The 288,358-nt window shown below is 43.4% G+C and overlaps 4 protein-coding genes and 1 pseudogene across 8 annotated transcripts; 3 read left to right on the plus strand and 2 right to left on the minus strand.

Moving 5' to 3' along the window:
• The first annotated feature begins 6,634 nt into the window (after nucleotides 1-6,634).
• Nucleotides 6,635-9,567, plus strand: LOC147903480 (pentatricopeptide repeat-containing protein At1g08070, chloroplastic-like). Of its 4 annotated transcripts, none has more exons than XM_087399236.1 (3): nucleotides 6,635-7,203; nucleotides 7,413-8,314; nucleotides 8,483-9,567. In XM_087399236.1, the coding sequence occupies exons 1-3, from the start codon at nucleotides 7,181-7,183 to the stop codon at nucleotides 9,430-9,432; spliced, it is 1,875 nt and encodes a 624-aa protein (XP_087255362.1). In that variant the 5' UTR covers nucleotides 6,635-7,180; the 3' UTR covers nucleotides 9,433-9,567. The 4 variants fall into 4 exon arrangements, with proteins under 4 accessions (XP_087255362.1, XP_087255372.1, XP_087255365.1 ...); XM_087399246.1 differs by having other exon boundaries at nucleotides 7,413-8,760; nucleotides 9,014-9,090; XM_087399239.1 differs by having other exon boundaries at nucleotides 7,413-8,760; nucleotides 8,898-9,061.
• Nucleotides 9,568-56,818: 47,251 nt separating this feature from the next.
• LOC147903481 (histidine kinase 5-like) lies at nucleotides 56,819-170,344 on the plus strand. Of its 2 annotated transcripts, XM_087372494.1 has the most exons (15): nucleotides 56,819-57,951; nucleotides 65,062-65,118; nucleotides 65,397-65,624; nucleotides 99,852-99,945; nucleotides 100,306-100,512; nucleotides 100,674-100,807; nucleotides 117,799-117,848; nucleotides 140,069-140,146; nucleotides 140,333-140,409; nucleotides 140,566-140,669; nucleotides 159,792-159,949; nucleotides 160,035-160,518; nucleotides 160,780-160,971; nucleotides 161,239-161,321; nucleotides 169,816-169,887. In XM_087372494.1, exons 1-15 carry the CDS (start codon nucleotides 57,277-57,279, stop codon nucleotides 169,817-169,819), a joined length of 2,625 nt encoding a protein of 874 aa, XP_087228620.1. In that variant the 5' UTR covers nucleotides 56,819-57,276; the 3' UTR covers nucleotides 169,820-169,887. The 2 variants fall into 2 exon arrangements, with proteins under 2 accessions (XP_087228620.1, XP_087228619.1); XM_087372493.1 differs by lacking the exon at nucleotides 161,239-161,321 and having other exon boundaries at nucleotides 169,816-170,344.
• LOC147903482 (uncharacterized) lies at nucleotides 113,068-114,197 on the minus strand (annotated as a pseudogene).
• Nucleotides 170,345-206,469: 36,125 nt separating the features above from the next.
• Nucleotides 206,470-208,707, plus strand: LOC147903483 (L-type lectin-domain containing receptor kinase S.4-like). Its single transcript, XM_087371807.1, has one exon. The coding sequence runs from the start codon at nucleotides 206,470-206,472 to the stop codon at nucleotides 208,705-208,707; it is 2,238 nt and encodes a 745-aa protein (XP_087227933.1).
• Nucleotides 208,708-216,095: 7,388 nt separating this feature from the next.
• LOC147903484 (uncharacterized) lies at nucleotides 216,096-221,451 on the minus strand. The gene is made up of 2 exons (XM_087371817.1): nucleotides 220,801-221,451; nucleotides 216,096-216,449 (listed from the first exon to the last, which is right to left on the minus strand). The coding sequence occupies exons 1-2, from the start codon at nucleotides 221,449-221,451 to the stop codon at nucleotides 216,096-216,098; spliced, it is 1,005 nt and encodes a 334-aa protein (XP_087227943.1).
• Between the last annotated feature and the right edge of the window lie 66,907 nt (nucleotides 221,452-288,358).

Genomic DNA, 288,358 nt, shown 5'->3' on the forward strand with positions numbered 1-288,358 from the left:
TCTGATTGAAGTGTTTTTCCTCCATCTCTTCTTCACCCTGTAAACCCATTTATTTCACAATATTGTTTTCCCCATAGGCAAGCAAATAGAATCCCAAGTCTGGTTTTGTAGCAAAGAGTCCATTGTCTCTTTCATGCCTTGCTCCCACTCCTTTTTGGATTCTACTTGCATTGCTTCTTCATACGTTTCAGGCTCACTAGAATCACTCAACATAACATAAATGAAAGAAGGAGAAAATCGCTCAAGTGGCCTACTTAACCTCATGGATGGGTCTTAGACCTTCTAAGTGAACCAAGAGAAATTAAAGGTTGTTGTTGTGCTACTATTGTTGCACATTGTCATGTTTCACAACCTTTGGAATTTCATCTCCTGTGTTTTCATCAAGAGTTGTGTATTCTGTGTTTATATTTTCTTCCTTCCTTTTCTATAAGTGATCTTAAATATACATAATAGTTTCATTGAATACAACATCTCTGCTCCTAATAATTTTGATAGTTTCATAAATCCTTTTGAAAGGAAAAAGTAGAAAAATGGATGTTGCTTTGAAGCCACTATTAGAAGAGATAATATTATGGTGGAATAAACTTAAGGTCATTCTTTTTGCATTGTCTCAATTCAAGATACAAGAGCTTAGCCTTGATGAGATAAAATGCAAAATACAATAAAAGGAGGCCATGATTGGGGCCTAAGGGCCTCAATACAAAATAGGATTGAAGACTCTCAAGTACATGGTATATGGAAAAAAGAGACTCATCCCTAATGGTCAAAATAGGACTCAAGGCTCTCAAGTCAAGTACATGGTATATAAAAAAAAAGAGAGTCATCTCTAATGGTGTAAAGGTGGCATGCCGCATACTACATAGCAACAAAGGCCTCTCCCACTCCCTCATCTTGCTGAGCCTCATGATCCTGATCTTGGGGTCCTAGGCCTTATCATTCTCTTCTTTAGGAGCATCCTCTACTACATCATTGTCAGAGTCTAACTCCTCATTTGGTCGAGATCCAAGATATGGTTTAGGAGTGTACTCTGCCTTGAGCTTGTTACGAAAATGCAAGTTTGGATTAACACACACAAGATCATTAGCCTTTTGAACCCCAAGCTTGTTCCTCTTTTTGGATGCAATGTTTCAACATTTCATACCACTCAATAAGCAAAGAGCTAACACCCTAGCTGAGTATGCAAATGGCCAAATGCTGCAAGAATGGAGCATCTGCTCCATAATCCTCCTACCAATGTACTGAGGAAATCTTAAACCTATCATTCCATGCATCCTTCAAACCAAACAACCCTTTTCCTTGCTTATAATATGACAATTCCTCCTGCACTTTCTCCTATCATACCAATTTGATACAAGTCATCTCAATATCCTCTCCCATACTTCCACCACCTCTTTATCAATCTCTTTCCCCTTGCCTGAAAATTTGGATCCAAAACAAAGGTTGCATCCTACAAAGGTGAATGATATTTTATCCATTGAGAGGTTGCAGCTTGTAAGTACCTTTAGCTCCTTCTTCCTCCAAGCATACAAAGCATCGATACTTTGAATGGTCTCAATCATCCTATCCATCCCTTCACACACCTTCCCAATACAAGGATGATGCCCATCAACAAGCCTCAACTTCAAAAGAATGTGCTTTGCAATTTGATGCAAGAGGCAAATGCCATCCCAAAAGATGTGACCCAAGACAATGGAATTGGCTCTGTCAACCCCAGTAATGTTTCATTCATGCCATGCATCCCAATTAGTAGAAACAACAAGATCCCTGAAATTGATCTTTTAGCTTATAAAGCCTCTTCAACATGATGAAATTATAGGCAAAGTGCATGTCAGAGTGCTTCAAAAAGATTCTTTTTTGGGGATATCTTGCAAAAAACAACCAAAATGTAGTGGTGGTGAGTGATGAAAGAGACAACATGATCACCCATATCAGTGGTCGGATCCATCGAATCCAACTTACCAATATCCTTCAAGAGATTATTCAGCCCATGTGCCATGCAAGGAGTGAAGGTAGGATGAGAGTACTTCTCTTTGAGAATCCTTCCCACTGCCCTATTGGAGTTCTTGCCATTAGAAACAAACTAAATAACCTTGTCTACCTCCATTTACTCAATAGATTCCATACAAATGCTAGCCAAAATCTCGATCGACTTTCCCTCCTCTGCATTATCAATAGTTTTAATGAAAAAGATAGCCCCTCTGGAATATGGAATGATATCCTAAATAGACCTAAATCTCGGTTGACTTTCCCTCCTCTGTATTATCAATAGTTTTAATGAAAAAGATACCCCCTCTGGAATATAGAATGATATCCTAAATAGAGGCTCCTAGTGTCACTCCATCCATATCCCAACAATGTGACACCACATTTCAAACATACCTCTTTGATGGGACCCAAAGCTTGCTCTATGTGGTCTTATTTTGCTGTCAAACTTGTGGTCCATAGGGTCTCACATGAGGGAGGAGTCTAAGTTTGTCCAAGGATGCAATCTCCTTCACCATATCAATGAAGTAAGGGGTGCATGATTTTGTTATGGGTGCATCTACTCCATAAAAGAGTCAACTTGTTGCAGCATCTACTTGTGCCACCCTCCTCCCAAGATGCCATGACATCATAAGGCTAGCCTACATGACTCTCGAGCCAGGGGATGATGACATGGGAGCCCTTGCATGTGTATGTGAAGCTTTACTCCCAAATAAGGGAAAAAATTAATGTCTCCCTTATTTACCTTTAATAAATGATTCCACACTCAGTTTGAGCCTCCATCTTTTCTTGTTTGCAAAATGTACAATGCCACTTGCCCACTCCTTTTGGCTTGTCATAAATAGGTCCAGGATCCACCTCCTTCCAACACAGAGATTTGTGGTCTTGTTCAAGGCCAGGGGTAGGAGCCATTGAGGGAAGGGGGGCTGATAGACTCTAAATGGGTTGAAGCCTAGAAGAGTGGTTAGAGTAGGGGGCTGAGAGAAGAGGGAGGAGGTGGATAGAAGGGGGAGGATGGGGTTGAAGCTTAAGAGAGCTTAGAAGGGGAAAGAATGGGAAGGGGGTGGAGAGGAGGGGGCTAATCGAGTGGAGCAAGACTTACATTTGTGTCTTTGATTCTTGCATGAATTTGTTGTTGAAATGATACAACAAGACCGTACATCATATATCATACAGACTCATATATCATGAAAGACCATCCATTTCACATTTACATTGTCATCCATCTCATTATCTTCATCCCCAATCTACATATTAATATGATTACAAGAACAATAGAAAAACTATTCATAGAATCTCATACAAGCTCATATATCATGAAAAGAGTATATTGATGTTTGATTGAATTTCATGCTCATAGATAGTTATTAAAATCATTTTGCATTGCACAAGAGAGCTTTAAGTATGAAAATCAATATGTCTAGCATAAAAACTATCCATTTCTTGGACTACGACCCAATGGAAGATTCTAGTAACCTATGGGGAGTATCTAGCTATGAAATGAGTAATGTACAAATAACTTTTCTACTGTAGATAGACTCCTTGTGTCTACAACTATCATGTATCATCCTATAGGACGGGGATCCTACATGATCCTCATATATACAATTTGTACTGTGTTTATCTCCCACCAATTATAAATCTTGCAATGTTGCCTTGTGTATAAGGCCTGTCATCTACATATACATGATCAACATAAGTTTCTCCTCTTCCTCTCTAAGAGATGCGGAGTTTATGCATATGCCATATGTTGACAAACTAAGAATATAAGTACATAGCAGATGCCAATCACCTCATGAATATTTGGGGCCACAAAATGGCATCAATGTGACAACATGATCACTGGGCCCATTGACATCCTTCAAAATATACAATGCTTGACCCACACCACTGATAGTAGATGGAGCTATGACCCCAATAAGAGAACTCCTCCCGGTCTTGAGGAATGTCATGTTGTAGCCAAGCACTATATGCCCTATGATCATAACCCCTTACAAGTGGTGCTAACATAGAAGCAAGTGGATAGTTGCCAAAGGTATTACTCATTGCACAAGTACTCATAGCTCACGAGGAAAAGTCATCTCTCATATAGCATCACATGCATGATGCCTATGATGAGTGATATGTTCACTAGCTCTGCTATACATCTCATCATCATCATCTGATGAATGTTCTTCCTTGCGCTCTTCAAGTGTGATATGAGGTGGTCTCATCTCTATGTCCTAATATATCATTCATATTTATACATTCTTAAATTTAAAAACTATGGGGCAAGACAAAATGTAGAAATTAAAAAAGTATGTATTAAAGATATATGTATATATCATGGGTATTGGTGTAACATGGCTACCTCCTAGTAACCTAGTCATTTGCCTCTAAATACCTCATGATCTCCACATATCCATAATTAATGTTGGAGAAGGCCTTTGAAATCCACACATCAACACGTGCCATTCTCCCCCCAATCTGCGCTAAGTATCTTGCAGTGGAGAATCCTCCTTTGTTGATGATAATGGTGGTGATGATGATGATGATGATGATGATGATGATGGCAACTGCTGGGGGACATGGGTGCTAGAGAAACCATGTGTAGGTGGTGGTGATGGTGTACCTAATGGCTCATTTCCTAAATCCATATCCTATATGGGAAACAAACATGCCAAAACATTTTTCCCAACCATTAGTACCTTATCTTTTTTGACTATGAGAAATACTTTAATGAATACAAGATTCAAATGAGCATCTATTGGAGTATACTTTAACCATATTTATGCAAGTTGATTAAAAAAACTTTTGATGAATATGCAGTGCAAATGGAATTTTCTTGAGATCCTAGGTTTGCTTATTGACAACATGGTATCTGCATTCTATAATGTCATCCTTTTTTCCCTAGTTGTACTAGTTCATGTGGATGTCTTATATGTAAAACACTCTTCTCTTACATTTACTATCCTAACGATTTCAAGTTTCTATTATGATCTAATGTAAGAAAAAAGCACGTGTGGAAATGCTCACGAGACCTTTTAGTATAGCAAAGGCCTCATGGAGTTTCTTTCGTAAAGAAATAAGAAAAAAAAGATAGTTGCTAATCCATCAATATTATATTTCATATATCACATATCCATCTTGAAATTCATTGTATTTAGACACATCACGAATTCCATTCTTTTAAACACTTGATTTAATGTTATATCACAAAAAATGCAAACATGGACACATCTAAAGGATGTAGCAAGAAAAAGAATGGAAAAGGGGATAGTGCAATGCTTGGGCAAAGGAGAACCTTTCGCTCAATTTGTGAGTATAATTGTATTTCAAAAAAATTATTCAATCCAATAATATTCCATATTTATTTGAAAATAATAATCTTCAATTTAATGCAGACAAAGGATTATGGATGAGATCCTACAAAGGAGAAGATGGGAGAGGCTACCTTACTTGGATATCCTGCTCTTTGCAAGAGGCTACTTGCAATGGGTGTGATGCCTTTATTGGTAGTACGTTATGTCTATATATATTTATTACACATTATATTTCCTTCAAAAACTCATAGGCTTTCTACATGCATGTTTTTTTAAAAATTGTTTATTTGCATAGGATCTTATGGGAGCTTGTAGGCTGATGAAAAATAAATTGATCTAGTATGTTATATATTGGATGCAGGAGGTAGAGGGAGAGGAACTTGAAGAGGAGGCATGGAGAGCTACACAAGAAGGGCAAGAAGATGATGAAAGTGGCGATAGGGATGAAAGTGATGATGGCTATGATGGAGTAGATAGTGATCCTAGTGAAAGTGACGATGGCTATGATGGAGTAGATATTGATCCTAGTGAAGATGGTGATGATACAAGTCCTGGAAGATGGGAACAGGGCTGGGGGATGGGAGATGCGTGACGAGAGGGAATCCCTAGTAGATGATGAAATATTGCTCCCTATTCCACGGTGTAGAACCTACAAAGCAAGTCTCTCCACTTGCTGGAGAGAGGTAGTGATTGGCAGGAGATAGTTCATTGATTCTGATTTCAACTCAAGTAGGGCTGGTGTTTGACTGCCAGAGCGCACAGTTGAGCCATGTTTTATCATGGGGCCTTACTTTGAGCCTACTAGAGCCACTAGCTGACATGAGGAAGCTCTCTTATTCTCCAAACACCAAACCAACCAACCAGAGTCTAGTTAGATAAACTGATCTAGCTAGTTAGCTGACCGCATTGCTTGTGCCACATGTTACTACTTGCATGTCACATTAGCCAATTGCCACGTCGCCCATCATCCAATTGCCACATGTTTGCACCACGTCATCTCTGCACGATGCCGTGCCATGTTAGCACTGATGCATGGTGCATGGTAAGAAATGTGAAAATACACATGCTCAACCATGCAAAGGAGATCCAATACACAGCAAAGAAAAGGGTATTACTTTCATTAAGTCTTGTGCAAAGTATCATACCCATCAAGAAGCACACCAATGCATATTTTTAACACTCATATGCATGGGACATGGTAATGAATTGTGAAAATATGTATGTCCACTCTTAATAAGGCCTACTCAAAGTATCATTACATTGAAAACACACACACATATGCTAGAAGCACACGGTGGGAGCTGCCAAAATTATTCACAACGTCCTGAATCCTGGTCTGCCGAAAGTTGCATTAACTTGCACATCTATGGAAATAAATCAAAGCTCTATGGATAGTCTCTCTCTCTCTCTCTCTCGCGTAGCATGCGTTTTTGTTGTCTGCTCAAAATCCTGCAGCTTCACCGTCCTCTTGATCCAACCAATCGGGAAAGCAACACTGCTCAAAAGAAAAGATTACTAGTAATTCTGGATAGGAATGGAGTTGTAAAACCTAACACAAAAAGCAGACTTTTTCTAAGAACCCAAGTTTTGTTTTGTCCAATGTGAGGTAAGTCAGCCATGTAGGCGTCAAAGTACCTCTTCTGGTTTCAGGCGTAGTTGGCCCTAGGGAGCTGTTTGAAATTTCCAGACTCTTGCTTCTGATCCTCCCTAGGTCGACTGTAGGTGTATTGGGCGCCGGCATTATTGCCACGTCCACATTGAATAAGAGAGTTTATGCATTGCATGCCTCAAGAATGATTTGTTAACTGGTAGTTGATGGAGTCCGCTGAGGGTGGAGGTAGAACTTGCCACACGAACTTTGACGGCGGAAACTCTGGAGTTGGAGAAATTTTGGAATGAACTGCAAGGATTGGACCAGGTGTCTCTTAAAGCATTAGCTTTTGGTCTGTCTAAATGTCTACATCTATTCAATAAGCTTCTGGCAAGCATACATTGAAATTCTTTATGCAAAATTTTGAGGTCATGAAACACCATTCAGAGCACTAAACCTGACATTTAAAGTGTTCAAGAGTCTGACTTCCTCAGGGAATCATACAGGCACTCCTCACTCCTTGACTGATTTTACAGGGCCGTGGGAAGCGATGGTACGTTGGGCTCTTCTGCGTCTATTGGGAGTTTGAAAAAACTCTGCAAAGAGGGCCGCATAGATGAGGCCCTTCAGGCTCTAAGACGTTCAAATTGTCAAGGAATTCGTCCTTCGAATGGCATCTTGTATCATCTTCTGCAGGGGTGCATCAATAAGAAAGACCTGTCAACAGGCAGGGACATATATCACCTGATTTTGAGCAGTGGACTCCAGTCAAATGCCTTTTTAGGGAGCCACCTAGTCCGCATGTTTGCTGTGTGTGGGAGCTTGTTGGAAGCGAATCAAGTCTTCAGCACGCTACCTAAACCCAATGTATTCACATGGAGTGCAATCATATCAGCACACGCTAAATTTGGACAAGGTGAGGAAGCTATCAAATTGTACCAGGAAATGCGGCATTCCGGTGAAAAGCCAGATGGGCACATATTTGCTGCTGTACTTAAAGCATGTGCCTGTGCGGTGTCCCTGACTGAGGGCAACCTAGTTCATGGGCACTTGATTCAAAGTGGTATTGAATCAGACGTTGTTGTCGGTAATGCTCTCGTGGACATGTACATCAAATGCGGGAGTTTTGAGGATGCATGCAAATTATTTGGCAAATTGTTGAAGCGAGATGTGGTGACATGGAGTGCCATAATTGCTGGATATATGCAACATGGGCAGTGTGTGGAGGCGTTTAAACTTTTTCAGCAAATGCAACGGGAAGGCACAAGACCAGACAGTGTGGCATGGAATGTATTGATTGCAGGATATGCACAGCAGGGCCTCTGCCAGGAGGCCTTGCAACTTTTCAAGTCAATGCAGCAAGAAGCTATGAAGCCAGACGGTGTAACGTTTCTGAGTCTTCTGAAAGCATGTTCTGGCATCACAGCCCTCAATGAAGGTAAACTGATTCATTGTAGTGTCATTGAAAGTGATTTTGAATCAAATGTCTTTATTGGGAGTGCTCTCATTGACCTGTATACCAAATGTCAAAGCCTAGAGGATGCAAGGAGAGTTTTTGATAAGTTGGCAAAACAAGATGTGGTGACATGGAATGCAATGATTGCAGGATATGCCCTGCAAGGGGAAGGTTTGCAGGCACTCCTGCTGTTTCAGCAAATACACCATGAGGGCGCTGAGCCCAACAATGTCACATACATGAGCATTCTGAAAGCATGTTGCATCATAGCAGCTTTAGAGCAGGGCAAGTTGATTCACGAGCTCATCATAGAAAGTGGTTTCGAGTCTGACCCACACGTAGAGAGTGCCCTTATTGATATGTATGCCAAAAGTGGGAGCCTAGAGGATGCTAGAAGAGTATTTAGTCACTTGCCAAACCAAAATGAGGTAACGTGGAATGCAATGATCGCAGCATATGTACATCATAGTGATTATAAGTCTGCGCTGCAACATTTTGAGGAGATGCAAAAACAGGGCTCGACCCCAGATGATGTAACTTTTGTATGTCTTCTTTCTGCATGCAGTCATACAGGTCTAGTAGATGAAGCTCGTAAGGTTTTGATGTGTATGAAGAAAGACCATGATGTTGCCCCAAAGCTTGACCATCTTTCTTGCATGGTTGATATCCTTGGCCGTGCAGGATGTCTGAACGAGGCAGAAGAATTACTCCAAAATACTCCATTTCTGCCCAACATAATGGGGTGGATGTCTTTGTTGAGTCATTGCCGACTTCATGGCAAGGTGGATATAGGAAGACGCTGCTTTGACCGTATTATTTCAATGGATCACAGGCATGCTGGTGGGTATTTCCTTATGTCAAGGATATATGCAGATGCTGGAATGTGGGAGGATGCGGATCAAGTGGAAGAACGGAAAAACTTTGCAAACGCATGGAAGAAACCAGGGATGGCTTTTGTTGAGGTAAAAACCAAGACATATTGTTTTAGCGTTGGAGATAAAGGCCATTCAAATAGTGATAATATCTATGGTAAGCTCAAGAGATTGCATGTGCTAATCGAGGAGGGAGGATATACACCTTATTTAAGCTCAGCACACTAGTCAAATTCAGTCAAGGATCATGCCGTGACTGCATGGTGAGAGAAACTTACCATAGCTTTGAGCTACTTAGGACCCATGAGGCACCATCGTTTCTTTTCTTATCTGCAGATCTGTTAAAGGTCACAACCTCCTATTTTACGTCGCTAGTAGCCCTAGCATCCCGTGGGGTTAGCTTCCCTTCACACCAGCTTGGACCCTTAGCCTGGGGGTTAGCTTTGGCAAAGGGGTCCATTTTGTCAAGGCCACCATGAGTTCCCCAAAACGAAGCTGTTTGTCTCGGCCTTGGCCCAACCCTCATACTGCACTGCTAGTAGCCCTAGCATTCCGTGGGGTTAGCTTCCCTTCACACCAGCTTGGACCCTTATCCTGGGGGTTAGCTTTGGCAAAAGGGGTCCAATTTGTGAAGGCCACCAGGAGTTCCCCAAAACGAAGTTGTTTGTCTCGGCCCAACCCTCATACTGTACTGTTGTAGCAACACCCAGCCCCTATGCATTGACAATCAAGCAAAGGATTAGCGATCCACAAGAGCAGATTTACTAGTTACAACAAGAAATAAGAGAGCTCAAGCTTATGGTTGCAGGTCTTGGGAGGAAAGTGAAGGCAATGGCAAGAAGGAAATCATACAGAAGGTATTGCAGATACACAGTGAAGCAGAACCTGCACCACAGTTGGTGACCAAAGTACATGGCATGGTTACCAATCAGGTCGAATCAATAATCCAGGAAATTATAGCAACATCGGAAAATAAAATCAACAAAAGCTACGTGTATGAAGAGGTACAAGAACAGTAAAAGGGCTGCTAATAACCAATGTCCACGCGTAGGAGGATTACTTGAGGGGTTGGCATGAAGGGAGCATGACAGAAAAGACTGATCATATACCGCCCAGACTGAATGGGACGCAAATGATATAGTTTGCTTTGCACAACTTTCATCTTTTTGTGGCCTGTAGAAGACTTTGGAAACTTACGCAGATTCACATAGGAGAACCTATAATCTGGAAAGCAATGCTTCTTGGTAATGCCATAGAGTCAAAGAGGATAGCTGGGTGCAGATCAGAGCCAATGCCCTCTACTACATTTGGACTGCTAGAAATGATTTTTAGTTCAACCAGGTGGTTGCTAATGCTGAAGTGCTCTTCTTTTCTTGGTGGGACAGGAACGAAAGTGCCTTGATGAAGCTGTCATTACAATAAGGCCCATGACCAGCTTCAAACTGAGGTGGATGCACATGCATCCAGTGAGGTGGATGCACATGCAGGCAAAGGCCAGAGTGGGAACCTCTCTTCGGTCTCCTCTACCCCTACCTTAGCTTCCCCTACCCCTGCTTCAGCCTCCCCTGCCCTTGCCCCTATTGTTACATAGGTTGAGGAGGAACCAGTTTGATCTATTGGGGTTTTTCATACCTTTCAGGCTATCTAAGTGGTTCTAATGCTCCTGGTTGGGACGCTCCTGGTTTTGCTCCTAGTTGCCTTGCTCCTTGCTGTTGCTCCTAGCTTTGCTGAATTCTGCTGGCTATAGAAAGTATTGGGTGTAGACCTTGCCTTTGGTAGATTTTGTTGTGCCTGTCAGGGGATTACTTTACTATGCAATGGTTTCTACTGTCCTCTACAAAAACTTAAAATATCATCTTTCTTTGAGGTTGGAAACTACAATGTAATAAACTTCTCGATATCAACATAAGCAACACTATTTTTTTGCTCAAAATTATTTGTAAATATAGAACTGCCAATTGGAACAAAATAGGGGGGCCCTGTTTGAAAAAAATCACATTAGTAAATTCGCCGTGGGGGGTAAGGGGTGTGAGAGTGGTATCAAAGGTGGGTGGGGGGTCCACATGCATGTGACACATGGACATGCAGATATGACCATGCAAGTTGCCATGTGTCACATGCATGTGGCTCCCCCTCAGATATATGCGCATGTGCACTTTAGCTGGGCAGCGCATTGTCCAGATTGTTCCATTGTGGTTGATTTATTTTCCTCCTCGCCTCTCCAAGTGATGATAGTGGAGTATGATGGTTGAAACATCCCACGATGGGCTGGAGGGGGTCGATATATTCAGTTGTCTAGAGAGCGTATTCCGTGAAGCCGATGTTGGGCAGAATGAAAGGGAAAAGGATGGAGAGGGTGCACAGCTCTGCGATGGGTGAGGAAGACGAAGGCGATGGAGAGCAGGAAGGAGATTTTGATGGAGTGCTGGCATGCAGTTTGGAGAGTAAGATTGGATTGATAGTGGAGAGTAGAGTGATGAAATCATTTAGAGGTGCTTATCTTCTTGTGGTGGCGTGTTGCAGGTTTAAGAGGAAGCGGGGTAGGCCTCACCCATTTGAGGGCACCCTCCATAGCTTTTTTTTAATTTGTTGAAAATAAAAATGGATTGAAAATATAAAATCCAAACTAGTGGGACTACAACATGGTGGTCTTAAAACATTCATAGTTGTTGATAGATATCTAGATTCACCCTAGAATAGAAGAAGTTAAAAATGTGTAATTTATGCATGTGCAAAGGTCTTTTAATAAATCTAACACTATTTACAATTTTAAATTGTTTCTTTTTCCATGCAATTGCTTGCTATTTGACTCATAAGCATGTCAAAGGTCATTGCATTTCATAATACACAGCATCAAACCCAATAGTGTGTCCTTTGGCCTGTTTGTGTTTTGAAGCATTTTAGGCCACAGTGCACTTGTTTGGGATATCCAATTTTGCTGATGTGTATCATTGGAGGGGGGAAACCCAATGGCTCAAAATTTTGGTACTTCCACACAAATTTTGAATTTTCACATTTCCCACCTGTCGAATCTTGGAATCTTAAGTACATGCAACTTGCCCCTGCCCTACAACCTGCACGCATCATGATGTGACCTTGCGGAGAGTTTGGTTTGGCATTGTCATCTTTGGGGTAAGTTGTCTTCTATTCTTTGCTCGCCTCACAAGCAAGCTTCTCTCTGTTCTAGAGGGTCTATTCTGATGGTTCACTGATCATCACCATGGCGTCAATGGAGCATGCAGCTCACCATGGCTTGCAAGAGAAGCAGACAGAGGCTACGAGACATAAAAGCTAAAAAGCTTGGTGAAGGCACAAGGAATAGATTGCAGGTTGAGGAAAGCAATGGCACAATATTAAAAAATAACAGATTACACTTTTGCAACGTTTGCGAAGGGAGAAACAATGAGAAGAAAGAAGACTTCTTATAGAGTAGCACTAGCGTGGCTCCAACAATTGAATGCAAAGAACAAGGAATGCACAATCATCCTGGTCCGAGAAGTCTATGGGCTTCAATAGAACGCAAGAAAAGGAGAGACAGCCTAAGTGCAGAAGTCATTGCTAGAGTGTCAACATTTTGGCATGAAAATACTAGAGTTTCTCCAAATAAAAAGGGCATCTGTTAAAAGTAGATAGGATGCAAGGTGTTTGACGAGCGCATCAGACACATGCTTGATACAATGCATGTTAGTGGTTGCCTAAACCATTGTGATTGAGCTTTGGGATAGTTTACTTATTTCATTTCTAAACCAGGTTGGCTTGGACTTAATGTGATTGTCCTACACTAGTTCCATTGTTGGAACATCATGCAACCATGGCTGGTTTGACTCAAACACTAGTTATGTGATTTTCTTGAACTAGCGTGGTTGAACAAAAATTAACAACAATATATTTTACCATAGAACGGAAATATATTGTTAATTTCCTAAACCAACTCACCAGTTGGGACATCATGCAACCACCATTGGTTCAGCTCAAATACTAGTTATGTGATTGTCCTGAACTAGTGGGGTTGAATAGAAATTAATAGCATATATTTCATAACAATATATTGTTATTTTACTAAAATAGCCCTCATGCAACCGTGGTTGGTTCAGCTCAAACACCAGCTATGCGATTGTCCTGAACCAGCATGGTTGAACCGAAATTAGTTGTTGACTAGCCTGGTGGTCGAAATTATTATGTTTCTTAGTACTTAAATTAGTTAAATTTAATTTGGGTCATATACCACTTAATTTCTAGACCGGGATAGCTTGAACTTAATGTGATTGTCCTAAAGTAGCCTTGTGCTGATTCATGTCAAACAGTAGTTACTGATTGAAATTGTGGTTGAACACAAATAAATAAATGAAAAGCAATATACATGTATTGTCTAATTGTGAAATTCAAAAATGAAAAGAAATGTATTGTTATTTTACTAATTGTGAAATTCAAAAAATGAAAAGCGATATACTTGTTATTGTCTAATATGTGAAGAAGTAACCGTAATGCTAAACCAGCCCAGTAGTCAAAATTACGACTGTCCTAAACTAGCCTGGTGGTTAAAATTATGACCGTGTCTTAAACTAGCACAATAGTTGAAATTGTGATTGTCCTAAACCAGCTCGGTGGTTGAAATTGTGATTGTCCCTAAACCAGCACGGTGGGTGAAATTAATTTGTTTTGCTAGTAGCTTAATTAGTTTAATTATTAGATTCATTATATGTGACTGTATTAAACTAGCCTAAGGGTTGAAACTATTTTTTTTTCCCGTAGGTTGATTAGTTTATTTAGATCATGTTTTTGCATGTACTGTGTTTTGTTTTGTTTTCCTCATAGTAGTGCAAAAAGGGGACTCAATATACTATTGTTCCCGCATGTTGGGTCAGCAGCAGCAGATGGAGCTGTATCTCAAGTTTATGGATCAGAATCCTAACATTTCAATTGGGTAGAGGAGCTTTGGGCATTGTAAGCCCTGGTACGTCAAGAAACTCAAAGATAAGAATGTTTGTTTTTGCAAAACACACATAGACTTTGACCTGGCTTGCCTAGCTATGAATGACTTTGGAGCATTGCTCCATGGGGATCAATGCCCATGTCTCCGTGATGAATGTCCAGTCTATAGGCCACCTGGATCCTCATCATGTGTTGCAAGGGAGACCAGGTTTTGTAGCCTAAGGTCTTTGTCGGAGACAATGGTTTGTCCAAAGGGAGTTCGTGAGTGGCACTGCATTGAATGCATTCGTGGCACATGCAAGCATTGAAGTGTGAAGTTAAAGAAGAGGCAATTTCATGTCTGTCCAAATGAAATGAGGGAAGACAACCCTGTTGCTCTAAAATGGAGGAGATTTAAAAATGTCAATGTTGAAGGATCCGATAAAAAGAGATGGCTAAGAGCACTCATCCAAGGGAGCTTATAGGTCATTTGGTTCAATCCATCCCAAAATATGTGCTTCACAATTTCACGGCCAATTGGCACAACAAGCACTTCAGGATGTGCCTTGCTAATTTTTCCCATGACACTATTGTCTTTGTCATAGATTTTGCAGAAAATTATTCATTTCAAGAACAAGATGAGATACAAAGTGCTCACTGGTACAACAAGCAGGTAACAATTCTTGTGCATCTCATGCACAATCATTTGCTTGATTCTTCTATGATGATGACTGATGCCAATCTGCTTATTGACTCATAGGAGTCCATGTCATTGCAACATACATACCATTTCTACATTTTAGATGATAGGAAACATGACACCTTATTTGTGTAGCATGCTTTTCTACTGCAATGGGAATGGCTGAAAAAAGAAGATCCCCATGCAGAAAATATAAATAACATTGGGTGTGGTCAGATGGTGTTGCCTCTCAATTTAAATCAACCTGTGGATTCTACTTTGTCTCAAGGTTCAAATCACTACCCAGTCTAGACATAATGTGGAATTTCTTTGGGTCTAGCCATGGCAAGGATGAACATGATGGATGTGGTGCTATTATTAAGATAACTCTACTTAAACATGAATTAACATGCCCTCAAGAAAAGGTCAATGATGCCCATGATGCTATAACATGGCTTACAGCCAACCTCTCCATAGGCCCGTTCAACATACAGTGAACAAATAGTATAGTGCACAAAATGTTCCATGAAGTGCAAGTGGATGAAGTGCAAAGAAGAAGCCAACACGATTGTGAGAAAATTAAAGGAGGTTGTGGTTTACACAACATACGTGGCTTTTCAAACAACCATCTAATCAAAATAGGAAAACTTCTTGTTTCTATAGTGCGTGCATCATAGGGGATCATGACAATTGTGAGAACATTGCAACTATGAAGACATGGGAGCGGGTTGAAGTTTTCTCTCTACATTCAGATGGAGCGACAAACAATGGAGAGACAAACAACAACTTGCCACAGTTTGGGGAGAGTTTTGATGACCTTACTAGATATCTGGAAGAGGGGGATAACTTTGCAGTTGTCGCAGCCTCTGGGGAGAATGAGGAGGATGACCCATACTTTGTGTTGCAGTGCACAAAAGCTAAGCAGCACAACGTCAAGGAAGCATTTAAGGATCATTGGGGAACAACCTATGTGAAGTGGGATGTAGTAGTTGGAGCTTTTTGGTACAAAAAAACATCCAAGAGAGGCCACAATTACGTTCTGTTACATAAGAGTCCTCAAATTTTTGTGTACTCTCATCTAGTAAGAGCTATTAATTTCCAAATGCAACTTGTGCCACCGAAAGAAGGGCAAGAGTGTCTTCAAATTGGATTTAGACACACATGAGCACATCATGGGGCATCTTAGAGTAGTGGATGAGGACGACTAAGATAGTATTAAAAAAATGTAGTCTCATTGCAAGGAAACAATATTCCACAATGAAGAATGTATTAAGACCACTTCTTTTAGCAAATCCCAAACAACCACCGTGCTTGCTTTTGTAATTGTTTTTGTAAATCCCAAACGATAAATACCATGCTTATTTTTAGTATATCCCAAACAATCACCGCACTTGTTTTAGTAAATCCCATAACTAATCCACAAATCCTAAACGAATGAATTGTATGTCATTCATCTTGTAATAATAGAAGCAAACCACCATGTTGGTGGCAGCTAATATCCTAGTGTGTAACCAACCACTGCATTGATGACCATTTATCCTGCACTATCACTGTTCTATCCTAAAACGGATCAAATTGTTGCAAACTGCTATACTAAAACAATCCCCTTTAGGTTGGTTCTCTTTATCTATTGTTAGATTTCAGCCACTGGGCTGGTGACCACAAATCCTAAATGAATGAATTGTATACCACCACCGCACTGGTAGCAGTTAATATCCTAGTGTGCAACCAACCACCACGCTAGTGATGACCACTTATCCTGTACTGCCACCGTGCTATCCTAAAATGGATTGTACTGTTGCAAAGTGCTATACTAAAACAATCCCCTTTAAAGAATGGTTCTCTTCATCTATTATTATATTTCAGCCATCGGACTGGTGACCACAAATCCTAAACAAATGAATTGTATGCCATTCATCTTGTAATCCTAGTGTGCAACCAACCAGTGCTATACTTAAGAAAATCAAAGTGCTATCCTAAAATAGATACATTGCCAAAGTAAACTTTGGAGAACATTAATAAATCTATAGATTACATAGGCCCTCCTTGCTCCTTTCCTGAATGGGGATGGTGCCTCCCTTTAGGGGTCCGACCCCTCCCTTTATGTCACTTCATCTTTTCTTACTTTGAGCTCCCTGGTTGCAGGCTCGGTCCTCCTTGCTTTTTTCTTGAAAAGGGTTGGTTCCTCTCTTCAGACTCCTTTTCTTTGTAGTTTGGGCTTCTTAAATTCAAGCTCCTTGTCTTTTGCAAATTTTTCCCAAATGGCAAATTGAGCTGCAATATCTACTTTCTTACTTCTGATAGTTGTATAGCAAGCATGCACACTTGATTTCTCCATGACCTAGGTAGTGGTACCTTACATACTCTACATGCCGACGAGCTTGTATCCACAAACACCCTAAAGGAAAAAACATGCGCAGGGTGGTGGCACAAAGGCCATAGGATCATGTAGTCCTCTATGATGTGGGTCTTACAGATAGAGCATTTCGAACCTTGTTGCATAACAGGATAGGCTATTTAACTATTGTAACCGTCAATACCATACTCTGATTTTGTACATGAAGAATTTTCTTCTTGACTCTTTCCTCCCTCATCCTAAGGCTGCGGATGTTCTCTGTCAGCTCCTCCACTCTTAGCTCACTCTGTGCAATAGCTTCATCTAACTCCCTCAGCATCTCTTGAAGGTGCTTAAAGTGATCAATAGCATCAAGATGGACCATTTCTAAGACTTCCACTCTAGTTTGGAAATCTCTCATGACAATGGACTACTTTTCAAAACTTTTGAAAGCCATTGCAAGCTCGTGCATAACCTTATCATAATCTTGTTGTAGCTTCTTGTGCTTAACTTTCCAAAATTGCAAAAGTGGTTCTACAAGTTTTACTTTGGTTGCTGGTTGCACTTGCTCCATTGTGGTTGCTCTCTATATCCTCCTTGGCCAATCCTCCTTGGCCTGGAGAGCTACCTTGTCTTCTCCACCGTGGTTGCTCTCTGCCCCATCCTTCCTAGCCTTGAAGCTCTGTTGGCTCTTTCCTACGGCTTCTGTAGGTAGAGTAGGGTATTATTTATATGCAGGGTTCTGAGGCTTTTTGTCACCTACAGATATATTAGGGTTGTCATTTGTAGTATACGTGTAGCTTAGGACCTCGAGTTGTGTTTCGGTGAGAGACGTAGGCCTAAGTGTGCATGCATGTGTAAAAGGAACGTGTATCATCATGGTTGAGGTAATGAAGGCTTTCGCCTTCATTGGGGGTTGCAGGGTTTAGGAGGAGTTTAAGGGCTAGAAGGAGGTTTCAGAGTTTAGAAGGAGGTTCCAGGGTTTAGAAGAGGTTCCAGGGTTAGAAGGAGGTTCCAAGGTTTAGAAGGAGTTCCAAGGTTAGAAGGAGTTCCAAGGTTTAGAAGGAGGTTCCAAGGTTTAGAGGGAGGTTCCAGAGTTTAGAAGAGGTCCAAGGTTTAGAGTAGAGTACATGGTGGAGAACTCATCTCCCTTGTAGATCATGGGGATTAAGGGTTGAAGAACTAAGGTTTAGGGGAAGCATAGGTGTGGGAGAGGAAGAAGGTATAAGAGCATGGGGGAAAGAAGAGAGAGGAGGGAGGAGGAGGAGGAGGAGGGAGGAGGAGAAGGGATGAGGAGGGGGGAGGAGGAGAGGGAGAAGATGGGTTGCAAGGTTGGAGGAGAGGGGAGGAGGAGTTGCAAGTTTAGGACATGCTTTTGGACGTGGAGTCCAAGGAAGCATGGACACTTGAGACAATTGCTTGGAATACCAAAGTAGAACTCAACACAATGCCCCAAAGAGTATGGGGTTCATTCCATTATGGGGTATTTATACAAGTTGGAGAGCTTCTCTCTCTGCATGTAGGAATTGTAAGACATTCTCTCTCTACATGTAGAACTTGCATGTAGATGTAGAACTCACATGTAGGAGTTGCATGTAGGAGTTGCATGTAGAACTCTCATGTAGAAGTTGCATGTAGGAGTTGCATGTAGAACTCACATGTAGGAGTTGCATGTAGGAGTTGCATGTAGGAGTCGCATGTAGGAGTTGCATGTAGGAGCTGCATGTAGCACTTGTATGTAGAACTCGCATGTAGGAGTTGCATGTAGAACTCGCATGTAGGAGTTGCATGCAGAACTCGCATGTAGGAACCGTATGTAGAACTTGCAGTTAGAACATGCAAGTTGGATTTCTAAGAGGGATTATTTCTAGCCTTATGTAAGTACAAGCGGAGTTTTGCCGCTACTCTACACACACATTCTGTTCCACCTAAGTCCATGTTGGCACAGAGACAACATACTCGTGGATCCATTTTATTATCCATCCTCGGGTTATGTCTTATTTTGATTTTGGAGTTGGGATTCCATGTACGTAACCCAGTGTGGCTGTTGAGGCTGTGGCATGTGAGTCATTTCTACTATAATGCTTTTGCACCATACAATTTATGGTTTGTAGTCAGGAAGCTTATCTCCTCTTAAGAAGGGGTAGACGGTTGTGAATTTCAGAGGGGATCTCATTGCTAAGGTTGTGGACTCTGCCATTGAATCTTCTTAGGAAGAGGTTTGGCCGGGGTCTCATTGTTGAGGCTGGCATTTCTTGCTATCTTGCATACATGTGGGATGTGATTGCACCCATATCATTGAGCTTGTAGATAATTTTGTATGCAAGTCTGATATTTTTGCATATAGGAGACGAGTATAATGTTTGGCGAGGGTCTCATTGCTGAGGCTACAGACTCTTTTGCCAATTCATCTTTAGTTTTGGCATAGCTTCTTGTCCTGCTTGTGAATTCATTGCATGCTTTGAGAGTATGGAATGAAAGTATGTGATACTATTATTGATGCAATCTATTATGTGCCTATGCAAAATCGTGTGAGTGCACATGATGTGTCTAACTATATGCTTATTTGTGGGATTTAATAGGGAAACTAAGACTCAATCATCCCTAATACGAAATTGATTAGGTCTTCCTAAATGTGCAAAAACGTGCACATGCCAGTGAGTGTGCATGTAACAATCTAGCGCTCAAAAAACGTGCATATGCTAGTGAGTGCCCGTGATATAGTCTAATCCTAACTAAGGAAGACTTGGTTTCCCAAATCTTCATTTTTGTTGGGGATGGGGCTTGCGTGTTGATGTAGTAGCACTTCAGTTGGCTCCCATTTATTATTGTGTTGAATTGGACTTCATCCAATGTTTCTAGCAGTATAGCTTCGATGGGATTCATCTTTTGTACTCGGTATGGTCCTTGACCTAGATACTTCAGTTTCCCCTTGTGTACTTTGGCATTGTATAACAGGACTAAGTCACCTTCCTTGATGTCTTTAGCTTTCAGATTTCTATCAAACCGTGTCTTTCTTCTACGTTTTTCTGTTGTCATGGCATGGTAGGCGACTAGTTTTATCTCTGTATGCTTCTCCAATTGATAGAGCCTTTCTTTCAAGGATTCATGGTCTCCCATGCATTCCTATACTGCTATGCGTAGGCTTGGTATTACAAATTCTAGTGGGACCACAGCTTCAAGGCCATACACCAATTGAAAAGGTGTGTTCCCTGTACTGACCTTGAGTGTGGTTCTGTATGGCCATAAGGCTGCATTCAATTTCTTTGCAATCAGAACGCTATGGTTCTACTACCTTGGTGAGGATAATACATATTATTTTGTTGGTGGATTCGGCCTGTCCATTCCCTTGGGGGTAGTAGGGTGTGCTTTTTCTATGGATTACTGTGAAGCCAAACAAGAGTTCTTGGATTACCTTATTGACAAAATGTGTGCCTCTATCTGACACAATGTCAATGGGGCATTCCAATCAGGTGATCACATTTTCATATAAGAATCTTGCTGTGCTTCTGGCATCTACCTTTCTGACTGCTTTAGCTTCAGTCAATTTTGTAAAGTAATCAGTGGCCACAATGATGTAGCGTGCCTGTGTTTCTTTTGCTACTGGATGTATGGGACCCACATAGTCAATTCCCCATTTTTCAAATGGTTTTTGTGCAACAACTGTTGCTAGGGGATTGAAGTCTTTGTGTTGTGGTTTAGTAGTCCGTTGGCATACATCACAACCTTTTACATATTCATAGGCATCTGCCCACAGTGTTGGCCACCAGTAGCCTATGAGGAGAACTTTTCTTGCTATGGCTTCCCCTTGGAAGTGTCCTCCTACAATGCCTTCATGGACTTCACTCAGGATTGGCATGATCTCATGAGGCATTACATATCATCTTCTTGCCCATCTTATACAGTTGTCTTGCAATAAGTTGATAGGTTGCAGCCTTTAGTATCAATTTTTTGGCATCTACTGCTTTCATTTCAAGGAGTGGTCTTCCTGCCATCAAGTACCCAATGATATCTCCACACCACTCTGGAATAACATCTATTTGAAATAGTGTGGCATCTGGTAAGTCATCTTCTACTCTAGTGGCTTCTTCTCCTAACTTGACACGAGACATGTGATTGGTAATGTAGTGTTGGGCACCTTTGCAGACCACTATTCTAAAGTTGAATTCTTGAAGCAAGAGGAGCCATCTGGTTATTCTTCCTAGTGTACACAGACGTTTTACAAGATAAAGCAATGCTTGATGGTCAGTGTAGAAGACAAAATCATTTGCCAGTAGATAGTGCCAAAATTTCTTTACACTATATACCATTGCTAGGGCTTCTCTTTCTGTGGTGGTATAGTTGATCTTTGCATCATTGAGTTATCGACTGGCGAAGTAGAATGGGTAGTCTTTCTTATGGTCATCAGGTTGACAAAGCACACTCCCAATTGCATACTTGGATCCATCAGTTCCAATATCTTTTTCCTACTCATCCAAGGAATATGGTATACATTGTTATATGAGAGCTTCAAATATGGGATTGCTAAAGATTAGGGAAACTCTTTTAAATTGATTTAATTACCATAATCCTCAAAAGAGAGTATGGTAGGGAGGTATTTATAGGAGTTTCTAAAGTGTTCACTATTTGTTCATATATAGATGATGTTCTCTAAAATGAGGGTTATAATGAAAAATAAGTAAGTATATGGTTCCATAAATGAGAAATTAAGAAAGAATTGTATATTCATTTGAGAAATATACAAGCATGGTTGGTGTAAAAAATTATCGCTCGGACTATTCTGCTCATAGGTTTTTGCTCGAAAAGTGTGCACATCCATAGGTAACCCAAGGTTGATGCTTGGGGTTGATATGTTTGGCTAGAAATGGAAAAAAAAATTTACTCTCCTTGCCCTTGAGTGTTATATCCATGAAAGTTCGAAGTAGTTTGTTTTTTATACATATCTGCATATGTTTACTCTCATTACTTGAGACGCTAGTCTCCCCAGCAATGGTGCCAAATGTTGGCTCTTTCCTATGGCTTCCATAGGAAGAGCAGGGTAATCTTTATATGTAGGGTTCCAAGGCTTTTTGTCACCTACAGATATATTGGGGTTGTCATTTGTAGTATACGTGTAGCTTAGGACCTCGAGTCATGTTCCCGTGAGAGATGTAGGCTTAAGTGTGGCAAGCAAACATAGTGCATGCATGTGTAAAAGGAACGTGTATCATCATGGTTGAGATAATGAAGGCTTTTGCCTTCATTGGGGGTTGCAGGGTTTAGGAGGAGTTTAAGGGCTTGAAGGAGGTTTCAAAGTTTAGAAGGAGGTTCCAGGGTTTAGAAGAAGTTCCAGGGTTAGAAGGCGTTCCAAGGTTTAGAAGGAGGTTACAAGGTTTAGAGAGAGATTCCAGAGTTTAGAAGAGGTTCCAAAGTTTAGAGTAGAGTACATGGTGGAGAACTCGTCTCCCTTGTAGATCATGGGGATTAAGGGTTGAAGAACTAAGGGTTTAGGGGGAGCATAGGAGTGGGAGAGGAAGAAGGTGTAAGAGCATGGGGGAAAGAAGAAAGAGGAGAGAGGAGGAGGAGGAGGAGGAGGAGGGAGGAGAAGAAGGGAGGAGGAGGGAGGAGGAGGAGGAGGAGAAGGGAGGAGGAGGAGGAGGAGGGAGGGGGAGAAGGGAGGAGGAGGGGGGAGGAGGAGAGGGAGAAGATGGGTTGCAAGGTTGGAGGAGAGGGGAGGAGGAGTTGCAAGGTTAGGACATGCTTTTGGACATGGAGTGCAAGGAAGCATGGACACTTGAGACAATTGCTTGGAATACCAAAGTAGAACTCAACACAATGCCCCAAAGAGTGTGGGTTTCATTCCATTATGAGCTATTTATACAAGTTAGAGATCTTCTCTCTCTGCATGTAGGAATTATAAGACATTATCTCTCTACATGTAGAACTTGCATATAAAAGTTGCATGTAGAACCTGCATGTAGGAGTTACATGTAGGAGTTGCATGTAGAACTCGCATGTAGAAGTTGCATGTAGGAGTTCCATGTAGAACTTGCATGTAGAAGTTGCATGTAGGAGTTGCATGTAGAACTCGCATGTAGGAGTTGCATGTAGGAGTTGCATGTAGAACTTGTATGTAGAACTTGCATGTAGAAGTTGCATGTAGAACTCGCATGTAGGAGTGGCATGTAGAACTCACATGTAGAACTTGCATGTAGGAATCGTATGTAGAACTTGCATGTAGAACATGCAAGTTGGATTTCTAAGAGGGATTATTTCTAGCCTTATGCATGTACGTTCTACACACACATTCTGTTCCACCTAAGTCCATGTTGGCACAGAGACAACAAGCTCTTTCATAGCTCCTACATCACCACTTTGGTTACTGCATTATCCCTTTTTAGTTCCTTTGGCATCTATCTTTTTCAATGTTCAATGTGTTCTACATGTTATAGAGTCAGTTGTAAAGAGCCTCCTTTTTGGCTCTCTGATCTTCAAGATGGTTTTGCATCATTGCTAGCTCCTCTGCGATGTTCCCATCCATTTTGATGTCTTCAAGCCTATTCTGGAGCTCCTTGATGCGCTTCTCTGCTTCTTTTCTTCTATGCCTTTCCATGTCAACTATTTTTTCAGCGGACTTAGCTTGCTCTTGTGTTGTTTGCAAGGCCCTCACTTCTGCCTCCTCTATCTAGGCTTCTGCACCTTCCCTGAGAATTTTCTCATGTAGTGTTGCCTTTGGTGCATCGATGGCTTTCTCTTGTAGAAAAGTCATCTTCTAAGACATCTTCTTATCATATTGCTCAAAAATCCCTTTGAGAATAGATGTCATTAGGTGCATTGCTCCAGTAGACTAAGCTGAATTTGAATTTGCCATCCAATGTGCAATTCTTCAAGTTGGTTATCACACTCTTGGAGATTGACCTTGACAAAGAGACATCAAATCCTTTCAGTTGCTCTACTACTACTTGAACATGGCAGAACTTCATGGTTCCTTTTGTATCAAGAAAGAAGTGCATTGTCTTCTTCAGTACATCGTGGAGGTCTATTGGCAAGCTAGAAAGCTTGAATCCATCATCGACACTAATCTGAGCATTGGGGTGTACATCTAGAATATCCTCTCTTCAACTGCTTCTCCAAGAAGTGTGCTTGCACATCGCCTCCGGGAATGCCTAGTGCCTTTTCAATCATGCTTTCAAAGATGTTATTCTTTTGATCTTGACAGACTATTTGTCCCTCATTCACGTTCACCTCTTGTACCAACCTGGTGAAGTTGGTGAGAGAATCCAGATTGGGCTTTTAAAGAGTGAGTGAGGAACTCCCATATGTCGTAATTTCAAGATCAGGGGAGGAGAGGCTCTCGCACTGTGCTAACAAAGGTGCAGAAAACATTGTGTGAGAAGCTCCCGAACTGTGTAGAGGGGGAGAAAAGATTATGTGAGGAGATCTGGAATTGCGCGGACATATTTTGGATCTCAGTGTGTCCAAGGGGATCCATTATGAGAGGGGATAGAAGTTATAGAAAGAGTGCAAGGGAGAAAGAAATGGTTGAGAGGGATAGAAGACAAAACAATGAAGGAAATGGAATAGTGTAGGCTTAACTTTGCAGTTTGAGTACAATGGGAAAAGAAATGGTTGAGAGGATAGAAGGTGAAGCAGTGAAGGGAATGGAATAGTGGAGCCTTAAGTTTATGTCTTGGCTGCAAGGGAGAAATAAATGGTCAAGATGGATGTCAGACAAAATAGTGAAGGAAATGGAACTATCATGGTTAGAGCCACTACAGTGGTTGGCTTGAATGTTGATTAATTCAAGACGGTAGTACTACCTTACATAGTAATGATTAGAGATGATTAGGCTTCATGATTTACTTATGTGGTAATTACTGCCACCTTCTGTCAGTGGTGGTGGATAATGACAAAATATGAAGAGGGGAGAGGGGAAGAGTGGAGATGAGGAGAGAGGGCACAACTAGAGAGCACACCACAAATGACTAACTGTACACTAGATTTAGTTGAAAAAATAGAATATATACAAACCCATTTAGGGTTAGGGTTAGGGAATCTAACCCTTTCCTTTATAGGACTCTATTGGGTTAGTGCTATGCACATATGATCACATGATGGTGCTATGCACAAATGATCACATGATGTTGAGCATGAACTCTAAACACCTTCCCTTAAGATCCACATCATGAAGTAGGCCTTCCCTCAAGATGATGATTCTGGGGAATCAAAGAAGGACTGAGCATTACATTTCATCACACTCCTTCAATGGGAATGTCCTTCCTCTAGGTCAAACCAAGAGCTAGTCGGTGTTTCTCGAATAGCTCTTTATCGAGTGGTTTGCTAAAGATGCCTGTAACATTTTCTTTGCTATTACAATGCTACAGTGTGATGTCACCAAGTAACACTCTTTCTCTGATGAAGTGCTCTCTGACATCAATGTGCTTTGTCCTAGAGTGATATACTGGATTCTTGGCCAACCAATTGATTATCACAGTAGATTGTTGTTGGCTTTGACTCATCAAAGTAATCTGTTTTTGACAATAATCTTCTGAGCCATATAGCCTCACATGCACCTGTAGTGAGTGCTCTATATTCTGCTTTAGTTGAAGACAAAGAAACAGTTGACTGTTTGTTTGACAACCATGATATAGTAGCTTGAACAAGGAAAAATGCATATCCCTGTGTTGATCTCCTAGTCTCATGATCTCCGGCATAGTCACACTATCACCATGCAACCGTGGATGACTTCCTCTGTATTCTATCCCAACTAACTTGTACCTCTGATGTATCTCAAGAGTCTTTTGGCTACATTCCAATGAGACTATTTTGGATTTGCCATAAATTATACTAGTGAGCTTATTGCATAACAAATATCTGGTCATGCGATTATCAGATATATAAGAGATCCGATGAGCTACCTGTAGTATATGTCATTAACTATAGGCTTTTCTAAATATTTAGTAAGTTTCAAACTCTGTTCCATGGGAGTAGCTACAATCTTGCAGTCTACCATATGAAACTTCTTTAAGAGACTATCAACATACTTGAGTCGACTCATGAATGTGCTATTTGAATCTCTCTAGAACTTATTTCCAAGACAATAGTGCATAAGTCTAAGATCTTTCATGTTGAACTCTACAGATAAGTCTTGTTTCAATTTTTTGATGAAGCTATCCTTGCTTCCTGTCACAATCAAATCATCTACGTACAAAAGTGCAATAGCAATATCTTCCCCTTGAACTTTGTAGTAGAGAATATGATCTGCGTTGGATTTCATGTATCCCAGATTAGCAAAATACTTGTCAATTTTGCTGTACCAACTTTTGGGTGCTTGCTTTAAGCCATAGAGAGTTTTCTTGAGATGGCAAACCTTATTCTCCTTTCCTAGTTCAACATAACCTGCTAGTTGTTGCATGTAGACTTCCTCGTCTAGATAACCATCGAGAAATGCATTCTTGACATCGAGCTGATACACATTCCATCTAGTGAGTGTCGCTAGTGATATCAAGAACTATATAGAATCCATCTTTGCTACTGGAGCATAAGTCTCATCATAGTCCTGACCATATTGTTATGCAAATCCTTTTGCAACTAGTCTGGCTTTGTATCTTTGAATACTTCCATTTGGATTGTACTTCACTTTGTATACCCATTTGTTTGCTATGGCCTTATTTCTTGGTGGAAGGTCACATAATTCCCAAGTATTATTCTTATACAAAGCATCCATTTCTTCATTCATAGCAGTTTGCCATTCTGGCTTATCTATTGCATCTTCAAAGTACACTGGCTCTTCTGTAGCCATGATGGTAGTCATAAGAGAATAGTTGGTGGTTTCCACCTGAATTGCTTTGCCTTTCTGAGCATATGTCAATCTGGCTAGTGGTCTGCTTTCCCTAGTAGACCGTCTAAGCTGTTGTGGCTCTGCTGGGGTGTTGCTGGCAATTCTTGCTCTTTTTCATCAACTTGTTCTGTAGATGATTGTGAAGTTGATGCTTCTATCTCTTGTGTAGGTGAGATTTTCCATTCTGATTCCTCATCAAAGATTACATCTTTGGAGATAATGACTTTGCAGTTGATGGGATCATACAACTTGTATGCTTTGCTTTCTTTGCTGTAGCCAACCATGATGCATTTGCGTGACTTTGCATCCAATTTCCTACGATGATCATCATGTATGTGGGAATATGCTATGCAACCAAATATGTGGAGATGCCCAATGTGTGGCTTGTGTCCAGCGAATGCTTCATAAGGAGTCATACCCTGTATCAGTTCAGTAGGAAGCCGATTAAGCAAGTAGTTTGTTGTAGCTATTGCTTTTGCCCAATATTGATTCAAAAGATGCTTCTCACTAAGCATTGCTCTAGCATTGTTTGCTAAAGTCCCATTCTTCCTTTGAGCTCTTGCATTTTGTTGAGGAGTATCTACACATGTGAATTGTCTTCATATGTTGTGACTTTTGCAAAAGTTCATGAATGCTAAAGACATGTATTCACCTCCTCTGTCTTATCTCATGACCTTGATCTTTCTGCCTATCTGGTTTTCTACCATGGCTTTGAATTCTTGAAATCTAGAAAACACTTCAGATTTCTCTTTCAAAAAGTAGACCCAACAATATTTGTTGTAGCCATCAATGAAAGTCAAGTAGTAAAGTGAACCATTGATGCTGCAGGTTTGGGCATAACCCCATACATCTGTTTGTATCAAATAAAGAATACCTCGTGCATGAGAAGTACTTCTGCCAAAGTTGGTTCACTTTTGTTTGCCGAAGCAGCATGCTTCGAAAACTTTTCCAAGAAGCTGTAGCTTCGGAATCCCAATTGCCATATTGTAATTCGTAAGATCTAACAAGTACTTGAAGTTGACATGACCATATCCCTTGTGCCATTTTCAGATAGTGGCATCTGTTGCGGTTGAGTTGACATGGCATGCTTATCTAGTACTATAGCTAGCATTCTGTATAAGCATCCTTCCTTGACACCTTTTGCTACTAGCTGACATCTTTTGGATTTATCTCTGATAGTGCATTCATCACCATTGAAGATGACTCTGTAGTTGTGTTCCATCATTTGACCTATTGACAAAAGGTTCTTGTTGAGCTTTGAAACATAGACACATATTTCACCAATCCTTTCGTACTAGTGAAATTGTTCATAGGGATAACACCTATCCCTTGAACTGGATTTGGTGTATTGTCTGCTGTGTAGATCACATTCTTTTGACCTTCTAATGGCTTCATTTCTGTGAACCATTCTTGATGATTTGTCATATGAGATGATGCACCGCTGTCAATGTACCAAGGATCCTGTTCCACTTGGTCGACTTGTTGATAGCTGAAATCCTCTTTGGGATTGAAATCAGTGTCTGGGTACAATTCTGGGTACAATGTATCAGTTTTTTGCATTTCCTCATTCGCAAGAAACATATTCCCATGTTCATTTACAAAATGACTGACTAGAATGTCCACCACGATGATTTCCTCTACCTCAGAGATTTTCTCGATTACTACTGGATTGACTGCCTTGGTTGTACTGCTTCTTGCGGCAATCTCTTTCATAGTGTCCAAACTTGTGATAGTAGTTGCACTAGATGTTTGACACATTGGTGGATGCATTCCCTCCTGCTTGGAATCTTCCTCGGTTGGAATGATTTCTTCTTTGTTGATTTTGATGTTGTTGAGGATGATGCTGATGCTGATTCTGACTTTGCTGATGATGACCACTTTTCTAGTATGATCTACCTATGCCTCTACCTCTACCTTTGCCTTTGCTTCTTTCTGAAGCTGTGAATGCCTGATTATTAGAATGACCTTTACGTGCTTGAATTACTTGAGTCCTGAGTTCTTTACCAAGTAGGACTGACTCAAGTTTTTCCAGTTTTGGAATTTGCCATTGAATGGCAATACTCTGGACTAGATTCAGAATGACTTGAATCTAGTCCATTCAGAATGACTTGAACCATTTCTATGAGGTTCTCCTACTGCTACAAGTTGATTGTTGTAGTCTTTTATGTGGACTACATAAGCATGACCGGTTTCACTGCTATTGTGAAAACTTTGGTTGATCTGGTTTCTCAGTGTGAGAATCCTAGATGTGTTCTTGGACTCACAGAGAGCTGCGAACATATCCCATACTTCTTTCGATGTCTTAACTATGTTGAGTTGTCTTAGCATGACATCTTGCACATTCTGCTTGATCAAATGATAGGCATACTTGTCTTTCTTATCCCATTCTACCTGAGCTTGAGCAATGGCAGGATCTGCTACTGGTGCGAAAACTATTTGTGTAGCTATAGATCCCATTGCTGGTGCTATGACAATAGGTGGAGTAGAGCATTTGGTGGCTGGATCATTCAATGGTCTAGGTGTAGACCCATCGACATACTCCCACTTGTCTTGAAGTACAAGAACAGTCTCCATTCGGTATTTCCATGCATCATAATTGGAGTTGTCTAACTTAGTAGATGCCTCTAGATTGAGGTTGCTAGTCATAGACATGGTGCAAGAAATGTATTCAAAAGTGTCATGAAAATCTCTGTATGAATCAACTGCAAATACACTGATTGTACCAAGTGAAATCTCTCAACCATCGATGAAGATAGAACTGTAATATATAAAATCTACAAGGCTTGTGGCAATGATGCCGGGAATAGCCAAGAGGCTTTATAAGGCTGAAATGATGTGCACAATGCCGTGAGATAGCCGAATAGGCTTTATAATGGTGGCATGTGTGTGTGAAATCAAGTGCTATCTCTCCATTAAAATAATATGCAATGCCTCTATACTCTCTGAAGTGTGCTCATTGAACTAACGAACACCAGGTTTCAGGTAATGTAATGATGTGAAATCGTATGTGAGTGTATGGACTGACTCCGAGTAGGTACTAGTCGGGAATTTTGTGCATGGCTTAGATTGGCAACTTGGGGAAATTCAAAGCATCCCCTCTATGGTGATCTAGTCTACTCTGATCTAGATCTATACCATCGATCGATGAAATAACAATGAATAATTCCTTTTCTTTTGTTCTTTTTAAGTGCTGGGTCAGATGCGTCGATGTAGAGGAAAATGTGTGTGAAGGAAGTGGTTTTGTCGACCGAGGCTCAAATGTGAGTGTAACTTGCACAAAAATGTACATATGATGTGACGAGCATGTAGAGCACAAAAAAATGAGGGACTTTCCTTTTTGGAGTACCCTCAAATGCTTCCTGGATCAAGAGATACGGCTTGATCTAGGTGGAGGGGCAAAAGGAGTGCAAATGGTGCTCAATGATGGTGTGTCACTATGGGTCACATGTAGTGTGATGATGTGGTACTATGCCTAGCAAGAGGTGTGCCAGTGGAGCCCTGTGTTGACGTGGCAGGAGTGGTCACATATAGTGATTGTGGAGCACTGTGTGTGCCTACAGAGGTCCAGTGTGCCATGTGGCACAGATGATGTGACAGTTGATGATGTCAGCAAGGTGATATGGCAATGATGATGTGGCACTAATGATGTGGTACTGATGACATGGCCAAATGATGTGGCAGGTGATGTGGCCAGATGATGTGGCTTACTGACATGGCAGTGGTGATGTGCCTATCGGTGATGACATGGTAATGTGGTGATGTGGCTATCGGTGATGATGTGGCACTTATTGATGTGGCAGATAGAGTGCCACGTGTCCCTATTACTGACATGGCATATGGGATAGGGCTACCACGTGGTAGTCTCTTGACCACAAGGTTCACCAAACGTGTGGTAACCTAACTAAACCATGGATTTGAGATAAGCTCCACGTGTCGCAAGGAGGACTATCGAAATCTTTAAGATTTTGATGAAGATGCCGATTTCATCCAATGGCGTTGAGTTGTTGTAGATAGGTGGCTATGCTACAAAGCTTCCGTTGATGCAGAAGGAGGTGCTGGCACTTGAGGGAAGTGGTCGTGTGCTACGGGCTTGGACGTATATGAGCTACAATTGAGCATTGGAGGTAGTAGCTATGTGGAGCAGCTCACGAGGGTCGATTCATTGAGGGCAATCATTGGAGCATGTTGTATAGAGGAGAGCTTTGAGGAGCACATGCGTCAAAGCCTTGGAGCTCTGCCTATGGGTTGCTCTACAGCTAGTTATGGAGCTAGCTCGTGAGCCACGACTAGAGGTCCTTGGAGCCGTTTACAAAGAAGAGCCTGATCATCTTGTATATAGATGGCAGGCTGCCGGAGTTATTAAAGTGCCCACTGGATCTCTGTGTTGGAGATGAGGGTGTTGTTAAAGGCTATGTCGATGCAGAGGTTTCATTGCCCAGGTGGAGTTGGCTCAATCCATATACTTGAGGCACTTGTGAAGATAGTGGGAGAGAGGGAAGGAGTCTCACTTGTGGCTTTCTCACATACACAATGGGGGAATACACATAAAGGTGGAGGCTGAAAATAGTTTTTCTCTTCTTAGTTGTGAAAGCCAAAAGAACTCTAGTCAAAGAAATAGAACCCTATATGTGGGTCTCAAACCAAACTCAGCTAACTAAGGTGGCATACTAACTGAGCCACGAACTAGAGTACATAAGGATAGCTGTCATCTAGCTATTATTCATGGGCGGTGTACCAACCACATTTGCAACTAACAAGTCGGTGACATAAATGCACAATGGTCACCCTGGCATATCACGAGTGGAGCTCGATATCTCAACACTCCCCCTCCAGCTCAATCCCAATTCCTACACACCAAGCAGGTCTCTGAACTTGCATAGCTTCTTTGCACCCAATGCCTTCGTGAATATGTCAGCTACCTGATCCTCTATGCTGACATAAACTAGATCAATAAGACCTAGTAAAACCTTCTCCCGCACATAGTGATAATGCACCTCAATGTGCTTTGTTCTAGCATGATAGACTGGGTTATTTGCCAAGTGTATACTACTCATGTTGTCACAATAAATGACAACTGGCCCATCTGATGCATATCATAAAGTAGCTTATGCAACCAAGCTACCTCACATGCAACCATTGCTACACCCCTATACTCAGCCTCTGTGCTCGACAAGGCAACTGTAGGCTGTTTCTTGCTGCTCCAAGTGACTGCAGCACTCCCAAAAGAGAACACATATCCACTTGTAGATCATCTATAAGAAATACTACTAGCCCAATCAGCATCAGTGTATCCATGCAACTGTATCTGATGAACCCCAGCCTCATAAAATAGTCCATACTGCAATGTGGACTTCACATACCTGAGTATGCATCTAGCCGCATCCACATGTGGTTTCCTTAGAGCCTGCGTAAACTGACTTACCAATCCAACAGCATAGCTCAAATCTGGCCTGGTAATAGTCATATAAATCAAACTTCCTACTATGCACCTATACATAGTAGGGTCTTCCAAAAGCTCACTTGCTCTGCTCAGCTTCACATTCTGCTCCAAAGGAACTGAAATAGGCTTACAACCTGTCATCCCATATTTGGACAGCATGTCCAATCCATACTGCCTCTACAAGAGCCGTATCCCACTTGGTGATCTAATCACCTCAATGCCCAAGAAATAACACAGCTCTCCCAAATCCTTCATCTCAAACTTCTACTTCAATAGCATTTTCACATGAAGGATATCTTCATCACTATTACCTGTGATGATCAAATCATCAACGTAAATAATAGGCAGCATAATACCTTTCTCTGTTTTTCTCACATGAAGTGAGAAATCTGCCTTGGAAATCTAAAAGCCAATAGTGACAAGATACTATCCTATCTTGTTAGACCATGGTCTAGGTGCTTGCTTCAAGCCATACAAGGCTTTCTTCAACCTACAAACAAACTCAGGATAAATAGCATGAACATAACCTGGTGGCTGCTCCATAAAGACTTCTTCTTGCAAATCACCATGCAAGAAGACATTCTTTACATCCATCTGACGTAAATACCATCCCTTTGATGCAGCCATAGCAATGATTGCTCTTCTGGTTGCCATCCTTGCAACCAGACTGAATGTTTCTTCATAATCAATGCCATATGTCTGTGCATACCCCTTGACAACTAATCTTGCCTTGTATCTGTTCACAGAACCATCTGCATTATGCTTCACCTTATAAACCCACTTACAGCCAATTGCATTCTTGTCTTTAGGCAAAGGCACCAATTCCCATGTAGCATTTGCTTCCAAGGCATCCATTTCTTCATCCATGGCTTTCTCCCATTTTTCTTTTCCCATGGCTTGCTCAAAAGAAGTGGGTTCTAGTTCCTGTATCATTTTGACCATATAGGCATAGTGAATGGCTATAAATCCATCATATTTCAGTCTATCCATAGGATACCTAGCTCTGGTAGACCTGTGCAAAATAGGCTCACTTCTAGATGCTTTCAAAACATCCATGGTCTTCCTTACTCTAGGTGTAACAATAGAAGGAATACCCAACTCATCATCAATGCTCTGTTCTGAGCCACTGGATTCACCATCCACATAAGAGTGACCTTCATTCACATCAAACATGGGCTGATCTACCTTCTCTTTTCCTTTTCGTGATACCTAAATACCACTATCTGCATGGCTTTGAGGAGATTCTCCTGATCTCAATCTACCTGTCCATGGCGAAGTATGTGAACCATTGCTAGAGGACACTGCAGGTCCACTAATATTTTGTGATTGCTACTGTGAATTCTATGTAGAATTACCATTTTGTGCATCTATATCATCAATCACATTTACTGGTTTATACCAACTACTCATCTCATCAAAAACAACATCTCTACTCATTGTAAACTTACGAGTAGAAGGGTTATAGCATCTATACCCTTTCTGCTACAGAGAATAACTAATAAAGATGCACTTCTCAGCTTTTGGATCCAACTTGGACCTCAACTCATCTGGCACATGAACATAGGCAATGCAACCAAAAATTTTCAAATGTGAAATATTTAGTTTCCTACCAGTATACATCTCCTCTGGCATCATGCCATGTATTGTTGCAGTGGGAGTCCTATTCATTATGTAAACCACTGTAGTAACTGCTTCAGCCCAATAATAATCTGGGAGGTCTTTTTCATTTAGCATGGCCCAAGATACCTCTCGAATATGCCTGTTTTTCCTTTCTGCAAGTCCATTTTGATGTGGGGTATGACTGCATGAATATTGCTGCTTTATGCCATGCTCCTGCAGGGACCTTGCAAACTCATTTGAGAGGTACTCTCCCCCTCCATCTGACCTTAGGCATTTTATTTGCAGGCCTATTTCTTTTTCAACGATGTCTTTAAAAGCTTTGAAATGCCCAAACACTTCACTTTTCTTTTTCATAAAATGCACCCAAACTTTTCTGCTGTAGTCATCAATAAAAGTGACAAAATAATGACAGCCTCCAATAAATGCAACGTTAGTAGTCCATACATCAGAGTGGATTAATTCCAATGGCTTCTTACTCTCTTGAACATGTCTAGGAAATGGTTTCCTTGCCTGTTTTCCAAATTGACAGGCTTCACATACCTTATGCATTTCTGCAACCTTAAATTTAGGCAATCCTGCAATAATATTTTGGGCCTGCATTGATTTAAGTCACTGTACATTAACATGACCAATGCGTTTATGCCAAATATCAATATCTGCAACTACACCGGTCCCATGTGCAAACATTGCTGCACTCAATTCAGGCATGTCCACATCCAACGTAAACATCTTGCCCTTCTTCTTTCCTTTTGCTATTAAGTGACCATTATTTTTCATATCCTCAACAAAGCATCCATGAGGATTAAATCTGACCTGCAAGCCCTGCTCAACCATTTAACCAACTAAAACCAAGTTTTTGGTGATGTTCAGCACATGAAATACATCAGACAGGTATTTGTTTTTCCCATCCTACATAGACAAAGTAATTTTACCAATCTGCACAATAGGATGTGCAGTATCATCACCAGTCTCCACAAATCCCAGTCTTTCCATTTTCCTTGCATCTTGCATCCATTCTGCATGACCTGTCATGTGGTTTGACACACCTGAGTCAACATACCACACATCATTGCTTTCTTCTGCACTTTTCACAGAATTGGTCATGTGCTGCACCATAAACAAATGCTCATTTCTGTCATCACCCTGTCTACTAGAAGATGCATAATTCCCTTGCTACAATTTTCCATTCATGATGTCATTCTACTTTTTGTAGCAGTCTTTAGCCATATGACCCATTTTACCACAATAGTAGCATTCAACATTGCTGTTTGCATTTTGACCTCTCTGCCATCCACCACGGCCTCTTTGGCTCCCCCTACCTCTAGAGTTACCACGTCCTCCTCCATAGGAATGGTTTTCTTAAGTTTGCTACATATTCTGATTTCTACCACGGCCTCCAGATCGGCCTCCTCTACCTCTACCTCTACCTCTTCCAGCATTTGAGTAGAAAACAGTTTCTTTTTAAGTTCCTCCCGAAGAAGATGCACCACCATTTCTCTGCTCTTCAGAAATTAGAAGAGCAAACAACTCCTCAAAATCAGGAAATTTTTCACGGACGGCAATGGATGTCCGGAATTGTGCATAATCCTTTCCTAGACTATTCAAGATCACAGAAACTAAATCATCATCTTCCACTGGCGACCCAATGGAAGCAAGTGCATCTGCAATTTTCTTCACCTTCATGTGGTAGTCATTGATGCTCATATTTTCTCTCTGCACATTGTGCAACTCCTGCTTGCACTACATTTTCCTGGCTTGCGTATTTGTGATGTACATTTTTGCCAAAGTATCCCGTGCCTCCTTTGGCGTACTTACATCATGAGTATGCACAATCATAGAATCCAAAATACTGATAGACAGCCAATACATAACTTTTTTGGCTCTCTCATGCCATCCTTTAAATGCCTGCATTTCCTATTGATTGGGAACATTAGGAAGAACTGGTTTTCTTCATTTCCTATAATGAACTCCCAATAGCCTTTTCCCATAAGGAAATTCGTCATTCTAAACTTCCATGCTTGGAAGTTGTTCTTGTCAAGCTTTTCAGTGACAATCTATGAAAGAGAATCAGACGCCATTATAGAACACTGCAAAATATTCTGTCACTACAAAGAACACGATTTCTGCCTCACACGGGCAAATCTGTAAAACTGACGAAAGTGGTATTTGACCACACAGTCACTTCCTAGTGATGATTTTGCATCAATAGGAAATAAGGATGATTTTGTAACTCCCAGTATCTCTATGCAAAGGCATACGATGCAATTTCTACAGCAACTTTTCACCGACCTGCAGAGCAGTGGTCGCACAGCAAAAACAGGGCCTTTTTCTCAGTGCTTTGGAGAACTTCCGCCTCCAAAATGGGCCCCGAAATGGCCTTGAATCTAAAAAATAAAGTGACCCAAGGCTTTGCCCTATCCCATAGCATATACTGCCCTCTCGCCACACCGTGAAGGGCGTCTCAATCTGAGACAGTGCACTCTTGCACTTCCGGCTGTGCTACCTGTAGAGATTTGCTCCCAAACTCGAAAAAGGAAAGCAACACTGGTCCTCTTACCAGGACACCGTGAACTTGGTTTGCTTTCTTGAGCTCCTTACCATGAACCAAGCTCTGATACCATGTGAAGATAGTGGGAGAGAGGGAAGGAGTCTCACTTGCAGCTTTCTCACATACACAATGGTGGAATACAGACAAAGGTGGAGGCTGAAAACAGTTTTCCTCTTCTTAATTGTGAAAGCTAAAAGAACTCTAGTACAAAGAAATAGAAGAACCCTATATGTGGGTCTCAAACCAAACTCAGCTAACTAAGGTGGCATACTAACTGAGCCACGAACTAGAGTACAAGAGGATTACTACAAGCTGAAAAGAGAGCAAAAGGATAAGAAAAAGAATGCAAATTGGGGTGCAAATAAGAAGGAAGAGAATCCAAGGGAGAAAAAAGGAAAAGTGAACATCGAGGAGATTAATGCAGTCACTGATGATAGTGACAATGACATTCTCTTCATGTCTAGTCTACCTATAGACTTGCTCACCGCTTCAGATGATGCATATTCCTAGGATTGGATTTTGGATTCTGGCACTTCATTCCATGTTACTCCCCATAGGGAATGGTTCTCCATTTATGACAATGGAAAGATAGGTTGTGTGCATCTTGGAAATACCTATGCATGTGACATAGTGGGAGCAGGTAACATAAAGTTCTCTTTTGCAAATGGGTCTACATTTGTTTTGAAAAATGTGAGACATGTGCCTAAGTTGACTAAGAGCCTTATTTCAGCGGCGGGTCAGCTAGATGATGCTGATTTTTGGCTTTTACAATTGGAAAATTCAGAAGGGCTCTATGGTTTTGGGCAGGGGTTCCAAGTGTGGGACTTTGTATCCCTTACATGTATCAAGGGTTTCTGATCATGTTGTTGCAATAACCAAGCAGCCAAGTACTTCTTTGTGGCATTGCAGGTTGGGGCACATGAGCTAGAATGGAATGAAACTCTTATGCCGTTTGGGTTATGTACCGCATTTGAGTTTTTCTAATTTTGAATTTTGTGAGCACTATCTGGGAAGCAGACTAAATCAGCCCATAAAAGAAGGGGAAAGAAAGATCTTGAAAGGCTTGATTCAGTGCATTCAGACGTATGTGATCCCATGCCTACACGGTCATTAGGTGGGGCTGAATACTATGTGACATTCATTGATGATGCAACTAGGAAAGTGTGGGCTTATGCTATAGCTCGGAAGAGTGATGTATTCTAGGTATTTCAAAAATGGTTGGCTTTGGCTGAAAATTAGTTAGATAGCATGCTTAAATGCCTACGGACTGATAATGGTGGAGAGTATATCTCTCATGACTTTTAGCATTTCTATGATATGCATGGGATTAAGAGGGAGCTTACATCCCCTCATACTCGAGAGCAGAATCCAGTTGCAGAATAGATGAACCGCACCATTCAGGAAGGGTTGCAATGTATGCTTTCCAATGCAAGTGTTTTTGGTGGTTTTTGGGCTAAGGCAATGAAGATTGCAATGCATGTGATCAATAGATCACCTAGCAGGAGTTTGAATGGTGGTATTCTTGAAGAGGCATGGAGTGGCAAGAATCCCTCTTACTCTCATTTCCATATATTTGGGTGTGAGGCATATGCACATGTGCCAAAAGAGCTTCAGAAGAAGCTAGATCCTAAGTCTAGGAAATGCATCTTTCTGGGTTATGGTGATAGTGGAGAGATGGGCTATCGTCTCTGGGATCTAAAAGGAAAGAAAATCATACGAAGCCATGATGTGGTCTTCAATGAGAAGAAGATGCATAAGACACCCATGAGGGATGTGAAAATGAGGAGAATCACTTTCCAGGATGTGAATCCACCTGCATATGTCTCATAAAGAATAAGACTTGGGACTTGGTTTCTTTGCCACGTGGAAAGAAAGCATTGCCATGTGAATGGGTCTACAAGATGAAGGTCACAAGTGATGATGTGCCTAAGTACAAGGCCCGTTTGGCTACTAAAGGATTCAAGCAAGAGAAGGGTGTGGACTTTGATGAGATATTCTCTCCAGTTGTGAAGATGACCACACTTAGATGTGTACTTGGACTTGTGGGGAAATAGAGGATATGGAGCTTATGCAGATGGATGTCAAGACATCTTTCTGCATTAGGATTTGCATGAGGAAATTTACATGATACAGTCGAAAGGCTTTGAAGAAAAGGGCAAAGAGAATTTGGTTTGCAAGCTGAAAAAGAGTCTCCATGGCCTTAAGCAAGCGCCTAGAGAATGGTATCACAAGTTTGATGCTTTCATTCAGTCCCAGGGTTTCAGAAGAAGTGAGATTGATCACTGCCTCTACACTAAAAGGGCTCAAGATAATAGCCTGATACTCCTAGCACTTTATGTGCATGATATGTTATTGGCTAGCAAGAACACTCATGAGCTTGATGCATTGAAGGCCAAGTTGCATGAGGCCTTTGACATAAGGGATTTGGGACCTGCAGGTCATATTCTTGGTATGCGTATCACGCGTGATGGGAGTAGGAAACTGCTTTGGCTTTCACAGAAGGAGTATGTTGCAAAAGCGTTGCAGTGTTTCAATATGGCAGGGGGAAGGCAATAAGTATTTCATTGCCTCCATATGTGAATCTGAGTCAGGCAGATAGTCCCAAATCAGATGAGGAGAGGGCCATGATGGCCAAGGTTCCTTATGCATCAGTGGTTGGAATTCTTATGTATGCTATGATAGCTACTAGACCAGACATTGCATTTGCAGTGGGAGTTGTTAGCCAGTATATGGCTAATCCAGGAAGGAGGCATTGGGAGGCAGTTAAGTGCATCATGAGGTACATGAAGGGTACCAAGGAGGTGTGTATCTATTTTGGCAGAGGAGAGATGCGTGCATTTGGGTACACGGATTCTGATTATGCAAGGGCATGTGGATAGCAGGAGATCCACTTCTAGTTATGTGTTCACCTTTGTAGGTGGTGTAGTGTCTCGTGCACAGAAGTGCATTGCTTTGTCTACCACAGTGGCCGAGTATGTTGCAGCCATAGAGGGTTGCAAGGAGGCTATATGGCTTGATCAGCTAGTGAGAGATTTGGGGATTCATACAGGTGTACCAACATTGCATAGTGATTCCATGAGTGCTATTCAGTTAGCACGGAAGCTGGTCTTTCATGCAAAGACCAAACACATTGAGGTCAAGTACCATTTTGTCAGGGAGGTACTTGAGGACAAGTGCATAGAGCTTGTCAAGGTTCATACAGATGATAACCCTGCAGATATGCTGACAAAGAGTCTACCTAGTCAGCGGTTTAAGTATTGTCATGTATTGGGCATTGGATAGTATGCTCATTGGTTGTTCTCCCTTAAAGGCACATTGGCCTTTAAGTGGGAGGTTGTGGGGGTTAAAGGCCACTGTACCTTAACCCCGCTTATGTACAATACTCAAACACATATATATATGGATGAAATAGAAGATTAGGGTGTTCTGCACCCACCAAAAACTTGTGTCTCTCAAGCTCCCTCTCTCCCTCTCAACTTCCATTGTGTCCTCACACAAAACACCACCACTCCCATATTCTAGTCCTGTTTTAGAGGGGGAAGAAAGTCTCCTTACTTGGGGGACTTTGCTTAAGGAGAGCAAGTGTAAGATGCAAGAAAATACATTACAATCAAGAGCAAAGAGATATCAGCCACTGCTATTATCTACATAGCCTAGTGGAGTTAGCCAGATTTGGACCAGTGTTCACTGAAAACCTACAAAATATATACAACAAACCTGCAACATTTTCATTTTCACCCATAAAAAATATTTCCTAAAATTCATAACATCTGTAAAATTTTAGGCAATTTAATTATATTTTACCAAAAAATAAGCAAATTCTCAAGTAAAACCTTCAAAATTTGAAACCCCGAGTTTTGTGATTTATTGAGAAAAATGTTTTCTGTGAACACTGGTTTGGACTCACTTTTGTGGCATGCCAAGATGCATCTATCAATATGCCTTCTCTATTGTGTTGCATATCTTCACAAATGATCGTCTTACTTCTACGGTCTACCTCCATTCTCCATAGGAGCATTCTCTACTGCCATATCACAAGCATTATGACACGTGCTAAAATGCATTTTCTCCCATAGGTTTAAGCATATGCTACGAGGTGCTCGTGCTAAAAGTGAGCAAGGCATGGAGTCCAGACTCCTAAAACTGAAGCAAAGATGCGCTTACCATTCTTTTCATGGGAGGGAGCCTGTTCCCCGACCAAGTTGTTGATGATGAAAGTAGGTGCTTTATCTTCAAGATGTCAACAACAGGGCCTATTTTAGGGGTTGATCTAGTGAACCACATGCAATGCACTAGAGGTGGAGATCTGCGCAATAGTTGGATCTGTTTTGACAATCTGCGACATGTATATGGGTGGGCAACCATGGCTGCACACGTATATGATCCAAGGTAAGGAAACAATGGTTTTGTTCCCAGCACCTTTGGCAAATGAAAGAAGGATGGTTATGCCTCACTTTACTTGTATGTATGATGTAGTGTCCAAGAGTTGATGATGGTGGCCATATGTGAGATGAAGGCAGAAGACACTGAGGCTCAAGTCCTATTTTGGTTAAAGCTAATTGACATCATGGTGAATTGTGGGCAGCCCCCTACAGATTTCAAAGGCTTCATGGCAGATGAGGCTGGTGGAAACTAGAGGTTCCTACAAACTCTGTGACCATTTTGAGGCTGAGGTAACATGGGAGGCAGTCGGCTATACTAACTAGAGGCCCACGGCATGGATATATAGTGCCAGCTCGGGGTCACGGAGAGCTTGGTAGCTAGTAGCATTGTGATAGTACAGCTTAAGCTGCAACGGTATTGAGAGTGGACCACCACTCCTCTAAGAGTTTGCAGCCAATCTGCACCAAGGGGAAAGAAACAAGTGATTTGCACCCTCTCCTCCATGAAATTTGCAATCATGTATGCATCCACAATATGACACTTTTTTGTGGGGTGGGAGTGTTGAGCAGAATGCTTAGGCTTGGGATTTGGTAGTAACTCAAATGGGTCCATTTGAGAGGGGAGGGAAACTGAGATGATGTGCGATCTAGATGGTGTGGTAGAAGGCAGGAAGAAAGAGGGGGCTTTGCGAGACTAGGGATCTGAGTGCCACCAGAAGGGTCATTATCGCACGGAATGTCCCAATATTCCAAGGGAGAATCTTCCAAGTGAATCTAGCACTGAGGATTTTGATAAAGAGATCCTTGACCTCGGGAAAAGAAGTTGTACCACCTCGGACCCCTCTCCAAACTATGGACCACCCAGGCTGCTCTAGGAAGAAGGTGTCCTTCTCAAAGCCCTCAGATGTTGAGATGGCAGACCCACCAACAGAGAAGACTAAAAGATCTCGAAGGAGTAAGTGGCCACCCTCATAGTTTCCCATCGGCTCGGGGCAAGAAGACTATTCGGTCGTTCAGGACCTTGCTCATCATTCTTTGAGCATCACGCTTCCTCAACTAATAGCATTAACCCCTAAGGTCAGACATGAGCTGTAGCAAGGGCTCTCAACAAGGAGGAGCAAGAAAAAGGGAAAGGTACAAGAGGTCTCTTCTATCTCTGAAAAAATTGATCGGCACCCACATACAGTAGATGTCATCATAGATAATTGTCGTGTCAAAAGTGTATGTGTTGATGGGGGAGCTACATGTAATATCGCGGTGCCGCGAATCATGAAGAAATTGAATTTGAAATGCACAAGGCGTTCCTCCACTCGAATCAAGGTAGCAGATGGTTGATGACTCGCCACCCTGCGAGTCATTGAGGATTTGCCCATCACTATCAATGGGTTGACCACCACCGTCAATTTCTATGTAGTGGACATCGAAGATACAAGCAGGAGTTACCCAGCCATACTCGAGAGACAATGGTTGAGAAAGAGTGATGTAGTTAGCTATTGGAAGACAAGACACATGTCTTTTGGTGCTTCTAAGGAGAAGATCCCGGTGCAACTACGTGCCACGAAACCAGAAGAAGAAGAGGAGCAAGACAATGATATTCTCTCATCCTCGGTGTTTGAATCAATGGAAGAATCAAATGGGGTGGAGGAGTCCTCAGAGGAGGAAGTTTACATGATAGGGGTGTCTCCAACCCCGCCACCTGCAGAAAAGGTAACAACTAGTCCTCAACAGCGTGAATCTATGCTTTCCCTAGACCTCACTCTAAGTGAGAAAGATAAATTCCTAGAAATGTTCAAAGATTTCCTTGACCTTTTCGCAACTAGCTATTGCCACCTTTGCATGTGACTACCATAGAGCACAAGATAGAGCTAAAGCCTGATGCAAAGCCTGTGGCTTAGAAGTATCGAAGATTAGGGCCCCTACAGGCTGATGATTTGTGCTCAGAGTTGTAGAAACTTGTAGAAGTTTGGTTTATTGTTTCGGTTCACAATACTGAACGGGTTTCACTAGTGGTGGTCACCCCAAAGAAAAACAACAAGTGGCGGGTCTGCATCGACTATAAGAAACTCAATGCGGCCACCAAGAGGGATCATCATCCTCTGCCCTTTCAAGACCTCATTCTTGAGAAGGTAAGTGGTCATGAGATGTATACTTTCTATGATGATTACTCCGGGTTTTATCAAATTAGAATTGCCAAAGATGTGCTTAAAACCACATTTGCCACACCCTGGGGGATATTTGCATTCAAAGTAATGCCATTTGGCCTCACCAATGCTCTTGCTACCTTTCAAAGATTTATGCAGATGGTGTTTGCTCCTTATTTGGGGGATTTCTTGGAGGTGTTTTTAGATGATTGCTGTATATTCTCGTCACGTAAGGAGCATGTCATGAAGGTTAGGTTGGCCTTACAAAGGGTCAATGATGCGAATGGCAGTCTCAACCCTGACAAATGCACCGTTGGAGCCACTCAAGGGAGGTTACTGGGACATATTGTCTCATCTGAGGGCATCAAGCCTGACCCCGAGAAGGTAGAAGCTATCCTCAAGCTCTCCCCACTAATAACCAAACGTCAGGTACGCTCATTTGTCAATCTAGCAAGATAATATCGCCGCTTCATTGATCAATATGTTGCTTTGACATGACCCATGACTATGCTATTAAAAGATGGGCTTGATTTCTCTTGGGATGAGGATTGTGATCATGGGTTTGCAAAAATCAAGAATGCTCTAGCTTCAGAACCCATTCTATGCAATCCTGATTGGTCAAAGACTTTCTATATCAATCTTGGGTTTGGTGAGTGCACTCTAGCGTATATTCTTCTCCAGCGAGGGGAGGATCGGTTCATGTATCCCGTTCGATCTGCTTCTCGACAATTGCTCGAAACTGAACCACGCTACCCTGAGGCTGACAAGCATGCTTTGTCTTTGGTGTTCTGCATTGAGAAATTTAAGCATTATGTTGCTGGAAAGTCCTTCATTATAATCTCTAGCAATGGTCTTGCAAAGCAGGTTCTTCTCCATCTTTACATTCCTCCTCCCATCAAGTACATGCTTCTCTTCCCCCTCTCCCTTTCCCCTTGTGCCATAGTCTCCCTTTTCATTCCCTCCCCTTCTAATCCCTTTTCCCCTCCCATGATAACGTTTCGCCCCCATGTTCTCCTTTCCTCTATGGCCCTTGAGCGTCGCCATGCTTAGTGTCTAGCCTCTTGTCTCGATTTATTTTCTAGGTAACACTACCCATAAGGGGTGTCTAACATTCCTCCATTTATCATGTAGTGGCCACCATCTTTATATTACATAGTAGCTTCTACTAAATGGGGAGCTCAAAAGTAAATCAATTGAAAATCTCAGTATATGACAAGTATACATTATAGTCTATTGAATGAGAGTCCGCAAACAACCAAAAAAAGATTGCTGCAAAGAGTGTATGACAAAAGAAAAAGTGGAAATAGTAGGATCACCAGACTCTATGATTTTGATACTTCCATAGAGTTCACAGTTCCCAATAACAAACCCAAAAGAAAAATAACTCAAACTCCTATCTGCATGGGTGAATCCCAAAAGCCCAGTAATGCTTGCCAAAGGTAGTAGTAGAAAATCTAGCTCTCAAACGATGCCATATAAGACCCAAAAAGTCTCTAGTGTGTGGACGATACCAAAGAAGATGAGGCATAGATTCCACACACATGCACGTGCATGCGCATGCACGAACACACACACACGCACACGCACATGCACACACACACGTGCACATGCATGCATGCACACGCATGCATGTACTATTAACTAGAAAAGAAATCAAGGCATGAGGCTTGACACTAGGAATGGCGACGCTCGAGGGCCATAGAGGAAAAGGGAACGTGAGGGGAGAAGCTAATATTAACATGGGTGGGGAAAAGGGATTAAGAGGGGTGGGAATGAAGAGAGGGACTATGGCACAAGGGGGAAGGGAGAGAGGGAAGAGGAGCATGTACATGATGGGCGGTGGAATGTAGAGATGGAGACATCAAGGGAAGAGAGTTATGCTTTATTTGAAAGGAAGGATGGGGAGGGAAGTCAAAGTACTAAATAGGTGGCTTTACAAGAATGAGTGTGTCCCATCAAGGAATAGCCCCCTCCTTTTATAGCCAAGAGAGGGGGGCTCTCCCAATAAATGCATCCTCCCACATGCATGGTGTGTGTGGAGGAATCTCCCATGTGGGCTAGGTGGATACGCACTCTCAATTGTGTGTGACAACCCTTTGCCTCATTTTTCCACATAAATCAAACCCCATATCCCAAGTCTAAGATACTTCCTTCGTCTCTTCCCAATTTTATAATACGTTCAAACATCTAAGAGGACAAGTGGAGGGTTGGCACAAGGAGTCTTGCCACCTCATCCTACTTTCCCCATTATTTAACTTGCATTCTTGGACTATCTACACCCCCCCCACATGGGCCTATCCTACATGGAGGGAATAATCCAATATAATATCTATCTCCACCTATTTTATATTACTTCTCCCATGGTCCTTGGGCCATGTCTCACTAAATGTAGGCATGGGACCACCTAAATGGAGGGGTGGCACATGGAGGAACCATGCCACCTTAACATTTTATAATATTACTACCACGGATTATGTACAACACACCTTATGGGTCCTCTTATGTGGAAGGGTGGCACATGTTCATGCCCTGCCACCTCAACCTTGGGCACTATGTACACCATATTTTATTATACTATTGCCACACATACAAGCACACACACATATTTATGCCTTTTACCTTGGTCAAATTTATCCATAACAGTTCCCCTCCCCAGGCAGAGAATGCAGAGCATTTCCATGCCTCTGACCATCATGCACAAAGAAGGGCTTGAGATAACGCTTAATGATCACCTTCTTGCCATATGACTCATGCAGCTATTGAACTTGTACAGACCCATTGCTACGTTCCTTGATGACTTTGTATGGACCGGTCCATAGTGGAAGGAACTTTTTATCCATTTGGTGGTCCAATCTGTTATCAAAGCATAGCACAACATCCCCCTCAGCAAAGTGTCTTTCCCATCCCTTACGAATCTTAGCATCAAGCGGGCCTTTTGTCGATTCTTTTGGATCTTTGTTTGATGTAGTGCAAGGCATCGAGTTTTATCTAACTTCTCAAGTTGTACCAACTTGGCCTCTACATGTTCATCTTCTGTCATCCTCTATTCTTGTGCCAATATCAAGGCCAGAATCTTTATCTCTAGTGGTAAAACTGCCTCAGTATCGTACACTAACTCAAAAGGAGTGTGACTTATAGACGTTTTATGGGTGATGTTGTAAGCCTACACGGCTTCAGTGACCTTGTGATCCCACTAGCTCCTGTTCCCTGTGGCCATTTTTCCGATGGATTTACAAAGGAGGCTGTTGGTCCGCTCTGTTTGTCCCATGGATGTTGGGGATAAAGATGCTAGAAGTGCAATGATCATTACCCATGTGATCCATGAGCAACTCCACTGCTTCATTTAAGAATGGACTCCCATGGTCAGATACTATTTCCATGGGTGTCCCAAACCTTGTGCGGATACATTCAAATATGAAATTTGAAACTACCTTACCATTTGCAGGAGGGAGGGCGATAGCTTTAGCCCACTTAGTGACATACTGAGTGGCTATCAAAAGATACTTCTTTTTGCAGGCAGTCATGGGCAAGGGTCCGGACAAAATCTATTCCCCACTTCTGAAACGGACGGATGGACATCACTAGATGATGTTGCCCAGGACGCAAATCCTTCCTACCAAAGAATTGGCATGGTTCACAAGTTTTGCAATACATAGTGACATCCTTGAACAAGGTCGGCTGATAGTACCCAGCATGTAAAATCTTCTTAGCTGTATAGTCACCAGCATAATGGCCTCCACAAAATCCATCATGATAATGCTTCAATACCTTAGGTACTTCATTTGCATCAATGGCCTGTCTTAGTACCCCATCCATGCCTTGACGGTACAAAACCCCATCAAAGAGAGTGTAGTGCCTACTGTCTCTTCAGATCTTCTTTCTCTCATAGCTAGTACTTTTCGGAGAAAAGGAGAAAGCGGTTAGAAACCTATAGATACCACCATACCATGGATCCCCAACTTCTATGGCTGCTACAAGGGTTACATCGAGGCACTCCTCTAAATCAATCAAAGCATTCTTAAAATTGGAACAACCCCCCTTTACAATTTTGAAAGAAAAATCATTTTCTTGTAGAACTACCAACCATTTGGCCAACTGGCCCATGGGATTTGGTGATTGAAGAACCTGTTTTGCAAGACCATTGCTAGAGATTATAATGAAGGACTTTCTAGCCACATAATGCTTAAATTTCTCAATGCAGAACACCAAAGACAAGGCATGCTTGTCAACCTCAGAGTAGCGTCATTCACTTTCGAGCAATTGTTGAGAAGCAAATCGGATGGGATACATGAACCCATCCTCCGCTTGCTGGAGAAGAATACCCATTGCCAGAGTGTGCTCACCAAACCCAAGATTGATATAGAAAGTCTTTGACCAATCAAGATTGCGTAGAATGGATTCTGAAGCTAGAGCACTCTTGATTTGTACAAACCCATGATCACAATCCTCATCCCAAGAGAAATCAACTCCATCTTTTAATAGCGTAGTCATGGGTCGCGTCAAAGTAGCATATTGATCAATGAAGCAGTGATAGTATCCTGCTAGATTGACAAATGAGCATACCTGACGTTTGGTTGTTGGTGGGGAGAGCTTGAGGATAGCTTTTACCTTCTCGAGGTTAGGCTTGACACCCTCGGATGAGACAATATGTCCCAGTAACCTCCCTTGAGTGGCTCCAATGGTGCATTTATCAGGGTTGAGGCTGCCATTTGCATCATTGACCCTTTGGAAGGCCAACCTAACCTTCATGACATGCTCCTTCTGTGCCGAGAATATATAAAAATCATCTAAAAACACCTCCAAGAAAACCCCCAAATAAGGAGCAAACACCATCTGCATAAATCTTTGAAAGGTAGCAGGAACATTGGTGACCAAATGGCATTACTTTGAATGCAAACGTCCCCTAGGGTGCGGCAAATATGGTTTTAAGCACATCCTCCTTAGCAATTCCAATTTGATAAAACCCGGAGTAACCATCACAGAAAGTATACATCTCATGACCACTTACCTTCTCAAGAATGAGGTCTTGAAAGGGCAGAGGATGATGGTCCCTCTTGGTGGCCGCATTGAGTTTCTTATAATCGATGCAGACCTGCCGCGTATGGTTTTTCTTTGGGGTGACTACCACTGGTGAAACCCATTCGGTATTGTGGACCAGAATAATAAACCCAACTTCTACAAGCTTCCAAAACTTTGAGCACAAAGCGTCGGTCTGTAGGGGCCCTAACCTCTGATACTTCTGAGCCACTGGCTTAACATCAGGCTTCAGCTCTATCTTGTGTTCTATGGTAGTCACATGGCGAAGGTGGTGGTAACTAGTTGCAAAGAGGTCAGGGAAACCTTTCAACATTTCTAGGAACTCGTCTTTCTCACTCGGAGTGAGGTCTGGGGAAAGCATAGATTCAAGCTGTTGAGGACTAGTTGTTACCTTTTCCACGGGCGGTGGGGTTGGAGACACCCCCATCATGTAAACTTCTTCTTCTAAAAACTCCTCCCCCCTGTCTGAATCTTCCATTTTTTCAGACACCGAGGATGAGCGAGTATCACTGTCTTTCTCCTCTTCTTCTTCTGGCTCAGTGGCACCTGGTTGCACTAGGATCTTCTCCTTTGAAGCATCAAAAGACATGTGTCCTGTCTTCCAATAGCTAACTGCATCACCCTTTCTCAACCAAGATCTCCCAAGTATGGCTGGGTAACTCATGCTTGTATCTTCAATGTCCACTACATAGAAATTGACGGTGGTGGTCAACCCATTGACAGTGATGGGCAAATCCTCAATGACTCCTAGGGTGGCGAGTCATCGACCATCTGCTACCTTGATTCGACTGGAGGAATGCCTTGTGCATTTCAAATTCAACTTCTTCATGATACGAGGCACCATGATATTACATGCAGCTCCCCCATCAACACACACACTTTTGATACAGCAATTATTTATGTTGACATCTACTGTATGCGGGTGCCGATCAACTTCTTTAGAGATAGAAGAAATCTCTTCTACCTTCCCCTTTTTCTTGCTCCTCCTTGTTGAGATCTCTTGCTATAGCTCACGTCTCACCTTAGGGCTTAATGCTATCAGTTGAGAAAGTGTGATGCTCAAAGACAGATGAGCAAGGTCCTGAACAACCGAATAGTCTTCTTTCCCTGAGCCAATAGGAAAGTCTAAGGGCGACCACTTACTCCTACGAGATCTTTTAGTCTTCTCTATTGGTGGGTTTGCCATCTCAACATCTGAGGGCTCTGAGAAGGACACCTTCTTCCTAGGGTGGCCCGGTGGTCCACGGATTGGAGAGGGGTCCGAGGTGGTACAACTTCTCTTCCCGAGGTCAAGGATCTCTACGTCAGAATCCTCGATGCCTAATTCACTTAGAAGATTCACCCTTGGAATATTGGGACATTTTGTGCGATAATGACCCTTCTGGTGGCACTCGTAGCATACAACATTGGCACATTCTCTTGGAGGGCGATTGGCTTGATTTTTTATGCCCACCATCTCAAGTTGAAGATCATTCAGGGCCTTGGCTAGGTCATTGATTCTGGATTCTTTAGCAGAAGGGGCTGGGGGAGTAGGAAGGAGGAGCGCTCGTGGGCGAGGCTGGGAAAATCTTCCAGGCGAAGGGTAAGGATATACACCTTGTTGAGAATAAGCATCTAAGGGAGGACCATACATTTCAGGTGGAGGCAATGGATACATTCCTGATGGGGGGTGGGGGTATGCCCCTGAGTTGACACCCCAGGTAGTTGTTGCAAGAATTGAGGGGGTTGCGGAGGGACAATCGTCTTCTTTGAAGCGGGGTTAGATTGAACTTTATCAAACTTTTGAGCAATCTCTTGTGCTCGCACCATGGTCTCTGGATTCTCCCATTTAAGCTTGAGGTGGAATTCATCACTTGCTCCTGCTACAAGGTAGCCCAGCACATGCTGAGTCATTCCAGTTCGAAATCCGATGTCCTCCTTTTGTGTGGCAATTAAATGGTCCAAGAGCACGGTCACCGATCCACATATCCACGCGTCGTCTCACCTTCTGACTGCTTCAGGTTTGGCACCTGCAAGTACACATTCTCTAGCTCCTCTTCTTTGCCGAAAAACTTGATCATAGCTACTATCAACCTCGGCTAACTTTGGCGAACGTCTTCGGCCTGCTTCTCATACCACAACTTAAGCCAAACCCTCTAGAAATGTGGGGAGAACCAACAACCATCTATCTTCATTAAGAAAGTTTAGAGAAACACAACGGCGCTTGAAGGCCACAAGATACTCATTTGGATTTTCTTTAACCCAACCACAGAACACAGAATGTCAGCCATGCTTGGAAAATGGAAAAGAGAGAGGCAAAATGAGGCTTATCTATTGGCAAACGATGGAAACAGGTAGCTTGAACTCAAAATCATGTGAAGATACATCCACAAAGCATACATAGGCAGGATAGGGTGTGACTGGTGTATTGTGAATTGCTATACGAGAAGAATCTTCAGCATAGAATAGCTCATAGACAATCTTAAAAGGACCAACCCTCATTAGTCGAGGCATGATATTGCATCCATCTTATAGGCGAGGGTTAGAGACACGGCGTTGCATGAGGTTGTTCATCAAGGCAAACAAGAATGCCATGACAAATGTCAATAGTTGGAGAGCTTGCACATCACCTTAAGCGTCTTCCAGTTCTTGTAGTTGCCATGCTATTTCTTCAAGGGGTGTGCGATTAGGCATCCTTCTTTTGAGCAATGTCCTTAAGGATCTTTTTGATGATGTTCCAAAGTCGGCGGTAAACTCGTATCAAATATGCCCAACACTTAGTTTCATGATAACCACAACCTTTGCATTCTTTACAAATGATCGCACTCATTCGTGGCTTGCGGCTTTGTTGGGGCGATGCTTCCACTTGTTTCATGCGTGATTGAAGTACAAGCTTCACGTGCTAAGAAATCAGCAACTAAATTTTGAGCTCGAGGGATATGCTAAATTTTTACCTCTTCAAATTGTTTGCAAAGTTCCAATGCTTGTTGTTGTCATGGAACCAAGCCTTCGCTCCGCACCTTCCACTAACTTATTCACACACAAGTTGAGAATCTCCTCGCACCTCAAGTTGCTTGATGTGATGTTCTTGTGCCTTTTGTAGCCCAAAAATGAGTGCCGAGTACTCAGCTTGGTTGCAACAAGCACTTGCAGGTGCAGACTTGCTATAACAATACACCTCACCCCCCGGTGAAGTGAGCTCCACACCCACACTAGCAGGCTTGGTCGAAGGTTTGTATGCTCCGTCAAATTGAAGGATCCAAGATGTCATTACACCAAAACTAAAATCTAGACATCCCAAGTTTCTCAGTAATCCAAGATAGGTAGAAGGAGAGGGTGGGGAGAATTCAATACTTGAGCAAGACGTTCAGCACCAAACAAACTTACTATCCTTTGTTGATAGTTTATCTCTTTCGACAAAAAATAATTACAACATGAAGCTTAAAATGTGACGCAAAGTGTTGATTAGGTACAAAGGGATTCCTTGGTCGAAACATCACCAACCATAGCTGAGCCCTAGAAACCTTTGTAGTGAGGTTGAGAAAAAATCATTCAAGACGAGCTTATCCACATGAATTAACAAGTAGATGCGCCAAATCTCACCCCAAGCTTGTGGCATGTTAATTTATTATTTTCAAATGATATGTGCACTTCTTTAAATGATATAGTATAGTTATCATTGATTGGATGAACTATTGAGTGCTCCATTTTCTCCATTTTTGATCATGTGAGCACATTTTGTAAGGTCGTGATGGCATAATTGTCTCATTTTTCTATTCAAAGGAAGGTTTTGTGCGTGTGTATGTGTGTGTGTGCACGCGCACATTCGTGTGTAACTAATGAGATAAATTACATTACCAATTAGAAAAAACGAAGTTTCATTTTGGCATATGTAGTGTTTCCAAAATTTGAAATATTCATTCATATAACAAAAGGTATATTATTACTTTATGTAAATATTTATGAGTTATTATAAATTGAAGATACAAACTTTTCAAGTAAAGATTTAAGGAAAGAGGTGCCATTTTATGCATGTTTGAATATAGAAAGATTAGATAATGGCAATCGTGGAATCTTTGTGGGTGAAAGGAGAAGAGAAATGGCATGATGATCATCATTTTTGTTACATCATAGAGACCACTCAAAAATTTGACTAATAACTCATGCTGCAAACTACTGTATAGGTCGATTAGACAATATATTATTGGTTTGTTCTCACTAGTCATAATATACATGAACTTAGGATGGAAAACATATAGTGGACGACTTTGATATCTAGAAGAGTTTGGTCCATGATGTCACTTTTATTCAGATAGACATTTTATTATGGGTTTTCTCTCACTAGTCATACAATATGAGAAATTAAGATGGAAATCTCGATAGTGGGAAGATGTTGAAGGCACTAGTGAAAAAAGCCAACATAGTAGAAAAGTGCTTTGAAGTTGAGGGAATCACATACTATAAAGTGCAAAAGCCCTTCGATGTTAGATGCAATAGGGATTACAAATTGATTGAATAAAGAGAGCAACATCAAGAATGATTCCACAAAGGACCACAAAATGACATCTTATTTACAAGAGGGGTTTGAAACATTGCATATATTCCTCCTCCAGCTCACCTTAGTGGAGACAATTGAGCCATTGCTTTAGCAAAGTTTTCTATACCTTGATGCTCATTTCAGCCTTGTGAATAACGTAGCATTCTTTTGAGAACAAAGAATATAATGCAAAATAAAGAAATAGACTTCATAGATGTTTGCATTCTTTCAACAATAGAAAATAAAATTGTAGGGTTTAAAAACATTTAGAACTTATATTGAAGCTTTCTTGTTATGTTGCACTAAAATATGTATTATAGTAGTTGCACTCCGCTATTAAAATCTATGGTGCACAAGCTTAAATCTAGGGACGGGGGTTGAGAAGACTACAACTTACAAAAGCTCACATTGGTAGCAAGGTGCAATTACTTACAAAAGTATTGATAGAAAGGTATTTATGATGCTACACTATGGAATATGGAGAAATAGTCACTTCTACATTGAAATTGGTTTTGGCGCGAGTGGTGCAATGTAAAAATTGTAGACTTATATACTTTATGTATGGAACATGATTCATAATAGCAATAAGTGAGCCTTTTTACACAATGAAAAAGTCACTTGTCCATTTTTAGTTATTTTGCCTTTCAAAGAGATATATATTTCTAGTCTTCAAGCTAACCAACCATCATGGAAGATTGAGTGGAGGACAACATTACTTACCACAAGCTTGTTTGGAAACCAAAGGGGCCAACAAAGAATATTCCAATCATAATAATTTTCTCTACTGCATACATTCATAAAGGTTTCGTGGTTAAAGCATTTCTCCCCCACTACTTGCATTATTAGTTAAGAATGGAGCCATTGGAATATGGAGAAATAGTCACTTCTACATTGAAATTGCTTTTGGTGCCAGTGGTGCAATGTAAAAATTGCAGACTTATATACTTTATGTATGGAACATGATTCATAATAGCAATAAGTGAACCTTTTTACACAATGAAAAAGTCTCTTGTCCATTTTTAGTTATTTTGCCTTTGAAAGAGAAATATTTTTTTAGTCTTCAAGTTAACCAACCATCATGGAAGATTGAGTGGAGGACAACATTACTTACCACAAGCTTGTTTGGGAACCAAAGGGGCCAACAAAGAATATTCCAATCATAATAATTTTCTCTACTGCATACATTCATAAAGGTTTCGTGGTTAAAGCATTTCTCCCCCACTACTTGCATTATTGGTTAAGAATGGAGCCATTTGTAGATGCAATTGATCTCAAGGTTGCCATGCTTTTAAAATGTATGCATCGTGTGAGTTAAAAAAGAGAGATATTTATAACATGCATTATACATTCTATTGAGAGGGAGACTTTATGAGGCCTCCTCCAAAGTTTGTATGTAGTTGGGATATTATAAATTAGAACGTTAAATGTATACATTTGTTAGCTTTTATATATTGGAATAATGTTGATGGACAAATGGAAATAAGTGTGTCGGTATACTTAGGCTTTGAAAAGCCAAATGCTTAGGAAAGAAGCGTTGCAAATTTTTGAATGTCGCCCAAGATGAATGGAAGAAAAACCAAAGGATTTGCTTCATCATAAGCTATTTGTAAATAAAGCTTGTGCTGCTTTGTGCAATCATATGAGGCAACTTAAGGAGATGATCGAGGGATTAACAATCTATTAGCTGATTTTAAGGCATGAAAATTTGTTTAATAGCACGAGCTTCCTTTAAAAGCATTGTTAGGTCATTGAGCCATAGTTACATATTCCTTTCCAAACCATGATTGGCACTAAACATGGTACCTATTAATACAAATGAGATTTTTCGTTATCAACAAAGGTGAAAGTTTGATAGAATACTCCTACCTTGCTCAAGCATCTCTCGTTGGCTAGAGTAGGCAACACCAAAGTGGGGCTCTTAACTTCATATGTGGGTCAAACTTGTTTTATTTAGTAATCATTTAAGTCCAAATGGCTTCCCTTCCCATCCATGCTCTATTTGGCATAAGGAGTTGGTAAATCTCATACTTCTCATATTTAGTAACCATCAAGTCTAAAGCATGCCCTTCACCACTTAGCCCTTCGAGAGTTGGTTATTGTTTACCAACAAGCATGAGGAAGGACATCTTCAATAATCAACAAGTGTAACAATTAATGATTGTGATCATTGTGTCATCATGTGGGCAACAATGGTAGGGCAAAGGGGCCAATACTACAACATCCTACCTTTTTTGAGAGGAGGCTAGCAAGTCTTTTGAATTCTTGCAAACTAGATGCTCCCATCTATTACACAATAAAGTAAGGATATAAGTTTGAAACCTAAAATACTCATGAATGCATGAAGTTGAAAAACATACTCACTAATATTGCTACAATAGAGGGATACTGTAGTTTTTTGTGAATGAATTCTCATATGGCTATCTCCTTAAGGGAATATCCAAGGTTCAACAAAAAGGAAAATCTTGCGTTATCGCCTTAAAACCAAGGGTATGGTTTGAGTGCTGCTGGTAATTGGACTTGTGTAAGTCGTTCACTACAGGCTGACCATGGCCTTGGTATGGGCTTCTAGTGTCGCTAGAAGCAATGTGTGCTGGGCTAACTAACCTTGGCTTTTTTGGCCAACCTTTCCCTCCTCTCCTTAATTCACACATGGCCCCTTCGCCTGGTGCTCGAGGGAATCAAACGCAGGTAGCTAGCTTAGGTGGCTGAATGCCCAACCTGCATGAGCTGTCGCTACTTGTGTTGATTGGACATCTCAAAGGTTACCGCTTCTCCTCTCGTTCTCCCGCTCTCTCTCTCTCTCTCACACACACACACACACACACACACATATTTTTTAAAAAGTGATGTAAAAACACACACACACACTTTTTGGCCTGCCACGAGGAGGCCAAAGTGAGAGCAACGCTCAGTAGAAGTGAAAATACATGCTTATTTTTTAATTCATTTTGGCTGCGTTTTTACGGGAGGGTGATTGGTGCATGCCCCCAACATTTTTAGCCCCTCCCTCTCTCTCTCTCTCTCTCTCTCTCTCATCCCTTTTAATTCGCCCTCTCTCTCTCTCTCTATCATCGCTTTCAATTCATCATCTATGCCCACTTTCTCTATTTCGATTCAAGGTAGGCGTTATGAATTATTTATTATCATTCACCGTGTTTTTTAGTGAAAGTAAAGAAGAACGAAAAAAAAAAACACACACACACAACTAGAATTCTAGCATTGTGGAGCTTTCTTCTTTGCTGCTCTCCGTCAAGGTCACTGGTCGGCTGAGATTAAATCTCAGTTACCCAAAACGCCAGCCAAACCTAAACGGAAAATGATGAATTCTGCCTGGCAGCCCACCTTGACGGCCGGGAAGGGCCACTTGTGGGTGTTCCCAGTCGAAATCCGGTCGGATTCCGGCTCACGGGAAATCCTCCCGGCTTCCTCCCCGGACCAGTGCAAATCCATCGTCATTCAAATGAACCTTCTACCTTCACCAGTGCCAACTGCTTCAATCCTCTTTCAACGTCAGTCAAACGAATGATTCCTGCTCATCCATTGGTCGTGCGGGGGACAGGGGAGAAAGCAGAAGGAATGCTCCAGAGCACGGGGCATCCAAGCTCCAATTTCCAAGGCTCCAGAGTCCTGCCTCCATGCTGGAAAGTGCAAAGGTCGCCGCCCACAAACCACAACTTATTAGCAATTTCAATCGTCCCAGTTCGCGAGAGAAACCGAGGTCCGAGATATTGGCCCATGACCGTGCAAGATTCCCTTGCCCTTGTCGGCGTCTAGAGTAGCTGTCAACCCAATTTTCAAACTCCTGGATCATGTTGGACGCTCTGGGGTCCGTCCAATCACTTGTTTTTGAAGCAGTTGTGTGACTTCTCTTGGGAGCTGCGCATCGTACATAATTCCCCAAGCTTCTGCCAATTTGGGAGTGTCGTTGATTGGATCTTTGCTGCGTTTGTGTACTTTTCGAACCAAAAATGCAATCGCAGCTTGGCAGACTCGAAGTTTCCCAGTTTCCAGGAGGCGAGTCTAGAAGTACCAATCTGACTCAGTTAAATGGGGCCCTCCGCAAGTCTTCACCCGCACAGGGGCCACCAATAATCATGTGCATGTTCCAATGGAATTACGGTACAGTGCCCAGCAAGAGACGTGGCGGAAGGCTTCTGTGCTTCAAGTCATCGGCGTTCTGGAAAATGAGAAAAAGACCTTCGAGCGCTACACCCACATTCCGCTACAAAAGAGCGTTTCTCGCGGTTGCACTTCGGGTGGTGATCGTCTGGATCCGCATCTTTCCCGTTGAAAACAAGTGTGCTGGGTTGCTAGAGATAGTCATAGGTGATTTCAATTGTCAGGATGAGAGTCTTACGTAGTGGGTAAAAACTGGAAGTTCCGAGCTGTTTTGTCTCATCTAGCTGCTTATCAGCTGCTTAGCTACCAGGTTGTTCACATTCCGGCAGTATCTTAGTATCGCATAGCAATACACGAAGAAAGTCGGAGAGTGTCTTAAAGGGCTATGCAGTTCGTGTGTTTTGTCGTTCACTGGTCTTCATGTACAAGAGGGATAGCAATGCATCAAAACTGTTGTTCGAAGTTGATTTAGATTCTATAGTTGACTAAATTGTGGGAAGTAACAGCCTACATTACTCCCAAGGATGACAGCTTTTGAAGCTGAGAAAACTGGTCAGACGGGTGCTTGGGAAGTGCCCCTTGTGGAACCAGAGGTACCAGCACACGTCTCTCGTAAGTCTCAGAAGTGTGTACCACTTTACCAACCTGAACTAAATGAGCTACCCGAAGAGGCCACTTCATCATTAGTCCCTTCACACGATATTAACAGAACACAATTTCTACAGAGAGCTAAATCTAGTAAAATTAGCCTTGCAAAGCAATTGGAGGCCACACATGGTACTGCCTTCAGACTTCTTACGGAACAAATAAATGCCCTGAATCAGAGAAGATTAGAATCAAGCCTCAAACAACAACACGAACAGAAAAATTTATTGCACCCAAAAGCTATACTTGACGATAGTACTGTCCTTGAAAGTAGGAGATGGCAATCAGGATCAAATGGGTCTGCAAACAAAGTGAGTCAGTGCATTGCTCTGGACAATAAACAATTGGACTTTTGGATGGGTTATACAAGACACTTGGCTACACTTTTGTCAAAGAGCTTGCAGAGGGAAGATATTTTAATGAAGAGGCTGCAAGAAGCTATCGGGACAACAATGGAGTCACAACCTTTACATGAACTTCAGCAGCTGCTGTTGAGACCTGCCAACTTCATACATTTTATTCTCAAAGATGCTCCCATAGCCATTGCTCGTGAGGTAAGGCAATGATCAAATGTTCCGGTACACTTCATTTTGTAAATGGTACAAAGTATTTTTGTGTGGTCATATTGTAAGTGGTAGAAAATATTTTTGTGCAGCCATATATCTCACCTCATGTTTTGTTATAGCTGCATGCAAAGCAAGGCATCTTTTCTTTTAAGTAGAACGAGAGTTCAAGACTTCCATTGTTATTATTTTCAATGAGAAAGATTTCTACTAAGTAGAAGAAAAACCAACCAAGAGTTCAAGACTCAAACTGGTACACCATGCTCACGGAATGAAAAAGCCATGATTGGCACTGAAAATTCCACACAAAGACAGAACAGGACTAAGAGAAAAAAGGACCTTTCCCCCCATTCCTTGAGGAAAGTCTTCCTTCTAGTGGATGCTGTTTTGGACATTAGGGGAGAAATGGGGTCTCAAAAAGGACTTGTAAGGAATGGATTAGTGAAAGATAAGTTTGCGTTAATATAGGCCTAGTGTAGGCATCATAATGGAGGATAAGGTGGATTTGGGAGCAATTACGATGGACAGGAAGGAATAGTATAAGGTTAAGTTAACCATGACAGGTATGAATAGTCTTACATTAAATATAACTTGGCAGGAAGGAATAGTATTAGATTAAGTTAAAATGACAGGTAGAAATAGTACTATATTAAATTTGACATGACAAGAAGGAATGCATTAGCTTGAGTTAAACATGACGAGGAATCTCACGATTGGCTTAATGGTCTGTCTAGTGGTCAAGGACCAAGGCTGAAGTCTTTGAGCTGGGTGGTCATAGTCCAAATCCCACTTGCAAAGAGGTACACTTACTTTTTGGTCGGTGCCTTGCACAAGGAGGAGGTGCCATTAATGAAGGTGGCAGCTCCCTTAACGCGATCTACATGTGGCAGGCCTGCATTTTGTGCGGCCTGCTCTGGTCCATTTGCTGTCTTGTAGTCTTCCCCACTTGCCACAGGCGCCATACTACATGGCAAAGGGGCTAGCCATGCTTTAAATGCACATCACCCCTCCTTTTTCTGAATTTTGTCTTCATGGACCAATGGCAGCGCACAGTTCTGTTGAGATTAGGCATCTCCAGGGGTGGCTGGCCGACCAGCTCCCACGCAGCAAGGGGGGCCAGAGGGGGTAGGCTGGCCGACCAGCCAGGCTTTGGCCGACCAGCTGGTCGGCCCAGTTGGCTGACCGACCAGGCTGGTTGGTCTAGGCCATCTGGCCGACCCCCCCCCCTGGCCTTCCCTATAAAAGGGTATTCCCCCTTCCTCATCTCCCGCAGACCCAAGGGCATACCTCGTATGGGGACGTTGTTGGCACTTTTAATTTCAGGACAACGTTTAAACTAGATCCGCGGTAGGCAAACAGTGAGGCGTAATTGTAAACAATGTTCATTTCGCAACATAATTTTTAACATGAATACATTTGGCTTTCTTTGGACGATTCTATTATAAGTTAAGTACATTAAACTTCAAAAAATTTGAAAATAAATTAGTGTTTGTTTTTAAGATAGTCTCATTTAGCAATAGACTAAAAACACAAAATTTTCAAAAAAAAAAGCACAACATTGAATTATCGAATATTAATGTAGGCAAATTATAACAGAATGATTCAAAAGTAGCCGAAAGTGATGATATGAACTCAATGTTTTTGTAAATGATTCGAAACAGTGTAACCAAAATATATGCTCGATTCGTGCTCCCCAAAAAATGCAATTAAATAAGTCTCCTCCACTTTAAGTAGTAATACTTTCAGCAGCTCCTCAAGGCTCTTGTCTTCAGCCTGCTCCTGGCCATCCCCACTGGAGCCTTCCCTCAGCTGTTCTGTTGGCTGCCCACGCTCCCTCTGCAGATCTCCTCGCTGCAGGCCCCTCCAGCCTCCTCGCTCCAGGCTCCTCCTGCCTCCTCGCTGCAGGCCCCTCCAGCCTCCTCGCTCCAGGCTCCTCTAGCCTCCTCGCTTCAGGCTCCTGCTTCCTCGCACTAGGCTTCCCCTGGCTCCTCGCTGCAGGCCCCTTCAGCCTCCTCGCTCCAGGCTCCTCCTGCCTCCTCGTTCCTAGGCTCCAGCCTCCTCGCCTCAGGCTTCTGCCTCCTCGCTCCAGGCTCATCCAGGCTCCTCGCTCCAGGCTCCTCCAGCCTCCGTGCTCTCAGGCTCCAGCCTCCTTGTGCCCCTATCCTCTGCTCCAGTTCAGCCCCTTCTGCAGCTCCTGTTTCTCATCCTGTTCAGGACTCCTTGTATTACAGTTGCTGCCCTGGTTTATGGGCTGAGTTACAGCAGATCTGTTTGTGGCACATCTTGTTGTCTCCAGTATTCTCTGTGTGATTCTGTAGCTTCAGTTTGCTTACATCTTCTGCTGCCACTCTTGACAAGTTCTCCCTCCCCAATCGTGGCAGTTTTCTTCTCAAAATCCATGGTATTTCTTGAGCATATACCCCCCTTTTTCAAATTGGGGTCACCTATGGACCTAGGCATAGTAATTGCTCTCATTGGCACATCTCAAATCCTCACTAATTTTTCAAAATTAGGAAACACTAATTAAAAGCCCTTTTGAGACTGCAATTTTCCCCTAATGATTCCCTTGCATCCTAGACCTAGAGGCCATCAAAGTATGCAAAATATCTATCCAGATACTAGCCAAAGTTTGAGCTTGCATCCTGTCAAGCGCCTCCGTACATTTTTCCCTCTAGATATGCCAGGTAGTGATACTAGCAATGATCTCCCAACTCATGTCCATAGATTTATGTGCAGGTCTGTACTGAGAAACAGGAACTGTGTCCAAATTGACAAAACTGAATGCGATAATGCGGAACACTGATAGCTTATGAGGCATCATGGCTCTCATGGAATAACTGAGGCCCAGTCAAGGAAAGCCAGGCTATTAATCTGGGCTCCTGCTGCAAGGCACAGGCGGTCCTGAAAGCCCGGTAAGGGTCTGAGGAGAGCCATCCCAAAAATATCTGTGTCGTGCAAGATCATCCTGTGTGAGGCGGAGTCTCGTGTCCATAGATCCATGTGCAGGAATTGTGTCTAACTGAATAAGATGATGCAGGAACATTGATAGCCTATAAAGCATCATGGCTCTCATAGAATACCTGAGGCCCATACCTGAGGCCCAGTCAAGGAAAGCCAAGCTCCCAAAGGATCTATTAATCAGGGCTCCTGCTGCAAGGCAAAACCAATCCAAGGTGGTCCTGAAAGCGTGGTAAGGGACTGAGGAGAGGCATCCAGATGCCAAAAAGATAGTTGTGTCATGTGCGAGCTCACTATCTAGCAGCTCCTCATCCTGTGTGAGGGGGGAAACCCCTTCCCAAAGTCAAACGTCTTGAATATGTGCAGAATGATCCGGGGGAAGGGCTGCCAACATCCAGTCTCTAGCTTGGTAAGAGTCATGGATGTGTGCATAGGAAGGAGACAATCGTACACCTGAGGAAGTCCAAGGAACCTGGTAAATATGGAAGTGTTTCTCTCATCTTCCTCAACTGGATCAAAACCAAAGGAAAAGGGAGTAAGAAAAATTTTTACGGGGCTAAGGACTAGGGGCTTCCAAAACTGAAAAGGCAATCTTTGAGGAATCAAAGACCACTGGAAGAAAGTCCTCTCAACAGCCAAATGTCCTGAACATGTGCGAAAAGATCTAGGGGAAGGGCTGCCAACATCTAGTTTGGCTATTGGAAGGACGAGAACTATGGATTCCAGGTGGCGTTTGATTCCTCAGAGATTACCTTTTCAGGTTTTGTGGCCAGTCCCCTATCCTTTAGCTCCATGAAAATATTTGTTCCTTCCTTTCCCTTGGGTATTGACCCACTTGAGAAAGATAAGAGAATCACTTCCAACCTTATCAAGTTCCCTCAAGTGTACCATCATATTCTCCATACCATCGGAGTCCTTTTTGCATGCATCCATGGCTCTGCCACTCTCTTCGCACATGTCCATGGCTCTCATCCTTCCAAAAGCCAAGCTAGAGACTGGATATTGATAGCCCTACCCCCTATCTTTCTGTGCATATTCAACACCTTTGACTTTTGGTGAGAGGTTCCTTCTAGGCCTCAAAGATTGCCTTTTGGTTTTGGTGGCTAGTCTCGTAGCCCTTAGCTCCATAAAAAACTGCTTTACTACCTTTTCCTTGGGTGATAAGAGAATCACTTCCATATTCATCGGGTTCCCTGGACTTCCTTAAGTATACCATCATCTTCTTCCCACCATCAGAGCCACTTTTTGGTGTGGTTAGTGAGATACCACATTTCATGGACTGTCCTCTTTAGCAGCAGAGGCAGTAGAGATGGATAGGGTGCCACATGTTAAGATCCTTGTCTTGGACCATTACATTTTTAGGACCACATTTTGCTTCAGAATCCAAATAAGTCCCTTTTAGGCAAAGCATTAAGATTGCAGGACGACAGGACCAGTGCCACATTTGTAGAAGCTTTGGGCCCTTCGCCAAAGATTCCCAAAAAGGAAAAGAGGCCTAAAAATTAAAAGAACAACATTCTTCCTCAGATCAATAAGGTCCTTATACTGGTCATACACCTCCATGGCACAGGTGGGTAATAGTGTGGGATGGCAATTTGCAGCTGTGTCTAGGACACCACGATCCCATGATTCTAGACAATCACAACCATCCCACCCTCAGCAAAACAGCCTCTTTCTCCCTCCGCACGGCGAGTGCTTCCTCCAGGAGGAGTATCTCCATTTATCTTTGCTCCAGGAGATAGTCCTACAAATATTCCTACCATGACTGAGATTTCTCATTTACATGACATAGCTGCCCCTCCTTAGGCTGTGGCCTCACAGAATGGTCAATCCCTTTTAGCTTGTGCAGCATAATCTCTATTAACCTTATCTGATTGTGGAGACTCTAGGGAGATTGTGCCTTCCTCGCATCCTCCCATGCAGAATAATGCCTTTACTCCCTTAGCTAATTGTGGATACTCTACAGATGTCGTTCCTTACATCCCCCATTGTTGTGCGGCATTGGATAAAAAGTCTGCATCACCTTCTCCTGGACAGCAGCAGCAGGTTGTTATTCTTGTTCAAGTGGAACTTTTCCCCCTTACATATGCCAGGAGATTAGGTGCACATGGGGCCGATGCTTCCACTACAGGCTTCTTCCTCTCTTCAATGAGGATTGCTAGTTGAACACTTAGGGCCTTGATGGTATTCCACATCACTACCGTAGACTATTGATACATATCAGCTCATCTAGGTGTCTCTGGGGGAACCAATGACATTTTCTTTAACAGGAGGGAACGAATTCTATTTTGGAAAGAATTGCTCTCTTGGGTTCCCCATAGTTGATTCTTGGCTCATTGGAAGTAGATGGCGGAGTTGGCCACAGATAAAAGAGGGGATAGGGAACGTGCATTCACTCTCTTGAAAGAGCTTCTTCAGATGCATTGATTTTTCAATTTCATGGCAGAGATTGTTACATTGGCAATGCCTTTCATGCCTTGCCACCTTTGCTCCTATTTTCCTGGTCAAATAGGAGACATGCTTTACCTAGACTTTGATCATGTGTCGCAGTCAAATCCACAGGCCATCATGCAAATTCCTACAAACCACCATGCATCCCTGCTTACAGTAGATCATGACACGCCTGAGACTGATAGTGCTCGATTGAGGCTCTGGCAGACTGTTCCCTTGTTGGTGACTCTGGATATAAGGATCTCACTTGATGCACCATTCATTAGCATAGAATTCCGGAGTGCATTAATCACGTTGAATAGGGGTAAATGCCTTGCCTTGGATTGATTGACTCCCTCCTTTATTACTTTTAGAACAGCACTGGTGATCATGTTACTTTAGCTCTGCAAAGCAAAGGGGATCTTGGATTTAGTTGCTGAGGGTCTCAGTCATCTTATCCCTCAAGGAAGGTTCAGCAATTCGGTCACAAAATGGAAACTTTTGGGCATATTTTATAAAATTTTAACGAAGGCAATCAACGTACCTTTGCAACCCTTACTCATTGATTTGATTAATGATACACAGACCAGCTTTCTAGAAGGATAAAGTATTTTTTATAGCATCTTCCACTTTCTGGGAGGCCTCGGAGTGGGCTAGACATAGTGATCCGGACCTTGCCATTCTACTTCTTGATTTTAAGAAAGCTTATAAAAGAGTAGACTGGGGATTTTTGGAGAGCAAATTACTGCATTTCGGCTTTTCTGACTCTTGGTTCAAAGAGGTATCCTTTCTCTGTAGATCAGCTCGTAGTCAGATCAGTCCGGTAAGAGATGCTTGCATGCTCCTCTTCTATAGTTGTTTGTGGTAGAGGCCATGGATTTCTATCTTAGATCATCCTTGGTTTGAAAATAGAGTGGTTGTACTGTCAAATTCAATGTCCTTCTTGAGCTGCTACAACTTGTCTTCAGAAAATAGACATGTTCTCACAGCCAGTGTGGTGGAAGAGGAATTGGGTGAATGAAAATTCATTGGCCAATCTGAAATGGAAGGCTAACCTGAACCAACACCTGGAAGACCTTGAAGGAACAGACTAATGGAAAACTAATGGTAGGGGAAGGTGAGGGAGGAAGCAGAGTGGAGAGGTGAGGGAAGGTCGAGGGGAGTGTAGTGGAGTGAAATGGAGCGGAGAGGAGTGGAGGTGAGGGAAGGGGAGCAGAGCCAAATGGAACGGAGCAGAATGGAGTGGATCAGGTGGTATGGAGCAGCCGTACCAAGCTGTATGGGGACAGTCTGTACAGGCTGATAGATGGAGGGCGGAAGGGTGATGGTGAGTGGAGTAGAGAGGAGCAGGTCAGCGCAGGGGGCAGTGAGGAGCAGGTGAGAACAGCTTCAGCACAGACTAGGGGAAAAAGTATGTCTTAACTACTGCCCTCTTCAGTAGTCAAAACATGTTTTTTCATTAGCATCATGTGAATTGTTAATTTCGATGTTCTTCATTAACATGTTGTGAATTGTTGATTTTGACGTCTTCCATTGTGCTGAACTCAAAGATCAGAGTTGATTTTGTAAAAGCTACTGAATTTTCCTGGGTTTCATATGAATGAGAGACACATGACGTCGAACTTGGCTTACAGGTGCCCAGTCAATTGCTCTGGGAGTTTATGATAGACATACTGAATTGAATCACCGTTTTCTGGTTGTTTGTAACTACAGGATAAAGAGTTACGCTACCAATTTTCTTTCAACCATTATCCAGGATACAGTGATGAGGTAACTATTGCTTTCACACTATCATACAATTGGGGTTTTAGTTGTAGCATCAGTCTTTGGAAGTTCTAGGTTCCTCAGGTGTGCTTTCTTGAAAATCCAAGACATCCACCTCAGGATCCTTATTCAGAAGGATTGTTAGAACTTTTGTTTCTCGCTTTTTAAGAGATCTGCTCAGTTATGTGAATGAAGAACTTGTCCATGCCTTAGGCTATTGCTTTGATTTGCCCAGGTTTCTCAAATGAATGACTTGTCCATGCCTTTGGCTATTGCATTGGTAGGACATAATTGGGAAAACAGACGAGGAGATTTACCCTGGTAGCTTGTCTGAAGAAGTCAATGAATTCAAGCAGCAAGCTTTAAGAAAAGGAGTGCCAATGAAACGAGAGATCTGTTTTGAATGTGATATGATGGGAAAAAAGGCATTCCTACTAGCAGCTGAGCCAGTTTTTAACAAGAGTGGGGAGACTTCTGGTTTGATTTACGTGGCCTTTGATATAACTGACCTTGTAAGTGTTCATCAAAATTCCATTTGTTAATAGTTCAGCTAATCCCTGATTATTTAAGCTTGAAATTTGGGCTGAAGTTTGCTGCTGTGTGTTGAAATCTGTGGTTACAATGTTTTTCTCCTTATGTGGAAAAATTGCCCCTTCATTCTGGAATAGTGATGCTACTTCGGATTCCTATCCTTTCTGCTAATAATCTCTCTGTGTAAGCACTTCTCCTTTATTGTAGGTGTCTTAGCATCTATCAGTATTTCTCAACTTGTTTTTTCCCATAAGTTCATCTCTTTCCTTTTGTATTGATGTTGTATGACGATACATTAAACTTATTGTCTTAACCTTAAATATCGGAAGGGGGATGGTGACTCGGTCGGGAAGCGAGGGAGGGGCCGATTAGGGCAAGGTGAGAGAGGGGTTAGGGATCTGTTCGCCAAGCCAGGGAGAGGTCCATTGGGATGAGGAAAAAAGGCGGCTTGGGAGCTTTTTGGCAGGGAGGGGGCGTTTTTGGAGAGGTAAGAGAGGGGGCTGGGGCATGTATGGCTACTAGGGCGGGCAGTTTTGGAGAGCAGTCCGGGAGAGGTAGAGAGGGGGCTGCAGCCTGTACGCTAGCCTTGGGGGTAGTCCGGAGAGGTAGGGAGGGGGAGAGGGCCTGGGGCCTGTACAGCAGCAGGGGGTGTGTGTTTCTGAAGATATAGAGAGGTGGCTAGGGACTTGTACGGCAGGAAGGTTTGGAGAGATTTGAGAGGTTATTTTTGCTAGCGAACAAGAAATACAAAATATGGTGAAGGAAATATAGCAAGTGTCCACTTTTTTTCTTTTATTTTAAATGATTTTGGAGAGGAAAGAGAGTGGGCTCGGGCATGTACAGCCATCCAGCAGTGCTGGTGTTGGAGGGGTGAAGGGGAGTTCGGGTGGACTTTTTGTGTACAGATGCTGTGTGTGTGGGGGGGGGGGATCATGAGGGGGTATGGGAGGTTGCCTTGCAAAGAAGGGGGACAGGAGAGGATAGTGAGAGGGGTGGAAGGTTGGGTTGTAGAGAAGGGGGCGGCAAGAGAGCATGGTGAGGGAACTAGGAAAGGCTTGTCTGCAGACAAGGGGGGAAGGGGCAAAGAGTATGGTGGTAGGTTTGGGAAGCTGCTCTGTAGAGCAGAGGGGGCTGGAGAGTATGGTGATGCAACTAGGAAAGGCTTGCCTGCAAACAAGGGGGAAAAAAGGGGGGTGGGGGGCGCTTGCAAAGAGTATGGCTAGGGGTTTGGGAAGTTGGTCTGGAAAGCAGAGGGGTAGGAGAGTATGGCGAGGGGGGCGGCTTCAGCATCTTGCCCTCCATTGTAGCCAAATAAACATTTCCACTCAAAAATAATCTTTGTAATGAAGAAGCGACCCGTCCCCCCACTAACAAACTTTGGCTTATGCTTCAGGGACTTGCATGAATACAATAGTACCAAGTCATCAACCTTGAATTCCCGATGTCGCAAGTTCTGGTCTTTCAGGCTTTTTGTCTATGCTGCCTTACTTGTTGGGCAAAGCAAGATTTTCTTTGGTGCTCTTCCAATTCTCACAGCGGTTCCATGGTACATGCTTCTGTTAGATGTGACATCTCTCGTATCACTGAGTGTGGGCAGTGGTTATGGGTCTGCTCGCCCATGTGAGGGAGAGTGAGGGCCTTGTTTGTGGGTTTACCCGCCCAGGACAGGTAGAGCTGGATCACCATGATGGCTGCTCAGCCCAGAATGCATATGGAGGTGTACAGAGCCCATACCAGGCCGCCATCTGTCCGCAACTGCTGCGGACATATCTAGGGAGCTCTAGGGTCCTTTGTGCTTGCCCTGGGCCTGCTATAGGGCTGCCACCAGGTCGCAGTCATTGTGGTGCCTTGGTTGGGGGGATACCCAGGCCCCTGGTCGGCCATCTCAGGCCCCCTCTAGTTGGGTGGTTGGGGCAGGGGGTGACCCTATATATAGGGCCCCCTCCCTCATTGTTTTCCATCTGAGTGTACAACAACTGATCCACTTGGAGTTGAGGTTTTACCCCAGCAGTAGAGGGCTTTTCTCCTGAGATCCTGGTGCAAGTCTCTCTTGTCTTCTCTGGTTTTGTGCTATCGCTGCCCCACCCCTGACGAGGGGGGATAGAGTGGACCACAGTCCTGACATTGGAGCATATTTCACTCTGTATTCAGATGACATATTATCTGATGATGATAATGATGATAGTGACATGGAGATGACTATTAATCTGATATGACTATGTAGCATTTATCTTTTGTTTTCTGCATGGATGCTCGTTAGTAGCTCCACCATTGCAGCTTGCTTGTATCAGGTTTCTCAGTCTCATAGACCGATTGGTCTTCCAAAGACTTAAATAAACTTTCTTTCTTTCTTTCTTTCTTTCTTTCTGTTTTCCAGTTCAGTCTTGTGAGTAGTTTGCTCTCTTTCGCTCCATGTTGCTCAGTTCCACTGCACTTCTCACATGGTATCAAAGCCAAAGGTTGGCTAAGAAGACCTGTGCTGTGGAGAGGACTTGGAACCAGCAAGCTACAAGGCCTTTTGGAGTTGTTCGAAGAGGAGAATAAGAAGGTATGGGCTGTCTTTTGGAGTATAGAGCAGGGCATCTACTTTCAAGGGTGTTTCAGATCGGAGTGGTGGTTTGTGTGAAGGCCAAACTGACGGAGTTTGAAGGAAGAAGTTTCTTCAAGCCTCCCTGCCTTGTCTTTAGCTCTCCCTCCCTCCTTTTCTTCCTTCATACCCCTTTCTCTTACCCTGACCCCCGACTTTCTCCGTTCTTTCCACCTCAGTCCAAATGGCTTCCCTGGTGGAAACGGCAAAATAAGGTGAAGATTCCAGTGTTACCCACGTTCCTTGTAGATCATCAACTGGACGGGAACAACTATGGTGTTTGGTGTGTCATGATGGAGTCCCTATTGCAATCCTATGACTCAACAGACTTCATTCAGGTAGATGTCAAATGGCCAGATCCCCTTGATGAGAGCTTAAGTATCCTAGATCAGAAAGAGGACGAGAATTTGGCTTTGCTCTGGGATAGAGTCATCGTAAGGGTACGTTCTTTCATTTTTTTGAACTGTACTCCTCAGATTATAAATCATGTAAAGCACATGACGGCAGCCAAAAGTATTTGGGAGCACTTGGCATCCTTATATAATAGGGCTTCCCTTTCCCTCATGAAGAGGGTTTTTCTCGAAGTTGAGATGCCGTTATTGGATCCTGCGAAGTCTTCATCGATGCGGGAGCATATCAATAAGCTTCAGGAACTTCAACAAGAGATTCTTCAAGGCGGGATGGAAATTCCCTCTAAGGATATGGCCATTACCTTGCTCTCTCACTTGACTTTTCAATACTCTTCCTTCTATTCATCATTAATCAACTAGTGGCAGGATGAGCACTTTGGCCTAGGAAGAATTGGTGCCAATGGTGCTACATCAAGAGGACAGGTTTCAGAGTTCCCCCCATGGTGGTGGCTCCGATGCTCTAGCAGCTCCGCAGCCGGGAAAGAATCAGGTCGCTGGACCCCTAATACGAGGACAGAAGCAGAGAAGGAAGCACTAAAGGCGGAGCGCTCATGCAATCATTGTGGCCAAAAAGGCCATTACTGGAGGAAATGCCCTCTATGGACCAACAACACGGGTACGGGTTCCTCCTCTGCTGCCATAACTCATGCCTTTGTTTACATTGAAATTATTGATTCTCTGGCTTCCTTTGTTGGAGAGGGGGTAGTGGCTCTTCCAGCCAAAGATTCTGGGACTTGGATCATCGAGAGCGGGGCATCTAGTAATATGAGTCCCTCTCCATCCACAGACTCAAGGATTTTGTGATTTTTGTGGAGATGTCTGTATCGGCGATAGTTTTTCATCAAAGGACGTGATGAAGGCAGTCTCGACATAATCCTCAATGACAAAGGAGGGATGCACTCTTCCAAGGTACTATTCGTTCCCTCTTTGGGCTTTAATTTGATGTCTGTTTATGAGACCTATTGTCTAGTTACCACTGTTCTGCTTGATGAACACTTTATGGAGGTCATGGATAAAGCTATGGGTCTAGTTGTTCAGACTGGTATGTGAATCATGGGATTTATACCTTGTCCGTGCTTTCCTCGATCACGTCTTGACCTCTGGCATTTTTTCGTTTTGGTCACTTGAATGTCCAAGCACTACGTCGCGCTGCCCAAGAACAAATGGTCCCTGGTCTACCTGATGTGGGTAGTAAGCATGGCCAATGCCGTTCTTGTATTTGAGGGAAGCAACACCAAAAGTGTTTCCGAAGCAGGCATCACGACGGGCTTCTCTTCCTCTGGAGTTGGTCCATGCAGACCTTTGTGGACCTATGATCGTTCCCAGCCTTAGTGGATGATTTTAGCAGGTTCATGTGGATCTACTGTCTAGCTCAGAAGTCTCTGGCTTACTTCCACTTTCAGGAATGGTGTGTTCTTGTTGAAAATGAATCAGACTTCCATGTTAAAGCTGACAATGGAGGAGAATTCTCTCCCATCCCTTTGAAGAATTCTGTGTGACAAACGGCATTCATGAGAATTTGCAAATACTAGCATTGCCTTAGAAGCAGGTGTTGTTGAGCGGAAGAATCAAATGTCTTGGACCATGCTCGCTCATCGGGAGGTTCCTCAGTTTCTTTGGGCCGAGGCCACTGTCACAGCAGTGCATATTCTTAACCCTTTGCCGACGTCTGTTGTTCCTAAAGCTACTCCATTTGAGGCTTCTTTTGGGATGAAACCAAATGTATCTTATTTCGGTGTGTCGAGGTGTGATGCCTTTGTTCACATTCCCAAGAAATAGAGGGGGAAGTTGGACGTAAGTCCACCCAGACGATATTTGTGGGATACAATTCTGCGTCAACAGGCTACAAGCTGTATGACCCTTCCAGGTGGGAGATTATTTTCAACAGGGATGCTATCTTTGATGAACAGATTCCCTCTCCTATGAGTGATGCAGAACCCCCTCTTATCACAGAGCCAGTTGATGATGGTAGTGGTGATGATCCTATTCCTGAACCTCCTCAGGCATCAGCAGCTGTTCTAGATCTGTAGACCGTGAGAAGTGAAGCAGACAGTGATCCAGATGATTCCCCACCTCCTCAGGTAGCAGGGGAAAGTTCAAGGTCCGGCTCTTAGGAAGTACCACAATGGCTGATTCAAACTCTTTGTGACTCAAGTGCCACAGATATCCCTTCTTCATGGCTTCGAGAAGAGGACGGTCCACATAGATCCCACCGGAATAAGGAAAAAGTTCTGGAGACTGGAGGTAGTTCAGCTCCAGGTTAATTACTCCTTGATGTCTTGCATTCTCAAAGACAAGGAACCCTCGACTGTCGAGGAAGCACTCTCCTAGACACATTGGAAGCATGCCATGGAAATAGAGTTGGACTCTAGTGAAAGAAGATGGGACCTGGGAGTATTACCTCGACCCAATTGCCGTTCAGTCACTGGTGTCAAATGGGTCTACAAAACCAAATATGCATCTGATGGTACTGTGGATAAACATAAAGCCCAACTTGTGGCCAAAGGATACTCACAACGACCTACTCTCCGGACAGTATTGGCAGTTGCTGCTCATGAGCAGTGGCCCATTTACCAGATGGATGTTAAATCTTCCTTTCTCAATGGAGATTTAAAGGAGGAGATCTATGTGGAACAACCTCATGGGTTTACCAAGGCAGCAAGGATGGTTTACCGGTTAAGGAAAGCACTGTATGGGCTTGAGCAAGCTCCTCACGCTTGAAACTAGAAAATAGATGATTTTTTTTGTACGGAAGCATTTCCGGAGGTCCCGAGCTGATCCCAATCTGTACATCTTCTGTTAAGATGGTCTTCTTCCCTCATCATATGTTGATGATCTGCTCATCACAGGTAGCCATGTTCCCAGATCTCCGAGACAAAGGCTGCTCTTTCTTAGGTCTTTGAGATGACTGATCTCGGGCTCATGCACTTCTTTTTGGGGTTGGAGATCTTGCACGGTCCGGAAGGCTACTTTGTGTCACAAAAACGGTATACTGAGGAGCTTCTGGGGGCCTTTTAGATGACAAAGTGTCATGCCATCTCATCACCCATGGACCCCAGTACCAAATTGTCCAAGTATGACGCTAGTGAACCTGTGGATGCAAGCAAACATCGCCAGTCGATCGGATCAATGATCTAGCTCCTCAATACCAGATTGGATGTGTGTTACTCCGTTGGCCTACTAACTCATTGATGCAGACACCTAAGAAGACCCACTGGGATGCTGGCATGCAGATCCTTTGATATCTTCAAGGTTCTCGCAATCGAGGGTTATTCTATCAGTCAGGGCAGCAGTCTAGGATCCAGCTACTAGGCTGGAGTGATTCAGACTGGGGAGGAGAGTTAGACACTTGTTGTTCAACCAATGGGGATTGTTTACTCTCGGCTCAGCAGCTACCACTTGGAGCAGTAAAAGGCAACCCACTGTAGCCTTGTCTTTCACCGAGGCTGAGTATCGTGCTCCTTGTTTTGCTACTTGTGAGGCAGTTTGGCTCCGCCGGTTACTAGGGGAGATTGGCTCCTGCAGACATCCCCGACAATTATCCACAGTGACAACCAAAGCTGCATTGCACTTGCTCGAAACCCGGTGCTCCATGCTCAAACCAAGCATATTAAGATCTAGTGCCAATATGTCCGAGAGAGGTGTTTGCTGACGTAATCCAGCTTACCTACTGCAACAAGGCGGACCTCTTCACCAAGCCCTTGGCACAACAGCTGCTTGGCAGCCATTGCAGCTCACTCAGGATGGTCCATGATCCAGGAGCTGAGAGGGGGTGTTAGAGGTGACATCTCCTGTATCACTGAGTGAGGGCCTTGGTTGTGGGTCTGCCCACCCATGTGAGGGAGAGTGATGTCCTTGTTTGTGGGTTTGTCCGCCCAGGAGAGGTAGAGGGGGATCACCACGATGGCTGCTCAGCCTAGCATGAATATATGGAGATGTACGGAGCAGATGGGGGGGTATATGGAGCCTGTACCAAGCCACCACCTGTCTGCATTGTGCAACTGCTGTGGACCTATCCAGTGAGCTGCGGGGTCCTTTGTTCCTGCCCCGGGCCTGCTATAGGGCTGCCACCAGGTTGCATTCATTGCGTCTAGGTGGGGCCTTGGTTGGAGGATACCAGGCTAGGTTGCCTTTGTTTGGGGGGAAACATAGCATCGACACTTTTTGGTTTTAATTATAATAACGATGGAATAGCATTAGATCCACCGAATGTCGCTTACGGAGCTGGGTGCACATGTATGCTATCTCTGGCTACAAGCTGAATTTTTAATTCAGCCAACTGTTGCTCATCGTTGGCATGTTCTGACAACACTAAGGTGTGTTGTTCCTGCGACAATGTCAATGCCTACTGCAGCCAAGTGTGTTGTCTCATGACGGTGCTGCATTTCTCTCTTTTTTGTGTCCTAGGCATACTTTTGGGTGTCCATTTGCTGCTAGATTTCAGCCTTTGCAGTTTTCCAGCCCTCTTCCTTGCATATAGACATTGCTGCCATGTCTTCCCCTGATCTTGAGAGACCTGTAACTGATGTTTATGCTCTTTGAAATCCATCTATGCTAGTTTTGGGAAAGCATGTGCTGCATGTGACTTGTGGAGTTGAAGAGAGCCGTGCCTAATTGTGCAGAAGTGTCATCCATCACACTTTGTGCCATGGGCATGGACTCTTGGCCCATGCATATCGGTCACTGTAGCTGATCCTATAGGTCATCTCGATGAGCTTGCCATGTTTGTTAATCACTGCTACTATGTGGTAAGGTAAAGGTGGCAGCCCTAGTTGTGCGGGGCCAGCTTCAAGGGGCTTTTGCAGGGGGGTGGTGAAAATATTATCCAAGGTCTCCAAATACACATCTCCAAATACACACTAGAGATCTAATGTGAGAAAGGAGGTGTTGATAATCTTGATTTTGTATGCATGTCTATGCAACATTGGAGAATGATTGGCCAGATGAAGAAGCTAGGTAATGCACCAGCATGTCCTTCTCATGAAATGCGGGACACTTAGCTAGAAGGGGAAATGATCCTCCCTCAAAAATTGTTTTCCTATGCCTTTTGTCAGGCGGTTGCCTCTTGTACCATGTGAACCTGTGAAATCTCTACTGCCACTGTGCCTTACTTGAGGTGTCACCCGTGACTCTACAAGAACCTATAACTAGGGACTGCCTTAGGGACAGCTTGGGGGCTGCTGCATGTCCCCGAGTTGAATCATATTAAAAGAGCCTAAACAAAAGTAGATGGCAATATGTTGGCTCTTTGTGGCTGCGTAAGGGAATCAGAGTCAGAACTCACGTACAAACCTGAATTCTGGTTGGATAAAGGATTGTTAACCTGATTAATAGGCCGCATGATGGTTTGCAAAGACGAAGGAGTCTGCGCAACCATATGTGGATAGGCAATATGGACTTGTGGAATTTGAGTATGTGTATGAGTGTTTGTCAGGGCAGCAATCTTGCGCCGGAATGTGTGTTGCAAAATTGCAGTGAAATTTGGGGCTTTTATAGATTTGTCCTCATTTGGCATATTTGCCCTCTCCAAATTTGGGGCTTTTGCCAGGTTTGCTGATTTTTGCAGTGGCCTTGCCTAGTGCAAGTGAGATTTGGGGCTTTTGAGGCTTATTTGCTCAGATGTGCAGTGACATTGGCTTATTTCGTAACATTTTGAGGATATTTCAGATTTTTGCTTTTTTTGGAACATTTTCCCTCTTCAGAAATTGGGGCTTTTGCCAAGATTGCCTGGTAAGACATTGTCCTCTCAATTTTACACACAGCTTGCAAGAATTCAGGGCTTTTTCTCCTGTTATCTTGCATTGGCTCTCGTGCTTTTGGGACATCAATGGGAGCATATTTGTGCTTACATTGGGGCAAAATTGTGCAGCACTTTTGTAGGACAGCCCTTTGCAGGGGGTGTTTTCTTGGATAGATTTTGGCAAGAGAGATTATTGACAGTATTTGGGAGACAGCCTTCTGCATTTTTTGCTGAGTGTTTGAGTAGCCCTTTGTGGCATTTACAGTTGTGGAGCATTGCTGTTTTAAGTTGACATTTGCAGAGTTGCAGTTCACTCTTGAGCAGCCAGCTCATTGCATTGTAGCCTTGAGGCTTTGACATTTGCAGGGCACTTAACTTTTGGGAATTTTCATTTGCAATAGCAAACCATGAGTCATTTGGAATGCTTGCTGCTGAGGACAGACTTGATGGTACAACTATCCCATGTGGTCGTAGTTGGTGCGCTACCTGCTGGTATCTAGGAACTTTTGGGGAATTGAATTTGGATGAGAGACTAGAGCTGTCTCTCCAGCAGAGGCACCTGCTGTCACCACAGCCACTACAAGTGTTACGGCTACCACTGCCACTGCTCCCGCAGAGCTTGCCGCAGGGCTTCCCACACTGAACACATTCGTTGGGATCAGAGAGATGCACAGGCACATGTAGTGTGATTGCTATGAATAGCAAAAGGGAGGTTATACCTCACATTTAGTCTTGCAAGATAGCCAAGGCTGTGTGGGATATTTTTGCCAATCTCTATTAGATTCGGAATGAGGCCAGGGTTGCTTATTGGCGCAGGCACCCTGATGGTGTTAAGATGAACGAAGGGGACAGCATGGATGCCTACCTCACGCATATTAATGATTATAGAGAGCAGCTCATCAATGTTGATCAGATTCTCCTAGTACGACAATTGATGGGCTCCTTGGCTCATACCAGGGATTTGCTACGACATTGAGGCTAAGCCATGGGTAACCCCAACTACTATTCTTTCGATCAGCTTGTTTCCCTACTCCTGCAGAGGAGCAGAGGTGTCAAAATAGAAACAAGACTGCCTTTACTCATGCGGATCAGGTCTGGTCACAAGGGCAAAGGCAAAGGGGCAAAAAATTACAGCCATCCCAAACCTATCTTGCACCTCATCATCTTCTTCTCCTGTTGGTGGGGGAAGAAGAGGAAGTGCTGTAATTTTTGCAGGAAGCCCGGCCATGACATCGCTGAATGTTGCAAGCTCATTGCTTCGAAGAAGAAAAAATAGCAAAATGGTCACACATGCTCCTGCTGCCCATGATCATCCTCATGATGGGTCAAGATGAGTGGGTGACTTGCCACTATAATCTGGAGATGTCACGGGCATCCACAAGTCTGTGGCCATGCTAGTTGGTGCCAAAGCAGGCCGCCAAGTCAATTGCCACACAAGCATCTGTACAGCCATGCAAGCAGCCTTGTGCAGTCAGCAATCAGCACACAGTCAACAAGCAGTCAATGCCACATAAAAAACGCAGGGTTGACCTTTTTGAGCAAAAGTCAACGCGTTGACTTTTTGATTGACATGGTCAATGGTACGTGTTGACCAGCTGACCAAGGTCACTGGTCGGCATTGACCAGGTCAGCCAGGCTAACCTAACAGCCTATAAAAGGGTAGCCTTTGGCCCTCATTCTTCATCCCTCAGTTTTTTTTTTTTTTTTTTTTTTTGGGGCAAAAAGAGACTTCTATTAAGCATTAAAGAAAACCGTTAGAGCAAGCTCCATACGGGATGCACCATGCAATGCATGAAAAGCTCAAGAGCCAAAAAGAAAGGATTAGGGCTGATAGTGCTACTTCAATGCAGTAGAAACCTCCGAGAAAAAGGGAGAACCCCTCCAAACTCGAAGAAATACAGTCCTCCTAGAAGAGGCTGCCTGTGAAGGGCCCTGCATGCTAGCCCATATGGCTATCAAAGTGTGAACCGTCTCACTCCAAATACCCGTGAACACTTGTGATGGGTGTATCTGGGTGCCATCCAAGGCCTCTGTGCATCTTGCTCTCCAAATGTGCCTAGAGGAAATGCTAGCCAAAATCTCCCAAGAGGTGTCCACTGAAGCATGCAAAGCTCTGAAGGGAGTAAGTGATACGTCTTGAAGAGAGCAGGGCTCTATCACCTGCCGGCGGATCGAGAGTGCCCAAGAAGAAGGCTCACCCTCATAAAACACTTGGGGCCCAGTAAGGGATAACCATGCCACCAAGCCCCAAGTCATGAAGAAGGGGGAAGTATGAAAAATGCTAAGTATCCGAGCAACCCCTTTCCAAATAGTCCTCACCTGACTGCAGTCCCAAAGGCAATGTCGCACTGACTTCTCTGCAGAATGACAACGAGGGCAAGTGGGATCAGCCCCAAATCGTGATCTCCACAGGTTCACTGCAATCCCTCCATGAATAGAAAGCGAAAAGAAAAGAGTGATCTTTCTATTTTTGAGGGATTTCCAGAGCCTCCTCCAGAAATTCCTATGCAAATTTGCGGTGATGAAGAAGCTGTCCCAATGGCGGGCTCTGGAGGGAATCCAACCCCTAGTGGTCAGCTGAAATCTCCTGGCATTACCAACCGTGAAACGAAAGAAGGGAATCCCCCTCTCTCAGTGCCCATGATCTATCCACTCCCACTCTCCTGGGTCCCACTGTAAGCACCTGATAGGTGCGCCTCCATATAACCACAACCTCCAGGATCCTAGGGCCAAGAGCAGAGGGTTGGGGTCTAAGTACCACTGCAAGTCCGCTCCATGGTCCACAAAATCAGCAATCCTGACAGGCTGAAAGGCAACCTCTAGAAGAATATCATCCGTGGATCTAGAGAGTATACCTCCAACTCCAATGTCAAAGACCAGTGCATCTTCCTCGAGACCTCGAAGAGCGATCACCTGTCCTCGAAAAAGCTCCCATCCAAGTGGTGGAAGTAATAGGCATCTTAACTGTACATTCCACCGGGATGGCTGCATCTATCTGCTGAATCCTGCGTGCTACCCCTCTGAGGTGACTCACGGACTGTAATCTCTGATCCTCAGGTAGCCTGATAAAAGCCTTCCAAGTGCCTACTGTGTAGGCGGGGCCTCTCTCCCATCTAGACCACTGCATGTAATGGGAAGTGCCCAGTGGTCTACCATGCTCATCAAGTATACTATCGTTCCAAATGATGGGCTGCCTATCAATCTCTTTGAGGGTAGAGGGCGGAACCCTTCGAAGCGTGTTCCTGAAGCTCCCCCAAGCTTTCAGGATGGTAGTCATGAGAGGAGAGGCAGGAGATTTAAGAGAGACAGAAGTAAAAATCCAGTGAGGGCTGTCCACCCAATCATCTCCTAAGGTAGGTGTGCAAGCCTGAATGTGTCCAAAAAAGAAATCCTTCCAAGGTTCCTGCCCAGGCATGAGTCCCCTCACCACCACCTTACAAAGCAATGTCCTGCACTGCAAGTCCGGGTCAATGATATTAAGGCCCCCTTCACATGTAGAGAGAATAACGATCTCCCAGGCCACCCTCGCTGCAACATCTGTCGTGCCATCAAGTCCACTCCATAAAAAATTCCCGACTAGTCTAATGAGCTAAGTGTGCAATCCCTAGACCGGCACCAGCAAGAACACACAAACCAGGCGGTGGCCAAAAGAACCTGGTTCACTACCACAACTCTAGATGCAAGGTCGAGTTTGGCTGAGCTCCAAAAAAGAAGCTTTTTTCTTATACTTTCTAGTATTGGGGCAAACTGTTGTGCTGGAGAGATGCCCAATCCTACCTTGCATCCCAAATAACTGACAGGAACACCCCTTTGAATCCAGGAAAAGCCAATGTCAACTCCCCAGTCTGGAGTGTCCTCATCACTGATCCAAAAGCCAAAGGATTTATGCCAGTTAATGTGTGCCCGTGCAGCTGAGCAAAAGATATCCAAGGCTGTCTGGAAAGAATCAAGTGACTGCGAAGAGGCCTCAATTAAAATAGCAGTGTCATCAGCCAACTCACAGTCAAGAAGCTCCTGCTCCTGTCTCAAGGGCAATCTCAGCCCATAAAGCTCAGCCTGAGATCTAAGGAAGATACTCATAGCTTCTGCCACAAAAAGAAAGAGGAAGGGGCCTAAAGGGCATCCCTGACGAAGAGGATTACCAAAAAGCGAGCAAGGAAAAGTGAGCGAACAAAAAAAAGCGAGTAAGAAAAAGTGAGCGAGCAAAAAAAAACAATCAAAACAAAACAATAATAGATTGATAAATCATTATTTTAGCAACAACTGTCTAAGCTCTTCAAAAGTCCATGAGAGAGTTGGACCTATGTCATTGCCAAGGCATCATTAGTTAAGACGCACCCTATCTTCGCTCACTTTTACTCATTCAATTTTTTGTAATCCTCCATAATCAAGGTCTCTCTCTCCATCAACATAACTGAGATCACCAATGAAATCTTCCACACAAGTCAAAAGTTTTATAGGACTTCTTGAATGGAATAGTCCACATTACATGCATGTGCAAATGGTTGGTTTTTGAAACTCTATTTACTCTTGGAACAAAACCCATGTTTTTTTGTTTGCAAAAAACCCTCCCTAATGAATCACTCTTACATCCCATCAATCCAAAAAAATCTAAAGAGTAAGTATATCCCTTTCTTTAAAATGAATTAAATTCCAAAACAAATCAATCTTTGCTTATAGAAATCAATGGTAGAAGCCAAAATAGACAACATATTGACATGGTCCCTATTAGGTAAACCTTCCTCAAGAAATCGGCTAATTGTTTATTAAATTCACATTCTGATGCATGAAGTTTTACTAAATGGTGCAAAAGGTGTCATGATAATCATCTAAGTCATGCCTTGCCATTTGTTTTAATAAGTAACATGACCCATTTGGAGTTGTAAATCAAAAGATACAGGACGTCGAAATTCTCACCTTTTGGGCCAAAAGAGGGAGCGCGTTAACGTGCTACCTGTTTTCATGCATCAGAATGTGAATTTAATGTAATTTTTGCTAGTTTGTTGCACCAAATTTAGAGCAAGGCCGCTCGTAATAGGAGCATGTTAGAACTCTATTTATATATTGGGGCAAAAAAATCAAATGTTTTCTATGCAAGTTCTTCTGATGAAAATATATAGAACACTTTTACCAAGGTAGACTTTCAAGCTACTTTCAATAACATGTTATGATCATGTTTGATGTTGAAGTTTTTATTGAATGATGCACTACAACTATATACTACTTGTTGGTAGCCAAAGCATTTCTATGCAAGCTCATCTCATGAGAATAAATAACGCTATCACTAATGTAGACTTACAAGCTTATGTTATAATAATCATCTTCAAAATTATGGTGATACAATAAAGCTTTATTAACGATCAGTACACATACGTATAGTTAGATTATGTTTTTCTCAAGTGATGCACTTCAACTATATAGTACCTATTGTTGATAGCCAAAGTATTTCTATTTAAGCTCATCTCATAGAATATAGAAATGTGCACTTGCAATATTATGTTATAATCATGTTCAATGTTGAGGAAGCACTATAAATCTTTATTAATGATGAGTACATACATACAATGAGATTATGTGTTGGTAGCCCAACCATTTCTGCTTTGCTTGCTTTTTCTTGCTCGCTTATTTGGTCCTGCTCGCTCGACATCGCTCGCTTGATTGATTGCCTCCCTGACGAACTGATCTGAAAATCTGAAACCTGTCACCTCTTACCCCTCCAATCAAAACCTGGCTGTGGGCTGATCTGTAAAGGGAGGACACCCCTCTAATCCATGCATCTGAAAATCCAAATCATAGAAGAGTGCCTTCAAGAAAATCCCAATCTACTCTGTCATAGGCCTTTTTAAAATCCAAGAGTAGAACTGCCAGCTTCTGCCCGCTCTGCATAGCCGACTCTGTGGCTTCCCAAAAGGAAAAGATATTATCAAATATGCTCTTGCCATGCACAAAGCCTGTCTAGGTATCATGGATGAGATCTGGAAGAAGGGGCAGCAATCGGATGCTGATCGCCTTGGCAAGGATTTTGTATAGAGTGCCCAAAAGAGTCACGGGTCTCCAATGGGATACAAAATTCCTGTTGCCACCTTTCGGGATAAGGTGTATGAGTCCCTCGGTCAATGAGTCAGGCATCTCACCCGAGTCCCAAATGCCCTGCAGGGCTGAAATAATATGATCACCTATCATATCCCAAAAGGCTGTAAAAAAAGATGGAGTAAGACCATCGGAACCAGGGCACTTGCCCTTATGAAGGGCGGAGAGAGCAATCTTGAACTCTGTGTTGGTAGTGTGCATCAAGTGAGCATATTATCTTTGGTGTGACCAACACAGGTAAGCTTTGCCAAATTTCATCTCTAGCCACATCTCTAGCCTGTGTGTCAGGATCTACAGAAAGAAGGGAGGCATAGAAAGCTGTCGCCAAGTGCATGACGGTATCCGGATGAGACTGTAAAACACCGTCAGAGTCAATAAGCTGCTTGACACTCTCTCTACTATGTCTGGGACCAAGTGTAGAGCAAAAGTGTTTATTGACTCTCCCTCCCATCTGTATCCAAAAGGACTCCCGTGCATGGAAGGCATACCCTGCTCTCTAATCAAGCAATGTCTGTAAGTGAGCCCTTGCCATAACAAGGCGCTCTTGTATCCAAGCATCTGATGGTCGTCTCTACTCCTCCCTCTGCAAGGCTGCCAACTGCTGGCAGATATCAATCTCCCGCCTGAGTACCTCACCTCGCCGAGCACTAGCGACAGAGTGATAAAAGTCGCTGATACTGGCAAGTGCTGTGGCCACATGTGAAGGACCGGCCACCCCCCCTGCATGTGAGAAACCCAGATCTTTAAGACTGCCTCTGTGAGAGTCTCATCTGTGTATAAGGCATGGGGGATCCTGATACTGTGAGACCTTCCTCTTAGATGGGGCTCTGAGATAGACAAAACTACCGGGAAATGGTCGGAAGTGGAAACACCAGGTGCAATGCAAATAGTCCCCCCTCTATCAAGAGCCCAGTCATCCTCATAGAATCTGTCAATTCGAGCATTGATAGGCATCTGCACCCTATGGTTCAGCCACAAAAACAAAAGTGACTAAGACTGAATATGAAATGCATCATCTGACCAAACATCTCGAACCTGAACAAGAAGGCATCCCAAGCTGCTCTCTCGAGGGAATGAATACCACCTTCTCTGCCCCCTTGCTTATCGGATGGTACCTCAACCATGTTTCTCCATTCTTACCGACTAATTCATTTATAGATTGACTTCTGAAAAGTGGCAAGCAATAATAAGTTATTAAATACTCTATTTCCTTTACTAAGCTAAGTTGTTGGGGCAACTTTTTGAGGAGCATATATAAAACTTGAAAACCACTAGGCATAACTCGCTTGCTAGAATCTTGTACACTGTCCCCAAGCCTTTGATTCTCTCACTCACATCCATAGCATCACTTTGTGTATTGAGTGCATCATCTTGCAGTTGCAGTTGGTATTGAGTGAGGATAGTCTCCCGCTATAGGAGATAGACTATCTCCCGTTGCAGTTAGTATTGAACATGAGAGAGAGTGAGGATAGTCTATCTCCCGCTATAGAAGATGCATGCTTCATCTTTATCTATTGCAGATTCTAAGCCATCCTCGTATTTCAACAGCTTTGCTTTAAGCACATTACCTCCTGCAAATCTCTATTTCAGTGCTTGAGTGATGCTCCACATGGGGGCATTGTCACTTGTGATACAATGACACTTTTGGAAGTTTCGTATGTTCCAAGTATCAAGTAGAATCTGATTTCTATTTGAGCCATCTCCACAAATGTCTTTAGAGTTCGTTCTGATGGTCATCGTTGTGCCATGTATGATAACCGGTACGATAACTGTATTGTACTCACTGTTGGTGAAACCAGCCTTCACTAATCAAAGGGTGGCAAGATCCACTTTAACCACATCATACACAGTAAATAATCAAATTATCAATCACCACAGATTAAATCAAGGGAGCTAGAGCGTCCTACTCAGAAACAAAGACAACGATTGTCTCCAAGCACTGGTGTCCCTTGCGGTATTTCTTTAATATTCATATAAAGCCAAGTGGCTGATTACAAGGTCTCCTTAAAGCTGCACCACAGGCAAACCACTATCCACAGAGTTCCAATATCTTGCACCTTGCAATTCTTGCTCAACTTTATATGGCGAATATGCATCCGATCACTAGGCAATCACGCATTGACCAAGCGTGCAACATAACCCAAAGGCATAAACTATATGTTTGCTCATTGCAGTTGCACAACCAAGTGCCCAACCAGCCAAACAATTGCAGAAAAGCCAAAGATAGCCAAAACTTTGGCACAACCAGCCAAGAAAACCCTTCCAAAACAGGTTGCTCTTCTTTGCAGTCACCCTAGCCACTGCCCAACGGCATGAATCAGACTTCCTCTGCCTAGAAACAATACCAAAGGCAATAACCAGCCAACAACCAGTCCGAAAACGGCAAAAACCAGGCAAAAACTAGCCTTCCTCTATCCAGAATCCACATGAATCAGGTCCTTTGAACCGGAAAACCCTGAATCCAGCAAAGAGTAGATGATTCAGCCCTTGTGCAGCCCAAAAGTAGCTCCAAATAGGTCGCCTTACCTGGAAAAGGCCTTGAAATCAGCAACAGCTGACAAAAATCAACCAGAAAACAGTTCGCTCCACTTTTTGGTGCCTGTCTGCAACTTGAGAAGCAGCAAGATGGGCCGCCTCTTCTCCTAGAGCCCAGAATTAAGTGAAAACCGGTCGCCCCACCTTTTGGTGCCTTTCTGCAACCCGAGAAGCAGCAAGATGGGCCGCCTCTTCTCTTGGAGCTCAGAATTAAGTGAAATCAGCTTGTAGAAGAGTTAACAGCCCTCCTCGAGCCCAGAAAACAGAAAAACCAGCCTGAAGAGAACTAGCTTCACTTCTTGCTCAGCTTCTGGCAGCAGCAACAGCCTCCAAACAGGTCGCCTTACCTCCTGGAGGTCACCAACAGCAGCAGTAGACCAAAAACCCAGCCAGAAACAAGTCGTCCTGCTCTAGACCCCCTTTTGGCAAAATTGTGATTCACTTGCTCTCTCTTTCTGTCCTGAATTTGGCCTCTTGCATGCCAAACAGGTGTCCTTTGCCGTTTTTGGAGTCCCTTTCTAAAAATAGTAAAATTTGAGTACACCACTCTTTTTTATTACATCCCTCTGGTACACACACTTTAATTGCCCAATAAATTTCCTGCACATTCACAATTTCTAAGGGCCCGCTAGGAATTTTAATTCCCCAAGTCCCGCACACGTGGCCAGACTTTCGTGCCTCAAAGGCCCAAGGCAGTCACATGCAAATTACGGGAATCGGAAATCAAAATTTCCATAAATTCACATCCTCGTGACAGCTGGAGATACTTGATAGTGCGCTGTATCACCTTGACATCTTTGAAAAACAAGTTGCTATAGAAGCTAATGCCATTGCTGAATCTGTGATTCTGATACTAGGTTATGGCATGAGGGATTAGGGCATCTAAATTTCAACAGTTTGGTGAAGATGCATTCAAAGGACATGCTGGTAGATATCCCACCCATGTTGCAATTACAAAACATGTATGTGAGGCTGCTTATTGGGGGAAAATGCATCGCTTTCCATTTCCAAAATACGGGATCCGTGGTGCATCCAGGAAGTTCCACCTACTACATAATGATGTATGCAGGCCGATGTGGACAGCATCACTTGGAGGCTACTATTACTCTGCGAAAGTGGATTCTCACAGCATGAGCTCTTAGCTCAAGCTGAATTCAATAAGGAATATTATCGCATTTTTGTCCTTGTGCAGCCCCTCACAAGTCTTGTTGGAAGTCCATCTCTTGACGTACTCCCCCTTCCTCTTTTCCCCCAATTCTAAAAGATATTTTTCGTTCATCACTGAATTGTACTTTCTACCTACTTTAGCAAGTGAATTTCCTGCTTCTAAGTGGTGAATCTAGTCTAGGCATGTGCAAAGTGATCATTTCTATCCTTGTCCCTTGAAAGGGTTAGTCTAGGGCTGTCTAGCTAGGCTTTTCTAGTAGGGAGTTAGTCAAGATAGGGGGCGGGCTGAGTACTTATCCAGGAATTTTTTGATTTTTTAGCAGCTCGGGGTATCATACATTAGTGCACAGTGGCATACACTCTGCAACAAAATTGCTGAAAAAACAGTGCTAATTATATTACTTCGAGAACAAGATACAAAAGGTCAGCTTATAGCTGACGGGCTGCGTTCACAAATCGGACACAGCCCTAAAAGGTAGCAGAATAAATCATACTCTCACGGAGGGATAAGACGAGTGTGAATGAACAGCCATCGGGGTGGTGAGTAGTGCCACCGAAGGCCCTGCGTAGTCTGCTCGAAGAAGAGGCCCTGTGTGTCCCAAGCCCGGAGGAAGCGTCTCCGCTTCTCCTGACCGGCCCGGGAGTCTCCCTGAATCTGGTCTCACTGGCCTCTCAGGGTATGAATAATCTCACTCCAAATTTCCGCCATGATCTGGGCAGTCGATAAGGAGGTGCCACTGAGGATCTGCGCGTAGCGCGAGGTCCAGATGTGCCACCCTGTAATGCTGCTAATAATCTCCCAGACTGGCTGCCTCTCTCGAACTCCTGTATCAGCCTCTGCTAGGTGCTGCGGGATACCCTCGAGCGGCCCCCACGTCCCCTGTGTGATAAGGAAAGTGGGGTCCTGCTGGCATGCCTCGAATAAGTGATGAAGACCAGGTGCGGTGCTGCACCAACAGAACGTGCCCCAAGTGATCAATCCTAGCTCTGGTGCTGCGCGAGTAAGAATCCCGAAAGTCCACCTCCACACTTCCTGGGCGCGAGTGCAGCTCCACAGGCAGTGTTTTGGTGACTCATCATCCGCATGGCAAATCTGGCAGCATCCGTCCTAGCCAATCTGCCGCAACCAGCTCCCCACTGGAAGACCTTTGTGGGCAAGAAGCCACAGGAAGTATGAGATCTTCCGCGGCCGCCAGCTCTCCCACAAGGCCTTCCAGAATGCCTGCAAAAAGAACCTGGAAATACCTTGTGCGTACCAGCTGGGTCGCTGGGTGGGGGGGCGGCTCTGCATCCTCCCAAGAACTCGCCTGCCCAGAGTCGTGTTGTAGGCGAAGAAGGAAGTCGGCCCCTGTCCTGTCACAATCTCTGGCCACCACCACTCTCCTGGGTCCCAATCAAGCTCTGACAAGGCCCGCCCCTCCCAGAGCCAGAGACGCCAAAGCTGCATCTGGTCCTGCTCGATGCTAGGGTCGGTACGCCAGACCTTCCCCAAAAGGCCTACGACCCGAACCCTCTGCCATGGGAGTAGGGGGTCGATGAGCGCATCCTCTCTCCTGAGTCGTCCATCCCCAAAAACCGCGAGGAAGGAGATAGAGGAGTCATCCATAGGTCTTGTGATCACTAGTGGAATGCCACGGGGGGTGAACTGTCCCAGCCAGCGGGCGTCACCAGGCATGAGGACCTGAGGCTCAGGTGGAACCAACCAACCAGCTGGGATCGCGCCGTCGATCTCCGTGCGTCTCGCCTGGGCTCCACGTGCACCTCCAGCTGCATCTGCAAGATCAGCCGTCTCCAGATGTCTGTACGTATCCCTCCAAACTCGAAGGGACCGGGCTGGCCCCCTCATCCAGCCATCCCACCTGATATGTGATCTCTCCCCCAACTGAAGGCCCTCGGCATCTCTGACCTGACCGTTCCAGATAAGCGGCTGGCGATCGATCTCCTCCTGACAGCTAGGAGGGGACTGAATGAGACTGAGGCGGAGCCGCCTCCAAACCATGAGGAGGCTACGAACGAGTGGGGAACGGGGCTGAGTGAGCGGGGCGGATCCACTTGAGGGACGGTAGCCACTCTCCACCTCGGCTCGGGACACAAGAACCGACTCCCTGCTGAAGTAACATCTTCCACGTCTGCCCCCCCGGGGTCAAACCGCGGATGACAAGCTTGCCTAACAAGGCCTGACTCTGAAGCTCTGGATCGATGACCCCCAGGCCACCCTCAGCCTGCGGAAGAATGACTGTCTGCCAAGCAACCCTGGCTCTGGTATCTCTAAGACCATCCTCCCCGGACCAAAGGAAGTTCCGAACCAGCCTCCTGAGCTGTGCCACGCTGGATCTCGAGAAACACCAGCAGGAAGCCTTATACCAAGCCGTGGCTAGGAGGACCTGGTTAACTACCAGGGCACGACCTGCAAGAGAGAGCTTAGCAGTGCTCCAGAAAGCTAGCTTCCGTCGGATGGAGTCTAGCACCGGGAGAAACTGCTGAGCTGGCGTGATGTCTAGGCCAACCTGAAAGCCAAGGTATCTAGCTGTCTGTCCCCGTGGAATCCATCTGAAACCCAGAAATCGCCCCCACTGAGAACACGCCCCAGGGTCTGTGAGAAAACCAACTGATTTGTTCCAGTTGATTTTCGCACCAGCGGCTGAGCAGAAGACCTCCAAGGCCATCCGCACCCTCTCTAGCATCCTCTCATCGTCCTGGACATATAGGGCTGTATCATCTGCGTACTCCGAGTCCAAAAGCTCTGTGTCCTCCCGAAGTGGAAGGCGAACACCCCTGATCCTTGTGGACCTCGCCCGAAGGTAGTAAGTCATAGCCTCGGCGAAGAAGAGAAACAGGTAAGGAGCAAGGGGGCAGCCCTGACGCACTGATCTCTCCAAGCTAAAGCGCTCACCCATCCTGCCTCCAATGATGACCCTGCTAGACGCTGTCCTGTACAAAGCTGAGATACCCTGAATCCAACCTGCCGGGAAACCTAGCCGCTCCAGAGTCCCCTCCAAAAAGGACCAGTCCACTCGATCGTAGGCCTTCTCGAAGTAGAATGGCAAGGTGTGATCCGCTGTGCTGAGCCCACTCCGCCGCCTCTGAAAAGGTGAAGACATTATCCAGGATACTGCGATCCTGGACAAAGCCTGTCTGAGTGTCATGGATGAGGTCTGGGAGTAGAGGCCGAACTCTGGCGCTGATCATCTTGGCGATTGGAGGAGGAGGAGCGGGGGCTGCCCTCGGCTGGGAAGCCGACGGTGCAACTAACTCTGTAGGAGAGTCGAGAGAGACGGGGGGGGGGGGGGATGGGGATGCATCTGGAACTGGGGCTGAGAGGGAGGAGGAGGAGACTGAGGAAGAAGGGGCGGGGGCTGAAGCTGCGGGTTGGGAGAAGGGAGGTGAAACTGGGGAAGGGGCTGGGACTGAGTGGAAAGGGGCGGGGGAGCGGGAGAGAGGGGGATCTGAGGCTGTGAAGGGCGGGCTACCGTCGAAGAAGAAGCTCTCCCAGGTCCCTGGGGCGGCTGCCTGTCAGGTCTCTGGGGTGTTGCTGCAGGAAGGGTAACCTCTGCCCCCTTGCCTTTATCCGAAATCTTCTTGTTCTTTCCTCTTTTCCTTCTAACCTCGGTCCAACCGCCCACTAACTCTGGACCGGACTCCGGCTGCCTCGGCTCCTCCTGACGTGGCTGTCCGGGGGGGGGGGCGGGGGCGGAGGGGGCGGGGGCGGGGGGGGTCGAGAAGAGCTGGCGAAACGTGGACAAGCAGCCGCCAAGTGCCCAAAGCCGTGGCACCTCAGGCACTGACCTGGCTGTCCGGTGACTATCATGCTTTGGGTGATGCTGCCGGCATCTGTCACGATCTCGATCACTGCAGGGAGAGTCGCAGGATCTGCCACAGCCACACGGACTCGGGGGGCTCCTGCCGTAGTCACTGCGTCGGCGAAAGTGTCGTGCATAACCCAGCCAAAGTGGGAGCCCAAGTCCCTGACAATCGGCCGCAGCTCAACAGCAAGACCTGGAAAAACTAGCGTCACTGGGTGGCGAGGTATACGGAACCGAACATCAAAATCCGCTGCGCTGAATCCACGGTACCACGGGACTATCATGATAATCTTTCCATCCACCGATGTGGGGGAACCGGCAATCAGGTTGCTCGCAGCTTTCTCATTGGAGAGTTTGAGCCAGAAGATGCCCCTTCCCATAAGGGCCACCTCCTCAATATGGCCATCCTCTAGCATGAGAGTGGACTGGAGCCAGTCCCTGATGGCTGATTTGGAGGGAGAGTGTCCAATGACTCTGCCGTAAACAGAGGTACGGGCAAAGTCATTGGCAACCTCCTGAACACGAGATGATTGTTGCTCTGTCAGGATAACGCGGTAGGCATCTGGAGAGGGAGGGTCCAACTGGGCCTCCGGATCCGGGCAGGGAGCCGCCATACCGCCAAGACTAACTGCAAGCTTCCGATGAGGAAAAGGCTGCCACCCAAAAAAGGGGGGTCGAAGCGGGAGGGTGGAGCCTGGGTGTGGAGAGGACGGTTGCGGAGGCGAAAGGTGGAGAGAATGGAGGGCGGAGGACGGAGGGGCGAAGCGGAAGGCCGGGAGGCGGGGGTGACGCGGGGGGGTTGGGGGAGTGGGGACGGAGAGTTGGTGAAGTGAGGAGGCGGCGGGAGCGGGGTGAGGCGGGGCGGGGCGGGGCGGAAGGGTGGGGGTGGCGGGGTGGAGGAGTGGAGCGGAAGGGCGGGGCGAGGCGGAGTGAGGGGGCGGGGTGTTCGGGGGCGGGGGGGCGGGGTGAAGGGTGCGGGGTGCGGGGAAGACGGGGGGCGGAAGGGTGGGGGGGCGGGGGGTGAAGGAGATGGAGAGAGTGTGAGCTAGAGAGAGTGAGAGAGTCGAAAGCTTAGAAGCTGTAGTTGCAAAAAATAGAGTGTAAAGAGTACAACACAAAGTAGAGTTGATAAGGTTTTGTCATAGTGACAAAACCTTAGTAGTCACTAACCATAGTTAGTGAACTAACTGCAGTTAGGGGGAAAAACCTCTAAATGAGGGAAAAGTGCCCCTAACTAACTTATTATATTACATTGGTCACTGCTGAATTATATCTATAATTCCAACACCCCCCTGCAGTGCCAATGTCATGTACAAGGCTGATCAATCACCAAACGGATATAAGTTTAGGGCACTGCGAAATGCCTCGAACTTTTCACGTGGTAGTGCTTTGGTGAAAATATCTGCAACGTTGTCATGTGTGGACACAAAGATCATACTGATCTCTCCTGCATGCAACTTCTCTCTGACGTAGTGATAGTGAACCTCAATGTGCTTCGTGCGAGCATGAAACACTGGATTCTTTGCCACTGCAATGGCACTCTGACTATCAGTGAGAATTGGAGCAGGACCCTCCAAAGACAGATGAAGATCAGCAAATAAACGTCTCAGCCAGACACACTCAACTGTTGCTGTGAAAGCTGCCCTGTACTCAGCTTCACATGATGAGGTAGCCACTGTAGATTGTTTCTTGCTCAGCCATGAAATGCAAGATTTTCCCAAAAAGAAACAATTGCCACTAGTGGACTGCCTAGTGTCATAATCACCAGCCCAATCTGAATCACTGTAGGCATGCATCTGCAAGTCACCCCCCCTAGGAAATAGTAAGCCAAAAGACTTGGTGCCTTGCAAATAACGGAAGATGCGCTTAACTGCCTGCCAATGCATAGTTTTGGGGCTGTGCATGTACCTGCTCACCTGAGATACTGCAAACTGAATATCAGGCCTAGTATTGCAGAGATATATGAGGCATCCAACAGCTTGACTGTAAAGTGTGGCATCAACTGATTCTCCTGCATCATGCATTGTGAGTTTCAGCCCCGGTTCCATAGGAGTAGATATGGGCTTACACTCTTGCATGTTAAATCTGTCCAAAAGTTTCTGAACATACTTGGACTGAGACATAACAGTGCCACGTCTCTCATGAGAGAACTGGATCCCCAAATAAAAATGAAGCAGCCCCAAATCTGACATATCAAAGTGAGTCTGCAAATCAGTTTTGAAATCTGCAATTTTGTCGTCATTGGACCCTGTGAGCAGTAAGTCATCAACATAAAGAAGGATGACTAATATTTCCCCCCCATCCATCTTGATGTAGAGGGTGCTCTCAGTAGGACTATTGTGCAGCCCCTTGCTGGTCAAAAAGGCATGTATCTTAGCATACCATGCACGAGGGGCCTGTTTCAGCCCATATAAAGCTTTATTAAGCTTGCAGACTTGAAGTGCATTTGCTGTAATTCCAAAACCCGGAGGTGGTTTGACATACACCTCTTCCAGCAAGTCCCCATTTAAGAAGGCTGTTTTGATGTCCAACTGATGAACATTCCACTCAAAATGTGCAGCCATTGCAATTACGGATCGGATGGTAGTCATCCGGGATGTAGGAGCAAAAGTCTCCTCATAATCTATGCCCTTTTTCTGAGCATAGCCTTTAGCAACCAGCCTGGCTTTATATTTGTCAATGGAGCCATCTGGCTTCCGTTTGACTTTAAATACCCATCGTGTGCCAATAGCATGTTTACCCTGTGGCAAGTCCACAACATCCCAAGTCTGATTTTTTGCAATGGACTGCAACTCATCGTGCATGGCATTCATCCAATGCACATTACCTTGTGCCTCTTCAAATGTGGCAGGCTCCTCTTCATCAAGGAGAGTACCTGCATATGCTGATTCCACTGAATTAGCACCTTCCATGTGCCTTGCTGCACTGTGAGTCCTGCCAGGTAACGGAGCATCAAGTTTACTCTCCCGGAGAGTCTGTAACAGCCAGTTTGGGACTGTTTTTGCTGCATGTATGTCTGCAATTTCTTGCTGTACCACTTGTTCCACTTCCTGTGGAGGAGGCATGACATCCCGTGGCGGAACTGAAGCATTGGAAGGTTGCTGTAAATTCTGATTTGGATCAGAAAAATCAGCAGGGGAACCCAAAGCAATGGGTAGCAACCCTTGAAAGACATCTTCTGAAGGTGAAGGCATTTGAAAATCAGCCTGAGTGTAAGCTGAATTTTCAGAAAATATCACATCTCTACTTACAATGATTTTGCGTGTAGCAGGATTGTAGAGACGATACCCCTTGCTTTCTGCACTGTATCCAACAAATATGCATTTGATGGCTTTATCTGACAATTTGTGCCTAAATTCAACTGGCACATGTGCATAGGCAAGGCATCCAAAGACTCGGAAGTGATCCACTGAAGGCTTCCTGTCATTCCAGACCTCAAAAGGAGTTTTTGTTTGTAAAGCCTTAGTGGGAGCCCTGTTCAAAATGTAATTGGCACACATCAAACCCTCTAACCAGAATTTATGAGGCATGTGTTTGCTTTTCAGCATACATCTGTCCATCTCCATGAGGGTTCTATTTTTCCTCTCAGCTTTGCCATTTTGCTGAGGGGTCAGCTTGACTGTGAGCTGATGCACAATACCCTTTTGTTTGAGAAAAGCATCAAATTCTGCAGATAGGTATTCCCCACCTCTATCCGTGCGTAATGTCTGTATCTTGAGCCCTGTTTCATTTTCAACCATGGCTGAAAAGTGTTTAAACACTGTGAACACTTCAGATTTCTTTTTCAGCCCATAAACCCAAGTAAAATTGGAGTAGTCATCAATAAATGTGACAAAGTAGAGATGACCACCCAATGAAGGAGTCCTCATGGGACCACAGACATCACTGTGTATAAGCTGCAATTTGCGAACAGCTTTAACTGAACCATCCTTCTTGAAGGGAAATCTATGCATTTTACCTAAAATGCACCCTTCACAGGCATGTGGAGGAGGTATCTCAAGAGGTGGCAATGCATCAACCATTGAAAATTTCTGAAGTGTCATTAAGCTGTTGTAATGCATGTGGCCATATCTGGCATGCCATAATTCTGCATTTTGCATGGCAACTGTGGGGGTAGAAATTGCCAAAGCATGAGCTGCTCTTTTCTGAAAAATATCAAGCTGAAAAAGCCCACGCAGCAGAGTACCAGATAACATTAAGGCATAGTTAGCTTCCCTGTCCCGGACAGCACATTTGTCATCCTCAAAGATGACCTGAAATCCATCTCTGTTAAGAGTGGACACTGAAAGGAGATTTTTGGTTATGCCAGGCACATATAAGACATCAGAAAGTCTGAAAATTGAGCCATCAATTGCAGTGAGCTCAACTTCTCCTGTGCCACGTACTGAATATGAGGAGTTGTTGGCACAAGTGACTTTCTTACCAACAGGGGGTGGATTCAAGGAAGTAAAAAGACACTTCCTCGAAGTGATGTGCTTGGATGCACCGCTGTCAAAATACCATGTGTTCAGTGTTTCATCAACACTGAAAGCACATGCATCTGAGGGAGAGTCAAAACTGCAAGTCAAAAATGCATATGTATCATCACTGCAAGAAGCTGTACTATCCCGAGCATCTGGAACAGCCAACTTAGAATCAGAAATGCAAGATAAAAAGGCATAATCTTGACCAACAAAGTTGGCTGCAGCATCCCCACTATCAGATGCACAAGGGGCTGAATCTGAAACAGCCATTCCTGAGCTGTTTTTCTTTTCCTTTGCAATCCTTTTCCTGCATTCTGCTATGTGATGACCTGGCTTTTTGCAGTAGTGACAAAAACCCTTCTTTTTGGGCTTGCTTGCATCACTTTTAGCCTTTTGTGAAGGCTGTCCTGACTGACTGAAAGGCTGATTTGCTGCTGTTTTTGCCTGTCCCTTTGTTTTTGATTTGAATTTTGAGAGCATGGCTTGTTCACCTGCACGTGAAGCCAAATTTTTCCTGGTCTGCTCTTCCTGAAGCAGAAGTCCTATCAGCTCATGAAAAGAAAGAGGATTTGCACCCCCCCTCAATGATAAATTCAGCGAAGTATGAAAGCTGAGATAAGACTCAGGAAGAGAATTCAGAGTGGTTGTAATCATCTCTGAATCAGGAATAATTTCATCTATGTTTAATAACTGCTCTCTGAGATCCTGTAGCTTAGTGAGGTGGGCTGACATGGAGTCACCCTCCTCCATATGTGTATTGCTCAACTCTCTTTTTAAAAAAGATACCCTGGCATCATTCCGTGCTGCATACATGCTTTCCAAAATATCCCACGCTGCCCTGGAGGTCTTACACGACCGGATATGCGGAATGATTGATCTTTTCACTGAAAGAGAGATGCAAGACAAGGCTAAGGCATCCCGTGAATCCCATCTCTTTTGCTCAGGAGTAGAGACTGTAGCTGCACCAACAACTTGTCCTGCACTGGAGGTCTTACACGACCGGATATGCGGAATGATTGATCTTTTCACTGAAAGAGAGATGCAAGACAAGGCTAAGGCATCCCGTGAATCCCATCTCTTTTGCTCAGGAGTAGAGACTGTAGCTGCACCAACAACTTGTCCTGCAGCTGCACCTTGTGCACGACCTCTTCCACCTCCTTGGTGAGGAGGGGTAGCAGGTGCAATATCTGCTGGTCGGATTTCATCCCCATTGACATAATCCCATAAATTGCGAGAAATCAGAATATAACGTACCATGAAACTCCAGAGGGAGTAGTTGGTACCATCCAATTTGTCTTCCTGAGAAAGACCACCGAACTGAAAATCATTCTGATTTTGATGGGCCATATCTGAAAAAGAGATTGAAGCAGATACAAAGCTGAATTCCCTTACTGGGAATAAAATGCACAACTCCCAAAAACCACACCCAAGCACGGGCTGTATATGCAACTTAGATTTCTGCACTTGAGCTGTCAGAAATCTGTCCAAGCATAAAACACTCTCCAAAATCTGCCAAAAGTGTTCCAAACACTCCAAGAAAGGCAGTATGTACTGAATACTCCAAAAAATGCTCTCCAAACACAAAAGCCCCAATTTGTGGCTAGAAATTGCAGCCAGAAAGGGGTTAGAATGCTAAAAACCCCAAATCTGCAATTTTAAGACAAAAGCCCCAAATTTTAGACTATATTTCCAATTTTTCTCCAGATGTAGCTCCAGAATTGCACAATGATTGCAATGGCTGCAATATGCAAAAATGCCCCAAATGTACTCCAAAACAACTGCACCAAACTGTATTTTTCTGCAAGAGAAGCCTGTCAAAGAACACCTGCTGTACTGAAGCAGATTCAGTACGGATGTACTGTACTGAAGACAGTACGGAAGTGCCGTACAGTTTGTACGGCACTATACGGCTAGTACGTCGACGACAGGTACAGACGTTATTGCAAGGTACGGATGGCGATGTACGGCGCGGTACAGACGGCGATGTACGGAAGCAGATGACGCAACGTACGGAACTAGTACAGCGCAGTACGGCTGCAGGTACGGTGAAGTACGGCGTAGATGACGAACAGTTTCGGCGCAGGTACGGCGAAGTACGGCGCAGATGACGAAACTTTTCGGAGATGGTACGGCGATGTACGACGGCAGCAAATGGCGACACTTTCGTAAGGCTTCCGTACAGTCGTACGGACTGTACGGATAGATTGGAGCGAGCTGGAGCTGGAGGTAAGGTGCTGGTATGAAGAAGGAGCAGAGGGCACACAGGCCTAGAACCTGGCTCTGATACCAAATGAAGGAGATGGAGAGAGTGTGAGCTAGAGAGAGTGAGAGAGTCGAAAGCTTAGAAGCTGTAGTTGCAAAAAATAGAGTGTAAAGAGTACAACACAAAGTAGAGTTGATAAGGTTTTGTCATAGTGACAAAACCTTAGTAGTCACTAACCATAGTTAGTGAACTAACTGCAGTTAGGGGGAAAAACCTCTAAATGAGGGAAAAGTGCCCCTAACTAACTTATTATATTACATTGGTCACTGCTGAATTATATCTATAATTCCAACAGGGGGGAGGGGGGGTTGGTGTGGCGAGGGGGCGGAGAGGTGAAGCGGGGGGCGGGAAGAGCGGAATGGAGGCGGGGGGGGCGGGTGAAGCGAGGGGGGACGGGAGGGTGAGGCTGAGCGGCGAGAGGGGGGGTGAGGTGAAGCGAGGGGGGGGTTGCGTGAGTCGAGGTGAGGCGGAGGGGGGCGGGGTGGAAGGGAGCGGAGAGGCGAGGGGGCAGCTGAGACGGGGGGGGGTGAGAGCGGAGGCGAGGGGCGGCGAGGGAGAGGCGAGGTGGAGGGGAGCGGAGAGACGAGGTGGAGGGGAGCGGAGAGGCGAGAGGGCGGCGAGGGGGGGGTGAGAGCGGAGGCGAGGGGCGCAGCGAGGTGGGCGGCGGGTGAGGGGGAGGGGGGGCGGGGGGCGAGGGCGGAGGGGCAGGGGGTGGGGGTGGTCGAGGCGAGGGGAGGAGCTAGGGGGGGGGAGGTAGAGCTAGCGGTGGGGGGGGAGGGGAAGCTCGCAGGAGCTTGTTTGAGGACAAGTCCCTCTGCAACAAAATGGATTTGCAGAGCGACAAAATAGAATAGAAATTGAAATGGATAGGTGCATGATTAATGGGAAGTCTTTACCCAATAAATTCTGGTTGGATGTTGCTGTGTGCGCCAATTATGTGCTCACCCGAGCACCCACTCGAGCATTGAAGATCATGCTTCCTGATGAAGCATGGACAGGCTGCAAGCTTGTAATTTCTCACATGCAGGTGTTTGGATCTCTTGCATATGCACATGTATCCTCTCAGCTGAGGCATAAGCTTGATGATAAGGCCATCAAATGCATTTTCATTGGCTACAGCTCACAAAGCAAAGTATAGAGATTGTTTCAGCCTAGCATAGGTGAGGTGATTACTGGTAGATGCGTGGTTTTTGCTGAGCATGTGCCTTTACCTTGGATGGACTGTAAAAAACAGGCATCAGTGGAAGCCTCTGATGTATTTGATTCTGTACTTGCTTTCACAGATTCAAATGACACTTTGCAGGATATGACTCAAAATGCTTCTAGCAGTTCACAGCCTCCTCCTGTTGCCCATGTTCAACCTGATTTGCAGCGACTTGATGATCATGCCATTGACCAGCCAGTTGATGGGGAGCAGGCTGTCATTAGAGAGCATAAAAGAGTTCCAAGGTGGCTCTTGGATACTCTATGGGGCAGCAAGCAAGCTGAGCCCTTGGCTGCCCGCACTAGAGCAGAGCAAAAAAAATGCAAGGCAATTTGCTTCATGTTGCTTTGATTGCTTTGCATTTAATAGTAGAGAATGGATGGATGCCATGAGAACTGAACTTGATTATATTCATGCAAATGGCATGTGGGAGTTGTGTGACTTGCAAGCAGGCAAGCATGCCATAGGTGGGTCCATAAATTGAAGTGGAAAGCTGATGGCAATGTTGACCGCTGCAAAGTCCTCCTTGTTGCGAAAGGCGATGCTTAACATGGCATTGACTTTGAGGGGACATTCGCTCCTACTTCATGCATTATAACCATTCATTGTGTTATTGCTCTTGCATCTCATAGGCATTTGGAGGTCCATTAGTTGGACATTAAGATCGCTTTTCTTCAGGGGGATTAAATGGAAGAGGTCTATGACACTTAGCCTCCAAGATTTGAAATTGCAGGTTTTGAAGTCAATCCAAATATATTGACAGTTTTTGCAGCGCTTCCAATTTGAGGATTGTAAGCGGGGTTCCTACTCCATTGGAACCTGGCTTCTGTTTCTCCTTCGAAAATGGGAGTGCCCATTTTGATGCCACTCCTCATCAGCAGGCTGTGGGCTGCACAGCCTGCCTTATTTAATATGTCATATCTAACCTGATTTGTAGTATGCCGTTTCCCAGTTAAGTAGATGCATGCACAAGCCCAACACACAGCATTGGCAGGCAATGAAACGAGTCTTCCATTACTGGAAGGCCACACAACATTTGATGCTGTTCTATAGTGATCTATCTTCATTGGATTTATATGCATTCACAGATAGTGATTGGGCAGGTTGTTATGACCCCCACGTGTCTCACAGTGGCAACTGTTTCATGCTTGGCTCTTCATGCCTATCTTGGTTAAGCAAGAAGCAACCTACAGTTGCTACTTCTAGTTGTGAAGCTGAGTTCAGGGGAAGCCTTCACAGCCACAATAGAGTGTTTTTGGTTCCGTAAGTTACTCTCAGACCTTCATGTTAGCAGGACACTTCTACGATCACCTACACTGACAACCAGAGTGCTTTAGACGTTGCACGTAATCCAATGTTTCATGCTCGTACGAAACACATTGGGATGCACTATCATTATGTTCGAGAGCACCTGTCAGGTCGAGATAGTCAGTTGTCCTACATTCCCAAGAAGGATAACTTAGTAGATCTATTCATGAAGACACTACTACCACGACCCAAGTTTGAGGCTTTTCGACATGCCTCACACTTGACACCATTTATTACGTGATGTTGATCTCCCTGCACTATCATAGGTTGCTATACCATCTTGGACGAATATGTGCAACCATGATATACTTTTCAGGTATACCTGCGATTTATCGAAGATATTTCAGCCATACCATGGAGGGGGTCTTGTAAGCACCTAGCCTTGGTATGGCCTTTTAGGTCAGTGCAAACTCCTCTGATCAGATGTGGCCTTGTTAGAATGGCTTGTATGATGGAAGAGGTGGTACATGCACTAATTTTGTTGATCTTTTGATGATTCATGCATGTTTATGTTTGCTTCTATCCCCTTGTCTTGGCCATGGTATACTGTGTCACCTCTACATGTGAAAACAAACATAAAAACAGGGAGAGTAAACAAACAAAAAGCAGATGAAAAAAACAGAAAAGACACTAGAACATGGAAAAAGAAAGAAAAGAGAGTAACCATGAGATAGGGGACAGCTTCACTTCACTTACACATATATTTTTGTTTTGGGGAAGAAAGAAAACCAGAGAGAGAGTAAAGACAAAAAGACAAACAACACATGTTAAAGAAAGAAAGGAAGAAATATTAATTAACATTTGCAAAGGTCAAAAAGGCCCATGAGACCAAATCTGAATATATCATGAGGAAAAAAACCCCAGGGAAAGTAGAGGGTCTAGCACATATTTATATATAATATAACTGAAAAATAAAACATAACTGAACTGGAATGAGTTTTTGAGTTCTGGTTGCCTATTGGGTTGCAAGCATGTGCAACCTGAGCTTTGTGTGAGCCAGTCTTGGATCCCAAAGAGAGCAACCTCCTTTGATGTTCTTCGCTGCACTTTGTGGGATGAACCCACGGGCAGGTTGAGACTGCTTGGCATAATGATACTGCAATGACCATATCCCCGATGGGGTAGGTACTTGCTAAACCTATGGCCGAATTCCTATTGACCTGCTGCATAGGGGGCTTGTGGTCTTGTGATCTGGTTTTTGATGAGCATATCCTCTTCCCTTGTGAAGAAGTCGTCCATGATCATCTACCGCCGAGGTTGCTACTGCTGAGTTTGCTACTGTCTATGGGTCTCAGCTTTTCGATGTCTAGTAACTTCTGATAGAGAGTGCGCCACACAAGTCTGGTCCACATAATCAGTGACTTGTCTCTTGTCTTTGAATTCTCAGCGAAACAAGCAGTGATATCTACCTCTGATCTGATAACATCAAGGGGATCTCATCAACATGTGCTTCTCTGTTCCCACCTCATGCATGTTGCATAGAGTGCATAATGGCGAGTATTGTTGATGTTGTGTGGCCTCTATCTCATGCGTTTATTATCTAGGATCAGTTTATTATCTAGGATCAGTGAGAGGACATCCAACGCGATCCCATGGCTGTTCATATTGCATGCACATGATAGAGGTAACCAGATGATTGGATGAACCCATCATCAGTCAGGTACATGAACTACTCTCTATATGAGGCAATGGATCTCCTACTGTGTCAGATGTAAGAAGGGTGCATGTAAGGAGTACTAGTATGGTGGAGGATTGTCAATGGACATACCATGAGAAGTAATCGACATGGCATCAATCTTTGATTTCATTGTCATTGTCCCCTCACTTGAAATGGTGTGCCCTAATATAACTCCTACAAAGGCACTAAATACACACTTGTATGGGTTGAGGGAGGTTTGAGTCTCTCTACGTTTCTAGAACACCCTCTTTAGGCTTTCTAAGTGTGCAGGCTTGGGACTGTACACTACTGAGAAGTCATCCAAGAAAATGGCTGAGAATTCATCAATATGCTCGTAAAAGGTCTTCATCATGAACTTTTGAAACATAGCTGGTGCATTCTTCAACCTGAATGGCATGACCTTGCTTGAGTATGCCCCCCATTCGGTAATGAAGCTGGTGTTTTTGCTGTCTTCTTTGGCTGGCGTGATCTGGTTATAGCCATTGTATCTGTCCATGAAGGAATACATCTTGTGCCCATCTACCTTATGTAGGATGCTGTCTGGCAGAATAATGATGATATTGAAAAACATCAAGAAAAATGGGCGAGGAAGAGGACTACAGCACCTCAGCAACTGACTTTGATGGAAGTGTAGCAACTGGAATTGACACTAGCTAAAGAATGAGCCATAGCAAATTCAGAATATTCTTTGCTTTTGGTTTTTCAGAATTCTTGGCTTTTGCATCGTTTAGAAGCTTTTTGGGGTTTTTAAGACTGATTATGCATTGAGAAGTGGCTTCATGAGAAGCCTAGTATCCTTTTGATTCCTCCAGGCTGCCTTGCATAAAGAAATTACGGTTTTTACTTAACTGCAAAGCTTTTACTGGGTGCTAATCTTCTCTCTCTTTGGTGTAACTCATCATCTATGACTCCTAGAAAAACCTATGCGAAACTCTGACATGTTTATAATATTATTTTAAGGTTGCTAAAATGAAGAGACTAGCACATTATCGGGAAAAGATAGCTGAGCAGAAGGCCATGGAGACAGATCTGCATGAAGCAATACTTGTAAAAGGTGAGCTAGGCATTCTGCTTCCAAAGTTTCCATATATTCACCTTGCAAAGTTATGGTCCTGAATGAACTACTTATTTACTAGCTACTCTGATACTGTATCAATTTATCCATTGCTGTAGCAATGCCTCACATTTTCTTTGGACAACATTTTTCTGTGTAGACTTTTGGTCTTTAGAACAACAAAAGATCTAAATTTGTATGATTGGACTTATTCTACTCTTACAAAGGTATATAACATTTAGAGATGTACTGCTACGTCATTATAATCTATCTTGTGAGTTACCTTGAATGTAAGACACAATCATTTTCAATTGAACTTTTTCAATAAGCTTTTATGCAATTGGATTTGCTTATTTTTAGAGGAGACGATGAAGGCCCGGAAATTGTTAGTCACTTTGTCCCATCAAATACGATCACCACTATCAGAAGTTGTGAGCATGACTGAACGTCTTTCCACCACCAACTTGGATTCCGAGCAGAGGGAGCGGGTAGAAGTCATGATGTTATGTGGGGATCTGGTTTCGCAGCTAATAAATAAGTTTCTGGAAAACCCAAAAGTGAAAACAGGTAAAATACACATCCAAGGAGCTATTTTACAGCTGTTTTGTGTTTTCTCTTTGAATATTCTTGATTTAGTTCAGGGATCATGCATTGCAGCACTTCTTGGCTGCATTTACGGAATACTTTGAAGAGGATGAATTATTTGTCTTGATTTGATTGAGATACAGGAACCATGAAGCTGGAGCAAACAAAGTTTAGACCCAGAGAATTGCTGAAACGTGTACTACAGACAGCACCATTGCCTCTACAAAATAGGCACTTAAGCCTCCAAGGTTTTGTCGCAGATGATGTACCTGATGAGGTAAAATGTAGACTTTTAAGTATGGATTTGGACTAGGTTCTTTTTTGTGTAAATTTACTTTAATTGAGCCAGTCTGCAAACTAGTGCTGTAAAATGTGGAATGATCTTTGAAGGTGCTAGTTCTTCCTTTCTTTCACAAGTTTTTAAGGATATAAGGGTTGTATGTTGAATATCCTTCATCAATGTGAGGCATGGAAGAGCTCAGACAAAACCAATTTTGTTTTCCTTAAAAACTGTCAAGACAATAGAGTACAATAAGTGAAAGGTACGTCTTAAAGTGTGTGCTCCAACTCATTGGCTCCAAGGGTACATAGATGCCTGGCTTGTCTTGAAAAGCCTTGAGAGGAAGGCTTTTAATACCACCTGTCGAGCTTTTGAGAGTGGAGAGCACACACGAGTTGCAGAAACTTGCACACATGATGGAGCAACGCAGAATTGTGGGTTTTTGAGACACCGTATACCCTAAACTAAGCTGTAAAAATTATTATTGTATCAACCTACACTTGGTTCAAGATCTGAAATTTCAGAAATGGTCTAGGACATGCACTAGTTACCCATATTGTGACCTAGGCACTAGTTACCTATATCGTGACCTAGCATAGACTTAATATTACAACCCATGAGGGCATTATCCAATCTATTATCCAACCAACTGCCCTTGAGGAATCAATAGGCTGTTGGATTCCAAGGCTTTCCATGTCCGAGGCAATTCAGCAGATCAAAATTGAGCTTTCTCTTGTCATGCATTACAAGACAAAAGCAGTTGCAGTACAGCTTTATAGGAGCTGTATGTACACTTGTGCAGCAGCCACAACAATAAAGCCACACATGGTATAGTCGGCAGGACTCATGTGATGATTCATATTCTGACTTCTTTCTTTTGTGTGGTTTTTGTTTCAAGAAAGGACTTTTATGATGATGAATGAAACTCCGAGAGCCAAGCTCAAGAGAGAAGTATAACATGTAAGGCATGAGAAAACAATACCCTAATAGGACAAAATCAAGATCCTATTAAAGAGCTAGAAAATATTCAGGGCTGATGCTGAAAGTGCCACCTCAACCTTGTGGGGGATTCCGAGAAGAATGGGGAGTTGGTCCACTTCCTCAAGAAAACATTCCTCCTGGTAGAGACTGCCCATGAAGATCCTTGGCTACCTAGGTGCGTACCGTGTTTGTCTAGATACTAGCCAATGTGTGTGCGGGGTGGACTTGGGAGCCATCCAAAGCCTCTGTGCATCCGGATCTCCGAATATGCCATGCCAATATGCTTGTCAGAATTCCCATGAAGTATCCACAGAGGCATGTGCAGGCCCTGGGGCGCTAACCCAATATATAATATGTTACTACCCTCGTCCAAAATCCAGGGTATAGGGGGCCAAGGTCCACATATAATATGCATGGATTTCCTAAAAAATGTTCAAATATGCAAGGGAAAAATATGAAAATTTCATGTCACCTCTCTCACAAAATATAAGGTATATACCTTGAAAAATATACAAGATTTTAAGATTTGTACATATTTTTCATAATATGTGAGGTCCAAGGGGGGGGGTCTTTTGGATGAGGGGGGGGGTAAAACAAAAAATACACTAAAATATGAAAACTCATCTCCTTTCAAATTAATGTAACCTTTTCATGTGTTACCCAAATTTCAAGGTGTAAAGACATATTTGAAGTTCTTTTAGTGTAGAACACAACCATGTTAATTTGAATAATTTCTACTCATGGCATATTGTTAAATTCATCTCATATTCAAGATTTTGATAGGTTTTCTTACTAAAGGGAGTTGGCGCCCCAGGATGCAGGCCCGTACAGAGAGCCAGGAACATTGTCCAAAGAACATGACTCAACCAGATGTCGACGAATCGAAAGAGCCCGAGAAGAGTCACGTTTCTCGTGAAACACCTGAGGCCTTGAAAGAGAGAGTCAAGTCCGAGCCTCAGGTCATGAAGAAAGGAGAACGCATCAAGGCGCTCAAGAGTCTAGCGATCCCCTTCCAAACGATCCTTACTTGTCTGTAGTTCCATAAGCAATGTTGAATAGACTCCTCATCAGAGAGACATCAAATACATGTGGAATCTATCCTGAACCATAATTTCCAGTGGTTTACTACGATCCCTTCATGAATAGAAAGCCAAAAGAAAAGAGTGATTTTTCTCTTCCTAAGGGATTTCTAGAGTCCTTAAGCATCTAAAAATTCTCCTAATGAAGAGTTGTGGTGGGCTTCTAGCCTCGAAGACTAAGCTGAAATCTCTTGGCATTACTAACTGTGTATTGAAAGAAGGGGAGGCTCTTCTCTCGATATCCTACATCCATTTCTGCTCCCCTAGGTCTCATTGCAAATACTTTATGGAGACACCTCCATAGAGCCAAAGCCTCCTTGAGCCGAAGGGAATGTGACTTGGATTAGGGTCTAGATACCATCTTGTCTCCAATAATCACTACAATCCCAATAGGCTGAAATGTAATATGCATAAGAATATCGTCTATAGATCTAGATAACATGCCCCCAAAATGAACATCAAAGACCAAGGCATCCCAGTCTAATCCTCATAGTCCCACAACCTGAAGTGGGATTAAAAGCCCCTAGCCATGTGTCCCGAGAGTGAAACCTATCACCCGGAAGAACCTAATCCAAGGGTATGGCTGCATCAAATTGTTGGATGCACTTCTTCTGAGGTGACTTAACAATTGGAATTTGTGATTATCAAGAAGGCATTTGAAGATCTTTCAAGAGCCCATAGAGAAAGCATGACCTCTCTCCCATGAAGGCCACTGCATATAGTGAGAAGACCTGGTGGTCTGCCATGATTATCAAGTATACTGTCATTCCATATGATTGCCTACCTATCAATCTATGGCGAGAGGAAGGGGGGGCTCTTCAAAGAGTACTCTTAAAGCTGGCCCAGGCTTTCAGAATAGTAGTCATAAGAGGAGAGGAGGGAGCCTTGAGATGGGATGAACACTTATCTACTTGGTATTATCCTTCCAATCTCCACCTGTCAAAGGAGAGCATGACTATGTGTATCTAATGAAGGAATCCTTCCAAGGTTCCTATCTTAGCAAGAGTCCTCTGACACACACCTTGCATAATAAAGCTCTCCTTGCAGACTTGCAGAGTGTCGAGGACTTAGAGCAGCAGGACAAGCCGGATTCCGGCATGATCATGGAACCATGGACTAGTCACATTCTCACGTTCATGCTCTGTTTTCTCCTCTCTTATCACACGAGGTCAACCAAGTTATCCGTGAGGATCTACTACAGCTACACACATTTCGGACCTGGTTGGGACCGAGTGAACTCTCAGTGAAGCTTAGCTTCTATAGAGATCACTTCTTACATATCACAGCGGAGGGTTTCATTAACCCACCAGGATACACGTAGATTCACCTACCCCACTCGTTGAGGCTCTCTCTTGGGCAGTTTTTGATGGGATATCTCAAGGTATATGCCTCAGGCACACCTTGGTTTCTATGTGTGAGTGCTACAGGCACAGTTAGGTACCCACAAGCACAGTTAGATGGTGGAGAGCCACATAGGATGATTGAGAGAATCTAGGAGCAGATTGAGGAGATGATTGTGGAGCTCTGAAGTCATCAGTGATGTCAGTGAGCATGTATGAGGTGCCTACTTAAGGACCTCACTCTTCTTCATTCTACAAAAAAAAAGTATTTTGAGTTTGTGTCCACTCTTTGCTTTCCTTTCAGCTTACCAACATGGTATCAGAGCCCTTTGATCCCCCTTGAGCCCATTTCTGCCACATCATCTTCTTCTTTTTCATCTTCTTCTTCCCCATCTTCCTCCTTCTTTCCAAAATCTTTGAGAGCTTGGTTCTCTACCTACAAACGACCATTGCCCAAACCCTCTGAGCTGTAAACTCCTCTAGTATGGGCGAACTTCCACCTACAAGCAATTGAAAAAAAAACGTCTCTGTTGGCTGCCATTCTCCAAACAGCGCATTTTTTCGCCATTCTTCTATTGCTCAATACTCCCTGCCTGCTTCGCCATTGCTTGAGCCCTCTTAGGAGTAGATGGGCGACCTCAAGACGAAGATTTTGAGTCATTTTTCAGCTCATTTGGTTCAGTAACGAAGGAGAAATCGTCAAAACTCAGGTTCAGCCTGTAGCAACTCCCCCGGGCAATAGCGCGTGCCATTTCGTCCAACCTCTGTGCTGGATCCTCTCTGGTATATGAGCTTTCTTTTGCTTCACAAAGCCTTCTTTTCCTTGCTTTGAAGAGTGAGCTACAAGCCCTCCAAGTTCAGCCTTTTGGTTTTGACAGTTTTGGACAAGTTTTGGAAGATGATGCTACATAAAATGCTACTCTAGCACTTCTGAGTTTTTGAAGTTTTCAATAGCATCAGTACAAGTGTGGCTTCAGTTTTTCTTTGAATTGCTAGACCTGGTTTTGATTGGAAAGTATTCATTTTAGCCACCTCTATGAAGCATGTAAGTGAAAGCATCATTGTTTGAAATTTGGTCACAAGACTTTGCTACATTAAATGCTTATATTTTGAAGCATTTCAGTTGTTATTCTAAGCCCTGTAAGAGAGAAGACACTGCCCAATACCTGGGTTAGACCCTCTCATGGCTTGCTTATGCAAAATATGTGAAAAGCCAAAACATAAAGCAATGTCTTGTTATGCTACAAAGGATGAAAATGCCAACCTGACTTCCTTGTTGAAGATTGCCAAAACAATGGTTGCCAAAAAGGAAGCAACTACAAAGCCAGAGATCTACCCTCTCATGGCACTTTTATTTGACTCCAAGTACAAGAAAAAGATGAAGGATAGATACCTAAGATATGCTTCTCTACACAACTATGGAGATGACAAGATAATTGTTCTCTTGAAGGATATGATTTTCAGATCCACTTGTTCTATCATAGTACCATCTTATAAGGCACTAGACACTGCCCATGTGGTAAGACCTTGCCTTGACATGGATATTTTGCCTCCACAAAATGAGGCATCCCATGAAGATTATGCATTTTAAATCATCTCTATGTATGCTCCAGATCTCTCTTTTTATGTCAAGGTACTCAGCCTGGATAGTCCTCCAAAATGAATGAAAATAAACTATTGTGTTTTGTGTGTTTTGTAAACACCTCTGGTCACCTTATGATGTAGGCCATGTGTATGTTTTGCTCCATGGTACCTCCTGCAGACATTGTGTGCATGTACATGCAGGGGAGATAACCATTGGAAGGTTTTTTTGTATCCCTTTTGTTTACCTTACACCCATGGGAACCCTTGCTAGCATGAGAACCTAGCCATAGATTTATCCTTGACCACCATGAGATGGCATGAGAAACTATGAGACTAGATGTATCCTTGACATAGCCTGAGGCATTCCCTTGAGGGGGGGTTTGATGGGATATCTCAAGGTATATGCCTCAGGCACACCTTGGTTTCTATGTGTGAGTGCTAGAGGCACAGTTAGGTGCCCACAAGCACAATTAGGTGGTGGAGAGCCACATAGGATGATTGAGAGAATCTGGGAGCAGATTGAGGAGATGATTGTGGAGCTCTGAAGTCATCAGTGATGTCAGTGAGCATGTATGAGGTGCCTACTTAAGGACCTCACTCTTCTTCATTCTACAAAAAAAAAGTATTCTGAGTTTGTGTCCACTCTTTGCTTTCCTTCCAGCTTACCAACAGTTTCGGGTCTCTTCACATAGACTTCGCATCGAGAGCGGCAGAGCAGAGCGACTACTCAAGGAGAGGCGCATATGCACACTGTGTGACGTGCAAGAGGTTGAGATAGAGGAGCATTTCATCTTCAGGTGTCCCGTGTACTATGAGATCCGAGGGCGTTTCTGCTGCCTCTTCAGGGATAGTTATGGGATTTTGGCATGTTTCCTCTCCTACCCAGACTAGCGGTGTTTGGCAGGTTTCATTCATGAGGCACTTAGACACCGTGAGAGGATACTCTGAGCACGGAGACAGGAGCAAACTTCTTCCTTGGCTGATCCCTCTCAGAGCTCTATCACGGAGTTCTTTCAGCTAGATCACATGGACCCCCACGAGACGAGGCCTCGACATGACCGTGACCCGGAGCCTGTGACCCAACAGCTTAGATAGAGGGTCGACACACAGATCACACTTGGGGACATCCCCTCCTTGTTTAGAGTCGGAGCTCGATCGAGGGGGGTCACAGTAGCCCTGGTCAGACGCAGAGCTATGAACAGGAGACGTGCTAGAACTGCACCTCTGAGTGGCCAACTTCATGCCTCCACTGCCTCATCCATCCTGATATCTTGCTGCTGCTGATGATGATAATGATATTGATGATGATGGTGAGATTGATATATAGTCGACCATCGACATGACTATGTTGTACTTAGGACTTAGTACTGCCATTCTACATTTTTGCATTTTGCATTGGTATGGACGCTTGTTTAGTAGCTCCACTACCATAGCTTGTTGTATCAGGATTTTCACAGTCTCATAGACCCATCGGTCTTCCGAAGACTTTAATAAACTTTCTTTCTTTGCAAGTCTAGATCTATCTTATTTGACACTACCTTACCACTTCGGTAGGATCAGAGTCTCCCAAGCCACCGTGGCCTCAGTGTCGAACCCTCTAGACAACTTAAAAGAAAATTTCTTATCAGTCTTTTGAGCTGAGTGATGCAATCCCTAGAAAAGCACCAATAAGAGCAAACAAACCATGCCATGGCCATCGATATTTATCTACCACCACCCTATAAGCAAGGTCAAGTTTGGCTGAGCTCCAAAAAAGGATTTTTCTCTTGTTGCTCTCCAACATTGGGGCAAATGATTGCGAAGGAGAGGTGACCACACTGACCTGGTAGCCCAAGAATCTAGCAGAAAGACACCTCAGAACACAGTGAAACCCAAATTAGCCCCCCAACTTGGAGTATCCTGGGCACTGATCCAAAAGCAATCGGGTTTATTCCAATCAATATGTGCACGTGTTGCCAGACAAACTAAATCCAAGGCTGCCTTGTAGAAGTGAGATTATTGTTGGAATTCACACAACTTAATCCCTCTCACATAAAATATAACACCGAGAAGTTTATCATACCAAAATAGCACTCTCATATATAAAGCAAAGCACTCAGAAATCACCACTCATCCCTACGGGGCTTGTTGTGGTGAATTATAAGAGAACACACTCTGATGAAGAGCCACTAAGGCTACAACTGATTTGCAGTCTTGGACTGCATAAAATGTCACTCGCACACGACTATGTCCACATCTACATAGCAGGAAGCTAACACATGATTGTGCGATCGGAAAACCACACTAAGGGATGTTGCAAAGCAGGGTCTCCCTTTGTAGAGCTCGCCATATTTGATTCTTTTTGCTTCACGTCGCAATGCTCTTTGGTAGCAGTATTTTTCTACGTGTCCTCTTCCATAAAATGCGCAAATTATGCCTTTCTTCTTGCCTTTTCCCTTAGTTGCAAAGGCTGGTTCACTTGTTCCTACACTGTTGATCTTTGCCCTTTTCTCCTCACTTAAAAGCATGGAAACAACCTCATGATAATATAAAGAGTCAGAGTTCAACCTGAGGATTGTGACAATCTCTGAGTGCTTTGGAGGAAAGTTTGTAAGAAGGACAGCTTTGGCGTCATCATCATCGACTCGAACATCCAACACTTGCAATTGCATCATGATGGACTGCATCTTGTTCAAGTGTGTCGCTAAGGATTCTCTTTCTCCCATCTGAAGGGCCAAGAGTTCTTGCTACAACATAATCTTTGAGTTCTTCACTTTGGAGCCAAATAAAGTCTTGAGGATAGTCCTGTTCTGATGAGCCGTCTTGGAAGTGTCTACGTGATGAAAGTATTCCACAACCAAAGCTCGCCCCAGTAGTCCTAGGTCTCTCTCGCTCTTTAGCTCCCAAGCCTGCATTTTCTCAAGTCTCTGGTTATTGGGAGGCTTCTTCTCTGACCCGCCGGCCACAACCCGCCAACCAACCTTTCTCCATAAGAAGCAAGCGTACAAATAGCTGCCAAGATGGAAAGTTTCTTCCATCGAATCTCACAACAGATGTTTCGGGTGGCCCAGACTTAGAAGTTTTCCACCATTCATCCATCTTGGATTCTCCTACTAAAGCAACTATCAACACAACTTTGCAAGTACGTCGATTGTTGGTCTTCTTTGACGTGGACTTTGTGGCCTTTTGAGAGCAATGGGAACTCTTATCACATCGAACCTTGGAGACCTTTGAATGGTTTTTTTCACGTGCTGATGTCGGGTTCCCAAGCGCATGAGACCTCTCAATCTCTCGACTAGAAAACTCAATAAATCCTCACAATAATTTCACGGCCTATGAGCCGACCTGCTTTGATACCAATTGTTGGGCATCACGATTTAATCTTTTTCACACAAAATATAACACCGAGAAGTTTATCACACCAAATAGCTCTCTCATATATTAAGCAAAGCACTCAAAAATCACCACTCATCCCTACGAGGCTTGTTGTGGTGAATTACAAGAGAGCATATTCTGATAAAGAGCCACCAAGGCTAGTATAACTGATGCATAGTCCTGGATTGCATAAAATGTCACTCACTCTTTTTTATTAGTGAAATCTTTTATTTTTGTGTGGGAAACCCCAAAAAGAGGTAAAAACCCACCAATAAGTACAAAGAAAAAATTTACAAGTAAAGCCTCAGAGCAAAAGTCATGAGGCAGCCAAGTAAAAAGTTACAAGATCAAACTGGAGGAGGATCCTCCAGTTTTAGATTGTTGCTTTGTAAAAATTGATGCAATGAAGAAACTACACCATAAAAAAAAACCACCTGTTTTTTGCCCTTGTGATTCTTCTTAATATAAGCTGGAAGCCGGAATTTTTGAATCACAGGGTTAAAAATCTGTTGCAACGTAGGATGAAAAGACTCTAGAGAAAAAGAAACATCTACATCATGAACAGAAAGAGACTCTGGCACAATCTTCACAGACATAGGAACTGGATCAATATCTGTACTCTCTGAAGAAGGAGCATCTGACAAAGAGCTACATCAGATAAATCAGGACCCATCATGTCAGCTTCAGTCAGGATAGCAACCTGAGAGAGAGCATGCGGATCATCTTGTAAAATCCCCTCTGCAAGGGGCACATCCATATCGTGAGGAGGAGACTGATGGTGCTCAATAGGGGTGCGATCCTGAGCTTCTTTAGCAAGAGAAAGATTGGCCTGTGATTTATCTACCTTCCTCTAGTAGTGCTTCGGAGCAGTAGAAGAGGGCTTCTCCAATGAAGCCATAGCAGAAACCGGAGGAGAAGGGAGAGTAACCTTGATAGCCATAGTCACAAAAAACGTTTCGTCTGTTTTGCCGTTTCGTTGTTTCGACAGGTTTTGTTTCGTTTCGTTTCGTGTTGTCAGATGAAATGGATAGGTTTTGAATTAATACTTAATATATACCCTTATAGGTACAAAAAGATATGTTATATTTTTTAAGTTAGAGTGAACAAAGAGAAATATAAAGTCAAGATACTAAAAGGAAATTCAAATCATAAACACCTTGGATTCTAGAAAAAATGGGGCAAAAATGTTTATTTTGATTTGGGCGAAACAAAGGTTTCGTTGAGAGCGTTTCGTCCTATTTTGAAATGTTTCGTCTATTTCGCGTTTCGAGGTTTCAAAGAGGACGAAACGGGTTTTCATGTGACTATGTTGACAGCTGAAGAAGGAGTAGGATGAGTGGGCCTGGATGCAGAAAGGCAATCATGTGCAAAATGACCAACATATCGGCACCGATAACATGCAGTGGGAAAAGATGCAAAATGCAGCCTGATGCGCATCGGATGGGCAAATCCCAAATCAAGATCCAGAGTAGATGGCACGGGCTGCATCATATCCCACAAAACGCAAAGGTGAACATCACGGGAAGCTTGCAAGAACTCCTGTTGCGGAACATGAAGAGGCCTCCCCAAAAGCGTTGCAAGAGTAGGAAGATGCTGAAGAAGAGGCAGAGGCAGCGCTTTGAGAGTAATCCAGACCAGATAGTGTGTCAGAAGGGTAGTAGAAGGATCGAAAAGTGGATCCCAAGGCATCACATAAGCAAAAAAAGCCAGCCCCAGGAACACCAGCACGACTGACAAGCCGCTCCACCACATCAGTCGAAGAACAGTGGGCATAATAAAACCCTTTTCCTAGAAAGACAAAGGAGGAAATACAATCCGGACCCACTGCGGCTTCAGCCCAACGACGACGATGAGTGGTAGAAAGAACCCTGCCCATAAAGTAGAGACAGACTCCAAACTGCTGAGCCTGTCGAAGACCTGAAACCAGAAGGGCAGAATCCAATGAACAAACAAATGGGGAGCCCGATGAAGGAACATATGTGACAGAGGCTGAACATAACTGGCATAGAAGATCCAGCTGAAGGGAAGAAGAAGGGCCATCTGCAACATCAAGCTTTGCCGATTTGAAAGAGGATGAAGGTGGCAAAGCACCGCGCTTCCGTCGAATGAAAACTCGGGCAGGAGGAACAGGGGAAGCGGGAAACACAAAAGAGATTTTGGGAGGAGCAGCAGTAAGAAAAGATGGAGAGGAAGGTGATGGCTGCAAGGAGTGTACAGATCGCACACGATCAGCGAGGGAGAACTGAACGGAGAAGGGACTGCAGGCTGAATCAAGAGGCGGGGATTGTACGGACGTCCGTATAGATGATACGGATTGCAAAACTGGTGAGGGGACAGATGTAGAGGTGGCGAAAGTATGTACGGACAGACCTGGGGGCTGCAAAATTGGCGACAAGATAGGTACGGAAGAGGACGAAGGCTATACGGATGGGGAAGAGGGTGAAAAATACACAGAGGGGGGCTGGTAGGGTACGGATGAAGGCGAGGAAGGCCTTGGGTTGGACGGACAGGGTACAGAGGAGGGCTGAGGTAGGGGCAGAGAGGGAGAAGCAGTTGAGCTCTCCATCACACATACACACACTCACACACCACACACACACACAACATAAAATGTCACTCACACACAACTATCTCCACACCTACGCAGCAAGAAGCTAACACACGGCTTTGCTATCAGAAAGCCACTAAGGGATGTCGCAAAGCAAGGTCTCCTTCTTGTAGAGTTCACCAACCGACTATTTGCCTCGGATCTTTGTCCACTAGCTTGCCACGAGCTTCCTCCAATCACCAGCCAACTACTAGCACGAAGGTGACTCTCATGTGGATCCAGAGGTTACGATCCTTTGCAGAGAGTTTGGGGAGAAGAGAAGGGGCGTGACGAGAACACCGCCTTCTTCAACCACGTGATGATCTGCATGGGTGAGTGCCACATGGCACAAGCACTTCAAACCTTAGGGCATTGCACAACCCTTGGAGGTTTACCACACACAACTAAACCTAACAGTTATGTGGAGTGGCATCTAAGAAAACAATGGTATCATGAGCCAGCTCACTATCCAAGAGCTCCTAAGCCTGACTGAGGGGAAGTCTCAGCCCAGTACTTGAGATCTCAGAAATGTGCTCATAGCTTCAGCCACAAATAGATATGACAAGGGTGCAAGGTAGCATCCCTGGTGGCGAATTGATCTAGAAATCTGAAAACTCTGTCCCCTTTCTCCGCTGATTAGCATGTGGCTGTGGGCTGATTTGTACAAGGAGGAAACTCGTCTAAGCCAAGCATGCGAGAAGCGGAAGTGTAGAAGAGTACCTTCCAAACCCCAATCTAGTTTGTTGTAGGCTTTCTCGAAGTCCAAGAGTAGAATGGAAAGCCTTTGGCCACTTTGCATAGCCCAGTGTGAGACTCCCAAAATGGGTGAAGGGTTCATCAAGTGAGACTCTCATGTCTGGCTTCACGAATGATGGGATATCTTGCCAAACTCTATATCTAGCATCATCTCTGGCAACTATGTCCAGATCTGTTGAAAGAAGTAAGGCAAAAAATCTATAGCTATGCACAAGACTGCCTCAAGATCTGATTGTAAAACCCCATTTGAGTCAACAAGCTAAGAAACAATCTTTGAATGGACATTCAATACTTAGAAGATGTCCATGACTTGATTCTTGAAAGTTGAAACACAAACATTCTACATGCTGCATAGGTGCAATTTGCAAAACTTAAAAGGACCGAAGATATATCATGATTCATGATTCATGTCCAAAGGACTGAAGATATATCATTACAAATAGTAGCGAGTCGTGACTTGTGAGTCGTGACATAAAGTAGTGAGTACAAAAAGGGGGACCAAGGTCTAATATAGATGCAAAAAGTTTTACAGTAAGCTTTACAACTATCAAGAGCCTAGGGCCTAGGTCCTGGTCTCTAGGTACTCCCATCACTGTCAAATCCAAGACTATGATCATTCTCACTAGAGGATGATGAGGATTCATGATACCCCTCACCATAGTCACCCTCACTAAGAACATTGCCCTCCTCATCATACTTCGGCTCTCTAGCCACAGGGGTGTCCTCGGCAACAGATGTGGTTGATATGCTCTCGGAGCCGCGCCTCACATAGGTTCGAGGAGTCAATGGCACGGATGTCCTAATACAAGCTGTGGATGCTCTGCCACCACGAGCGCCACCAATTGGAACGGTGACCCTTCTCTCAATGCGAGTGCATGACACTCGTTGATCTATCTCCTCCAGCTCCAAGTAGAGGTCCTTGAAAAACTGGTCTTGCTCTGGATCTCCCTCTCTGGTAACAATTCTAAGCTTATTTGCCGATAGCTTGTACTCAATCCACATCTATCTGAAAATTTGATGTGTAGACTGTAGTTAGAACTTAAGACTTACAACTTAAAAGTGTCAAGTGACAAGTACCATTGTATACAACTTACAAGTATGGAGAGCAAATATGAGTTTACAATATAGAAAGTTGAAAAGTCTACCTATCTAGCCATAAGCATCTCATGCATATTGCGCAACATACTTAAGTTAGAGCGACACTAAATAAGCCACTCCAATTGTATTGTGCTAAGCTTGTTGCATATCTTTGTGTAAATGAGAGAGTAGGCGGACACCCGATGAGCAATCCTAATGTACATCAAACATTAATGTTAAGTAAACGAGTACAAGAGCCTAGAGGTATGAATTTAAATCTTAGAGTGTAGTGTTCTAGCTTTAGATTTCTAATTACCTGTGCAAGAACCCTCATAGCTACTTTTTGTAGATGGGGCAATTGGTACCCAAAAGACTCCCACTAAAAAAGAGGTTTGACCAAGGAGTCTCTCTTCCAACACACGGTGGAAGCAAATGCGGTTCCCCTGTGGTCATTGTAGTTTAGTAGTTCTTGAAGAAATGCGCCATGCTTGTCCTCATGCAATGCTTTAGGAAGATATGCGTCTCTATCGGAGGCCAGTCCTCGTATGCCGTAAAAAGAGAGGGGGCCTTGAAAGCAGGATGCATGAGGGCAGCAAAAAACCATGGATGGGTCGTTTCATCCACTTCTACCTCTTGTTGAGATGTCATCCCGCTTTGGTGTGGTATCCAAGATATCACTAATGTCCAGAATAATGATAAGTTAGACTCGAGAGATTATTAATTAACATTCAAAATCAAAGAAACAAAATTCAATATTAGGATTGTAGGTTTATAAGTTACCATGACGAACTAATATCCGTATCTAGAATGGTGGAGGCGCTAATCTCTGCAATGGTTTCTTTCATGAAGTGATGGAGAAGCCCCAAAGTAGCCCCCTCCATGTCCGACATGCGTAATACCTTGTACAAGGGTGTAATGGAAATGACAATAGCCTTCACCCCTTGCCAAAAAGTCTCTCTCAAGCAAAGCCATACAATCATTTTTGGGGACAACCCAGGGTAGAGTACCTCTTATTGACTTTAAATACATTCACTTTAGAGGGACACCTCAAGGCTGAGAACCTTATTTGACTCAACACAAACACACATAGAGCTAAGCATCATCTACCACCTTATAGAGGAATAGATCATGCAACATAGTAGATGAAGCTTCCTGCTCAGGTCCAGTAGATGTAGCATAAATATCATTGAGCTTATCCAGTTCTTCTTAGTTGAAGTAGTGAGGTCAAGTTGATGAAGCAATTTGTTGACCAACCTCACATCAATAAGTGCTAGTGCTTTGTCATGCAGCTCATCCCTAGCTGAAAGTGGTGCTGATGAGTCTTTACCATGAGGATGAGGCTCCATAGTGTCAAACCGAGGTAGCAAAGGCAACAAGCTGAAATAGATAACCAGTAAATAAAGGAGCTGGTCGTCTAGGGCTCTAAAATGACTCAGCAGCTTGAGAAATGAGTGAATAAATGTGTCCAACTGCTGGTGGATGACCTTTGCCAAAATGCAAACCCTAATGAAAAAGAAGCAAGAATGTGCCTCGAAATGGAGAACTGAATGAGAACCAGCAAGTATATGCCTTGAAATGTAGAACTGAGTGCTGCAGTAGGTCTGGACTCCTCAAAACAGCTCACCAGAGCACTTTGAAGTGCAAAAACAGGCTGTCCACGTTGAAGGTGGCTCCCTAGAACAATTTGAAATGAAGTAGCAGGCCTCCACAACCCAAAGAGGCTAAGAGTAGCTCGAAGGTGACTGGACATGCAGCTCCAAGGTGATTTAGGGTTTTGAAATGCTGGAGCAAATGAGGAAAATGACCGAAATCACCTCTGATGTAGACGGTTATGCCCCAACAGCACCAAAACATTCTCTGGAAAAAAACAGCACCAAAACACCTTGAAATTGCAGTAACAGCTCCAAAACAGGTCGAAAAACCTCCAAAAGACCTCAAAAATCTGCAAATAATGTGTCTGGGTGGTCAATTTCTGCTGTAACAGTCGGAAAACCCTAAAAGCGGGGATGAAGCAGCTCTGAATCAGCTCGTATGCAGGCATCTCTTGGAAAACGTGCTAGTTAGGAGGCTGTGGAGAGGCTAGACGGGCAGAAATGTTCACAAAAAGATGCAAAACAGAGGCGAAATGAGGACAGTAAGGATGGCAAAGGGTGGAAAGCAGCTGAAAGGAGAGAGAAACGAGCTGAATCTGAGGCGGAAATGTGCAGGGCTGAGGCAGCTGCAGGAAGAAAGGTTTGAGCAGAATTAGGGTTAGGTCTAGGATGACGTGTCAGCTATAGCAGGACCTGCTCTGATACCATGTTAGAAACATGGTGTGTGTGAGAGAGAGAGAGAGATAGGCTAGGGAGTGAAGAAGTAGTAGACAAATGTAGAATCCATGAAGGCTTTCATTCATTCATCAAGTATGACGAGATAAGTGAAGTACAAGCCTTGTATAGGCTACTCACTCACACACTAGCACCTAGTGCATATGGGAAAGTCCCATGATGACAGGTGGCACTCACACAAGACTCACACACATAAACTAGTACTAGATCACCTAGTACTTCACACCAACACACTCTTTGGCTATGATATCTCCAACAGCCTCATGCTACAGTTGTGATGCCTAATGGTCAGTGGAATTATGTGGTGTCTCAGCAAGGGGGTGAGCTTGTCTGTATGGTCCGGCTGGAAGAACTCCGCGATCATGTTCTGAGAAGAGTCTACCAGGTTATGCTTCTCCCCTCTCTGGGATCGAAGTAGGTGCTCACGATGTCTGACTGCCTCGTGAATGAACGCGGCCAAGCATCTCTGGTGTGGAAAGAGAGAAACCAGGATAACAACCCGGAGCTATCTCTAAATAAACAATAGAAGCGCCCCCGAATCTCATAGTACACTGGGCATTTGAAAATGAGATGCTCCTTAGACTCAATCTCCTGTAGGCCATATAAGATGCATGTGTGTCTTTCCTTGGGTAAACCCTCTGCCCTGCCACGATATATACAAGTCTATGTGAAGAGACCCGAAACTGCCCAATAGAGATCCTCAGTGAATGGGGTGTGCATATCCTGGTGGGTCAATAAACCCCTCGTCTAAGATATGTAGTCAATGATCTTTGTAGAACCTGAGCTTCAATGTAAGCTCATTCGGTTCCAACGAGGTCCGAAATGTGTGTAGCTGCAAAAGATCCTCACGTATGGCCTGATTGACCTCATGATACCGGAGTGGGGAGAATGGCCCATCAATGCTGCACTGGAAGGAAGTATGTCCATGTGGAGCCCCAATCGCTCAAACCACCTCACTGTGTGCCCAAACCAGCATCTCTGCTCACCTGCAGTTGATAGCGCTATAAAAGAGGATAATGCTAGCCACAATCATCTGCTGCGTTCAGAGGTGCAATCCCCATAAGCCCTAACTCGATATAGGTAGGTGATGACCTCAAATGCTGCATCGAGCTGCAATGGAGATGATCTAAACTCGGCATGGATGATTTGGTGAGGAACCGACGGCTTACTGCGAATCATCCGTGATTACATGAGTACCTGTACTCGCTCCACACGAGCCCACTCAGTATCTGACAGATCCTGCTGGTCCGACCAGAGAGTCAAAAAGTAGGCATTTGGTCCGAGGGTCTTGAAAGTGAGAGTGGAAGCATTGCCTCTCTAATTTGGCCAACGAGGCATACCCTTTGCTTAAACGAGCATGCATTGGCAGTCTCATGGTGAAAATAGGCCTAGAAAAGATAACCCCCAAATATGTGTATGACGAGACAATCTTGACCGGTGACCCATCAAAAGTAAACTGCTCCCGGTGCATAGCGACCCGAGATTTGTTGAAAAATGATGAAATCTAAGGACTAGCCAATATAAGGGTGAGGGATCTACAAGCCCTAACCTTACAAGAAAGACTTTGTGGCATATATCTAGTAGCCATGTTTCAATTGGCAAATTTCGATTGGCAATTAGCACTAAAATGCACTCTGACTATGCTATTAATAAATCTGCACTATATCATTACAATGAATTCCTTACGTGCGCTGCCACAAGTTTTAGAGAAGACTTTATTGGTTGCATTCATTTGTCTGAGGCTGACCTTTGAAAATTTGTATTGTTATTAACAATTCAAATCTAGATATTTCTTTATTTATATCTGACATTTGGTTTGATTCATTTCATTACCACATTTTTAGCAATTCCAACATTAAGTTTTGTATTATACCTCCTTTAATAAATCTTCTACAATGGGCAGGTTATGGGTGAGGTTCTAAGGATACAGCAAATATTGAACAATCTTATCAGGTATGATCATGAATGTTTGACATCCAGTGTTAATAATTAGTCATGAAAAATGGTGGGCTTCTGCGAGCCCGCTATGTGGCACTTCGTTCTATGTTCTTCTATGGCCTCTCTTCCCTAATATTCCATCTATTCTACCCCTGCATTGTACCATGCTTTGTGTTTGGTTTCCTCCATTGCTTTGTAAGATAGTCTTGTTGGTGTCCATTTGTGTAATCGTTTTGTGATATTGGATGCTTTCCCTTCCAAAGGTAATATACTTGTCTCGTCAACTTGACTCCTACTTCTTCTATGATGAATCTTTCTTGTATCCTTTCTATTCTCTGCTAGTGTCTGTGTCATTTTTACACACACATTGAATTGGATGTGTTGACATAGTGCTTCCCTTCCAATGGTCATGCTTGCCTAATCTACTAGTATATGGTGCGGGACATGTAACTTGACTCCAAATTCCTTCCATGATGAAGGTTTCTTGTATCTGTTCTGTTCTCTTCCAGCCTTCCTTGGTGAGTCTTGTGGCCCATGCTTGACATCTGTATAGGATCACTATTTGTACCAATATAGTATAGACAAACTTCCTCATTTCCCAATAACAAAAATGTGCCTTTCAGTGTAAAACAAAAGCTGCATGCTTCGAACATTTCTTTTTCATCTGCTCACAAGCTTCCCCCTACTGCTTGACTTGCTGCCCCCCCATGCCTCATTTTTGCACACGCCCTCCCCCCTCATCCCCCCAAGCCGCGAACCTCTCCAGCCCCTATGCACTTCTTTTGAGCCTGTTGCCTTACAATATGTATGAATGCTTGTGTACAGGGCTATATAGCCCTATTCCCCCCTCCCTTTCCCTCTTTTACCTCGTCCCCTCCCTCTCAGCTTTTTCTGGCCCCTCTCTGACACCCTCATCCCTAGCCCTTCTGCCCTCCTTCCCTTCCCTCCTCCCCATCTTCCCCGCCAGTTCAGCCCCTTCTTTTGTTAGTTTCCCCTTAGTTTCTCTTCTTTATGCTAGTTTCCCCTTAGTTTCTCCCTCAGGTCTTGCAGCATTCTATTTTTCTTCAAAGCTTTCGCGTCAGCCTCCCATTTCAAGATCGGTGAATGGCTTCACCTTCAGCCAATCATGTTTCGGAAACACAATGCATTTGTCATGGTTCATGTGTCACAAGTCTCTACTTTCTGTCTTCTAGGCTGTAGCTGTCTTCCAATTCGGATATCTACGTAGCAATGAGCACCTCACTAGCTGTGAGAATGAGTCTTTTCGGGAAATATAAGCTGCAGCAGCTACAAAAGATTGTGTAATAAGAAAGTTCCAGTATATTTTGCTCGCATTCATGGATCAGGCTTGGGATTGGATGCTCTTTGCCTTACCTTCTGTCCTCTTTGCACACTTATCCGATATCCAGATTTTGGGAAGAGGTTTCCTTCAGGTGGTCTTTGATTTGGTAGACATTGCAGCACAGGTCCTTCAGGCTTGCCCTCTAGCTCTCTCTTCCAAGTTGGTGTCCTCATCTCGTTTCATGTTGGAATTGAATCTAGTAGAAGAGGATAGGCAGATCACTTATTTATTCATCACATTTCTCGGCCTTCCACAGGTTTATCACCGCCGGCTCCTCTTTTAGAGTGGTCACAAAGGTTTCTCCACTTCTTGGTTTACCTTCTTTGGCAGCAGAGGTAGTCAGATCTAATGGAGTGCAAATTGTGTGAGGCCCTAGGGTCAGCCAACCTAAAAAGCATGAAACGATTAAAGAAGGAAAATAAAAAGTGAATAGAAGACATTCAAAAAGCTCGCTCTCTCTTTTTTTTTCATTCTAAAAGGAAATTCCTCCTTAAATACAATTTATGGCCATTCCCCCAAGCACTGTCCACAACCATTGCATGTGGGATAACTCCTATGCCAGATGGCACTCTCATCCTCAATCCCCCATTTAGGCCTCTCCTACTCTATTCTCCACAACGTCTACACTAATTCATCACCGTCCTTGGTGAATGCAAAACAATAAGATGAGGGAACATGCCTTCCTCTATAACCAGAAAAGTTTGATAAGTGATCGGACAAGCAAGCTAGCATGATGTGAAAAATACATTTTTCAACCGTTCCTCCTTTAGGTGAGAGTGATTACATCCACGCATATTTTATCTATATCAACCACAAGTCTCTAAGCCAAAAGCAGCTCTCCAAACATATTCATATCGTGATAGTAAGCAACTAGCCTACTCTAATGGTTCTTGAGAAGATCTAGGTTGTAAGCCACCTGTGTCAGCCGCTCACCCCTCCAAGAGCTTCCCTCTAAACCCATCATCAGCAAAAAGCCATACATGTGAGCAGATTTTAACCGTCTATCACTCCTTTAATCATGGTTACAAGAAGACTTGTTAACAAAAACCCGTATATATAAAGTGCATGCCTCAAAAAGAGGGTAAAACTAGGAGAAAGGATTCACATTGCTACTTATTGAGGAGGTTTCGCCACCCCTTCTTACTATTGTTGCCATTTGATGAGAAGGTGCCGATACTGCTTGCTACACAAAGAAGAGTTAAGGGAAGAGACTGGATGTCCTCTTGTCATATGCTAGAGAGAGAGAGAGAGAGAGAGAGAGAGAGACAGAGAGAGAGAGAGAGATTAACGTCCTTGGGAAGCCTCATGGGCCTATGGGACAAAGTACATCAAGAGAAAGATACTCATACAAGCCTTTGTGGACTGAAGCAAAGGGCGTGTTAGGGCCCTTGCTGAGTGCTATAGTAGACTAAAGAGCTCAAAGCTCAAACTCAAAAGTCAAAACTTGAAAACTAAGACTCTGAATCCGAAGCCCAATCTCATGGTGGCTCTCTGGTGGGCTGAAAAGATATCCCGGATCTGCGTATGTCGAGCCGTCTCTCGTTGTGGCGGAGGATGTGGTCTCCTTGACCTCTGTATTCGAGGGCTATGTCAAGAGTGACGCCTTGTCTCTGGTGGTCTTTTGTAAGAAGAGTCGAGATAGACCGAACCTCGATCGTACGTGCTTTGGTCACTCTCCGTGTCGTGTGTGGCCTCTGCGTCTCTGGCTCGATAGTGTCGCACAGTCTCTCCCCATTGACCCATACTATCCTCATGTCAACTAGCTCCTCCTCCTCGACCCCACTATGTCCTGAAGCTGACTCAAATGCATAGAAATCCGTGACATGCGTGCTCGGTCTACCTCAGCCTCAAGTGGTGCAGCCGCCTCCTACTGTTGTTTAATTTGTCGCAGTAGCGTCTCTGTGTTGTCGCATCTCAATCAGATAGAGGCCAATGTGGACTTGGTCGTGGAAGTGGATCAGTCGTGAGAGTGGGCCAAAGCCACACCTCTCTTGAACGAGGTAGTGATGTCGCCCTTGGATCTCATAATAGGTTGGGCAGACACATAAGAAATTCTTCTCTGTCTCAACCTTCCCTAACATGCATAGCCTGCAGATCCGTTGCTCTCTGGTATGTCTGTAGCTAGAGCTCCCTACCTCAATCCCTAGTTGATGGCACGAGACCCGCATCTGTCCAATGGCAAACCTCAGTGCATGTGAGATGCCTCAGCTCGGTCAACCCCCCTTGAGTAGAGCTAGGATGGGTTGGACCTGTGTGCGTTCGTTAGCTTGTGCATCGTGCGTGGTCCCGAGAGAGAGAGAGAGAGAGAGAGAGAGAGAATCTGCAAGAGGCCTTGCCGGCCTCTGGGACAAAGCGCAAAGTACACCAAAAGGGAAAGAAACTCATACAAGCCACAAAGGGCTGGAGCAAAGGGCGTGCGCTAAGACCCTTGCTGAGTACTATTCTGAAATAAAGAGCTCAATAGCTCAAGCAAAATCAATTACAAAACATATCATGTGCTATTTGGGGTAGGTTGAGAGTTGGAGTTGTAACTTAGAATCCAAAACCCGGCATTATAGTGACTAGTCTTTGATTCACTGATGGAGGAACCTCTTTTAGAAATGAACTAATTGAAGATGTGGTGCATAAGCTTAAGATAAATCATAGCATGCCCACGCCATACTATCCCCAATGGAATGGCTTGGCTGAGAAAACAAAAGGATTGTTGTGCAATTCAATGGGAAAGCTTATAGATACCAAGAAAAGGCATTGGGATAGGTAGTTGACAGAAGTTTTATGGGCTTAAAGAACCACATACAAGATAGCTATCGGGTTTACATCATTCCACTAGTATATAGGATAGAAGCCATTTTGTGTTGGGGTAAAGGCACTATGGCCACCCAAGTACAGTTAGTACACTTAGTGGTAAAGACACTATGGCCACCCAAGTACAATTAGTACACTTAGTACTTTATTTGTTAAGTACACTAAGTACACCGTACTTAGTGTTGTAACCTTATCCTTTCATATAAAAGGTTGACTGTGTGCTAGGGGAGGTACACACATACGTTTTATCCCCACACTTCTTGTGTTTATCCTGCTTGTGTGTGTCGGTGTGCTCCCACTCTCCCCTTCCACAACTTCTATCAGAGCCATCAACACAACCATCGCTAGGCAGCCAGCATCACAGCCATCGCTAGGCAGCCAGCATCAGAGCCATCGCTAGGCAGTCAGCAGCACTGCCATCGCTAGGCAGCGGCGACAGCAACGGCAGCCTGCAGACAGCGCCGTCAGCAGCGCCTTCAGCTACTAGCGCTGCCAGCGCTAGCAGCCTTCGAGGCTGTTCGTCGCCAGCGCCAAGGCCACCGGCGACGCCAGCGCCAAGGCCACCAGTGACGCCAGCGGCGCCACCAGCAGCAAGCCAGGTGGCGCCAGCAATTCCGCCATCAGCGCCACAAGTGGCCACAGGTGCATGTCCTCGCCATCGCCATCGTCGGAGAGCTCGGAGACGTTCACGATCGTAGAGCAGCCCGCTTCACCCGTTTTTTTTTTGTTCCTTCAGCCTTCAGTTCTTTTCAGTCCCAGCGCAATTTTTGAGCTCATACTTGAGCATTGTGGGTCAGATGTATTGTCAGTGAGGTAGATCTGCAGATCTATGCCTCCTATGTGAGAGAAATTCTCATTTTCTTTGAATTGCGGAATCAAGGGGCTTTTGTAGCCACAGCCAAGCATTGGCTTATACACGCACTTGTTTGCGTATATCCTCCTGATTGGAGTTGATTTGTGCAAGGATTTGATGCATTTTATGACTTACGGGACAGTGGCAGATGCATATGAATTGGGGCTTTTGACATTGTTATGCATATCAGTGTTGTGGGAAACACCTAGATGCCTTATGTGATCAGTGGAGCTTTGGGAAAGCGGTGTATGCACTAAAATCTTTAAAAATTGGCTTCCAGTCAAGGGGCTTTTGCCTCATTCAAGTTCTAAACTGTGTAACACAGTTATAGAGGCAAGAGAAAGTCTAATTCTGACAGTTTTGGACAGTTATACAGTCAATTTCTGTTGCTGTACTAGAAAGTACAGTCGGGTACTGTCCGGAGTCAATTTTTGGACTGTAAACAGTCACTTTACTGAAGTTTAAAGTGCATAAAACAGTGCTGTTTTCACTGTTACAGCAGGGACATACATTGTGTCAAATCAAGGTACTGCTGTAGTGTACTACAGAGCATCAATTAATGCATTAAGTATTTCTTTTCTGGATCTGCAGCAGGCAGGAAACAGACAGTATTTACTGTTAAGTGGGAGAAAGTTGCAGGTCCTGTGTTCCATTGCAGGAATTAACTTTTGAGCACAACTACAAGTGCATCTGTGCACTTAGTTTGCAGGGAGTCAGGCACCCAAGTGTGGGTTATATTTCTTGCTGATTGTAATGGCTTCATCCTCGGAATCTTCTCTTCTCAATATTAAAAAGTTGCAGGGTGCTGCTAACTACCCAATGTGGAAAAAGATGGTCCTGAATGTGCTAATTCTCAGGCAGTTTCATGCTCCTATTATACACAAAGGTGTGAAGCCCACTGGCACATCTGATGATGCTTGGGCACTAGCTGATCTGTCAGCAAAGTCCATAATTGAATTGTCACTCCATGAGAGTGTTGTTTGGAATGTGGATGGTGAAAAAACAGCCTGTGGTGTGTGGAAAAAGCTACAGGACACATATGAGCAGCAGAGTGTAGCCACAAAGATATATTGGCTGCGCAAGTTCTTCAATCTGAAGATTCACCACAGCTGTAACAAATGCAAACACTTTCATAAGTTTTTCAGATATCACAGGGCTGATCTTGCAAGAAGAGCAGAAGCTGAAAGCTCAAGATGCAGTAAAGCCTAACAATGCCTTAAATGCAAGGGGGAGAAGTCAGCAAAGAGGCAAATCTCAGGAAAGGGGAAAAGGGAGGAGCAAGTCCCGCTCCAACAAAGATGTTGAGTGCTACTACTGTGGCAAAAAGGGACATACCAAAAAGCAGTGCTTTAAACTGAAAAATGATAAGAGAGACAAAGCCAAAAACACTGATGCGTCAGATGCAAAAGCAATTGTACCAGTAAGCAATGGCAAGAGCAGTGTGAAGATTGAAGAGCTTCATTCTACACACGGTTATGACAGTGAGGGAGAGGTTCTATTTCTCTCTACTTTGGATGCTCATTCTCTCCATGCAGGAGATTTTGCAGACATGCACTCTTGGATCATTGACTCAGGTGCCTCATTCCATGTTACACCTTACAAAGAATTGTTTGTAAGATATGCAGTAGGCAGTAATGGAGTCGTTTTTCTAGGGGATAATCATGCATGCAGTATTGTTGGTATCGGAGATGTCAGGCTTGTATTTGCTGATGGTACTCAGCTTATGCTTCACAATGTTAGGCATGTACCCGAAGTCAAGAAAAATCTGATTTTTATTGGCATGTTGGATGACGAAGGTTTTGTGACCAGCTTTGGTCATGGTTTCTGGAAGGTCACCAAAGGTGCCCTGGTTGTTGCCAGAGGCTCTAAGGTTGACACAATGTATACTCTTCATGCTAAAGTATGTAATCATGCTGATATTCATGCCACCGAGCTGCCGAATATTTCTATGTGGCATAGCCGGATGGGACATATGAGCATAAGTGGAATGGAGCAATTGGCTCGCCTTGGCTACTTACCGTCTCTTAAATTTTCTGATTTAAAGTTTTGTGAGCACTGCATATATGGTAGACAGTTACAGTGTCCTCATAAAAGGAGATTAGGACATAAAGATGCTCAACTTGAGCTTGTGCATACAGACGTGTGTGAGATGCCTAGTCCTTCACTTGGAGGTGCACGGTACTTTGTCACATTTATAGATGATTCCACAAGGAAGGTGTGGGTGTATCCTCTTCGATTGAAGAGTGATGTCTTTCCAGTGTTCCAGAAATGGCTTGCTATGGTTGAGAACCAAACAGGCAGAACACTGAAGGCTTTGCGGTCAGATAACGGTGGGGAGTATATGTCTAATGCATTCAATGCATTTTGTGATGCTAGAGGTATTAAAAGAGAACTCACTGCTCCTTACAGTCCAGCGCAAAATGGCACTGCAGAGCGTATGAATAGAACCATATAGGAAAAGTCTCGCTCTATGATGTCACATGCTGCTTTACCTCATGGATTTTGGGCTGAAGCTGTAAAAACAGCAGTACACCTCATCAATAGGTCACCAAATAAAAGACTAGATGGCAGAGTGCCAGAGGAGCTTTGGACAGGAAAACCTCCTTTCTATAAGCACTTGAGGGTCTTTGGCTGCACTGCGTACGTGCATATACGTAGAGAAGATCGCAGCAAGCTTGATCCTAAGTCTCTTAAATGCATTTTTCTTGGATATGGTGACAGTGGTGAGATGGGTTACCGCCTATGGGATCCTGTGAATAAGAAGCTAATACGCAGCAATGATGTCTTATTTGATGAGTCATGTATGTTTAAGGCAGCAGATAAGCCTTTTGATGCTTCAGAGGTTGACATTGATGACTCGGGACATCCTGTGTACAATTCAGGCAGGCTGCAAATCAGCCACAACAGCAGCGTAATCAGCCAATGCATGATGCTGCAGCAGGTCCAAATGGACAGCCCGCAGTGGCGGAAGATGTACTACGGGACATGCCACCTTTGGAAGACCTCCCAGGCATAATTCTGCAGCCTGATCTACTAGAACAGCAACCTGTTTTAGGTGAGCAGCAAGTTGGACAGCAAGACCAATGGGTCCGAAGGTCCACTCGACAAATGAAACCGCCAGACAGATTTGTTCCAGGAGCAGATTTTATTATGCTTACAGATTGTGGAGAACCTTCCTGTTACAAGGAAGCCGTGCAAATGCATGATAAAAGGCTATGGGAACTAGCCATGAAGTCTGAAATGGACAATCTCCATAAAAATGGTACTTGGGAATTGGTGCAGTTGCCTAAGGGCATGAAAGTACTGCCATGCAAGTGGGTGTATAGATTGAAAGTCACACTTGGAGCTAAGCCAAGGTATAAAGCCAGGTTGGTTGCCAAGGGCTTTAAGCAGGAGTATGGTGTTGATTTTGATGAGATCTTTTCTCCAGTGGTTAAGATGACCACACTCAGGATTGTACTTGCTTTGGTTGCATGTGAGAATTTGGAATTATGCCAAATGGATGTGAAGACAGCCTTTCTTCACGGTGATCTTCATGAGGAGATCTACATGCAGCAGCCAGAAGGATTTGCAGTGAAGGGCAAGGAGTCACTTGTATGCAAGCTTAAAAAGAGCCTTTACGGGCTGAAACAGGCACCAAGGGAATGGTATAAGAAATTTGATACCTTCATGAAGTCCCAAGGTTTCAGGAGAAGTGATGACGATCACTGCTTATATACCAAAAGGGCTGCAAATGGCAGCTTAATCATTCTCATTTTATATGTGGATGACATGCTTATTGCTGGTAAAGCTCGTAAGGAGCTTGATGACCTTAAGAAAAGATTGCATGAGGCCTTTGATATGAAGGACCTTGGTGATGCAAATCACATACTGGGAATGCGGATACGGAGAGACAGGGGACAGCGTTTGTTGTATTTGTCTCAGACCGAATATATTGGCAAAGTATTGCACAGGTTTCATATGGAGGGGGGGAAGACCCTTAGTTCTCCATTGCCTCCGTATGTGAAACTCAGTGCAATGGACAGCCCACACTCAGATGCTGATAGGGCTGATATGGCCAAGATTCCGTATGCTTCAGCTTGTGGTAGTCTCATGTATGCCATGGTTGCAACCAGACCTGATATTGCGTTTGCAGTGGGAGTGGTTAGCAGGTATATGGCAAATCCAGGCAAGAAGCATTGGAATGCAGTGAAAGGTATCATGAGATACCTGAAGGGCACACAGGAGTTGTGCATACAAAGGTGCATGGTTATGTGGATTCAGATTTTGCTGGTCATCCCGATAACCGGAAGTCTACTACCGGTTATGTTTATACATTCACTGGAGGTGCAGTGTCATGGATGTCAAGGATGCAGCAGTGCATAGCCTTGTCTACTATGGAAGCTGAATATATTGCAGCCACAGAGGCATGCAAGGAGGCCTTATGGGTATCTCGGCTAGTGGGAGACTTGGGCATTACAGGTGATATTCCATTTTTGCATTGTGACAGTCAGAGTGCTATTCAGTTGGCACACAATCCTGTCTTTCATGCAAAGACAAAGCACATTGATGTGAAGTATCACTTCATCAGGGAGGTGATAGATGATAAGCTGATTCAGCTTGTCAAGATTCACACAGATGATAATCCAGTAGATCTGTTGACAAAAGGCTTGCCTGCAGAGCGGTTTGCACATTGCCGACAATTGATGGGTATAGGTTGAGCCTCATTTATTTTTACTTGAGGGCATATTGCCTTTAAGTGGGAGGTTGTTGGGGTAAAGGCACTATGGCCACCCAAGTACAGTTAGTACACTTAGTACTTTATTTGTTAAGTACACTAAGTACATCGTACTTAGTGTTGTAACCTTATCCTTTCATATAAAAGGTTGACTGTGTGCTAGGGGAGGTACACACATACGTTTTATCCCCACACTTCTTGTGTTTATCCTGCTTGTGTGTGTCGGTGTGCTCCCACTCTCCCCTTCCACATTTTGCTCATTGAATTGGAGATACATAGTCTTCGCATTGCTGTTGCAAGAATAGAAGGACATGAAGGTGCCTATGCTCAATGCTTGGCACAGTTAGAAGGTGGTGAAAATGTCTTGGATCTGCGTCTGTCAAGCTGTCTCATGCTGTGATGGCAGAGGGAGACGTGGTATCCTCGATCTCTGCACCTGCTGAGCTATGTTTAGAGTGACTCCTCGTCTCGGGCGGTCTCCTCCGAGGAAAGTTGTGATAGGTCGGACCTCAATAGAGTGTGCTCTGGTCGCTCTCCGTGTCACGGGTGGCCTTTGCAACCCTCTATTGGTAATCCAAGCTTCCCGGATATCAGCTAGCTCCTCCTCCACCCCACTGTGTCTTGGAGCTGACTCAAATGCATAGAAATCTGTGACTTGCTGCTCTATCTGGTTAGCTTTGTATCTTGTGGTCCGCCGGTCGCCTCCTGCTGCTCTCTGACCTATCATAGCAGGGTCTCCCTGTGTCAGTGCATCTCAAGCAGGTAGAGCCCAATGCAGACTAGTCATGGAAGTGGATCAATCATGATAGTGGGTGAAGCCACTCCCATTTTGATAGAGATAGTGGTATCGCCCTCGGATCTTGTAGTGGGCAGGTACAGAGAAAGTGCTCCTGTGTCTCAGTCACTCCCAATGTGCATAGCATGGAGATCCATTGCTCTCTGGGTATACGTGCTGCTCTCTGTCTTCGAGATACTGGGGTGTGATGATGAATCCCTCCTCCGAGACGCTCAGGAAGTGGTTGCGGTAGAACTGGTTCTTGGTGGGAGCTTATAATCTCCCTCTCAAGTCTGAGACGTGTGGAGCTGGAGATCTAACCGTATGATATAGTTAGCCTCATCTGGTGGGATCGACTCAGGGGCTGCATCCATACTATATTGAAAGGGAGGGAGCCTATCCATCTGGATCTCGTGTCTGGAAAACCATGTGGATATACGCGCATACCATGTATCCGCCCCGCTCTCGGCTAGTAGTCTGGATGACTCCAGGGCCAACTTCGGTAGTCTCCATTGGGGTAGGTTCCAGACTTTATGAATGAATGTCACTGTCTAGATGATGGCATCAATCTGTAGTGGTGTCATGGTGAACTTTGCCTGTACTATCTCATGCGGGATTGAGGGCTTGCTCCGAATCACCCTAGATCCCATAGTCACCTATAACCATTCAAATCTCCTCCACTCTGCTATCCGTAGAACACAACCCCAAAAGGGTGTTGCATACATGGCAGTCGGTCACACTAGCGTGTTGAAGAGCCAGCACTTAGTGGGTGGATCCTGAAAGTGTGCCTGGAAACACTGTCTCTCCAATCGTGCCAAAGCCCCCCATCCCCATGTGAGTCGTGCATGGGCTGCATGTGTCATAGTGAAAGGGGTCCTGTGAAGACTGCTCCCAAATATGTGTAGGATTGCACTATCTCCACCGGCTCGTCTTGATGGGTGAAACTGAGTCGACGAAGCACTGCGTGTGACATGTTGAAGACCATTACCTTGTCCTTCCCAAGGTTGATTGTCTGGTCTCTCTCTTTGCAAAACACCTCTAGGGCCTCCAAATGTCTCTATAGCCCCTCTGTCGAGGATGAGATAAGGACTATGTCATCAGCGTATAGCAATATCTGTATCATGAGATCGGTCAATGGTGATCCTTCGCCTCCTAGGCGGTCTATGAAGGAAGTGATCTCATCAATATAAAGCCCAAAAAGGATTGGTGAGAGGGGGCAGCTCTGCTTCACTCCCATTGTACTCTCGACCCAATCCGATAGACCACCTGGGACACGAACTCTACCTCTGATTGACTCATATAGGCTCATCACTCTCCATATCAATGTCTCTGGAATCCATAGCTCCTATAGCCTCCTGATCATGCGGGATCGTGGGATAGTGTCAAAAGCTTTCCGAAAGTCTACAAAGCATGTGTAGACCTTCTGGTGTCTAGATCTCGCCTCCTCAATGATAGCTCCGAGAGTGAAGATGTGATCTAGGGTAGAATGCTTGTCTTCGGAATCCTACATATCCTAGTGCCTGCTGCCCCCAAGCCTCTGTATGATTGCTGAGCTCCCTCTCTAAGACTCATTCATAAATCTTGGCCAAAGTATGGCCAATCATGAGGGTTCCCAGTCTCCATAGGGTCCTTGGCTTTGTGTATTGGCACAATAGTGGTGGTGCTCCAAGCAGGCGGGAAGCGGTGACAGCCCTGTAGAACATTTGTGCTAGGATTGGAGCTAGGACCTCCTATCCATGTACAAAGTGCTCGGTCCGTAGGTCCTCATGGTCTTGCGCTCTCCGATTGTGTAATCGACAAAGTGCAGCCCGTACGTTCTGTGTAGTGAACATGCATAGAGGACATATCCTGTGGTGTCTGCATCTGGGCATCACAGAGGGAGCATGCATATGTGTGCCACACATCTAGATCAGTGATGGGAATAGGTGACTTCCCTTCCATAGAAACCCCCATCCAGTGGTCGGGTCTCCTCCTCGAAAAGATATGACAATCTTATCCCTCCGATGTGTGAGGAAGGCACGCCTTTTACGACGTGTCAATTGTCGGAAGATCTTATGTGCCTCAGGTGACGACCCAAAGCCCGCGCTCTTGTGTGAGGTGGGCTCTCGCCTCTCTGCACTTGTCGTCAAAGCGAGGGTTCTGAGGCATCTTCCCATCTCAGACCTGCATGGATTGGGTCGTGGGAACGGACCTAGTAGCGGCGTCTTGTAGCACTGAGACAAGGGTGTTGGAGGTGCTTGCGTGGTCTATATCATCTCCAAGTAGGACTGGGAGCTCCTTCGCTAGGTGACTCACGTACACGGGGTCAAGGGCATGGTCAAAGTGGATCTGAATGCGTGGGGAGCGCTCTCCATGTGGTTGGCATGGTGGCAGAGATATGAAAGGCCAAGTATGAGTGATCAGCTCCGAGTGGGGAGGGGGGGGGAGGTATGGCAAAGTCGTGTATCCGTGAGACAAAGTCTAGTGGGCCTAGTAGATAGTCCATTGTACTAGACCCACTGCCATGCGGGAAGCTAGTGAGTCTTCCAGAGGATGGCCATCTATGAACAATATTATAGATGATCAGGTTGTGGATAGCTCCCAGCGCAAGTAGATGTCGTCCATATCATGTCACTTGTGGGGTATCTGTAGAGTGCCTCAATATCCCGAGCTGAGCTGCATCTAGCTCCGGGACTATCTATGGATCCCTGTCATTTGTTAAGTCAAGCAGGCCCACCTGTCTATTTCATGTCCATGCATTGAAATCCCCCAGTTGGAGGATGTATCCTTGTCTAAAGAACTCCGTGATGTCATCGTGGATCGTCTCATATGGGTCATGTCCATCTGTAGTGACCTCTCGTGCTTAGGATGATGTGTCTGGAGGGAAATGGCACACAGTGAAGATAGGTTGAGCATCTGGAAACTGAATTCGTACCCACATGTGCCGTGCATGCTCCTCTCTCGGAACCATAGATATGAGTGGCCGCAGGTGTGATTTGAAAAGGATAGCCACGCCCTGGAGCCTCGTACTCCGCTCTCTCTCTCCTCAATTCCCTCCTTTGGGCTGACTCCCAAGCGTATCATGTTACTATAGGCAGCCCTCTCTCAGGGATCTCATGTGTCTCGGTGTAGAAGATCAGGTCTCTTTTAGTGTATGTCTCTGAGAAGCCCCCAAAGTCGGACCAGAGGGTGCCATTGCAATTCCACACTGCTATCTTCAACTTATTGTGTGCTCTCATCTCATGGGTCTGACATCGTCATGTGTTGTTCACTACACCTTCTTCCCTCTCTCCTCTTTTTGCCCTCTTTCGGAGGATCACCTTACCGTCTCTGTAGGCTGCCCATTTCCATTCTTGCCTTGCTGCCATAACTCACACCATCCCCTCTCTCCTATGCTCTTGCTGTAGGAGTGTGAGATCATCATCCAAAGGGATTTTGGTGTCCTTCATTGTGGCCCTCATATACATGAGGGTGGATCTATCATTTGCTGTCTGCAATGGGCCTTGTCGGTGCATCTGCCTTACCCACTCTTCAAGCTGATTCACAGGTGAGGTTGACGACCGTTTTTCAAATAAAGTCTTGGCATTTGACATGGGGGTATCACCTAGTGTTAGGCCTTTTACCAGTACATTCATAGCCTTGCTGTTGTGCCTCTTTTCTTCCTTCAAAGTTTCAGAGATAGCTCTTTTTTGGGTGCTGTTGTGCCTTTTTTCAGCACATCCTTCCATGCAAGCATATCTACCTTCCCCTTCGTGATTTGCTTTGCGAACTCAGCATGTTTCCCCTGCATAGTGGCTTGTAAGGCTGCCATTTCCTTCTTGAGCTGCTTATTCTCAGATTTCCGCTCATCAATGAGTTTACATCCCTCTTCTGAGGTCCCCTTTGTGTCCTTGAACTGCTTCATTTGCTCTTCGATAAGGTTCAGCTCTTCTTGGATAGGTGGCTGAAGCTCCCCTTCCTCCCAGTGTGCACCTGCCTTCAGCTTCTCATTCTCATCTTTGAGTGGCGACTTGGACTTTTAGCTTCTCTATTTGGGAGACAAAAGAGCTGGTTTCCTCATTCAGCATTCGAGCTACATCTTTTGCCCATTTCGTTTTTGCATTTCCCTTTGCCATTTTTTCATGTCATCTTCTAATTGAACATGTAGGTTGGAGAGCTCATCATTCCTATTTTCCCCTAGTCTCTTCTGTATACATTCAAGCTCAGCATCCTGCAATTTACACACCCCCTTGATTGTAGATATGCATCCTTTGATATTCTTGTCCTCTATTTTCTCTGCTTTGGTCCAGATGACACTATCTTTGCGCTCCTTTTCTCCACTTGTTTTCTAGTCCTGTGGGCTGTCCATTGTTCCCATTTGGTCTGCGAGATGGGGCAGCACTTGGGCTGAGAGTAAGGGCAGTCCGGTGGGGGCCTAGAGGCCCATGCGTGGTCCTGAGTTAGGGCAGCAGGTGGCATGGGCCCTTTGTTGCGTGGAGCAATTGGCACAGATGGTGGGTGGTCTGATGGCCAGGCACAAAGTAGCTCACGTGTGGGGGGGGGGGGATATGAGGTGGACCGCAGGCCATGTGGTCCAACAGTAGCCCACGGGGGCTTTGCGACAGTAGCAGCACTTGGAAGGGCCACTCGACGTGAAGAGAGCCCATGAAAGGGGGCCTGAGGGCAGCGCACAGCGGCTAGGTAGCGCACACGATGCGAGAGGAGCCCACAGGGGGGTCCTGAGGGTGGTGTAGCATCACGGGATTCTGCAGGGGGTCTGAGGACGTGGAAGGAGCTCACGGGGGGGCTTGAGGGCAGCCCGGTGCGCCCACGGAGGGCCAGGCAGCACATGCGAGGAGCCCGCAAGGGTGGACTGGGTGTGGGGCAGCGTGATGGGATCCCGCAGGGGGTCTAAGGACGTGGACAGCCCGTGGGGGCCTGAGTGAGAGAGGCTGGCGGGGAGGGAGGGGGAGGGAGAGGGGCTGGTGGGGGTGGGAGAGAGAGAGAGAGAGAGAGAGAGAGAGAGAGAGAGAGTCTCTATTAATGAACACGGTGGACCGACAGGGCTACAAGAGAGCAAAAAGATAGGTGTTTGCCATGTCCCATCCTCAATTAAGGTATTCGGGTCCACTTTAGGATGCCATAGTGGACACATGGCAGCTTGCCATGTGTCATACATCTATTCAAGGAGGGCACAAGGCAGTTCCCAAAGAGTGCAAAAAGAGACTCCGAATTATTATAAAGTACCTACATTGTAGTCTGAAAATGCTACTAAACATAATGTTCAGTAGCGTATCCTCATTTTGGCGCAGGAAGGCTAGCTTCTTGTGACGGACTAGTCGACGATAATCCCTGGTGAGACGTGGGTTGGCCCTAGCGTTTCGCTGGGTTGTGAGTCGGAGTGTGCGGCGTAATGCTTTGCACTCGTCATCATACCATCTGTTGCAAGGGGTAGAGCCAGCGGGTGGAGGGCGGGTGGACCGGGTAGTGGAAGGAAAGATGTGGCGGGCTGCATTGTGAAGGGAGTGGGTGATAAGGGTGGCTCGGTGATCTAGAGAGGGTATGGTGCCTATGTGTCTGAGGAGGGAGGCTAGGTGGGCTGAGTAATCAGGTGAGAGGTTATGATCGAAGTGTATATCATGATAGGTAGTATAGTGCGGGGTGTGGCTGGGAGGGGCTCGGGACGCAAGTATATGAAAGAAAAGGTAAGTGTGATCGGCTGCTGGGGGTAAGGGTGCAGTGCGGAAGTCAGTGATCTGTGGGGCTAAAGCAGGAGATCCCAGAATATAGTCGACGACACTGGCTCCTCCGCCATGTGGGAAACATGTGAAACCAGAGGAGGCAGGCCACCGATCTAGTCCATTGTAGATGACCAGATCATGTATACGTCCAAGGTCCAAAAGAGCCTGCCCATACCTAGTAACGGGAGCGCGACTGTCAGCCGAGGAGCGAGGGAATCCCGAGTCCTCTGTGTCCATCTCAGGTAACACGACCGGATCTGAGTGGAAATCCAGGAGTGATGTCTGACGTGCACCTGTCCTTGAGTTGAAATCCCCAACTAGGAGGACCTCTCCGCGTCTGGAGAACTCCACAATGTCTGAGTAGATATCTAGATAGGGGGATACCCCCGTATCCTGGCGAAGCATCCGTGCGAAATGTGACGTCTCAGGAGGAAAATAGCAGATTGCAATAAAGAGGTCGCGTGTGGAGGGGCGTCGGAATCGGAGCCATAGGTAACGGGCATGGGCATCCCGTCTAACCACGGATGTCAAGCTCGTGAGCACTGAGCGAAGGAGTATTGCAACTCCTCCTGACCCTCGGACCCCCCCAGTATATCTGGTCTCTTCACGGAATACCGACTCCCAGGTATAGCCACTGACCAAGGGGAGAGGGCGCTCGGGGCTCTCATGTGTCTCCGTATAGAAAACAATGTCGCGTCCAGTGTATGACTCTGAGAAGTTCCCAGGGTCAGACCATAGGGTACCAGTACAGTTCCATACGGTGCATGCCAAGGGTACTGTGTGCTGAGTCTGAGTCTCATAGACCATGTCTCCCTATTTGGGGGGGGAGTCTGCTACCATGTTTGGAGTACGTGGTGGGGCTCGGCGGCGGGGGCCAACTAACAGGCGGCCATCTCGGACGACAGCCCACTTCCCCTCCTGACGGGCTACATCTCGCTGCTGAAGCAGGGTGTGCCGCTCTTCCACTTGCATAGGTGTGAGATCCTCATCCATGAAGATAGTAGGGTGGTCCCGTAGTGTAGCACGCTGCTTGAGTGCTGCAAGTCGAGCCTGAGTATCCCTGAATCGGATGATGAGTGGCTGTGGGCGCGTGGGGTCTCGTCCTGTGCGCCATGCATGCTCGATCCCATGCTCGACGAGGCCGAGGGTAGAGGTCACAAAAGCAGTCGCGTCCGCTAAGGGGGTGAGTGAATCTGCGCGGGGGATACCTCGTACTCGGATGTTGAGAGCCTTACTGGCCCTCTGTTCCTGCTCGGCGATGGTGGTTGAGACTGCTGCTTTGGGTGCCCGTCTCGCAACGTCCACCCATCTGGTAGTCTCTGCAATAGCAGTCTGGATAGTAGCGATCCACTCCTACCTCTGGTGTAGTGCGTGGGGCCGCTGTGACTGTAGCAGTGAGAGAGACAACCTCCTGACGGAGGTGAGTGATCTCCTGGCGCATGCTTTGAATAAGCTGGTCTTGTGCTACGGTGTGATCCCGTAGTCGATGTAGCTCCGCAAAGATGTAATCTATCGTCTCAGGTGGGACCCGGGGGGGTGCGAACTAGGACATGGCGTATGGCTGTGGGGGCGTGGGCGATAGGCTAGCTGTATATGGCAGAGGAGTGGAGAAATGTTGCTGGGTGAGGGGAAGGGGGGACATAAGAGTGGTGGAGACAGAAGGAAGCTGTGTGGGGGGTGAGGGACTGTGACCCTCTCCTGTGGGGGGCAGGCTGAGTGGTACAGTGGTGGGGGGGGCAGTGATTGGAGTAGAGATGATGGTTGCGGGAGAAAGAACTGCATTGGTGTCCATTGCACCCGATGTTTTCAGGGCTGGTTGGCTGTCAATTGCTAATCCACTCCTGGAGATGCGCTTTGTGATCTCTCCCACAATTGGCTTCGGAGACTGTTTGGGTTTGTGGGCCATTGTAGGACTTGTTCAAGTGCACGATTTCCAGGGGAGGCAGATCTTGTTCAGCATTGCTGTAGGGGTGCGCAGGCCTGCGCAAGGCCAGTGGCAAGCCAAGGCTTGCAGCAGACAAGGGCCCTCAGACCACGGGAAGGCTGCGGGAGGGTGTGGGGTAGAGGCTACGGGAGGGGGGGTGGTGCAGAGGCTGCGGGAGGGGGGGGAGTAGAGTGGAGCTACGGGAGGGGGGGGGGCAGAGTAGAGCTACGGGAGGGGGGCAGAGTAGAGCTACAGGAGAGGGGGGGGCTGAGCGACGAGGGAGGGGGCGAGCGACGAGGGAGGGGGAGGCTGAGCGACGAGGGGGAGGGGGCTGAGCGACGAGGGGGTGGGAGGCGGGGGGGCTGAGCGACGAGGGAAGGGGAGGCTGAGCGACAAGGGAGGGGGCTGAGCGGCGGTGAGGGGGAGGGAGTTGAGCGGCGGTGAGGGGAGGGAGCTGAGCGGCGAGGGGGGGAGAGACGAGGGAGGGGGAGGTTGAGCGACGAGGGAGGGGTGAGGGGAGGGAGCTGAGCGGCGAGGGGAGGAACGACGAGGGAGAGCGGCGAGGGGAGCGGCGAGGAGAGAGAGGGAGAGGGACGGAGAGGAAGAGGAAGAGAGAGAGAGAGAGAGAGAGAGAGAGAGAGAGAGGGAGAGAGGGAGAGAGAGAGCCAGAGAGAGAGGGAGAGCGAGATAGAAATAGAGAGAGAGAGAGAGAGAGAGAGAGAGAGAGAAAGAGAGAGAGAGAGAGAGGCCAAGGGAGGGAGAAGGAAAGAGAGAGAGAGAGAGAGAGAGAGAGAGAGAGAGAGAGAGAGAGAGGCCGATATATCTATGTAGAGAGAGACAGAGAGAGAGAAACGGAGGGAGAGGGAGGAAGAGGGAGAGAGAGAGAGAGAGAGAGAGAGAGAGAGAGAGAGAGACATCATGTAACATATTCATGAATATCATTTTTCATCTTTGGCCAAAAGAAATCACGCTTTACAAGCTCATATGTCTTTTCAAGTCCTGGATGTTTTGCACATGGGCTATCATGGCATTGATGGATGATCTTGTGTCGGAGATCATTCAAATTAGGTATCTACTATCTTGCTATAAATTTTCAGCATACCATCATGTATGGTATATCTTGCATATGTATGGCCTTCCCTAGATGCTAGGTTATCTATAACCCTGGATTTTATCACAATAGCCTTAGGCCAAAGGCTCTAAACATACTTGTCCACTTTTTCAGTTTCCCCGACTTTAGTCATTAGAATGATTTCTAATACTGTGAAACTCATATTATGCATGATGTGACATATTATTAGGGGGTTTCCATATTTCGAGCAAAAACCCCCGAGCGACGAGCGGACAAAAGGTAGGAGGGGTCTAAATATATAGGCTCTAGTCATTTTTGGGGAGCAAAAAATTCCAAATTATTTTAAGAAATATGTAAGTAAATATGAAACATTGATAAATAGATATGGATATAAATATACCTTTATATAATATACATATATAATGTCTAAGTGGTGACTTATTTTATGACTTTCAAAAATCCTTTCTTTTCCTTTCACCATTGCTTGGATCATGAAATTTTTCTCTGGATGACCTAAGAAAAATAAATAGTACCTTTTTAATAGACCCTCTAAATGTATTTTGCCAGAGGAATATGGTTTGAAGAGCTTACCCCAACCCTATTCCGCCGGCGAAATACCCTTGGAGAGCCTACACAGAAGGGGTCATAACTTTTGCTCCTTAGCTCAGATTGAGGAGCCGTAAAAAGGAAAAATGTTCAAAATTTAATGATCTATGCAATGGTAGGCTTAAAATTATACTTTTTATAGTTATAAAAGAGAAAAATTAAAAATTTCAAGATGTATATGAGAGTTACAACTTCTCCCTAATTCATATTATGGTAGGAAGGAGTTCAGTAGAGACCACAGTTCCTTAAAAGTACTTAGGTTTAGAGAATTGGGAATATTTTTAAAATCCTTACCTTGCCTTTCCATATTTGATAATGTATTAGAGATTAATTTATGATTGATTATAATGGCTTCAAGTATGAGGTTTTTTATATCTTTTTCCTTCTCATCCAAGGAATATGGTATACATTGTTATATGAGAGCTTCAAATATGGGATTACTAAAGATTAGGGAAAGTATTTTAAATTGATTGAATTACCATAATACTCAAAAGACAGTATGGTAGGGAGGCATTTATAGGAGTTTCTAAAGTGTTTACTATTTGTTCATATATAGATGATGTTCTCTAAAATGAGGGTTATAATGAAAAATAAGTAAGTATATGGTTCCATGAATGAGAAATTAAGTAAGAATTGTATATTCCTTTGAGAAAGCATAGTCAGGAGTTCCACACACCAATCCCAATGGTGCACCATATGAAACGATGCATTAGAATCTAGGTACCACTCGCTATCAAAAGTTGAGTCTCTAGACATGAGAAAAAACCCTTCTTATGTTTCTTTTTACTATTAAAGTTGTCCAATCCAAATCTAGTGCTGGGATCTATCTGATTCTTGTTTCTTGGGCTGCTCTTGGCTGCATATGGACAATCCGATTACGTGGCCATTCTGGGCGATGTGTGGTCCAATCTTGGCAAATGGACATTGTATGTCATCTGTGGCACAATGTTGCCACATGGCCCCATGGGCTATTGTGTGAGATAGGCTTGTTGACAAATCCTAAGCCAAACCCTGAAATAAAGATTCTGGCTGAAGACAAAGATGAAGCTGAGGACAAAGGTGAAGACAAAGCTAGCTTGAAGGCTGCTGTCAAGACTGAAGATGAAGTCAATGCGGAGGTCAAGTATAATGCTGAGGCCAAAGATGAGGCCTAGGCTGAGGCTGAAGATGAATGATAGGCCGGATGAGGCCGAAGACGAAATGGAGGCTAAAGTCAATGCCAAACTGAGATGTAAGTTGAGGCAAAAGACAAGGGAGAGGTTAAAGAGGAGCCTGGATATAAAGGCAATGCGAAAGGTACCTAATGATGAAGCCATGGACAAGGGTAAAGATGAAGGTGAAGATGACACATGTGCCCAAATCCCTACAATAACTTCACAATAGGATGACCTGTAGGATTTATTTTTCTGTTTCCTCTTAATGTCATTATAATAGAATTTTGTGGGCCTGAGGCTCTTCATGTAGTTCTTATGAAATCACAATGCCTTTAGCTCTACCTTGCTGTAACCACTTCATTTGTAGTGGATCTCATCAAAGTGCAACAAACCCTCATCATCCATCCCGCCCTGAAAGAAAACAGAGGAGGCATTGTAGACTGTGGTGTCCTGAGTTCTCCCCTAAATACATGGGTAGAACCCGAAATGTACACACAAAACTGAATTGCTGCAATAGAATGCTGGCCACAATATGCACACTCTGATAATGCAGCAACTAAGTACTTTAATACAATGAATGCACATACACAGCACAAGCTAACTGAGGAGGTGAAGAGGTGTGGGGACCAAGCCACCCTCAATACTTGAATCTGATTGGCTGCCTTAAGAGAGTGTGAGGTGGTGAGTTCATGCATGTGACACGTGGCAAAGACACCAGGTTAGACCAATGACATGGTACCATATGGCACCCTTCTCCTCCACCATGGGATGCATGTGGGGGTATGCCACCTCATGTGGCCCCTTAAATCTCGAACCATCTAGTCATGACATAGTGTCATAGGTGGTCTGTCTAGGACTAAGGTATGACTACCAATCAAATAAAGCTTTAATAATCCTTATTACTAATCAACACAAGGGTGAACCAGTAAACTAATACATAGTTCATCACTCAATTTTCCAACTTCCCCTCCAAGCACTCTTTCATATATTAGGTAACTACATACAAGAGTAAGTGTTGACCAAGTTGAAACCTTGTTTACGTAATAGAAGAAATTCTAAGAAGACCTGGAAAGACTCTTGATGTGTCGAGCACATTGTGCTGTAATGTTGCTCCATATGCCAATTGTAGACATGTACGGTTCCCAACATGTAGGGATACTTTTGATATGCAATAATGTGTGCATTACTTTGAGATGTTTAAAACTCTCTCTCTTGTACTTTCTTTAAGGCAATGATTGTGTCATCAGTCAGTCATATCCTCAAACTTTTTGAGCTGTGCAATTGGCAGCAATGGCGTCAAATTCACTCATAGAGGTACAGTTGGGGTCATCTTGCATGCAATATGGTCTTCATCAGATGACAAAAGGTTGGTTCTGTTTGTATTGAAACTCTATGGAGTCATATTCCAATTGTCGGCAGTGACTTCCAAAACATGGCAGTAAATTAATGAACGTCATGGAGTTTGTTGGAACTAGTTATTACTCATGCTCTCTGGCCCCTCAAAACAAGCTTTCTGGCATCATAAAGTCTCAGCTTCAGAATTTTTATACAGATCTGAAAGACATGATGAAGAAGATGATGTAATAGTACTTCAGTGTGATGTCTTTGACACCGGCATCGGAATCCCTGGTAAGTGATCAGTGTCTAATGCACCTTGAACAAGGATGGCCATCTCTCTGAAGTCTCAACGTGGAGTGCTGATATGTTTTGCAATTGAATTTTTAATTCCATTATCTCATGGTACGAGCTGCATCAACCTGGATGCATTTTCATTTTTGATTGTAGATAAAGCACTTCCAAATCTGTTCAGTAAATATATGCAAGCAAGGACTGATCATGCAAGAAAGTATGGTGGCACTGGGCTTGGACTTGCAATTTCCAAACAGCTGGTAGGTTTTCCAATGTTCTGGTGCTCACATACCACAGAAACTGTCCTATGATGTTGTGTGTATATATTTGTGCTCTTTGGTGTAATAAGAAACCCTTGTAACATTTATATATATTTTTTCAACTTGCAATATGGATTAAGATGTTCAGATTTGTTTTATTCCAATTTGCAAGCCTTTCAGGATGTTGGCTAGATGAGCAAAATATGAAAGTAGTCCCTGCCTTATGCATATCAAATCTGACATTCTTGCGTACGTCCTAGGGTAAAAGGCCTCTTCTGATTTTGGAGGTCCGCTCATGGTCAGTGGTCACCTCCCTGGATGCTGTAATAGGCTGGAAAATGCAAAAAATCTAGCCATGAAATACATTGTATGCATGGCAATGAGAGGGCCAAAAATCCATGGTTGAGGTGGCGAGCTCTCCTTTGTGCCAACCCCTCAGTAGGATGCCCGGATAGTGCATTAGATAGAATTTTGTGCACAGTCCATTATGGACAGTATAATAAAATGGGAAAGCAGGATAATGGGAGCACTTGGCATTGCGAAGAGTGGGGGAATATATTGCACAAAAGGGGAGTGAGCATGGGTAGCAAGGGGAATAGGAGGAGGAGACTCTTCAAAGTGGAGAAAAGGCATGGACAGCAAGGGGTAAAGCAAGAGGATTTGAAGGTCAAGAAGAGGGACAAATTACAAGAATATCAATGAATAATAGTATTAATTGGCTCCTCACATGCACAAGGTCAGATGAAGAATCCTCCTCATGGGCACAAAGCAGGATAATGGGAGCACTTGGCATTGCGAAGAGTGGGGGAATATATTGCACAAAAGGGGAGTGAGCATGGGTAGCAAGGGGAATAGGAGGAGGAGACTCTTCAAAGTGGAGAAAAGGCATGGACAGCAAGGGGTAAAGCAAGAGGATTTGAAGGTCAAGAAGAGGGACAAATTACAAGAATATCAATGAATAATAGTGGGTCTCCCCCCCCATTAATTGGCTCCTCACATGCACAAGGTCAGATGAAGAATCCTCCTCATGGGCACAAAGTCAGATTCAATAATTGTGTGTGACACCCATTGATATGTTCCTCTTTAATCTCTCTTGTGTCTCGTCGATTCACAGGTAAGACAAAATCACAGGCGCTGGCATCGTATTTTTCCTCCCAGCCTCTCTCGTGGATTGCATGCAACACAAAGATACGTAATTTCATTCCTTCATGCTTATCCACAAGCCCACAATTCCCTAGATGGTTCCCTCCTGCCACATGTCAACATTTTAGACCTTTAGCTTGGTACACCATTTACCCCTCTCTTGGGGCACAATTAAAACATTTGCCCCTTGGCATTCTCACACATTTAGGTGCACCTAGGCCTGAGCACTCAGAACCACCTAGTCGATGCCAATACACCATCACCTAGGACCTTGGCAGTTACTTGCCTTGACCATTTTATTTACGCACATAAAATATTACAAAAGTCGATCATCTAAGGGAAAATGCCCACTGATCTTTCCGAGGTCATGCTATCTCGGCTAGAGCATAACATTCCTTCCCTCTTCAAGCATCAGCGTCCTCGATGATGAAATCTGGGAACACTCTCCGTAGTTGGTATACGGATTTCCAGGTAGCTTCCAATAGAGGTAGACCATGCCATGCAACCAACACCGTGGGTATCTTCCGATTGCGTACTTGCATTGTACCTCAGTCCATGAGTCTTGTTGGTTTGCGTCTTGCATTATCCTCTATCTCCTGAAACAAAACAACACCTTCGATTAGTGAGTCACCTGTATGCAAAAATTTCTTTAAACGAGAAACATGAAACACTGGGTGCACCTTACACCCCGGTGGCAATTCTAATTTATAGGCTATCTTGCCTATTCTTTTTAGAATTAACCATGGCCCACAATATCGAGGTGATAACTTAGAACACTCTCCTGCAGTCAAAGACTTAGAGTGCAAAGGAACTCTGAGAAAAAATTTTTCTCCTTAAATTCTCTAGTGGATCGGCTTTCATCCGCATACGCCTTAGCTCTATCCATAGCTTGGCGGATGTTAGCTCTCGCAAGTGCTAGCATCTCCCGCATCTGAACCACAAAGTTCGCGGCACTAGGCACTTTCTGAGGTATTCCAACTATAGTTGGATTCGCTGGTCTATAACCATAGTTCAGTTCAAACGGACTGAACCCTGTAAAGGAATGTTTTCTATCATTGTAGGCAAACTCTAACAATGGCAACCATTTGTCCCAGGTATGTTGCCTCAATGACACGTATGCTCTAAGCATGTCCTCTAAAATTTGGTTGATTCTTTCCGTCTAACCATCCGTTTCTGGATGATCCCCACTACTCATTCCCAACTCAGTTCTTAGTGTCTCAAATACCGTAGTCCAAAAATGACTGGTAAATTTGACATCTCTGTCTGACACTATGGATTTGGGTAATCCATGCAGACGAAATATATGTCTAATAAACAAATCCGCCACTTGCGGGATACTAGCAGATTCTCTAGTTGGAATGAAGTGAGCCATCTTGGTAAGACGATCAACCACCACAAGGATAGAATCATATCCACCTTGTGTCGTAGGCAGCCCTACAATAAAGTCCATGGAAATGCTCCCCCACTTACTTAGTGGTATCTCCAAGGGCTGTAAAAGTCCGGGTGGCTTCACCCGCTCTGCCTTACTTACCTGACACGAAAAACAACGTGTCACATATTCATGAATATGCTTTTTCATCTTTGGCCAAAAGAAATCTCGCTTCACGAGATCATATGTCTTCTCGACTCCTGGATGTCCCGCACATGGGCTATCATGGCATTGTCGAATGACTCTCTGCCTGAGATCATTCTGACTAGGTACTACTACCTTGCCATTTCTTTTCAGCATACCATCCCTTATGGCATATCTTGCATAAGTTTGGCCTTTTCTGGATGCCAGGTCATCCTTTTCCCCGGGTTTTAACACATGAGCCTTAGGCCAAAGGCTCTGGACGAACTCGTCCACCTTTTCAGTTTCTCTAATCTCGGCCATTAGAGCACTCTCTAACAGCGTGAAACTCATGTTATGCATAATGTGTGACAACGCATCAGCAACTTTATTATCCTTCCCTCTTCGCTACCGAATCGTCAAGTTAAACTCCTGCATGAGTTCTGCCCACCTAGCTTGGCGGCCTCTCAAGTCAGGTTGTTTACAAAAATGTTTCAGAGTATCATGATCAATATCCACATAAAAATCTGATCCATACAAATAATGTCTCCATGTTTTCAAAGCATGGACAACAACATACAACTCTAATTCATGAGTTGGCCAATTTCATTCAGAGGGAGAAAGCTTCTTGCTTTCAAAGGCTACTGGCCTTCCCTCTTGGAGGAGAACTGCTCCTACCGCAATGCCACTTGCATCGGTTTCCAGGAACAACGGTTTCTGGGGATCAACTATTTTTAACACCGGTCCTGTGACCACAGCTTATTTTATGGTGTTAGAACTTTCTTGTTGATTCTGTCCCCATATAAAAGGTACTTTATCTGAGGTCAGATCAGCATAGCAACCTGAGTACAAGGATTTCATGGTCTAATTTTAGTTAGAGTACACTACATAGTGAACAAATCAACCTTCTGAGGGATTGGCCAAGTCAGTATCGCAGCCACTTTTTTTGGATCCATTTCTACCCCCTCTGGAGTAATTATGAATCCTAAATATTCAAGTCTAACCATACACAGTATAGTTTTCTTCTTATTTACATAAAGACTGGCTTTTCTCAAAGTACTGAACACTATTCTTAAGTGTTCATGATGCTCATTAATACTTTTACTAAATACCAAAATATCGTCAATAAAATGTACTACAAACTTTCCGATATACAGATGTAGTAAATCGTTCATAAGCATGACGAATGTAGCTGGAGCATTGGTAAGTCCAAAGGGCATTACCAAAAACTCATAATGACCAAACCTGCTACTAAAGCGGTTTTATGCAGATCCTCGGCTCTAATACGGATCTGATGATAGCCACACTTAAGATCTATCTTACTGAAAATTACAGCCCCATGTAATGCATCTAGCAAATCATCGATCCGAGCCATCGGATACCTGTGCTTAATAGTGATATTATTCAATGCTCTGTAATCTATACAGAGACGAAAAGTATCATCTTTCTTCTTCTTTAATATCATTGGCGAAGCAAAAGGGCGAAGCAAAAGGTGAAAAACTGGGTTGAATCTGCCCCAGCTTGAGGTATTCTTCCAGTTGTCTTCGCACCTCAGCTTCTTCTGTAAAGCTTAATCTATAGGGAGGTCTATTTACAGGTTCTGCCTCCGGGATAAGCTCAATTTTATGCTGAACATTCCGCTCTAGAGGTAACCCATAAGGTAACTCATCCCTAAAACAATCAAAGAACTTCTCCGATATCTCCTTAGCCAACTCGGCCATTTCCCCAGCTTGGGTAGCCTCAATGCTAGCCGATGCATCATCAATCGACTCTACCGATGCTATACACAGACACAGAAACTCTTTCGGAGTCTTCCGAATTTCCATGGCTGAAATCAATGGTCCTCGAGGTAAATCCTTTTCACCTTGCAAAACATATTCTACCCTGTTCATCTTAAACTGGTAAATATGCTTTTTCCAATCAATGGCTGGATTTTTCCAAAAATGCGAAGCCATGCCTAGGGCTATATCTGCGTGAGCTAGCCTGGTCAATTCAAAGTCCAGCTTCTCAACATAGTCCTGTATTCGAAGTTCCAACTGGGTAACCCTCTGGTCCCATACTTCAGTTGAACTTCCGTCCGCCATCTTGACCATATAAGCATAGTCAGACGGACTAGTTTTCAACTTGAGCCTCTTAATAAGCTTCGAGTTAATTACATTGTGTGTTGACGCTGAGTCGAACAACACAATCACATCATGATTGGCTACTTGCCCTTTCATTTTAATCAACTCCGGCTCATCAAAAACCGTATACCCCGTTGCTGCGGGCTTTGAAAGGATGTTATCAGGTGCACCGCTTACTAACTTAGTAACAGACACACTTAACAACACGGGTACTAACCTCTGAGAAGGTCCCGCCAATTGCATTTGCATATGTTCCGCATTGGGACTCTCCTGCATTTCCGCGTTGCATTCAGATATTATCATATTGGCTGTGCGACGGTCTTTGTTTAGTGGACAATCTTTCCACTGATGTCGCTGAAGGCAGCCGAAGCAAAATCCTTCTTTTCTAGCTTTTCTTTTTGCTCAGGGGTCAACGAGGACTTTGACCAAGCCCGGGCTGCCATTGGAGTTACTTTTCTTTTCACCCCAACGGTGGTACTTGTCTTTGCTTGTCCCTCAACCGGCTTCACTTGCTTGTTTGGCCACTTGGCTGCGAGACACTTGTCTTTGAAGTCCATTTTCTCTGAAATCCCTCTTTTCTCGGGTACTCATGCTGAGTCCCTACCTGCATAAACCCACTAGGTTTGCCTCTGGCATCCTCATAGTTCAGGGCTACTGCAATAGATTCATCTAATGTAGTCACATATTTAGCCCAAACTTCCATTTTAATCTTGTCGTTCAGTCCATAGATATAGTCTTTCAACTGAACCGACATAGGGAGAGGGTCTGTTATTTTCATAACACACTCCCTGAACTTGTCAGTGTACTCTGCCACCGACAAATTCCTCTGGTGAAGGTTTCTGTAAGCATCCCAAGCTCGGGACTCTTTGTCAGGTGGAAGAAAGTGTTTCTTAAATTCAGCCTTAAACCCTTCCCAGGTGGTAGGGGCAACTTGATCTTTCTGTTGCTTTATCCGCCACCTATCCGCTGCCTCAATAAATAGGTGAGTGGTCTCGCGGATTTTCTTTAGATCAGATCTGATTTCACAAATGGCGAAGGCTTCTTCCCACTTGTGTAACCAAACCTCGATCACATCAGAACTGCGCTCGGTCATCCGACCAACGTACTTTTCCGGTCTATAATTAGCAATATTAGGTACCTTGACCTTCACACGTTTCGACGAGTGTATACTGGGCTTTGGCTCTGCTGGAGCTTTGCCCTTTTCATTTCTAGATGGTCTAGCCGACAAGGCTAGCACCATCTCTCTAATTTCATTTTGACCAGCGTTCACTTGAAGCTGCTTGTTCATGATATGTTGTAAGGCATCTTCTAATACAAAAATCCTACCCACCATAGTAGGCGTTGTGTGATGGGACACTTATTGCGTGGATCGCTCTCTAGATTCACCAGGATTTACCCTGGAATCTTGTCCCTCTGCCTCCATTCTTTCAAAAGGGAAAATAGTTTTTTTTTTTTTCCCCCACTTCGAATTTCCCTTGGCTGTATAGGAATAAATCGACTGCAAACTGGAAACTAAAATTTTATACAGAAGGAAAAATTGCCCCCTGAAAGCTCCACGTAATTCGAGTTCCTTCAACCAGCCCGAGTTCCTACTGCTCCAGTGAACGATAAGTTTTAGACCTTCGCTGCCTCACATGATTCTTCCCTGGATTCGCAAGCAATTGTTTTGGACTGCATCAGAGGTCTGCCTCAAGTTCAATTGCCCCTTGCTATTGCTTTCCAAAATCATTGCCTCGGAGCTCGCAGTATATGCCGCACAATGAAGCACCCCACTGCTTGGACGACACCAAATCTTTTCTCGCCTTCCTGCCATTGCTATTCGAACTTTCAATGGGAAATGTGCAGCCCCTGTGATGGAAAGCCCAGATCCAAAAAGGCAACTAGCTATTCGCGTCTCTCTTTCGGAATCAACCTCAGCCCACGTCGTTCGTCGTCACACGCCCTTCGCCATTTTTGCAAGCTTTATATATTTAAGGTCTACCCTTTCGGTTCTGTGATCATCACCTGAAGGATGATGATGGGCTCAAAGAATTGCGCTCAACAGATCAGCCGCCAATGCATTCCGCTCGCCTTGCCCACTTGTCATCCATCACCTCAGGTTGTGTAGAGGCAGACCTTACGAGACTCTATTCGTCACTTCTCAGCAAACCCGCTCTGATACCAAATGATACGTTCCTCTTTAATCTCTCTTGTGTCTCGTCGATTCACAGGTAAGACAAAATCACAGGCGCTAGCATCGTATATTTCCTCCCAGCCTCTCTCGTGGATTGCATGCAACACAAAGATATGTAATTTCATTCCTTCATGCTTATCCACAAGCCCACAATTCCCTAGATGGTTCCCTCTTGCCACATGTCAACATTTTAGACCTTTAGCTTGGTACACCATTTACCCCTCTCTTGGGGCACAATTAAAACATTTGCCCCTTGGCATTCTCACACATTTAGGTGCACCTAGGCCTGAGCACTCAGAACCACCTAGTCGATGCCAATACACCCTCACCTAGGACCTTGGCAGTTACTTCCCTTGACCATGTTATTTACGCACATAAAATATTACAAAAGTTGGTCATCTAAGGGAAAATGCCCACCGATCTTTCCGAGGTCATGCTATCTCAGCTAGAGCATAACACCCATAGCCTCCATTTCTCTCAAATCTTACTTTACATTAGGAGTGAGTGACTCGCCCCTGCCTTACAATAATGTTTCAGCTTTTGGCCCTTTGTACAAGGTTGCTTATCTCTCAGGTGGATCAATACAAGTCAATGGTTTACATTCTTGGAGGTCCAAAGAAGAGGTGTTCATGGCTATCTTCTTAATTTCTTTTTTTTTGGGGGGAAGTTCAAAATTTGGTGGCTATATCTCCTTGATATTCTGTTTGTGGAGGGGATAACCGCCCCTTGGGTTGAATTCTTTTCTTTTGCTTTTATCCCCTTTCTCACTCTTCTTACTTTCTCTCAATCTCTTCCTCTCCCATGTGCCATCCTAAATTCCTTCTCACCCTCTTTCTCAGTCAACTTATCCTATACACTTGCGATATAAGCCTCCTTTCCCATGTCTCTTGCCTCCTTCTCTGCCCCATTCTCTTATCTCTCCTCAGCTCATTGGGATAAAAGACGAGACAGACTACCATTAGATATGTCAAGAAACCTTATGCATGAGAAAGAAACAAAGAAAGTTAATTAATGTCTTTGAAAGGAAGGTCTGCAAGATGGAAGAAAAACCAGATACAATAAAAGCTAAGGGGTGGGGCCACTAAAGCGGGCATCCACACCCAAGGCTGATGTCTAAGATGAGAATATCAATCATAGAGAGAGTGTGATGTCTTTGTGGGAGATTACCCAAATGATTGGTCCATAATATGAGAACCAAAAACACCAAAATAGACGGGGAGAGAGATCTCTATCATTTGGGCGAGTCGGTCAGCTAACCATCTGTGTATGCTATTTGAGGAACCAACTCTATTGGTTTGCTGCGGATAGAAGAGAGGATCTCGATTGACAATGGCTCGGGCTCTGGTGAGGCTGGCGTTGTGGAGGAAGGGAATTAATAATAAAGCATTGTTGGTGCTCAACCTAATTAATTTATCTAGGCCCCTCTATTCTCGTCCATGGTTTCCTCTAGGTAGCTCTTGTCGTTTGTCAGTGTAATAGTCTATCTCCTAAGTTGGATAGTAAAGAGGTCCTCATGTATGAGTCAACTCAAGGGCGAGTTTGCTGTGTTGTGCTTGAAGGCACATGGTGGAGAGGGAGAGAGAGAGGGGGTAGGCTAGGGAGAGAGGAAGTGATAGTCAAAGAGAGACATAATGAAATGGAAATGAAATGACTAGAGCAATAAACAAAAATGAAAGTACTCACATGTAGACCAAAGAGCTTGTAGCTTGATACTTGATTGATTTGGCACTAGACAAGTATAGCTCTTATATAAGAGCACACACACATATATGAACACCTATGCATATGGGATAACTCCCAATGTGATACGTGGCATCCATAGGACACGCTAGACTAGAACTCACACTAGAACACACCAAATTGACTCAACTTGGCTTCATTTTCTAACACCCCCCCATGAATGTGAGAGACTACTGGAATGGAACCAAGGACAAAACATGACGGTGACAGGACTACTAAATTGTGCAATGTGTGAACTAGACATGGCTCCCATGCCAACTCAGAGGCTGAAGTTTGAGCATGGTTCAGAGGTCGGACTAAGCACTCACATGGCTTTACGTCCCAAACATGACTCAGAGGCTCATGTCTCAGCATGGATGCATGAACAGCTCAGAGGTCTAGAAGACCAATGCCCAACATCCTGGAACTCATTGATGGAGCAATCTATTGTCCAACCTCACACCGATACAAGCAAGTGCTTTCTCCCAAGATGAAGTGACCTCTCCAAGAGGACGCGGTTCCATGGTATCAACACTTGGAGCAGCAATGAACAGGAGCAATGGTGTTTGGCTGCTGCAAATGGTTTCGAGAGCAAAAGGGCAGCCGCAAATGATGCGGCAGAGAATGTATGTTGAGTCAGAACTGAGCAACGGGCAGAGAAAATAGGCAGCGTGTGCTGCTGAAATTGCAGCAATTGAGGACAGATGTGGCACAATTATGGGGTGGAAGCAAGAGTAGAAATGGCAGACTGTTTGGCAGCGTGGGCAGGAAGCATAGATAGCAGGAGGCAGTGCGATTTAGGAGAGATTCATGGCGGGCAGATGGAGCAGAAAATCGTGGGAACTAAGGGAGCAGTTGGAGCAGCAAAGGGCTGGAATGGAGCTGTTGTGCGCGATGGCAGGAGCATCAGCAGTTGGTGACAGTCCCGAGGGCTGGTACGGCTTTGTACGGCCTGTTGTACTATATGCAACAACCACCCTATTCAATGCACATATGGGTCCATCCACACAAAAGGGTTGGCACTGGGTAAATTTGCCACCTTAACCACGTGTTATATTATACATGCTGCTTTATATTACAGAGGATTACATTGGTCATTGTTTACCATTCACATCAAGGTTAATACCTTCAGATCATGTGTCTCATAGAAAGTCTAAAGTGTGTCTAGGTGTGTCACTGGAGACCCTTAGTTGAGGACTCAAGAGAGTAAGACCACGTCATCTCACATATAGTAGAATTGGGATGAAAGACCTAGTCAAGGGTGAGACTACTCTGCCTAGAGTCATGTGACGAATAACTCGAGCTCATCAATGTATAGGCAAATAAGGTTGGTGATGAAAGAAAACCCTACTAGGTGCCAACGGTGCTCATGATCTCCTCTGCCCACCTAGTCATCGTCTTAATTCTGCCCGATATCTGCTCATAGAGTGTCCAAACTGTCAAATGATGTCAAGACTTACCCTAAATCATGTATTTGCTTGAGTAGTCGGGCTTGCGGCACCGTTTTAAAAGCCTTGCGGAAATCCCCAAAGCAGTAGTAGACCCTTTGCTTTCATTCCCTGGCCTCCTCAATGATCTCTCTCGGAGTGAAAATCTAGTCCATATTCGCGTGGTCTGCTCGGAATCCTACCTGTTCAACAACTTTGAATCCCTCACGCTCCACAAGCCGACCTTTTTGAGTGACAAGTGTTGAGGTTTTAATCTTGGACATGACATGCCCGATCATATTGGTCCTGTAGTTCTCCAGAGTCATGGGGTCCCTTGCCTTACAGATTGGCAATGATGGTGTTAAGGATCCAAGTGTGAGGGAAACTAGTGCAAACCGCTTCATTAAATAGCTGTGCTAAGATCATGTGCAATGTACTGAATGCATAGCCTGTCATGATCTTTGGCTTGGCTATTGTGTAGCTTGAGGGTTGTGTGTTTGATATTGTTGGTGGGATGAAGAGTGAACAAGCGGTAGGGTGAGGTAGCTGTAAAAGGTCTGGTGTCAGTTGGTGATGGATGTCATAGAGGGTGCATGCATAGGTATGCTAGATGGTTGGGTCCATGAGGGGGATGGGGACCTATTTTAAAAATGTTCGCCAGAAGTCCTTGGAGTTACTGTTAGTAATTGCTCCACATTTGTGGTCAAAGTGGATCTCCTAAGTAATGTTATGTGATGGGATATGCTCGGTGTTGCGAATGGGACGGACGAACTAAAGAACAAGTAGGTATTGTCAGGCCAAGGTGGTGGCAGTGGGATGGAAGAATTTGTCATGTGAGAAGCAAAGGTAGGGGATCCCATGATGTAGTCAACTAACCTTTATGCGGAAAACAAGTGAGTCTACCGGAAGAGGGCCATCTCACTAGACCATTGTAGATCCTGTCCATCTCTATGAAAGAGTGCCCATGTAAGGTGACTCGAGCTTTCCTCTCTATGAAAACTTGGGAAATACTTGCCTCATCTAGATCAATGTCAGGCAATATCTAGACCACTGCATGTAATGTGAATGGCCTAGTGGTCTGGCATGCTCATCGAGTATGCTGTCATTCCACATGACAAGCTGCCTATCAATCTTTTCCTAGAGAAAAGTTGGGGTAATTCTCTGAAAAAGCTGATCCAAGCTTTCAGAATAGCAGCCATAAGAGGAGAGGAAGGAGACTTGAGGGGGGCTGAAGTAAAAATCCATCTGGTGCTGCCTATCTAGTCTCCACCTGAAAAAGGGGTACATGCCTGTATGCATCAAATAAAGAAATCCTTCCAAGGCTCTTGCCCATGCAAAAGTCCCCTGGCCACAAAATTGGAAAGCAATGCCCTGCACTGTAAGTCTGGGTCTATGACATTGAAACCCCCTTCTTTTGTGGGGACGATCAACGTCTCTGAAGCCACCTTGGCCACAGTATCTGTAGTGCCATGTAGCCTATTCCACAAAAAGTTCCTTATAGGTCTCTTGGGTTGAGTGATGCAATTCCCCCCCTTTTGCACACATGTCCTCCCCCCTCCTCCGCCCCCCTTTACCCGCATGCACGACCCCTCCCCCTTCTTGCGTGCATGCGCACCCCCCCGCCCCCCCTTTTGCGCACATGCGTGAACCTCCCCCTTCCCCTCGGTTTGCATGCATGCCCCCCACGCCCTCCCTCCCTTTGCGCACATGCGTGACCCCCCCCTTCCCCCTTGCGTGCATGCACGACCCCACCGGGGGGGGCACACGGGGTGGGGAGGGAGGGGGAGGATCGCATAGGGGGGGCATGGGGTGGGGGAGGTTGCGCATGCATGCAAAGGGAGGGAGGAGGTGGGAAAGGGGGGGTCACACATACTCATACACCCCCCCCCCCCTCTCTTCCCCTTCCCTTGCATGCATGCTAGAAAGCCTCCTCTATATGATCTTGGAAAGCCTTCAAAAAGCTTGTGGCGGATTGTAAAATGCAAGTAATAAGTCATCTAAGAGAAAGGGTAGGGAGGATTCAGCAGATTGATGTAGCCATTCTAGTGGATTGGATTGAGACGGATGATATGCCTAGTTCATGTTCCACTTGGATTGGAGCTTTCACAGGTTCGATCATTTCACTTAAGATTATTGCTCTACCATGATCACATGAGGATGCCTTGGTTTTTGATGCCCAGGTGGGAGGTAGGCTGTCCAGTTCTTCAGACGATGTTCTACTAGAGTTTGCATTCCAGCCTATTAGGGTCATTGGTTTTGTGGAGTATGGCTCAGATTCTCAGTGGTACCTAGACCCTGACCCACTTCTCTTGGCCTTGGATTCATGGAGATTGCGGCTCTATGGTGGAGCCCCAATAAAGTATTTGTAGTGGGACCCAGGAGAGTGGGAATGGATTGATGAAGGTAAGTAATGCCAGGAGGTTCTAGATCAGTTGCAGAGGCTGGAGACCCTCCCAAGCTCCTCATTGGGAGAAATTTTCAGATTTCTGCTGATTTGCATAAAATCTTTTGGAAGAGATTCTAGAAATCCCATGGTGGGATTGTAGTTAACTTGTGGAGATCCAGGTTTGGGGCAGACTCTACATGTCCTTGTTGCTACTCTGTGGTGGAATCAGTTTAGCATTGCTTATGGTATTTGCAGACAGGCGAGGATTATCAGAAAAGGGATTTCTAGGATCTTCAGCACCTTTGACCACCACCCTTTCTTCATAACCTGGGGTTCAGTTTCTTGGCTTTCCCTTTCAGGTCTTCAGGTATTTTACGAGAGACATGACTCTTCATTGGCTTTCTCGATTTGGCGACACTTAGTTGAGTCCCTCCAGATGATGTTCCAGCCCTACCTTGCAGAGATACATATGCTTTTGTGGATGCCTCTTGGGAGATTCTGCCCAGCATTTCAGCGTGGCACATGTGGAGAGCCAAATGCATGGAGGCCTTGGACCATTTCTAGGTCCACCCCTCTCATACTTTGGCTAGTATTTGGAAAGATACTATACATACATTGATGGCCACTTGGATGAGCATGCAAGGGTCTTCCTGAGCGGCCTGTGCTAGGAGGGTTTCTTTCCTTAGGGAAGAAAAAAGATCAGGCAATATGATTGAGTCATGCTTAGAGTCATTGATTGATATTTGGCGGTCTGCAGTCTTGGCATTGGTGGCCAAGAAGGAGAACTTTCCTATATATGGCGACGTCTCACCACCTTCTCGGAGCTCCTGGTGAAATGTGAGGCCTCTGGAGTAGCCAGATGGATAGAGGCATTGTATGGTGTCTCAAGTCCATCCCTCTGACACCTTGGCCAATATTTGGATTGATACCATACATATGGCCAGTTGGGCGACCATGCTGGGTTTGTCCGGGGCAATCTCTGCCAGGTGGGATACTTTCCTTAGGGGATGGAGGGGCTCTCCCTTCTTCACAGAGTCTATAGTAGGATTGAGGCTTCAGCCTCTTCCTTTGTTTCTTTCCAGTTTGCACTGAGGTTTTCTATTGACGTGTTCTGGGTGTTTCTTTTGTTCATGCCATGCATGATGTATTTCTTCTTGGAGCTTGCTCTTGCGGGGTTTTACTTACTAGAAGTCTTTTTCATGAAAAAAAGAAAGAAAAGAAAAGTTTGAACATATGATTGTCCAGGAGTTGTCTAGAGTTATGATGAAGACGGGGGAAAGAATCTCTGAATTGTACACATCCAATGAACATCTTGGTGCTAAGATCTTGGCCCCACCTAAAGATGTCGCCTTTCTCCATCATAGTAAGGCTTGTTGATAAAAGTTCTTGAGCAGGCCTCCTTGCATTGGAATGGCATCGCCTCGAGGAGTTGGAACAAATCAAAGAGGGGTTGCAAGAAAGAACAAGGTATGAGGAGCCCACAACTTTTTAAACCCGGTGGTTTGTGGTGCACTAAGTATAGGGGTTCTAGTCATAGTCACTAGGAATGTTACTCCAAACGTAAGGTATTGACTAGTACCTCATTTTGTATTTTTTGTGAAATTCTACCTCTTCACTCTTCCTCCTCGTCTTCTTCCTAATCCCCCTTTGCTTCAAGCTTTAGCACCCAATCAGGTTGGACCCCCATACTCCTATCCTCAGCTGTATTACTTATCATACCATCCACTTGTTCCAATAAGCGGGTAGACCGTACTACACACAAGATCCATCGGGTGCTTTTAAGGGAGGTTGGGAAAGACCAAGGAGAGCGCCCAACTTTCAAAGACTAATAATATGGGAGCTACGACCACTACTACGATGAGTGTATGTAGCCGTTTGGAAGACCATATTGTGCACAATCCAACACCAATCACCACCACTGCACAACAGAGATTGACCAGATGGTGCAGTGACAGGATTGAGAACAGTGACAAAGTCACAAATTAAGGGTGGCACGTCTACTAATGATAACTCAATGCCAATACAGAAAGTGAGATTTTGGTGCAGGTTGATAAATGTACATCAGTGCTTTCGAAACATTGCCCATGATTGCCAAAGCACAGAATTTTAACAAAAATATGAATTACACAATATGTAAAATAGTTTTGCCAATATCAATGATGGGCTACGGTTCAATCTCATCCTCAATGAGATCAACCCTTGCCAAACTATCTACTTCAAAATCCAAACGAGTGTTGAGATCTACAAATACATTCAGCCCACTACTACTTGTGCTACTCATGTGCTCAAATCAGCGTCACCAATGATAGGCTCGTCCTCATGGGTAATGGCCTCAATATCTGTATCTCCTATCTCATGATCATCCTCCTCTCTCGTATCATGGTCATCATCACCTCCATGGCCATGATCATCCTCCATACACTCCATATTAGTAAATGTACTATACATCACTTTGGAGCGTGGCGTAATAGGTATGACATGCCATCACCTATTATTATCCACCATTGGTTGATAGATAATCTAATTCAAACACAAATACAATCATGTTATTTTCCTTGCATCGAAGGTATCAAATATTTAAAAGTAAGTATTTTTATATGTGTGTACAATACCTGTTCACATTGTTGCGGTAGTACTAGTGTGTCCTTCTTACTTTGTCAAAACTTTGTGGAGTTAAGAGTTACAAAGCCACTTGCATGGCATTTAATTGTTGCATTAGGGCCTCTTTCCACCACGTCCTTAAACCACTTTACATCCAAAACATACACAAAGAAGCGTCAAAAGTCAAGCTTAATAATATATTGGATTATGCCACAATAATCATCCATGGCTCCATTGGCTCCCTCAAAGCTAGCAATGACGCCGCAATCTTGTGTGTTTCTCTTATCATCAATCTGTTGTGTTCGAAAATGCTTGCTCTCACACCATGGTCTCATTGTCACCTAGACCCCATTCACCAGAAAGCTAGCACAAGTGCACCCAAAGAGATGTCTCCACAAAAATCATCCTTTGGTGGATAACATTCCTAAGAAGACATTGTCCTTGTCTTCTACTACCACTGGCTCAAAAAGAAAAACTTCGTGGGCCTTCCACTCTTCATGCCGTACGTATGTCCAACAAGAGGAAGGAGAAGTTAGAAGGCCATCGTACTTCAAAAGCCAAGAGGAAGAAGGTGATGGATCAAACTCTACATGAGATGACGATGTTGTGACCTCGACCTCGACTCTGTTTTGACCCTTGGGCAGCATCTAGAATGTCTAGGTCACTATAAAATCAAGGATCAGAGTATTGCATTGCTGAAACACATTCCAGGAGGGCATAACAAGGGCCAAGTTTCAAACGAGGATGGTAAAGATGGACGCACGGTGAAGCAATGTACAGCCTACCGTGCCCTCAATTGTGAGCAAGTAGTAGTAGACATAGATGGTGTCAGCCTCAAGCTTGTTCTCTTGGATGGAGGTGCAACAGTTAACATCATGCCTAAGAGTACCATGGCGCATTTGGGTTTGAGTCACACCAATCCAATCCATTTCTAACTCAAAATGGCTGATCAATGGAAGATTATGCCCCTACTAGATATCAAAGGAGTTCCCATGCAGATTGGAGGGGTTATCTTCCCCTCTCACTTTGTTGTGCTTGATATGACGATAGATGAGTGAGGTCATTACTCTTGCTGGGCAGACCATGGTTGAGGCCTGCCAAGGCTATTCAAGACTGGTCTATTGATGAATTTAAGGTACAATTGGGGTTTACATCCTTGGTTGTTGACATGATCACCGACAAGTTTTTCCATAGGAAAATAGAAATGGGAGAAGAGGATTTCAAAGTGGAAGCTAGTACACAAGAACAACTGTGGGCCCTTGTGGTTGCCTGCATTGAGGACTCACACTTTTCAAGGTGAAACATATAATGCAAAATCCCTAGAGGGTGGTAGCTCTTCTTTGATATCTGTAGACAATGATCTTTGTAGAAGCTGAGATTCACAAGAAGCTTGGTAGGGGTTAACCAGTGTTCGACTATAAGCCTTATTTGAGTACAAAGGCAATAATTGTGTCGAGGTTTGTGCTAAATTGTATGTGTGTTTGTGTGATGTGATAGGAGATGTGTGTGAGTGTGATCTAAGCTTTGAGGTTTGACTTTGGTTGGTGTGATTGAGCATGATTCTAGGGAGTTGATTCGAGTTGATTAGGAGAGATTCAAGGAGGATTTGATGCCTTGCTTAAGGCTATAAAAGGTATACTTGAATATGGAATAGATGGAAGAGGTTGGATTTGCAGGTCTTATTATTGCTTCCCCGTTTTGGCCCCATTTACTCCTTTCAGAGCTGCACATCCTTCGGTAGACACATCATGGGAGATTCTGGCTAGAATTGCAGCTTGGCATATTTGGAGAGCCAGATGATAGAGGCATTGGATGGATCCCAGGTTCACCCCTCTCAAACATTGGCCATTATTTGGACTGATACTATAGGTACCTTGATGGCCATCTGGGCGAGCATATAGGGGTCATTGAGAGCTGCCTCTGCTAGGAGGAACACTTTCTTCAGTGTTTGGAGGGGATCTCCTTTCTTCTCTGATTTTGTCTCAGGGTTGACTTGGCATTTTCAGCCTCATCCCTGGTCATTTGCTAGCTCTTTTTGAGCTTTGATTTCTCTCATGTATATATCGACATGATGTACTTTCACATTGAGCTTGCTCTACAGTTTTCTTTCATACTTAATAGAAGTACTTTTTGGCAAAAAAAGGAAAGTGCCTGCTTGCCTGTGAGACAGAAGACTCTAGGAAGGTTGTGGTGGCTTGAAGGTGTCCTCCATGTGTTTGTGCTTCAGTTTGTGATTTCTTCTGCATTGTCCTTGTGTAGCATAGCCTGCAGCTTTGACCTGTCTCCGTTCAGCTCTGTCCACAGCAGCAGCATCCTGGTTCATGTTAGCTTCTGAAATCTCCATCTCCACATCCATCAAGTTCATAGATATAGCTATCTCCAATTTAATGACATGACTTCTATTAAGTATGAACTCTCTACGCAGCTTTAGGTGCCGTTTCTACAAAATCCACACATGATGTTCAGCCACACCAACCTTAGCAGGATAGGAGTTGTGCGATCTCCCTCATTACATCCCAATTGTCACAGCAACTCGAAAGGTAGACAGCATTTATAAAAGTGAAAGAAGTTCCAGTCATTGGAGGAGAAGGGTTGCATGTTCCTGCTCAGAGTGAATCTTGTGCCAGGTATCATGCACTGATTGTCATTTTCTCTTCAGCAAAATTGCACTGGGTGCTAACTCAGCCTTTGGAACATCGCATGGAGGAGAAGAAATATAGAGCCCATCTTTAACTTCGAAAGTTTGCAAGTCGGGCAACAGGTCGAGGTCATAGTGACACTCGAATGGGTTCATCAATTGGGATGGCATCATCAAGTGCTGGACAAAAGATACCCTAGTGAGGTAACAAAGGTATTTGTCTCAGTTTATCTTGGCCTTTCTACAGCTCATCTCCCAGTCAAGGCATCTTACACTCCCTCCCTGTGCATGGATTTCCTTCTTCGGAAGAAGTCACTCCGCAGGGGTTAGAAATGTCCAGATGTGGTCTCTGAAATTACACCAAATGCTTTCTTGACCAGATACTTCGTTTGTCAGATTGATTCTGTACCAGATCATGACTATTTGAACAAGAGGTACAAACCTACTTTGGCTGGCCTTTCTAATTCCAACCCAAATGATTTTTCAATTTATTTTGTGAAAGCCCCAAAAGTATGGTGCCAAAAAGACGTGCATGTGCACTGGCCACAATTGACCCACATGTTGGGGCTATGGGCTGCTCACCCCCCTCTTATTATCCCTCTATCCATTCCATTACAGCCATCCAGTACCACTCCTTCAGTTCCATCCTTTTCTATTTAGTTCTTAGCTTCTCTCTTTATTCTGTTCTCAACTTCTATCTCTACCGATACATCCACCGATACATCCAATTGCAATTCCCCATCCACTCCGGAACACATTTCCTCCTTCCTGCCATCTCCAACTTCTTCCACCCCTTCTGTTGTCACCACCACTCCTTCCACCCCGTCTTATTGACCTTTGTTTGTCTCTGAGCAAATTGAGTATCCTCTCAAAAATTAAAATGCTTCTAGTATACTAGAATGTGGACAAACCCTCCCATTGCACTATTGAGATTGGGAATGGATGGATTCAATTGCAAAGGGAGGGATTTACCCAAATTTTGTAATCTGTGGGGGCAAGAAATCGGCCTCTTGCTATTGAATAAAAATTTATCACCCTGTCCTTTGGCGATGAAGTTGGTCAAACTAAAAAGCAAGGGATCATAGGGTATGCCTTTCTTTTGCAAATGTGATAAATTAGCTCCACGATTGATGTATTTATGAGTACCAAATGTCGTCATTCCACTCTGTATGTTCGTGCTTTTTCCCAATAAAAGAATTTAAAGTGCCACAATCCAATACTTAAGAGAATCTAGATTATTGCTAATGAAGAGCTCTTCAAGTGCCCATACAACTATACCATTAAACTGTTGCTAAAGTTCTAATTTACCAGTCTTCCTGTTTCTATTAAGATTGCCTTGTTGAGATTTTTGGTGGATGTACAGGTAGAGAGAATGGGTGGGACCATGACTGTAACCAGCAAAGAAAACAAAGGAACAACATTTTCTTTCAGCTTACCATGCAAGTGTATAAGAACAAAAACTGTGCGGAAGTCAGAAGCTCAATGGTTCCGAACAATATTTAATGAGCAAGAATGTAACAGGTGAGAGTAAATGATATCAAAAAATGAGACAGTTAGTTTAATGCAATTTATGCTGTTGTTAATGGCTTGTCAATGTCGATTACAGAACGGTGCAAGTTGTAGACATCACTGAAGGCATAAGAACTTTGTATTCTCATTGTGGATACCCAAGTACGCTCAATGATGAGATGATAAGAGATTTTGCAATGAAGCACTCCCACAAGGAAAGTAGGGTGAGCATTACCAATGGGCAACATTCTACTCAGGGAGCCCAGCAATTTTCGAATGTCAACAGTTCTATCATTACACAAGATTTATGTCCAGGATCGCTTGTGAACGAGTCTAAAGTGGATCATCTTGATAAAAGAAATGTACACGAAGTTCCCAAAAAAAACAGGCTGTACAGAAGTTCTGTTCAGTCAGAGCAGATGCGGAGAAAACCCAAGATACTTCTAGCTGAAGATAACTGTGTGAACATCTTGATAGCCCAATCCATGATGAAGCGCCTTGGCCAGTCACTCGATGTTGTAAATAATGGAGCAGAGGCATTGCAAGCTTTGCAGAGCTGCACCTATGATCTTATCTTTATGGTGAGCTTAACAGTGTCTCTTTTTCACCACTGGAACTTATATTAATGCATAAATGGTCTAAAAGGATTTTCGCTAGCAGATTTTTTTTCCCAGCTAGGACCCTCTTTGGCTGAAACCTATGTGTTGTTAAGGGCAAACCGAAATGCATGTGCAGCCTTCTATAAATACAATCATTGGTGTGTTACATTTCTTAACGGTTGAACATAGGAATTATATCTTACTATGTTGATATAAGTTATGGTGTAATTGTGAAACCATTAGGACATATGTATGCCAGTTATGGATGGATTTGAGGCAACACGGCAAATACGTAAATACGAAGAGACAGGAGAGTGGGACAATGCAGCAACTGGCAAGACATCATATGCCACCGCTACCTCTGGAAGCTGTTCTCTACAGCCACTGCAGAAAACCCAAAGTGTCAAAATTCAAGAAAGAATTCCCATTATCGTGGTTTGTATAATTTGGAGATTACAAAACCTTTTGTATTTCAAGTCAATCTGTTATGAGTGCATGACAAATTTGTCTAAACTTGGAGGATAAAGAAGTGGCTTTTTAAAGGTTTGAGGGCTGTAGGCAGCATAAAACCATATTTCAAGATGAAAGAAAACAACATTCCTGTTTAAGCAATGATCACATGTTACAAGGGCAATGAATAAGGAAAATGTTGTAATGCTTCCCCTACCAATCCACCGGCAATGTAATGCTTGTGTAATACAGGATTATTATGAGAAGAATGCTACTGTGGATGTTACAACAACAGTAAGAAAAGCTCATAGCTCTAGCCACTCTCCTCCAATTTTGTATGGATTCTCTCCCTTGTTTTCCATTCCCTCTCTGTCTATCTTGAAATATTTTGCTCCCAACATGTCTTTATGCGTTATCCGCTCTTCCGCCTCAGCCTTTTTCAGATAGTATATGTTTTGTACTTGATTTTCGCTCGAGCTATTGCACTCTTTATTTCAGCATAGGACTTAGCAAGGGCCTTAGTGCGCCCTTTGCTCCAGCCCATTGAGGCTTGTATGAGTTTTTCCCTTTTGGTGTACTCCGTACTTTGTCCCATAGGCCCGTGAGGCCTCCCACGGACGTTAATACATCTCTCTCTCTCTCTCCCTCTCTCTCTCTCTCTCTCTCTTATTTGTACCGAGTCAAGGAGTACAAGGATTACACTTCTGGGCGCAGCAGACTACCTTGGCTAGCATTGTCCTCCTCTATGGCACTTTCGGCAGGGGGGGACTAGAGATGCTGGTATGCACGCACTGAGAGATGGTTTGAGTGACTAGGGCTCCACATGGATAGACTCCCTCTCTTCCAGTAGAGTATGGACGCTCTATTTTCTCCCCTCCTGTCACACGAGGTCAACCAGGTAATCTGTGAGGATCTCTTACAGCTACACACATTTCGGACCTGGTTGGGACGAAGCGAACTCCACTCCCAGTGAAGCTCAGCTTCTACAGAGATCATTGCTTGCACATCACAGAGGAGGGTTTCATTGACCCACCAGGATACACACAGATCTACCTACCCCATTCATTGAGGATCTCTATTAGGTAGTTCCGGGTTTCTTCACATAGACTTCATATCAAGAGCGGCAGAGCAGAGGGCCTACCCAGGGAGAGGCGCGTTTGCACATTATGTGACATGCAGGAGGTTGAGATGAAGGAGCACTTCATCTTCAGGTGCCTTGTTTACTATGAGATCTGAGGGCGTTTCTACTACCTCTTTAGAGATAGCTTTGGGGTTTTGTCCCAATTCCTCTCCTACCCAGACTAGAGATGTTTGGCGGGCTTCATCCATGAGGTAGTCAGGCACCGCAAGAGGATACTTCGATCACGGACACAAGAGCGGACTTCTTTCTTGGTAGATCCTTCTCAGAGCTCTATCACGGAGTTCTTCATGCTAGATCACATGGACCTCCACGAGACGAGTCCTCGGCATGATCGTGACTTAGAGTTAGTGACCCGACCACATAGACAGAGGATTGATGCACATATTACACTTGGGGACATCCCCTCTCTATTTAGAGTCGAAGCTCGACTGATAGGGGTTACTTGGGTTACTATGGTCCTTATTAGATGCAGAGCTATGACCAGAAGACGTCACACCGCGAGCAACCGACAGCATTCTATCTCTGATTTCATGCCTCCATTGGCGATGATGATGATGAGATTGATATGTGGCTGACATGACTATGTTGTACTTAGTACTATCATTTTGCACTTTTGCATTCTGCATTGGTGTGGATGCTCGTTTAGTAGCTCCACCCTCACAGCTTGTTTTGTACCAAGTTTTTCACTGTCTCATAGACCCATCGGTCTTCCGAAGACTTTAATAAACTTTCTTTCTTTCTTTCTTTCTCACACACACACACATTTTTTGGCCTGCCATGAGGTAGGTCTAAGTGAAGGCGATTGGGAAGAAGCTAAAAACCGTCATTTTTTATTTCAGAGTATGATGATTTATTTTATGATCCACTTGTTATTTTCTTCTCTACAAATCCTCCATATTTTTAGCCACTCTCTCTTCCCCCCTCTCCCCTCTTTCTCTCATGAGCTTTCAATTCATCATCTCTCCACCCTCTTTTCCGCGCTACAAATCCAATTCGTCTTCTTTTTTAGGATCTTTTATTTTGGGCAGGCCTTATGATTATTATCATTCACCTTGTCGTGAAAGAAAATTTGCATTAAAAAAGCATTCACATTCATACCTGTCCCCGAGTGGGACAGCTACTATTGAGTACAAAAAACTGGCAACTAAAAGCTGCTCCAATGAAGAACAACTAGCACAAAAGAACTAAAAACGCTCAAAAAGCACTTCTAGTTGGACCACCGAAGATCTCTCATGCAATGTGCATCTTGCAGAGAGCAACGCAAGGAGGAATAGAAAAAATGATAACATCCATAGCAGCGTGTCCATAGAGCCGAGAAGTACGAGCATGATATAATCACCATAAAGCCCAAATACCGACAGCAACTGAAACCGAGTGTAGTCACGGGTGGTGGTATATCTCCCAACAACCAAAACTGCCTACCAAAAGCAATACGAGGAAAACGGGCATGGAGATAAGTACCCAATCTGGGAAGAAAGTCACGGGCAATTGGGCAAGTCCAGAGTAGATGAAGTATAGTCTCCCTCGGATGTGAACAAGATGGAAAATGTGACAATGTGAAGAAGTAATACGGCTAGCAGCCAAGAAAGAACCCACTAACAAAGCACCAACCAAACATCGCCATAAGAAAAGTCAATGTTTAAGCAGGAACTTATTGGTCCAAATACGGCCAAGACAAACCTTCCACAAGCAAGTGGTTTGTCAAGATTTCATATAGAAAGACCCCGCTCATGAATCCATGGCTGCGATAGAAGAAGATTATAGGCTTTATTGGTAGTGAGTTCCGCAAAGGAGAGCTCAGAATACCTCGATCAAATCTCCAATCCAGAAGAGAAAGATTTATAAATAAACGGGGAACTGGCTGGAAAGGAAACATCATGCTTGTGAGAGTCTCTCTCTCTCTCTCTCTCTCTCTCTCGGTAAGAAGAATATTTTATTGCTGTGAAATAATTACATTCATAGGTACTCCAAAAGCGGACTAACTACTACTCAACCTAAAATCTCAGTATAAGCCATATATACATCATGGTCAATCAAATGAGTCTGAAAGCAATCATAAAACGATTGCTACAGAGATCGTTTGAAAAAAACAAAAGATGGAAAAGTAGGATCACCAAAGACTCTATGATTTCTGTCCATCCATAGAGTCCAAAGTGCCCAGTAGCGCACCCAAACAAAAAATAAATCAAAACCCTGTCTAGGTGGATGAAAACCAAATAACCAGAAGAACCTGCCAAAAGTAATAGTAGGAAATCTCGCTCGAAGCCCCTGACGAATGAGAGCGAGGAAATCACGAGTATGTGGACAGTGCCAAAAAATGTGAGGCACAGATTCAGTAGAATGTAGACATCAGTGGCAAACAGTTGAGGCAATATGTCTATGCGCGAGTGACTGCCCAGATGGAAAAATGCCAAGTAGGACTTGCCAGAGGAAAACCTGTTGCCAAAGAGGGACTTTATAATGCCAAAGGAGACGCAGCCGCTTTCTTCACCACTTTGATGGGCGATCCATATGCCAAACAGAATTGGCTCTGTTAAAACCCAAGACGGAGGTAACAACACTTTATACAGAGAAGGCATTGTGATATGTGACAGCTTCAAAGGACGAGCTGAAGAAGAGGAAGAATGGAGAGTCCAATCCTCAAGCCTATCCTAAAGTTCCAAATGAGGTACCGGCAAGAAAGGTTGAAGCGTTTCTGAAATTTTATGCCAAAAGGACGATAATGAGCTCCCAAACCATACTTGCTAGCAGCGGCATAAAAAGATAAAAGAGTGCCATCATCCTGAAGTACATCTGCCACAGAAGCAATACCTTTGAAAGATATAAAATAAGAACTCCTGGGTTCTTGTATAGCCAGAGGAGGGTGGAATACTTTGGACCAATAAATATTCTTAGCCCTCAAGGAATTTCCCAACAAAGAATCCCTGCCATTCCATTCCAAGTGGGATAAAATATGCTTCCAATCAAGAAGCAAACGACAGACGAAAGGGCAGCCTCTGATCTTGCCTTGAATAGAGCCAAGTAGAAAATCCCACTGTGTAGGCTACCAGTGCCCAAAAGCAGTAGTATCAATATGCAACAAAAGAGATCGGATCATGAAAGCCCAAGGCTGATCCCCTTGCATAAACTGCAACATCATTTTCCCCCTGTGAGCAAGTATATGCACTTGAATATTGAGTATGTTCAAAACCCCGTGCATCTTTGGAGAATAGAGACGATGCATAGAGAGAATTCTTAGACTTTTCTTGCCATTTTTTGAACGCCAGAAAATCTCCATGATAGCAAACATAAAGGAAGCCAGATCTGCCTTAGTAAACATAATGAGGGGCAGATAGAATTGTATGTATGCTATCAAAATGGATTGCGTTATTCGCAAACAAACATGTAAGTGAACCACTAGACATGCAGCATGTTCTACACCATATGTAATCAGGTCATATGACCTATCATAGATATATTGGCTTTTGTCATGGTCCAATAGGTCGTATTCGGCCTTCATGGACATAAAAACAATCATCATCATCATCATCATCATCATGTCTTGAGCTGCAGAGTGCGAGGTAGAGACCACATACATGACACAGAGTGTGACCAAAGCACCTATCATAGATGTATTGGATTTTATCATGGTCCCATAGGTCGTATTTTGCCTTCATGGACGCTAAGACAATCATCATCTCTCGAGCTGTTGAACCAGAGAGGCAGAGACCACGCACAAAACAAAGGGTGACGAGAGCACGTACGATGGAGGTTCAGCCTATCTCAACTCTTTTCAAAGGGGGCCATTCCAGCCGAGGTGTCACTCTTGATATGGCCCATCGGATACTGAGATCACGGAGACCATGGCTCCCGCCCCCCACAGCGCGAGACGTTTCAACAGACAATGATATAAGATATTTTCGCCACTCATCAAAGAGCCAACATGGCACCTCGATATGTACTTTAATCACTAGTTTTGAGTGTTTGATCTTTTTGAAATTATTAGGATGGCACAAAGCATGGCCTTAGCGACCCCTTTGCCTCAGCCATAGTGGCTTGTATGAGTTACCTTTTTTATTGTATCTTGCCTCATAGACCTGCAAGGCCTCCCAAAGACGTTGATAGATCTCTCTCAGCTTTTGCTTCAGCTTCAATTTCAGTAGAGTTCTCTCATATACAACAGTTGTAATTGGGGGATTCAAATTTTGGAGATGGATAACTCACCGGATAAGAAAACGTATAGGGAGAAACAACAAAAATATAGTGCCATTGGGCAAATATCAAGAAAGTAGATGATACAAGTGCCAAGGCCTGCATATCAGCAGCTAAGGACATTATCAAGATACAAGATGCCAAGATTGAGTCACTACAAAAAAGGGTCGGAGAAACCAAGGGAGATGGAACTATGCACAAGCTAAGATACTCTATGCAGAAGGATATCAACAAATGGAAGGTGGAAATGCAAGCAGAGCAGAAAACTCAGCTGAAACAAGTGCAAGAAGATATGACTCAGGTGATTGAAGAAAAAGGCAGTCACCATGCCTCGCTTATAAAGGATTTAGAAGGTCAAGTTGCCACACTCAAAGCTGAGAATGAAACAGTAAAAGCATGCATGCAACGGGAGGATGGTTAGCCACCTCTTAATGAGGAGCTGAATACCATCATATCCATTCCTTTAAGATCTCCAAGAACACTTGGCTACCTTGGAGAGTATGTATCAGGGAAGGAATGAGGCCAGGATTTCTTACTTGAAAAGACAACTTGATAGTGCCAAGATGCAGAAGAGTAATCAATGTTAGATCATATAACTACAATCCAGGATCTTGGAGAACAATTGCTGAATATTGATGAGGTGATACTTGACAACCAGTTGTGTCCACTATAGAATACTGTTTGCCAAAGCCTTTTTTGCCTTTTCATACTTCTCTAAATGTCCATGAGGGGTATTATAGTTCCACTTACTCTCTAGGAGTTAGTAGGACTGTTATAGCAGGAGGAACAAACAAGAAAGAACATGTTTGTTGGTGTGCATGATGAGGATCAGGCATTGTTGGTAAAAGGCAAGGTCAAGCCTCATTTTTGTGTCCATCAGTCCAGGATCAATTCAGCACAGCCATCTAAGAAAATTTCAGATAATTCAAGTCAGTCAAAAAGTTGGGTAATATCCATTATTGTAAGAAGCCTGGACACTATATCAATGAGCGCAGGAAGAGGTTGGAGGCAGAATTTACAGTTATTGCAGAGACATGGAATGGTACAGAATATGCCCTATACACAGTGCTGTGTGAGACATCTTTGGGACAGCATTTGTATTTTGTGACCTTCAATAGATGATTTTCCAGATTCTCGTTGGTTTATCCCTTAATCAGATGTCTTCAAATTCTTCAAGCAATTTGTGGGCACAAAGTGCACATTCTAAGAAAAGACAGAGGGGGGGAGTGAATGTTAGAATGCCTTAAAAGATTTCCTAAGAAGAGAGGCAGCATAAAGTAGCAATGTTATGTTCACAGGCACAAGTGAAGTAAAAACTGCAATACGGGGCTGCTGTACTATTATCTAGGAACTCAGTTTATGCAATCAGATAAGGGCATTGTTCTCAAAACGGTCCACGTATATACAAGGACTGTTACAAAGTTTCAATGCTCAGGTCTGCAAGCCCATTTATACTCCCATGGAGCTTGGGCTAAGTCTGTCCACGCATGATGTAGGTGAACCATTTGATGCTATTACATGCAATCAGGCTGTGAATGCCTGCATACCTCTGCAATACCCATCTAGATATTTAGTTTAATGTATCCCAATTGAGTAGGTTTACGCACAGCATAAAGACATAGCATCGGAATGATGTAAGCATGTTTTCAGATATCTACAGGGTACTCAGTCTCTTGGTTTGTTGTACGCCAGAGATATGACTCCGAGTTACATGCTTTCAGTGATTCAGATTAGGCTGTTGATTATGACACTAGAACTCCACCAATGGCAATTGCTCAATTGGCAGCTCATGCATTTCTTATTTCAGCAAGAAACAATCCACTATTGCTACTTCATTATGTGAAGCTGAGTACAGGGTAGGCTTCACTACTACAGTAGAATGTGTATTGCTCAAGAGATTGATGGTATTGTGATAATTCTTTCTATCTTAAATGGTGTGTTGCCCTATCAGCTAGATTTAGATTTAGATGCTCGTTGGGGAGAGACTAAAATGAAAATGTTTAGACTTCACAAGCAGTTGTAGCTTGAATGAAGAGATTTTGGACTACCTTTTGATTAGCCTTCTCCTTTAGTGCTAGCCTTCATCATGGCTGAGTCTGCCCTTCACCTCCGGAGTGCCGACAGAAACTCAGTACGAAGACTTTGTATAAATGGATGCTCAAGTATGTGTGGGTGTGCGCATTTGTATGTGTGAGAGCATATTTTTATACTATGGTCTACACCCACTGTTGGGCGCTGATGACGTCAGTGGGAATGTCATAGTAGCTAGTCCCTGCCATGCATGATGGAGTTTATGGTTTTCAACCTTGTGAGTGACTATCATGAGATTGAAACTGCACTATGTTGTGTTTTTAGAGGATGAGTTTGGGAATGTTCCTGGATTCATCTAGGTATATGTGTATTGCTCAAGAGATTGATGGTATATCCTCATGGTAGTTTACAGCCATCTACTCTTGTTCTCACTGATAATCAGAGTGCTACTGCGGACTTCATCATGTGAAGCTCAGTACAAGGTAGCCTTCATACTACATTAGAATGTGTATGGCTCAAGAAATGACAGTCAGAGTCCTATTGCAGTGGCACGGAATCATGTGTTTCATGCCTGCACAAAACACATTGAGATACATTATCACTATATCAGAGAGACAAGATCAACTCGATCTACTGTCCTACACATCAGAATGTTGCTGAGCTTTTTGCCAAGGCTCTACCCAAAGAAAAGTTTGAAGTTTTAGCAATTCTTTAGGCTTACTTCCATTTGGTGACTGACCTACGACCTTGTTATATCCACAGCATCACTAAAGGGGGGATTTGTCAAGTGCTAGTAGTGGGTTAGTGCGAACACCTCGCCCAAGAGGCAATTTTAGGGATTTTTTCCCCTTGGGATAATTAGGGCTAATATTAAGTATGTGTTAGGGTACACAACCTTAAATTTGTGTTAGGGTACAAAACTCTAGGTGTGTGTTGTAATTTCTTCACTCTAGCAATATCTGTCTGCTGTTTTGCTTCACTCTTGCTCTCTTCGCTCTCTATCCTTGTCCCCATCTCCAACAGCACTTCCCTCCCTCCCCTATTTTCCTTGTCTTTCTGAAGCCTCAATAGCACCTTTCTGTCTTCCTTCCCCTTCCCCTTTTTCCCATAGCCCTCTCTCGTCTTCCTCCTCCGTCTTCCCTTTCTTTCCTCTCCTTGCAGCAAGCTCACGGAGTATTTATTTGACTCAAGATAGGACTATCAAAGGTGACCAATAGGTCTGAGGACTCTAACCATAGGGACTGAAACAGCACCATTCTTGACACCCTCCACCATCAAGATACCCCTTTTAGCTGAAGACAAGTGATAGGTGGAGCTTGTTGTCTGGCAGCTTTAGGGCAGGGCCATAGTAAGGCACATTGTTGTCTAAGTTCTCTCCAGTATTCTGACCTACTTGGTGTAGTTGAGATGTTTAGTTTGTCTTTAATGTAACGACGAACTGTATGCTGACCAAATTTTTAATGCAGCTGACAGCAAATGTTCTGGACGACGACATTGCAGAGTGCTATGCCCAAGGGATGGATGACTTTCTTGCCAAGCCGATGAACTTTGAGAGACTGAAGCATACATTAGACCAATTCATTCCTTGGTGGAACAAAGACAATGACAATTGATATTATATAATGCTCAACAGAACAAGCAGGTCATTTGTGAGTTAGTGTTCAGAGCTCAGTGTTGAAGAAATTACTTTCCAAAATGTGCAGTTAAGCAAGGTAATGTGGCATGGACAAAGCTATTATGAATGCTAGATGCTATCAAAGGTATCCACTCATACGACGTTGATGGAGGCCAGAAAAGATTGCATAATATTCAAGCTGGCCAGGGTTACTCAAAGTTGGAACAAACTATATATTAGTGTTCACTGTTCTCATTTGGTGATATTGGGTGGCTATGCATTGTAACGTGTTGTCTATTTGCTTAACAGAGGCTGTGGTCTACATGATTTAAAAAAAATTTCACAAGATATTCCGGGCTGTTAAGAACTATATTGTTTTCCATGACACATGTAAAAGGGGATTCTTCTTTATAGGGAAATTTGAAGATGAATGGATTGTTGAAGGAGACTTCAATAACTCACAGTTTCGGTAGAACAAATTGGGCAGTTCTTTTTTTGCAATGATTCCTCCTATTAAGGAAAGATTCTAAAAACAGTTCATCTTCTCCATCATGAATAGAGGTCCTTGTCTCCTACAAGCAGAGCACACTGGGTTACTCCTTTGATAAGTGCAAACACAATGGCCTTTGGAGAGACTAGACCTGTTCGACTTTGAGCTTCTACGGGAAAGATAAAGAATGGGGATGCCACAAACTACAAGTGTCTCTGTGTTTGTGATAACAGAAGCTATACATGCCTTGCACAGAATGAGTGAATTAGAGAGTATTTCAGTTTTGTTTCTTCATAGTTGTATGCCAAAAAACCAAGTACGGGTGAGGATTGTCTGAAATAATAGAAGATATTGGTCCTGGTATTGTATTGCAACTGCTCGTCTTTCGACTATCTTGAAATCTTGCACCATCTCCTAATCTTGTATAGTGCTTTGGTATTTGATTTTATGGCCCCAAATATAGCTAAAACAATCATCCGTTCTCCAGTGGTTTGCATGTACTCGTGATGCACAACTGAAGGTATGGATAGTCTCATATATGATGACAGTAGTGGATTTTAGTTTTCAGTAACAAGTAATATATTAAACAGTGTGCATGTATATACCTTTTTTGATACAGATATAGATATTCGATATTATAGACTGCCCTTTCAATGTTTAGGGTTTAGGGTTTAGGGCTCCTTAGTGACATGGACACCAAGGAAAATGCCGCTCTGTGGGGGATTACCCTGATACAAAGAGATGAACAAAAAGCCACTCTAGTGGTTTATAATGGCATATTATACCATCATCTATGAGATAAAGGAAAGGGTCTGGCTCCCATATACTAATAGAAGCCTCTCTCTTGCACCTAGCATGATCCGAATCTCCCTAAAGTATATCCCATCTAGCCAAATGTTGGCCAGTGTCTCTCTTGAGCTTATTGGTAGTGAGAGGCCTAATACACACCTCTGTTAGCACTCTCCTCGTACTCCTCCAAACTGCTTCCTTGGCTGCCAAGTATCCATGAGGTCGAGAAGTAGTGCCAAGCAGTGATCTATAAAAGTACGTGGCCACATGTCCCACATCCTATGGGGTAGCTGCAATGGTGCCATCAAGCCTCCTCAATGCCCTCCCTCGAATGTGTGGGGCCTTTAGTTTCAAAGTAGTCTATGGTAACCCGGTCTTCATAATTCTAAGTCCAGAATGCAGCCCTAGCATGGAATCTGTACTCTAACGTGGCCTCCTGCATGGTTTGAATCTCTGCTTCTGGCAATCTGCATCCTCTCTGCCACCACCAAAGGGCTTCATGGTGCCCCTCCTCCAATCTTTGAAAAGCTACTACCAAGCTTGCACTGGAGGCTCTTTCTCTGTCCATAAGTGTCCCTCTCTTGGTCTTAGCCTCATAGCTGAGGCATTGATCTCCGATAAGCGGTTTGTAGGTCTCGAGCTGTTGATCCCCTCGGACAAGGTCTCGATCTCCAGATCTCCTGACGGGCTCTCTATATTTACGAGCTTGAGACTTTATGGAGACACTAGGGTGCTGGATGCTCACTCGTTGGTTCCTTGATTCAGATCTTGTTGTACACCTAGGGCCTCCAGAGACACTCAAATGCCTTACAGTCTTTCTGTGAGTCACCTCATTTGAAGGTCAACCTTGGTAAAACCAAGCTCACGATTTTCAACACATCTAAAGTAGAAATGCATAGAGAGCAATTCACTTTCGACGGCTCACCAGTTGAGATTGTCTCATCACACACTAATCTAGGGGTTCTCTTTTCTGGTCTGATTTTCCCGATACGGATTGCGATGCAGGCTCGTTTGAAATGAGGATATGTCTCATTGGCTAGGTTGAAGAGACAGTGCTTCAACTCGCACTTTCAGGAGCCTCGGACTCCTCTTTCAACTCCCTAGTTCGGCCAGTAGGCATGTATAGTAGCCCTTGCTAGGGACCGGATCTCTTGGATAGAGAGTGGGCTCAAGTAGAGCGTCCCTAGGTTCTCATGGCATCGAGGATGATCAACAATAAGCCATCAGTCCCCCACCAAATCATTCAAGTTGAGTTTGGGTCATCCCCACTGCAGCTTGATGCAACTTTCCAAGTCATCGCTTATTTGTACCGGGTCAGAGGATACGACGATTGGACTTTAGGGCCGTAGACTACCTTGGCTAGTCCTCCATGGACCTAACAGTTGTGGGAGATTAGAGATACTAATATGCACACACGTGCCAGTGGTTTGAGAGACTGGGGCTACACATGGACAAATTACCCTCCTACTACATGCCCATTCTCCCACTCAGATATCATGAGGTTAATCATGTCATACGCTCAGTCCCCCACCAAATCATTCAAGTTGAGTTTGGGTCATCCCCACTGCAGCTTGATGCAGCTTTCCATGTCATCACTGATCTATATCGGGTCTGAAGATACGACGATTGCACTTCAGGGACGTATACCTTTCCTCCATGGCCCTAGCAGTTGCGGGAGATCATAGATACTAATATTCACACACGTGCAGGTGGTTTGAGAGACTGGGGCTACACATGGACAGATTACCCCCGCCCACACGCCATTTTACGAGGGGGAAAGGGGTCCCAACTACATGCCCTTCTTCCCACTCGGGTATCATGAGCTTAATCATGTCATATGCAAGGACCTTCTACAGGTATACACATTTAGGACCTGGTTGGCACCGAGTGAGCTCCCAGTGAATCTCAACTTTTGTAGAGATCACTGTTTGCGCATTTAGGACCTGGTTGGCACTGAGTAGGCTCCCAGTGAATCTCAACTTTTGTAGATATAATTGTTTGCGCATTTTTGATGAGGGCCTTGTTCCCCCCCCCAGGATATACCCGTATTCATCTTCCCTATCGATTGAGGATCTCTATTGGGCAGTTTCAGGTTTCATCACATGGACTGTGTATTGAGAGTGGACAAGCCTAGAGAGACACGTATTTGTGCCTTACGTAATCTACAGGAGATTTGAGTCGGAGGAGCATTTTATCTTTAGGTGTACTATTCTCTCTTCAGAGATAGTTCCAAATTGCTCCTCCACTTTCTTTCCTATCGGGATTAGAGACGCTTAGGCACCTTCATTCATGAGGCAGTTAAGCATCGAGTGCGCTTGCTCAGATTACAGAGGTAGGTTTTCTATCCAGATCAGAGACACTTAGACGCCTTCATTCATGAGGCAGTTAGGCATCGAGTGCACTTGCTCAAATTACAGAGGTAGGGGCAGAGCACATAGGCAAACTCATCTTAGAGCATGATCACATAGTTCTTTCAGCCATATCATATAGACCCTTGTTTCTCAGGTAGTCATCGACGAGGCAGAGATCCAGAGCCAGCAACATCACATACCCGACAGAGGCAGGACACACAGATCACGCTTGGAGACTTCCTCAACTCCAAAAGTACCTCAACTCCAAGTGAGCAATCTATGCCTTCAATGTACCAGGAGTTGGTTAAGAGTCTCACCAAAGATCTTCAATCCAGTTCTGAAGATGAAGGCAACACACCTTAGATTCCTTCCCGCAAGTCCAGAACAGTGAGCTTTACAACGAAGGTGACAACTCTAGGACAGAAGTGTGAGGAGGAGGCACAAGCAGGCCCATTCACTTTCTCCCCAGGAAGCACACTCAACAAAGAGCAAGAGATGGGGGTGAGGCCCAGTGGTGCCCAAGAAAAAAGGAATGACATGGATGCCTCATACCAGAAAAAAGGCCATGGGGCAACAACAGAGGAAGAGGAATCTAATGAGACTAATAGTGTTGTACGGGAAAATGATGATCTAGCTGAGCACAATGATGGTACTACAAGAGACACTGATGGAACTGCAGAGGCCACCGACCCATGGGATCCGTTTGATACCGAAGAAGAGGATGACCACATATCAACTGATGTTACTCGAAGGTGGATGGTGCCAGAGTTGCCTCTTGGAAGGATAATTGACTCCATTGTGCATACTAACGAACCTAGGAGGGGCTAGGAGACTGGACAACTTGGAGGAACCATTCACATTCGCACTGGAGTTTGGAACTTCAGACGCGACGGCGGGCAAGCCCACTGCACACAAGGAGAAGAAGATGTTGCAGACCTTGCCCTACTTGACTTATACCTGTCAGAAGCTGACCTTCCAAAGACACGAGAGGTTCATGAAACTACATACGAGGTGGAAGGACCACCGTATAGAAGAATGCTCAAGCAAGCACAAAGAGGCAAAAAGATGGCCTCAAGTGCTGCCTCCTCATCTCAACCACTTCAAGAGGACACCCAGCTGTCCTTTCTGAGTTCTTGGATGGAAGTAGTGGGAAATTTTCCTTTGGATGATACTCTTGCGCACCAGGCAGTGGGAGCAAAGGAACCAAACAACTCCACATCAACAAGCATACCTTAGGTTGACCATGCTCAGGATTGGAGGTACCTCAACATTGGGATAGAGGACCAACCACGACATCTCAAGACAGCCAGTTGGGTTTGGGAACATGATTATCTCCTTGTGGCATCGTATGACTTTTTTCAAGAGTATGTCGATGTCTTTGCCTGGTCATATAAGGATTTAAAGGGAGTCCTTGCTGAGTTCATGGAACATCACGTTGATTTGTATTTGGAAGCATACCCGGTGATCAAGGGACCATATCGCATGAATCCTAACTATGGCAAGGCTGTCCAAGTTGATATTCAAAAGATGGAGCAAGCGGGGTTGATCTACCCTGTTGACTACTCTGATTGGATCCGTGGCATTGTAGTGGTGCCCAAAAGAGAGACTGGCAAACTGCAAGTTTGCGTGGATTATAGGAGTTTGAACGTTGCCACACGCCAAGATAGGCTCCCTCTTCCCTTCACTGATAGGGTGCTGGAAACAGTATAGCTGGTCATGCTCTATACCCCATGGGATGGATGCAGTGGGTACAACTAGGTTTGGGTCAGAAAGCAAGATCAATTAAAGACTACCTTCGTCACCCAATGGGGGACGTATGCTTACCGGATGATGCCCTTTCGTTTGTGCAATGTGCCAGGCAACATTTCAACGCCTTGTCACCAAACTCTTCTAGGAGAACATCCAGAAGGTTCTTGAGGTATTCTTGGATGCTTCTCGGCTTTCAATGGTAAGAATGCTTCTCACCTCGAATCTGTTGTTCAAATTGATCACATCAATAAGTTGAGGTGGGGTTTTTGACGAGTGCAAAGAAGCTAGGGTGTGCTTAAATCCTAACAAATGCTTCTTACTCGCCTTGCGAGGGGTCCTCCTTAGCCACATTGTCTCGGCTGAGGGAATGACCGGACCCAGCGAAGGTGGGGGTGATATTGACCTTGCCTATTCCTCACACACCTCGAGAAGTCAAGTCCTTTTTTGGGACATGTGGGTTATTATAGAAGGTTCATCCGGTTCTATGTCGACATAGCGATGGTGTTGATAGAACTTCTTCGTTAGGAACAGTCCTTCCTCTGGTCCGCACCTCAACAACTGGCATTTGACAATCTCAGGGATGGTCTAGTGAAGGCACCCATCTTGCGGCAACCCCAATGGGAAGTCGTTTTCCATGTACATGTAGATGCAAGTGGGCTGGCAATTGGCGCGATATTGGCCTAAACAGGTGAAGAGCTCTAACTAGACCTAGTTGTGTACTTCGCGAGTAACCAACTCAATGGAGCAGAAAGAAACTCTAGCACCACTGAACGTGAGGCCTGGGCATGGTCTATGCCATGACAAAGTATTGGCACTATCTCTTGGGTAGTAAGTTTATTATCATTATACTGATCATCAAGTTGAACAAACCACACTTGGGGGGAGACTAAGCAGGTGGATACTTCTTTTTCAAGAGTTTGACTTTGACATCCTGTTGAGAGCAGGCCGATTGCATCAACATGCAGATCATTTGTCACGGATCTCTTAAGGTGAAGCAGCCATAGGAGTTGATGATGACTTGCCGGATGGAGGCCTCTTTGGTGGTCGATGTCACAGTACTAAAAGACGACTGTCTGTTTGCAATCGACTGCTTTCCACCATGGTATGCAAACATTGTACATTTGTTGTCTACAGGTGAGTTCCCCGAAGGGCTAACCCAATCACAAAAGTGGAGACAGATTGTTCAAGCTGCTCCTTTCAAACTGATTGCAGGACAGTTGTACAAGCTGGGGAAAGACCACATCTTCGAGCGGTGTGCGCTCCCTCATGAAACACAAGCCATCCTTCAAGAGGCTCACTCAGGAATGGGAGCAGTCATATGGCACCAAAGGCTACTGCTAGAAAGATAATGCGCTTGGGGTTGTGGTGGCCAAAGCTGTTCCAAGACTGCTATGCTCATGTGCGCCGTTGTGACTCATGTCAAAGAGGTGGACTGAGGCTTACCCGACGGGAGTACTTTACCCTTCAACCATCGAGCCCTGTACCACCCTTCTATAGATGGGGATTGGATTTTGTTGGACCCATCTCTCCTGCCACTTGAAGAGGGAACAAGTATGCCTTGGTTGCTACAGACTAATGGCACTAAGGGGTTGGAGGCGAATGCCATGAAGACATGCAAAAGTTGTGGCCTCATTCTTGTACGATCAAATCATCCCTAGGTTTGCATGTCCTATGGAACTGATGAGTGACAGAGGTACCCATTTTCTCAAGAAAGAGGGAGTTCCAAGTTGGTGACTGGGTCTTGTTATATTCTAGTAAGTTCCTAAAGCATAAGCCCAGACTTGTCCGTGGCTGGACAGGGCCTTTCTTTATCACAAGGATTATTCCCAGTGGAGGGGTTTACTTGGCCACCTTGGAGGGAAAGAAGCTACCAACACCCGTGAATGGCTCATGGGTAAAAAGAAGTATCATCCTCATTGAGACTTTCTCTATGGATGATGATCGCCATTCCTTCTATTTGGATTTTATTTACTAAAAAAAAAGTGTATCTTGGCTAAGATGGAAATAACAAGGGTTGTGAACAAGTGGCTAAGTCTAACTATTTCCCTTAATTTCAGGATCTGGAACCTCTCTCTCCTTACTCCTGATCACCCCTTGTTCACCATTGGGTCACTCCTAGTTCGCCCCTTGTTTCCCCCTCTGTCATGCCTTGTTCACCACTTCTTCACACCTAGGTCTGCCTTTTTCAACTGTTCGCCTCTAGTTCAGCTCTTGTTCACCCTTTGTTTACCCCTAAGTCACTCCCACTTCACCCCTAACATCATATTAGGGAATCTGGGAAATACCCAAGTCCCAATTTGCAAAGATCTTAAAATGGGGGCACAGTGAACCCTTACAAGCTTTCGTCAAACAACCCTCATGTGCTATATCATTGGAAAGCTCTTGAAGAGTAGTTTCTAATGGTACAATCTCCACCAACTTTGAAGTTTTCATGCTCAAGATACAAGAAAAACTAGATGGAAAAGAAAAGTCCCAAAGTATTCCTCTAGTATCATACCTTCTTCACCACTTATTCACACCTAGGCTACCCTTGTTCACCCCATGATCACCTCTATGTCAGCTCTTGTTCACCCTTTGTTCACCCCTATGTCACCCCTTGTTCACCCCTTGTTCACACCTAGATCACTCCTCTGTCACCCCTTGTTCACCCCATGTTCACCCCTCTGTCACCCAATGTTCACACCCAGGTCACCCTTATTCACCCCATGTTCACCCCTCTATCATCTCATGTTCACCCTTGTTCATCCAATGTTCACCCCTTTGTCACCCCTTGTTCACCCCTATGCCACCCCTTGTTCACACCTAGGTCACCCTTGTTCACCCCATGTTCACACCTAGGTCACCCTTGTTCACCCCCCTCTGTCACCCCTTGTTTACCCCATGTTCACCCCTTTGTCACTCTTGTTTACACCGAGGTCACCCTCTGTCACCCCTTATTCACCCCTCTGTTACTCCATGTTCACACCTAGGTCACCCTTGTTCACCCCATGTTCACCCCTCTGTCACCCCCATGTTCACCCCTATGTCACCCCTTGTTCACCCCTAGGTCACCCCTTGTTCACACCTAGGTCACCCCTTGTTCACCCCATGTACCCCCTCTGTCACTCCATGTTCACACCTAGGTCACTCTTGTTTACCCCATGTTCACCCCTCTGTCACCTCTTGTTCACCCCATGTTCAACCCTTGTTCACCCCTTATTCACCCCTTGTTCACCCCTAGGTCACTCCTAGGTCACCCCTTATCATCGCTTGTTCACCCCATGTTCACCCCTCTGTCACTCATGCTCACACCTAGGTCACCCTTGTTCACCTTATGTTCACCCCTCTGTCACCCCATGTTCACACCTAGGCCACCCTTGTTCACCCCATGTTCAGAGGGGCCACCCTTGTTCACCCCATGTTCACCCCTCTGTCACCCCTTGGTCACCCCTTGTTTACTCCTAGGTCACCCTTGTTCACACCTAGATCACCCTTCTATCACCGCTTGTTCACCCCATGTTTACCCCTTTGTCACCCTATGTTCACACCTAGGTCACCCCATGTTCACACCTAGGTCACCCCTTGTTCACCCCATGTTTACACCTAGGTCTATGTCACTTCCTGTTCACCTTTTCTTCACCCCTATGTCACCCCTTTGTCACCCCTAGGTCAAACCTGGTTCACACCTAGATCACCCGTTGTTCACCCATATCACCCCTTGGTTCACCCTTCTTTCGTCCCTTGTCCACCTTTGTTCACCTATATGTCACCCCTCTGTCACCGTTGTCCACCCCTCTGTCACCCAATGTCAACCCTTGTTCACACTGGACCTCTTCTAGAACCTGTCATACTTCTTTCACGAGGGAACAAATACAAGAGGTGGACAATTCCAATTATACCGCCTTATCCATTCAAATTTTTTCACTTTGCTCACCGCTTTTTCTCCCACCTCCCACGAGTGCTATTTTTAGCAGTTGACCAAATCCAGCCCATGGCACACTTGGTGGATCAACTACCGCGCTATTTTTAGCCGACCTACTAAAGCAAGCTCAATTCCCGTGTCTCTCTTCATCACAGCCTTCTCTCCAAACGAAATCACTTTGCAGCATTGAATCCCTCTTGTAGCGCTTGGCAGCTCCCTCTCTTGGTTCACATCTCCCTTTGGCAACTCTCTCTTCCAACGAATTGCCGCTAACAGCCCCGTCTTCCAACCAATTGCCCTGCCCTTGGCAAACCCCTCTTCCAACGAATTGCTCTTACAACTTCACCTGCTCGCTAGCAAGCCCCTTGCTTCTCTCTCTCTCTCTCTCTTTCTCTCTCTCTCTATTTTGCCTCCTCCTTTAGCAGCCTTCTCTGTCAACAAATCTTTGCATCTCTCTTGCGCCCTCACCACCCCCGTCTTGGTTCACATCCCGTCTGACAACTTCTATCAGGTCCACCAACTAGCTCCCCTCTTGCTTTGTCGACTCACCCCCCCCTACTTTATCTCACTCCTGGTAGCTTTCTCTTACAACGAACCATCCTTCAAGTTTCCGCTGCGTCCCTCTGGCTTCTTAGCCATCCCTCCCTTGGTTTGACTTAGCTCCTCACAATCTCATCCTTCAACGAATCACTTCTCTCCCCTCTCGGCAGTCCTCCTCTTGGTTTGACTCACCCCCCGCAGCTTCTTCTTCAAATGACTCACCTCTCTCCGCTCCTGGTAGTCCTCCACTTGCTTCGACTCTCTTCTGGCAACCTCTTCTTCCACCGAATCATCTTTCTCAGCTTCAGGAAATCCCCACTTGGTTCGACTCTTCCCCTCCTTCCCACCAACTTTGGCACTTCTCCTAAAAAACAACACTTTCCATTGCTTTTTCTTGGCCGTTATTTCCTTGCTAAACTCCTCTCTTCATGATAGAGAAGAAGTGCAGATATAAGCCCCATTTGCCCAAGCATCATCTTTTTGCCCCCTTTTATACCACCATGACATCACAGGCAGCCTCTACAGTACAGACACTAGTTACTGAGTCTACAACAGTGGCCACTTCACCAGTGGTGCCTCCAGTAAATCAGGGACTCACAGAACAGAAGGTGGAGCATACTCATTCTGGCCCGGAAGTTACTATCATCTCAGATGGTGAGTCATCATGATCTGGACAGTGGGAGGTCTTTCCACACTCTCAGAGCTCCAGTGACTCTTCTTCAGACTATGGGGGCTCAGATTAAACTCCCTCTGCTAATGGACCTCACTCCGAGGGGTCGGGTGGACCAATAGAAGTTCAAAGCCCTTCTAAAACCACCTCTTCTCCGTCCAATGTCCGAGTGTTGTTCAAACCTCTTTTGGATCCCGATCTCAAAAATCTCTTTAGTGTTAACATCTTAGGAGAGCCATACCCTCGGCTTGAGTGAGTTTGACAGGGTTATCTTCCCTCCCGTAGACATCAAGCTGTGCACAAATCATATGACCCCACTACGAACACTTTTGGGTTCTTGGGCTCGAGGCTGCTTCTAACACCGACTCTCGGCTCTCCCTGTTCAGCCTCCTTCCAACGATTCGCCACAACTTCTTTCATTCCTTTCCGAATGCAAACCCAATCGGAGGGATTATGATTGTAAAAAGGTTCTCGAAGGGCATAGCAAAGAGGCAGTGATCACTCGCTGCTACTTTACTCGGTTTTACTTGGCACTTGGACATTACTACATCACCAATGGTATCCATCCTACTTTGAATGTCCTCTTCACTATCACTCAATACAATTTTGCATCGCTCTTCTATTCCACATTCCAAGTGACTGTACGCAATTGCACACGCAGAGGTACACACACCTGTACTTGTACCTACCTCTCTTGCATTAATGGCGGGCTGCAGCATCTCGTCTTTTACCACCTCCCTCCCATACCTCCTCTTCTCCTCTTGGTCCAGCCTTGGCTACTGTTGTTCCCATCATCACATCGGTCTCTTCCCCACAGGCATCACTGGCAGCCACTTCAGCCCGAAAATCTTCAGTCTCCGCTGTATCTCCCTCTCCCGTGTCTATTGCTTCTCTCTCTACCCCGCCATCTCTAGGACATTTCTCTACGCCATCCCTCTCGGGCCAGCCTCTGGTGCCTTTCCATCCATTCTCTCGAGGCAGAGTCACGACTCACAGAAAGACATGTTTCCCTGATGATGTTCTCTAGGTTACTCCTCAACCCTCCTCTAGTTTTAGTGGGCTGCACAAGCACACATATGTCCTCAGCACAAGATGGACAACCTTGAGTAGTTATGGGTGTAGTGACCTTTGCCTTGGATTCTCACGCCGGAGAGGTATCGTAGCAACGCAGACTCCTGGATTTGAATCTCACTTTGAGAACCAGTGCTGAATCTCGCTGAGTGACACCTGATCAGACTATGGAGGATGATGAGCAGTACCCCACTTGATGCACGACCTGGTGAAGTCATTTTTGCAGGGGGTAGTTACCATTTGTGGCTGATTGTTCCCCACTAACAGAAAATGATATGTTGAATATATACTTTGCCTCCTCTTTGGGAGAATTATTCACCCATGACGTACAAATCGAGGAGCTACCACTGTGCTTTCGAGAGGCCAGCAGCTAAAGGTATTTATCCGGCTGCGTTCGGGAAGGATGAAGGTTCACAAACCGCTTTTGTATGCCCTAAAGCGCAAGAGGTCTCCCAAGTACAGTGGCCCCAGGTTCTCATGTTGTTGAGGATGGTACACAATAAGCCATCAGTCCCCCACCAAATCATTCAAGTTGAGTTTGGGTCATCTCCACTACGGCTTGATGTAGCTTTCTAGGTCATCAGTTATTTGTACCGGAATAGACCACCCATTGCACTTCAGGGTTGTAGACTACCTTGGCTAGTCCTCCATGACCCTAGCAATTGTGGGAGATCAAAGATACTAACATGCACACACGTGCCAGTGGTTTGAGAGACTAGGGCTACACATGGACAACTTACCCTCCTACTACATGCCCATTCTCCCACTCGGATATCATGAGGTTAATCAGGTCATACTCTTAGTACCCCATCAAATCATTCAAGTTGAGGTTGGGTCATCCCCACTGTAGCTTGATGTAGCTTTCCAAGTCATCACTGATCTGTACTGTCAGAGCATATGACGATTGCACTTTAGGACCATAGACTACCTTGGCTAGTCCTCCATGGCCCTAGGAGTTGCGGGAGATCAAAGATACTAATATGCACACACACGTGCCGGTGGTTTTCACTGGCCTTAATCTAACCCATTACAAATCATGTGCAAGTATAATGACCATCCAATCTCATTTGCAAGTTGGGAATACATTTTTTCTTGTTTTTCACCACTCATCATGCATGAGGATCAAAAAACATGTGTCGGGACTCCTCATTTGCATGTGCAAGCCTCTGATGTGGAGACACTACTTTGCATGGGCCTTAAAATTTAAAATTTAATATCACATATTTTAAGTCCGTGCAAAATATCGTGCCCATCGAATCACATTTGTCTCATTGGGGACGCTTTTTCCCTTGTTTTTTCACCACTCATCATGCATAAGGATAAAAAACATGTGTCGGGGTGTCTCATTCACATGTGTGAGCCTCCGATGGGGGCACTACTTTGCATGGGTCTCAATTTCACCTATTTTAAGTCTTGTGTAAAATATCGTGTGCATCTGATCACATTAGCCTCGTTGGGAAAGCATTTTTCCTTGTTTCTCACCATGCCTCATGCATGATGGTCAAGAGACAAGCATCTAGATCTCATACAAACGTACGAGTCATGATTGTGGACAAAACTTTGCACATGTCTTACTCTCACCCACTTTAAGACTCATGCAAAGTATCATGTCCATCAGATCTCATTTGCATGGTCAAGAATCCATTTTCCTTCTTTTTCACCACATGTCATGCAAGAGGGTCAACAAACATGCATCGTTGCATCTCATTCAAACATGGAAGTCTCCAATGGATACGTTACTTTTCACAAGTATTAATCTCACCCATTACAAACCCTGTGTAAAGTATCATGCCCATCGGATCTTATTGCATAGTTGGGGACACATTTTTTCTTGTTTTTTCACCACTTGTCATGCATGAGAGTCAAAAAACATGCATTGGGTATGTCATTTGCACATGCGAGACTCTGATGGGGACACCAGTTTCCATGGGCATTAATTTTAGCCGTATAAAATCCTATGCAAAGTATCGGGACCACCAGATCCCATTTGCCTCATTGGGGACCCATTTTTTCTTGTTTCTCACCAAGCGTCATGCATGAAGTTTACAAAACATGCGTTGGGGTACGTCATTTGAACGTGCAAGTCTATGATGGGTATGGTACTTTTCATATGTCTTTTAATTCTTCACTTTTAGGCTTATGCAAAGTATCATGCTCATCAAATCTCATTTGCAAGGTTGAAAACACATTTTTTCTTGTTTTTTCACCACCTATCATGCATGGGGGTAAAAAACCATGCATCTTTTCTTGTTTTCACCACCTATCATGCATGGGGGTAAAAAAACATGCATCGGGGGTTATCGCATTCGAATATGAGAGTCTCAGATGGAGACATTACTTTGCATGGGTGTTAATTCAACCCACTTTACGTCCAATATAAAGCATCATGTCCCTCGGATCTCATTTGCATAGTCTCACCACACGTCATGCATGAGGATCAAAAAACACACATCGGGGTGTCTCATTCAAATGTGCAAGTCTCCGATGGGGACATTACTTTACATGGGCCTTAATATCACCCAATTTAAGTCCCATAAAATTATCATTCCAATCCTATCTCATTTGCACGGTCGGGTAACTGGAATGCATTTTTCTTTGTTTCTCACCATGCGTCATGCATGAGGGTTAAAAAAATGCATCAGGTTGCCTCATTCAAATGTGTCAGTCTCTAATGGAGAAAAAAATTTGCATGGGATTTAATCTCACCCACATTAAGGCCCATTCAAATTTTCATGCCCATCAAATCTCATTTGTATGGTTAGGGATACATTTTTCCTTGTTTCTCACCACACATCATGGATGAGCGTCAAAAAACATGCATCAAGGTGTCTCACTCAAACATGCGAGTCTTTGATGGGGAAAATACTTTGCACGATTCTTAATCTCACCCACTTTGAGACCCACAAAAAGTATCATGCCTATAGAATCTCATTTGCATGGTCGGGAATGTATTTTTCATTCTTTTTCACCAGGCATCATGCATGAGGTCAAAAAATAGGTATTAGGGTTTCTGATAAATCTCCAATGGAATTGATACTTTGCACGGGCCTTAATATCTCCCACTTTAAGTCCAATGTAAATTATCAAGCCCATTGAATCTCATTTGCATGGTCGAGGATGCATCTCTGCTTGTTTATCACCACACGTCATGCATGAGAATAAAAAAACAGGCATCGGAGTGACGCATTTGAATGACATTGTGCGAGTCTCCATTGGGGTGGCACTTTGTAAGTCCCTAAATATACCCACTTTAAGACCCATGCAAAGTATCATGCCCATTGGATCTCATTTGCATTGTTGGGAACACATTCTTCCTTGCTTTTATACAACACCCTTCCCTTCAACACACACCTACTCCAATCAACTCCATAATTATAGACTAACATTAAAGCTTTATAAGTTTGTAGTCAAGTGATTATTTTTATTGTAACCCTGATAACAAGGAAGGGGTGTTTATGCGACTTGTCTTTCCAACTAAGATTTAAGCTGTTTCTCACCATGTTTTTCTTGTTGGATGGTGGTAGGTATGCAAGCATCCCTCTTCAATAAAAAATGTTGCTCGCTACTACTACTTATGAAGCTCACTTTTGTAACTTTGTATTTGCAAAAAATAACAGTTTTTAAAAATTTTACAACTTAATGGTAATTTTTGTAACATTAGTGGGCTATAACCCACTTTTTCAACTTTTCTACTTGTTGGAATGCATCCTTTATGTTCCATCCTTGTTGTTTTCATTTCGCTATGGAAGAGGTTTTGTAAAACTTTTTTTAAACACACACACACACACGTTTTCCCTGCAACCTTGGTCAACTGCACATAGTATATTCAGTCATCAAGGCTCTTGGCCTCTTGACACCCTTCATTGCTCTTCTGAGCGATACTGTTTTTTTCACTAACCTTTTGTTTTTAACCTTTTTAAAAACTCTTACATCCCAAAAATTTCTCTTTATAGCCTACTTCCCCCTTCATCCCTCAAATTGCTATTATAAGCTTTCACCTCAATACACTCATAAACTTTCCTCTCTTCTCAAAAGTATTCTTGAGACAACTCATTCCAATCAAAATCCTTCGGCAACCCACTTTTGGCACCTTTGCAACTTCCTAAGCGGTTTTTTGCATGCTTTTATCACTTTGAGTTTTTTGCTTTTACTCATGATCTTGATGCCCTCACTATAAAATTTCCATTACTTCTCAAACTTCTCTCTCTCAATACTTAAATTAGACTTACAAATACTTCTATTCCTTTTGGATAGACAGTAGGTCATCACACTCGATGATGACCTACTATCTCACCTAGTGTGTTGTATCCTATCGGGCAAAGGTGGGCGTGCATGCGTGCACACACACACACACACACACACACACACACACACACACACACACTTCCTATCCCCTTCCCCCTTTACTTTCACTTTTTCCTATTTTCCCTTCCCCGCCCATTTTTTTGCCTTCCTTTTTCCTAACCCATTTCCCTATCCATTTTTTCCTAAGTAATCCTATTTATTTCTACTCTTTCCTTTTCTATATATTTTTTCTTAACTTTTTTTTTATTATCTCCCTCCCCTCCAAACCCCCTCTACCTACCTTTCTATTATTTCCCCCTTTGTTGCCAATTTCCCCCCCTAATTTTTGAAGTAAAAAAAACTTTTCCCAGCTTTTTCCATTTCCCCATATTTTATCACTAATAAACCTTTTTTTCTTCCTATTACACTTTCTCCAATTTATTTATTTCTTTTTGCCTTTTTTTCAAAAACTTCTCTCTGCAATCGCTCCCCCCCCCCCTCCACTTTTTTCCTAATTCTAAGTACTTTGTTGTCTCCATAATTCCCCCTTTTTTCTCCTAATTTTCCCTTATTTACCTAAATCTCCCCTATTTTTTCTAATTTTCCTAATCCCCCCTATCTTTCCTAATTTCTCTCCTCCCTCCATTTTTCCCTCTTTTTTCTAAATACCTTACAAATGCTCTCTAAAGCCCCTAACTCTCCTATGTTATGCCTACCAACGACCCTCACCTATAAAAGAAACCCCCTACATTTAAACCCCCTCTCCTACAACTTACTCCCTCACACTCCCTACAATCTTCCAAGTAGCCTAGTAGCCTACGCAAAATCCATCTGCGGTACTACCCTACCCTCCCTCCCTGCCGTGCGTCACCCTACCCAATGTCCCCATTGTGTGGTGTGCGCCACCCCTTGCTACTCCATGCATAGTGGATTCGCGTGCTCTATCTGCACTTCACACCCGCAGACCTCGACTTTCGGGTCCACTTGATGTCTGGGCATTGCTCTCAAGGCTTCTTTGCAGCTTCGTCCTTCTTTTCTGCCACACTTCTTGCGACACGCGGCATTATGCGGCTCATCTCCGTTGTCCCTCTCCTCGGACTTATCATCGGATTTATGGACTCTCAGTCCCTTCTTTTATGAATTATTTACTCAAACCTACCCCCCCCCTTCCCCCTCCTCTCCCTTAAATTTAATTCTTCGAATATTATTCTTGATTCCCTTAGCCCACTTAATTCTTCTTTAATTTTCTTCTTCTTTGCTTACCTTTATTTTTGATTATTTTCTAACCCACCTTGTTAATTTTCCTTCTCGTAACCCCCCTTTTTCCCCCCCATTATTTTCCATCAATTTACTAAAGCCCAACCTCCCCCCTTTTAAAATTAATTTCCTAAATCTTATTCTTTACTCCTTTAGCCCATTTCATCATCTTCAACTTGTTCTTCTTCTTAGCTTACCATTACTTAGAATAATTTTTTCTAACCCATTCCTTAACTCGCTTTTCCCCATTATTTCTATTAATTTGTGTTAAATCCCCCCCCCCCCGCCCTTTTTCACAAAGGTTCATTATTTTCTCTCCTTAACCTTTAGACTGATCATGCTACCCAAACAATTCTTATATTTACATTTAGCTTGATAAGTGTATGGCCAAGCGTTGATTTTTATTGTGACTCCAATAACAAGGGAGGGGTGTTTATGACACATGTCTTCCCAACTAAAGTTAAATTTGGTTCTCAGTATTTTGCTTGTTGGATGGTGGTAGGTAGGCAGACTCCCCTCTTCAATAAAAGTGATGTTGCCAACAACTTATCAAAGCTTTACTGCTCACATTTCCTCTTTCTTAAATTGTTCACCCTTTAGTGATTCTACTTCATTTTTAGTGAATGTTTATTTCAAAGTCTATCTATTAAACATTTCTCATTCCTACTCTAAATTGTCCACTCTTCACTATGGATAGGGGTCTTGTAAATGTCTTCTACACACACACGCTTTCCCTTGCAACTTTGGGTGGTTGCACATAGGACATTTAAGTCATCAAGGCCATTCTTTAGCTTTTTGACTCTGTGATCTAACTTGGTTTTCCTTTTTTTCTCCCGTCTTTTCAGAAACATTCTTGGGATGTCTCACTCCAGTCAAAGACCCTCAACAACCCACTTCCTGCTCTGTCTCCCGCTTCTCAAGCGGTACTCTCTTGTTTCTAAGTTTTTGGGTTTTTTACTTTTATTGGGACTCACGATCTCAATGCTCTTGCAAAAAACTCCCCTTTACTCATCAAAACCCTCTCCCTCAATGATTGGGTTAAACTTTTGAAATTCTCCCACACTAAAACGGATGGCGCTCTGGCAAGACTTCAAAGAGTCACTTCTAATCTTTTCGCAATCAACCTTAGTGATACTACTGCTCTTAATTAGTATCACTCCATCATCCCTGGCCTCACCAACAACATACTCATCCTCAATGGTGCCTTCCTCTTCCACATCCTTGCTAGCCTTGCCCCTCCCAACAGCACCTTTCACTCCATCAACCTTGACCTCCTCTCCCCTGAGGACAAAGCTTCCTTCGAGACCCTCTCGCAGTCTCATTCCTAGCCTCCTCAACCCCTTGAAGGAAAGGAACTGAAGAACTTTGCTTCGTGTGTACAACTTCTCCCTTCTAGACACATCAAAATGAAGGCCCCTTTGCTTGACCACAAAATCTGGCACCGTGATAATATCAGCTTCCTTGCCCCTTTCACCATTTAGTCTGTCACCTTCATTTGTAACCTTTCTTCCAAAGAGGTCGAGCAATGCAAAAATGATGCCTACCATGGTCATCAGCATCTCAATTCCAATTATTTCCTCATTATTCCCTTCTTTCTTAAAACCGTTGATCATTCCAAGTGTGGTCTCACTAAGGAAATATTTTTTCGCTCCAAAGGCTCCAACCGATAGGACTCTGGCTTCTCAAACAAGGATGACAATTACCATGTCAAAAACTGCTGGAACGTTTTTCATCCTTACATTAAATGCACCTGCCTTATCAAGAAGACCAATCTCTCCTGCAAATCCTCCATTCTTTGGCTTGACCATGTCTTATGGTATATGCTAAATCACCTAGACATGTTTTTTCCTCTCGGCTCCCTTCAAGCTAGGCTCTTTGCCTTTCTCAATTGGACCTCTCAGTTACCAAAGGAAATCATTTTCTCCCTTATCACCTTTTATCATTTCAGAGTCATACTTATTGAAACAGCCAAGTCTCTCGCACCCTTCATCGACTTTACCTTCCCCTCCTCCTTCCAAAAGCTTCCCGGACCCTCTTTTGCTCTCAGCATTCTCTCCCTTCCCTCCTCTTCTATAACCAATCTCCTCTCAAACATAGACACAGTTCCCCTCCCAAATATACCCCCAAACTTCAGAAGACATCCCCCCTTGCTCCTAATGTTAATCTTTCACAAGTTCCCTTGTTAAAAATTCCCTGTTGACCTCCTCCACTGCTTCAGTTCCCAAAGTTAAGGCACTTGATGACAATGATCTGCACTACTCCATCGATTGGGATAAACATTGATCTTCTTTAGCTCTTTGATTTTGTAGATTGCCCCTTTTGGTTCACTCGAGGTACACACTACTACTCTTCTCAACAATGGGTTACTTTATTTACATTCGTCTCCTAATCAAAAGAAATTGAAATACTTTCATGTTCTTTACGGTAACAAAAGTTTAACTTAAATTCCCCCAAATAGAAATACTCTGCTTTTACATTACAACTCCCTTTTAGATAATGTTCAATCTTTTGACACTTTCGCATTTAGTTGGAAATATATGCCTCCCCTTAGATCCCTTCTTTACAAGCCTAAACTTACCTTCTTAGTTGGAAACTTCACCTCTTCTTGTCCTTGCTCGTCTCTCAAGAGATTTTAACCCTTCCTCAAATCCTTTGATAACAAACTTCATGTTTGTACCTCTGATCCTAACTTCTTTCATCATCCCTTTCTTCGCTTGCACATTCATTATGGCCTCAATCACATTCCTATCACACCCTTAGACCCACAACTCACTCTTCAAGCACTTATCCAAACCTTCCATGATGTCTATCTCTCCCTAAATTTAGGCCCTACTCCTCTATTAAAAAGCCTTTCCCAACTCTTTTGGAAAGAATTCCCTTCTCTTTTTCCCCTCCTTAAAATCCAAAAGTCTCCTCTTGAAGACAAAACTCTTCTTGACGAAGTTGACTAGCTTCTTGGCCATGTGTTCATCACCGGTCTAGACAAAGCCTCCCAAACTCCCATCATCCTTTGTAAATTTTTAGTACATACCTTGACCCTTGAAAGATTAAACTCCCTTGAATTTCTATCCTCATCCAACCCCCCTTCCACTACTCTTTCACATCTTTCTAATACCCTTGACTCTCTCAATCTTCCTTTTACTTTCAATTCTCTACCCTATATCATGTGTACCTATAAGGCACACAAACATAGTTTTCGTTGGCTTACCAATGCCCATAACTACATCTTCTTCTCACTTATTGATCTCTTAGCCTCAAGGCTCAAAGAGCTAAAAATTGTCATCTCCCTAGAGGGTGAAAAATGACATTCCATGTTTAAAAATTTCCTCAATGTATCCACAAACATGCTTTGGGGCATTGATTCTAACTTACAGTTCCTCATCAATTTACCCCTTGAGATTCACTCCTTATACTCTGCTGACATAGTAAACTACTATGAAGCTATTCCCCACTTTGGGCCTTTTAGCCTAATGGAATCCCTCGCCTAATTTCGTGAACTTGCTTCTAAAATAGGCTACAAAGGCTTTTTTCTCAAATTGGTAGATTCCACCTCACTAAAAGGGATAATGTAAAATCCCTTTATCGCTTTGATACTTTTTTGAGCTACAACCACCTTCTTGATTCATGTGTTATTCAAGCTGGCTCTCATTGCTGGACCTAATCAAAAGGCATCCCCATGGGCTTCTCTTGTTCACCTCTCTGGTGCCACCTTTACCTCACTTCCTTCGAATTCAAGTTCATAAAGAAATTCGCATGTCTTGGCCTTTCCCACTTTCTCCCTCTCTTTCTCCTTACCTTTAGGTATGTCGATGACATCCTCTTCATCAACAATCCCATCATTACTAATTTTCTTGACCCTTCTAGACCTCTCACCCTCTTACCATATACTTACTTCACATCATCTCCCTCAAATGTAGCCTGACCTCCTCTTTTATCAACACCAACCAAAATACCATAGGACTCTCCTGCACCTTTCTAAACACTCACATCTCTCTTTCCCCCCCTTTTCTCGAAGATTTTTCTTCTACATTTGTTTGGAAGAAAAAACTCCTCAACTTTCCCATTGTTTCCCTTATCTGTTGCCATAGCAATCGACCTTTTTCCTCCTTGTACAAAGTCTGATGAACCTTCATTCTCCCTATACTTTACTCATGTTTTGATGAATTTGAAGCCTTTTTTCATATCTCATTACTTAATGACATTAGTAAAGACAACTGCTTCCTCCCCCACAAAATCAAAAAAATTATTCACGACTAAATTGCCTCAAACTCCTTTCCACATCTTAAACTAAGTTTACACACACTTCTTTCCCTTTTCGGGTAGACAGTATGTCATCACACTCGATGATGACCTACTGTCTCACCTTGTGTGATGTACTCTATTGGGGCAAAGGCGGGTACACACACACAGACACACACACACTTCCTATCCCTTTCCCACTTTACTTTCACTTTTCCCTATTTTCCCTCGCCCCCCCCCCATTTCTCCCCATTTCTTTACTCTTCTTTAACATCTCCCCCCCCCCCCTTTTTTTTTGCCTTCCTTTTTCCTTATCCATTTCCCTATTCCATTTTTTCCTAAGTAATCTTATTTATTTCTACTCTTTCCTTTTCTATAGATTTTTTCCTAACTTTTTTTCTAATTATCTCCCTCCCCTCCAAACCCCCTCACCTTTTCTATTATTTCCCCCTTTGTTGCCAATTTCCCCCCTTAATTTTTAAAGTTAAAAAAACTTTTCCCAGCTTTTTCCATTTTCCCCTATTTTATCACTAATAGACCTTTTTTTCTTCCTATTACACTTTCTCCAATTTATTTGTTTCTTTTTGCCTTTTTTTCAAAAACTTCTCTTTGCAATCACTCTCCCCCCCCCCCCCCTCCTTTTTTCCTAATTCTAAGTACTTTGTCGTCTTCATAATTCCCCCCTTTTTCTCCTAATTTTCTTCTATTTCCCTAAATCTCCCCTACTTTTTCTAATTTTCCTAATCCCCCCCTATCTTTCCTAATTTCTCTCTTCCCTCCATTTTCCCCTCTTTTTTCTAAATACCTTACAAATGCTCTCTAAAGCCCCTAACTCTCCTACATTATGCCTACCTATGACCCTCACCTATAAAAGAAACCCTCGACATGTGCAACCTTAAAAAAACCCCACCCATGCACTCACTTTCAATAGCTACAGTGCAACTAAAACCCCATCTTTTGTGCCTCATTATGCAATCCCCATGCCTCATTATTGGTTGACTACCTCGACTAATGGCCTTCGCAATTCACAACGCATGTATTTCCACCCTCTTTACCTCCCTTTCCTTGACTATGTGCTCTACCCAACAATTTAAACCCCCTCTCCTACAACTTACTCCCTCACACTCCCTACAATCTTCTAAGTAGCCTATGCAAAATCCATCTATGGTACTACCATACCTGCCCTCCCCGCTGTGTGCAACCTTGCCCATTGTGTAGTGTGTGCTGCCCCTTGCTACTCCATGCGTAGTGGATTTAGGTACTCTGTCTGCACTTCACACCCGTAAACCTTGACTTCTAGGTCCACTTGACATCTGGCAACTGCTCTTAAGGCTTCTCTGCAGCTCCATCCTTCTTTTTTGCCACACTTCCTGCGACACGTGGCACTACATGGCTCTTGTCTCTGCCGTCCCTCTCCCCAAACTTATCGTCGGAGTTATGGACTCTCAAGTCCAGTCCCTTCTTTTATGAATTATTTACTCAAACCTAAACCCCCCCTCTCTCTCCCATCTCTCTTAGTTCAAAAATTCAATTTCACTCCTCCTTTGCCCAATTCACATCAGATTTCATTTCCAAAAACCTCTTCCCCCCCTCCCCTTCCCCCCCTCCTCTCCCTTAAATTTAATTCTTCGAATATTATTCTTTATTCCCTTAGGCCACTTAATTCTTCTTTAATTTTCTTCTTCTTTGCTTACCTTTATTTTTGATTATTTTCTAACCCCCCTTGTTAATTTTCCTTTCTTGTAACCCCCCTTTTCCCCCCCCATTATTTTCCATCAATTTATTAAAACCCCAACCCCCCCTTTTTTAATTAATTTCCTAAATTTTATTCTTTACTCCTTTAGCCCATTTCATCATCTTTAAGTTGTTCTTCTTTACTTAGATTAATTTTTCTAACCCATTCCTTAACCCCCTTTTCCCTATTATTTCTATTAATTTTCGGTAGAGGGCACGTAGTTCAGTGTTTTCTACCTCTGGTGGGAAAGAGTCCGCATCGTCGTCGGGTTGCGTCACGTCATCCTCCACTTCTATATAGTTTCCACAAAGTCATTTCTACAAAAGGGCCCACTACTAGTTTCTGTTATAAACAGGGATTAACTGACTTGTACAAACTTTTCCGTTAATGCAATTAGTCCTATTTCATTGTCTCGCTTCGCTCTTTTGTCTTTTTACTATGCAAAACCATGCTGTAAAATCTTCCACACACAGGTCATTTCCCCTAAAACTCTGGACGGTTGCACATAGTACACCTAAGTCATTAAGGCCATTTTGGCTTCTTGACTCCCTTCTTTAACTTATTCTTTATTTGTTTTACTTTTTCTAATAAAAATCTTTCTAATCGCTCTCTTGTCCTTGCAGAATTATTCATTAGATGTCACATGTCGAATCCAAAACTCTCTACAACCCTAGCTTGATTTTGGCTCCCACCTCCCAAACAATACATTTAAGTCACTATGGCTTTTTGGCCTTTTGAGTCCTTTCATGTCTCTTTTGAGCAACACTGTTTTATTACACTTACCTTGTTAATTTTTTCCCTTTTTATATAAAACTCTTCTAAACTAGATTATTGTCAAAACTGCCCACTTCCTTTTTTTGCCTAATATTACTATAACCACAACCTAGCCATATATCTATTAAACGATCTTGCTTCCATACTGTTTACTACCTCACTGAAGTACTTCTCTTCCATTCCTTTTCCATTACTTTAAATTGCACTTCTCAATACTTCTTATTCTCTTTGGGTAGACAGCAGGTCATGACACTAGGTGATGACCTACTGTCTCACCTAGTGTGTTGTATCCTACTGGGGCAAAGGTGGGCACACACACACACACACACACACACACACACATACTCTCCCTTCCTCTATTGGTTTGGCCACTTGCTCATTAAATCTCCCCCCGACAACCCCGCCCCCCGCCCCCCCTTCCAAACCCCTCTTTCAATTTCTCTCCCTAGTATTTCCCTCTTTTCACCCACTCTCCATTCATTTCTCTAGCATTTTCCTTATTAAATGTTCCCTTTTCCCTTTATTTGCCCTTTATTGTCTTACTCTATTTATTACTTTTTAATTTCCCCTTTTCCTACTTTTCCTACTTTCCCCCTTTTTCCTAGTTGTCTTTATTTTCCTAATTTCTCAAATTTCCCTAATTATTTCCTAGTTTCTTCCTAAATTTTCTGCCTATTCTCTATTTTGTTCTAAGGTGCTAGTTTTCTCTTTAATAGAGGTGCAGCATGATAGGGGATGAGCATTTTTTGAGCAAAATCTTCTGAGCGATCGAGCGAAGGAAAAAAAAAGCTTCCAACTATGTAAAAATATGGCATACAACTTTGGACTAGCGTGAGAGATTCATCATGGATGAGTTTGCCTTTCACCTCTAGAGTGCCGATAGAAACTTAGTACGAAGACTTTGTATACATACAACTCTGGACTATGGCATGAGAGATTCGTCATCATGGCTGAGTTTACCTTTCACCTCCGGAGTGCGGATAGAAACTCAGTACGAAGACTTTGTATAAATGGATGCTTAAGTATGTGTGGGTGTGTGGATTTGTATGTGTGAGAGCATATTTTTATACTATGGTCTACACCCATTGTTGGGCATTGATGACGTCAGTGAGGATGTCATAGTAGCTAGTCCTTGTTATGCATGATGGAGTTTATGGTTTTTAATCTTATGAATGACTATCATGAGATTGAAACTGCACTATGTTGTGTTTTTAGAGGATGAGTTTGGGAATGTTCTTGGATTCATCTAGGTATATATGGCATGAGAGATTCATCATGGCTGAGTCTTCCCTTCACCTCCATAGAAACTTAGTATGAAGACTTTGTATAAATGGATGCTCAAGTATATGTGGGTGTGTGGATTTGTAATGTGTGAGAGCATATGTTTATACTATGGTCTACACCCACTGTTGGGTGCTGATGACATCAGTGGGGATGTCATAGTAGCTAGTCCTAGCTATGCATGATGGAGTTTATGGTTTTCAACCTTATGAGCGACTCTCATGAGATTGAAACTACACTATGTTGTGTTTTTAGAGGATGAGTTTGGGCATGTTCTTGGACTGGTCATAAGATCCCCTAAATAATTAAATGATCGGTCAAATAAGATCCACAATAATCAGTCATAAGCTCCACAATGGTAAATATAAGTGGTCGTAAGCTCCACGATAATAAATACAATGTGTCATTAGCTCCATATACATTGTAGCACAACAATATGTAAGTAGCCACAAGCTCCATTGACTACAAGATTTCAAACAAACAAAGCTCCCTTCATAGTCTTAATCCCTCTTTTTGGCATTTAGGTGAGGGCGCTCCAAGGGCTTCAAGCAAGTAGACAACATGGCGTCATCTCTTTCAAAGAGAGGCATAGTGTCTCCCTAGCTTTGCGCATGAACAAGACATGTTACATGTGCCTGCAAATGCATCAATGACCACATCCCCCTCCCTTGTGAAGGTGTGCAAGAGATACCTGTAATGAAGAAAGACTAACCATTAATGGCTTTGTTTGCAAGAAACACGAGGCATCAAAACTTGTTACAATCACTTGATCACATCTATTTGTCGCTCTATCCAAACTCCTTAGGATCTTGTAGCCATCCCTTGTGACCTTGAAGGTGTCGAATGAAGCCTCCCTTACCCAGTTGGACTAACCCATGTAGATGAAGCCTCCCTTACCTGGGTGGACTAACCCATGCAAATCACCTAACCAAGTTACCAAGTTTGTTCTTTGCTAATCATGTGGATTGAAGTACATGGGCACTTTGCCTCCTTGGTGCTTGAACATGGCTAAAACAAGCCAGTTGATTTGTCACCAGCAACAAATGACATGGTAAGTATTATTGTGCATCCTTTCAAATTGCATTTATGCTTAAATGATTTTCTCTACCTTCTCCCTGGGGTCATCCCGCACATATCCAGACTCTATGAACACCATCATGGGATCTATAGTGTGAATCCATTGTCCATTGCCCCTTGCTACACATAATACATATGACTTGTCAAGCATGCGTAATTAGCCACACCCCATCTGCCACCACTTGGAATGCCAAGGCTAGTATAGCATCCACAAGAGTGCCTTGGAATATGTTTTAGGCTGGAACTTCCTTTCCAACAAGACACTCAACCAGGGTTGATGTGGAAAAGTCTACCCACATCATGCTTGCTGCTAGCTACCTATTGTGAGGGATGGAGGTGTCACTAATTTTAAAGATTTTTAAGTTTTACAACAGCCCTACAAAAATACACCATGGCATCAATACTCAAATTCAAAGAAGGTATGAAAAACTAGTTCTATATCTAGGCTTAACTAAATAAATACCTATGTCACTTTCCCTTGTCCATTTGCATGTGCACCTCTATCAAGTCAGCTTTAATGAATTGATGGTACACCTCCACCTCCACCTCCGCCTCCACCTCCACCTCTACCTCCACCTCCACCTCCACCTCTACAACAGGTTGAAAAACACACTATCAAGAAATAGTTCTTTGCTAGCCTTACAAGTTAGGTTATCTGGGTCTATTTTAGACTAATCGTGGTTTGATGTGTATTTGACACGCACATCATACACATGGTTGATACAATGTAGGTCTGTGATGCCTAAACCAACCCAGTTGTTGTACATCATGCAATTATGGTTAGTTCAACTCAAACACCAGTTATGTGATTGTGCCAAGCTAGCGTGGTTGAGCATAAATTAACATCTATATATTTCGCAATGGAATAGCAATATATTGTTATTTCATTAAACCAAACCGATGGTTGGAACATCATGCAACTGTGGGGTCGGATAAGCTCAATCACCTGTTATGTGATTATCCTGAACCAGCATGGTTGAATAGACATTAGTTGTTGACCAGCCTGGTGGTTGAAATTATTATGTTTCTTAGTCGTTAAATTAGTTAAATTTAATTTCCTACTATTCGGGTCATATACCACTTAATTTCTAGACTGGGATGGATTGGACTTAATGTGATTGTCCTAAACCAGCCCAGTGCTGGTTCAATACAAACAACAATTAGTGATTGAAATTGTGAAATTAAAAAATGAAAAGCAATATAATTATTGTCTTATATGTGAAGTTGAGACCGTTAGGCTAAACTAGCCCGATGGTTAAAATTGTGACCATGTCCTAAACCAGCCCTATGATTGAAATTGTGACCGTGTCCTAAACCAGTTCGGTGGTTGAAATTGTGACTATCCTAAACCAACCTGGTAGTTAAAATTTTGACTGTCCTAAAAACGTGTCCTAAACCAGCCCGATGGTTGAAACTGTAAATGTGTCCTAAACCAAGCTGAAGGCTGAAATTGTGATTAGCTTGGTAGTTGAAATTGTGATAGTTCTAAACCAGCCCGATAGTTGAAATTGTGACTGTCCTAAACAAGCATGGTGGCTGAAATTGTTTTTCTTTTCTAGTAGCTTGATTAGTTCAATTATCAGATTCATTATATGTGACTGTATTAAACTAGCCCGGGGGCTAAAACATGACACTAGGTGGAAAACATGGTTAAGTGCGTGATCAACCATGCGAACAATGTTCAATTGGCATGATACTTTGTACGTGCCTCAACATAGGTGGGATTGATGTGTGTGCAAGGCAAGGTGCCCATCTAATATGTTTGCCTTTGAATAACACACCTAGAAGCGTGCATTTTGGCAATTGTGCCTAACACTAGGTGGAAAAAATTGTTTAAGTGTGATCGACTATGTGAACCATATCTGATGGGCATGATACTTTTCATGAATCTCAAAATAGGTGGGATTGATGCGTGTACAAAGTGGGATTCCATCGGATATGTGCAGGCTCAAATAACACACCTGGAAGCATGTTTTTTGATGGTTGTGCATGACGAGTGCATGATGCTAGGTGAAAAACATCGTTTAATGCACGATCGACCATAAAAACCACCTTGGATGCACACCATACATCAACATAGGTGGGATTTGCACATGTGCAAAGGGGGATGCCCATTGGATATGTTCAAGTTGATTAACACACCTCGAGGTATGTTTTTTAATAATTGTGCTCGACAATAGCTGAAAAACATAGTTTAATGTGTGCTTGACCATGTGAACCACATTCGATGGGCACAATAATTACAAAGTTCCTCAAAATAGGTGGTATTGAGGCATGTGCAAAGAAGGATGCCCATTAGATATGCGTACCTTCAAATAACACACCTCGGAATGTGTCTTTTGACGATTGTGCATGACACTAGGTGAAAAACGTGGTTTGATGGGTGATGGACAATGCAAACCATATCTAATGGGCATGATACTTTTCACATGCCTCAACATAGAACGATTGTACATGACACTAGGTTAAAAACATGGTTTAATGCATGATCGACCATACTAAGTGCTAGATAGTACTATTAGTACTAAAAATTGAGTGGTAATATTAGTAAGTGCTAATATTACCAGCTTACCAGCTGGCCGGATGGGTTTGAGCTACAAATGGCTCAACATCAACCTAGTCTTGTGGGTTTTGAGCCTCAAAAGACTTAGGACAGTGGCAGGCACTGGGATCATCCAAATTGGCAAGGATAATACAAGAGCCATTTGGATCCCATATATGGATAACAGAAGAGCCATTTCAAGATAAGAGGAGGTTGAGAGAATGCCTTGGGGCCATATGGTCCCAAGTGGTTGTAACAAAAGAGAGACAAGAGAGAGTGGTATAAGTAAAAGGGTTGGCCCTCCCTTCAAAAGGAGAATGAGAGCCTGTGCACCTCTGGCTGCCCAAAGGAATTGACATTGGGTGATAGGGAGTAGTAGGAGTTCCAAATGTACCAGGAGGTCTCCGCACAACTCGCCACTTAGACTCTCACCCCACGCACCATCCACCAAACACTCCAAATGCACTTTGACACACTCTTTGCCTAGAACCTAATCTTCCACATAGACCTCATTGCCCCTCTTTTGCCCAACACACTCCAAACCATCATCTGCTACAATCCTGACCACCACTGCCACCTCGTCCTTGCCATGGCTTATTTCTCCCTTGACCTTCATCCTGCCGGTCTCTCACTCCTCCGTCTTTCCAATCTTCAGACCCTTGCTGCCCACCCCATCCTACTAAACTTCCAGATGTGGTGCTTGGTAATCACGGTGTCCACAAACTATCCATAGGATGATGAAGTGATGCAACTAGCAAAGCTCGATGAACTTAGCCCATGGGTTTGCACTCCCGATAGCCTCCAAGATGACATTACTTGGATGCAGACCTATGGCCGAGCCTTCGCCATCCAAATGCAAGGGCACCTACTTGCATACCGCTCAACTGCCTACCATCCCCTCGGAATCATCATTTTGTATAACCGGGTGCTACAAGCTCTCTAGGACTCCCTTGAGTCCCTGGTCAACAATCTTGAAACTATTCATGTAGCCTACCCCAAAGATATCACCGAGGAGGAAGGGCAGGAAGCCATAGCTATCTTCAACTCTACCGCCCCCTGCTGAAATTCCACAACCACCTCTTATGGATTCGGCCCAACCCCCCTAGCAACCCTGTCCCATCCCATCTCCCCTGCACAAAACTCTCAAAGTATTCCTCCAATGCCTCCAACACAAGCTCTGCATAGCATGGGACCTCCCAGTCCATTTCCTCCAACGTTCCTATTCACCTTCTCGATGAGGCGCTCAACATGCTCGTGAAGCGAGTGGATTTTGAACCTATGCCCATCGATCCATCGTCCTTAGGGACTACTGAGGAGGAACCTATGCCCATGGATGAGGATGATGTCCATCCAACACCCCCCTCATCCCCACCTGAAGATATCTAATGGTGGCCTAATCTGTAGTTCTTCCAAGACCTCTCGGATAGCTCCTTAATGCATCATTGGAAGGCTCATTTTGAAGTCTCTTGCCTCCATCTCTATAAAATTATGTCCACCCGCTCACTCAGTTCATTATCCAGTCCTTCAACGAATGGCGGCGGCAAACCAATTCGAAGTGCACATGTGGCCGGTTACCACTTAGCCCGATGCAACCGTTCCCCTCACCGATGTGGATGCTAGCCTCCAACCCCGTTGGCAAATCCCTTTTTTGAAGAAGGAGCAATTTTGGCACTGCTATGGTAGTGCACACGTTGATTGGCGAATCCATCCCCTTTACATGCCCATGGAATGATGATGGACCTAGACCCACTTCCACAAGCTCCAGCAAAAGGATTCGAATATTCTTTACAGCTTCCCGAAGTACAATTTTCCCATGGAAATGACTCAGGAGGGATATGCTTCCGCTTCGAGCCATTCAATGACACCTATGGCTCTATTTCAGACCCTACAATGGTCGTAGTGGTCCACTTCAATTGTCTCATCCTCTTGCTCCTCTGTGATCTCACTGTCCATAGTTGGCCCATTGACAACAAGATCCATAACCTCAACAACTAGATTGTCTTCAACCCCGACATTGGCCCCTCTTAGTTCGAGGACCTCTGCCTCTACTTTCAAGTCCGCAACCTCCATGGCCATCACATTCGTATCTTTGAGGACATGCATGCCACCCACTTTTGGAAGTTTTGCTCTTACTTCACATGGATCACCCCCGCCAATTAGACTGCTACGAAGTCCTCCAAACAGTCCTCTCCACCCACTTACTCCAGTGTGGCTACGGCTCAATAACAAGAAGGGAGGCATCTTAATAGCCACAACCATGGAGCACAATGAAGGATATGGCCATATGGGTTCTGAGCCACAAACGGCTCAACACCAAGCTGGCCCGATGTCGTTTGAGTCACAAATGGCTCAACGTTGACCTAGTCTAGCGGCAGGTACCGGGATCATCCAAATTGGCAAGGATAAAACAAGAGCCATTTGGATCCCATATATGGATAACACAAGAGCCATTTGAAGACAAGACGAGGTTGAGAGAATGCCTTGGTGCCATATGGGCCCAAGTGGTTGTAAGAAAAGAGAGACAAGAGAGAGTGGTATAAGGAAAAGGGTTGGCGCTCCCTACAAAAGGTGACTTGTATAAAAGGCCAAATAGTTGACTTTAGTCTTCATTGTTGTATGCACAAGTTTGGAATACAAGCTCCCTCTTCTCTTTCAAGAGTGTCTTTGGGTGTTCTCTTGTTTCCTTTGTAGTGCCTTTGTGTTTGCCACTCCATCCCCCTTCATTCTTCCCTTCCCCTCTCCCTCTCCCTCTCTCTTCCATCTCCCTTTCTCCCTCTCTTCTCCCCTCTCCCCATTCCCTCTTTTCTCGTGGAAACACATTGCAACAATCCAGTAGCTGCTTTAGTGACACTTGCGGATGGCTCGTGCCTTGCATTGCTCTCACAAGGAGTAGCTTGGAGTGGAGGCTTCATCGGCATTACTTCAAGATCCCCATGACATATGAGTCACCATAGAGACCACACACACACACACACACACACACACACACAATGATATTACATAATGCAAGCAACATCTTCATGTGATTTACTGTTTATGGTGACTTGCTACTCTTCTTCATCTACTTTTAGCTAGTTTCTGCTCCTCATTTGTGGCTTCTTTTGAGTCAGTATAGGTGACATTTAGGTGATAAAGTTGGTCTATGTGCAATGACTCCCACATCTTCCTCTTTGTGGCATGCTTTTCGATTTTCATCATGTGCTAGCATGTCCTTGTTTTATAGTAATTTTTTAAGGTGGAAAAAATTGTCTAGCTATGTGCCACTCTTTTAATCACATGCTCTAAACTCTAGGATTTCCCTTTTTCATTCCAAGCATTTACTTCTTTGTGTGCAACAAAGGAGTGCTTTCAAGGGTGCTTGCGAGTCATTTCTAAAAAGTACTACAAGTGTAATAGGTTAACATGCTTATACCATATCAAAGGCGATATAGGCACATCTCGTCACATATTATGTCAATGTCTTCTCTAATAGATAGTACATTGCTCAAGAAGAGTATGATTTTATCAAGAAAGAAGTGAATGATATTATTGATAGTGACCCTCTAAGTGATTTATAGCGATAGTAGTGAAGATTGAGCCATAGGGCTGTGTTTTTTAAAAAGTAAGCAAATAGAGTTCATGTTAAAAGTATGAGAGCAGATCAAAGATATTTGAAACATTGCAAGAAGGCTATCAGTGAAGCTATCATAATTGCAAACTTCACACGAAAAAAAGGAAAGAGAATTGAAAAGTGTAAAGAAAAAATCATAGACTAGAAGCACGAGAGAAGCGCTTGACACCATCTCAAAATAGTCAAATATGTGATCTTGAATGTAAAGTCAAAGAAATGAAAATGTAACGAATAAAAAGATACTCAGTATTAAACTTTTGAAGATGACTACTATTTTATTTCAAAATAAAATTTTAGTTGTCCATGTTAAGAAATAGAAAGTATATGTCATGAGATATATAATATTAACATTGTATGTGTGGGGGTTAAAGGTCACTGTGCCTTTACCCCGGTTATGTACAATACTCAAACACATATATAAATGAATGAAAAGAAGATTAGGGTGGTTCTGCACCCACGAAACTTGTGTGGCTCTCTGTCTCTCTCTCTCCTTCTTCCGTTCTTGCTTCCGTTGAGAGCACTCTCAACTGGTATCAGAGCCCGGGTGATCTAGGTGAGCGTGCGTGAATGCTTGGAAGCTCAGCAGCTCTGTGGGAGGAAGGAGAAGCTCTGTGGGAAGCTTTGTGGGTGACTTTACTTACATTCGAGTGTGCAGAGACCTTGGAGAAACCTTTGGAAAAGTCACTTTGGCTTTGCGAAGTGGTTTTGAGAGCCTATTAAGAGTTTTCAAAGAAAAAGTCGTTTTTTGAGATTTTCCCTATTCCGTTCGATGATAGAGACTCCGTATTGACTTGTAGAGGCAATTATTGCTTGCTTTTGGTGTCCACATTACTTCAGGAGCCTGGAAACACCTTCATTCCTGAATCTGGGATCATTTCATTGGATTTCTGAGTCACTGTGTCAGTTCCTGCGTTTTTTGCCCGGGTGTTGGAACTCAAGTTTGGAGCAACCATTTGCAGATCTGTCAGTTCCAGTGGACTCAGGAGGTCCTAAAACTTCTATGTTGCTCATCATTTGCACTCCGGTGGAGTTTACAAACAGCTCCGTTTCAGAAAACGTTTTTCAGTCCATGTGTTGGACCCAGTGATTGAGATCACGGTTTCTAAAACCGTCTGTCCCATTGCGTTTCGGACGCCCAAAAATCCCTACCTCTCAGTTCTTGTGTGATTCGGTGGAGGATTTTCAGAGTTATAAATCTCTGTGTATTCGATTTCGTCTCTCTGTTATGCATTTTTCATACTAAGGTTTTGAAACCTTAGATTTATGCCACATGGCAGTGGATAAGTGTTGACTCCCATTTCTCACTCATCGGTTGGGATTTTGGAGTTCTGGCAGAAGAGAGATATTTGCAGATTTTATTGCTGAGTCCGATTATGCAATGGCGCCCATGTTTTGAAGCATCTCAGGTTCTATTTTCAGTAGCGCTCATTACCGTAGGACTATGATTTCTTGAGCATACCTTATGTAGATCACTCTGGTTGCAGTGTGCGCTCATTCGTGGTATGCATTGGGTTGCAATGGATGATTTATAGGCCATTTGGATGCATTGCGGTCCTTGTTAGATGCGCTGAAAGCTCGGGGGGGTCACTCATCATATGTAACCCTATCACGTGAGTTCAACAGAAGGATTTTTTTTATTTATAAAATTTACAGAAATAAATATACATAAGGGATTATTTAAAATAGTTTTGGAAAAAATTTATAGATTTGTATAGAAAAGGGGTACATTTTATTAATGAAATTTTTTACAGATAAGGGACTTTAAATATAGGCCTTGAACGCACGTGATATAGAGGGTTTATACATAGTGACCCCCCCGAGGCTGAAAGGCCCAAATTACCTTGTGGGATGCTATTTTTTATGGACGCTTTGCACATGGATGCTATTTTATGCTGAGGGATAGCTTTGACACATTGTTGGTGATGCACTGATAGTGCTATGCTCTCTTGGATGAGATATAATTGATGCATATGCCAGTGGACGGTGTTTATGCTTGAGTCATTTGGCACTTATTGGCATTTTCTTTTGGGCCAGATTTGCTCATATGGATGCATAGTATATGCACATGAGTTAGATGCATCTTTTGATGCTTTGAGCTTTGAGTTTTTTGTGATATTTCAGTCTAGTGTGGCAAAGGGGCAGATCACAGTTCAGGGGGAAGTCCCAAGAAAGAGGGAAGTCTCGTAGCAAATCCAGGGCACATAACATTGAGTGTTACCATTGTGGCAAGAAGGGCCATATGAAAAAGGATTGTTACAAGCTGAAAAGAGAGCAAAAGGATAAGAAAAAGAATGCAAATTGGGGTGCAAATCAAAAGGAAGAGAGTCCAAGGGAGGACAAAGGAAAAGTGAAGATCGAGGAGATCAATGCAGTCACACATGATAGTGACAATGATGTTCTCTTCATGTCTACTTTATCTGCAGAGTTGCTTACCACTTCAGATGATGCATATTCCCAGGATTGGATTTTGGATTCTGGTGCTTCATTCCATGTTACTCCCCATAGGGAATGGTTCTCCACTTATGATAGTGGAAAGACAGGTTGTGTGCATCTTGGAAATGACTATGCATGTGACATAGGGGAGCAGGTGACATAAAGTTTTCTTTTGCAAATGGGTCTGCATTTGTTTTGAAACATGTGAGACATGTGCCTAAGCTGACCAAGAGTCTTATTTCAGTGGGTCAGCTAGATGATGCTGGTTTTCACACCACTTTTGGCTTTCAGAGTTGGAAAATTCAGAAGAGCTCTATGCTTTTGGCCAGGGGTGCCAAGTGTGGGACTTTGTATCCCTTACATGTATCAGGGGTATTTGATCATGTTGTTGCAATAACCGAGCAGCCAAGCACTTCTTTGTGGCATTGCAGGTTGGGGCACATGAGCCAGAATGGAATGAAACTCTTATGCGGTTTGGGTTATGTACCGCATTTGAGTTTCTCTGATTTTGAATTTTGTGAGCATTGTCTCTATGGAAAGCAGACTAAATCAGCCCATAAAAGAAGGGGAAAGAAAGAGTTTGAAATGCTTGATTTGGTGCATTCAGACGTATGTGGTCCCATGCCTACACAGTCGTTAGGCAGGGCTGAATACTATGTGACATTCATTGATGATGCAACTAGGAAAGTGTGGGCTTATGCTATAGCTCGGAAGAGTGATGTGTTCCAGGTATTTCAGAAATGGCTGGCCTTGGTTGAGAATCAGTCAGGTAGAACGCTTAAATGCCTACGGACTGACAATGGTGGAGAGTATCTCTCTCATGACTTTCAGCATTTCTGTGATACTCGTGGGATTAAGAGGGAGCTTACATCCCCTCGTACTTCAGAGCAAAATCCAGTTGCAGAAAAGATGAACCGTACCATTCAAGAAAGGTTGCAATGCATGCTTTCCAATGCAAGTCTTTCTGGTGGTTTTTGGGCTGAGGCAATGAAGACTGCAGTGCATGTGATCAATAGATCACCTAGTAAGAGTTTGGATGGTGGTATTCCTGAAGAGGCATGGAGTGGAAAGAAGCCCTCTTACTCTCATTTGCATATATTTGGGTGTGAGGCATATGCTTCCCATTCCCATCCTATTTCTTCCCATGTGCTAAGCCCCCAATGACCCTTTTGTCTACACTTCTTTTGGAAGGTATCACGGACTCTCTTGCCTTGATCTATTAAAAAACACCTCCTCCGAGCATAAATTTTAGACTTTACAAACAAATTGTGCGAATATCCTAAAGGACACTCTTGTCTTATAGTGGAGTTTGGAATTGGTCATAGTGTATATATTGTTATCGTTGAACGTAATTTTTGCAAACGACTCATCCGGTAGAGACGAATGGAATCCTTGAAGTCGCCGTTGGCCGGCCGCGGCCGCCCATGTCCTAACACCCTCGTTGGTTCTCGAGCTACAAGCATCGATGCTTGATCAGATGTTTGAACTTGTGAGTCTGTTTTGAAGTGTTCTGAGTACGAGACAGTTTTGCATGCATTCGATCTGAAGGTTTCAGGAGACTGTCCGGCATCAATGAGGAGAACTCTGAAGTTACGAACTTCCGATGTGCTTAGGGGATTCATGTGATGCAGCATGAGGTAGCAAGCTCTTCTTGCATGATCTGGATTCCGACTCTGCAGATAAGATTGGTTTTGCTAATTCATTCCAACAATATGGGTTCTGGCCGGGTCGACGAGGTTACAGCATTGCTACTGTTCCTAGCAGTGATCGTCTCTGGAAGATCGGGATTCTGCAGCATGGAGTTCAATTGGACGAGTGCTTCTTCTGATTTGCTGGAGCTCTTCGGGCATGCTAACATAGACAGCAACAACATGCAGCTCTCCCTCACTAAAGACATAGCAAGCATCAACGCAAACAGCCCCCTTTACAACGTCAATGACATCCACCTGCTTTACCTCAACAAAACTGGTCAGGTACTCTACCGCCATCCCGTTCGCCTCCTCGACCCTGCTACTAACGCGTCTGCCTCCTTCAGCACGTCCTTCACCTTCCGGATCACCAGCAGACAGACATATGGCGATAGCGGCGATGGTGTTGCATTCATGATCATCCCAAGTAAAGTCTCAGACGCAACTTTACCCTTGCGATCGGGTAAATACCTAGGTCTGATGTACGGGGATGCACGACCAGATCCAAGACGCCATTTCGTCGCTGTGGAGTTTGACACTTACCAGAATGTCGATCTGAACGACTCATCTTCTAGCCATGTTGGGATTGATATCAATACGGTTGTATCCTTACACTCAGTTGACATTGGACAGTCACATGGTCTCGCTGATCTCGATTTGTATTCCAACTACACGTTCACGGCTTGGGTTGATTACTCCAGCACTTGGCATCTCCTAGAAGTCAGGATGGCTCGGCATGCATCGTCTGATCCAAATGAGAAGGTCGGCAAGCCATATTCTGCACTGCTAACTACGGAGTATGATCTTTCCACTGTCTTCCTGGAGAATATGTACTTTGGATTTTCTGCAGCGACAGGAGTCGTCTATGAAGGTCATACTCTCTTGGCTTGGAATTTTTCAATCAGTGGCCCAGAAGCCCGTTCAGAAATTTTTCTGAATGGTTCGCATTGTGGGCTAGAAATCTGCCCGTCTGCTTCCGCGGCCAGTGTAGCTGCATCACATAGGACCTGCAGGTCTTGTAAAGCAAGAGTCGCGGTTCTTTCAGCTGTGATCGTAACCGTTTTTGTAGCTGCTTGTATAGGCGTGGCCGCGGTGTTAAGATGTAGGAGGATATCACAGCGGCGAGAAAGAGAATTCATCTATACGGATTGCATCGATGGCGGTCCTCGCCGCCACAGCTACAAAGAGTTGAGCAGAGCCACTCGCAACTTCAGCGAGAAACTGCTGCTGGGTCGTGGTGCATTTGGCTGGGTATATCAAGGTTTCTTGGGGTCTAACGAGGGGACAGTGGTGGCAGTTAAGAGGTTGATGCAGTTTGAACCACAAGGGGAAAAAGGATTCCGCTCGGAAATCTTTATTATCAGCCGTCTCCGCCATAAGAACCTTTTGCCGCTGCGTGGGTGGTGCTATGAAAACGGGACTGCACTCTTGGTCTACGAATATATGCCCAATGGAAGTCTAGACAAATACCTGTTCCAACACAGTCCTCAGATCGGTATCCTGACTTGGGAGGTGAGATACAACATCTTACTAGGGATAGCTAGCGTTTTGGAGTATCTGCACGAAGGACCCGAATCATGTGTTCTCCACAGGGATGTGAAATCAGCAAACGTGCTGCTAGATGCGGAATTTAACCCTCGCTTGGGGGACTTTGGGCTTGCGCGCTTGATCCAACGTGATCAGTGTGCAAGCATGACAGCCGCAGGAACGGCTGGGTACATGGCCCCCGAGGTTCCGGCCACGGGCAAGGTGACCGATCGAGCAGACGTGTTTAGCTTCGGAGTGGTAGCGTTAGAAGTGGTGTGTGGGAGGAAAGTGCTGGATTACAATCTGCAACCAGAGGAGAGGCTGTTGCTACAGTGGGTATGGCAGCTTCAAGAAGGTAACGAGCTGCTGGAAGCGGTAGATAAAAGGCTGTGCGAGGGGATGAGCTTCTTTGAGAGTGAGGTAAGATGCGTTCTACATGCTGCACTGTGGTGCTGCCAGCCGGTGCCGGAAGCAAGACCGAGGATGAGGCAAGTGCACCAGTGGTTGAGGGATGTAAGGATCGTGGAGCTACCGAGCTCGAGGCCAGTGCAGCTGGAGCTCCAGTGTGCTGTGGGTTTTGGAGCTCCCGAGCTGGCTATGGCTGCCGCGATGGCCTTCAACGACATGGCGCCCGCTACTGCTTCGTTTGACACTGCTTCTGCTTCTTCTCTGTTTTCATCGTCATCCTCTTCGTTTGCCTCACCGCAATGCAGATCAAACAGCAGATTGATCTAAGGAATTTGCTGCCGCCGAGATGTATCTGTTCTCCGTCCCTCGCCTCAATTCAGATCAAACAGCAGATTGATTTAAGGCAAATATTTGCTGCCGTCGAGCTCGATCTGTTTTCCATCTCTCGTCTTTGAAGTGGCAATGTTGTTCACCATATCTTAAACGTGTACGTTCAACAGTTCGCGGCCTCCATCTTATCTATTGGTCGTCGTGGACAATTGAGCTTCTTGACTTCCAAGCTCTGAACACCAAACATGTATATATCTGGCTACAACGTTGCTTCATGATGCAGCAGCCTGAATGTGGCTAGCACATCTAGTTAAAGGACATCTACACCAAACATACATATATCCGGCTTGTTCATAACGTTGTTTCATGATGCAGCAGCCTGAATGTGGCTAACACATCTAGTTAAAGGAGAGCTCTTTGGGACTTAATCCCCTTTTTGCCATGCAAAGGCAAAGCCATAGCGTTTGTATTTGGTTCTCTTCTTATGGCAATTGTGTAAGGGTCTTCAATGAATGCTATGATGGGATTTAAGGGTTAACCTTAGAGTGTCATAACCTAAGGGTGAGGTTGTCACATCTCCTTTAGCACACCTAGTGAAATTTTCACCTTGTTGTAATCACGCGTACGTCTTGCTTTTGGGTTTAATCAACTGCTAATATGATTTGGCTGTAAAAAAAAAAAAGCATAGACATCTCTATGATGCATCATGTCCGTCTCTAGGGGCATTCTTTAGGTGGTCTCAATAAGTAGCTCACTTTGTGGAGACAAATTTGGAGGGCCTTTAGGAGCATGATAATCCATTGTTGCATAACCAATTCGGTGTGCATGGTATACTGGTAAGTTTGGTAAGCACTTCCAATACATAACTTGGCTTGCTAGCAATCATGCTAAGTGTGGATATGTACACGAGGAAAAACAAGGGAGCTGCAAAAATGCTTGTAGGCACTCCCTTTGTGGTTAGAGTATATGTCAATTTGTATTTTCCAATTTAAGAACATATGGTCATTCTAGGACTCCCTCTATGGTTAGAGCATACATGGTTAGAGTATACATGGTTAGAGTAGACATCTATTTTCCAATTTAAGAACTTATGGTCATTCTAGGACTCCCTCTAACGTTAAAGCATACATGGTACATGATAATGTGTCTTCTCCAATTTCGATCATTATTGTCACTCCAAAGAAAATTGTTTAGATTTAAAATTACCCCATAAGTAGGTCACCCCAACTTAATAAATTAAAAAAAAAAGCATTACTGACTTTTGTAATTGATATCTGATATAATATCATGTGAACAATCATGTGACTATTTTAGTGAAATTAAGGTCAATATACCATTCGAGGAAATCTTCAAGGAGCCAACTCCCCCTAATCTTCCAGTAGCCTCTCCCATTGGCTACCTAACACCATCGCTTCCCCCTCAAATCCCATCTTGCCATCTGAGTTTTCCTCTGGATACACTCTGTTGCCTCCTAGCTTGTTGCGACTCCTTCCCACATCATTCTCACATCATTTCCATCCTTCCCATCTCTACATTTCCCTTCGCTCAACAGAATCTTGTGTCAATTTTGACCTCACTTTTCTCTCACTCCTAGTACTCCACCCCTTCGACTGGCGGTTGCATCAGGCAATACACTTTACAAAGCAAGCTACAATAATAGACGTGGGAAGTTCACTGATTTGACATGTACGAGTCTGCGTCACTATTTTATCCATGATTCCAATACAAAGGTTGAGCCAAGAATGTTGTCATTAACATGATTCATAATTTGGAAAGCTTGATATGCTCGCTTGGTTTGATTAGATCGTTACTATCCTTGAGACAAACCAACGTTCCATAGTTAATTAGGTTTGCCACATTTATATGGAAATTCAGCTTGATAAGTGGAAACTAATACAAAACCCATGGCTTGCCATGGATAAGATTAGCCATGAGAATGGCAACAGAAGGATAGTCACAAATGAGGTCCCTACATGCTATCAATTTGTCTATCTTGAGTACTCATGTTCTTTGTCCATTAGGATGTTTAGTTGCAAAAATACATAGTTGTTAGTATCCGTTTCTTTGCTAAGTAAATCGCTATTAAAGATATAGATCTACGATGACCAATTGCTACCTTTTGCTAAACCTTCGAATCTATCAACATGACATCTAGTAATAAGTTGCTACCATGATCAATGTTGAAACATTGGTAAGATCCATCTCAAAAGGAACTTTCTCATACCATGAAAATGGCTATTGCATACTATACCAGGCCTTTGAATAAGAAATGTCATATCTTGTCTCATTTTGGTATTCTTCTTCGGCCTTCCTATGTTCACAAGAGCGTAAGATGTGTGATTTGTAGAGGATAGGCCCATTCATTATTTCAAAAAATATACATCTTGAATGTAATATCATAATCATATTTGATCTATATTGTGTCAGCTCTAACGTGGCTTCCTTGAAACTTTTCCCCAATGTTGACACAAATTTAACACTAGTTTGGTAGCATATTAACAGGACATAAAAGTGTCCTTTTGGCAAAAAATCACATCTTGTTGTAGATATGTTTGTTCGTGATTTCCTCTCTTCAGCTTAAGGTAGACTCATAGGACTACTATCTAAAAATATAAGGAGCACATAAAACTATCACATGTGATTACAAAATGCTCACAAATGTACGGTAACACAGTCTTTCACCTAGACAATACTCAGATTTGAAACTTTATCTAGCATGCTTGAAAATAAAATTAAATTTCAAGGAGCTAGCATTTTTTACAAAGTGTCTATAAGTATATCAAACACTTAAGAGTGATAAAAAATTATTTAAATATCATTTTGGTAAGATTAATTTATCAATTAACAAGAGTGGTTAGCCTAGTAGGTTGCATTATAAGTTGCATTTCATAAATAAGCAACTTTATATACTACACATAATAGCCACAAAGCATCATATCTTAAGTTTAACAATATTATATCATAAGGGAAAGTCACCACATCAGAATAAAGGCTAAAACTAAAAGAGATTAAGTGCTCCTAATATCCACTACCAAAACAGGTTCTGCATTAAATCTCACTTTTATAGTTTTGAATTATCATGTATATAAGTAATTTGCATATAACTTTTTTAAAATTGTATAACTCATTCATGATTAGAGGCACTCTCTATAGGTATAATTTAAACATATGAAGATTCTTATGATATCCATTAACCCTTGTATCTTGAATTTAGCATAAATTATAGCATAAGAAATAATCAATATACTTTTTGAATTTGGTGTTCTACATGACATTAAGTGAAGAGAGAGTGAAGGGGGATGGAGTGGCAAACACAAAGGCACTACAAAGAAGACAAGATAACACACAAAGACACTCTTGAAAGAGAAGAGGGAGCTTGTATTCCAAACTTGTGCATACAAAAATGAAGACCAAAGTCAACCATTTGGCCTTTAATACAAGTCACCTTTTGAAGGGAGGGCCAACCCTTTTCCTTTTAGCACTCTCCGTTTCTTTACATTAAAAGGCTCTTGGTCCCGTAGGGTGCCAAGGCATATTTGCTATCCTTTCCATCTCTCCCCTACTATTCCATTCCTTGTGTAAGAAATAGCACTTGTGTTAACCATATTAGAGCGCTAAATAGCACTTGTGTTAGCCTCAAAACTTCAAGGCTGAAGCTATTTGGGGCTCAAACCCCTTGTATGAGGGTCAAAACCTGGAGTGGCAAGGCCAATCTTGGGCTACTTGCAGCTTGACTCCCATGAGGCACATAACCGCACTTAACAACATTTTGTGGCAATTTGCAGCTGGGATCTACAATCTGTGATGGTTTGGGGTCCTAATAAAAATTGCAATGCTGGTGTAAACTAAACCACTCAAAAGCAACGTGCAACATGCAACATCATTAACGTTTCTAAATAACTTCCGATCCTTTGAAAACTACTAACTTTTCAAGTTAATGGTATATTACAGCGAGTAATTTGTGATCTCGCGTTATAATCCACTACTATAGCAATCACTACGTGATCTACTATTATAAAGCGAATTTCGTAATGTCACTATCGACTGTCAATCTATTAGCTAGTGGAGGCAAAAACAGAAAACATATAACAGCATCACATAACCAAGATGATCTAGATCAACTTTGCCAATCACACATCCAGTTGGAAAGAGTTTTATTGAGAGAAACCGACCGACAAAAGTGGACCATCATCCGGCTAAAACCTAACTCTATTGACACCTATGTACATAGATAGATATTATATATAAGAAGATCAAAGCGGGGAGGGCCAACTGGCAGATGCGAGTCATCACTCGACTTCGATCTTTAATGTTACACACACATCAATCGAGGCGAGATGAATCCGATCGACCGAAGCAGATCATCTCCTAGACTGGCTGAGACATAAACAAGCATCTCTCCCTCTCTCTCTTTTACCCTACCTCTCTCTATTTTCCTCTCTCTTTTACTCTCCCTCTCTCTCTTTTACTCTCTTTTGCTCTCTCTCTCTCTCTTTTACTCTCTTTTACTCTCCCTCTCTTTCATCTCTCTCTTTTACTCTCCCTCCCTCTCTTTCTACTTTGCCGATCACACATTTAGCTGGAAAGATTACTATCAAGGTGAACCAACTGGCAAAAGCGAGTCATACTCAGATATACCAACCAGCTCTACTCATGCACATGCCCACACAAACCAACATACACACATATATAAATTGGATCAAAGTAGGATAATTTCAACCGACCAAAGCAAGCCTCGATCCCATTACTCTCTCTCTCTCTCTCTCACACACACACACACACACACACACACACACACACACACATGCACACACATTTTCTCTGCCTGTCCAGATGTGATATGTTTAAAAACTGATCTTGGATGTGGGAGAAATGGCCAAGGTCCCCTCATCATCCTTTGGATTTATCCTCAACCAAGATCCAAGATTGGTTTTAAAACCAATCTAGTCTAAGGATGAAATCTGACGGAGGGTGAGGGGACCTTGGCCATTTGTCCCACATATGAAATTGGTTTAGAACCAATCTTGGATGTTGGATGAATGGCCAAGGTCCTCTCATCCTCCTTTGTCTTTCTTCCCACATCCAAGATCGATTTTAGGTGGTTGAAAATTGTTTTGCTTCATTATATACTTGAATTAGACTATGTTTTGTCTTCTTTTAGTAGTAGCAAAAAGGGGGCTCACTGCTTGGGATGAATTGGGATGAGGATGAAAGGCGAAGTAGGATGAGGGGCCCTGGCCATTCATAAGTTTTAGAACTAATCTTGGATGTGGGATGAATGGCCAAGGTCACCCCATCCTCCTTCGGCTTTCATCCACATCCAAGATTAGTTTTAAAATCTATCTTGGTGAATTTCAACTTTCCAAATTTGACATTCATATTTGAAATTAAAAAATTAAAACCCATCTTCGTAAATTTTGACTTTCAATTAAGAGTAATTTAAATGATGACATTTCATATTTGAAATTTGAAATTCATTTTTTGATGTACAAAAACTCCCTAAGCTTGTACTATACTCCTTCCATGGCCGCAATCGTTGAAGTAAATCATGAAGCCTAATCACCTCTAGTCATTGGTTACCCTGCATTTGGAGATTGTACTCTGTGGATGTTAACCTGCCCCTCGTCTTGTTGCTGAGCCACCCTTGAATTAGCTGTGCTAGAGGAGTTGGGTGGAGAGGATGGTATGGAGGACTATGTAGCGGTCCTCCATATCGAGTGAGGTACGAATGGAACTTCCAAAAGTGTAGGTATGGAGTTAGCCGAGTGAGGTACAAATGGAACTTCCAAAACTGGGTGGCTGCATGTCCTTGTACGTGCAGATGTGGTGGCCGTAGAGATTGCGGATACGGAGGTCCTGAAACTGCATGGGACCGATGTCGGGGTTGAAGATGCATCTTGCACTATCAACTCCTCAAAGCGCCGCATAAACTACTGTGCTATGGTAGTGGAGGGTATAATCATGCCTCTTGTATGCGTAGTGAGAGTTGATGGTGCATGCATCTAGTTGTTGGAGCCATGCCTCCCCAAGTGGCAAGTATGTTTGTGGGTGCACGATTTTGTACTCCCCTTGTGTTGGAGCCGGGGTGTGCTTTCTTAACATCTTTGAGGGGGGCATGCTTGCTATTGTCAGACCCTCTTGGGTGGGTTTTTGCACAGATACTTCCTTCGCTTGTAAATCTTAAATTGGAAATTCGAAGGGCATGCGGATCATGGTCGAGGGCATACTTTGAGAGTCGGAGGGATCGGTGGCTTGCGGAATAGGAGGTCAGGGGTGCAGTCCAAGCTTCATCTCAAACTCGAAGAATTCATTCTCTGGATCCATTGGGAAGAATGAAGGCAACTGAGTGATGAAGGAATCATTGGAAGAGGAGGAGTTTGAGGACATATATTGATTGATGGCTTGCTGTGTGGAAGAGGGCAGGGGCTAGAAGATTTTTGACAGAGTTTGGAGGCAACTGCTATGGTGACAACCCGGTGGGATAGGGCTCCTTTATATAGATTTTGCTATCCCCACAATCGGCGGTATGGCATAAGGCGATAGTCGATGGGGTACTGTTATGGCACTGACCGATGTGATAATTGGATGGTGATGGTTGGCGGGATCTACGGATGGTGACGGTTGGCAGGGTACTATTATGGTTACAAAAAGCACGATAATCAGATGGTGACGGTTGGCGAGATAGCGCTATAGTGCGGTCAGTGGGATAGTGTTATAGCGATGGTTAGTGGGATAGTGCTATAGTGATGGTTGGTGGGATAGTGCTATAGTGATGATTGACGGGATATTGTCTAAGGAGTATAAGGAAAGGGAAAGAGGGGGGAAAGTGGGAAGGTGAGAGAGAGAGAGAGAGAGAGAGAGAGAGAGAGGAAAGGGTGAGGTGTACAAGTGAAGCAAGGGGAGGACTGTGAGGTCAGCGTGCAAAATTACAAAAAATACAGAAGGGACGTACTGACCCTAATCACCTTGTGCTAACCGTGGATACGTGTGGGTGTAAGTGCAAGGAAGTCACTTGTGGGTTGTGGGTGCATCGACGGGTGATATGCCTACCGTACTGACTCACCTAGGCCTGGACTCAATGATCATGTGGAATGCAGTGGTGGCAGACATCGCGCTATCGTATAGCATGTTAACAACCATGTAGAGCATTATGTCTTACCTTGGATGCCAATGGTACATTGGCATTGTGAGACGATTCCTTGTGGGATGATCCTTTGGTGTAGGATAAGCAGGCTCTTGGGTGACGGAGCCACCTTCGGCACATACACTTGTTCTTGTGAGTCAAGTGATGCCATTGGTGATGGTATGATCGCAACTACCTTTAACAGTTGGCCTTCGAGTTTGGAGGGAGGTTCTTGTGTAGCTCCCCTCATTGTAAGGGTTGGTTATTGTGTTGCTCCCCAGCTGTCTTTGGTGATCCTCGTGTTGAGTTGTATGATTTGTGGCACTAGGGCACGTTCAAGACTCTGGGGGTTGTTTATTGCAGTTGGTTCGATAGTAGGTTCTTGTGGTATTGCATCCAGGGTCGATACAGATTCTTGTGTAACCACCTTCAGAACCCTTACGGTTTGTGACTTGAACTTCGGCAGCCAGACGACCTGCTTGCCATTGTAACTATCTCGGCCTTCCAAGAGCTTGGTGGTGACCCAGCACTTGGGGGGATGCTGCAGTTGAGGAGGTGAATTAGAGCTTGAAAGCCAAAGCACGGGATGGCGTTGTATCCTTCTTGGTAAAGATGCCTTCAAAAGAGACGTCTCTGGAGTGATTAGGAACTCCTGCCCTGCTTGGATCCTTCCTGGTCATTGATTCCTATCGAAGTAGTGTTGAGTGTAGAGAATAGCCTCTTGTACTTGTTATTCACGACCTTCCTGAGTGGGGGACAGCAATGGCAATGTAATGGGCAACTGCACTTGATTGCCACTGCGGTTGGTTTTCTATTCCTTTCGGTGTTGGACTTTCTTTGGAGGGTCGGTGTTTGGAGGGTTGGAGGTGGATGGAGGCTCAGGTCCCCACCCTCTCATAGAACTTCTTTATCTAAGGCTAGCGAGGGTCAGCAGAAGGAGCCACCAGACTTGGTTCACACAGTGAGATTACCATAGTTCTATCACCATTCATGAGGGAAGCTATCCTGGCTCGCTAATCGATTTGACAGTTCATGGCATAAGACTAGGTCCTTGCCAATATGATATGTTCATTAGTTGATTCTATTGGGAGAACATAAAAGCGTATTTCTAGTGCGTGGCAAACAACGGTTAGACTTAAGTTCACAAAACCCAAAGTACTTATGAGTTGGCCATTGATAGGCCTTATTGAAGCGATGGTGAGGTTTAGGGGTACCTTAGCTTTTCCCATACCTCATGGGAGATGAAGTTGTGGCTCACTCCTGGATCCACGAGTGCTATGATGCACATGCGTGGACCTAGTAGTTGAACATGAAACCTAGCTGGTCACTATCGTTAGTTCATCTGTTAGTCCTAGGTGTTCAAGCATTGCCTTAAGCAATGCCATATGATTACGCTCTCTAAGCTTAGCGTTATGTGCCTTGGCTTCTTTGATGGCCTGTCTTGGCTACCTCGACCTTGAGTTCTTTTTCTCTATGGATGGCTTGAAGGGGCTTGAAGGGTAGGCAGTGTGAGCGGCCCATAGTATCTCTTTAATTTGCTCCCATTAAGGTAGCCATCCATTTCTATTCCATAAGGGTGGCTATTCGGCATGCCCCTTCTGGAGTGATCTCTACCATGCAGTAGGGACCCATACCTTGATACTTGAGATTGCACTTGGCATTGTGGATGCTATAGAGGAGTGCAAGATCACCCTCTACAAGGTCTTTGTTCTTGAGGTTGTGGTCAAGCCATTTTTTGCATCAAGCCTTCTCCACTTGGAGGTAGTAGGCTGCACACAACCTTGTCTCATATAGCTTTTCAAGGTCAATTAAGCATTCTGCCAAGGCATTCTCAGTAAGGCTTTCTTTGACGGTAAGGTGGAGGCTAGGCACTACATACTCCATTGGCATCACTGCCTCCACCCCGAAGGCTAGGTTGAAGGGGGTGCAGTTCGTGGCCACCTTGTAGGATGTTCTGTAAGCCCATAAGGCTGAAGTGAGCTTATGCTACCAGTTGGTAGGACTGGCCTCTATTGTGCAAGTTATGATCTTACACCAAGTTTTATTGGAGCTCTCACCCAAGCATAGTATGACGTTTACTTCCTATGTATAATCATGAATTCACTAGTGAGGACTGCTATCGTTTTGTTGAGGAAATGCATTCCTCAATCCACTGACTAGCTCTAAGGGACATTTTAACTGTGTGATTAGGAGAGTTGATAGAAGCAAGTTGAGTCATAAGACTCTGCATGTAATTGACATGGGCTACCAAAGGAGTGCCACTAACCATCTTCGATTCAAAGAAAGAGATTTTAAGTGATAATTTTGAGATATGAGAGCTAGCACCAAAAATCTGGCAAGAGCTTAAAATATTTGTCATTCTATTGGGGATTAGCAGTGACCTACTCACATTCTTCTTCTCTCGTAATCAAGAGTTTACAGTTAGAAAGCACACTTGCTTACTTTCTTCAAAGGGAGCTCTCACAGTTGGTAAGCATACTTGCTTATTTTCCTAGTAGGTCGTTCTGTCAATGGGGTTATGGAGAGCTTCAACCATGGTTCCATCAATGGAACCATGTTGAAAGCCATCTCTCTAAGTGTTTAGATTCACACATTATCAGCCTTCCATCCATTGGACTTAGAATCCTACTTGCCATACTTTGTAGAGCTTCATGTTGCTTGTTGGTCAAAACTTTAAGTCAATAGCTTGCAACTTCTTCATCTTCACTTAGTCTTATCTTGTGCCACCTTGAATGCTTTATTGTACTGCTAGACTCATCATTAGCAAGCTAAAGCACCCATGACCTCATTGTAAAAAATTCCTAGCGCCTTGCTAGTAGCCAGCAGAATAGGTAACACCATAGCATCAAGAGTAGAACTAAGGGGGCACGACAAAGTGGATCACATTTTAGTATCTATGTAACATTCTTTACATACTTCCCCTTTGCCTGAAGAGCTAGATACTTTTTTTTCCACAACTACACCAACTACTCTTATGCCAAGCTGAGTATTTGCAGCCCAAAATTGGGCTTGATGACATACCTTAGCATATATGTTTAATAAAAATATATTAACAATTGAAAAAAGATACAAGGTGTTTCAAGCAATCAATAAATCTCAATCTTCCAATCCTAAACCTAGATTTTCACTATCTATACCTTTAGAAAATATATTTCTTATTGTTCTAGTCATAACTCCCATGTAATGATTACATCATGTACGATTAGAACACTAAAAGGGATTACAACTTAGCCCTGATGCCCCACAACTATTAGCTTAATGCTCGAGGGGGTCACTGTGAAGATAGTGGGAGAGAAGGAAGGAAGCTCACTTGCAACTTTCTCACATACACAATGGGGGAATACACACAAAGGTGGAGGCTGAAAACAAATTTTCTCTTCTTAGTTGTGAAAGCCAAAAGAACTCTAGTACAAAGAAATAGAAGAATCCTATATGTGGGTCTCAAACCAAACTCAGCTAACTAAGGTGGCATACTAACTGAGCCACGAACTAGAGTACATAAGGATAGCTGTCATCCAGCTATTATTCATGGGTGGTGTACCAACCGCATCTGTAGCTAACAAGTCGGTGACATAAATGCACAACGGTCACCCTGGCATATCACGAGTGGAGCTCGATATCTCAACACTCCCCCTCGAGCTCAATCCCAATTCCTGTGCACCAAGTAGGTCTCTGAACTTGCACAGCTTCTCTGCGCCTAATGCCTTCGTGAATATGTTAGCTACCTGATCCTCTGTGCTGACATAAACTAGATCAATAAGACCTAGTAAAACCTTCTCCCGCACATAGTGATAATGCACCTCAATGTGCTTTGTTCTAGCATGATAGACTGGGTTATTTGCCAAGTGTATACTACTCATGTTGTCACAATAAATGACAACCGGCCCATCTGTAGACTGATGCATATCATAGAATAACTTATGCAACCAAGCTACCTCAGATGCAGCCACTGCTGCACGCCTCTGTGCTTGACAAGGCAAATGTAGGTTGTTTCTTGCTGCTCCAAGTGACTGCAGCACTCCCAAAAGAGAACACATATCCGCTGGTAGATCGTCTATCAGAAATACTACTAGCCCAATCAGCATCAGTGTATCCATGCAACTGTATCTGAACCCCAGCCTCATAAAATAGTCCATACTGCAATGTGGACTTCACATACCTGAGTATGCATCTGGCATCCAAATGCAGTTTCCTTGGAGCCTGCATAAACTGACTTACAATTCCAACATCATAGCTCAAATCTAGCCTGGTAATAGTCATATAAATCAAACTTCCTACTATGCGTCTGTACATAGTAGGGTCTTCCAGAAGCTCACTTGCATCTGTGCTCACCTTCACATTCTGCTCCAAAGGAACTGAAATAGACTTATAGCCTGTCATCCCATATTTGGACAGCATGTCCAATCCATACTGCCTCTACAAGAGCTGTATCCCACTTGGTGATCTAATCACCTCAATGCCCAAGAAATAATGCAACTCTCCAAATCCTTCATCTCAAACTTCTGCTTCAATAGCATTTTCACATGAAGGATATCTTCATCACTATCACCTGTGATGATCAAATCATCAACATAAATGACAAGCAGCATAATACCTTTCTCTGTTTTTCTCACATAAAGTGAGAAATCTGCCTTGGAAATCTGAAAGCCAATAGTGACAAGATACTGTCCTATCTTGTTAGACCATGCTCTAGGTGCTTGCTTCAAGCCATACAAGGCTTTCTTCAATCTGCAAACAAACTCAGGATGAACAGCATGAACATAACCTGGTGGCTGCTCCATAAAGACCTCTTCTTGCAAATCACCATACAAGAAGGCATTCTTTACATCCATCTGATCTAAAGACCATCCCTTTGATGCAGCCATAGCAATGACCACTCTTACGGTTGCCATCCTTGCAACTGGACTCAATGTTTCTTCATAATCAATCCTATATGTCTGTGCATAACCCTTGACAACTAATCTTGCCTTGTATCTGTTCACAGAACCATCTGCATTGTGCTTCACCTTATAAACCCACTTACAGCGAATTGCATTCTTGTCTTTAGGCAAAGGCACCAATTCCCATGTAGCATTTACTTCCAAGGTATCCATTTCTTCATCCATGGCTTTCTCCCATTTTTCTTTTCCCATGGCTTGATCAAAAGAAGTGGGTTCTGGTTCTTGTATCACTTTGACCATATAGGCATAGTGAATGGTTGTAAATCTATCATATTTCAGCCTATCCACAGGATACTTGACTCTAGTAGACCTATGCAAAATAGGCTCAGTTCTAGGTGCTCTCAAAACATCCCTGGTCTTCCTTACTCTAGGTGTAACAATAGAAGGAATACGCAACTCATCGTCAATGCTCTGTTCCGAGCCACTGGATTCATCATCCACATAAGAGTGACCTGCATTCACATCAAACATGGGCTGATCTACCTTCTCTTTTCCTTTTAGTGATACCTGCATACCACTATCTGCATTGCTTTGAAGAGATTCTCCTGATCTCAATCTGCCTGTCCATGGCGAAGTATGTGAACCATTGCTAGAGGACACTATAGGTCCACTAATATTTTGTGACTGCTGCTGTGAATTCTGTGGAGCATTACCATTTTGTGCATCTACATCAATCATCACATTTACTGATTTATACTAGTTGCTCATCTCATAAAAAACATCTTTGCTTGCTGTAAACTTATGAGTAGAAGGGTTATAGCATCTATACCCTTTCTGCTGTAGAGAATTAGCCAATAAAGATGCACTTCTTAGCTTTTGGATCCGACTTGGACCTCAACTCATCTGGCACATGAATATAGGCAATGCAACCAAAAATTTTCAAATGAGAACTATCTGGTTTCCTACCAGTATACATTTCCTCTGGTGTCATGCCATGTATTGCTGCAATGGGAGTCCTGTTTATTATGTAAACTGCTTTAGCAACTGCTTCAGTCCAATAATAATCTGGTAGGTCTTTTTCATTTAGCATGGCCTGAGACACCTCTCCAATATTCTTGTTTTTCCTTTCTGCAAGTCCATTTTATTGTGGGGTATGACTGCATGAATATTGTTGCTTTATGCCATGCTCCTACAGGAACCTTGCAAACTCATTTGAGAGGTACTCTCTGCCTCCTTAGGCATTTTAATTGCAGGCCTGTTTCTTTTTCAACCATAGCTTTGAAGTGCCCAAACACTTCACTTTTCTTTTTCATAAAATACACCCAAACTTTTCTGCTGTAGTCATCAATAAAAGTGACAAAATAATGACAGCCTTCAATAGATGTAGCTTTAGTAGTCCACACATCAGAGTGGATTAATTCCAATGGCTTCTTACTCTCTTGAACATGCATAGGAAATGGTTTCCTTGCCTGTTTTCCAAATTGACAGGCTTCACATACCTTATGCATTTCTGCAACCTTGAATTTAGGCAATCCTGCAACAATATTTTAGGGCCTGCATTGATTTATGTCATTGTACATTAACATGAACAATGCGTTTATGCCAGATATCAATATCTGCAACTAGATCGGTCCCATGTGCAAACATTGCTGCACTCAATTCAGGCATGTCCGCATCCAACGTAAACATCCTACCCTTCTTCTTTCCTTTTGCTATCAAGCGACCGTTATTTTTCATATCCTCAACAAAGCATCCATGAGGATTAAATCTAACCTGCAAGCCTTGCTCAACCATTTAACCAACAGAAACTAGGCTCTTGGTGATGTTCGGGACATGAAATACATCAGACAGGTATTTCTTTTTCCCATCCTGCATAGACAAAGGAATTTTACCAATTTGCACAATAGGATGTGTAGTATCATCACCAGTCTCCACAAATCTTGGTTTTTCCATTTTCCTTGCATCCTGCATCCATTCTGCATGACCTGTCATGTGGTTTGATGCACCCGAGTCAACATACCACATATCATTGCTTTCTTTTGCATTTGTCGTAGAATTGGTCATGTGATGCACGTAAACAGATGCTCATTTATGTCATCACCCCATCTACTAGAAGATGCATAATTCCCTTGCTGCAATTTTCCATTCATGATGTCATTCTGCTTTTTGTAGCAGTCTTTAGCCATATGACCCATTTTACCACAATACTAGCATTTAACATTGCTGTTTGCATTTTGACCTCTCTGCCATCCACCACAGCCTCTTTGGCTCCCCCTGCCTCTAGAGTTACCATGTTCTCCTCCATAGGACTGGTTTTCTTGAGTTTGCTGCATATTTTGATTTCTACCATAGCCTCTAGATCGGCCTCCTCTACCTCTACCTCTACCTCTTCCAGCATTTGAGTAGAAGACAATTTCTTTTAAAGTTCCTCCTGAGGAAGATGCACCACCATTTCTCTGCTCTTAAAAAATTAGAAGAGCAAACAACTCCTCAAAATCAGGAAATTTTTCACGGATGGCAATGGATGTTCGGAATTGTGCATAATCCTTTCCTAGACCATTCAAGGTCACAGAAACTAAATCATCATCTTCCACTAGTGACCCAATGGAAGCAAGTGCATCTGCAATTTTCTTCACCTTCATGTGGTAGTCATTGATGCTCATATTTTCTCTCTGCACATTGTGCAACTCCTGCTTGAGTTGCATTTTTGTGGCTTGCGTATTTGTGCTGTACATTTTTGCCAAAGTATCCCATGCTTGATTTGGCGTACTTGCATCCTGAATATGCACAATCATAGAATCCGAAATACTAATAGATATGCAATACATAACTTTTCTGGCTCTCTCATGCCATCCTTTAAATGCCTGCATTTCGTGTTGATTGGGAACATTAGGAAGAACTGGTTCTTCTTCATTTCCCGTAATGAACTCCCAATAGCCTTTTCCCATAAGGAAATTTGTCATTCTAGACTTCCATGCTTGGAAGTTGTTCTTGTCAAGCTTTTCAATGACAATCTGTGAAAGAGAATCAGACACCATTATAGAACACTGCAAAAAATTCTCTCACTGCAGAAAACACAGCTTCTGCCTCACACAGGCAAATCTGCAAAACTGACAAAGTGGTTTTTGACCACACAGTCACTTCCTAGTGATGATTTTGCATGAATAGGCAATAAGGATGATTCTGTAACTCCCAATATCTCTGTGCATAGGCATACGATGCAATTTCTACGGTAACTTTTCATTGACCTGCAGAGCAGTGGTCGCATAGCAAAAATAGGGCCTTTTTCTGAGTGCCTACGAAGAACTTCTGCCTTCAAGACGGGCCTTGAAATGGCCTCGAATCAGAAAAATAAAGTCATCAAGGGCCTCGCCTTTGCTCGTAGCATATACTGCCCTCTCGCCACACCACAAAGGGCGTCTCAATATGAGACACTGCACTCTTGCACTTCCGGTTGTGCTACCTGCAGAGAGTTGCTCCGAAACTCGAAAAAGGAAGGCAACACTGGTCCTCTTACCAGGACACCACGAACTTGGTTTGCTTTCTTGAGCTCCTTACCATGAACCAGGCTCTGATACCATGTGAAGATAGTGGGAGAGAAGGAAGGAAGCTCACTTGCGACTTTCTCACATACACAATGGGGGAATACACACAAAGGTGGAGGCTGAAAACAGTTTTCCTCTTCTTAGTTGTGAAAGCCAAAAGAACTCTAGTACAAAGAAATAGAAGAACCCTATATGTGGGTCTCAAACCAAACTCAGCTAACTAAGGTGGCGTACTAACTAAGCCATGAACTAGAATACATAAAGATAGCTATCATCCAGCTATTATTCATGGGCAGTGTACCAACCGCATCTGGAGCCAACAAGTCGGTGACATAAATGCACAACGGTCACCCTGGCATATCACGAGTGGAGCTCGATATCTCAAGAGTCACTATGTATAAACCCTCTATATCATGTGCATTCAAGACCTATATTTTAAATCCCTTATCTATAAAATTTTCATTAATAAAATGTACCCCTATTCTATACAAATCTGTAAATTTTTTTTGAAACTATTTTAAATAGTCCCTTATGTATATTTAATTTTGTAAATTTTAGAAAAAAAATATATCCTTCTGTTGAACTCACGTGATAGGGTTACATATGATGAGCGATCCCCCCAAGGCTCAATGCTAAGCCAAAAGTCAAGCATAAAATCCAAGCTATAATGTATCTAGGGACATTTTGTAGCAAAAAGAAGGATTACAACTTTACCCTAATTCCCCACAACTCCTAGATCATTGATACACTAGAAGTCAAGCATAAAGGCCAAGCCATAATCCCCAAAAAAATTGCAATATGCATGTAAGACAAAGATAACATTCTTTAAGTGAGTGCAACTTGGACCTGATGCCCTGTAAACACTAGCTGATGATGAGCTAGAAGTCAAGCATAAAATCCAAGCCATAATTCCCATGGAAAGGTTACGTTATGTAAGACAAAGATATTTTGAATACCCCAAGGGATTGTAGCTTGACCCTGATGGCTCATAACTCATAGCTCATTCTTGAGTCAAAAGTCAAGCATATAGGCCAAGCCGTAATCCCGATGGAAAGTAGGTATATTTCCTAGTTGTAAGTCGTAGATGCATATACACCACTCCAGTAGAAGACTTGTATATACTGCTACTGATCATGGAGGCCAAATCCAATAGTAGGTAGTGCAAAATGCTTCTTTTATGCTCTCTCTCTCTCACTCTCTCTCTCTCTCTCTCTCTCTCTCTCTCTTCCTCTCTTACTAATCTAGACTTGTTTTCTACTCTATGAAGCTCAAGGCCTTGCATATAGAATCATAAACCCCTTTCTGAAGCCTATGAAAATTTTACTTATGGAGAAAACTCCATGAGTGCTATCACCACTACCAAGGACTTGAAAGAATGCTATATGTTTCTGCTCGAAGTACAGATTAACCAATTTACAAAATTTTAATTTAAAATGCTAGACACTGACTCTCAAAGTCAAGGTACCTACAAGTAGCTACCACTACTAGGTGATTCATACTTTTTGTGTACTTGATTTGACAATGCATAATCTTACTCGGCATCCTTTGATTGCTTGTTCAAGCTTCTAGGTAAAGTTGTCACGCTGCATGGGCCTACATAGCTCAAACCGCCTGGATTCTAACCAATAGGCATGGAATTAGAAATGCTAGGTGATTTTCATCAACCTACACTTGGAGCTTACATTGTCCTTTGAGTTTGTCAATTGAAGTTGGTATTGTATTCATGCTTTTCTATTGTGTACGTCTGTAAATTGCAAAACCTTTGATTAAAATGGCCCAAGCAAGAAGTCTTTACCTTTTTAAAATAGCAATCCCTAGGATTACATTCACTTTTCACGTTTGTGTTAATGGGTTATTAGCATTTGTTAATTACTCTTTAAAGTAGCATGAACACAACGTGATCACATTGTTTACCAAAAAAAATTACCGAGAAATTGGATAAAACTACCACCGGTAGTACTTATATAACTGGTGGTAGTAACCACATTACCAGCAGTAATGTTCATTATCCCAATGGTATAAATACCGATGGTAATATATGTCACTAGGATGATGGACATTATCACCAGTAATGTGATTATTATTGCCGTTAGTATCTTATATACCGGCAATACTGTGGGTTGTAGATTCCCAATTTTCTGGGCAGCCTAGTGCTACATATGTAAGAAAACAATACAACGTCTGTGCTCAACAGATAACAGGATCTCGTACACAAGAGAGAAAACAAATAGTATGGAGAATAAAAAATTTGATTACTGTAGAACTGATACAATAGATGGCGCTGCCTCCCAACCGTGCGCTCCTGTGAAAGAAGCTTAGATGGCGAGCTGGAGACAGTAGAGGATGGAGGCTGGATGCTAAGGAATCAGGGTTGCTATAGCTAGTGATAAAATGGGCTTCATGGGCTTGCTCTTATATAGCCACCAGTCATAGTCGGTTGGGCTCAATTGGGTGACCCAGTCTACCCAAAATGGTCGACTGGGGGGTTGAAATAGGTCACCGACCACACGATAGAACTAGTGTGCAAAATAGAGCAACTAACCTATGGTCTTTGTTCGGCCCATAGCCATCCGAGATCATCTGGGACTCCAAATGGGCCCCGCAACCCGAGAATGGGCTGCCCTAGGAAATGCTCCGTCTACCCTCAATGTGGTCAGTCATGGGATGCCTTCCCGCACTTGCATGTAGCCTAGTTGGCAGTGTGCCAACTCCATCTAGCCATCAGGCCACACATGGCCCCCATCTGGTGTCCAAACCAGGACCTACTGGATAACCAAGCTACTCAATTGCCTTCTCCTCATATGGGGGGCTTACAAGTAGAGTTAGTTGGTTCCCACGTAGTTACATGAGAGTGGAGCATTGATATCTAACACCCCCCCTCAATGTCCACTCGCAAGTGAACTTACTTTTTTGGTCCAATGCCAAGTCGATGAAGATGCCTCTCCAGCAAATCTCTTCCAAGAGCCTTTGTGAAGATGTCCGCAGCATTCTTTGTAGTTGGACAGTACACCAAGTCAACCTCTCCATCCATGATGAGCTCGCGTACAAAGTGATATTGAATCTCAATGTGTTTTGTGCGAGCGTGGAACACAGGGTTCTTTGCAATTGCCATGCAACTCTGATTGTCACATGATAACTGCATAGGCTTGTTCTGCATTGCACCCATGTTCCCTAGAATCCTCCTCAACCACACTGCCTCACAAGAAGCAAAGCATGCTGATTTGTACTTAGCCTCAGTAGAAGAAAGAGCAATTGTGGGTTGCTTCTTACTGACCCATGACACATCTCCAGATCTAAGTGAGAAACAGTAACCTGTCACTGATCTCTTGCTATCCATGTCTCCTGCCCAATCCGAGTCATAGAATCCGGTCAAGATGTTGCCCTTGGTATAGGTGATGCCATAATCAAGTGTGCCTTTGATGTATTTCAGCACCCACATCCCTGTCCTCCACAATGGTTCTCCCGGGGCTTATTGGAAAACCTGCTTAGTACACCAGTTGCAAAGCTGATGTCCGGCCATGTGTTGCACAAGTAAATCAAACTACCCACAGGCCTTCTGTACTTCACTTCTCATCCACCAGTGGTGATGAATCCTCGTTTGAGAGCTTCACGTCAACCTCCGTAGGGGTACCAACTATCTTGGTGCACTCAGCCATGCCAAATGCCTTTAGTATCTCTCCAGCATACTTCAGCTGTGAAATGAAGATTTGTTTCGGCTCTTGCCAAACTTCAATCCCCAAACAGAAATGCATCATAGTCCGAGTTTTGTCATTTCAAACTCTCTTCCTAGCAAATGCTTTGTCTGCGAGATCTTCTCTTCATGGTTTCCTGTTATGACAAGGTCGTCCACATAAAAGACCACGATCATACACCTGGCTCCTCTAAAGATATACAAATTTGCATCTGATGGAATCCTCCTGAACCCGTTTTGCAGAAAGTAGTCATCAATTTGTTGGTACCACGCTCGTGGGGCCTGTTTCAGTGCGTAAAGTGCCTTCTTTAGTTTACAAACTTTACCTTCTGAACTGGGGATCACAAAACCTAGTGGTTGTTCCACGTATACCTCCTCCTTGAGATCCCCATTCAGAAAGGCAGATTTTACATCCATCTGAAACACGGGCCAACTTCCCTGGGTAGCTAAAGCCAAAACACTACGAATTGTGGTTAGTCGAGCTGTGGGAGCAAAAGTATCTTGATAATCAAAACCATGTACCTGTGTGAATCCTTTTGCCATGAGCTGAGCCTTGTACTTATCCAACGTGCCATCGGACTTGTACTTGGTCTTGTACACCCACTTGGTGCCGATTGCCTTGCATTTTGGTGGACGATCCACAAGGTCCCAAGTGTTATTCTTCATTATGCAGCCATACTCTGACTGCATAGCCTCCATCCACCTATCATCACCCTGTGCCTCTTCAAGACACTTGGGTTCCTTAGCACGGATCACTTCTGTCATCAAAGCATAGTTGACCAAGTGTTCCTGCGCTCTTCTTTGCTCCTCTAATCTCTTGGAACGGTGGTGTTCGGATGGTTCCTCCTCAATGGCTGGAGGTTCTCTACCGTCCAAAAGCTACTTTACCCACTTCGGGAATGGCCGTTGCCGTTGTGGTTCTGCAGGCTCTTCTTCATCTTCTTTATCTTGAATCCTCCCAAGCACTGTTGGGGGAGTTGAGTCTATCGTTGGTGGTGTTACTAGATGGATATCTTGGTCCTGGTTGTCTGGGAAGGAAGCATCCTCCTCCAATTGATGCAGCTATTTTGAGAAGACTACATCACGACTTACTATTACCTTCTTGGTAATAGGGTTATAGAGACGGTAACCCTTCGCCTCTTCACTGTAGCCCAAGAAAATACACTTCCGGCTCTTCGGTTCCCATTTGGTCCTATTAGCATCAGGGACATGCACAAAATAGTCACATCCAAAAACTCTGAAATGTGCAGCTGAAGGTTTCTTACCAGAAAAGGCTTGTAGTGGAGTCATCCCGTTCATAGCTTTCGTGTAGCTACGACTCAAAATGTAAACTGCAGTGTTACATGTTTCGTGTAGCTCTAGAGGAGCCTTTGCCCTGCTGGCCTCTTTAGGAAAGGGCTGCCGATGCTGCTTGCCCATCATGCAAGCTTCACATACATCGGGCAGATCTGAAATTTCTGGTAGGTCTGCAATCATTCCACTTTTATGCATCTCCTTCAAAGAACTAAGGTTTAGATGACCAAACCTTTCATGCCATAGCTTAGTGTTCTTCACATAGGATCGAGCATTAAAAGATGAGAGTTCAGAGATGTTGTTGCGTTGTGTACCTTTACCAATAACCTTTCCTTGAAGATCCAGGATTTGTGCACCATTCTTATTAAATTGAACTTTGAGGTCCCGATCCGTGATCGCAAAAATGGACAACAAGTTCCTCTTGATATCTAGCACATAAAGAACATCGGACAACTGTTTTACAACTCCATCTGACTTGAGAGCAATCACACCTTTTCATTTTGTTGGACATTTTGCATCATTGCCGACTGCTACCAGGATGTCATTCCCTTCCGGCTGTAGAGAGGTATACTAATCCTTCCGACTAGTCATGTGGCACGATGCACCACTGTGAATGATCCAAGGTTCATCCGTAGGTACATGAGCTGCCTCCATGCAAATCTCCTCAATTGCTATGAACAACTCTACTAGTGCTGCTGCGTGCTGGCGCTGGACTCTTTCTTTACTTCGTTCTTCTCATTTGCAATCTTCTTTCGGCACTCATTCTGCTTGTTGCCTACCTTGTTGCAATAGAAGCACTTGATCTTCTTCTTTCTCTTTTTATCATCAGAAGAAGATGGGTTACCAGAGTCCTTACCCTTACCTTTCTTCTAGTGTAGAAAGCCGAATCTTCTCCAGTCCTTGTCTTTTGACGCATCTCCTCCTCCAGAAGCATCGCGTTGAAATCCTCAAAGTTGAGGGGTGGATTTTTGTTCTGCGTATTCAGTGCCATAACAAGACCGTCGTACTTTGTGGGAGAATCTGTATACACCTTCATGCTAGATTCTCGCTGGTGATGGTGATGCCAATCGTAGTCGTCTGATCGCACAGATTCTTCACCCTGGTGATGAACTTCTCTGCCACTTCAGACTCAGACAATTTCTCGTTCGTGAGTTGAGTCTCTAGATTCTGAATCCGCATCTGATTCATGGTCTCGTACTAATTTTTCAAGACCGTCCATGCCTCCTCCGCTGTGGTGACATGTTGAATTAACATCATGATGGAATCACTTACACTGCAGACAATAGAACACAGTGCATCTGCATTTCTTCTTGTCCACGCAAGAATCTCATCCGCAGTTGGTACTATCTATTGTCCTGCATTGGCTGGATCCGGCGGTCTCGCAACCGGCCTCACATCCACCCAAGTAGCAGTGTCCCAAAGCTCATATGCGCTTAGGATGGTCTTCATCTTGAACTTCTAGAGTGGATAATTAGAGCTGTCTAACTTTTCGCTTTCATCGAATGGTGGGATTTGCAGTCTTGCGGGCTGGGCCATCTCTCACAATCTGCTTGCAAACAGAAACACACTACCAAATCTTCTTGCTAGAGTCCAGGCTCTGATACCATGTAAGAAAACAATACAACATCTGTGCTCAATAGATAATAGGATCTCATACGCAAGAGAGAAAAAAAATAGTATGGAGAATAAAAAATTTGATTACTGTAGAACTGATACAATAGATGGCGCTGCCTCCCAACCGTGCGCTCCTATGAAAGAAGCTTAGATGGTGAGCTGGAAATAGTAGAGGACGGAGGCTGGATGCTAAGGAATTAGGGTTGCTATAGCTAGTATTAATATGGGCTTCACGGGCTTGCTCTTATATAGCCACCAATCATAATCGGTTGGGCTCAATTGGGTGACCGAACCAGTCCGCCCAAAATGGTCGACTGGGGGTCAGTACTGAAATAGGCCACTGACCACACGCCACTGACCACACGATAGAACCGGTGCACAAAATAGAGCAACTAACCTACCGTCTCCGTTCGGCCCCTCAACTCGAGAGGGGGCTACCCCAGGAAATGCTCCGTCTACCCGCAATGCGGTTAGTCATGGGATGCCTTCCCTCACTTGCATGTAGCCTAGTTGGCAGTGTGCCAACTCCATCCAGCCATCAGGCCACACATGGCCCCCAGCTGGTGTCCAAACCAGGACCTATTGGATAACCGAGCTACTCAAATGCCTTCTCCTCATATGGGGGGCTTACAAGTAGAGTTAGTGTGAAGATAGTGGGAGAGAAGGAAGGAATCTCACTTGCGGCTTTCTCACATACACAATGGGGGAATACACACAAAGGTGGAGGCTGAAAACAATTTTCCTCTTCTTAGTTGTGAAAGCCAAAAGAACTCTAGTACAAAGAAATAGAAGAACCCTATATGTGGGTCTCAAACCAAACTCAGCTAACTAAGGTGGCATACTAACTGAGCCATGAACTAGAGTAGATAAGGATAGCTGTCATCCAGCTATTATTCATGGGCGGTGTACCAACCGCATCTGCAGCTAACAAGTCGGTGACATAAATGCACAATGGAAAACCTGACATATCACGAGTGGAGCTCGATATCTCAACACTCCCCCTTGAGCTCAATTCCAATTCTTGCACACTAAGCAGGTCTCTGAACTTGTGCAGCTTCTCTATGCTCAATGCCTTCGTGAATATGTCAGCTACCTGATCCTCTGTACTGCCATAAACTAGATCAATAAGACATAGTAAAACCTTCTCTTGCACATAGTGATAATGCACCTCAATGTGCTTTGTTCTAGCATGATAGACTTGGTTATTTGCCAAGTGTATACTACTCATGTTGTCACAATAAATGACAATGGACCCATCTGTAGACTGATGCATATCATAAAGTAGCTTATGCAACCAAGCTACCTCACATGCAGCCATTGCTACACCCCTGTACTCAACCTCTGTGCTTGACAAGGCAATTGTAGGCTATTTCTTACTGCTCCAAGTGACTTCAGCACTCCCAAAAGAGAACACATATCCACTGGTAGATCGTCTATCAGAAATACTACTAGCCCAATCAGCATCAGTGTATCCATGCAACTGTATCTGAACCCGAGTCTCATAAAATAGTCCATACTACAATGTGGACTTCACATACCTGAGTATGCATCTAGCCACATCCAAATGCAATTTCCTTGGAGCCTGCATAAACTGACTTACCAATCCAACAGCATAGCTCAAATCTGACCTGGTAATAGTCATATAAATCAAACTTCCTACTATGCATCTGTACATAGTAGGGTCTTCCATAAGCTCACCTGCATTTGCGCTCAGCTTCACATTCTGCTCCAAAGGAACTGAAATAGGCTTACAGCCTGTCATCCCATATTTGGATAGCATGTCCAATCCATACTGCCTCTACAAGAGCCGTATCCCACTTGGTGATCTAATCACCTCAATGCCCAAGAAATAACGTAGCTCTCCCAAATCCTTCATCTCAAACTTCTGCTTCAATAGCATTTTCACATGAAGGATATCTTCATCACTATCACCTGTGATGATCAAATCATCAACATAAATGACAAGCAGCATAATACCTTTCTCTGTTTTTCTCACATAAAGTGAGAAATATGCCTTGGAAATGTGAAAGCCAATAATGACAAGATACTATCCTATCTTGTCAGACCATGCACTAGGTGCTTGCTTCAAGCCATACAAGGCTTTCTTCAACCTGTAAACAAACTCAAGATGAACAGCATGAACATAACCTGGTGGCTGCTCCATAAAGACCTCTTCTTGCAAATCACCATGCAAGAAGGCATTCTTTACATCCATTTGATGTAAAGACCATCCCTTTGATGTAGCCATAGCAATGACTGCTCTTATGGTTGCCATCCTTGCAACCAGACTGAATGTTTCTTCATAATCAATTCCATATGTCTGTGCATACCCCTTGAGAACTAATCTTGCCTTGTATCTATTCACAGAACCATCTACATTATGCTTCACCTTATAAACCCACTTACAGCCAATTGCATTCTTGTCTTTAGGCAAAAACACCAATTCCCATGTAGCATTTGCTTCCAAGGTATCCATTTCTTCATCCATGGCTTTCTCCCATTTTTCTTTTCCCATGGCTTGCTCAAAAGAAGTGGGTTCTGGTTCTTGTATCACTTTGACCATATAGGCATAGTGAATGGCTGTAAATCCATCATATTTCAACCTATCCACAGGATACCTAGCTCTGGTAGACGTGCACAAAATAGGCTCACTTCTAGGTGCTCTCAAAACATCCTTGGTCTTCTTACTCTAGGTGAAACAACATAAGGAATACCCAACTCATCATCAATGCTCTGTTCTGAGCCACTAGATTCACCATCCACATAAGAGTGACCTGCATTCACATCACCTTCTCTTTTTCTTTTAGTGATACCTGCATACCACTATCTGCATTGCTTTGAGGATATTCTCCTGATCTCAATCTACCTATCCATGGTGAAGTATGTGAACCATTGCTAGAGGACACTACAGGTCCACTAATATTTTGTGATTGTTGCTATGAATTCTGTGCAACATTACCATTCTGTGCATCTACATCATCAATCACATTTATTGGTTTATACCAGCTACTCATCTCATCAAAAATAACATCTCTGCTCACTGTAAACTTACGAGAAGAAGGGTTATAGCATCTATACCCTTTCTGCTGTAGAGAATAACCAATAAAGATGCACTTCTCAGCTTTTGGATCCAACTTGGACCTCAACTCATCTGGCACATGAACATAGGCAATGCAACCAAAAATTTTCAAATGAGAAATATCTGGTTTCCTACCAGTATACATCTCCTCTGGCATCATGCCATGTATTGCTGCAGTGGGAGTCCTGTTCATTATGTAAACTGCTTCAGCAATTGCTTCAGCCCAAGAATAACCTGGTAGGTCTTTTTCATTTAGCATGGCCCAAGATACCTCTCCAATATGCCTATTTTTCCTTTCTGCAAGTCCATTTTGGTGTGGGGTATGACTGCATGAATATTGCTGCTTTATGCCATGCTCCTGCAGGAGCCTTGCAAACTCATTCTAGAGGTACTCTCCCCCTCCATCTGACCTTAGGCATTTGATTTGCAGGCTTGTTTCTTTTTCAACCATAGCTTTAAAAGCTTTGAAATGCCCAAACACTTCACTTTTCTTTTCATAAAATACACCCTTGAAACTCTTTTGCTGTAGTCATCAATAAAAGTGACAAAATAATGACAGCCTCTAATAGATGCAGCTTTAGTAGTCCACACATCAGAGTGGATTAATTCCAATGGCTTCTTACTCTCTTGAACATGTCTAGGAAATGGTTTCCTTGCCTGTTTTCCAAATTGACAAGCTTCACATACCTTATGCATTTTTGCAACCTTGAATTTAGGCAATCCTGCAATAATATTTTGGGCCTGCATTGATTTAAGTCGCTGTACATTAACATGACCAATGCGTTTATGCCAGATATCAATATCTGCAACTACACTGGTCCCATGTGCAAACATTGCAACACTCAATTCAGGCATGTCCGCATCCAACGTAAACATCCTGCCCTTCTTCTTTCCTTTTGCTATCAAGCGACCGTTATTTTTCATATCCTCAACAAAGCATCCATGAGGATTAAATCTGTCCTATAAGCCCTGCTCAACCATTTGACCTACAGAAACTAGGTTCTTGGTGATGTTCGGGACATGAAATACATCAGACATGTATTTCTTTTTCCCATCTGGCATAGACAAAGGAATTTTACCAATCTGCACAATAGGATGTGCAGTATCATCAGGTCCAGTCTCCACAAATCTTGGTTTTTCCATTTTCCTTGCATCCTGCATTTATTCTGCATGACCTGTCAGGTGGTTTGATGCACCTGAGTCAACATACCACACATCATTTCTTTCTTCTGCACTTGTCACAGAATTGGTCATGTGCTGAACCATAAACAGATGCTCATTTTTGTCATCACCCTGTCTACTAGAAGATGCATAATTCCCTTGCTGCAATTTTCCATTCATGATGTCATTCTACTTTTTATAGCAGTCTTTAGCCATATGACCCATTTTACCACAGTAGTAGCATTCAACATTGCTATTTCCATTTTGGCCTCTCTGCCATCTACCATGACCTCTTTGGCTCCCCATGCCTCTAGAGTTACCACATCCTCCTCCATAGGACTGGTTTTCTTGAGTTTGCTGCATATTCTGATTTCTACCATGGCCTCCAGATCGGCCTGCTCTACCTTTGCCTCTACCTTTTCCAGCATTTGAGTAGAAGACAGTTTCTTTTGAAGTTCCTCCTGAAGAAGATGCACACATTTCTCTGCTCTTCAGAAATTAAAAGAGCAACAACTCCTCAAAATCAAGAAATTTTTCATAGATGGCAATGGATGTCCGGAACTGTGCATAATCCTTTCCTAGACCATTCAAGGTCACAGAAACTAAATCATCATCTTCCACTCACGACCGAATGGAAGCAAGTGCATCTGCAATTTTCTTCACCTTCATGTGGTAGTCATTGATGCTCATATTTTCTCTCTGCACATTGTGCAACTCCTACTTGAGCTGCATTTTCTTGGCTTGCGTATTTGTGTTGTACATTTTTGCCAAAGTATCCCATGCTTCATTTGGTGTACTTGCATCCTGATCATAGAATCTGAAATACTAATAGACAGCCAGTACATAATTTTTTTGGCTCTCTCATTCCATCCTTTAAATGCTTGCATTTCCTATTGATTGGGAACATTAGGAAGAACTGGTTCTTCTTCATTTCCTGTAATGAACTACCAATAGCCTTTTCCCATAAGGAAATTCGTCATTCTAAACTTCCATGCTTGGAAGTTGTTCTTGTCAAGCTTTTCAGTGACAATCTATGAAAGAGAATCAGACGCCATTACAGGACACTGCAAAATATTCTGTCACTGTAAAAAACAAAGCTTTTGCCTCACAAGGGCAAATCTGCAAAACTGACGAAAGTGGTATTTGACCACACAGTCACTTCCTAGTGACGATTTTGCATGAACAGGCAATAAGAATGATTTTGTAAATCCCAATATCTCTGCACAAAGGCATACAATGCAATTTCTGTGGCAACTTTTCACTGACCTGTAGAGCAGTGGTCGCACAGCAAAAACAGAGCCTTTTCCTCAGAGCTTGCGGAGAACTTCTGCCTCCAAAACGGGCCCCGAAATGGCCTCGAATCAGAAAAATAAAGTCAGATAGGGCTTTTCCCTGTCCCGTAGCATATACTACCCTCTCGCCACACCGGGAAGGGCGTCTCAATCTGAGACAATGCACTCTTGCACTTTCTGGTTGTGCTACCTGTGGAGATTTGCTCCCAAACTCGAAAAAGGAAAGCAACACTGGTCCTCTTACCAGGACACCGCGAACTTGGTTTGTTTTCTTGAGCTCCTTACCATGAACCAGGCTCTGATACCATGTGATGATAGTGGGAGAGAAGGAAGGACTCACTTGCGGCTTTCTCACATACACAATGGGGGAATACACACAAAGGTGGAGGCTGAAAACAGTTTTCCTCTTCTTAGATGTGAAAGCCAAAAGAACTCTAGTACAAAGAAATAGAAGAAGCCTATATGTGGGTCTCAAACCAAACTCAGCTAACTAAGGTGGCATACTAACTGAGCCACAAACTAGAGTACATAAGGATAGCTGTCATCCAGCTATTATTCATGGGCGGTGTACAAACCGCATCTGTAGCTAACAAGTCGGTGACATAAATGCACAACGGTCACCCTGGCATATCATGAGTGGAGCTCGATATCTCAACATTAGCTGGTTCCTGCGTAGTTACATGAGAGTGGAGCATTGATATCTAATAATATAATGGTGGAAATGGCAATAGAGGCTCGTCTTTTGATCCGATTGTGGTTCATATTCTGATAAACTCTTATGTAATTTAGAAAAGAAAGTGAACCACAATTTGGATCTAAATAGTTGTAAGGCTAAGTGGGGGAGAGTGAGTCAACATTCATTATACTTGTGGGTGTGGTTTGGTCCTCCAATTCCTTGCATCTTGGGGAAATTGTAGACCATGAAGATGAGGACTAGTGGATGTGAGTGCTTGTTGTGTGTTCTTGAAAGTGGTCTATACTCTGACTCCTTGTGTTTTGGGAAACTTGTGGACCATGATCATGAATGCCAATGAATGCAACTGTTAGTGAGGAGTCTTGACTCTCAAGCTAAGGGCCTTAGATATGGAGAGAAGGGGGAGACAAGATGGCAATGATTTGAGGAGAAACAAGGCACTTGTTGCAACTATGAATGCACAATCAGAATTGCCTGAAACAAGAAATGCCAATCTTCAAGACAAGTTGTGACTAAGCAAACTATGGATGCATGGAGTCATGTCCATGCTAGTATTCATATGCCTAAAAATGTTCCCAGGGTTGAACAACGAGTTGTAGAAGGGGATCTCATTGCCGAAATAGGCACTACCCCAATGCTTGATCCATCCTGTGAGGTTGTTAACCAAGATATGGGGAGAGGATTTACGTGGGTGTCACAATTCTCTCAAAGAGGTATTCAACGTGCATAGGGGGAAAAACGTAAGTCACATGGTCCAAAATGGGACTTTGTCATTAATGTTCATGACTACGTTGAGTGGAAATGCAAGTATTGTGGAATAGAAAAAATCTGGGAGAGCACCTTGCATGAGGGGCCACTTGCTTAGTGACTCAAGAAAGAGCCTTCAGTGTTGTGTGGCCCTAGGAGCTGCTTTGCAGTAGCTCACACATTGACAGAGAAGTTGCAATCTTCTGGAAAATATGAAGAAGATCAATTTGGGAAAGTCAAGGTGTAAGTGGAGTAGAGTCTATAAGCATACACGGTGACAAAAGTACAAGTGTTGTAGGCTCCCGGAGGCCTTTCACATGTCAATTAATGCCTCAAATGTAAAGAAGTCAGGGACATATATGGCTTGTGTATTATCAAAGGTTATAAGAGAGTTAGGCCCTCAAAAGGTTGTTCAAGTTGTCATGGATAATGCCAAGAGTTGTAAAAAGGCAGGTAAAATATTGCAAAGGGTGTATACCAATCTATATGCATCTACATGTTGTATGCATACTTTAAATCTTTCATTGAAAGATTGGTATAAACAAGTGCCCTAGTTCAAAGAGATTGTTTGTGATGATCGAGACCGTGGAGTTTATACAATCGAAGCAATGCATCTAAAGCAATCTTTATGTCTCGTGATGGTTCTACCATGTTGCAATTTCCAGCAACCATGAAATTTTCTATGTACTTCTACACTTTGCAATCCCTATTGTAAAATAGGAGTTTTCTTATAGAGATATTTCATTGTGATGCATTTGAATGATGGATGTCAGAGTTAATCGATAGGTCAACAAAGAAGAAAATGCATGACCTGAAAGAAACATTGGGATCCCTTACATTATGGAAACAGTTTGAGGATGTTGCTAATGTTATGAAACCTATTTTATATGCACTTAGGGATTTGGTCTCAAAGGCTCAAACAATCGGAAAAGCATTGATGCACTTTTGGAGTATTGAGCAAGCTCTTATTGTTGCGAGGAATCCCCCTGCTTGCCTAGGCCAAGAGAATGAGAGAAGACCATTTAATGCTACCAAGTGCAAGGAATTGTGGCAATTGTTTAGGCCTTGATGGGAGCAAGCTCAGAATGCATTGCATAGCGTTGGGTACTTTTAGACCTTGAGTGGTGGAATATGAAGCCCGAAGAGATCCCAATTGTTATGCATGACTTTCATAAGGTGGTGCAACATTATTATCCCCAAAGCCATGAGTTCGCAAAGTGTTGTAATGAGTTAGCCAAGTATGGATGCAAGGAGGAGTTGTTTGCATCGAGTGATTTTGAAGCATTGGTAGAAACTACATATACTTGGCAATGGTGGATGATAAATGGTGGCATGTGTGAGCTTCTACACCCAATTGCAATGAGTATTCTTTCATAGACATGCTCAAACTCAAGCTCAGAAAGAAACTGGAGTCATTACAAGTACATTCATAGTACTTTACAAAATAAACTTCCAGAGGATTGAGCTGAGAAGTTAGTGTACATCTATGCCATTCATAAAATCTTGGAAACATTAGGAGATGTGGGATATGAGGAGAAAGTTACAAATGGACCTACGATATCTCACCTGATGCTATCCAACATGAAGTAGTCCCATCGTTGCAAATTCTGGAACCCCAAGAAGAGGATGAAACTCGGACTAATGGTGCAACATTCGAGGAGGATAGCAAAGAGGAGGATGAATCTGATGAAGATCAAAATAATATTCTCCTTCCACATGGGCTTGAAGATGAGGACATTGATGACAAACATGATGAGGATAGTGACTCATGAATTGTGGCAATGATGGCAATAGGGTTTGGAATGTCTCATTGTATTCTAAATGTGTTCTTGTTTTTTAATTGCAAGTTGCGAATTAGGGTGAGATAAGAATTTTGCATTGCATAGTATTGTCTTGTTGGATGTTGTCGATGGGTGGCAATATGATATTGTCTCATCATGCATTGTAAATATCTTGTGTTTAGAGTTTGGGATGAAGACTTAAATCTTCCTTGTGGCCATCACATATGCCTCTGGGTGGTAATGCCAATTGCAATGCTCTTGACTTCATTCGCTTGAGAGCACACCAACTAGCATACCACACACCATCATATGCGATAGAAGCCTATGCGATGGACAATTGGAAGAAGCATATTCAAAGTGATATTTCTTGTCTTTGGTAACATTATTTTATGATGACTTTCGAGTAAATTTTAAGAGAGAGAGAGAGATAGAGAAGTTTTATTATGTCATGTTGTACATACTATTGATGGGTAGCAGTATGTTATTGTCTCATCATGCATTGTAAATGTCTTGTGCTCAGGGTTCTGTGTTTGAAGACTCGATTCTCCTATGTTGCCATCGCATAGGCCTCTGGGTGGTAATGCCAATTGTAGTGCTCTTAACCAGGTTCATTTTCTCAAGCGCATGGCAACTAATATACAACTCACTTTCATATGCAATAGAGGCCCATGCGATGATGTGTGGAAGAAGCATATGCAAAGTGATATTTCTTGTCTTTGGTACTATTCTAAGTTTAATGACTTTAGAGATAAGTTTTGATTGAGAGAGAGAGAGAGAGAGAGAGAGAGAGAGAGCTTGTGATGAAAGTTCATATAACACCTATTTCATTAATTTTGGACTGGTGCACTGTCCAAATTCATTTTATGAGATAATTTTGGATAAAAATTTTTAAAAAAAGAGGCTCTTATAAAACAAAACTTTGAGTCAAAAAAGAAGATTAAAAAAAAACAAACTAGAAAAAAATGACGTGACATGTTATTAAAATTAGAGTGTACATTAAAAAAAGAGGACATCACATTGTTAAAAGAGACAAAAAGTAAGATGTTAAAAAATCAAATTAGAAAAAATGGCCTGACATGTTACATTAGCTCAGCCTAGAAGATCTCATCTTGGTCTCTCTTATCTTCTCAATAACACAAACTCTAGAAAATCTCATCACCAGCAGTCTCTCTTATCTTCTCAATAACCCAATCTTCTCTATGAGGCCCTTATTGTTCTCTCAGCATCCGCATCAAATCGCCCATGACGAGAGCTATGATAACAAAGGTTATTTAATAAGTCTAAGAGATCTTGTCATGCTTTTATAATATGTCATAAAAGTCTTTCACTCTCTACTATCTTGAGAGTTTCCTCCCTCTCTACGTGCCTCTGTGCATCGAATTCCGCTATCTCCATCTGTGTTAATGGAGAGCCTTGTCGAATTCTGACCTCTCTCTGTGCTCCTTGGTCAGCAATCCGTTCTTTGAGACTCTTAATTCCGGACTCCACATCTTCGACGATGCCAAGGACATCCATGGGTGGGGACATCCACATCTTCTTCCACCTCTCTCTCTCTCTCTCTCTCTCACTCTCTCTCTCTCCTACTTTCTCTCCCTCCTTTCTTTTCTCTCTTAATCTCCAAACTCAAATTTCAATAAGAAACTAATTGAAATAGAAATCAAAAACTCAAATAAGAAACTAATTTAAAAAGAATTGTAATGCCTACAAAAAAAACCCCTCCTCTCGCTGCCACGGCCGCCAGGAGTTTTCATTCTCTCTCTTTTACTCTTTGAGTTTTCATTCTCTCTCTCTCCCTTTGCCCCTCTTCTCTCTCTTAATCTCTCTCCCTCGCTCCCGGGCTCTTCCTTCTCTTTCTCTCTTTCTCTCTCTCTCTCTCACACACACACACACTCTCTCTCTCCTACTTTCTCTCCCTCCTTTCTTTTCTCTCTTAATCTCTTTCTCTCTCTCACACTCTCTCTCTGTCTCCTCTCTCTCTCTAGCTCTCGCTTTCTCTCCATCTCTCTTTTCAAATTTAGAACACAAATTTCAATAAGAAATTAATTGAAATAGAACTCAACAACTCTAACAAGAAACTAATTGAAAAAGAATTGTAAGTAAAGAAAAAGAATTTTAGAAGAATTGTAGAATTGTGAGTAAAGAAAAAGAATTGCAAGTACCTGGAAAAAGTGAAAAAAGTAAGGCTCCGCTTATCCTTGCTCTTCCACTCTTGGTTTCTTCAATGAAATGAGGAGAGAATGAGAATGAATGAATGGAAAGAAGAGTATATATAAGAAAAACTAGCCCACTCCTCCCACTCATGAATAAATTTGAATTTTAAAAAAAGAGAGGGAAATTTGAATTCATTCTTCTAGATAAATTTGAATTCAAATTTGTGTTCAACATTCTTCTTGGTACGATTTGTGTTCGACATTCTTCTCGTACGTCCCTCTTCATTCTTCTCGTACGTCACTTCTTATTTGTCGCTCTTGCTCATGGTAGGCTCTTGTTTATCACTCTTGCTCATGGGTCGTTCTACTCGTAGTTGTAAAAATTTAAACTCTCTCCCTCTACTCCTCTCTTCTTCTCTATGTAGTGGGCTCTCTCTCTCTCTAGGAGCTCCCTCTCTAGTCGCATATCTCTCTCTCTCTCTAGTCACATACCTTCCCCTCTCCCTCAAGTCTTCTCATCTCGCCTCTCTCTCATCGCTTACCTTCCCCTCTCCCTAAAGTCTTCTCATCTCTCCTCTCTCTCTAGTAGTGTACCTTCCCTCTCCATTACATCTTCTCACCCCTCTCTCTCTAGTCGTGTACCTTCCCTCTCCATCACGTCTTCTCACCTCTCTTCTCTCTCTATTCGCATGTCTTCCACTCTAACTCACCTCTCCACTCCCTTCCCTCTTCTCTCACCTAGGGGCCGTGGCCCCCAGAGTCCTCTCTCTCTCTCTCTTCCTTCTCTCTCTCTCCTCCCCTCCCCTTCCCTCCTCGCTCTCACTCCTCCCCCTCCCTTACTCCTCTCACTCTCCTCTCATCCCTGGGGGCTGCGGATGCCAGGGCTTCTATCTCTCTCTCCTCTCCTCCCCTCACTTTCTCTCCCATCTCTTTCCTCTCCTCATTCCTCTCACTTCTCTCACCTTCTATCTATCTCTCCTCTCCTCCCCTTCTCCTACCCTCCCCTCACTTTCTCTCTCTCTCTCCTCCCCTCATTCCTCTCACTTCTCTCACCTACCCTCCCCTCACTTTCTCTCTCTCTCTCTCCTCCCCTCATTCCTCTCACTTCTCTCACCTGTGGAGGCCACGGCCGCCAAGGCTTCTCCTTCTCTCTCTTCTCTATCTATCCTCTCTCTTCCCTCAATTTCTCTCTCTCCTCTCCCTCCCTCACTCCTCTGTCTCTCTGTCCTCTCCTGTCTCTCTCTCCTCCCCTCCCCTTTCCCTCACTCCCCTCCCTCTACTCACTTTCTCTCTCTATCCTCTCCTCCACTCATTCCTCTCACCCCTGGGGCCGTGGCCGCTAGAACTCCTCCTTCTCTCTCCTCTATCTCCTCACTCCCCTCTCTTCCCTCACTTTCTCTCTCTACTCTCCCTCTCCTCACTTCTCTTTCCCTCTCCTCACTTCTCTTTCTCTCTCCCTCCTCTCCCTCCCCTCATTCTCTCTCTCTCCTCTCCCTTTCCTCACTCCTCTCACCCTGGGGGCCGTGGCCACCAAAACCTCTCTCTCTCTCTCTCTCTCTCTCTCTCTCTCTCTTTTGCTCTCTCTCTCTCTCTCTCTCTCTCTCTCTCTCTCTGTCTCTCTCTCCCTCCCTCCCCTCCCTCCCCTCACTCCTCTCTCTTTCTCCCCTCCCTCTCTATGCCGCCTCCCCCTTCTTTCTCTCTCCCTCCTCTCCCTCCCCTCATTCTCTGTCTCTCCTCTCCCTTTCCTCACTCCTCTCACCCTAGGGGATGTGGCCGCCAGGACCCCTCTCTCTCTCTCTCTCTCTCTCTCTCTCTCTCGCTCGCTCGCTCTCTCTCTCTCTCTCTCTCTCTCTCTCTCTCCCCCTCATTCCCTCTCCTCACTTCTCTTTCTCTCTCCCTCCTCTCCCTCCCCTCATTCTCTCTCTCTCCTCTCCCTTTCCTCACTCCTCTCACCCTGGGGGCCGTGGCCGCTAGGACCTCTCTCTCTCTCTCTCTCCCCTCCCTCTCTATGCCACTTCCCCCTTCTTTCTCTCTCCCTCCTCTCCCTCCCCTCATTCTCTCTCTCTCCTCTCCCTTTCCTCACTCCTCTCACCCTGGGGGCCGTAGCTGCCAGGACCTCTCTCTCTCTCTTTGGCTCTCTCTCTCTCTCTCTCTCCCTCCCCTCCCTCCCCTCACTCCTCTCTCTCTCTCTCCCCTCCCTGTCTACGTCGACTCCCCCTCTGGTCGCCTCCCCCTACCACCGCCCCCTCACCTCCTTCTCTGGTCCCCCCTCCTGTCGCCTCCCCCTACCACCTCCCCTCCCACTGCCTCCTCCCTCCCTCCTTTCCTCCCTCTCTCTCCCCCCTCCACCCCTCCATCCCCCCCTCCATCCCCCCACCTCCCCCTCTGCCACTGCCTCCATCCCCCCTCTGCCATCGCCTCCCCCTACCGCCGCCCCCTCACCTCCTTCTCTACTCCCCCCTCCTGCTGCCTCCCCCTACCGCGTCCCCCTCCCGCCACCTCCTCCCTCCCTCCTTCCCTCCCTCTCTCTCCCCCCTCCATCCCCCCTCTGCCGCTGCCTCCCCCTCCCACTGCCTTCCCCTACCGCCGCCCCCTCACCTCCTCTGCTCCCCCCTCCTGCTACCTCCCCCTCCTGCCGCCTCCTCCCCCCTCTGCTGCCACTTCCATCCCCCCTCTGCTCCCCCTCTCCTGCCGCCTCCTCCCTCTCTCTCCCCCCTCCACCCCTCCATCCCCCCACCTCCCCCTCTGCTGCCACTTCCATCCCCCCTCTACCGTCGCCTCCCCCTCCCACCGCCTCCCCCTACAGCCGCCCCCTCACCTCCTTTTCTCCCCCCCTCCCGCTGCCTCCCTCTACCGCCTCCCCCTCCCGCCGCCTCCTCCCTCCCTCCTTTCCTCCCTCTCTCTCCCCCCTCCATCCCCCCTCTGCCGCCGCCTCCCCCTCCTGCCGCCTCCCCCTATCGCCGCCCCCTCACCTCCTCTACTCCCCCCTCCCGCCGCCTCCCCCTATCGCCTCCCCCTCCCGCTGCCTCCTCCCTCCCTCCTTTCCTCCCTCTCTCTCCCCCCTCCACCCCTCCATCCCCCCCTCCATTCCCCCACCTCCCTCTCGAACCTCTCTCTCATACCCCCCTCTCTCTCTCCTCCCTCCCTCCTTTCGTCCCTCTCTCTCCCCCCTCCACTTCCCTCTTCCTCTTGGAGGCCATGGCCCCCAAGGCTCCTCTCCTTCTCTCTAAACTTTCTCTTTCTCTAGTCCTCTCACCTCTCTCTCTCATAACCCCCTCTCTCTCCTCCCTCCCTCCTTTCCTCCCTCTCTCTTCCCCCTTCACTTCCCTCTTCCTCCTGAAGGCCGCGGCCCCCAAGGCTCCTCTCCTTCTCTCTAAACTTTCTCTCTCTCTCTAGTTCCTCTCTCTCTTTCTTTCATTCTCTCTCTTCAAATTAAAAAAAAACAAATCTACAAAACTTAGATAAAGAATTAATCAAAAACGGAAAAAGTTTATAACTTTGCTCTTTCTTGCTTTCTTGCTCTTCCTTGCTTTTTTGCTCGTCCTTGCTTTCCTGTGCTTTTGTTCAAGGGCGTATTTACAAGGGCATATTTATCCTCATCAACAAGCTTATTTCAGCTTTTATTTTGACACGATACTCAAGGTATGAAGTGCATGATTTGTGCACAAGGTGTTTACTTTGTTGTATCAAAATTGTTTGCCCCACACACACACATATACACATACCGAGAATTTGCTAATATTATCGCATCTACATTTCTCTGATGGGCACAAAACTTTGTACACGCCTCAACCTAGGTCGTATCGACTTGCATACAAAGTGGTGCACCCATCCCATAAGTACTTGTTCAGATAACACACCTGCAAATGTATTTTATGACGATTGTGCATAACACTAGGAACAAAATGGTGTATAATGTGCGATCGACTATGCAAAGCATATCCAATGGACACAAGACTTTGCACGTTCCTTGACCTAAGTAGTTTGACTTGTGTGCAAAGTGGCATCTGCATCCGATAAGTACTTGTTTGAAAAACACACCTAGGATCGTGTTTTTTGATGATTTTGCATGACACCAAGACAAAAATGGTATTTAATACTCAGTCTACCATGCAAAGCATATCCGATGGGCGCAATACTTTGCACGTGCCTCAAAAGCGATGGTATGGTGTTTGATGCAAAGTGGAACGCCCATTCAATAAGTACTTGGTATGATAATACACCTAAGAGCATGTTCTTTGACAGATGTGCATAACACTAGGGGGAAAACGGCGTATAATGTGTGATCCCCCATGCAAAGCATAATCGATAGACACAATACTTTGCACGCACATCAAGCTAGTTGAAATTGACTTTCTTGCAAAGTGGCTCCCCCATCCGACAAGTACTTTTTTGAATATCACATCTAGGACCATGTTTTTTAATGGTTGTCCATGACACTAAGGCAAAAACGTTGTTTTATGCTTGATCGACAATGCAGTGCATATCCGATGGTCACAATACTTTGCACACATCTCAACCTAGGTGTTATTGACTTACATGCAAAGTGGCGTGCCCATCCCATAAGTACTTAGTCGAATAACACATTTAGGACCGCGTTTTTTGACAGTTGTGCATGACACTAAGGCCAAAACGGTATTTAATGATTTGATCGACAATGCAAAGCATATCCGATGGGCACAATACTTTGCATGAGCCTCAACAATTGTGGTATTGCATTTCATGAAAAGTGGTACACCCATCCGATAAGCAGTTGGTCAGATAACACACCTAAAAGCGTGTTTTTTAATGGTTGCGCATGACATTGAGGCACAAACGGAGTTTAATACATGATATACCATGCAAAGTACATCTGATGAGCACAATACCTTGCACCCACCTCAACCTAGATGTTATTGAGTTGCATGAAAAGTGGCGTGTCCGTCAAATAAGTACTTGATCCGATAACACACCTAGGACCGTGTTTTTTTATAAATGTGCTTGACACTAAGGCAAAAATGGTATCTAATGCTCAATCGACCATGCAATGCATATCCGATCGGCCCAATACTTTACTTGCACCTCAACCTAGGTGGTATTGACTTGTTTGAAAAAAGGCACACACATCAGATAAGTACTGTTATGGATAAAATTGTCTAAGAAAAAAGGCATTAATATGTATGTGTGTTTGTATATGTGGCAATAGTATAATCAAATATGGTGTGCATAGGGCCCAAGGTTGAGGTGGCAAGGCATGACCATGTGCCACCCTTCCATGTAAGAGGACCCATAAGGTGTGTTGTACATAATCCATAATAGTAATATTATAAAATGCAAGGTGGCATGGCTCCTCCATGTGCCACCCCTCCACCTAGGATGCAATAATTGAGATATGGCTCAAAGTCCATGGGAGAAGCAATATAAAATGGGTGGAGATGGCTATTATATTGAGTTATTCCCTCCATATGGGATAGGCCCATGTGGGGGAGGTATAGAAGGACAAAGAGAGCTAGTTAAATAATGGGGAAAGTAGGATGAGGTGGCAAGATTCCTTGTGCCAACCCTCCACTTGTCATCCTAGAGGTTTGAACCTATTATAAAATTGGAAAGAGACCAAGGGAGTATCATAGACTTGAGATATGGGGCTTGATTTATGTGGAAAATTGAGGCAAAGGGTTGTCGCATACAATTGAGAGTGCGTACCCACCTAGCCCACATGGGAGACTTTTCCACACACACCATGCATGTGGGAGGATACATTAATGTGGAGAGACCCCCTCTTTTGGCTATAAAAGGAAGGGGCAATTCCTTGATGGGACACGCTCATTCTTGTAAAGCCACCTAGCTAGTATTTTGATATTTCCCTCTCATCCCTCCTTTCCAATAAAGTATGGTTCACTTCCCTTGATGTCTACATCTCAACATTCCTCTTCCTATCATGTACTTGCTTCTCTTCCCACTCTCCCTTTCCCCTTGTGTCATAGTCTCCCTTTTCCTTCCCTCCACTTCTAATTCCTTATTCACCCCTATGACATCCCTTCGCCCTCGTGATCTCCTTTTCTCTATGGCCTTTGAGCGTCGCCATACTTAGTCTCTAGCCTTTGGTCTCGGTTTCTTTTCCGGCTAAAAGTTTTGGTGTGGCTGCTGGGATACGAATCTCCACGGCTGGTGGCAAATCTTCTATTCGTACGGGTTACATCAACAAAACTATACCATCTGTGCTCTTTCTAAGCTACTGCGCGTGCATTCGATTCGTGCGTCTCCTGCGCTTCAGTTCTCTGGACTGCTGCGACTTCTGGTTGCGGATAGTTTTCTGTGCTTCAGTTCTCTGGACTGCTGCGATTTCTGGTTGCGGACAATTTTCTGCGCGACAGTTCTCTGGACTGCTGCGACTTTTGGTTGCGGACAGTTTTTTGCGCGACAGTTCTCTGGACTGCTCTGGTCGCGGACTGTGTTCCTGAGCCCCTGCAAAAGAGTAATAGCAGATCCCGCGCCCCCCCTATCTCTTCTCTTCTTCTCTTTCTCTTTCTCTTCTCCTTCTCCTCTCCTCTCCTCTCTTTTTATTAAAGAGTAGGATTGGAACCCAAGACCTCCCCCTTCACAAAAGAAAGTCTTATCATTGGGCCAACAAGTTGGAAGTGGTAAAAATGTAATGATTTTTGTTCATATATTGAAATTGCGGGAGCTGTAACTCTCTAACCATAAGGAGTTTGCTCTTGTTGTAAAAAAGCAAAAATATTTCATTTTATGTTCTCTATCCACTTCTCTTGCTGATCGCCAATCCAGAACTTCTCCAAGCCCACTTCACGGACGCACGCCTCACGAGAAGGGTGGACATTTATGTCACTTCTCGACGCGTTTAAGGAATTGGTGCCTGTTCCTCCGCACCTTACGGCTACCAATGCACGAGATGTATTCCTTGATCTTCATGTTGACCTTCAACGGCTGATTGTCCAGTGCATTATTGATGGTGATGACGAGTGGAATGACACACCGTGGATGATTCAGGGTGACGAACTACTGATACGCTGGGAGGATTTTGACTTTACTTCTACTCATTGTGCGGTGATCGAACTACTTGCTGCTTCAGAGGTAATCAAAACGGTTTCCTTCTTTGAAGGGTGGGATGCTCCCCAAGCTTGGGGGGAGATTTGGCGCATCTGCTTGTTGATTCCTGTGGAAAAGCTCGTCCTGAATGGTTTATTCACAATCTCATTACAAAGGTTTCTAGGCCTTGGCTATGGTTGGTAATGTTTCGACCAAGGAATCCATTTGTACCTAATCAGCCTTTTGTGCCTCATTTCGAGCTTCAAATTGTAATTCTTTTTGGGCTTAAGATAAACTATCAACAAAGAATTGCAAGTTTATTTGGTGCTGAACGTTTGGCTCAAGTGTTGAATTCTCCCCACCCTCTCCTCCTACCTATCTTGGACTACCGAGAAACTTGGGATGTCCGAATTCTCGTCTTGGTGTGATGACATCTTGGATTCTTCAATTTGATGGAGCTTACAAACCTTCGACCAAGGCGGCTGGCGTGGGTGTGAAGCTCACTTCACCGGGTGGTGAGGAGTTTTGTTACAGCAAGTCTTCGCCCGCAAGTACTTGCAATCAAGTTGAGTACTCGGCGCTCATTTTTGGGCTACAAAAGGCACAAGAACATCATGCCAAGCAATTGGAGGTGCAAGGAGATTCTCAACTAGTGTGTGAACAAGTTAGTGGAAGGTGGAAGGTGCGGAGCAAAGGCTTGGTTCCACGACATCAACAAGCCTTGGAACTTTGCAACCAATTTGAAGAGGTAAAAATTCAGCATATCCCTCGAGCTCGAAATCTTATTGCTGATTTCTTGGCACGTGAAGCTTGTATTTCAATCACGCATGACGCGAGTGGAAGCGCCACCCCAACCAAGCCGCAAGCCACGAAGGAGGGTGATCATTTGTAAGGAATGCAAAGGTTGTGGTCATCATGAAACTAAGTGTTGGGCCTACTTGATACGAGTTCACCGACTTCGACAGACCATCAGGAGGGTTCTCAAGGACATTGCTCAAAAGAAGGATGCCAGACCGCACACCCCTTGAAGAAATAGAATGGCGACTACAAGAACTGGAAGAAGCTGAAGGTGATGTGCAAGCTCTCCAACTGTTGACATTTGTCATGGCATTCTTGTTTGCCTTGATGAACAACCTCATGTGACGCTGCACCTCTAACCCTCGCGTGTAATGATCAAAGTGATATCATGAGGATTGGTCCTTTTAAGATTGTCTATATGCTATTCTATGCTGAAGATTCTTCTCGTGTAATATTTCACACTACACCAGTCACACCTTACCCTGCCTATGTGTGCTTTTTGGATGTATCTTCACCCGATTTTCAGTTCAAGCTTCCTCTTACTATTGTTCGTCCATAGATAAGCCCCTCTTTCCCATCTTCCAAGCATGGCTGACATTCTCGTGTTTTGTGGACGGGTAGAAGAAAATCCAAATGAGTATCTTGTGGCTTTCAAACGCCGTTGTGTCTCTCTCAACTTTCTTACTGAAGACAGATGGCTATTGGTTCTCCCCACATTTCTAGAAGGTTTGGCTCAAGTGTGGTATGAGAAGCAAACCGAAGATGTTCGCGAAAGCTGGCCAAGGTTGACAGCAACAATGATTGAGTATTTCGGCAAAGAAGAGGAGCCGGAGAATGTGTACCTGCAGGTGGCAAATTTGAAGCAGTCAGAAGGTGAGACGGCGCGTCGATATGTGGATCGAGCGGCCGTGCTCCTGGATCGTTTGATTGCCACACAGGAGGACAATGCCGGATTTCGAGCTGGAATGACTCAGCATGTGCTGGGCTACCTTGTAGTAGGAGCGAGTGATGAATTCCGCCTCAAGCTTAAATGGGAGAATCTAGAAACTATGGTGCTAGCACATGAGATTGCTCAAAAATTTGACAAAGTTCAGTCTGACCCCGCTTCAAAGAAGACGATTGTCCCTCCGCATCCCCCTCCATTCCTGCAACAACAACCTGGGGGGTCTAACTCAGGGGCATACCCCCACCCCTCAGGGATGTATCCACCGCCTCCACCTCAGATGTATGGTCCTCCCTTAGCTGCTTACCCTCAACAAGATGGATATCCTCATCCTCCGCCTCAAAGATTTCCCCAGCCTCGCCCACGAGCCCCCCTCCTCTCTACTCCCGTGGCCCCTCCAACTAAAGAGGCCCCCCCTGCAATAGAACCTGGAGTCAATGACCTAGCCAAGGCCCTGAATGATCTTCGGCTTGAGATGGTGGGCATCAAAAATCAAGCCAACCGCCCTCCAAGAGATCGTGCTAATGTTGTATGCTACGAGTGCCACCAGAAGGGTCATTATCGCACAGAATGCCCCAATATTCCAAGGGTGAATCTTCTAAGTGAGTCGGGCACTGAGGATTCTGATGTGGAGATCCTTGATCTCAGGAAAAGAACTCGTGCTACCTCAGACCCCTCTCCAAACCATGGACCGGGCCACCCCAGGAAGAAGGTGTCCTTCTCAGAGCCCTCAGACGCTGAGATGGCAGACCCACCAACAGAGAAGACTAAAAGATCTCGCAGGAGTAAGTGGTCACCCTCGGATTTTCCCATTGGCTCAGGGCAAGAGGACTATTCGGTCATTCAAGACCTTGCTCATCGTTCTTTGAGCATCACACTCCCTCAACTAATAGCATTAAGCCCTACGGTGAGACGTGAGCTGCAGCAAGGTCTCTCAACAAGGAAGAGCAAGAAAAAGGGAAAGGTACGAGAGGTATCTTCTATCTCTGAAGAAATTGATCGGCACCCACACACAGTAGATGTCATCATAGATAATTGCCGTGTCAAAAATGTGTGTTGATGGGGGAGCTGCATGTAATATCATGGTGCCCCGCATCATGAAGAAATTGAATTTGAAATGTACAAGGCGTTCCTCCACTCGAATCAAGGTAGCAGATGGTCGATGACTCGCCACCATGGGAGTCATTGAGGATTTACCCATCACTGTCAACGGGCTGACCACCACTGTCAATTTCTATGTAGTGGACATTGAAGATACAGGCAGAAGTTACCCTGCCATACTCGGGAGACCATGGTTGAGAAAAAGTGATGCAGTCAGCTATTGGAAGACAGGACACATGTCTTTTGGTGCTTCCAAGGAGAAAATCCCTGTGCAACCTGGTGCCATGGAACCGGAAGAAGAAGAGGAGCATGACAGTGATACTCTCTCATCTTCAGTGTCTGAGTCCATGGAAGAATCAGACGGGGGGGAGGAATTCTTAGAGGAGGAAGTTTACATGATGGGGGTGTCTCTGACCCTGCCACCTGCAGAAAAGATAACAGCTAGTCCTCAACAACTCGAATCAATGCTTTCTCTAGACCTCACTCCAGGTGAGAAAGATGAGTTTCTTGAAATGTTCAAAGATTTCCCTGACCTCTTTGCAACTAGCTACCACCACCTTCGCCATGTGACTGCCATAGAGCACAAGATAGAGCTGAAGCCTGATGCAAAGCCTGTGGCTCAGAAGTATCGGAGATTAGGGCCCCTACAGACCGACGCTTTGTGCTCAGAGTTGCAGAAGCTTGTAGAGGCTGGGTTTATTGTTCTGGTTCACAATACTGAATGGGTTTCACCAGTGGTAGTCATCCCAAAGAAAAACAACAAGTGGCGGGTCTACATCGACTATAAGAAGGTCAATGCTGCCACCAAGAGGGATCATCATCCTCTACCCTTTCAAGACCTCATTCTTGAGAAGGTAAGTGGACATGAGATGTATACTTTCTGTGATGGTTACTCTGGGTTTTATCAAATCAGAATTGCCGAGGAAGATGTGCTTAAAACCACATTTGCCACACCCTGGGGGACATTTGCATTCAAAGTAATGCCATTTGGCCTCACCAATGCTCCTGCCACCTTTCAAAGATTCATGCAGATGGTGTTTGCTCCTTATTTGGGGGATTTCTTGGAGGTGTTTTTAGATGATTTCTGTATATTCTCATCACGTAAGGAGCACATCATGAAGGTTAGATTGGCCTTCCAAAGGGTCAATGATGCAAATGGCAGTCTCAACCTTGAGAAATGCACCATTGGAGCCACTCAAGGGAGGTTATTGGGACATGTTGTCTCATCCGAGGGCATCAAGCCTGACCCCGAGAAGGTAGAAGCCATCCTCAAGCTCTCCCCACCTACAACCAAACGTCAGGTACGCTCATTTGTCAATCTAGCAGGATACTATCGCCACTTCATTGATCAGTATGCTGCTTTGACACGACCCATGACTATGCTATTAAAAGATGGGGTTGATTTCTCTTGGAATGAGGATTGTGATCATGGGTTTGCACAAATCAAGAATGCTCTAGCTTCAGAACCCATTCTACGCAATCCAGACTGGTCAAAGACCTTCTATATCAATCCTGGGTTTGGAGAGCACACTCTGGTAGGTATTCTTCTCTAGCAAGGGGAGGATCGGTTCATGTATCCCGTTCGATTTGCTTCTCGACAATTGCTCGACACTGAGCGACGCTATTCAGAGGCCGACAAGCATGCCTTGTCTTTGGTGTTTTGCATTGAGAAATTTAAGCATTATGTGGCTGGAAGGTCCTTCTTTATACTCACTGACACTGGTCTTGCAAAGCAGGTTCTTCAATCACCAAATCCCATGGGCCGGTTGGCCAAATGGTTGGCAGTTCTACAAGAATATGATTTTTCTTTCAAAATTGTAAAAGGGGGTTGTTCCAACTTGAAGAATGCTTTGATTGATTTAGAGGAGTGCCTTGATGTAACCCTGGTAGCAGCCATAGAAGTTGGGGATCCTTGGTATGGTGGTATATATAAGTTTTTGACCGCTTTCTCCTTTCCTTCAGAAAGTACAAGCTATGAGAGAAAGAAGATCCGCAGAGATAGTAGGCACTACACCCTCCTTGATGGGGTGTTGTACCGTCAAGGCATGGATGGGGTACTCAGACGGGCCATTGATGCAGATGAAGTGCCTAAGGTATTGAAGCATTATCATGATGGGTTTTGTGGAGGCCACTATGCCAGTGACTATACAGCTAAGAAGATTTTACATGCTGGATACTATTGGCCGACATTGTTCAAGGATGTCACTTTGTATTGCGAAACCTGTGAACCATGTCAATTCTTCGGTAGGAAGGATTTGCGTCCCGGGCAACATCACCCAGTGATGTCCATCCATCCGTTTCAGAAGTGGGGAATAGATTTTGTCGGGCCCTTGCCCATGACTGCCCGCAAAAAGAAGTATCTTTTGGTAGCCACTCAGTATGTCACCAAGTGGGCTGAAGCTATCGCTCTCTCTCCTGCAAATGGCAAGTCAGTTTCAAGTTTCATATTTGAACGTATCTGCACAAGGTTTGGGACACCCATGGAGATAGTCTCTGACCATGGGAGTCCATTCTTAAATGAAGCAGTGGAGTTACTCATGGATCGCATGGGCATTGATCATCACACTTCTAGCATCTATTATCCAGCATCCATGGGTCAAACAGAGCGGACCAATGGCCTCCTCTGTAAAACCATAGGAAAAATGGCCGCAGGGAATAGGAGCCAATGGGATCAGAAGGTCACTGAAGCAGTGTGGGCTTACAACATCACTCATAAAACATCTACAGGTCACACCCCTTTTGAGTTGGTGTACGGTACTGAGGCAGTTTTACCACTTGAGATAGAGATTCCGGCCTTGAGATTGGCGCAGGAACAGAGCATGATAGAAGATGAACATGTAGAGGCCAGATTTGTACAACTTGAGAAGTTATATGAGACCCGACGCCTTGCACTACATCAAACAGAGATCCAAAAGAATCGACAAAAGGCCCGATTGGATGCTAAGATTCGCAAGGGATGGGTAAGACACTTTGCTGAGGGGGATGTTGTGCTATGCTTTGATAATAGATTGGACCACCAAATGGATAAGAAGTTTCTGCCACTGTGGGCTGGTCCATACAAAGTCATCAAAGAACATAGCAATGGGTCTGTACAAGTTCAGGAGCTGCATGAACCATATGGCAAGAAGGTGATCAACAAGCGCTACCTCAAGCCTTTCTTTGTGTGTGATGGTCCCAGGCATGGAAATGCGGTGCATTCCCTGCCTGGGGGGGGGAACTGTTATGGATAAAATTGTCTAAGGAAAAAGGCATTAATATGTATGTGTGTTTGTATATGTGGCAATAGTATAATCAAATATGGTGTGCATAGGGCCCAAGGTTGAGGTGGTAAGGCATGACCATGTGCCACCCTTCCATGTAAGAGGACCCATAAGGTGTGTTGTACATAATCCATAATAGTAATATTATAAAATGCAAGGTGGCATGGCTCCTCCATGTGCCACCCCTCCACCTAGGATGCAATAATTGAGATATGGCTCAAAGTCCATGGGAGAAGCAATATAAAATGGGTGGAGATGGCTATTATATTGAGTTATTCCCTACATATGGGATAGGCCCATGTGGGGGAGGTATAGAAGGACAAAGAGAGCTAGTTAAATAATGGGGAAAGTAGGATGAGGTGGCAAGATTCCTTGTGCCAACCCTCCAATTGTCCTCCTAGAGGTTTGAACCTATTATAAAATTGGAAAGAGACCAAGGGAGTATCATAGACTTGAGATATGGGGCTTGATTTATGTGGAAAATTGAGGTGAAGGGTTGTCGCATACAATTGAGAGTGCGTACCCACCTAGCCCACATGGGAGACTTTTCCACACACACCATGCATGTGGGAGGATACATTAATGTGGAGAGACCCCCTCTTTTGGCTATAAAAGGAAGGGGCAATTCCTTGATGGGACACGCTCATTCTTGTAAAGCCACCTAGCTAGTATTTTGATATTTCCCTCTCATCCCTCCTTTCCAATAAAGTATGGTTCACTTCCCTTGATGTCTACATCTCAACATTCCTCTTCCTATCATGTACTTGCTTCTCTTCCCACTCTCCCTTTCCCCTTGTGTCATAGTCTCCCTTTTCCTTCCCTCCACTTCTAATTCCTTATTCACCCCTATGACATCCCTTTGCCCTCGTGATCTCCTTTTCTCTATGGCCTTTGAGCGTCGCCATACTTAGTCTCTAGCCTTTGGTCTCGGTTTCTTTTCCGGCTAAAAGTACTTGGTTAGATAACACACCTAAGGGCGTGTTTTTTTATGGATGTGCATATCACTAGGGGGAAAATGGTGTATAATGCATAATCGACCATGCAAAGCATATCCAATGGTCACAATACTTTTCATGCACCTCAACCTAGTTTAACTTGACTTGGGTGCAAAGTGGAGCCCCCATCCAATAAGTACTTGTTTGAATAACACACCTAGGGACGTGTTTTTTTATGGTTGTGCATTACACTAAGGCAAAAACGGTGTTTTATGCTTGATCGACAATGCAAAGCATATCCGATGGGCATAATACTTTGCACACACCTTAAAATAGGTGAAATTGACTTACATGCAAAGAGGAGCACCCATTCCATAAGTACTTGATCGAATAACATACCTAGCAGTGTTTTTTTACGGATGTGCATGACACGAGCAAAAATGGTATTTAATGCTCGATTGACCATGCAAAGGATATCCGATGGGCACAATACTTTTCCTATACCTCAACCTAGGTGGTATTAAAATGTTCTCAAAGAGGAACACCCATCCGATAAGTACTTGGTCAAATAACATACGTAACGGCGTGTTTTTTTGCGGATGTGCATATCACTACGGCAAAAATGGTGGATAATGCGTGATCGACCATGCAAAGTAGATCCGATGGTCATAATACTTTGCACACACCTCAACTAGTTGAAACGGACTTGCATGCAAAGTGGAGCCCCCATCCCATAAGCACTTGATCGAATAACATACCTAGCAGCGTGTTTTTTTATGGATGTGCATGACCCTAAGGCAAAAATGGTGTTTTATGCTTGATCGACAATGCAAAGCATATCCGATGGACACAATATACCTAGGACCATGTTTTTTTATGAATGTGCTTGACACTAAGGCAAAAACGGTATTTAATGCTCAATCGACCATGCAATGCATATCTGATCGACACAATACTTTACTTGCACCTCAACCTAGGTGGTATTGACTTGTTTGAAAAAAGTCACACACATAAGATAAGTACTTGGTTGGATAACACACCTAAGGGCATGTTTTTTTACGGATGTGCATATCACTAGGGGGAAAATGGTGTATAATGCATAATCGACCATGCAAAGCATATCCAATGGTCACAATACTTTTCATGCACCTCAACCTAGTTTAACTTGACTTGGGTGCAAAGTGGAGCCCCCATCCGATAAGTACTTGTTTGAATAACATGCCTAGGGACATGTTTTTTTATGGTTGTGCATTACACTAAGGCAAAAACGGTGTTTTATGCTTGATCGACAATGCAAAGCATATCCGATGGGCATCATACTTTGCACACACCTTAAAATAGGTGAAATTGACTTACATGCAAAGTGGAGCACCCATCCCATAAGTACTTGATTGAATAACATACCTAGTAGCGTGTTTTTTTACGAATGTGCATGACACGAGCAAAAATGGTATTTAATGCTCGATTGACCATGCAAAGGATCTCCAATGGGCACAATACTTTTCCTATACCTCAACCTAGGTGGTATTGAAATGTTCTCAAAGAGGAACACCCATCCAATAAGTACTTGGTCAGATAACATACCTAAGGGCGTGTTTTTTTTCGGATGTGCATATCACTACAGCAAAAATGGTGGATAATGCGTGATCAACCATGCAAAGCATATCCGATGGTCATAATACTTTGCATGCACCTCAACCTAGTTGAAATGAACTTGCATGCAAAGTGGAGCACCCATCCCATAAGTACTTGATTGAATAACATACCTAGCAGTGTGTTTTTTTACCGATGTGCATGGCCCTAAGGCAAAAATGGTGTTTTATGCTTGATCGACAATGCAAAGCATATCCAATGGGCATAATATTTTTCACACACCTTAAACTAGGTGAAATTGACTTATATGAAAAGTGGAGCATCCATCCCAGAAATACTTTCAGATCGAATAACATACCTAGCAGCGTGTTTTTTTATGGATGTGCATGACACTAGAGCAAAAATGGTATTTAATGCTCAATCGACCATGCAAACGATATCCAATGGACACAATACTTTTCCTACGCCTCAACCTAGGTGGTATTGAAATGTTCTTAAAGAGGCACACCCATCCGATAAGTACCTGGTCAGATAACATACCTAAGGGTGTCTTTTTTTGCGGATGTGCATATCACTACGGAAAAAACGGTGGATAATGTGTGATTGACTATGCAAAGCATATTCGATGGTCACAATACTTTGCACGCACCTCAACCTAGTTGAAACAGACTTACATGCAAAGTGGATCCCCCATCTGTGAAGTACTTGTTTGAATAACACATCTAGGACCGTGTTTTTTTATGGTTGTGCATGATACTAAGGCAAAAACGGTGTTTTATGCTTGATCGACAATGCAAAGCATATCCCATGGGCATAACACTTTGCACACACCTTAAAATAGGTGTAATTGACTTACATGCAAAGTGGCATTTCCATCCCATAAGTACTTGATCGGATAACATACCTAGCAGCGTGTTTTTTACAGATGTGCATGACACAGGCAAAAATGGTAATTAATGCTCGATCGACCATGCAAAGCATATTTGATGGGCAAAATACTTTTCCTACACCTTAACCTAGGTGGTATTGACATGTTTTCAAAGAGGCACACCCATCCGATAAGTACTTGGTCAGATAACATACCTAAGGGCGTGTTTTTTTGCGGATGTGCATATCAGTACAGGAAAAACATTGTATAATGCATGATCGACAATGCAAAGCATATCCGATGGTCACAATACTTTGCATACACATCAACTAGTTGAAACAGACTTGTGTGCAAAGTGCAGCCCCCATCCGATCAGTACTTGTTTGAATAACACACCTAGGACCATGTTTTTTTATGGTTGTGCATGACACTAAGGCAAAAATGGTGTTTTATGCTTGATCCACAATGCAAAGCATATCTGGTGGGCACAATACTTTTCACACACCTTCAACTAAGTGTAATTGACATACATGCAAAGTGGCGCACCCATCCCATAAGTACTTGATCAGATAACGTACCTAGTAGCGTGTTTTTTTACGGATGTGCATGACACTAGAGCGAAAATGGTATTTAATGCTCGATTGACCATGCAAAGGATATCCGATGGGCACAATCCTTTTCCTACACCTCAACCTAGGTGGTATTGAAATGTTCTCAAAGAGGCACACCCATCCGATAAGTACTTGGTCAGATAACATACCTAAGGGCGTGTTTTTTTGCGGATGTGCATATCACTATGGGAAAAACGGTGGCTGCACCCACTCCTCTCAGACTTAGCATTGTCATTACCCATCGAGGAACTCCTTTGCTAGAAGCCCATGGCTTTGTCGCACAGATGACTGATGCAGAGGCAACAATATTCTCTCTAGTATCCTAGAGGACCTCAGCAAATCCCTCTCCTACACTGATGGTTAGACCTACTGTCCAGCCGTCCCCTCTAGCCCCTTCGACTGACGGGTCATCACCTGGGCATGCCCATCATAAGGTAAGTAGGAGTAGAAAGGGTTGATTATGTTGTGCTGACTCAGGAGATGTAGATGAGTCAGCACACTCACATCCCTACAGCTCTCCACTTGGTCCCAAGACCCAGTACCAGTCAGGTCCCTTTCCCTCTCCTACTCCCACTGCTACTCCTTGCTCCATAAGTGCTCGTAGTAACACCACTCGCTTTGGCTTTGCCACTACCATGAGTCCTCCTTACCTAAGCGAGAATTTATCCTATCAAATCACGGCCTGCTAGAGAGATAATAGAAAATAAAAGGGGCTCAACAGTGATGGCCACCATGAGGTGGTTGATGAGCCACCACTTCAGGAGTGACATAGTTACTGACTAGCGGTACCAGGATGACCAAAAGAAGCAAGTAGTCTTGATGAATTGAAAAGACAATACCCTAACCCCCCAAATTGGTAGTTCAATTCAAATTACATGCAAGAGTGCATGGGTGGGGTCTGGAAGCATCGTAGTTCAACCTTGCATACTTCCATCGCAAAGGGGAAAAATAAACCTAGTTGGGCAAATAAAGCTGACTGGAAGTTTTTCAAGAAGTAGTATAGGGACCATCCCGAACTGTTTGAGGGTCAAACAAGGGTTGGGAGGAGATGGCTGGACTCCATAGGTACTTCGCACTTTAAAGCAAGCAGATGGTTGACATTCGAGGCAACCGCGGTAAGTCTACTTCTTCTCATTGAATTTATTGAGAATTTATTGTTCTTTTTGATTTATTACATATTGCATGCACTTTATCTAACTCTTGTGAATTTGGCCCATAGCAAGCTGCAATGGGTCTTCCCACAGATGCAGAAACAAGATGTGGGTTCTGCATAGGAACAAAGCCATGGTTTATTGAGTAGGAGGTGTTAGGAGCGACGGTCAATTGGGCTAACGTGGTTGCTCACATGGTATAAGTCTACTCCTACTTGTAATCTCACTTTTTAAATTGTGTTATTCTTTAAGTTCCAATCTAATTTCCAATTAATATGGTTTCACTCTTAGAATGCAAGCTCGAACGTCCCATCAGTGGAGGTGAGTGTTGATGACGAGGGATTAGGCTTACATGGCTTCGACGAGGGCCAAGGATCAGGCGCAGGTCACGAGGGCCAGGGATCAGACCAGCACAATGAGGATGATGATTCGGATGAGCAACAGTAGTAGTAGTATTAGTAGTAGTTTGTATATACTTCAGCATGTATATGCTTCTATATGTCAACTCATTTGAGCGATTTTGTATCACCCTTTTTGAAAGGGTAATTTTGTAACAAACAATGTTATATATCTTTGGCATCGGCTCATTTGAGCGATTTTGTATCATCCCTTTCACAAGGAAATTTTTATAATAAACAACACTTTTGTAATTACTTTTTAAAAAAAATTAGTGGGGCAAAATAGGGCTTGTTGTGGCCCTATTTAGCCCCACTAATTTTTTTTAAAGCTTCTGTTAATCATCTCCTATATAGCGATGCTTACCAATGTCGCTATATAGCGACACTTATATAGCGACCATTCTTTTTTAACGCTAATAGCAACATAAATACCGATGTTTGTGCCTGTCAAAAAATTTCTTTTTAGTGTAAAAAAGGTCGGTATTTCCATCAAAAAATGACATGTGCCTTGTAGTGGAATTTTAGGGTGCAGGCTAAAGGTTATGAAGACTTGAGATTGGTAATCACCTGAATGGCCTAATGTTGCTATCTGAAATGCTCCCACCAAACACCATAGCTCATGTTTCACTCCGATTGTAATGATTGAATGTGTGCATCTACAACTGCTTCTTGTTGCTGCTTTGCAAAGTGTCTTCTTTGTTCTCGTTGTTTCTCCCTTCGCAGATGTTGCAAAAGTGTCTTTTATTGCCAGTTCGATACCGTGCCAGTGCTTTTCTCGTCCTGCACTCTGTTGCTTGTGCCTTGACCTGGCTTTTTGGCTTTCCTATCTCATAGCCTTTGTCTGCTTCTCTTGCAAGCCATGGCGAGCTACATGTTGCCATTGATGCCATGGCCACAATCTGTCCAGAATACACCCAGAGAAGGTAGCTAGTGAGGCAAGCAAAGAATAGAAGACAACTCACCTAAAAGAAGACAATGGCAAACCAAAGTCTGCGCAAGGTCATGTCGAGGTGTGTGCAGGTTGTAGGGTGGGGGTAGGTTGCAGGTACTTAAATCTTCCAAGATTTGATGGGTGGGAGGTGTGAAAATTCAAAATTTGTGGGAATAGCAAAAATTTCAGTCGTCGGTTTTTTTCCCTATGACGATACACGTTAGCAGAATTGGATATCCCAAACAAGTGCAATGTGGCCTAAAATGCTTCAAAACACAAATAGGCCAAAGGGCACGCTATCGAGTTTGATGCTATGTATTATTAAATTCAATGACCTTTGGCATGCTTATGAGCCGTATAGTAAGCAAGTGCATGGAGAAAGAAACAATTCAAAATTGTAAATAGTGTTGGATTTATTAAAATATATTTGCACATGCACAAATTGCACTTTTCCAACTTCTTCCATTTTACGATGAATCTAGATACCAATACCAACAACTATCAATGTTTTAAGACCACCATGCACTAGTCCCAATAGTTTGGATTCCAAATTTTCAATCTGTTTTGGTTTTCAACAAATCAAAAGAAAGTTATGGAGCGTACCCTCAAATGGGTATGCATCACTTTAGCACAACATTGGAGGCCCATTGACCCATGCATAATGATCTCATTTAGGTGTGTCCTTGGGTTGAGGAGAAGCTCACGTAGTGTACTTTAGAATGATTCCTTGGTTGCATGTATGTATAGAATAAAATTTTAATGTTTTTAAATAAATTGCTATATCCTATAGTCTTTAGGATGCATGCTTCACATGCAACATATCACTTATAATGCTTTAATGGTCTCGTTTCAAATCCTTAATCCATAATTTTTTGCTCTCATGTGCAAGTTTGGAATGTGTACTACAACTTGAAGACAAAGTTTGCTGAATTCCGTTGAGCAATGCATCAGTTATGGGTCATGCAAGATACTCATATAAAGAAAAGTCCTTGGACCTCACCAAAAATGGCTACACCCAAGGTTGATCATATAAAAGTCTTTCATCTAATATGAACATAATCTTCTTCCCTCCCATTGTGTTGTTCCCTTACATTCTCGTATTCAGCTCATACACATTATACATTTTGGAGTATTATGTTGTGATACTAATGCATCATCACTCCATTAACTTTTTGATGCCCTTTATCCAAGTACATTTAAAAATAAATCCAAAAAGACCTGTACATATCTTGCTATATTATCAATCCAAAAGGAAACCATCTAGACTAACATAAGGTGCTTCACTCCCATTTTCCCTCTACATCTTTGTATTCTACTCATAGACATTCTACTTTTGTAGTGCAAGAATGGTAGAATGTCCAACAATGGTAAAATACCTCTACTAAACACACATAGTTTTCATAAAAAGATGATCTGGTTGAAGAAAGTATGTATGAATTGAAGAAAAAAATATTGAAAATGTCGAATAAGAACCAAAAACATGCTTTAGGTGATGTAATAGTAACAATAAATGTTACCACATGCAATTGGCACAAGATAAATCTATCAAGACAATAGAAATGCATTCTTAGATATGCATTGTTTAGATTCAAACTACCAAAGGGAAAGTATTCCCATTGCCATCATGATATGATCATTTACCATTCTTGGAGTGCACATATATTATTTTTTCAAAGACCAAAGAAACTGTACTATATGATCTAGTGGAATTATTTTATAAATCATAAAAGCATGGCCTTCCTTTGCATCACAAGTCAAAGTTCATGGGTTCCTAGTCAAGTTTAACATTTGTTAATTATTGTACTATGTTATGTACCTTATTGTTATGCTTAAGGATTAATTTTTCTCATTGGATGTCTATCATAGCAATTCTACAATTTATTGCAATTGTGTGTGCTTTCTATATCAGAGATAAAATCTAATCCCTGAGTAGTAATTAAATTCTTTTATCAAATACTACTAGAATTTTATAATATAAGTTTATTTTTCAAAGTATATGCCCTCAGTCTTTCAGTAAGAGGCCAAAGGATGATTTAAGAATTCCAAACTAGTTGTTATGATTTGATGTAATCATTGCATTTCTAGAGGGAATAGTGAATCACTTTAGTTTGGAACCTTTCCATTGTTTAACTTGTACCTTTATTATACATATATGTGGAAGGAAAATTTTGACACATGTCCCCATGAGGGGGTAGTAAATAAAATGATGCACCAATTTTGAATTTACTTGCAAAGTTCCATCTCCTTGCAAAGTTCCAATGTTTATCAGACCCTGAATGTGTGGCTAGGAAGGAAGAATATCCCAAATTTTCATGTGAATCTTATTTTGTGAACAAAAATTATGTAACAATCATCAACAATGATACCTCCCATCATCCACCAATTATATTATTGGTAATAAACTTTTCATAGGTCTTGAGTAGTTTCCATATCCCTGCAAAGTTCTGTTTTTGTTGATGGTGCTTTTCGCATTCGAGAGTACATCCTTGGAGATGGTGTATATGCACTTACACCATGGTTCATTAGTCTGTATGAGACCCCTAGCATGGACCTCCAATGAAAGTTTAACTTCTATCTATCCTCCACGTACGTTGTTGTGGAGCATGCATTTGGTTGATTGGCAGTATCTCAATAAGAAGTTCCTAAATTCAAAGCCCAAGTTGGTCGCAAGGAGTATAGTGGCATGTTGCATTTTGCACAATGCGCTACTTGTAGATGGGAATGTGCCATAACATGAAGATTGCTTTGACAGACCACATGATGAGGATGTATCACATCGATTAGTTGAACCTATTGGTCATTCTCACAGGGCTATAGTAGCAGCTTGGGCAAGTGCACAATGAGATGCTTTTGCTCGATATGTCATGCTACTATATTCAAAACTTGTAATGCCACTTCGAGATACTCTGCAATGTTTTGGGGATGCATAAACTCATCAAATGATCCCACTATGATGGATGCATGCAAGGAAGTTGGGATCCATGAACTTATGGGATGATTCCACATTCTGGTGGGTCTATGCATGGGAAATCTAGGTGTATGGATTGTAAGCCCTAAGATAAGTCTTGCATGAACTTATAAAATGATCCCACTATGGTGGATGCATGCAAGGAAGATGGATACATGAATTTATCAAATGATCTCGCATTTTTGTCGGTCTATGCACGGGAAATCTGGGTGTATGGATCATTGACCCTAAGGTAAGTCCTACATGAATTTACTCAAATGATCCCACTATGGTGGATGCATGCAAGGAAGATGGATACATGAACTTATCAAATGATCCCACATTTTGGTGGGTCTATGCACATGAATTAGGTGTATGGATCATTGACCCTATGGTAAGTGTTGCATGAACTTACTCAAATGATGGTCTATGCAAGTTATGTTTGGGTATAATTCTAATTTTGGTGGTCTATTCAAGTTACATCTGGGTGTATGGTTTGATGACCTGAAGGTAAATCTTGCATGAACTTATTGAATGATCCCACTATGGTGGATTCATGCAAGGAAGATGGGGTACATGAACTTAGTAAATGATCCCACTATTTGGTGTGTGGAAGGCATACCATCACACTTTTATGATCCAACTTGAAGGTACCATGCAAGGGTCTCAGTTTGGTGTGTGGAAGGCATACCATCATACACACCCTTTGCATTGCACACAAACCACTAACATGAATCCATCAAATGATACAACTCTTTGCGTTGCACAAAAACCACTAACATGAACTCATCAAATGATTTGACTCTTGGGTTGCACATAAGCCACTATACATGAACTTATCAAATGATCCCACCCTTTGTGTTGCACACAAGGCACACACATGAACTCATCAAATGATCCGAGTCTTCACATATATATCTTTTTCATCTCTCATCGGTAAAGCTTAAATTATAATTTGTGAGTTAAATACTAAAACATGCCTTGTATCTACTATCAACCATTTCATGACTCATTGATTCTACATTTGCTCTTTGTTATAACTCTAAATCTAGGACATATATATATAGCTTATGCACACTACCAACAACCCACTCCATTTGCTCTTTTCCATCTATGTATGCCTATGCCTATGTCTATGTATGCCTATCTATGCTAGTATGTGACTTATGCTTTATGTAAATGCTCATTCTTGTAACTTAAGAGCACACTAAAGGATGCATATCTTAAAGCAGCTCTCATCTATAAAGATTAAATTATAATCTTTTGCTTCTCTATTATGCCTATGTCTATGTATGCCTATCTATGCTAGTATAGGATTTATGTTTTATTCTAATGCTTTAAGCTGTATGCTAGTATATTATGCTTTATGCATTATGCGAACGTCTATGTTTCTATAAAATAATGAAACTAATTGCCTAGAAGAAATTTGAGGAGCACATTGAAGGATGTATATCTTAAAGCAGCCCTCATCTATAAAAATTAAATTATAATCTTTTGCTTCTCTATTATGCCTATGTCTATGTATGCTTATCTATGCTAGTATTATGATTTATGTTTTATTTAAATGCTTTAAGCTATATGCTAGTATATTATGCTTTATGCATTATGCGAATGCCTATGTTTCTATAAAATAATGAAACTAATTGCCTAGAAGAAATTTGAGGAGGAGCAAGAAGAAGGAGTTGCTCAATGGTGATTTTTGGTTGCACTTCTTCACATGACCCAAAAGGACAAATTCCTTTTGATGAAATGGTGTTTTGATATGCATCATTTACGATAGGCGTAGTTCTAATAGAATTGGGATTCAAAGTGGTTGAAAGGATAGGGACACCACTCAAGCTTAGGGTCCCTAAGTATTACTTCTCATTTGTATTCCCTAAGCTTAGCTTTAGGACTTTTCAAGTATGCTCAATGCATGGCCATGATATCAACAAATGTTTCTACAATATGAGAGTAATGCAACCTTGAACTAATAGCTTTAACAACCTCAAGTCCTATCATGGATCAAATCAAGAAGTAAGGGATGCAATTGTAGGCTAATTTCCTATGCCAAAATTTATAAGTTGTGCTAAACAATCTAATTGGCCTCCACTATAAGTTCCTACACCCCCCTTAGGGGTAAGATGATTGAGCCCCCTCAGTAACATAAATTGCCAATTGAGATTCCTGGAACATAAATTGCCAATTGACATAAGGGAATCAAACCATTGCACAATTGCCAATGAGATTTCATTATTAGAGGTCTTACATATTGTCAAGCTGATGGATGAAGATGAATGTGTCCCATACTTGAAAAGACAAGGAAGTGTTGAGATATCGAGCTCCACTCGAGATATGCTAGGGTGACCGTTGTGTACTTATGTTACCGACTTGTTAGCTGGAGATGCGGTTGGTACACCGCCCACGAATAATAGCTGGATGACAGATATCCTTATCTACACTAGTTCGTGGCTCAGTTAGTATGCCACCTTAGTTAGTTGAGTTTGGTTTGAGACCCACATATAGGGTTCTTCTATTTCTTTGTATTAGAGTTCTTTTGGCTTTCACAACTAAAGAAGAGGAAAACTGTTTTCAGCCTCCACCTTTGTGTGTATTCCCCCATTGTGCATGTGAGAAAGCCGCAAGTGAGACTCCTTCCCTCTCTCCCACAATTTTCACATGGTATCAGAGCCTTGTTCATGGTAAGGAGCTCAAGAAAGCAAGCCTGGTAAGAGGACAAGTGTTGCTTTCATATTTCGAGTTTGGGAGCAAATCTGTGCAGGTAGCACAGCCAGAAGTGCAGGAGTGCACTGTTTCAGATTGAGACGCCCTTCGCGGTGTGGCGAGAGCACAGTATATGCTTCGGGAGAAGGCAAAGCCCTCAGTGACTTTATTTTTCTGATTTGAGGATGTTTCGGGGCCCGTTTTGAAGGCGGAAGTCCTTCGCAGGCATTCGGAAAAAGGCCCTGTTTTTGGCTGTGCGACCACTGCGCGGCTAGTCTGTGGAAAGGTGCCGTAGAAATTGCATCGTATGCCTGTGTGCAGAGATATTGGGAGTTGCAGATTCATGCCTGTTGCCTGTTGATGCAAAATCGTCACTAGAAAGTGACTGCGTGGTGAAATACCACTTTCGTCAGTTTTGCAGATCTGCCCGTGTGAGGCAAAAGCTGTGTTTTTTTGCAGTGACAGAATATTTTGCAGTGTTCTGTAATGGCATCTGATTCTCTTTCACAGATTGTCACTGAAAAGCTTAACAAGAATAACTTCCAGGCATGGAAGTTTAGAATGACGAATTTCTTGATGGGAAAAGGCTATTGGGAATTCATTACATGAAATGAAGAAGAACCTGTTCTTCCTAATGTTCCCAGTCAACAGGAAATGCAGGCATTCAAAGGATGGCATGAGAGAGCCAGGAAAGTTATGTACTGGCTGTATCAGTATTTTGGACTCCATGATTGTGCATATTCAGGATGCAAATACGCCAAAGGAGGCATGGGATACTTTGGCAAAAATGTATAGCACAAATACGCAAGCCAGGAAAATGCAACTCAAACAGGAGTTGCACAATGTGCAGAGAGAAAATTTGAGCATAAATGACTGCCACATGAAAGTGAAGAAAATTGCAGATGCACTTGCTTCCATTGGGTCGCCAGTGGATGATGATGATTTGGTTTCTATGACCTTGAATGGTCTAGGAAAGGATTATGCACAGTTCCGGACATCCATTGCCGTTCGTGAAAAATTTCCTGATTTTGAGGAGCTGATTGCTCTTCTAATTTCTGAAGAGCAAAAAAATGGTGGTGCATCTTCTTCAGCAGGAACTTCAAAAGAAACTGTCTTCTACTCAAATGCTGGCAGAGGTAGAGGCAGAGGTAGAGGAGGCCGATCTGCAGGCCATGGTAGAAATCAGAATATGCAGCAAACGCAAGAAAACCAGTCCTATGCAGGAGGACGTGGTAACTCTAGAGGCAGGGGGAGCCAAAGAGGCCGTGGTGGATGGCAGAGAAGCCAAAATGCAAACAGCAATGTTGAATGCTACTATTGTGGCAAAATGGGTCATATGGCTAAGGACTACTACAAAAAGCAGAATGACATTATGAATGGAAAATTGCAGCAAGGCAATTATGCATCTTCTAGCAGGCAGGGTGATGACAGAAATGAGCATCTTTTTATGGTGCAGCATATGAACAATTCTATGACAAGTGCACAAGAACAAAATGATGTGTGGTATGTTGACTCAGGTGCGTCAAACCACATGACAGGTCATGCAGAATGGATGCAAGATGCAAGGAAAATGGAAAAGCCAGGATTTGTGGAGACTGGTGATGATACTGCACATCCTATTGTGCAGATTGGCAAAATTCCTTTGTCTATGCAGGATGGGAAAAAGAAATACTTGTCTGATGTATTTCATGTCCCGAACATCACCAAGAACCTGGTTTCTGTTGGTCAAATGGTTGAACAGGGCTTGCAGGTTAGATTTAATCCTCATGGATGCTTTGTTGAGGATATGAAAAATAATGGTCGCTTGATAGCAAAAGGAAAGAAGAAGGGCAGGATGTTTACATTGGATGCGGACATGCCTGAATTGAGTGCAGCAATGTTTGCACATGGGACCGGTGTAGTTGCAGATATTGATATCTGGCACAAACGCATTGGTCATGTTAATATACAGCGACTTAAATCAATGCAAGCCCAAAATATTGTTGCAGGATTGCCTAAATTCAAGGTTGCAGAAATCCACAAGGTTTGTGAAGCCTATCAATTTGGGAAACAGGCAAAGAAACCTTTTCCTAGGCATGTTCAAGAGAGTAAAAAGCCATTGGAATTAATCCACTCTGATGTTTGGACTACAAAAGCTGCATCTATTGGAGGCTGTCACTATTTTGTCACATTTATTGATGACTTCAGCAGAAAACTGTGGGTGTATTTTATGAAAAAGAAAAGTGAAGTGTTTGGGCACTTCAAAGCTTTCAAAGCTATGGTTGAAAAAGAAATAGGCCTGCAAATAAAATGCCTAAGGTCAGATGGAGGGGGAGAGTACCTCTCAAATGAGTTTGCAAGGTTCTTGCAGGAGCATGGTATAAAGCAGCAATATTCATGCAGTCATACCCCACAGCAAAATGGAATTGCAGAAAGAAAAAACAGGCATATTGGAGAGGTATCTCGGGCTATGCTAAATGAAAAAGATCTACCAGATTATTATTGGGCTGAAGCAGTTGCTACAGCAGTCTATATAATGAACAGGACTCCCATTGCAGTAATACATGGCATGACGCCAGAGGAGATGTATACTGGTAGGAAACCAGATATTTCTCATTTGAAGATTTTTGGTTGCATTGCCTATGTCCATGTGCCAGATGAGTTGAGGTCCAAGTTGGATCCAAAAGCTGAGAAGTGTGTCTTTATTGGTTATTCTCTACAGCAGAAAGGGTATAGATGCTATAACCCTTCTACACGTAAGTTCACAGTGAGCAGAGATGTTGTTTTTGATGAGATGAGCAGCTGGTATAAACCAGTAAATGTGATGATTGATGTAGATGCACAAAATGGTAATGCTACACAGAATGCACATCAGGAATCAAAAAATATCAATGGACCTGGAGTGTCCTCTACCAGTGGTTCACATACTTCGCCATGGACAGGCAGATTGAGATCAGGAGAATCTCCTCAAAGCAATGCAGAGAGTGGTACGTAGGTATCACGAAAAGGAAAAGAGAAGGTAGATCAGCCCATGTTTGATGTGAATGCAGGTCACTCTTGTGTGGATGGTGAATCCAGTGGCTCAGAACAGAGCATTGATGATGAGTTGGGTATTCCTTCTGTTGTTACACCTGGAGTAAGGAAGACCAGGGATGTTTTGAGAGCACCTAGAAGTGAGCCTATTTTGCGCAGGTCTACCAGGGTTAGGTATCCTGTGGATAGGCTGAAATATGATGGATTTACAGCCATTCACTATGCCTATATGGTCAAAGTGATACAGGAACCAAAACCCACTTCTTTTGAGCAAGCCATGGGAAATGAAAAATGGGAGAAAGCCATGGATGAAGAAATGGATGCCTTGGATGCTAATGCTACATGGGAATTGGTGCCTTTGCCTAAAGGCAAGAATGCAATTGGTTGTAAGTGGGTTTATAAGATCAAGCACAATGCAGATGGTTCTGTGAATAGATACAAGGCAAGATTAGTTGTCAAGGGGTATGCACAGACATATGGCATTGATTATGAAGAAACTTTCAGCCCGGTTGCAAGGATGGCAACCGTAAGAGCAGCCATTGCTATGGCTGCATCAAAGGGATGGTCTTTACATCAGATGGATGTAAAGAATGCCTTCTTTCATGGTGATTTGCAAGAAGAGGTCTTTATGGAGCAGCCAGCAGGTTATGTTCATGTTATTCATCCTGAGTTTGTTTGCAGGTTGAAGAAAGCCTTGTATGGCTTGAAGCAAGCACCTAGAGCATGGTCTGACAAGATAGGACAGTATCTTGTCACTATTGGCTTTCAGATTTCCAAGGCAGATTTCTCACTCTATGTGAGAAAAACAGAGAAAGAGATTATGCTACTGGTCATTTATGTTGATGATTTGATCATCACAGGTGATAGTGATGAAGATATCCTTCATGTGAAAATGCTATTGAGGCAGAAGTTTGAGATGAAGGATTTGGGAGAGCTGCGTTATTTCTTGGGCATTGAGGTGATTAGATCACCAAGTGGGATACAGCTCTTGCAGAGGCAGTATGGACTGGACATGTTGTCCAAATATGGGATGACAGGCTGTAAGCCTATTTCAGTTCCTTTGGAGTAGAATGTGAAGCTGAGCGCAGATGCAGGTGAGCTTCTGGAAGACCCTACTATGTACAGACGCATAGTAGGAAGTTTGATTTACATGACTATTACCAGGCCAGATTTGAGCTATGCTGTTGGGTTAGTAAGTCAGTTTATGCAGGCTCCAAGGAAACCGCATTTGGATGCGGCTAGACGCATACTCAGGTATGTGAAGTCCACATTGCAGTATGGACTATTTTATGAGGCTGGGGTTCAGATACAGTTGCATGGATACACTGATGCTGATTGGGCTGGTAGCATTTCTGATAGACGATCTACCAGTGGATATGTGTTCTCTTTTGGGAGTGCTGCAGTCACTTGGAGCAGCAAGAAACAGCCTACAGTTGCCTTGTCGAGCACAGAGGCTGAGTACAGGGGTGCAGCAATGGCTGCATGTGAGGTAGCTAGGTTGCATAAGCTACTCTATGATATGCATCAGTCTACAGATGGGCCGGTTGTCATTTATTGTGACAACATGAGTAGTATACATTTGGCAAAGAACCCAGTCTTTCATGCCAGAACAAAGCACATTGAGGTGCATTATCACTATGTGCGGGAGAAGGTTTTACTAGGTCTTATTGATCTAGTTTATGTCAGCACAGAGGATCACGTAGCTGACATATTCACGAAAGCATTGGGTGCAGAGAAGCTGCGCAAGTTCAGAGACCTACTTGGTGTGCAGGATTTGGGATTGAGCTCGAGGGGGAGTGTTGAGATATCGAGCTCCACTCGAGATATGCCAGGGTGACCGTTGTGTACTTATGTCACCGACTTGTTAGCTGGAGATGCGGTTGGTACACTGCCCACGAATAATAGCTGGATGACAGCTATCCTTATCTACACTAGTTCGTGGCTCAGTTAGTATGCCACCTTAGTTAGTTGAGTTTGGTTTGAGACCCACATATAGGGTTCTTCTATTTCTTTGTACTAGAGTTCTTTTGGCTTTCACAACTAAAGAAGAGGAAAACTGTTTTCAGCCTCCACCTTTGTGTGTATTCCCCCATTGTGCATGTGAGAAAGCTGCAAGTGAGACTCCTTCCCTCTCTCCCACAATTTTCATAGGAAGGAGGTCCCAAGGCAACAATGATCTCTCAAGGGCAACCAAATTTTCATGGGGAGTAGAGCAAGGGGAGGAATGGAGGATGGAGAGAAGACGGAGGATGGAGGATGGCTCCATTGGATTGACAAAGCATGACATGCTTATGCATAGTTAATAATTTGCATTTTAATTCCCATTTAAAATGTCCCGAAATGTGTCGAAGCTTTTTTTAGGCCTACGATGTAGAAGTTTGATTAATTGTGAGCCTTCTCAAGCCTTGGTTAGATTTAGGACTTATTATTGAGGACTAGGCTAAGGGAAGGGATGAGGGGTTAAGGTTCTCCTAGGTTCCAGGCTTGATGTGCCACCTTGGCAAAACTATTCCATGGGAAATTTGAAGGCTCAAACCATTGAACCGATATACCATTGAGTAAGATATTCAAAGGGTTTTGTTTGATGGTACTTGGGTTGAAGGGGAAGGGTTAAAGGGGTAAAGGCAAAGGGTTAAAGGGTTTGTTTAATGGTACTTGGGTTAAAGGGGAAGGCTTAAAGGGGTAAAGGGGAAGGGTTAAAGGGTTTGTTTAATGGTAAGGGGCAAAGGGGAAGGGTTAAAGGATTTTGTTTTATGGTACTTGGGTTAACAGGTTTAGATAAATGGTGCTTGGGTTAAAGGGGAAGGCACCAAAGTTGCATTTTGGGGGAAAAAATCCCCCCAAAATATTTCATCCTTCCTTCAAACGGCTCCTTAATGGAACAGAGCACGCCAAAGTCGTATGCAGTGGAGACCTTGTATCACGATTCTCACTACTAGAAACCGTGCAGGCTTGCAATACTCATGCCTTTTGCAGCCTGCACCTTGCTTTGTACATGTTTGTCCGATCCTTTCCTAGCTAGTGTGCAGCTGTACAATCAACAGCCCACGATCGCTCTCGCTACAGGCGCTACACCATATCAGCTCGTATATGATCTGCATCGCGGCCCAGCAGCTCTGAATTTCTATCTGGTGTCATTTTTTGTCTGGTCGGCCAGTAGCTACAGTACACCGCACCCTAGGCCAGTTCCGTTCACCCTATAGCTGCATGCAATAAAAGGGTCTGTACATGTGTATAACTAGCGCAGTAAAATATCGAAGCAGCTCGCAGGCATAGTAACATAAGGAGGAGAGCCCGTTGCCCATGACTCTGTGAGCAGCTATAGCTCCCAAGAGGATTGCGACAAGAGTACTTAGAGGATCGAGCTTGAGGCATTAGGGTACATTCTCAGGTCAACTCGCAACAGGTCGATTGCAACGCGGTCATCTCACCTTGGGAAACAATTTCCAGGTACTAATTCGATCCATTTACCAAGGAATGTTCCAGCATTAACCCCCATTTTCTATCCTAAAGTAATCCTATCTCTTAATATATATGCCTCCCATGCCACAAATCCTGTCAAAGATGTTGCCATAAATTTGTATATGCCTATGCATGTTTTGCCTATGTTTATGCTTCTATATTTGTATAATATGCTTGTACATTTTTATTCTTCTATATTTATATAATTCTATATGCTTCTATATCTTTGCTTTATGTTTCTATATTTCTATAGGCTTCTATATCTTTATGTTTCTATTTAATGAATGCCATTGTGTGCCTTACTTTATGCTTGATGTTCATGCCTTATGCTTCTATGCGTGCCTATGCCTATACTTCTACACTTGCCTATGCTTGCCTATGTTTCTATATGCACTAGTCTACACTTGCTTATGTCTGTACATGCTTTATGTGAATGCTAGTATATGCTTTATGCTTATTTAATGAATGTCTATCCTTTTATATGCCTGTGTGAATGCCTATGCCTATTTGCCTATTTGCTTATGCCTATGCCTATTTGCCTATGCATATTTTCTTTATGCCTATTCTTTAAGTTTATGTGTTCCTATGTCTATGCTTCTATATGTCTATATGCTTATGTGAATACCTACTTTATGCTTTATGCCTATTTGCCTATGCTTCTATATGTCTACATGCTTTATGTGAATGCCTATTTGCCTATGCCTATTAAGTTTATGCTATATGTGAATGCCTATTTACATATGCTTCTTTAATCTATTTAATGAATGCCATTGCGTGCCTTATTTTATGCTTGATGTTTACACCTTATGCTTCTATTCATGCCTATGCCTATACTTCTACACTTGCCTATGCTTGCCTATGTTTCTATATGCACTAGTCTACGCTTGCTTATGTCTCTACATGCTTTATGTGAATGCTAGTATATACTTTATGTGAATGCCTATTAAGTTTGTGCTTTATGTGAATGCCTATTTCTATGCTTTATGTGAATGCCTATTTGCCTATGCTTCTTAAGTCTATGCTTCTATGCCTATTTAATGAATGCTTTATGTGAATGTCTATGTCTATGCATCTATGTTTATGTATGGCTATGTCTATGCTTCTATAAGTCTATATGCCTAATTCTATATGCCTGTTTTATGCTTTATGCTTTATGGATCTACTCTTTAAATGTTTATGGATGCCTTCTTTATGATTAATGCCTATGATTTAAGTTTATATATGTCTATGGTCTATGTTTATGTATGCCTATGTCGATGCTTCTATATGTATATACGGCAATGTGAATGCCTATATGCCTATGCTTGTCTAGAAATTATGCTTAAGTGTAGGCATGCCTATGCTTCTATGCCTATCATGCTAAAGTAAACCTTTGCAATTACATGTGTGCCTTTACTTTTCCTTAATTTTAAAGTAATTTTAAAATAGGCATGTATGCTAAGATCAGAAGAGTGGATTGGAACAAATTTAGTTTGAAAATGTATATAAATATAAAGCTCGTGTTTAATTCTACAATTGTTAGAATGCTTTTGTTTTTAAATGTATAATATAAAGCTCATGTTTCAAATCTTTATGCTTCTATTTATGCTTCTATGTGTTTTTATTTTAAATGTGTAATCATCTAATCGACGGAGGTGGGTATGGTGTAGATGTGAAACTTATTGCCATGGTGGCTGCTTGGTCGCTCCATCAACTTATGCAAGGCATATGCAAGTTGATGAGCGATTTGAAACTATTGCAGAAAATCTTGGTTTGCATGCTCCACACTTTAGCTTTTGCGGACCTGAAGAAGAGGAGAGGATATGAAAGATTAGATGTTGATGGCACCACTGGCATGAGTGTCCTACAAAATGCATATTTGCCATACACCTGGAATTGTATAAGGCCAATTAGTTCTTTATTGCATAAGTTTATTCCTCTACAGCATGGAGGTGGTATCATTGCATATGAGACAGTCGATTTAGGATTGAGAACACGTTTAATCCAGCCTGGTTGCATTGGATGTATTCCTCCTTGGCTAGAGGAGAATGATATTATTTTATTGAAGTCTTATCTTGATACAATATGCTCACCAAATGATCTCAAGTATGCCATTGTCAGAGATGTGGATCACACGCTAAATCAAGTTAAAGTAGCATGGCTATTTAAGCTGGTTCACGCTAAGGAAAAGAGATCGAAGGTCTAGATGGAAGACAACGAATGGAAAGATTGGTGGTTTTGTGTGTCTGTCAATGAGACATGGAAAGTTATCAAGATGGTAGTTCAGGGCAAAGCCAAGATAGTTCCTATCATGTGGCAATCTTAGGCATGTAGCTAGGATACATGAAGTTAACATCATTCAAGGAATTAGAAAACGGATTTGGTACGTATTTGTATTTGATTTCCTTTTACATCTATTTCCCTTTTTTGTGTTTTTATTTGATACTAACAATAACTATACTCTTTTATGCTTATGTTGTGCATGATCAAGATGGCTTACAACATGGACATGGTGGCGTTACTAAAGAAAATGATGAGTGAAGATGCAAGTTTCCTTGAACTCATGGATTCCATGGTTAGTTCAATTAAAGGTATGTAATTTTTTGTTGGATTTATGTTATTTACGTGGATTGCATGGCATGTATTCACTGCATTTAGAGAAAGAACGGGCTGATTTTGTAAGCATGTATGTTATGCATTTGGAGAAAAAAGGTGGCTGAATTTATAGCATGTATGTTTTTGCCTTTGGATGTAAGGGAGGGGGTTGAATATATGGGAAAAGGGGGCTGAATATATGGGAGAAGGGGGCTGAATTTACGGCATGTATGTTTATGCTTTTGGATGTAAGGGAGGGGGCTGAATTTATGCATTTGGATTTAAGGGAGAAGGCTAAATTTACACATTTGGATTTAAGGGAGAAGGCTGAATTTTTGGGTGAAGAGAATTGGCTTGTGAATTTATGGCATGTATTCATTGCATTTAGAGAAAGAAGGGGCTGATTTGTAAGCATGTATGTTATGCACTTGGAGAATCTAGGTGGTTGAATTTATATCATGTATGTTTTTGCATTTGGATGTAAGGGAGGGGGCTGAATTTATGGGAGCAAGAGGCTGAATTTATGGCATGTATGTTTATGCATTTGGATGTAAGGGAGGGTGCTGAATTTATGGGAGAAGGGGGTCTAATTTATGGCATGTGTGTTTTCCATTTGGAGAATGCATGTGGCTGACTTTATGGCACATATGTTATGCACTTAGAGAAAGAAGGTGGCTGAATTTCCGGCATTTATGTTTTTGCATTTGGATGTAAGAGGGGGGGCTGAATTTATGGCATGTATGTTTTTGCATTTGGATATGAGAGAGGGGGGTGAATTTATGGCATGTATGTTTTTTATATAGGGAAAATGCCTATGGGAGATGCATCAAAGTATGTGTCCTTCAAAGAGAACAAGGAGTGTCTCTCTTTGCAAGATAAATCTCAAGTTTCTGTTCCTCCGATCTCAGGGGCAAGTTTTACACCTACATATGATGAGGTGTTTAAACCACCCAAAATGAATAGTAGGGATAAGAACAAGCTATATGGGAAAGAGCTCCTAGAAAAGTGCTTTAGAGACCAACATTCTCTATTGTTAGAAAAACACCATCGTGTACGAAGGTGGTTTGAGGGAATAGAGACTGTTATAGATCTATGGCATAAAAAGGAAGAACAATAGCATATTAAAGGCATCATCCATGAGCGTCATCATGAGATAGTGCCTCTAAAGCTTAGTGGAGTTGAATATAGCTAGAGAGAGGAAGATATATATAGGTGGTGGATCTCCTTAAAGCAGTTTAGTAGGAAATACTCAAAGAAGAGGACCCTTGTAAATAATGTGAGTTGGCCTTTTAATTATGTGATATTTTATAAAACTATATATTTGTAATATAGATATGATCTAGTCAATGTATTCTATTGTGTTTCAAAGGATGAAATGAGAAAAGTTTAGAGAAATCTAGAGCTTGAAGCAAGTAGTCCTTGTATTGACAAGTCTCCACATAATTCAATTTCAAAGAAGGTATGTTCGATACATTTAATGGTTCTCTAGCATGAAGCAAAAATTTGTATCTATTTGCATAATTTGTGTGTCACTTCTTACTTGGATTATTTAACTCTTTAGCAGTCTATTGGAGATTCTATTTCTATTAGAGGGGAATTTCATGAACAAGGATATTCAACATCTCAGGTTGTTGACGCATTTGAAAGATATGTTTTTTCAAGAAAAATTAAGAATATCGTATAACAATTGAACTAAGTTCTCATTCCTTTGGATTTCAAAATGATATATAAGAGTTTAATAAAATTTTGTATGTCTATTTGAAACTTTTTAGAGAAATATGGAGCCTCAAGCAACTACTCCTTGTATTGACGAGTCCCCACGTAATCCAATTTCAGAGAAGGTATGTTTATATCAATACCTTGAATGGTTCTCTACTTTTAGTAAAAAATTATACTTATTCGTGTAATTTATGTGACATCTTACTTGGATTATTTAATTCATTGGTAGTCTATTGGAAATTCAGTTTCTATTGGAGGAGAATTTTATGGACAAGGATGTCCAACATCTGAGGTTGTTGAAGCATTTCCAATAAAAGATATGTTTTTTATTTTATAAAGAATATAAAATGTTTTCTTTAATAAAATCATATGTTCTTTTGTGTAGATAGATAAGTTCATGGCGAAGAGATTCGAAGGGTTTGAGTATTATCACTCTGATCAGGTGTGTAAGTTTCAATCATGAGTTGTCTTCTATTTTGAAAAACTATTATTAACCATTCAGTTATTCACAATTCATCTATCTTGAATATTTTATATCAGGATTCTTATGGTGAAGCGAATGCTGATATGAATGAGATGACATTTTCTAAGATGCTTCATGGTGACATCACTACAAATGAAGATAAGGTATGAATTGCCTTTATCTTTTAGATATGCTTATGATTGAAGCTATTTTCTTTGATTCAATTGTGTATTTATAATGTCACATCTATCAGCATCTTCTTTTTAGACAAGTTTTAATTTAATTTTGTCATATTTTTAGGATCCAATATCAAATGTGATTGATTCTATGAATGAAATCTCTAGAAAAAGTGAACAAAAGAGAAAGGTAAAAGTTTTTGTTTATGCAATACCCTTTAAAAGTAAAGCAAGTACTTTGTATGCTTGTATTCTTTACATAATTCTTTCCGATGGCATTAACACTACTTGTTGCTTATCATTCATAGGTGAGTGAAAAAATGAGAGATCACTTAAAACAGAAGACCGTGCAAAGAAGTGATAAACCCCAAGGGAAGAGATGTAAGGTATTCTTATATTTAGAATTTATTTTCTATGATTTGAAGTCTTTATACCTTGATTTTAATCTCAATTTTTTATTAGAATTAGAACTTAAAAGATATTCAAGGTACAGACATGGAGGTGACTACGATTTCAAGCGAGTATAAAAGAGTATGTAATAGCCTTTTACATTAGGCTTGATTATTTAAATCATTTGCTTCGAATTTGTTAATATATTGTCACTTGTTTTGTTATCATGCCCTCAGGTGGATGACATGTCAGAAGAAAATATGGAGACGATACTTTTGAAATACATGGGAGTCCACACAATTCATGATATGTACTTTTCCTTAAAAAGTACATATGTGAAGCTTAAAAAGATGGAGAGTGGCTTCAAATAGTACTCTACAGACATCAAGAAACTAGCCAGTAACATTATGATAAGGGACATTGTGCATTGGCTTATTGAAAGACAAAAAGTTAGATTCATGGAAAAATCTGATGTGCTTAGTTTATAAGATATAGAGATTTTGATATGACATTTAGCTTGATTTAAATAAGTCTTCAAAGATGTTATGTAGAGCTCTTTTAGCTCTCTTTGGTTGTCTTATATTTCTTATAGTAGAAGTTTTTTGCATTTTCTTTTGAATATTGTAATAACGAATGGACTTTTTACCTTCTTATTATTTGTAGAAATATTAAAGAGAACTCCATAATCTTTTTGATGGTTTTGTTGAATCTTAGTGTAGATAATGTGCGTTAAGGTAATTATAGTGACAATTGCTTATTGCTCTAGGTACTTTAAAAGTTCAAATTGCTACATATAAAAATGTGAAACATGAGTGCTTCATTTCTTAAATGATAGAACTTAGATAATATCACTTATTTCGCGTTCTCCCTATATAGGGAAATAGAAGATTCTCAATATTGTTTACTAGTTCATAACCAGGAAGTTTGCAAACTATAAAAAATGGGGCATTTCCTAGTTTGTCTTACAAAGAAAAAGAGGATTCTCTATATAATTTACTAGACTATAACTAGGAAGTGTGCAAACTAGGGAAAATGGAACATTTCCTAGTTAGACTATGTAGGGAATTACTAATGAATTTCACTATCTAGGAAAATTTTCCTATATGGTGAAATTCTCTAATGATTCCCTGCATTGACTTGCATAGGGAATTTTTTGATTGATTCCCTAGATAAGGTAACTAGGAAGTGTTCCATTTTCTCTAGTTTGCACACTTACTAGTTATGTTCATTTCAAACCAGTAAATGATATAGAGAATCCTCTTCTTTTCGTATACAGAGAACATCTCAAAGTTCCTTGTGAACCTGAAGATGGCAATGATCAACAATCAGACGGAACTGAAGATGCACAAGATAGCAATGATCACCATGATGGAGATCACCAAGAAGACACTGATGATCATGACGATCCTGATGAAGAGCAAGAGAGCGATTCTGATGACGACTCAGAAGTAGATGACAATGATGGAAGAACCCATTGATCTGAATGTCCAACCCAAAGTTGGAAATGAGAAAATTTCTCCTTTCTCTCACTTGAGGGGGAGAATTGGTGTGCAAGCTCTAGAAATGAAGACACATGATCCAGTACCACAAAAGATGGAAAAAAAATTGATTCTGGTACTAATCATTCAAGCAACTCTTGATCCTAGATAGATTGAATGCATTGCATATTGTAAATTTATAGAATATAGTCTAAGCTATGCGAACCACCACAATAACCGGGGGTGCAACTCAATTCTTGTTCCAAAATAAATCTTGACACTCACCACCTTCAAGACCTTAATGATCTTAAGGGGGAGTATTGGAACATAAGACCACTAAGGTCTTGTATTCACACACGCACCCACATTGTGATGCAAAGAGACACACTATCACACACACCTCTTTGTATCTATGTCCAAAACTCTATTTGTACACACGATTCATTCAATGAAACATACATTCAATTACTATACTACTCATACTCTCTTTTCAATAAATAGAACAGTGGCTATGACTGACTTAGGAGACATGGATTCGCAATGGAGTCAACAATGGCGGCGTCATCATACAGACACAAATTACCCATATTCTCGTAGAGATGGCGAGACAAGGTTTGGCGACACTCAACGAGTATGTCTCACAATCGAGTGCTCTTGATTGATGCAGTGAATGTCGTAGAGCTATATGTCTCAATAGAATTGAGAAATTTTTTTGTTCTGAGTAACAATGAGGATTTCTGGCTCCAAGCTGAGCCTTGAAAAGAAAAGCTAAGAGCAGCTCCCTACGTCAAGGCTGGCACTGGGGAGGCTACTGGTTGGGCCACATCGTGTCCTCCCTTGTAGTCTTGCTACCTTCTCCTTGATATTTTCCTTATTCCACTGTCTGCAACCTGCTGAAATAGTCGTTTCCAACTTCCATGGAGGCTATAGCTTAGGTAGTTGTAGAGATAAATGCTAGGCCAACAGGTTGAGCTAGTCTAGCAGTAGAATGCTGGGTTGGAATTTGGAAATTCCAGGCAACCAGACTAGCAGTCCACTGCCATGAAAAATGCAAGTCTCAGCATTTTTAAGCCATGGGGCTGTGAACTCAAGGGGTGCACTACTAGGAAACCCTATTATCATGTGCATTCAAGGGGTATTTTAAAAACTCTCATCTAAAATTTTCTACCCAATAAAATCACCCCTCTTTACTTATGAACTAATGGACTTTTTTCCAAAGTTAAATTAAAATATCCCCCCTTTTGAATGCACATGGTACACTTACATTTTGTGAGGTGAATCCCTTGAGGCTGTGAAAGCATTATGAGTCCCACTGGCTAACGTGGGGAGGTGCTCTAAGCTAACGACTCACAAGGAGCCTAAAAGTAACTACGAGAACTTTTAAGAGGAGCATTGATCTCAAAAAATGGCCTTGCCATTCTCGACAAACTAGATTTCCTCACAAAACCCATAGGCATCTTGCAGACATTTCATTTGCATCTTTTGGTCACTTGGCTTGGCACTGCCCACACAGCAGAGATAAACAAAGCAACTTGGAGCCGCTTATGATACTAAGAATGCTCTGGGAGTTGCAAATTACAATTCACAATTCTCACACAAACATGTGATTCTTCATATTTGATCCCCACGTTGTGGAGCAACGGAATTACCTACAAGACGAACTCACTTTAGGATGATTGCAGGAAGAATTTGAGAAAAGATTAAGTGGTCCTAGCCATTCTTACTTGCAAGAAATGAAGGCATTGCGAGTATTGTGGTGGATATCAAAGAGGGCTTGAATTTGTATACACTCTGCGGCGCGGACATGCAGGCCCTTGCACGATCGGACATTTAGGTTGCACTTTTTGGCAATCGTAGGTATTGTTGGGATATCTCAAGGTGTATGCCTCAAGCACACCTTGGTTTCTATGAGTGAGTGCTAGAGGCACAATTAGGTGCCCATAAGCACAGTTAGGTGGTGGAAAGCCACATATGATGATTGAGAGAATCTAGGAGCAGATTGAGGAGATGATTGTGGAGCCTTGAAGTCATCAGTGATGTCAGTGAGCATGTAAGAGGTGCCTACATAAGGACCTCACTCTTCTTCATTCCATAATGCAAGTATTCTGAATTTGTGTCCACTCTACTCTTTCCTTTCAGTTTACCAACATGGTATCAAAGCCATTTGATCCCCCTTGATCCATTTTTGCCACATCATCATCTTCTTCTCCATCTTCTTCTTCACCATCTCTTCCTCTTCTTCCCAAAATTTGCTTAAGCATGTTCTCCTCTGTTTCTCTACCATTCTCCATGCCCCTCTTGCTAGAGATCCACCTCGAAGGGGCGAACCCCTGGCTGCAAGGAATTGAAGAATCTCTGCCTCGTTTCATCGCCATTTCACGTAGTTGGTCAACCTTTCTTCCTACGTTTTCTCTCAGCATGCTCCATGCTTCTCTAATTCCTTTCAAAGAGAGCTTGTGCATACCTAGAGCTATCCTCTGCTGAAATCTGAGCAGCAATGGCTACATATTCAAGCTGAAAACAGAGAAAAACCAGTTGAAAATGGAGAGACAAGCTATGGCGCCCTAACGTGTTTTTGCGCCCCTTCTCCTCAGTGGACCTTCTATGGTATAGAAGCTCTTTTTTGCCTTAGAAACCCCCTTTTCCTTTGCTTTGAAGAGTGAGATACAAGCCCTCCAAGTTCAGTCTTTTGATTTTGATAGTTTTGACAAGTTTTTGAAGATGATGCTACATAAAATGCTACTCTATCATTTCTGAGTTTTTGAAGTTTTTAATAACATCAGTACAATTGTGGCTGCAGTTTTGTTTTGAGTTGATATACCTGGTTTTGATTGGAAAGCTTTCATTTTAGCCACCACTATGAAGCATGTAAGAAAAAGCATCATTGTTTGATTTTTGGTCACTAGTCTTTGCTACATTACATGCTTATATTTGGAAGCCTTTCAGTTGTTATTCTAGCCTTGTAAGAGAGAAGACACTGCCCAATATCTGGGTTAGACCCTCTCATGGCTACCATATTGAATATAGATAAGTTCAATGGAAAGGGCTTCCACACATGGCAGATGAAGGTGAAATTTGCATTGATGAGGGAAAACCTCTGGGGACTTGTCAAACTGACTTCAACTTCTTCTTCTACAGCCTCCAATGCTGGAGAATCCTCAGCATCGACACGTCCGGCAAGGGATCCCACCTCGGGGGGGTCACTCATCATATGTAACCCTATCACGTGAGTTCAACAGAAGGATTTTTTTTATTTCTGAAATTTACAGAAATAAATATACATAAGGGACTATTTAAAATAGTTTTGGAAAAAATTTACAGATTTGTATAGAAAAGGGGTACATTTTATTAATGAAATTTTTTACATATAAGGGACTTTAAATATAGGCCTTGAACGCACGTGATATAGAGGGTTTATACATAGTGACCCCCCCGAGGATCCTGCTAGAGAGGAGAAAGCATATGGTATCATTGCTCTTGCTTTAGGAGATGATTATATTCATCATATCTCTGACTTAGAGTCTCCTTCAGAAGCTTGGCAGAAGCTTGACATGATTTTTGGTGCTAGCTCTCACATCTCTAAATTATCACTTAAAATCTCTTTCTTTGAATTGAAGATGTTAGTGGCACTACTTTGGCAGCACATGTCAATTACATGTGGAGTCTTATGACTCAACTTGCTTCTATTAACTCTCCTATCACTACAGATGATGCTATGGCAGTGTTACTTAAGAGTATGCCTAAAGATTATAATCATATTGTTACCACTTTGAAAAATCTTCCTAATCCTAATCTTGAAGGTATTATCTCTACTCTCCAAGAAGAAGAAAGGCACATGGAGCTCAAGAAAGGCAATGGCACAGTTTATGCTGTAAAAATCCAAAAGGCCAAGTTTACACCTTGCAATCATTGTGGGAAGACAAATCACCTTTCAAAGGACTGCTTCAAAATCAATCCATGCAAACACTATGGCAAAAACAACCATCATAAGATGTTTTGCAGAGCCAAAGCAAAGACAGAAAATGCCAATCTACTTTCAATTGATGTGCCTCCACAAGATGAGGCATCCTTTGAAGATTATGCATTTTAAATCATCTCTATGTATGCTCCAGATCTCTCTTTTTATGTTGAGTCAAGGTACTCAGCTTGGATAGTCCTCCAAAATGAATGAAATAAACTATTGTGTTTTGTGTGTTTTGTAAACACCTCTAGTCACCTTATGATGTAGGCCATGTGTATGTGTTTTGATCCATGGTACCTCCTGCAGACATTGTGTGCATGTACATGCAGGGGAGATAACCATTGGAAGGTCTTTTTGTATCCCTTTTTGTTTACCTTACACCCATGGGAACCCTTGCTAGCATGAGATCCTAGCCATTGATGGATCCATGACCACCATGAGATGGCATGAGACACCTTGTGCTAGCTGTATCCTTGACATAGCCTGAGGCATTCCCATGAGGGGGGGTTTTTTGGGATATCTCAAGGTGTATGCCTCAAGCACACCTTAGTTTTTATGAGTGAGTGCTAGAGGCATAGTTAGGTGCCCATAAGCATAGTTAGGTGGTGGAAAGCCACATAGGATGATTGAGAGAAACTAGGAGCAGATTGAGGAGATGATTGTGGAGCCCTGAAGTCATCAGTGATGTCAGTGAGCATGTAAGAGGTGCCTACATAAGGAGCTCACTCTTCTTCATTCCATAATGCAAGTATTCTGAATTTGTGTCCACTCTACTCTTTCCTTTCAGTTTACCAATAGGTATGACCTCTCAATTGACTAATTAACATGTTATGCATGTTTGGTGATTATAAAGGATACAAAACTGTAGTAAGCTAATAATGCGTTAGTTTAAAAAAGATAGGGGGGATGGAAGATAAATTACTATAGTCGAAATGCTAGAAAAAGGCCACCAACAACTTTGTAGAAGAAAACAAGGTGGGAGTAGAAGAGAACAAGCTAGGATCAGGTGGGTTTGAGATCGTATATAGGGATGTTAGAAGATGGTGCTATGGTGGTGATCAAGAAGATGAACAATATGAGCATATCAGGTTTTTTTTTCAAGCATTTTTTTTCAAAAAATTCTTTTAAATCAAATTTAATTCTATAAATCCCAAATTAATTCTTTAAAAACGTTATTTCTTATCAGGTCAAAGAAAACCTGAAAACCTATTACCTTTGATAAGGGACTTTACAAATCCCTTATGGGATATGATCGAACTTCTCTATGGGACTTCAAATCCCTTGTGGAACATGGATCAAATCTAAGAAGGGACCCCAAAGCTCCTATGTGGGACTTCAAATCCCATGATGGATGCCGAACTCTTATATGCGACTTTAAATCCCTTGTAGGAGATGGGATCACATCTCATACGAGACTCTAAAACTCCTATGTGGGACTTCAAATCCCATAAGGGACCCTAAAACGCCTTTTCAAATGTCATAAGAACCTCCAAACACCTATATGGGACTTGAAATATCCTGTTTGAAAATTCAAATATTGCATATGGGATATTGATTCTTTGCCTGCAAATCGAACTTCTAAACTTGTATGTGGGACTTTAAATATGATGTTTAGGACTTCAAAGTGTTCACTGGTAGTACACATTTCTTATGTAGAACCAATGACTCATACTCATTTTTTCCGAGTTTTTTCCATTCTCAAATTCTAGCCATTAATGATATGTGGTTAAGCATGGCAATAAAGTAAAATGATCATCCTTAAAAAATAGAAATTATCTATTGCTAAACCTTAGACCCTAAACCTCTTTAAGGCCAAAAGATAAAGTAAAATGCTTGACAAAAATCAGCTACTACTAGACCCTAAACACCTGAAGTTGATAATAACGTAAAATGCTTAACCTCTTTAACAAAGTTTGCTTTCAATGGATCGTACAAATCAATACCAAGATGATTGCTATTGACTATATATTAGTATAAACATGGTAATAAAGTAAAATGCTTAACCTCTATAAACACAAATGAGCTAGAATTTACATATAAGTTATAATAAATACAAAGCAATGCCAAGATGATTGCTATCAATTGTCATTGTACCAATACTTGAAATAACTAAAGTTTGAGATCAATTTAGATGGTTAGATTTCTAAGACTCACATTTACACATCCAAGAAAATTTTGACTAATTAATCAACATCTCCACATGCTAATGAGAATCTATGAGAAAGGGTTCTCAAACATCAACATTCATAAGATGCCTATACACATGGATCATAATCATTATGATTCCAAAATAATTTTGTAGATGCATGATATTATTGCTCCATCACTTCTTTCCTCGATATTGTAATAGGTAATGCTAAACATTTAATGTCAAGATTAATAATGCCCACAATTAGGGATCAAATGATCTTTAAGTGGCTATAGTAGCATAGATGGCATTTGTGAAAGTGAAAGTTCTCCTTTCAATGATATATACATTGTGCCTACTTGTGTCCTAAGTTTTGGTAGACCAGATTCCATTCCATTTCATTGAAATCTCATATTACTAGACATTGGAGTTTTGAAAGACATATTATTTACTAACTCACCAACACAGCAAACTCCCCATCCATGCAATATTGGAAAAATTTGAGGAATTAGATTATGCATTAAAAAAAAATATTGGTGCCAAAGAATGTGAAAAAGAGAGGCATTGAAGTCTAGGATATCGATGAATGAGCTCCCATTACTTGGATCCTAAGTTGATGAGATGAGGTGACCAATTGCTTGGATCCTAATTTAATGATGAGTTGCCAATGTCATTAGCTACTTAGATAGGATATTGAATCCTATACATGTTAAGGATGTAGGAAATTTGGAGCTTCTATTAGCCTTCAAATTGAAGCATCATCTTGTGTTTTTTGTGACAATGTAATGGAATCAGATGCCTATTAGATGTTAGAAGAATGGTGTCAAAATTGATAAGCTTTGGTGCTATGTATAATGGTGGATGATAAGTTTGATCTAAAACCTACTTGGAATCAGGCATGATTGGACTTGAATATTGTTGTTTTTTTATCTCCTCCCCCAAGCAATAACCTTGACACCTCCTTCAAGGGCCCTTAGGAATGGACCTTTGCTCCTTGTATCCAACCTCTTGTTTATAAAGTTTAGCATTTTTTGAATTGTCACTGTTATCTTTCCTTCCTTTTGTATCCACACCTTCACCATATTTTCCAAACTCCTTAGCTCTTCTTTGGGGTCAATATTATTTTCTTCCAAATCTAGATTCACCATTAGTGAGCTTGGCATTCGATGTTAAATATAACTGGGTCCATACAACCATATTCCTATTGTCTTGTAGAGTTCTCTTGAGGCTGTGATTATATTTAATTATTCCATATTGCCACAACACTATCAGTTGTTGGGTCATTAGGTACTTGAGATTCCAAAAGTTTCGTTAATCGTAAAAGAATTAGAAACTACAAGTAGCATGTTAATAAATCATGCATGGCTTCATCTTGTTTCTTTAAGACTTCTTTAAAAATTGGTGTTCCTTGGAGTCTTACTCATCGTATTGACTTTCTAGTACTTGAATGATGCATGTGGTTAAGAACAAAGCCATAAACCTAACAGAATTTTATCTTGCCATGAATAGAAACGCTGTAGAAATGGAAATATGGGAAACAAAAAATGGGACTTTGGATACAATATGATTTCCAGCTCCTTTTGAGTAAGATATTGATTGACTTGATGATAGATGTCATTGAGTCTTCCATAATCCATGCAAATATTCCTTGAAAAGAGCAAGAAACAATGGGGGAGAAGTCACCAAGAATCATAGGAAACCAAAATTCCTCAAAGGGATAGATGTCTATAGAAGTGAAATATTCAAGAAAAGCATGGAAATCCTTACGAAGCCATGTGTATGATGATTTATATCCTTTTTGTATCCTTGTTTGCCAACACAAAGGAGCCTTACATTCACAAAGTTCCAGGTTCATAACCCACACTGCTCCTCTTGATGGGGGGGGGTGTTGAGATATCGAGCTCCACTCGCGATATGCCAGGGTGACTGTTGTGCATTTATGTCACCGACCTGTTAGCTGGAGATGCGGT

This window comes from Dipteris shenzhenensis, chromosome 3, assembly GCF_047967505.1.
Source record: "Dipteris shenzhenensis isolate YYH24624 ecotype China chromosome 3, Dip_SZ_1.0, whole genome shotgun sequence".
Classification (NCBI taxonomy): Eukaryota; Viridiplantae; Streptophyta; class Polypodiopsida; order Gleicheniales; family Dipteridaceae; genus Dipteris; species Dipteris shenzhenensis.

Bases quoted from the DNA above. Each gene is read 5' to 3' on its own strand.
- LOC147903480 (XM_087399233.1), top strand. From the start codon at position 7,181: ATGAACTGCAAGGATTGGACCAG. The intron at 7,204-7,412 runs GTGTCTCTTAAA...CTGATTTTACAG, and splicing joins AACTGCAAGGATTGGACCAG to GGCCGTGGGAAGCGATGGTA.
- LOC147903481 (XM_087372493.1), top strand. From the start codon at position 57,277: ATGACAGCTTTTGAAGCTGAGAAAACTGGTCAGACGGGTGCTTGGGAA. The intron at 140,147-140,332 runs GTTGGTTCTGTT...ATTTTTATACAG, and splicing joins TCTTCATCAGATGACAAAAG to ATCTGAAAGACATGATGAAG. The intron at 159,950-160,034 runs GTGAGAGTAAAT...TGTCGATTACAG, and splicing joins AATGAGCAAGAATGTAACAG to AACGGTGCAAGTTGTAGACA.
- LOC147903483 (XM_087371807.1), top strand. From the start codon at position 206,470: ATGGGTTCTGGCCGGGTCGACGAGGTTACAGCATTGCTACTGTTCCTA.
- LOC147903484 (XM_087371817.1), bottom strand. From the start codon at position 221,451: ATGATTGATGTAGATGCACAAAATGGTAATGCTCCACAGAATTCACAG. The intron at 216,450-220,800 runs GCAAGATTAGTT...TCTCTTTTGAAG, and splicing joins GTTCTGTGAACAGATACAAG to GCATCTTTACCAAGAAGGAT.